The sequence below is a fragment of the Schistocerca gregaria genome, chromosome 3 (assembly GCF_023897955.1).
Source record: "Schistocerca gregaria isolate iqSchGreg1 chromosome 3, iqSchGreg1.2, whole genome shotgun sequence".
Classification (NCBI taxonomy): Eukaryota; Metazoa; Arthropoda; class Insecta; order Orthoptera; family Acrididae; genus Schistocerca; species Schistocerca gregaria.
In genome coordinates this window covers 275,062,008-275,350,365 of record NC_064922.1, presented here as the reverse complement: position 1 = coordinate 275,350,365, position 288,358 = coordinate 275,062,008, and the positions used below count along the sequence as shown (strand labels likewise).

Genomic DNA, 288,358 nt, shown 5'->3' with positions numbered 1-288,358 from the left:
TGGTATAGCTGTCTGACGTGTAAGAATTCTTGCTTCACATTCGATCTTTACGCCAATGAAACTTTTAATCTAATACTGGAATCCAGAAGCAACATCAGCATTGAGGATAGGCCTACACTATTTGATAGAACTTGCACAAATACAGCTGCGGGAGCTATAAGTGCAGTTGATGGATTACTTCCCTATAACGTCAAGATGTGTAAGACCAATGCCTAAGTTCAGGTTTTCAAAATGGCAATACGATATAATATAATCACCGCACTTTTACCTACAGAAAATAAACTATGCTTTTAGGGGAGCAACTAATAAAACTAAAATATTGATTTGGAAGAGCAAGTAGATCATAGCAAGTTATAAAATCAGACTCGCATTTTATAAAATAAATCAGGACTACATAATAACAAAAATGTGAACAGAATTAGCACTCACGACATCTCGCCACACAGAAATCGAAGTATGACTACAAAACAAGTCTTGCTTTTTTTAAGCAAAAAAAGGAAAGAGAGAAGGGTGGAACTGGTTTGTAACTTTGATTAAATAGGTACTGAGTTAATCAAAGAAATATAAAATATTCGTGAAGTAGCAGAACTAGCTTTAGAAGATATTCATAATGGAAAGTAACTAATGAGTGTGGTAGAGAGATATAACTTTACTTTGTAACAAATTTAGCAGGTTTATGAAAAACATGAAACATGTGTTAAGATAGGACACATCGATCTCTTGGTATGGCGATCTGATGCCTCGAATACAACAATATGCTCACGACAAATTCAATAAGCTCTTCAAGTAATATAGTAAAACTAATAAGCAACCCGTCGCGTAAAAGATATATAATTTCTTTAGTTGTTATAATGCGATTCGTTTAACCTTCTGAAGAAGTGCGCGCTTCGTATCGCACAACCATGGCATTTTTCTGCATGCATCTTATTGTTGACACTCGCAAATAATGCGATGAGTTTAACCTTCAGTAAATAAAACAGGATGCTTATTATTTCATTATATACGACCGAAGTTTCTGACGGTGGATAAAATAGTAATCTTGAAGTGATGTTTACATTTACGTCTACGATTTACCTCTCAAGAATATTAGGCCCCCATTTTACGGATACCAGTAAAGGCTGTAAACAATATGTTATATAACCTATAAAGAGAATAAGGAAATATTGAGAAAGAGGGAAACATGAACTAACCAGGAAATACCCCATGAAAGGTCAAGATTAACACATTTTCTCACAAATTTCTTGCAAGTCTTTGTAACATGATGTAAATGGTGAACCTTTAGGTTAAACGTTAATGACGCCATCCTTTATACTTTGTCTTTTAACATAAACTTAAGAAGTTAGAAGGAACGGAATAAACCAGTTCAACGGAGAAACATGTGGGCAGTAAAACAAGTCATCTTTTTAACGCGTCTGGAAGCCCCTGTCCTGAGACTTTTTCATCAAGGAACGGAGCACGACATAGGTAACGTAAGATGTAAGACGAAGTTTTTCAGCAACACTCATCCTTACAGAATGTGTTGACATACATTGTTTCATTTATTTCTTTCTTTTGTGACTACGCTTGTCAATTATTTTGAGAATTTTGAAATTATCCCTACTCTTGTAATAGAAAATCTATCCTATTTAATTAGTGATTGTGAGTTGATGGATAACTTGTGCATTGATTCATTTCAAGACTGTTGCAGGAGTATCGGCAATACCTACCATCAGAGAAGTTTCAATAATTTTACTGTCATAGAGTTCTCATACCAGATGAGAGGACTAATTTACATTGATAATGTGCTTCATCTCAGGTGAAAGCCTTCCTCCTGCCAAATAGCTGCATTTACTTACTTGCATCCCTTAGGTGAAACTAACTGTGTAATTGGGATCTATATCTTCATCTACATCATACTCAGTAAGCCACCTAATGGTGTGTGTCGGAGGGTACTTTCGGTACCACTAACTGAACTCTCCAACCCTGTTCCACTCGCTAATAGTGAGTGGGAAGAATGATTGTCGTAATTCTCTGAATTCGTTTGGAAAGTAGATCCATGATTCGTTACGTCCGCTCGAATTTGTTATGACAGTAGTGAATTTGAAATCAGCAATAAAGCTTCGTGTAGAAATGATTCCGTTTTGTATAGCAAATCAGATTATCCTGATTTGGAATTTTTATAGATTTCTCAACTCAAAACAAGTGAATTCCTGATTGATCCTGCTACTTGCCTATTATTAAGATATCATATCGTATTATTTTTGGTCTTACTGTATTGTTATTCATTATTTTCATTTTGGCTTTTCGTCAGTACTTATACTTTATTTCATAAAACGTCATTGACATAAAGTACTATGTGCGCGTAAATGAATATGCTTCAAAGATTGTGGTTTTGTGTTGCAGTCCATTACCATCATACATTGAGCAAAATCTGTAATGAAAATTTTAACGTACAATCCGTTGCTGTATGATTCCTTACCTCCCTGCCGTGCGCTGTTCTAAATTTTTTAATATTCATCACTTCTTTATAACTCCACAGATATTTCATTTTGTACACTGGATGAAGTCTGCACATATGAATGAATAATTTTACTTATTCTTACCTCATTGTTTCATTTATAAGCACATTGTCTAAACATACCTAAAGTCCACGTTCAGCATTTATTTATTTTCTGATTTACGCAGAGTAAAATTTCCAGTCTCTTCAAGGCCTTTGCCAGCATCAGTGCAGAGAGTACAGAGTGAATGGCATTCATTAGTAAACCGTTCTGTCCTCAGATCTGCCCCACTTTTCCTATTTTTATGGAACTCTCTGTAAGTTAATACTGTATCAAACAACTATTTATTAGTAAAAATACTGCGGACTTTTTGTTGTCTTGAACGTACCACTCAGCTATTCGGAGGAAATAATTTTCATTAAATAACCATATTCAGGCTGGAATCGATCATCACTAGGTTGTAAGCATTAAATCAAAAGTCTTTGTTGGTTAAGTTGATGATATGTTCCAAACCACACACCACAAATCACTGGTATTTGTTTCTGCTGCTGTCTTTGGTTGTCCCATTGTGCACTATAAGTGGTAGTGCGGTGTTAGCTGTTGTAATTATGTATATATGAGTGTCTGAAGTGGTGTTCAACACATCGTGGTGGTCACGAAGATATCTGTCTCACACCTATCAACGTATTTATTAAGAGGAGAAGTTACAGGCTGTTCTATGAAGCTGTCGAGTTTTTGCAAATATTCTCGAATGCTAACGAGTGTTTTCACATGTTATAGAGTATTCTCGAATATTCTGGAATACAACTTTGATTCGGCACGCATCACATTGCTCCACACTCCGGCAAAATCATCTTAACCAGTGAGTTGTACGACGTAGGTAAAGTGTGTTCCCCTATAGGAAGAAACTACGTAAACAAAGAATTCGTGAATACAGAATATGACAGAACGGGAAGAAAAAAGATTTACATCTATTGATAGGAACCTGGACTAAACAAATTTTCCTGATGCACCCTCGCAGAAGAGGTTATGAACGTGGTATAAGCTTAAATATTAACCGGCAATGGACGGTGTGCGTGCAACGACAACTAATCGTCCTGGGACACAGTACAGAGCTGGATGGCATCCACCTCATAACAGGTATTCAGAGTGGCCTGCACTGGACTGCAGGTGGTAGGGACGGCAGCGATTGTCATGCTCAATACACATCACCATACTTTGGTTTAGTCCATGTTGGCGGGCCACTTGCCTGGAGGTTGTACTGAGGTTCGTCTGTCTGAAAGGACACATGATCACAAAAACGCCCAAAAGGGCTTGAAATGCTGCTTGCTGCAGTTGGTGTCTGTGAGGGTACTTGTTTTGGTATAGCCGTGCTGCATCTAACCGTCTTCGTCTGCTTGGCAATACATAAACACCATCCCGGCTTGTTCCCGAGTTGAATAGCGCATAACTCTGCTGTTTACTGTAAGCAACGTCAATCACACACCCTGCAACACACGAAACATGGTCGGAAGAACCGTCATTCGTCACGCCATATACCGTAGCAAAGAACATTGCCGGACACATGTTCATAGGACCTTTTTTCCACCATTTCGAGTCAGGAATCTGTCCCTGCAGTTTGCCTGTTTTATTAATGTTCGCCCTGTATAGTGGGAATTAGTCAGGTATTTTGGCAGGAAGAACAGAACTTTTCGTCAAGTCAGAAGAGTGTAATAAAAATATCATCACATAGGTATAATGAAGGAGTATGTGTAATGATTAATAAGAAAATAGGAATCTGCGTAGCCATCCGCGGTGGCCGAGCGGTGCTAGGCGCTTCAGTCCGGAACTGCGCAGCTGCTACGGTCGCAGGTTCGAATCCTGCCTTGAGCATGGATGTGTGTGATGTCCTTAGCTTAGGTTTAAGTAGTTCTAAGTTCTAGGGGACTGATGACCTCAGATGTTAAGTCCCATAGTGCTCAGAGCCATTTACTCAACCAAATAGAACAGCCTAGTAAACGCGTTACAGAAGCCAAGACAGACACGAAGCCAACACCCACCTCAGTAGTTCAAGTATATATGCCTACGAACTCCGCAGATGATGCAAAGATTGAAAGGACTTACTATGAGATAACGGAAAGTATTTAGACAGTCATGAAGAGGACAATTTATTAGAGGAACTGGAATTCGATAGTAGGAAAAGGACTAGAAGTATTCAGAGAACATGGACTGGGTGAGATGAATGGAAAGGTAGGCCGTCTGGTAAAAAGATGAAGAAGCAAGGTAGGTCCTACTGTCCCTAGGGAGAAAACAGACTGAAAAAGAAATGGTGCTGACTACCTTTTATAGAGAAAACATCAAAAATGGTTCAAATGGCTCTGAGCACTATGGGACTCAACTGCTGTTGTCATTAGTCCCCTAGAACTTAGAACTACTGAAACCTAACTAACCTAAGGACATCACACACATCCATGACCGAGGCAGGATTCGAACCTGCGACCGTAGCAGTCGCACGGTTCCGGACTGCGAGCCTAGAACCGTGGGACCACCGCGGCTAGCTACGCAGATTCCTATTTTCTTATTAATCATTACACATACTCCTTCACTATACCTATGTGATGATATCAAATAGCATAAGTAACATCTTGAAGGCTATGGATTTCTCTGTGTTCTTCTATGACCCTCAGACAATAGGTAGTTACTTGTTCAGTGCAAAAGACAAACAACCAGCTATCACAAAAAGTAGGGTTTGTAAAATCACATTCCGCGAGTGGCAGTCTTCCTACATTGAACAGACGGGGAGGTCAATCTGTACCAGGCTTAAATAACACCACCGAAGCTGGAGATTGAAGACGCATGATTCAGCCTTTGCAGAACATGGCCTGAACAATAACCACAAATACACAATAGATGTACAAGTCCTACACACAGAGGAAACGGGGTTCCAACTCAACCAAATAGAAATTTAAAAAATTAAAAGACAGATGTGTATATCCCCACACCTATTATTAAACGAGCAAATCAATTTCAATTATTCCCTCTTTTAGATGAGATCACAACCCCAGGATAGAAGCAAAGCTGTGAGCCCCAGTCCATCGTAGTTAAAAAACCTCTTGGCTGAGACGTAACTTTAGTCTGGTCATTGTAGTGTAATTGCTGAATGTGTAATAATGTATCTAAGTTGCTAAAAATGGTCATTGACGTAATTCTACATTAAGCTATAAATCAATACCTTAAGAAGTTGAGATGATATCTTTGCCTTGTCATCGTGTTCATTATCACCTTTTGGAATCAGCAACGTACGTGAAAATGCGCTTATAACCCGAAACGTAGGTTGTGCAGTAACATTAATAATAAAATTCAGAAACAGTGTTTGTTTAGTTAATTTATAATGTTTCACCAAGAGCCCACAGTTTATTCAGTTAAAATTATTTGGATATCTTGTTCACCCGGTGTACAATGTGCAGCAAATGAGTACGCAAAATGGCTACACGAGAAATACAAGGCTGTAGAAGTATGCGTCAATCGGTGAAAGATAGAAGCCGCCTGAAGGCAAATTAAAGATACCTTTGGAGAAAAGAAAAGCAGCTGTTTGAATATCAAGAGGTGAGATGGCAAGCCAGTAATAAGCAAAGCAGGGAAAGCCGAAATGAAAATACAGAAGAACCACACAAGGGAAATGAACTTGAAGATATTTCATAGGAAGTGAATAGGAAATAAGTGAAGATGAGATGTGAGATATAAAACTGCGGGATGAATTTGACAAACCTCTGAAAGACTAAGTCTAAACAAATTTCCTGTAGTAGGCGACATTCCTTTGGAATAGCTGAGATCCGTGGGAGAGGCAGCCAAGACAAAACTATTCCGTCTTGTACGCAAGGTATATCAGGCAGGCGAAATACCTTCAGACTTGAAAACAATGTAATAAAAAGGTATGTGCGAATGTTACCGAGTCTTCAGTTTCATAAATCGTGGCTGCAACAATCTGACACAAATTATTTACGGAAGAATGAAAAGAAATGTCCAATTATGAGAACGACTCGAGCACTCAGGGTTCTGTACGAACTTAATTATCCCAGGAATTGTTACACCGTATCAAAATATCTACAGCAGCTCTTCAGTTTGTGTCTGTAGAGAGAGTAAATTTAATAAAATTTATTTTTTTATTTAGTACTAAGACAGGACTATAACTTACATTTTACATTTGCATGAAGTAATGTTTGTCTATTATGCTTTCGACGGATGATGAATGTAATGTATGGTCGCATGACAAGACTATTTTTTTTCCTTTACCTGCACTGTGTAACCTTACTTCTTGCCGAATTTCATGATTCTAGATCAATGGAAAGAACCCTGTAGGGTTTGATAATTGAGTACCTGAGATTCAAAATATTTTTGGTGCTTGATAGAACTACAAATTAACAATTTTCGGATTTCTCTCTTTACTTGTACTCTGAGACTTCTTGCCAAATTTCATGATTCTAGGTAAACGGGGGCTCTATACAGGTTTTTCTAAGTGAGTTTTCGAGTATCAATATATGTGACATTAACTGCCGTATCGTTTGATTTAACTGACTTAGAAGCTTAAAATTTTTGCACTTCCAAGTGACATTAAAGTTTGACGTAAGTTTGAAATTTATACGCCCACCCTTCCCTGATAAAAATGTTTCTTAACAGTGGGGCAGACAGACAACAAAGTGATCATCTAAGGGTTCCGTTTTTACATACTGAGGCACAGAACCGTAAAAGTGGTAGAAGTCAGTCTTAGGAGTGATCAGTTTAGGTTTCAGAGAAATATAGCAATATGCGAGGCCGTTCTGACCACTAGACGTATCCTAGAAAATATACTACGAAAGGCTAACTTTCGTTTATAGCATTTGCAGATTTGGAGAATGCTGTTGTCAATGTTGAATGGAATACATTCTTTGAAATTCTGAAGGGAACAGGGGTAAAATACAGGGAGCGAAAAATTATCTAAAATGTGTGCAGAAAAGGGACTGTATTTATAACAGCCGAAGGGCCTGAGAATGAAACAGTGGTTGAGCAGGGAATGACGTGACGTTACAGACTCTCCCCGATGTTATTCAAACTGTACATTGAGCATTAAGGAAATCATTTAGATGTTAGGAACGGATATTAGAGTTCAGGGAAAAGAAATATAACTTTACCGCCTACTGGCGACGTTGTAATTCTGCCAGAGATTGGAGAGAAACTGAAAGAGCATCTGAACGAAACTCATAGTGGCTAGTAAAAAAGATTAGAAGATAAACATTAACAAAAGTAAATCTAGGGCTGTTTACTATAGTCGGATTAAATTAGGTGGTGCTGACAGAATCAGATGAGGAACTGAGACACTAAAAGTAGTAGATGAGTTTTGCTGTTTGGGCAGCAAAACAACTGATGGTGGCCAATTAGACAGTATGCAAAACGCAAACTGACAGTAACATGAAAAGCGTTTGCAGTCATGGACTGTGTGGCAGGTCCTGGCCCGGCGGAGGTTCGAGTCCTCCCTCCGGCATGGGTGTGTGTGTGTATGTTTGTCCTTAGGATAATATAGGTTAAGTAGTGTGTAAGCTTAGGGACTGATGACCTTAGGAGTTAAGTTCCATAACATTTCACACACATTTGAACATTTTAGAAAAGCGTTTCTGAAAATTTGTTGTCGAATATAAATGTAAGTAATGGGAAGTTTTTCCTGAATGTATTCACATGAAATGTCGCCTTGTACAGAAGTGAAACGTGGACGATCCGTATTTCAAGGAAGACGAGAATAGAAGATTTTGAAAGCTGGTGCTGCAGAAGATATTAAAAAGTGGATGGGTAGATCGAATAATTAATGAGTAGGTACTGAATCAGACGGAGGGGGGGGGGGGGGGGGGGAATGTGTTGCACATGTTGAGTAATAGGAGGGATTGATATGACACATTCTGATGCTCAAGGAATCGTCAATTTGCTAACGGAGGGAAGTATGTCAGGAGGGGACGGGGGGGGGGGGGGGGCAGGGGGGGGGGGGGGGAGAGAGACAGAGGCTTAAATACAATACGCAGGTTCCAGTGGACGTAGGGTGAAATAGTTACGCAGAGGTGAAGAGGCTTCCACAAGATAGGCTACTGGGGAGAGCTGCACCAAACCAGTTTTTGGACTTAAGACCACAACAATATTATCTTAATGTGAAAACTGATTTATATTCAGTTCTTCTTAATGCATTTCTATTTTCTTTTACTTCACACATTTACTTACATCCAACCAGTCGTTCATAGAGAATAACTATTACTACGAGGCCCATTCGGAAAGTAAGGAAACATCGGTCACGTAATGGGAACCACAGTGAAAATTAGAACTGTTTTATTTGTAACCCTCGACGTAGTTCGCAGCCTCTTGCATTCTCCGACAATTTTCTACGCTCGATTGCAGCTCGCTGTCTGTGCCAAACTATTGCTTTCTGAGCCAGCGGTTCATGTAAGTAGATCTGAAAATCAAAGTATGGTGCGTGATCACTCCCTTCTGCAGGAGCGTCCTTATTGCCCCTGTCATGAAGAAGAAATGCATGCCAATTACGTTGTGTGGTGTTGCGTGAAGCCGGCCAGTGTGGCCTAGCGGTTCTAGGCGCTCAGTCCGGAACCGCGCGACTGCTACGGTCACAGATTCGAATCCTGCCTCGGGCATGGATGTGTGTGATGTCCTTAGGTTAGTTAGGTTTAAGTAGTTCTAGGGGACTGATGACCTCAGCAGTTAAGTCCCATATTGCTCATAGCCATTTTGTTGCATGAAATCAGTCGAAACCTCTCGGTTGCTGGAGACTCTATTTTCCAGGCATCTTTACGCGCTCAATATGACCTCACAAATGAAAGAACGACGTGATGCTCCCTACGGGCGTACTAGAGACATTGACCATCACATCTGAGCAGAGCTTCAGCGCATTTCCACTGTGGCTTCCATTTCGCGATCGATCAGTCCCTACTTTCCGAATTTCCCTTGTATATGGAAAGTAAATGAGCACTACATAATAATAATAATCGTAATAATAGTTAATAATAATAGTAATTATAAACCTAGTAATGAATATGCATAAATTAAGAAATGTCAGTGTTATTAAGACGCTGTTAAATGAATTTCCTTGAAACGTTCTTGTCAAATGTGAATATCGAAATTTCACAGAAATGTGAGGCAGCAATACAGAAGGAACCAAATGTGTGACTGGCCAGCATAAGTGCTATAAAAAGTAGGTTATGTTTATTAGAAGAGATGGAAGGAAGAAAACAGAAATGAATGTAGATGAGGAAAGATTGAATATTGTGGATGAGGTACTTTTTCACAATTGTACAGAAGGTAAACGGATGAAATACGTCAGGATGGAACATACGTCGATGGTATATGAAGCTTTATCCTTATCTTCAATACAGAGTGGGTTCACATGAAACGCAATTTTCTAGATAGTTTGTTCCTGAGCCATAGGGTAAAGTCGAGAAAGAGATGAAGGAAAATGTAGGATTACTCGTAGGCACAGCCAGAATACTCGATGTAACTAATCTTGTATTACAATTATGCACTGTTGATGAATATCTTACACATGAAGACAGCTATTGAAACTATGTGACTAAGTCATCGACGAAGGTAAGACAACGTGAGCAAATTGCGTCGCCTATCTGGTATACCCACCCCGAATGACTAAGCATATAAAGGACTGCCGTTATCAAACAACCGAATCTTACACACGTATCTTACGCAATTATTCATGGCTGACTCGAGTCGCCTGTACTTTTATTATTTGCCTCGAGTTCAACTATATCAGGCCTAACAGGTGGAATGATTTGTTGTTTTATCTTAAGTGAAATAGTTTCCGAAATTTTGATTTTGGTATGTACAAGAAAATTTTTGTCTTTCCTGGACAGGCACACTTTCAAGAGTTTGCCTTGATCTTTTACTGTTTTTGATCATGTAATTGGACCCAGTCAAGAAGTACAGGAGGAACTGTTCCTTAAGAATAAGGGAAGAAAGGTAGTTACGAACAAAGTACCCTCCGTCAGACACCATAAAGTGGTCTGCGGCTTAGAGATGCAGATGTACAACTGACTGCTATGTTTGTAAACAATATAATCCTTTGTCAATGGCAATATTTTTACTTAATCCACTACGTGTCTCTATGGTTAACCATCGTAGTCAAGTGGAAGACGTATTTTACATAACTGTTTTTAATACCTGTTCTTAGTGGCAAACACTGACGATTTCTCACAATGGTATGTGAGATGATTGAGAGATTACGTTGCGACTTGCAAGCTAAAGAACAGTACTGTGCTGCACTTTAATGGGAAAATTGCGTTTGTTCTCACTGTACATTAATCTCACACTGTTTTGGTTTGACCTATCTTGAATGTGACCTGCTTACCCCAAAGTTGATTACAAGCTACAGTCCGTTTGTCCAGTAAAATAAGAGACACAGGAAGCTATTGACTCGAAAATACAACGAATATGGTTATACTGTTGTTCGTCTACTTTAATATCTTTCATTTCATCTACCACAAATTTCTTACTGGTGCACATTTAAAGTATACTGCTTACAAACTCCCTATCGCAAACCCATCAGGTTTAGTGGTAATTTGACCCATTTGTTCTACACGGGTACCACATGTTATGATTCTTGCGTTCCATTCTGGAAGTTTTGACTCTCCAATTCCTTCGAGGGACGCAGTTCTCTCGCGTTTCTTTATTGTTTTCATTTCTGTGAGAGGTCTATGGGGCATCTCGCCTGCTCTCAATGTTAATCACATTTACTTTCGACGGTAATATATTCTTACCACATGACTCATACTCTTGATAAGAAGTGAGAGCATGCCAGATTCTGTATAGACCTCTCACAAATGAAAACAACAAATAAACCGGTTTTAAGTATATTAAACGAAGGAATTAAAGAGTCAGAACGGAATACAAGACCATAACATGTGGTACCCGTGTAGATAACAAGTTGTAGGAGGTTCGCACGTATGATATATATATAATTTTATCTGTGTTTGCATACAAAAACAACAACATGGAATTGTGGGTCCATCTTGATGCAAAACAATTTAGTTATTCATTTATTTGTTCCCCAAACTAGTTTCTGCGACAAATATCGCCAACATCAGTGAGTTCTTTGACTCTAAAACACTCAAAAATAGCCTACGTATAAACCGTTGTAAAACATTATTACATGTGTACTGTTTTGTTACAAATATTGTTTCCCGTGAATGATTTCATAATGCCTTCTTTAATATACATCACAGCATGGTTTTACGATTGTTACCGCTGTTTCCGACGTATTTTCTGCGTTTCCTTTTTGTTGCTGTTTTTCTCGACATACATCATGTCATCTACTGCTGTGTGATTGGCTGTCAGTAAGTAAATACAAAAATGTGACCCATGTATGTCAGCGTTATATAGTTGGCATGGCAGTAGTGTTGTGGATACAGTTCTGGTGTGTACTAAGTTGTTATGTAGTTTGTCATGTACTCACGTTCGTTCGACAGCTAGTAGATAATTTTAGACACAGAGAAACATAACTTTCGCACCTTGTTCCTAATTCAAAACATTAGGCCATCTTGCTGTTTCCGTGCGTCGCGATAAATGTATCGAATATTGCGAGAAGGTTATGAAAATTGGGGGGTGTGGAGGAGGGAGGGGGTGTTTTTGCTTGTGTGTGTGTGTGTGTGTGTGTGTGTGTGTGTGTTTGTGTGTGCGTTTTCCTGTTCTGTGCTGTGCGTCATTTCCGTTCGAGCGGTAAAGAGTGTGTTGTTGCAAAGTGTTTCGTTTTCGTTTATTTCGTTTTTCCCTTCCATTATAGTCTTTAGTATGTAATAATTTTCTTCTGTTGTAAGTTTTCGGTATAACCTGTCTCTGTGTTTCAAGAAGTGCAGATCACTTTCGATGTTAGCGGGGTTGTGGTTTTTGTTCATTAGGTGTTCTGGCAGAGTCGATTGTGAGCTGTCACTCTTTATAGGTCTCATTTGCTCTGTGTACCTTGTTCGGAAATTTCTGCTTGTTTGTCCCATATATTGGGCCTGACGGGAGCTACGTATGAGCTAGTATATTCCACCATTGCTGAATTTGGTAGAGTTCCTTTGCCTGGTCCTAGCCTTTTTGAACTGTGTTAGTTGTTCTGAATGTTATTGAGATCCCTTGCTTTTTCAATATGTTTCCAATTCTATGTGCACTTTTATTATTGTTTGTTAGTGTGCACCATCTTTTCCTTTTTCCTGTTCTGGTGTGGTTAGCTATGTTGTCTCTGTGTTCCACCTCTGCGTTTTCAGATCATTTGCTTATTCCCTTGAGTGGGTGATTGGATTTAATTCCTGTGTGTAGATTTCTGGTTTATGAGTGGTTCTGTTTATTCTATAGAGAATGTGTGTGAAACTGGCATATTTATGCTCTGTCAGGTGGTTGTATGTGCTGTGGATATAATTGCTTGTGGATGGGGGTTTGCTGTAAATGGAAAATTCATGATGGTTGTTGTTTATTTTAATTGTAAGACCAAGGAAATTTAGTTTCTTTTCTTTATATCTCCGATGTGAAGTGGATTTGTGCATGGGTAGCCCCTGTTGTTTGCAAACAAAAGATTTTGTTGAAAGTGACGCAACTTTTTTCTATGACCAGCCTAAGAATGGATGAAATTTCATTTATTTGTATGTCTGGGCATTTCTTGCTTTTCTTCTATAATGATTATAGTTTCTTCTGGAGGTATTCAAATGAAATTATGGACGAACAGTTCCCCTACTCATGTCTGGTTAACAATCGTCGGCGTTAACTGCCTTTAGGCTCTACAGAGATTCTATTATAGAAAGTGCAAGTCATTGTTTGAACCTAACGTAAATTAACATCTACTATGGACCATTTATGTGGCTATATACTGTTGGGGGGAGGGGGCAGAAGCCGGAAATGTGGAGGAGATATATATAGGTATTCAGCAATTTTTAGTTCAACAATGAAGTTTATTTATACTAATGGTTGCACGTTTCATTTACCAGAGAAGCGATTTCAGTCTACTTTACGAAAAAAAAGGAGATAGCGGGAGATCAAAAATTTGATTCTGGCAGTGGGACGTGCTCGTTTGACAACCATAACCGAGCGAGGTTGCTTGCCATACACATTTAGTTTTTCCATGTTTTCCACAAATTGATTAACCCATTTGCAGGTATTGTTGCTCTGAAAAGGACACAGCCCATTATATTCAACATCCTTTAGAAATTCGACTTTTCTGCCCCGTCTCTAATGTCCAAGTCATCAGTGGGGCCTAAGACTTCAGTCTTATGTCCTTCCTTCCATCCCATTTGTTTATATTGCGCTCATGTATCGCGAAGAATACAGGTTTTCGAGAGATGGCCGTGGCTACGAGAAGTCACGAAAGAGACGGAAGTTATCTAACTCCTGTCTCTGCCAAGTTCCGCACTGCGCTTAGTTTTGAACATTTTTTGGGAGCTATCCCATATTTTCTAAGGAAAAACATTCCAAAAACATGTTTTATGAACCTCAGCTACTTTCTGCATCTATGTAAAAGGTCTGATTGTTATGAATTCTCTTAAAATAAACGTTCAATCATTAGTAAAATTCTCATATGTTATTCTATTGAAGTTTGTAGCACCATCAGCTACATACAAAATGAACGCTTTCATAGTGGTACTTTCCCAGACACACTCAAATATAATGTTGCCAAACCACTCCATGGAAAAAAAGACAAAATATATTCAGATTTTTATGGTGGAATCAGTAGAAAAGTAATCAGAAACTGTTCTGCCGAATTTTAAAATACGTTGAGTTACTTAGAAATCGATGTTGTCATAGTGGTGCTTTCGTAGAAAGTTACTTTCGTAGACAGACTTTAACGTGCTGGTTTCAACCGCTTCACAAGAACGAGACAAAACATTAGCACAGAATTCAAGACCTATCTCATTACTACTATGTTTTCTAATGTGTTGTAGTCGAATGTGTACAACAGACTTAACTAGCACATAGAATAGAAACTTTCTCAGTAAGGAACAGTATCGGTCGCAGGAAGTAATATTAACTGAACGGACTCTATTTTCCTTAAAAAATGATGCACTAGGGTCACTAAATGAGAATCCTCCGTTTTTTATAGCTTCTGTAGACGCTCATCCACTTGCAATTATTGCCATTCTCGCATATCATAGAAGTATAAGAGTAAACTGTAGAACCAGTACTCTAGCTGAAAGCACAGCTAACGAAATATTTGGAAACATCAGCAGATGGTTCAAGGGAAATGGATTATGGCTAAATTTTGACAAGACTCAGTACGCAGAGCGCAGTAGGCCTACCGGTACGTCTCACACAAAAATGGAGATGGGAGTTTTCATAGTTCAAATGTTCTACCCGCTAGTTATAACTAAACAGCAGCCACTCACAGACGTCCAGTGTGCGCTGTAATTATCATATGGCGGTGAAACTTGGTAGATACTCTAATGCGTTAATGCGGAATTGATTTACGCTGTGAAAATTTAGTTCCAGTTTTCACCACCAGTTGCAAATCTGATGCTGTACACTGTTTATATGACGGTATGACATATGTGCTGTCATTTGACAAGCCATAATGTGAGTGTACAGTAAGACTATCGGAACAGATACCGCGCGCTGTTAATGAAAAGGTGTTATGGGAGCAGCAGCAGTGACAGTGTTGCATTGAGGGATTATCGCCGACTGAAGGATCAGAGGGGAGAGCTGATGCCATTAAATGATTTAAAAAACACGATAATGAAATTCGAAAATACGGGTGATCTTGGTGTGGCAAAGGAAGGGGAAGGTGTCCTAAGCTGGTGGAAGTTATTGACGAGATTTCTGTTGCTGTAACTGACCACACAGCACTTTCCCCGAGTACTGATACGAGAACTGCGCATCCCATGGAAAGTCTTGTGGTAAATTTTACGCTAGTGTCCGCACAAGATCCAGAAGGTGCCACAATTGAAATCTCGTGATCCGCAAAAACGTTCTGAATTGGCTCTTCGATTTCTGACATGGATCGCCATGACATGTTGCTGGGCAATATTCAATGGAGTGACGAGGCACATTGTACACTACAGTGTGCAGTGCATACAGAGAACTTCCAGAGTTAGAGTTCTGTTGAATCGCGTGTTGTTCACGAGGAGCCGTTGCCCCCACTCTGTGTTACTGTATGAGGTGGAGTCACAAGCACCTTTATTGTTCGTCCGTTGTTTCTTCAAGAGAATACCCCCAAAGGAAGTGTCTGGTATGCCGTGTTGTCTGCGCATTATAAAGACTTCCTCCTTGAGCAAGTGATTCCTGGAAGCCCGCAACTGCTTCGAAACCAATGTTTTCATGCAAGATGGGGCAATACCTTATGTCACTCGTGCAGTGGAAGGTTTGCTTAAGGCAACCTTCCACGAATGTGTTACGTCCAGACGTTTTCCACATGCATCACCTGCAAGGTCGCTTGCGCTGAAACCACTTGACTTCGGCTTTGGAGATATCAAAAAGGACAACTTTGCCAGAGACACATCGGTCTCCACCTGATCCGAAGACCAGTACTGGAACACGTTCAGATTCCACCGGAATTGCTGTGAGCAACTGTTGATCAACTCGTTATACGGATGCAGCTTCTCGTCAACGTTCCCAGTGCTCACACTGAACAAGTTATGTAAGCGACAGTTAATAACACAGTCCGACAATGAAATTTGCCGCACAACAAAAATATATGGCTGTTATGTGGTTCAGAGCCCTGAAGACAATTGTGAAAACCATTGTCCGCTATCACCTAAATTTTCTTCTGGAAACATAACTTTATCTGCATTCAGCTGTGTTATTTGTGTTGTCGCAACACTTATCACATTCTGTTATTTTAGTTATATTATTGCCTAATTGTGGGAGGACACAAGAGACTTGAGATAGGTAACGGTAAGTTGCAGTTGCAAACAGGCAATCGACTATCTCACTATGAGATCACACAGAATCGGTTCTTGACAAGTGTACATCCGCTAACGTGAAGAACATTGCTTGTGCGTGTTCGCGTCTTCCTTTCACTCGGCGATGTCTAGGAAGTGTGTTAATTCACCATATCTTTTTTGTTATGTGTGTCTGACGAGTCTCAAACACTAGATGAGAGTAAGTGTTAGTCACCACAGAACTGTTGCTCACGTTGCTCCCGCATTTTAAGAAGCTGATTGCATGGAGTCCACCCATATTTGCCATCTGCCGTACCTTAGTTGTGAGGGAAATATAGAGACTACGTTAGGAATTGCTACTTTTATTTAACGAGAGTAAAAGGCATATCACGTAAATCTAAACACACAGTTTCTTATCCTAATTTGAAATCTGCAGTTCCACAATCTGATTCTCTCCCAGTTCCAAAACCACCAACCGAATGGACACTGGAAGATGAAACAAACGATGGTTGTGACAGACCAACAGGTCTTTAAGATTATGAATATCTTGAGTACACGCCATCTGTAGCACGGCTACAACCACAGCCACTGTCGCAGGCAGAACTGAACGTCTTATAAGAGAACTAAATCTTTCAAAGAGGCAAGCAGAATTACTTGGACCTCGTCTTCAAGAAAAGAACTTGCTTCAACCAACCATTAGTATTACAGTGCGTAAACTACAGCTTGGTCCATCCACTTTTTTCTCAATAACAGAGGCTTCGGTATAGTGTAATGACAAAAATGGGCTGCTTACAAAATTCAGGATGATTCATAATCTGGAAGAATTGCATCTATTTATAGATTCCTCGAAGAGCAGTCTCAAAGCCCGTGAAGTATACTGGCTATTCGAATCTGGTTGCTTGAATCACTGGGCTTGTTGGGCATGGAAAGTCCATTATGCAGTCAAATAGTGGCCTCTGAGAAAAATTTTCAATCCTGATGAAAACAAATGTTGCATTAACTCCTTATTGACAAAGACAGAGTGCTATTGTCACCATTCCATCTGAAACTGGGCTTCATAAAGAATTTTGTGAAAGCAATGGATCAGGATGGCCAGGGTTACCAATTTTTACTATCAAAATATCCTACTTTTTAGCACTGAGAAGTCAGCTTGGCTTGCTTTCAAAGATGTACGATACAATTTATTGGGAAACGTAATGTCTGTGTATTACAGGGATATGACAGAACACATGTTGGACTCTTACAAGGCTATGGGTGTAACGTGTCTTTGAAATTACAGTTCCTTCATTCCCATTTAGATTTCTTCCAATGTTATCTTGGAGATGAGAGTGATGAACATGGTGAGCAGTTTCATAAAGATATCGCTGCCATGAAAAGGAGAAGTAAGTCAAGATAGTCACCAAACCTTTTGGCGGACACCCCTACAAGACGTTTCCATGAAAGGTTTCTAACTTGTAAGTACATTTGAAGCTTTATTTCATTTTCTCGTACTATTTTCATGTTCTTTTATGTTTTTTAATACAAACAATTACTTTTGTTACATAATCTGTACGTTAATGAACTACAGACTCCTCCAGTATTGTTACAGAGTCATTTCGAAGTTTGTCGAAAGTGTTATTTGAGGCATATCTTTTCCAGAAAAATTGGTACGTGATGGAATATCTCTGATTTCATTTTCGCAATCAGCGTATGTGATTTAGCAAGGAACACGGAAGTTCATCTCGCAGCAAGACACGAAGTTCAATATTGCTGCACTGTGTAATAAGATCAACGTTATACCTTTCTCACTTGTTTGAACTTATCTGCCCATGTCTCACTCCCAATTCATTCCATATGAAAACGTCTCTATACTTCTATCTTACATTTACAATGCCAGATATATGCCTGGTGGCCAAAATTGAAACTATTTTTTCCAGCATATATTGGTTCCGCATTAACACATTGGAATGTCTACCACGTTTCGCTGCCATACGGTAATTATGGCCCACACAGCACCTCTGTGAGTTGCTGCACTTAAATTATAACCACCCCATGAACAGTGTCATCCTCACTTGAACACAATATACAAAACGTTCACACAACCATGTGAAACTGTCAGAAAATTCCCTATTTGGGATTTTTTTTAAAAGGCACTTCACATTCGCTTCAAGGTCGATTATGCCGTCGAAGGTTTGATTCAGTAAATTTCTGCACTTTTATTCTTCTGTAGGTTTATATAGATAACGTCAAGTCTCATCAACCTTTTTCACTTTTTTCCCAATTTAACAATACAGGAGGCGGTTATTCATCTCTGCATAACTGCACATAACAAGTATTGCGCACTACCCAAGGAGCGTTATAAGTAAACACAAAGCCAAAATGTTTCTTATGAGATTATTTATCTAACTAGTAAAAGAATCTTATCATGTTCAGAATAAAAACTTGGAAAGTCAGTTAGTTAAAAAACTGAACAATGCTACAAAAACTGAAAGAATGTCTAATATTGTACTGCAAGGCGTGTAGATACTTTCAAAGAAGTACGTAAGTTGAAATAACCACTTAAAAACGTAAACTTCTAATGAAATGTATTTCTTCAGTGATTTAAATTCTTGTCTGAATTCCCTGAATTTTTTTATCCTTCTTATAAGTGCAAAATAGTCTTTTATTTTCGAAAACTCAAGATTTTGTATTCTTTCACTTTCTCCATAACATCTACATCTTCATCTATACATTGGGAATCACCATAAACTGCATGCCAGGTGCGGAAAAGAATCAATCCATCTGTGGCTCTGCGGGAGCTTTTATTACCATTGTCGGCCGGAATGGCCGTGCGGTTCTAGGCGCTACAGCCTGGAGCCGAGCGACCGCTACGGTAACAGGTTGGAATCGTGCCTCAGGCATGGATGTGTGTGATGTCCTTAGGTTAGTTAGGTTTAATTAGTTCTAAGTTCTAGGCGACTGATGACCTCAGAAGTTAAGTCGCATAGTGGTGAGAGCCATTTATTTTGTTACCATTAATTTTTTTGCACCGCCTTTAGACACGTAGGCAGCTGAAGACCATTCATGGTTCCTACGCTGAAAGACGCGTCTTGGAAATTTCCATGCACATCCTCCGATATGTATAGCGTCTTGTTTCAAGATCTGCCTGTAAAGGCTTTTTAAAATCTGTCAATCGTTTCTCGCCATTCAAACAAACCTGTGAACACATTCGCCACCTTTTACTATTGATAATATTAACAAGCTATTTAAAAACTTGTGACTCACTATAGAAAGCAAGTAGCCGTACAAAAATATTTTAACTCCGAAAAACAAAAGCTCAGATTTTGCAGTAGCCGAGGGTTCTTTAAGTAAATTTCTTGTCAATATTATCTGTGAGAGAAACAGAAGAGCAATGTCATGAGAAAATATCAGGAAATCTTAAGTGCTTCATTTTCAAGGTCTTTATTACAGGTGGTAGATATGAGAAAAAGTAGTATCGCTATACATGTGAATCATACTGCATTCCTTAAGACCAGGTATTTAGTTGTGAACAAACGTTGGCAACACTTGGATAAAAAATCTTGTCTTAAGTCCAGTTATGGGCTCTGTCAGCCTCTCGTCCTCGCTAGCTTGTCGAAATGTTTCTCTAGTGCTTTAATACTTTTGTTACGCAGTTTACCGTCGATCGCGCATATCTGACAGATGTTGGAAGTTTCGTCAGGTAGATTGTCGGTGGTCCTCCAATGCTAACTGCTTCAGCCAGCAACTGAGCGACACATCGCTGTGGTCAGACAGACACGGGACTTGCATGCCTGAGCACGGCGGTTAAAATCCCCGTCCGTCCATCCAAGTTGACGTTTTCCGTGATTTCCCCCAAAATGTCTTGAGACAAACGCCGGGATGATTCCTTTGAGAAAATGGTTGCTACTGGTTTCCTTACCCATCCTTCTCCTATCCTCTCTAATGACCTCGTCGTCGATGGGGAGGTAAACCATTATCGGCAACGCGAAGTGGTCGCGCGGTTAGAGGCGCCATGTTACAAATTGCGCGGTCCCTCTCGCCGGACGTTCGACTCCTTCCTCGGGCATGGGTGTGTGTGTTGTTCTTAGCGTAAGTTAGTTTAAGTAGTGCGTAATTCTAGGGATCGATAACCTCAGCAGTTTGGTCGTTTACGAATTCACACACATTTGAACATTTCAACCATAACCTTCGATCTCTGTTTCTGCCAGCGCCGTTCCTAAGAACCCTTCGGATAACCTGATTACGTTTCCAGTTCATGTACAGAGTAACTGTAATTAAAATTACAGTTTCTGAATGCTATAAAAAATAATTGGACAGATGCGAGTAGGACTCGCGCACTGGTAGCTGCATACAGTCTTAATTATGTATATAGACGCTTCATTCATAAAGTGACTCGTAAATTTCGACGACTTTTTCCCTTTTTTCGACATTGACACTCGCAAGATAATGGTCTCAGAGTTTAAAGATATTCAAGTATGTTTTAATTCCAAGTCTGAAATCGAATAAATAATGACAAAAGATTCTCTTGCTGTGAAATAATTACAGATCTAGAATTTTCGGATTTCTTTCTTTGGTTGTAATATGAAACCTTGCTTCTTACCAAATTTCATAACTCTAGGTAATGGGAAGTGTTTTATATGTTCCGATGAGTGAGTTTGCGAATATCAAAAAAATTTAAATAAATGAGTTTATATTTCGGTTGCACTGACTTAGAAGCTTGCATTTTTTTGCAAGGCCAAGGGACTGTAGTCCTTAGTAAGAGACATAAATTTCAATTTGATACGTCTACCCTTTCCTGAGAAAAAAGGATTTTTAACGGTCTAACAGACAGACAGACGAAAATGTGATCCTACAAGGGTTCCGTTTTTACCCTTTGAGTTACGGACCCATAAAAACAACCGCTGCTCAGAATAACTTCCTGTTTGCAGGGAATATTTTCGATGAAGGGGGAAACGATATGAAAATTTAAAAAAAATTACGAAAATTTACCACTAGATGGTCCTGTATGCGTAAGGTTTCCATATCTAGCTGGGATCATGTCGGGACACCCTGAGATGAGGTGTAGAAACGAAGTAAAAATTATGTAATACAATTTTTTTATGTAGAGTACAATTACATGGAACGCGATACTGCAAAAGTAGTCGGTACATCACATTTTTCGGAAGTTTTCACCTTTTTCAGCAAGTCCTTTTTACGTATTTATAAAACTCCATGCAAGTCAGCTGGTAGTTAATTTGGCACTGTAATACTGATTCCACAGCCTCTGGCACCTGTCGATATCTTTCATCTATCCACTGGGCCGATATCACCGAAAACACTCTTTCCACGGTGGCATTACGTGCGGGAACAGAAAACAAATAATTTTAACAGTTGACATTTGCGTTCAGGATTTTCGGTTTCCTTGAGAAATCATGTATGGACATCGAGGCTACCTCGAATCCATTTGTACAGTCCTCCATAGAAATGCGATGTCTCACATCTACCTTACCTCCGTTAGTTATTAAGATGAAACAGCTACAAATCTTACATAACGTTTCCTCCTCTGTACGTCCTATCTTGACAAAAGACCATTCTTTTGTGTAGTCATCCGAAAAGTGGCACTTTATCTTTCAACCCTTAAGCATTTTTGTAAGTTTTGTTGAGTTGATTAGACGATAAACAGTCGACAATAACACTTTGGTCATCGAAGAACAAACACGCCCTATGTACCCATAGTAAAACTTCAAACATTTCTAACTTCCACTCGTTTTTCGTGTTATGTTTAGAAACGATCGCCTTATTTATAGCTATTCAAGTGCGAACTGCTCGAGTCTTACGCGTAATGCTGCTTAAATAGTTCCAGCCCCATACTACTGCAGAAGTCTGGTATTTTCTCGAATGATGGTGCCAGATCTACAGGTGCCTACATCGTCGATGGAAGGTATTCAATACGCAACTCCATCTGTGAGACGACCATATAAACATAAACTTGTCATAAATAAAAGTACCTGAGGCTCCATTTACGTAATGCGGTAAAAGATGGGTTACTTCAGTACATGATCCAAGCTCGTAACAGCATTTGGCAAAATCGGGAAAAAATTTGGTATTTTCAGGACGTCGGGACAGGAAGGTCGATAACGGTGATAGTCTCGATGTATCGGGACGGATGGCAACCCTATGTTAGCGAAATATTTACTTCAAATGGGTTCGGCTCCAAATGGCAGATGAAACGCAATACGACGGCTATACTATGAATTGCAAATTAAACCACCCACTCCATGGAATGTGCGTGATTGCGTAAGTTTGAAATTCAACAAAGCATCGTTTTGTATTTGTCCTGAGACTAGGACTGCATAAAAAGCAAGAATGAAATCGGTTTTTAACAGTCGTGAGATTAGTGCAAGACATGTTCAGTATGATGTCTGTCTTTTCCTGGCACAAGTTGAAATCGAGAAACAGCACCTCAGTGCCCCGTGGGTCACGTTCACAAAGCGTTGCACAATGCGCGCCTTCAATTCAGCTACGCATGTAATCGTTGCACTGAACACAGCATCTTTCAGCTAACCCCACATCCAGTAGCCACATGCATTAAGATCAGGCTGTGGGGGAAATGGCGGATGATAATTCCAACGTTTCCAAAAAGCCTCCTCAGCAGCTGCTTCACTGGCTGTAAAATGTGCGGAGGAGTGCCATCTTGCGTAAAAATGAACCTACCCACTGTTGATCGGGTGAAGTGATGTTGGTGCGCAAAAGGCTCTCATAGCGTTAACCAGTGATGGTGCACGTAACAGGATTTGCGGGACTCATCTCCTGAAAAAAGATATTTCTTTTATTTTTATTTTTTTTTAATCTGATCTGATTAGGTCCATCAGTGTGTGTTCTATCAAACCAGGACTTCACACACACAATACTTTTTCCTACATCGTAGTTATATACCTGTAAGAAATAACTTTTTTTTAATATGGCAGCTAGTATTAAAATCATTTGTTTGAGGTGGCGGTGTGAGTAAATTATTCTGTCTATGAACATGTACTACTGCAGCTGTTGCCACAAATAGTGATAAAAATAATAATAATAATAAAATATAATGATAGTGGCAGATATAAGAAGAATTTACATGTGTACAAAATATATATTTTCTGATATAGCGAGTTCTGGGGAAAGGAAATTTAAGGAGACTGCACCAGCTAAGAACACTGATCAGGGTTGAAAGAAGGATGTACAAGGGTAGCGGGTATGCACAGGGACAAACGTATTCCTTATTGTTGCTTTAGTAGATACGTTATTAAGTGTCTCTCTTCTCAAAATTGGGATGTCGTTTAGGTATCTCTGGGAGAGTGGTGTACTGACCACACGTCCCTCCTATCCGCTTCCTCTCTGAGGGTGACACGGCGGTCGGTTGGTTCCGACGGGCCACTTGTGGCCTGAAGACGGAGTGCATTTAGGTCTCGAACATAATGCGGTAGGTTGGTCAGTTTCTTGCTACTGAGAACGTGGCCCAACAATTGAATGGGATACAAAGGATTTGGCTCTGATGTGAGAAGGTGTTTCTACCTTGCTGTTCAGTCGAGAGCGCTAACGTCGAGGAGAGATACACTATGTGATCAGAAGTATCCGGACACCTGGCTGAAAATGACTTACAAGTTTGTGGCACCCTCTGTCGGTAATGCTTGTATTCAATATAGTGCTGGCCCACCCTTACGCTTGATGGCATCTCCCACTCTCGCAGGCATACGTTCAATTAGGTGTTGGAAGGTTTTTTGGGGAATGGCAGCCCATTTTTCACGGACTGCTGCACTGAAGACGCGTATCGATGTCGGTCGGTGAGGCCTGGCACGAAGTCGGCGTTCCAAAACATTCCAAAGGTGTTCTGTAGGCTTCAGGTCAGGACTCTGTGCAGGCCAGGCCATTACAGAGATGTTATTGTCCTGAAACCACTGCGCTACAGGCTGTGCGTTATGAACAGGTGCTCGATCGTGTTGAAAGATGTAATCGCCAGCCCCAAATTTCTCTTCAACAATGGGAAGCAAGAAGGTACCTAAAAACTCAATGCAGGCCTGTGCTGTGATGGTACCACACAAACGAACAAGGGGTGCAAGCTCCCTCCGTGAAAAACACGACCGCCGACCTGAGTGGCCGTGCGGTTCTAGGCGCTACAGTCTGGAGCCGAGCCACCGCTACGGTCGCAGGTTCCAATCCTGCCTCGGGCATGGATGTGTGTGATGTCCTTAGGTTAGTTATGTTTCATTAGTTCTAAGTTCTAGGCGAGTGATGACATCAGATGTTAAGTCGCATAGTGCTCAGAACCATTTATGAAAAACACCATAACACCACCGCCTCCGAACTTTACTGTTGGCACTACACACGCTGGCAGATGACGTTTACCGGGCATTCGCCAACCCACACCCTGCCACCGGATCACCACATTGCGTACCGCGATTCATCACTCCGTTTTTCCAGTGCTCAATCGGCCAGTGATCACGCTCCCTACACCAATCGAGGCGACGTTTGGCATTTACCGGCGTGATGTGTGGCTTCTGAGCCCCCGCTCGACCATGAAATCCAAGTTTTCTCACCTTCCGCCTAACTGTCATAGTACGAGCAGTGGATCCTGCCGCAGTTTGGAATTTCAGTGTGATGGTCTGAATAGATGTCTGCCTATTACACACTACGACCCTCTTCAACTGTCGGCGGTCTCTGTCAGTCAACTGACGAGATCGGCCTCTACGCTTTTGTGCTGTGCGTGCCCCTTCACGTTTTCACTTCACTATCACATCGGAATCAGTGGACTTAGGGACGTTTAGGAGTGTGGAAATCTCGAGTACAGACGTATGACACAAGAGACACTCAATCAACTGACCACTTTCGAAGTCCGTGAGTTCCGCGGAGCGCCCCATTCTGCTCTCTCATGATGTCTGGTGACTACTGAGGTCACTGATATGGAGTACCTGGCAGTAGTTGACAGCATAATGCACCTAATATTAAAAACGTATGCGTCTGGATACTTTTAATCACATACTGTGTGAGGGACAGACTTCATTGATGAAACAGCAGAGAAAACAGAGGGTATGAAAATCTCTGCGCTTGTCTACATGCAGCCCTACGATAAACGATGCCATCAACGCCCGCCACACAGTGATCCTTGCACAAGTAAGCGGTACTGGCTGATGTGAGGGCGGATTTTTTGCTGCCCATTTTCTGCAGTTCTGTTTATTGACATATCCTTGGATGGGGAAACGGGCATCATCTGCCCACAGAATGTTCCATGGTCATTCATTGTCCATTTTCATGCAAGCAAGAAATTCTGGGGCAAACTTTAATCGTAGTGGCAGTGAGTAATTTTCTATAGTTAGTAGTGCAGGATGACTCGTAGAATTTTATGTACAGTGAACACTAACACGTCCAAAGTTCGGTCCATTTCATATGCACTGCATGTTTGCATATTACCGCTCCACTCTTTCTGCAACACTCTGGTCACATCTTTCACTGATATCTAATCAGTTGTTTTCCTCCCACATTTCACTTCAAAAGCTGTCTTTTTAGATTTCGTTAGCATTTTTTCGAGACCCTTCTGCAAACATCGTACCAACACTTCTTTTTCTTACCTTTGAGTGTCCGGAACTTCTGTGGGACTACTGACGCACAGTCTCCGTTCTTGTGAAAGAGGTTTACCAGTAACAGGATATCCTGCTTTGAAACAGTCATGCTGAGCACCTCAGACGCAAACTCAGGAACAGCTGTTACCGAGCGTCTTTTATTTTGCATATTCTACTGCTTGCAACGCCATCTAGTGGTAAACTTCGTTTCCCGTTTCTTCGATATTTTCAGTTAAAATTTGGCGTCATTCTGAGCGTTGTTCCTTTTTACAGCATTTTGAAACTGGGACTTTAATTATAGCCACCCTGTATCAACTACAGTCTCAGACAAAAGGCCTCACTTCAAAGGCGGTAAAAATGGGAAGGTATTATTTTAATTTGTAATTAAAATTATTATTGGTACTGATTACTATCTGTCTGAATAAAATTAAACTCATTGGCTTTACTATCTTTAATGAAAGTTGAATTCATGGCGAAATGGTTTTTGTTCGTTAACGGCTCCCCTTTATCGACGATTAACTGTGTATGTGGGTAACGTTGATACGAAGGAAATTATTTTTTACAAATGTTAATCTGATTTCGGATTAAGACGCAGGTTTGACTTTCAAAAGATAAAATAACAAATGATGGAACACTTACAGTGCTCGATTTTTTGCGCCACCAAGGAAGTCGTTTCCAATCTAATTCAAACGGCCAGAAATAGCCTGCACTGTGTAATTAAAGAAGGAAAACAGAGAGATTCGTCATTTCATAAAATAAAAGACTTTTTAAAATATCGGTCCATCTCGCGAAACGTTACAGCGGATACACTTACACCTGTATAGAACCGCTGCCATAAAGGGAAGAAGGAAACAAGCCAATGCCGCCTTTCTCACAGATAACATGATTACACAATCGTAAAACAACCGCCAGTGGAACGTCTCAAGTTTACAGATGTTGATTTTCGAAAGGACTTTATTTCTGTACTGTCCGTCAGTTCATTTACCCTAATTTTGCAAATATTTTAATTTAAATAACATCAGAATTGTTACATAATAGTCCATAAGCAGGAATACAATCTTACATTAGCATTCTTATCATTCGCTTAATGGGCTACTCTATCAGGAAAAAGGTTGGACTTAAAGTTTTATCAAAAGATGCATTAGACACTGATGAGCCGAAACATTATGACCACGTGCTTAATAGCTTCTTTGTCCACATTTGGAACTAAATACTTCACCTGTTCTCCGTATCAGGGATCCGACGGTTTGTTGATAGGCTTGCCGAGGTATGTGCCAATAGATGTCTCCGCACAGATCGTGTAATTTTCGACAACGGGCCGCTGATTGCGTATGCGGCCGTAGCGCCCGATAATGATCCGTATGGGTTCCATAAGATTTACATCAGGCGAATTTGGTAGCCGAGACATCAACTCAAGTTCACTATAATGGTCCTCAAATCACTGGTGCACGGTTCTGGCTCCGAGACAAGGACAATTATACGCAGTCGGGGAAGGCATCGAGCGTATTAGGATACAGCCGGCCGCAGTGGCCGAGCGGCTCTAGGCGCTACAGTCTCGAACCGTGCGGCCGCTACGGTCACAGGTTCGAATCCTACCTCGGGCATGGATGTGTGTGATGTCCTTAGGTTAGTTAGGTTTACGTAGTTGTAAGTTCTAGGGGTCTGGTGACCTCAGCAGTTACGTCCGATAGTGCTCAGAGCCATTTTAACCATTTATTAGGTTACAGGTTTCCAGAATGAGATTTTCACTCTGCAGCGGAGTGTGCGCTGATATGAAACTTCCTGGCAGATTACAACTGTGTGTCCGACCGAGACTCGAACTCGGGACCTTTGCCTTCCGCGGGCAAGCGCTCTACCATCTGAGCTACCGAAGCACGACTCACGCCCGGTACTCACAGCTTTACTTCTGCCAGTATCCGTCTCCTACCTTCCAAACTTTACAGAAGCTCTCCTGCGAAAGGCAAAGGTCCCGAGTTCGAGTCTCGGTCGGGCACACAGTTTTAATCTGCCAGGAAGTTTCATATCAGCGCACACTCCGCTGCAGAGTGAAAATCTCATTCTGGAAACATCCCCCAGGCTGTGGCTAAGCCATGTCTCCGCAATATCCTTTCTTTCAGGAGTGCTAGTTCTGCAAGTTTCGCAGGAGAGCTTCTGTAAAGTTTGGAAGGTAGGAGACGGATACTGGAAGAAGTAAAGCTGTGAGTACCAGGCGTGAGTCGTGCTTCGGTAGCTCAGATGGTAGAGCGCTTGCCCGCGAAAGGCAAAGGTCCCGAGTTCGAGGCTCGGTCGGGCACACAGTTTTAATCTGCCAGGAAGTTTCAGGTTACAGGTTGTTCGCAACTCTCAGCGTCTCTTCTATGCAAGTGCAGAAAAATTTGTCCCACATCGTAATACTGCTCCCACCAGCCTGCGTCCGTGTCGCGCTCCACGTTTGGAGCCGCCGTTCACCTTGATGACGACATTTGTGGGAACAACCATTCGACTTACTGTAGCAATAATGTGATTCACCCGAAGAGCCAACGCGTTTACATTGATCGACGTTTGAATCCCGATAGCCCCGTGTCTACTGCAGTTGCAATTAACGATGTTGATGCGTCAACATGTGAGCACGTAGGGGTGGTCTGCTGCGGAGCTCCATGTTCAACAGTATACGTTGAACGGTGTGCTCCGAAACCTTGTGCATGCACGAGCATTGTGCTCGTTCGGCAGAGATGCCATTTATCCTACCTTGCAGAGCAGATAAGCCTCCAAACTCCATGTTCTGTGAAGCGTCGTGGACGTCCACTTACTGTGGTAGTTTCACTGCCCTACTACCTCTTTCCAAATATGCTCGTGCTGTAAATTCTCTTTCACAGTCTCTGCGTTATAATTATCAGCCCTTCGTCAAAGTCGCTTATGTCAATGGATTCCCCGATTTGCAGCCCATATCTTCGTTAGGGTGATGCCCCGTCCCTGTCTGCTCCGTTTACTCACTTTTGTTACCGCGTCACGTGCCCACAACGCCAACGGAGTCAGAGTCATAATGTAAGCTGCAATGTTGGTACCCTCAGATTGTTAAGCCTTAGGTGGTACGATAATTCTTTCTCGTGGTCCATATTGAATCTGAAAGCGTTCTGATTACGTTTTTGAGACCTGTTGCCATGTTTCGTTCGTTACTCTCCTTATCATTACGAAGCCTTAAAAATGCGAATGAATCTCTAAATGTATGTATAGGTTTTCATCTGCCAGCCAAACGTGTTGGATTAAATGTGTTTTGGGTTACTTTGGAAATATTCACGAAACAACTGAGGCACTGAGAACCATGATGATCCAATACACAGAAAAAGTTTTGAAAAAAAAGATATTTCTGAAGATCAGATCTGCTGGCAAACCACCCATCGCATTGATTTTACTTGTCTTTTAACCAAATCCAACATCCTACACCTCGTATAAAAAATAATGCACCCACTTAATTTTATGAAATTTTAATCGCAATTAAGGATAATTACTATTAATGTTAATCCACAAAATTTTCATGTTTAGTACCAGGTCGGCCTGACAGAGGAGATAGAGAAGATCCAAAGAAGATCGGCTCGTTTCGTCACAGGGTTATTTGGTAAGCGTGACAGCGTTACGGAGATGTTTAGCAAACTCAAGTGGCAGACTCTGCAAGAGAGGCGCTCTCCATTGCGATGTAGCTTGCTGTCCAGGTATCGAGTGAGGGCGTTTCTGGATGAGGTATCGAATATACTGCTTCCCCCAAATTATACCTCCCGAGGAGATCAGGAATGTAAAATTAGAGAGATTCGAGAGCGTTCTTCCCGTGAACCATACGCGGCTGGAACAGGAAAAGGAGGTAATGACAGTGGCACGCACCGTTGGGTGGCTTGCGGAGTATAAATGTAGATGTAGTGGCAATATCGTCTTTTTGATATTGGGTAGTTTGTAGTTCATGTGACGCTACAACCGAAACATAAAGAAAAGATACTGACTGCACCACACACACTATTATGACCTATCCCAACACTTCATGGTCCTCGTTATCATCATTTTTATTAAGCACATTCTCTGGTCTGAGGTTTTGTTGAAACTATATGTTCACTGCAGGCATGAAATCCGGTAGTTTTGTTAAATCTATGTGTTTTAAGTTTGATCTAGTAATTTTGTTAAGTCTGTGTTTCAAGGCTGATACTTGCATTCCTCCGAGGTAATTGGGCACTAGATTTTGCGAGGCACCTGCAGACTGTGGGGAAATGACAAATTGTGGTTTCCCTCGATGTGACTTGAATAAAATGGCGGGCTCCACCAAGAATATGTAATCTTAAACAACAGTTCATGGCAACCTTTTGAAAATATCATTGTAAAATATCTGAATTTGAAGTTGTTACCACGAAAATTAATTTTTGGTTTTGCAGTGAGGTCGGTAGCACTCTTTAAGCATCTGAAATCCTCAGCATCCATTTTACAGACTGTAATGATGAAACCATGGAACGCGAGGTTTGGTGGGGCATTCCTTCATGAGGTTTCAGCTTTTATGAAGAAACAGGCGTCAATATTGCCAGTGAGCATTTCTACAGCAATGATAATTTGTGCTTTGGGTCTCTATGGAAGTGAATATCAGAGGAATCCAAGAAACAGCTTTTCGAAAAAGTTCATATATGGCGCTTATGGATATGGCACTGATAAAGCTGGAACGCCGTAATATCAACGGATCTCCCGTAGAATGCATACGATCTACTATCTGAAAATTGGCGACGGTGTGCTTTAGGCCCTTATGGTTGTCATCGCCTCAGTATTAAGTCCTACCACCACAGCATGCTGTGACAAAAAAAATGGTTCAATTAGCTCTAAGCACTATGGGACGTATCATCTGAGTTCATCAGTCCCCTAGACTTAGAACTACTTAAACCTAACTAACATAAGGACACCACACACATCCATGCCCGAGGCAGGATTCGAACCTGCGACCGTAGCAGCAGCGCGGTCCCGGACTGAAGCGCCTAAAAGCGCTCGGCCACAGCGGCCGGCTGCTGTGACAAAAAAGTTTGTAGATGTTCTCAATTGTTTCGAAATAGTGGGCTGTTTCTTTATTTGTCTCTCAGCTTCTACAGAGTCTTCAAGCATTAAATTTAAATTGTGACTTGATTCATCTTTGAAGACCACTCTATGCGCCACTCATGATCAATGCTTCGCTATAGCCTTGGCCGGAAACCTTGGCTGATACCTAGCCCTTTTTCTTCTTTGTATGCGTTAAATGATGTTCATATTCTAATGGGGTTGATCTTTCACCCACGTAGATGAGATATGTGATTCTTACGTGAGAATGACTTCCAAAACAATCTTTCATTATTTTAACATAGTCAAAGAATTCTGCTAACTGATAGATTTTACTAAATTTTCCAATTTTTAGCAGTTTTTTGTTTATTTTCTTTTTTTTAGTTTTCCTCGCTTTTTTCTTATTTAAAAATTACAGAGGCGCCTTGTGCTCAGCGGCATAGCAACGGTCGTCACAGCCTAGATACGCTCCAACTATTATCGCTGGACAGTTTCCTCAATTGTGCAATGAATATACACATAGACTAAAAAACGTACCGCAGTTCTCAACAGTGGAAGAGTCTTTACAGCGACCCACACCGTTTCTTAGCACCAGTCTGGGACGAAACGGCTAGCGGGAAAGATGAGTGTTTACGTCCCTGTTTAGTAAACTCCTGAGAAACCCATGAAACGCAGTAACAGAGCACGGAAAACAAAACAGCCAGAAGGTAAGCCATCGAGAAACATCTCAGTCCTGCCAGTCCATGGCACCCAAAACACACGAATCGATTTCAGGTTTCTGCGAACATACAACATAAACAATGGTTCAAATGGCTCTGAGCACTATGGGACTTAACATCTGTGGTCATCAGTCCCCTAGATTTAGAACTACTTAAACCTAACAAACCTAAGAACATCACACACATCCATGCCCGAGGCAGGATTCGAACCTGCGACCGTAGCAGTCGCGTGGTTCCGGACTGAGCGCCTAGAACCGCTAGACCACCGCGGCTGGCAGTGACGTAAGAGCTCACGCACAAATGATACTACCGAGCTGGCGCAGTGGTTAACACACTGGACTCGCATTCGGGAGGACGACGGTTCAAACCCGCTCCCAGCCATCCTGATTTAGGTTTTCCGTGATTTCCCTAAATCAATTCAGGAAAATGCTGGGATGGTTCATTTGACAGGGCTCTGCCGACTTCCTTCCCCATCCTTCCTTCATCCGATGACATCGATGACCTCGTTGTTTGGTCTCTTGCCCCAAATCAACCCAACAAATTATACTGCTGCACATTACTCATCACCGGACTGAAACATGGCATTAAATAATGACGCCTATAATGGCAGGCCTGTCGCACACAGTATTATTTGGTCGCCAAAGTTAATGGTGAGAAGGATCAACGTTTTAGCAGCTCGAATTCTAGTGGCCTCTACGGATTCAGTATTAGGGAGACGAGAAGCCAAGTTAATGTGGCTATAGTATACACGGATTGGGGATTCGAACTGCTTTGGCACAAAGATGAAAGCTAACTCACCTAATTTAATTATACGTAATCAGAAACAACCATTTCAAATCGCATGACGATCCGTTTATAAGACGAGTATGATTTAAACGTTAGTTTTCTGGCAAGAAAACAGCGTAATGTTTGAAATAAGATATAATAATTTGAAATTCTTATGAAAATGTGTTATTTCTTATGAACTGAATGGAAAACACGTTTGTCAAGACACTAGGGCCGTACATTCGACCTGTCGAACTATCTATACGAGTGAATACAGAGGTCACGTGATCGAAACTTCGTAGTATGTATCATTTGCAGCAATCAGATTTTCTTGCAATTACAAGATTTGTAAAATTAACGCTTTTTCAACATACACTACTTCAGATGAAGCTTGGTAAACAGTCAGCATGACTGTTTTGCTAAATCACGTTACCCTGAATGTCGGAGACCTCCATACTTATTAAATTTACATGTCTGTGAAATGAGAAGTTATGTTGTATGTTGCCGGCCGCGGTGGACGAGCGGTTCTAGGCGCTGCAGTCCAGAACCGCGCGACTGCTACGGTCGCAGGTTCGAATCCTGGCTCGGGCATGGAATTTGTGTGACGTCCTTAGGTTAGTTAGGTTTAAGTAGTTGGAAGTCCTAGGGTTCTGATGACCACAGATGTTAAGTCTGTTAAGTCCCATAGCGCTCAGAGCCATTTGAACCATTTTGAATCTTACATCACTATGTACTGCGTGATCTGACACTAGTATTAATGGTTCACTGACGAATGTCGCAACAGAGCTGCTAGCGGCAGCTGTTTGTTAGAGAAGTCTAAAGACAGTGAATGTCTTTGGACTGATATTCACGTGTTCCTGGCAGTTACCAAACGTAGCTCTTAGTGTTATGTGCAAAGCGTATGTTCATTGAACATATCAACAAAGTTTAACCATTTCATTGCAATTACGCCAAACATTTCTATGATCTTAATATGTCACATGTGCTTTCGTTTATCCAAACCGTTCCGAGACTGATTTTATTCGTTGCCAAACGTATAAGCGACGTCGTCATAGAAACTACGGTGGTAGTTTGAGCCAACAACTGTAAGCAACACATGAGCATTCGACAAGCCAGGTCTCAGCGGCGCAATTTGACTCAGGGGGGAGGCCACTTGGTGCGCTGCAAGTTTATCAGTCTTTCATCTCGGTTTCTTATTGCATAGTTTAAAGTCTTCCATATGTCCTTTGGTTTCGTTCAAAACAGAAGCGGTTTTCATAGTATTGTGTTATCGATTACTTCGTATATCTATAGTTTTTGTCCATATCTGCACACAGTGACGCCTGTGGACTGAGGATGACACGATGGCCGGTCGGTACCGTTGGGCCTTCATGGCCTGTTCAAGAGGAATTTTTAGTTTTAATATTGGGCGGAGGAAATGATTCCATATTTGTTTTTGTTTCATGTAAAATAGAACCCCTTTTCGTCGCATAGCGTTCAGCGGACATTTGTCCTGCCTACAGATACGTGTGTGAACTGCTCGATTTAAATGCGTTGTAAGTGCTTCACTCGTATTCTGATCTATTTTCGTTCGCATCCGTGTTTCGTACTTTCTCACATTGAATAGAGAGCTCCATGTTAGCAGTTTTTGACAGAACTGCGATTCAACTGTATTATATCTTGTCACGGAATGAGTATGCATTTCCACTAAAACTGGTGTTATTTCTTGCCTCTGAGTATGCTTTGTAATGTGACATAACATGAATTTGTCATTCCAGGTACTATTATGCAGCAGAAACATTCTACACTGAACTGCGTAGTTGTAGATGTGACTGCATGGTATAGTGTGAACGTACTTCCAATGTACAAAATGCTAATGCATTTAGTAAACTCTTATGTGTTAGTCACACAGAATTCACTAGTAGATCCGACGATGAGCGTGTGTTATTTGCTTTCAAATTTTCATTGGAGTGAGAGGATAATTGCAGCACATTGATTTTTGTTAAAACGTATAGCACCTGTTACAAATATGGGAACACATTCGTGTAGCTACTGCTGCATTTTAGCATTTGCAAGGAACAATACATTAGGCAATAAGACTAATAAGGCATACTCAGTGGCAAAAAGCAACACCCTTCAGAGCAGAAATTAATGGATGTGAAATAAAATAAAGTAGAATACGAACAATATATAAACACTGGAAATCGAGCAGTTCACACAAGGATACTTCAGAAGAAACAAATGTAAATGAGCCCACAGAACACTATCCGATGAAACCAGCTTCTTCTCTGCCTCGTGATGACAGGGTGTTGTGTGATGTCCTTAGGACAGTTAGGTTTAAGTAGTTCTAAATTCTGGGGGACTGAAGACCATAGATGTTAAGTCCCATAGTGCTCAGAGCCATTTGAAACCAGCTTCCGGTTTAAGTGAAGCAAAAACAGCTACACCACTGATATTGGGTCTTGTAGAGTTTCCCATCGCAACAGTGGTACTTTATCACTTGGAATTCCATTACTTAATCAATTACTGAATCTGTATGTCCAATGAAGTGCTACAACCAGACTCTGGGACGTGAACACTAACACCGGGGTAACTAACACCGTTAGTGTTCGCGACATAAATATTTTGTTTTATTTCCTTGTTCAGTTTAACTGTTAAGGCTAACAAGTTACGTTAGGTCCACATAAACGTTCGTGTAATGAAGGTTGTTGTTACAATTTGAGGAATGCAAACAGAGAGCGTTGTTTTGAGAAACCTCGAAACCCCGTTCTGCTTAGTGGTGACACCAAGCGGCAGACGCGGCGAGTTGTCTCTCAGTTCCGGCGTCAGATGGCAGTCCAGTACAGTACGTCCGCTTCACGCAGCGAACCGGTGTCCAGTGTGAAATGAAGATACGTTGACGAGGGAAACATAGTTCCATTTGTCTCTATAGTAGTGAGAGAAAAACTCCTGTTTGATAACAGTCATACCATAAACATTCTCGAAAGAACGATACATTTTTCCAGTCAAACTTTGTGATCTAGAAACGAAACTTTTGAGAGAAAACTTACCGATAACCTTTTGTCTCCATTTGTAATATTTGTCTTGTCGCAACATACTGACAGTGTAAATATGATCGTCCTCATAGATATGACAATTTTTTCAATTCCCGATATCACCCGAGTTATTCTTCGGCAATCATTAGGTCCTTGACCGTATGTTACACTCATTAGTTTACGAACATCAGTGCGAATAGTAATCACGCTATGTTGATTCACTGAAAGAGTGTCTTGTTCGGTTCTTTCAATCTGACATCTGGCATTGATTTTCCTACTCGAGTAGTAAAGGACAGCAGCACACTAATAGATAACACTTTTCTAGACCAAGATAAGCTTAAAAACATAAATTCTCGTCCTGTTCAGAATGGCCTTTCTGACCATGGTGCTCAGCTAGTTACGGTATATGACATAACTCCATTCAGTTATTCAAAACTACCCTCCAAAGTTGTGCGTTCCATTAATGACTCAACAATTAGAAATTTCAGGGAAAATTTCAGCAGTTAGACTGGGATGAGGTGTACAAGGAACTCGATGCTAACTTAAAATGTAACTTACTTCATGATACACTTGTAAGAGAATTTGAAACCTGTTACCCCAAGAAATGTGTATGCAAATTGTGGATTTTTTCCGTATTTCTGGCTCTGTAGTGTCGAATTCTGACGCAATAATTTCCAATGCGTATCGTTTTTTTAACCGATTTTTGAAGTCCGTGTGTTGTGTATCTCACAACACGAGAAAACACTCCACTCGCTGAATAAGCCATTGTGTTTTTTCATTCGTCCACACGGAGTTCAAGACTGACATTTCGTACTGTATACACTTCTGCAAGTTCCGAAGAAACTTCCCGCAACTGGCAAGTCTAGCAAGTAATTGCAGCAAGCTACGGAGAACCATTTACACAAGTTTGCGGAAGCTACTTCTCCAAGTTGACGAAACTTGCGCAAGTCAACTTGCTGCGGGTGTTTCCACATGCAAAGAACTTGTAGAAGTAGCTCCTGCAAGCGACTTGCGGAAGTTTCCTGGCTAGTGGACACGCGCCTTAACGTACTTTTCACTGTTAGTGGTGTCACATGCCGTCTGAGAGTGCTTATTTCACGTTGACATCAATATTGGCGGTGGTCACATTAATGTGATTGAACGGTATGGACTACAGTCAAGAGTACAAATCGGTAGATTTCCTCATTGTTCGAACTGCATGAACAATTTTTCTCCTCATGCGCTCACCTGTGCACTAAAATTGTAGCAAAGAATCGATATCAGTTATTGATGCTTCGATATCGTTAAAAGGTCTCAATATTTACAATGTCGATGCCTCATTTTCACACAATAAGTAGTTCTTTACGTCAGCCATCGGTTTTATTAGTGGTGTGCTTTCATGTGCTCAGAGGAGTTGCTGTTGTCGTTATTTACGGAGTATTTCGAGCTCGACCCAGCTACCTTCTCCAGTTGCTGTGAGTTTTGCTGTTACGTGTGCTTGCAGCTTGGACGTCAACCAGACTGTAAAGTATTGTTGTTAGTTTTGTGTTGCTATTTATATAAGGGCTCGACTCCCTTTGATTTGCTCGAATGATGAAATTAATGTTGCTCTTAAGTGGAATTACAGAGGCGACATTACATCACATTACTTTTACACGTGTTGGATAAAATTCACAACATTCTTAGAAGAATAAGACGCAAACTGACACGCTAACATTATGGGAAGGTCTGTGATGTAGTAATTTCTGTTTTTTATCTCAGAATGTAATTATTGTTCCTTAACACAAAATAACTGATTATCTTTAATTTTTATATGTGTGTAAAGCACCCTTCTTCCGAGTTATTGGCATTTTCAAGGTAACAGATGTACGTTAATTGTTGGCAACCATTACTGCAACAGTCTCTTAATTCATCCGAAGCTGGGCAGGGCGTCCACATATTCGCTACAAACTGGCTTCATTAATCACGGAGAAATAAAATGTGCAAGCAATACAAGCGAATATGGTCAGAATTTTACATTATTTCAGGTACACCAGGACGCAGCTCATTTTCTCTTACTATTTTCGGCTACTTATAAGTGTTTCCTAGTTCATCAGCTGCCGTACATGCAGAAATCACATTCACCCTGAAAATAAGAGAGCTCATGTTCTCCTATGTAACCTGCTATTTAAGATAATAGCCGCTGTCACACATTTATGAAGCTAGCCACATCTTTAACCAAATACGTAGGCGTATTATTGCGAGACGGTCGACTTTAACTACGTGCACTATTACGTGGAGTCGACATCAATGTCTTAACAGTGTTGCATAATCAAACATATATGAACTTCGTATGAAACTTAAAGGACTTTCAAAGCAAAGTATTATAATAACCATTCTCCTTTTACATTTTTCATCAAGCTTAGGAAAATTAAAGTGTAAAATTTTTCCCCTGTTCAGCAGGTACATTGTCAATAAGTGATGATTTATTATAGTGGCTTCCAACCTGGGGCCAGAGAATCATAATCTTTGTGTATACGATAAGTAGCATTTTACAATATCTGTAGATAAGTGAACTTTTGTACATATATACGCTCTTTTCTGTGTGTTAATGGGACTGTTATTTCTCTTTTATGTACGGCTATCGAGAACTTTGAACGAGAAAGACAAAACTAGTAACTATTCAATAAAATAGGCCAGTAAAATTAAACGACAATAATAGAGTCAACAATCTACTCGACGTTTTTGCTATTTACAGGCCACTTATCAGTGAGACTGCAGGGCATGCTGCTAAGCAGATTTGCGTAGACAATCCTTAAATAATTTGCGTAGCATCAGTTGTCTGAATGTTAACTAACGTCAAGAGTAACTTTCTGTTACGAATGAAACAATTTTGTGAACATTTTTGTGTGTAATTAGTTGTTATTAGTGCAATACTGCGTTTTCGTGTGCTCTGGATTGTCATTGCATATGATTATGGTTTGTCTGAAGAGGAAATACGGGACTGACATGGAAGAAATCCCCAGTGCTGAACTCCACGACAGTTTAGCAGCCTCAGACAGTAATCTTAACGTGGACAGCACCACTTCTGAAGCCCAAATATGCGGGAGGGAAGAACGTGGAAAAGGTTTTGAGGCACTAAATCCTGAGCGCGGATACGTGTCTAGTGAAAGTGCAGCTACGGTGTTAGGTAACAGTGACTTGGTCGATGTTACAGGATGGCGGCTAGCCGCAACTGGTCATCTGCCAGTAATAGGACAGGAACAGACTCTAATTGTATTGCTACGGAAGTTCGAATTGCTTGAAAAGGAAAGGTAACAGATACGAGAAGAAAAACAAAGCATCCTAAAATAGCAACGCGAAGAAAAACAGAGATAACTTCTCGCTGACTTTGAAAGACAGTGAGAAGAGAAACAAATCCATAGAGGGAAAAATAGTAAGACAACTTAACGAAGCTTCATTTAAGCGTGACGAAGAGATTGTATGAAGGCTAAATGAAGTACCTGATGCTCGCGACAAGGTTCTCGCGGGTACTATCATGGAAGATTTTCCGTGTATACGTAGTGACAGCCCTTTGTAAACAAGTTGCCAAGACGTAACACAAACTGTGGAGCAACTTACTGACGATACGGCAGGCTCACATATGAATCAGGATAAGTCAGAAGAAAAGGTTAAAAAGCTGGTCACATTGGCAGACAAAATAAACAGACATGAAAGAGACAATTAAAGAGGAGGTTAAGTTAGAAGTGGCTAAGGTAGCATCAGACGTAGCCTCTGCTAAGGATGATACCAGCCAAGGGCTACAAGAGTGATTTGATAGTCTTAAGAATTTAGAGAAAGAACAGAACATAAGAGGATTTTCTAGAGGTATCAGAGACTATAATTACAGCTGTCGAAGCAATAGTAATGGGTGACATAAATGCGCAGGTAGGCAAAGAAAGGCTAGAGAAGGAGGGGATAACTTGCCCATATGGATATGGGAGGAAAAATGAGGAAGGAGAGAAACTGGTTGATTTCTGTGAAAGAAACGTACTCCGTAAAACGAATAGGCAAAAGATAACAAGATATGGATGGGGTGATAGATGGACGAAGACGGTCATCGATTATTTTCCGGTGGAAAGGAAAAATCGGAGACAGTTGACGGATGTAACTGCACTCCCAGGAGAGGCTTTTGATGGAGACCATCGAATCGTGGTGGCAAAGATGAGATTCGAGGAATTGAAACACATAAAGGAAGAAAGGGAAAGGAAAATAAAAGTGGGGGAACTAAAGGATGGCATGGTACAAGAAAAGTTTAAAGAGTTACTTAAGCGTAAAATCCCTAACACCGAGTGTGGCAATATGGAAGAGGAATGGGGTAAGTTCGAAGAAGCGTTTGTCAGCTTTGCTGAGAAGACCTGTGGCAGTGTGTCCGGAAGGGTAAAGGAAAAGGAGACAGCATGGTGGAATGAGCGGGTGAAGGAGGCAGTAAAAGAAAAGAAGAAAGCCTGGCATGAATGGAACAGAGATCGAACAGATAAAAGCAAAAGTAAATACCAGGATAGTAAAGATAAGTGTAATAAAATGGTAGCAAAAGAAAAGAGGAAAAGCTGGGAGAAAGGGGAAAGTGGAGAGCTATTAATGCAGTCAGAGGAGATAAGGAATAGCTGGAAAGAGGACTTTGATAAATTACTAAATGTGAAGAACGGATAACGATGTTAGAAGTGGAGCTAGCTCTGAGAAAAATGAAAGCAGGAAAGGCACCTGGGATAGATGAAATTACTGTGGAGATACAATCCAGTGAAATAAGTTTCTGAGAAGTTTGCTAGTGAAGATGAGGAGAGAGAGAGTGAAAAATGAAGACGTTAGGAAGGAAATTGGAGTGGAGAAGTTGACTGAGAAAATTGAAAAGAATAGATTAAAATGGTTTGGGCATGTGAAGAGGATGGGAGAGGGAAGAACACCAAGAAGAATGATTGAGTTCAAGATTGAGGCGAAGAGGCCAAGAGGAAAACCGAGAACAAGATGGATTGCTGCAATAGATATGAGTTTAAGGAGGAGAAACGTGCTGTGGAACCAAATTGTGCAAGAAGAATGATTGAAAGACAGAGTAAAGCGGCGAAGTGCCATTGATACCCCAATCCGACCAGATGTTGAATAGAGGAGAAACGAAGATGATGATGAAGAATTTAGTTCAGTTCACGTTTACAGCGAGACAGAATCAAAGTAGAAAGCGGATCAGAGAACCTGAACAAGAAATTAAACTTGAAAGGTGCTACGAACAAAGGAATGTGTCCCGTTCTCCCTGTCAGTATGGGAAAACACCTTTAGAAACACCACCATTTGAAACTGTGCTTCATGGAGATGCAAATCGTGTGAGTTCACACTTTCTGGATGTACAAAGAATGACTACGAGCTTAGACCCAGTAATACCACTGATGGTCAGTCTGATGCAGGAGGAAAGCTTGATTAAACACCGGCAATTCCGAACATTTAATGAGGACAAAAAGACAATCCATCCTGTTGTATTTATAAAGCGCTTCGATAGTGTTATTCTCTGTCGTGGAACGAAGGGCAGAAGATAGTTTGCAATGTCGCACATAACAGGAGAATCCTCGTTGTAGGCACTACAAGTTGTGGAAAGTTGTCACATTTACGCAGAGTTCCAAAACTAATGTTCCTAGGACGATTTTGGTCGAGTTCCGCAACGAAATCGTTTTCTTAAACTGGTATATAGTCCACAAATATAAAACCAGAAACTGGGCAGTCTCAGGAAATATATTGAGAAGTCTCTAAATCTAACAAGATATTGGGATTAGCCAGTATCACACAGAGATGTGTTGCCTATATCGATTAGAGAAAAATTAGTGCATGTGCCAGACACCATCTCGAAAACTTCCTTGCTATGGTAGACTCGTTACACCTCATACCAGAGGATGCTAAGAGGGCAAATGAAAATAACGAATCGAAGCACAGTTCTGGGAAAAGGGGTGGAAACCACAATAACCATCGGTGATGGTACTCATAAAGGTAGTGGTTTAAAGTCTTGAAACAATAATAGCAAAGCAAACAATTGTTGCTATAACAAGATTCGAACAACAGTGTTAATATAGTAACAGTACACTGCGGTCTTCTAATCCCAATGATGGTACCCACCAAAATGACTACAAAAATTCAAATCGCAAAATGCGAGGTGACAATGGATTTAATTCCAACCAGAATAAGAACATGCGCACTTCAAACGGGTCTTGGCAGAATCCCGGGCCCAGTGGTCAGAATCCGAATTTAGGATAACAACCAAAGCAATAACAAAATGTTACCGCTACAACATTGCCTGGGACATTGAATCAGCCGCACTGCCAGGGTTCGTAGTGTAGCAAATAGAATCCGTATTGTGTAGGTAACGGAAAACAACCAAAAGCCTTCGGCAGTAGATCTCGGCACAAGGTGAAGGCACACAGTATAATCTCGTAAGCATGGTTACATATAATGACGCTCAAGACCTCAGGCAAGAGTTGTCCGAGGAAAGCTGCAAATACAAAAAGGAAGGTGTCTAAAAGGTACTAGCTGCGATAATCCGCAGCAAAAATGATATTCTAGTGCAGTTAGTAGTTGATACCAGGGCATCGGTTTCGGTTTACCAGGGCATCGGTTTCGGTTATGGACAGAAATTTATACGGATGTGTGAACCAAGTTAAGAGGTTACCCATACTGCCGCTACAGGATTCGCAAGTAGTGGGCAAAGTGTCAAATAACTATGCATCAGGTGCATGCTGAAGTGTCTTCGAAAAAGGAACAACACTGTGCATTTTTTTAGTGAATAATTTCTCAGTACCTGTCATGCTAGGTTGGGATAGTATCGAGAGAGAGGCACACTAACTGATCTCTCCCGTGGACTCATTAGCTTCACGGACCATGATACACTATCGATACTATAGACAGTGAAAAACGTAGAAAGCCATGGAAAGTTTTGTCAGGCAGTTCGTGTCAAGTATATCTGAACGAACAATTGTGGGTGGACGATAATCAATCGCAGGAGGATTATTGTCAGATTGGGAATGATCACACTCCAGAAGTACAGGAAATACTTAATAGAAATGAAAGTAAACAATCTGAGCACCTAAGAGCGGCACAGCAAAGTGATTTATCACACCATTTGAAACAATATGAAGCCGTATTCTCGGAGAAACCCGGATTTATTCGGGGATATGTATATGGCACACAAGTTTACGAGCATCAAACGTGCTGTCGAGCTACCTACTCGGTGCCGTGGATCAGAAAAGAAGTTGTCTTGAAGCAAATAAGAAAGATGCTGGCTTGGGATACAATAGAACAGTCATTTTCCTGGTATAGTAGCCCATTACTGCCTCCTATAAAGTCAGATAGTAGCATTCGCTTGGTACTAGACGCTCGGGATATAAATAAAATAAAAATCATGGTATAGACTACACCCAGGAATTTAGGGGAACAGCTACAAATGTTTTTCGGTACAAAATACCTCAGCTCAATTGACATGTGATCATCGTACTGGCAAATAACATTGAGTCATCCAGAAAATACACTGCATTCACATTTACTGGGTGAAGTTACCAATTTAAGGTATTACCATTTGGTCTTAATGCAAGTGTGGGTGTGCTTATTGCTGCACTTGACAAGGGGTGTTAGAGCCTGAGCTGCTAAACCAAGTCACTGTCTATGTTGATGACTTACTTATTGCCACCAGTAATTGGAAAGAACATGTAGAATTAATGGAGAGAGTACTGAATAAGTTTGCAAGTGCTGGAGTAACTGTCAACCTGTAAATATATAAATTCGGCAAGTTAGAGCATGCTCAGACGACTCGATGACACTAGCCCTGCAAGAGTCTGCATTTGAGATCCGTTATATAAAGGGAGAAAGGCAAAGTAACCCACAAACATGCAATGTTGGAGAATTAGTGTTACTTAGGTCCCATCCAAGGGCATCACTAATTAAATAAAAAAGAAAAGAAATGGTATCTGTTACACAACGGACAATACAAAATTCTGAGTATGCCACCTGAGGGTTGTTATGCATTGGGAAATTCCGACAACGACCATGTAAAAGGATTGTACCTATATGTTGACGCTAAATGTTTCATACCTAGATTGTATGAAATGTCCCCCTAGAAAAATTATACAAGACTGTGCTTAAACTGACACACAATATTTTTTTAGCGCAACGCAATCTGACTTTCAGTAATCCCTACAAGTCAATGGCCCTGACTAACATTAACCTATATGTTTCACAAATCACTTACCCCACAAAAATCTTCGTTACTCGAACTACTGCAATACAGCGAGCGCCACTACTGCCAGCTAACTAAAAGATTCAAACTACGGAAGTCACTAACTACTGATAGACACAGTTAGCAAATGAAAGATTTTAATAGAGAACAAACAATGTATTTACCTTAATATTTATATATCAGAACATGACACCAATTCTTACAAATTTCAAAACTCCGCCATCTCTCTCCCCACATCCACCACTGCTGGCGGCTCACCTCCAACTGTGCAACGCTAAGCGCTGTTAACATCCAGCTGCCCAACACTACAATGGCAGACAACAATGCAAACTAGCCACAGACTGCACACAGCACAGCCAGTGATTTTTCATACAGAGCGCTACGTGGTGTTACCAATAAAAAAAACCTAAACAGCCTACTTACATAGCCCCCATTTCCCCACAAAAAAAATTTACAAATTGTTTTGGGCACTGGCCAATACAGATTTGACATTTTTTTTTTTATAATTATGATTACAATAACAAAGAAATCAAATGCACACACTTATTGATACAACGTTGGTCAAAAGCTAAAATTTTCTCACAGTCCATAAAGACAGTCCTGATTATTCATCACAGTAAAATTGCAGTGGTTTTTTTTAAGTCTCTGTAGTAAAAAAGAATGCACACGGAAGTAGTGGATTTCCATGCCATCTTGAAGTAGTGTTGTCCTTCCAACGGAAAGACAGTGCTGACTCTTGACATGCACGCAGGTAATGGGCCACAACAGAGCAACCCACAGCAGAGTCAGTCGAAGTTTTGAAGAACGTTGGTAGGTAGGTCATTACAGAGCAGACCCACCATAGTCCTGGTAGAGAGTATGGTATTGGTGGCCCATCAAAGATGCAGACCCACTGTAGTCCATGTAGAAATAATGGTATTAGTGAGTCATCAAAGGTGTAGACCCACTGTAGTCCTTGTAGAGATGGCCAGCAGCCATCTGTTTGACTGTGCAGGTGCACAATCGCCATTGAAGTGTCTTGTGGATAATATAGAAAGTCCATAGCGACCACTCGTGAACTCACAATTTTTTTTAAAAAAAATGTCCGTAGAACCAGCAATGCTGTTATCCAGTCCCTTGCTGAATTATTAACACATGTGCAAACACTATCAGTCCCTACTTGTCACATATTGTCCATATATTATGACCAACAGAAATGTGTGCAGTGAAATGATACTTAATTTGAAGAACTGGTGTCTATACAATTATAAATTTACAGTATAAGAATACAGTTACAAAGGTACAAAGTACATCATTAAAGAACATAACAGTACAGATACCATAGGCTTTACAAAGAGAATGGAAATAAACGTATACATCAGTGTTACAGGAATTATGACATAAGTACATACATAAAAGATCAGAATAACTTTTGAAACATCAACTTCACACATAAGCATTAAAATAAAACAGAACAAATAATGGCTAAACATCTTTACAAAGTAAATAACATATTATTAATGCAAATTACATTTGAGGATAACAGTATTCCTCATCATAGTGAATGTAGCTTAGTATTAGAAGAGAAAAAATTCTACGAAACAGTACACAGAGACAGGAAGAAAACAAATACACAAGGGTACACAAACACATACTGGGATAACACAAAAGGAAAGGACAGGGGTTGTTTTCAGGGTAACATTTGGTACAGCAGTCCAACCCAAAACTTCATTCCATAGATCTTTTGTCTTATTTCAACATTTGTTTCCACCAAAAAACATCCTATCAAAGCATGCTTTTTGTATTTATATGTTCACATATTTCTTACCTCATTATTTATTTTCCAGTATCTTACCTCATCATTTATTTCCAAGAAAATCCTACCTATACCTGCTTTCTGTACATTTTTTGTATAACCTCTCAGTGCATTTCTTCCAATTCATTGCAACTCATTCTTTTATATAGGCTACCCCCTCTTAAGCTAACTTAAATCTACTGAGCTCAGATGCTAAACTAAGGGACGAGGCAATGCAGCAGCACAAAACAAATTAACACAAACAGCAATGACACAAAAAATGGAAATTGGTAAAGCAATTGCAATATTACAACTAATATAAGGCGCTGTGCAGCAAACAAGGAAAATAAATCCCTAGTATAACTGGCTTAACAGAGTAATACAAAGTGAAATTCAGTAACACTATGCCTGGCAAACAGCAGCAACAACCGCAGTAACTTATATCTAAACATGACAAAGCTCAAGCAGAAAAAATATTACAGTAAAGACAACAATGCAGAAAAGGGAAATGTCTATTCACATATTAATATCTATGTCATTAAAGTGGTGCACCACAAACTAATTCTGCGAAAGATATTACCAAGTAGTTGAAAAGAAAATTAAGTATGCAGTTACTGTTATTAATCCCTTCTTATTGTTCTTTCCTTTCCAAGTGCTCCTTTTTCGAAGAACTTCGATCATAAAATAGTTATTTAATAGATTTGTTGACAGAAAGTGTTCACATTAGCAAATGCATTTAATTTTATTTTATAAAACCAATGCTGCAACACAGCTGGAAACCAGATATCAAATAAAATAAGCAACTATGAAAGGCAAAGTATAAAAATATCATTCAATAGTCATGTGACATTTCATAAGTTAGTACAAATTCTCTCAACTCTTGTAGAAAGATGCTTGTCATTATCAGGTGTGCAGATGTAAGAAAGTATCTTTCCAAGTAATGAGCGTGTGGTTTTTGCGATGCTTTCTACAAAGGAATGTCAATAGCGAGGAAAATTGGCTCTTTTTTTCTCTCCACCTGTGCCTCTGACAGACACGCATTAATGGCTTTTTCCAAGCCGTCTGTCGCGCAGCTGGGTACCCATGACGGATTGCGTGCAGGTGGTCACTTAACTTTCTTACCGAAATACACTCCTGGAAATTGAAATAAGAACACCGTGAATTCATTCTCCCAGGAAGGGGAAACTTTATTGATACATTCCTGGGGTCAGATACATCACATGATCACACTGACAGAACCACAGGCACATAGACACAGGCAACAGAGCATGCACAATGTCGGCACTAGTACAGTGTATATCCACCTTTCGCAGCAATGCAGGCTGCTATTCTCCCATGGAGACGATCGTACAGATGCTGGATGTAGTCCTGTGGAACGGCTTGCCATGCCATTTCCACCTGGTGCCTCAGTTGGACCAGCGTTCGTGCTGGACGTGCAGACCGTGTGAGACGATGCTTCATTCTGTCCCAAAAGTGCTCAATGGGGGACAGATCTGGAGATCTTGCTGGCCAGGGTAGTTGACTTACACCTTCTAGAGCACGTTGGGTGGCACGGTATACATGCGGACGTGCATTGTCCTGTTGGAACAGCAAGTTCCCTTGCCGGTCTAGGAATGGTAGAACGATGGGTTCGATGACGGTTTGGATGTACCGTGCACTATTCAGTGTCCCCTCGACGATCACCAGAGGTGTACGGCCAGTGTAGGAGATCGCTCCCCACACCATGATGCCGGGTGTTGGCCCTGTGTGCCTCGGTCGTATGCAATCCTGATTGTGACGCTCACCTGCACGTCGCCAAACACGCATACGACCATCATTGGCACCAAGGCAGAAGCGACTCTCATCGCTGAAGACGACACGTCTCCATTCGTCCCTCCATTCACGCCTGTCGCGACACCACTGGAGGCGGGCTGCACGATGTTGGGGCGTGAGCGGAAGACGGCTTAACGGTGTGCGGTACCGTAGCCCAGCTTCATGGAGACGGTTGCGAATGGTCCTCGCCGATACCCCAGGAGCAACAGTGTCCCTAATTTGCTGGGAAGAGGCAGTGCGGTCCCCTACGGCACTGCGTAGGATCCTACGGTCTTGGCGTGAATCAGTGCGTCGCTGCGGTCCGGTCCCAGGTCGACGGGCACGTGCACCTTCCGCCGACCACTGGCGACAACATCGATGTACTGTGGAGACCTCACGCCCCACGTGTTGAGCAATTCGGCGGTACGTCCACCCGGCCTCCCGCATGCCCACTATACGCCCTCGCTCAAAGTCCGTCAACTGCACATACGGTTCACGTCCACGCTGTCGCGGCATGTTAAAGACTGCGATGGAGCTCCGTATGCCACGGCAAACTGGCTGACACTGACGGCGGCGGTGCACAAATGCTGCGCAGCTAGCACCATTCGACGGCCAACACCGCGGTTCCTGGTGTGTCCGCTGTGCCGTGCGTGTGATCATTGCTTGTACAGCCCTCTTGCAGTATCCGGAGCAAGTATGGTGGGTCTGACACACCGGTGTCAATGTGTTCTTTTTTCCATTTCCAGGAGTGTATTTACGACAGCAGTTTCCGCTACAGTGACAGTCTCATATAAAAATATTTCACAGGTCAAGAATTTGCGTTACAAATCTGTAGAAACAAAATCCTTTAAATATAATAGTGTCCAAAAAATTTTCGCCTGCATAGTCATACATTCACATATATAAACACATTTCATAACTCTTAAAGTACGATTCTCGGTTTCCAACATCTTTTTTCACAAACCATAGTTCCTAAAAACTACTCATTATTCCTTACCTTATTCGTCGACACTTCTTCAATATTTCATCATAACAGATACGTAGCATAATCAAATAACTCATATAGCATTAGCTTATTGATCATAAACATACCGCAACAGCATAATACACATAGTCATCGTAATAATATCATAACACCTCAGTCAAATCTCAAAAATGTCGTAGCTTTCTGCAATAATGTCAAAACCTAAAAAAATTCTCTGCTCATTTCAATAGTGTCATCTACCTCAAACGTACTTTAAAAATCATGACCCCATACTAAATACATCATTCAAAGCTCTCATAGTATCATAATGGTGCCGAAAAAATATGAACATTCACAAAGTACAGACAAAATACAATTTCGTAAGTGTGAAGTTATCCAACCGTGTAATTACGTAAACATCTGTCACTGATGTAGTAAAATAAATATTTGTCTCTCTCAGTTAAATGATCAGATAGCTGTGTAATTCTGTGTTAGAGAAATATGGTACCGATGAGTAAAGTTGTACAAGCAAATACCATATTAGCTAGGGCTCCTTGTGCTTGCCATACACAAGGTACACAAAGTAAGCGTGTACCCCCCTGAGGATTAATGTAATTATACCCTCAGATGTTACAGATTACAGCAATGGAATGAAATGTATCACGAAAAACTTTCTTTGTAATTCAACAATCTTGAAAAATAAATGGTTTAAGTACCAAATTAATCACTCAAATGCGTGCCCTGTAGTGCTAAATGTGCATTTTGCTGTTAGATAATTCTGTGGAACTGTCATAGTTATCGTCCTCTGTAAGCAAAGTTCTGCTGAAGTTAATGTACTTACCTCATCATAAACGAAAGTGAAGTGCTTTCCGTATAGACATCGTAGTTATTACGTACCTTACCGTGATCAAGAAAGTACTATAATGTAACGTATTGTTGTGCTACGATAAAGGCTGTCTCATTGTAGCTATACCACAAAAGTTACTACTAAAACATGTTTTACTTTCCAGAATAATACAGAAAAACTGTGCAGATATAAAACAGATACACCGCAAAAGCAACAATGTAAATCGTGTCACATATTAGTAGTGTCGTGATATAATCGTGTAGCTATCAGAGAAACCAAATGCTAAGTCATCTTTAATCTCACCGAATGTACTTCAAATAAAGAATGTATTTTCAAGTAAACCAAAATGTTGCATTAAAATCTCATTAGCAGTACTGGTAAATGTTCTAAGTATGTAAGCCTTATAGTCGTTACGTAATCGTGCAACTAACAAGCAAGAATGTACACACACAATAACACTGTGACGTCTGTTCACTATAACAATGCACTCGTAAATACTGTCTAAATATGTTCTGTAGGTTCTAGACTGGATAGTAAACTTCAAACATTGTTGCATATTAACAGTTTATAAGTCTGACGAAGCATACTGGTAATGTGAAGTGAACAGCTTTATGGCAAAGACAAAGTTAAAAAGCAGATTATCTTTCAATAAACGGTTTTACATGTGAAATGTGGTGTAAACCTTTACTCTTCCTAGGACGCAGAGTTTCAACTTCAACGCAATTATCATGTGGAATACGTCGGATTCCGTAAGGTCCATTGTAAAATAGAAAGAATTTGTGACTCAAGCGTTTCTTCTTATGTGACAATGAATGAGCTTTAATGAGAACTTTCTGACCAATACACAATTTCTTTGTATTTGCTTTACCGTGTAATTTTCTCCTTTTGTCTGCAGCAGAATTTATATTTTTAATAGCCAAATCAATTATGTCTTTGTGTCGACGTTTACGTGTATTCGGATAAGGTACAAGCTCTCTGATTCTGTTAGGTGGTTCTTTATTCTTCAGTACAAGAACAGGTGGTAAAGCAGTGGAGTCATGACGCATTTCATTCAGCACGTTTTGAAATAAGTGTAAATATCTGTCCCAATGCTGATGCTTTCTGTGAGAATAAAGTTTGCAAAGCTTATTGATTTCTTTCATAATCCGTTCGGACGGGTTACAATGTGGTGAGTACAATGAAATAAAAACAGATTTGATTTTATGGTTACGAAGCATGCGTGACCAAACAGCAGATCTGAATTGCGGGTCGTTATCTGAAATGACTTTACTAACGTGTTCAACTTCACGTAAGAAATTTTTAACAAGGGCGTTGGATACAGACCGTCCAGTGGCTTTTCGTACCGGAGTGAAAGAAACAAATTTTGAAGTAAGTTCAACAGCGACTAGAACGTACGAAAATCCATTAGATGTTCTGACAAGCGGTCCCAAGAGATAAACAGCAGCAAATTCTTTTAATTTAGAAGGAATGATAGGAAACAATGGAACACGATGCGAGACAGTAGATGGTTTCGCCTTTTGACAAAGTTTACAAATAGACAAGACTCTTCGAATTATCTTTTCCATATTGTTAAAATAACAAGTCGTTCGAAGAATATGATAACATTTTCGTGGACCAAAATGTGCATAGCTGAAATGAATGTACCAAATGAGCTTATTAACGAAATCGTCTGGAATGCAAAGTACCCATAGCTTGTCATCAACAGTGCAGCGTTTGAACAGTATGTTGTTTCTCACCAGATAATAATGCCGAATCTGTGTGTGTGTCTTTTCATGCAATTTACTTTTGATATCTTTTCAAAACGGATCTTTATCTTGTTCATGAGCAATGTCCTTTAAAGAGGTGGTGATGAAGTTTTCAAAGGCGACTTTCTGAATGTAAAGCCGGCCGCGGTGGTCTCGCGGTTCTAGGCGCGGAGTCCGGAACCGTGAGATTGCTACGGTCGCAGGTTCGAATCCTGCCTCGGGCATGGATGTGTGTGATGTCCTTAGGTTAGTTAGGTTTAAGTAGTTCTAAGTTCTAGGGGACTGATGACCACAGCAGTTGAGTCCCATAGTGCTCAGAGCCATTTTTTTTTCTGAATGTAAAGAATACTGAAATTTTTCTCGAGGTTGCTTTCTGTGTTACTTTTCTCAAGCCCAGCCGGTGCGCGTGACAGTGCGTCCGCAACAATTTTCTTCTTGCCGGGAATGTAGACTATTGTGAAGTGGAATTCTTGCAGAAGCAATGGCTAACGTTTTAACCTGTCATGATTTAATTTTGAAGACATAAGAAATTGTAATGCACGATGATCACTGTATACTTTTACATGCGTACCATAAAGAAAGAAACGGAATTTGTTAAATGCCCAAACGATAGCCAAAGTTTCTAATTCAGTAACGGAATAATTTTTCTCAGATTTTGTTAGCACTCGGCTAGCAAAAGCAATGGTTTTCTGATCAGTAGTGTCACTTTCTATGGCTTTTTGAAATAAATGGGCACGAAGACCGACTTTAGAAGAATCCATGCTAAGGCAAAAACCTTGTGAGAGATCTGGATAAGCTAGTATTGGCGCATTAAGTAGCGATTCTTTCAAAGAATTGATTTCCAACTGTGCTTGTTCGTCCCAGTTCCAAATAGTATTTTTTACAGTGAGAGAACAAAGTTTTGGTGTAACTAGAATTTGCATATTGAGAAAACGACGGTAAGAGTTTACGAGACCTAGAAAACTGCGGACTGGTTTTTTTATGGATGGAACTGGAATGGCTCTGATTGCTTCTAACTTTTCAGGATCCAGCTGAATGCCTTCAGAAGAAATAATATGTCCCAGAAACTTCACCTTTGTCCTACCGAATTCAGACTTTTCCAAGTTAACTGTAATTCCAGATTCTGCAAAAATACGTAACACGCTGTTGAGGATACGATTATGTTGTTCCCATGAGGCTTCTGCTATCAGAATATCATCCACATATAAGGTGATGTGACGTTTTAAGAGCTCAGGTAATATGGAATTTAGCCAGCGAATGAATGCTGCCGAAGAAATGTTCAAACCAAAAGGAAGTTTCCGAAACTGATAACAAACGCCGAAACAGAGGAAAGCTGTGTGTTTTCTACATTCTGGATGAAGTTCGATCTGATAAAAGCTGGATCTGAGATCAATGGAAGACAACACTTATACACCATTAAAAATTTGAAGAAGTTCTTCCAACGTTTGCGGCCTGTCTGTTTCAGGAATAATGATAGTATTGATTTGTCTCGAATCTAAGACAAGCCTGATCGACCCATTTTTCTTCTCAACACCATGTAATGGATTGTTGTATGAGCTTACTGCAGGCTCAAACACGGTCCCTATAATGTGCTGGAATTACGTATGGTCTAACACAAAATTTAGTATGCTCACGAACACGAAATTGGTATTGAAATCCCTTGATTGTTCCTGTTTTGTGAGTAAAAACTGTGGAATGTGCTTGTAAAATCTCAAAAAGGTCCTGCCTATCAGTGTCATTACAATTATCAATTTTTTTTAATTTTATTCTGAATTAACTCATTAGTTTCAAATATGCCGTCGATATCATCCCTGTCAGTACTTGCAGAGTGATTGTTAGTGTCTAGTTCCGTAGAAAATTCCGAACTGTTGTCTAACAGAAGGTAAAGCCGATTAATTTCCTCGTCATGGTTTGAGAGCCAATATTCAAATTTCAAAGCCATTGACTTACCTTCTTTCTCTAAACGTATTTCAGCATCGTGAAAGTTTAAGATTGCTTTGTATTCATTCAAAAAGTATACTCCCAGTATAATTTCCGTCGACAATAATGCAACAATAAGAAAGTTCATAGAGAAGCTGTGGCTTTGACAAAAGAATTCTAAGTTGGTTTGTTGGCGTACATCTACACTTTTTCCAATGACTGCACCATGTAATTTAATCTTGCGTAACGGAAGTGTGGGGCAATCGTTCGATTTGATGCATTTACTAAAAGCTGTTTCACTAATTACTGAAATGGGACTGCCTGAGTCAAGTACTGCCGTAAATTTTACGTCATTTACAGTAATGTGAATCACAGGATATACAATGTTGTTATGTTTTACGTCGTGTTCCTGGAGTAAGACGTCCCTAATGTCTTCCATTTTTACGTAATTACTAGCTACGGCAGCTGCGTCGTCAGTTTCATAAGTACGTTTTGTGGCTGCCAGCGGTATGAGTCATTGCCTATTGTGTCTTTGTTGGCGCGCGTCGTTAATGGGATTTGGAGACCTAACTTCTACAAATTCACCTTGTCGAGAGGGCCCTGCTCTGTTTGAATCCCGCCAATTCTGCTGCAATTCAGGTCTGTCGTTACGATTATATCGTGTGTCGTCATGTCGGTAGATTCCATAGTTTCTTTCTTGTTGGTCACGTGGTGGAGAATTTCTCCCTGAACTGTAACTGCGCGCTGGACCGTTGCGTCTTAAGTTATTCTGTCTCCCTTGATAATAATTATTTTGGTTTCCATATCGTCTGTTTCTCTGATTGTCTCTGTGATAGTCATTACCGCGGAGAGGTGATCTTTCCCTGTAATTATTACTACTCTGCCAATGGTTGTCATACGGGTGGTGTCTGTTTTGGTCACGATTTACGTTGTACGAATAGCCTTGTCGTGTATTATTTCTGTCATCGCGGAATTGTGAAAGGTGTGACTTGTAATTGTTGTGCTCCTGTTTTCGCGTTCCGCGATTGTCAGTGTCAATTTCCAGTTCTTGTAACAGTCCCTGAAAAGCTTCAAGATCGTCTTTGCATCGTCCTGCTAAAATAACCTATCGTAAATGTTCAGGTAATTCGATTAAGCAAATGCGGATGAGTTCTGAGGGGTTGTATGGGTTTGAAAGATACTGATTCTTATGTAACATGTCTTCAAAATATTTCACAAGACTGGAAAATTCAGATTGTTCGAAATGTTTCATCATAATGATGCTATGTTTTACTCGGTCTTGTGTAGCTTGAGACCAATATGCTGAGAGGAAGGCATGATAAAATTTTCCTTCACTGCGACAATCGTGAATGACCGATCGCATTCTTACAGCTGGTTCATTCTCCAAGTAGCCACACATAAATTCTAATCTGTGCTCTAATGACCAGTTGGGAGGAAAACAATGAGAGAATTGATGGAGCCACGCTTGTGGATGAATGTCGTTGCCAGAATTCGTAAATGTTTTGAATTTACGTGCACTAATGAACAGCTTATAGTCAAAATCATCGTGTCGGCGGGTAGCATATCGGTCATTGTTACGTCGTGTCCGCGGTTCCATCTCAAAATTCGGTGCACCTTGCCAATTTCTTTCATAATTTCCGAAATGCCCTGTGTTATTATTTTGTGGCTTTACCGTATTTCTAAGTCCCTGTTCCCGTGTTGGAGCGCGAGTGTCCTCTGAAATACGTAATTCTTGTATTAGCTGTGTCAGCTGATCTTGTACTTGCCGGATTTCTCTTTGGTGTTGTGTATTAATTTGATTCTGATTTTGTTTGAATTTCCTAATTTGTTCGCACTCTTCTGTATCATTCAGATCATCATCTACCTTTGCAGATAAGTTAATGAACTGATCCGAAAGTCCGGCTACTTTCTCCGATAGCATAATTATTTCCTCAGTGTGTTTTTTTGAACCAAATTTCAGAGTGTCCATTTGTGTTGAAATCGTATCTACTATGTCCTTTAAGTTTTGCTGAGTTTTTGCAAATTGCGTAACAGAATCAGTAGATGCAACTGAGTCATGATTTTCATGAACAATAGTTTGCAGTTCTTTTATGGCTGATTCGTGATTCTGTAATGTATTTTAATGCCGCGAAAAAATAGGTTGGAAATGCTCACAAATTTGTGTTTTTACGTCATTACAGACTTTTTGACATTTCGATTCGATTTTATGCAACTCAGTAGTTAAATCTTCAAGTGTTTGTTCAAGCGTATGTTCCACTGAGTCTAACGTTTGAAGCTTTTGTTCCATTGTGTCTAGCTTTTGAAGCTTCTGCTGTGTTTGTCTCTGATTTTGTTCCATTGTGTCTAACTGTTGCTGTGTTTGTCTCTGATTTTGTTTCATTTGTGACATTAATTGCAAGAATAATGTATTAGTGTCTGGAATCTGTTCCTCTATGCTTTTCGGCAGTGCATTTGCACCGGCAACATTAACGTTTTGACAAGTAGAAAATGTGTGTTGACTTATTTGAGAAAACGTTGAGGACGCAAAACCTGAATGTACAGCATTTGCAAGATTGTGTCCTGTCATTTCGGTTTCCTGACGCGAGCAGTTGCCGACCGATCGATCGATAATGCTTCCCTGTTCACTAATTGTTTCATTGCCTACACCATTATTTGCAGCCCGCTCCATTTCCCTATGCACAATTACCAAATTACTACTTTGAACATTAGTTAATTCTTTACACGGTGGCGCTAACACACTGCTTTCGTCTTCACTGTCATTTCTCAGTTTACTTTGTAGCCTCGTATTACGTTTTTCACACGCCATTATTGTCACAATATTTCAGACGACAACACAGAAAAACACAATTTGAAGAGCAAAAATAAGAGAACACATTGACATAGCAAATAATATCTAGTTAATTGCAAGCGCAGCTGCGAAATACTGGGAGCAAATCTACATGCATGCCACAACTGTTTTACTGTACAACAATGAAAGACTACAACTACAAAGGAGATTCCTCTACAATTACGCGCTAGCAATAAACAAAAGCTACACTAATTACACAAACTACAAGAAAAAATCAGAAGTTTCCAGTGAGGTATCCTAGGCTAAGGGTCGACATATGCAACGTCCCCTTTGGAAAATTGTACATGACTGGGTTTAAACTGACACACAATATTTTTTTAGCGCAACGCAATCTGACTTTCAGTAATCCCTACAAGAGAATGGTTCTGACTAACATTAACCTATATGTTTCACAAATCACTTACCTCACAAAAATCTTCGTTACTCGAACTACTGCAATACAGCGAGCGCCACTACTGCCAGCTAACTAAAAGATTCAAACTACGGAAGTCACTAACTACTGATAGACACAGTTAGCAAATGAAAGATTTTAATAGAGAACAAACAATGTATTTACCTTAATATATATATCAGAACATGACACCAATTCTTACAAATTTCAAAACTCCGCCATCTCTCTCCCCACGTCCACCACTGCTGGCGGCTCACCTCCAACTGCGCAACGCTAAGCGCTGTTAACATCCAGCTGCCTAACACTACAATGGCAGACAACAATGCAAACTAGCCACAGACTGCACACAGCACAGCCAGTGATTTTTCATACAGAGCGCTACGTGGCGTTACCAATAAAAAAAACCTAAACAGCCTACTTACAATTGAACCAATCTACTGAAGCAAAAGTTAAATACATTTCTTTATACTTGGTAGTCGTTAAGTATTCTTTTCTTGTATTAATTTGTACGTACATGTTTAGTGGTTGGTGAAGCTTTATTTTCACGATTCTGACAGAACGTTAAGTACAATGAATATGAAACCTAATTTGAAATTATAGTGAGATATCATATTTGAAGCGAGAACAAATGCTCACTACTTGTTAATTACGTGTGTGTGTGTGTGTGTGTGTGTGTGTGTGTGTGTGTGTGTGTGTGTGTGTGTGTGATACGTAAGAATGCAGGCTTTCTCGGCGGGTCTTGATGATAAAATCTTCTCGGGTTGACAGCCGAGTCAATGTTCTCCGGCAACGTTCCAGCAAGTTTCTTACTTGCCATCTTCAGGCGAAGCAATAAGATGAGAAAGCTTAACATTAAGAAAAAGAAGAAAAGAAAATGGTTATTGGTTGAGATACTTGCATGCCAAGAAGGCTAACTGATACGCTTACTTAATTAGACCGAATTTTAATATCATATATCCAAACGCTTTTGACTCCAATTTTTGCTGTGAGTGTTTTTTTGGACACTAAGACCGCTGTGTCAGTCGCGTTTTACGTCTGCTGTTTTTTAGCTAAGATGGTGCTACTTGTATACAGGTACTCAACCAGAGGCGGCCGCTGTGGCTCAACGGTTCTAGGCGCTTCAGCCCGGAACCGCCATGGTGCTACGGTCGCAGGTTCGAATCCTGCTTTGGGCATGGATGTGTGTGATGTCCTTAAGTTAGTTAGGTTTAAGTAGTTCTAAGTCTAGGGAACTGATGACCTCAATGTTAAGTCCCATAGTGCTTAGAGCCATTTGCACCATTTGAACCATCCTCATCCAGATCATATGTAACGTAAATAACAGAATGAATGAGAATGTATGAAACGTTTATGTAAAACATACACAGCAGTTGTAGTTCGGTAATGCTCAATTGACAATAATTCAAGGAAGGTTGCTATTTTGCAGAAAGACTGTATAAGTCAATCCTTGTAAACAAGACATCTACACTGGATATTTCCTAAGATGTATACAGTGGAAGTATCGAAATAATGAAATGAATTGACTACAATATTTAGATGTATGTATTGCGTGCACACTAAGGTGTGAACACTGAAATATACCTCAAATTATGTGTTACCCATTGCAATGAAAATCATTTGGGCAAAACAAAAGGTGTGTGACTGATTAACCACATTGAATGATGGGTATCACTGAGCTTAAAGACGAAGAACCCTGTGCAGGAGTTTCTGTGTAGGTGGGGTGGGAGATGCTGGAACATCCGTCGTATTCATCCAATGAAAGTCCGTACGATTATAACCTCTTCGCCAGAATGAAAGAGCCTCTTCGTGGCACGTGCTACAGCTCAAGAGAAGACATCATTAGAGCCATAACGCGGTCCTTGTGAGTCATCGATAGAGATGGACGCACTGTCGGTGAGCCACGATTTCCACCTGAGTGAGGAAAGGTGGTCGAGATGTGGGGCAATCACAATAAGCGAATGTATCACCGCGAATGTCTGTTATAAAGTATAACAGCGTTGTGGCTACTTGTTATCAAATCTATGTAATATTTCGAAGTCACAAAAAATGTAATTCTACTTATTGCCCGTGTGAGAAATTTCTCCAGGGCGCTTTCTCTAGAGGAGATTTACACGGTTCATCAGATGTTTACTGAACTTGTCTTTTGATGTGTCTGGGGACAGTATTATTGGGGGCACGACATATGTTTCTCAAGCCTGTGTCATTTTTACATCGATGCATTGCGATTTTTACTTCCTTGCTGTAAGCTGCAGAAGCATAGTTGTATGTTGTATGTAGCAAAATTAAGGAGACCTTTGGAGTAAGGAAAAGCAGAGGTACGAATCTCATCAGATGCCAAGCCATTACTAAGTATGGAAGGCAAGCTGGAAGGTGGAGCAAGTACACGGAAGCTCTACGAAAAGGCAACAAACTTGAGGAAGATATGACAGATACAGAAGGAGAAATAGGTGAAGGTGAGATAGGAATTACGTTAATGAGAGAATAATTTAACAGTACACTGAAAGGCCTAAGTGGCAACAAGGCCCCTGAAGTAGACGAAATTCCCTGAGAATTAATGAGATCCATCTGAGAGTCATGACAAAAATATTCCGCTTACTGTGCCAAATATATGAGACAGGCAAAGACCCCATACTTCAAGAGGAGAGTAATAATTCCAGTTCCAAAGAAGACAGTTGCTGACAGGTGTGAATATTACGGAACCATCAGTTTAATGAATCGTGGTGGCAAAATACGGACAAGAATTATTAGCAGCAGAATGGGAAAGCTTCTAGAGACCGACTTTGGGCTAGATCCGTTTGGATTCCGGAGAAACGCAGGAACACTCGAGGCAATACTGACTATAAGATTTATTTTACAAGATACACTAGAGGCAGGCAAACAAACGTTTATAGCATTTGTTGATTTAGATAAAGATTTTGAAACATGGGAAGTTAAAAATTATTTTCTAAGTTGTAGGAAACCATACTTCAGTTATATGATCGGATGGCCATGAGAAGCTGGCTATAGTTGAGAAGAGGTGAGACGGGGTTGTAGCCTATCCCCGATGATAACATCGGGGTACAGTAGTCAAGCTGTAACTGTAACCAATGATAAATTCGAAACATGAATTATAGTTCAGAGAGGATAGATAAAAACTTTGCTGCTAGCCGATAACATTGTAATTCTGTCAGAGAAGGCAAAGGACTAGAAAGAGCAGCTGAACAGAATGGATAGTGTCTTGATTAGAGGTTATAAAATGCTAATCAATAAAAGTAACGCAAGGCTGATTGAATGAAGTTGAATCAAAACAGGCGACGCTGAAGGAATTAGGCTGGGAAAAGATACGCTAAAAGTAGCGGACTCGTTTTGCTATTTGGGCAGAAAACTAACTGATGATGGCTAAAATAGGGACTGGCCATATTAAAAAAAGACATTTTTGAAAAACTGGAATTTGATGACATCTAATGTAAATTTAAATCTCAGGAAGTTGTTTCTGAATGTGTTTGTCTGTAATGCAGCCTTGTATGGAAGTGAAAGGTGAACAATAGGCAATTCGAAGAACAAGGGAATAGAAGCTTTTGAAACTTGGCGCTATATAACAATGCCAAAGATTAGATTGGTAGATCGAAAAACGGATGAGAAGGTAGTAAATGTAAATGAAAAAAACATTCAATTTGTTGCGCAACATGACTAAAATAAGTGATCAGTTAATAGGACGCGTCATGACACATCAAGGAATCGTGTACTTTGTAATAGAGGGAAGTGTGGATGTTAAAAATTGTACAGGGAGACCAAGACTTGAATATAATAAGCATGTTCCAATCGATGCGGTTTGCGGTAGTTATGCCGAGTTGAAGAGGCTTGCGCAGGATAGACTACCATGGAGATCAGCGTCAAACCAGTCTTCGGACTCAAGACATCAGTTTTCTTCTTTCGTTCTGTTATTATATGTAAATGCTAGTCTGTTGTGAACAAACACAAAAGTCCTTCAATGTTTTGCTTACTTACAACCGCCCACGCTCGCCATTTTATGGAAGGGCTTGCTTAAGGTCACATTCATCTTCGTCCAGTTTAGGGTGGTGTCTACTGACACGACGTTTCAGTTCTTCAACGGGCATTTACTGTCACAACTTATGGTCAGATGTTGAGCTGTTTTCGACAGGTGTGGGTCTGCGGAGTGTACCCTGAGATTAATGTTTCATTGCATCCTAAAATAGTTGTAAGGGTACTCCAGGAGACAAATATAAAATCGTTAAAGTGAACAGGTGGAAAAGCTCCTCCGCTTCCGTCTCCATGAACCATGAACCTTGCCGTCGGCGTAGTGGCTTTCGTGTCTCAGCGATACAGATAGCCGTTTCGTAAGTGCAACCACAACAAAGAGGTATCTGTTGAGAGGCCAGACAAAAGAATGGTTCCTTTTCAGTAGTTGCAGGGGCAACACACTGGATGCTTCACTGATTCGGCCTTGTATCGTCAGCCAAAACGGACCTGCTGTGCTGGTACTGCAAACGGGTGAAGGCAGGGGGAAACTACAGCTGTAATTTTTCCAGAGGGAATACGCTCTATCTTGTGGCTAAATAATGATGGTGTCCCCCTGGGTAAAATATAGCGGGGTAAAACAGTTTCCCATTGGGATCTCCGGACTGCTCAAGAAGATGTCATCAGGATAAACGTTGTACGGATGGGAGAGTGGAATGTTGGACCCCTTAGTCGGGCAGGTAGTTTATAAAATTTAAAAATGGAAATGGATAGGTAGAAGCTAGATATACTCAGAATTAAATAAGTTCGAAGGCAGGAGGAACAGGACTTCTGGTCAGGTGAATACAGGCTTGTAAATACAATGTCAAAGTGGGGTAACGGTAGTGTAGGTTTCGTAATAAATAAGAAAACAGGTATGCAGCTAAGCTACTATGAACCCACACCTACCACAGTAGGACAAGTTTCAATACCAAATAGCCCCGCAGATGACAGAAAAATTGAAGAAATGTATAATGAGATAAAATAAATTATTTTGGTAGTTAAGGAAAACGAAAATTTTCTTTTGCTGAGGGACTGGAGTTCGATAGTAGGAAAAGGAAGAGAAGGAAAAATAGTAGGTGAATACGGACTGGGTGAAAGGAGGTGAAGGAGGAAGCCGCCTGCTAGAATCTTGAACAGAGCACAATTCAATCATCGGTAAAACTTACTTTAAGAACCATGAAAGAAAACTTTGTATGTGAAAGAGACCTGGAGACACTTGAATGTTTGAGAATTATTGTATAATGATAAGACAGGGATTAGGAACTAGGTTTTAAATTAAAGGACATTTCCAATGGCAAATATGGACGCTGATCACAATTTATTGGTTAGGATCTGTAGACTAAAGATAAAGAAACTGCAAAAAGTGTGGATCTGTATATATTGATAGAAACAGAGGTTGTTTAGAGTTTCAGAGCTACCATTAGGCAACGGTTCACAAGGAAAAGGGAAAGGAATACAGTAGAAGACGAATGAATAGCTTTAAGAGGTGAAATAGTGAAGGTAGCAGAGGATCAAATAGGTAAAAAACAAAACCTTCATAGAAACGCAGCAAATCAAGCAGGCGGAAGGGAATAACAGGAAGCGCAAAATAGTTAGATGACAAAAGTAAGCATTTAGAAGCTTGTTTCACTAGAGGGAAAACAGATACCACCTACAGGAAAATTAAAGAGGCCTTTGGGGAGAAGAGAAGCAGCTGTATGAATATCAAGATCTCAAATGGAAACCCAGTCCTAAGCGAAGAAGGGAAGTCTGAAGGTGGACAGAGTATATAAAGGATCTTTGCAAGGAAGATGAACTTTAAGACAATACTATAGAGATGGAAGAGGACGCAGGTGAAGATGAGATGGGAGATATGATACCGTGAGAAGAATTTGACAAAGCACTGAAAGAACTAAGTCGAAACAAGTACCCAGGAGCAGATGACGTTCCGTCAGAATTACTGATAACCTTTGGACAGCAATCCACAACAAAACTCTTCCAACTGAGTGGAAAAAGTATGAGATAGGAGAAACACCCTCATACTTCGAGAAGAATCTAATAATTCCAGTACCAAAAAAATCAGGTGCTGACAGGTGTGAATATTACCGAATTATGTGTTTAACAAATCACGATTTCTTTACAGCAGGATGGAGAAACTGATAGAAGCTAACCTTTGGGGTAGATCAGTGTCGATTCCGGAGAAATGTAGGAATACGGGACACAATACTGACCCTATAAAAGGTTAAGGGAAGGCAAACTTAAGATTATGTTCGAGTAAATGAGTTTTCTGGAGACTAGAAATCGACTCTGTAGGAATCAGCATTGGTTTCGAAAAAGACGATCGTGTGAAACCCAGCTCGCGCTATTCGTCCATGAGACTCAAAGGGCCATAGACACGGGTTCTCAGGTAGATGCCGTGTTTCTTGACTTCCGCAAGGCGTTTGATACAGTTCCTCACAGTCGCTTAAAGAACAAAAGCATATGGACTATCAGACCGATTATATGATTGGATTGAAGAGTTCCTAGATAACAGAACGCGTATATAGACTCAGAGATAGCTTTGACAAGGTTGACTGGAACACTCTCTTTTAAATTCTGAAAGTATCAGGTGTAAAATAGGTGGAACGTAAAGCTCTTTACAATTTGTACAGGAACCAGACGGCAGTTACACTATTCGAGGGGAATGAAAGGGAATCAGTGGCTGCGAAGGGAGTGAGACAGGATTGGAGCCTATCCGCGTTGTTAGTCTGCACATTGAGCGAGCAGTAAAGAAAATGAAAGAAAATTTGGAGTAGGAATTAAAATTCAGGACGAAGAAACAAAAACATTGAGGTTGGCCGACGACATTACAGCAAGGGACTTTGACGAGCAGTTGAACAGAATGGCCGTATCTTGAAAGGAGATATAAGATGATCATCAACAAAATCAAAACAAGGAGTTGTCGAATTAAATCAGGTAGTGATGAGGGAGCTATGTTAGGAAATGAGAAACTTAAAGTAGAAGACGAGTTTTACTATTTGGACAGCAAAGTAAGTGGTGTTAGCCGAAGTAGAGCGGATACGAAATGTAGACTGGCAATAGCAAGAAAAGCGTTTTTGAAATAGAGATATTTACTAACGGCGAATATAGACTTACGTGTTATTAAGTCTTTCCTGAAGGTATTAGTCTGGAGTGTAGCCTTGTATGGAAATAAAACGTATGACGATAAACAGGTTAGACAAGGAGAGAATAGGAACTTTTGAACAGGTCACATAAATAGTGAGGAGGTGCCGAATAGAATTCGGGAAACAAGAAATTTGTGGAGTAACTACACTAAAAGAAGGGTCCGGTTGATAGGACACATTCTGAGACATAAGGGGACCATCAATTTAGTGGAGCTGATAACCTTGCAGTATAATCCCTTTAAAATACAAAGCAACCAACCAGCCAGCCAATCAGTTTAGTATTAGAGGGAAGGATAGGGGGTAAAAATTGTAGAGGGAGATCAACAAATGAATGTTGTTGTTGTTGTTGTTGTTGTCTTCAGTCCTGAGACTGGTTTGATGCAACTCTCCATGCCACTCTATCCTGTGCAAGCCTCTTCATCTCCCAGTACCTACTGCAACCTACATCCTTCTGAATCTACTTAGTGTATTCATCTATTGGTCTCCCTCTACGCTTTTTACCCTCCACGCTGCCCTCCAATGCTAAATTTGTGATCCCTTGATGCCTCAGAACATGTGCTACCAACCGATCCTTTCTTCTAGTCAAGTTGTGCCACAAACTTCTCTTCTCCCCAATCCTATTCAATACCTCCTCGTTAGTTATGTGATCTACCCATCTAATCTTCAGCATTCTTCTGTAGCACCACATTTCGAAAGCTTCTATTCTCTTCTTGTCCAAACTAGTTATCGCCCATGTTTCACTTCCATACATGGCTACACTCCATACAAATACTTTCAGAAACGACTTCCTGATACATAAATCCATATTCTATGTTAACAAATTTTTCTTCTTCATAAACGCTTTTCTTGCCATTGCCAGTCTACATTTTATATCCACTCTACTTCGACCATCATCAGTTATTTTGCTCCCCAAATAGCAAAACTCCTTTACTACTTTAAGTGTCTCATTTCCTATCCTAATTCCCTCAGCATCACCCGATTAGCAAATTCGTAAGGATGTATGTTGCACTAGTTATTCGGAGATGAAGAGGCTTGCACAGGATAAAGTAGCGTGCAGAGCTGCATCAAACCAGTCTTCGAGATAAAGACCAGAACAACAACAAAAAGAAAGATATCATGGGAAACTACTACATATCTGGGATGTGTATCGCGCACTAAAGTAACTGCACATTAGACTACACCAAGAAAACTCATGTTGTAAATCTTACATTTTTTAAGTTGACAGTCTTTCAACTGGTTTGTTGCCATCTGTGATAGGCTGGTACTGAAATTTTTGTGTGTACTTCAGTCTGTACTTACAATTTCCCCTCCAAGGTCGTTCAGAAACAAAATTAGGTATTGTTGGGTTCCATAGCATATATACTACTTAGCTGATCGTAGACCGCTTTCCTCATCCGTTTCTTTCTACTTCTTGAATAGCAAACAGTCGTTATTAGGAGCTGTTTACAGTGATCATGTCCGTTTTTGCAACCAATAAGCCTTAATATACCTTCAATGCGCTTCGCTGCTTGAAAGCACAATATTTAACTACCGTCAATGTAACGTTCTTCATATCGCCCACCATTAGTACCATCTGATGTCAAAACCGAGTCCACCCTATAACATCCCAGGACTTTCTGCACCAAATTAAAACATCCCAGCTCCTCCACCAAATTATAACATCCCAGCTCCTCCACCAAATTATAACATCCCAGCTTCCTCAACCAAATTATAAAGTCCCAGGACTTTCTGCACCAAATTAAAACATCCCAGTTCCTCCACCAAATTATAACATCCCAGCTCCTCCACCAAATTATAACATCCCAGCTTCCTCAACCAAATTATAACGTCCCAGGACTTTCTGCACCAAATTATAACATTTCAGCTCCTCAACACCAGATTAAAACGTTGCATTAGGAGGTGTCTGCTTCATGCAAAAGGTCTTGAGTTCATATTGACGACAACAAGTAATTCTTCATTACAGACGTTTATTTACAAACGGAACTGACAGACCACAGACTCAACAACTGACTCTCCGAGTTAACCGCACTGCATATCCGAACTGAATTGGCAACTGACAACTCCTAGGTGTATTAATATCTTTCCAAACAATGAGAGTCTTTGACAATGTTTTGTTTACAATATGATAGCAATTCACGACTTAAACTAAATTAGACATTACAGAATTTTAGTACAGATTAAAGTAAGTAAAAGGATCAGTACAAATAAATTCTTACAAGCATAATTTCCAAATAGATTTTATAACATTTTTCTACCAGCTTCTGGATAACCTTCACCAGATTTGTACCGATGTTTCCAGAAATATTTTGACATTTGATTCTGGATACTTCCCGAGTGATTCAGAACAACCATTTATATGTAAAATGATTTAAATCGTGTTTCAAAACGTAAATAAATCTTTTTAGCAATATTTCTTGATACAAATCGTCTTTCGAAATTAGGTTATGAAACAGTTTTCACAAGTTTTCGTATTTTTGCGATCATAATATAGAATTTCTCCATAGAAAGTTCCAGAAGTGTGCATTAAACGTTCATTTTCAGACTTTCTCTTTAGCTGGTGAGTTTTTAAAAGTATCTTGTCCATATTATATGAAATAATTTAGCTCAAAACTGATAATTTATACAATTAATCAGAACTACAGCAAACAGTGAGTCTTTCTTTTACAAAATGAAATATAATTACAAAATTGAATGAAAATAGGTTACTAACACTAATATATATTTACATTAATTCTATTTTTGTTCTTTCTGTGCAAAATGTCCTAATATTGACACAGTACAATATTTAAACATCACCAAAGTTTCCCTTTACATTTTGCATATCTGTATCGACATCCCCTAAAAGTCTACAGTATCGAATACTTCAATATGTCCCAATATGTCCTGTAATGTTACAACCCACCCTGATTTGGATTTGCCGTGATTTCCCTAAATCGCTTCAGGAAATGCCGGGATGGTTCCTTTGCAAGGACACGGCCGATTGCCTTCCCCAGCCTTCCCTGATCCGAGCTTGTGCTTCGTCTCTAATGACCTCGTTGTCGACGGGACGTTAAACACTAATCTCCTCCTCCCTCCATCTGATGTCACCAGCTTATAAAGAGCTCCTAACAGCCTCTTAACCCTCATTATTTTTTGTATGATGTCACTATCATTAAACAAAAATTGAGAAAATTATTTTTTCTATCATGTCATTATCATTCATATGTCATCGACTTACAAAAAGCTTCCAACAGCCTTTTAACCATCATTATTTTTTGTATGATGTCATTATCATTAAACAAAAATGGAGAAAAGTATTTTTGTATGATGTCATTATCATTCAGTAAAAATAATTTAGCGTTTTAGGAGATTAATCAGCTTTTCGCCTCGTTTTTGTCTATTCAGGAGGGTAAGAGATATCGGTTGTATGAATTTTAGTTACTGCTTATACTAAACTTCAAATTAATTTACGTTTGAATACCAGTGGTAATTGTTTCTGCCTTAAACGATATTGTCAGTAGCACTGTTTCTATGGTTGAGGTGCTACAATCAGAAATATGTGAGAACCATGAAATTCTTGACCTTCTCTACTTAATCACGATAGTTTAAAATTTAGCTACCCATAAACTAAAGAAAGACGAAATGTTTAATTGCCATACTTGTGAGACCAAAGATTTTGAAATATCCAAGGCACCTAAGAAGAAAGTGCTTCAACAAACTGCTATGATGAAGGTGACAAACACCATTATACTTAGTTAGTGTGATTAAGTGGTGAAATCCAGGAAATTCCTAACTTCCTCATATTCCAACACAGTCAAAAAACACTTAGAAACTGACCAATGATGAAATTTAAATTACTCATATTTCTCACCTGCCTCTGTTGGAGCTGCTGCTATTCGTACAGTGTGTTTCACAGTTCCTATTACAGGCTTGTATGGGTTTGAGGAGACCTAGTACATGAAGCTTTGATTAGGAATCCATATACCGTTTCGATGTAAAATAAGTTTGAAGATCGGATCACTTTCAAATCACTCGGTTCACGGCACGCACACATTGGAGACAATAAGCCCTGATCTCTGAACTCTGTGGGAGTCCACATCAAGGGGAATGTTTCTGGCAATCGTCTTCGGGTTCCTTCTGCCTTATGAAGAACGTCCTCTTCAATGTCGAGAGTGCGTTGCGTCCGTGGAGCTTCACAGTCAACCCTCCTTGTTGCGAACGTATCAGTTTCTAGCAGTGCTAGTTGCATTCGGACGAAATTGGGTCTATTATCACACCATAGCACAAAAGAGGCGAATATGTCCTGGGTTGAGTTAGGGATGTAAAAGAAGGGAACTAGCTTTTCAACTTATCTGGCAATTTCAAAGACATTTAAAACAAAACGTCTTGACATGCTCGTGCTTTTAATTCACCCCAGAAATTTTATACCCTCACATAATCTTTATTGGCTATTATATGATTGCTCTTCAGCCATATGATGCACACTCTAAGACAATAATCTTTATTAGCTATTATATGAATGCTCTACAGCCATATAATGCACACTCTAAGACAAAAAAAGGCACACCTAGTAGGAATTAACTGAAAGGGTCGCAAATTGGTAGATATTATATACATGTGCAGGCAAACAAATGATTACAATTTGAGAAACATTGGATGATTTATTCAAGAGCAAGAGATTCATAAATTGAGTAAATCAGTAACGCGTTGGTCCAACTGTGGCTCTTATACAATCAGTAATTCGGCTTAGCAGTGATCGACAGAGTTGTTGGGTGTCCTCCTGATGGACAGCGCTCCGCATTCTGTCCAATTAACGAGTTAGATTGTCAAAATTCCGAGCTGGTTGGAGGGGTCTGCCCATAATGCTCCAAACTTCCTCAACTAGGAAAAAAATCGGTGACCTCGCTGCCCAAGATATGGTGTGACACGCACGAAGACAAGCATGAAGGGCGTAAAACATCGCCAACGTACCGCTGTGTTGTAAGGGTGCAGCGAATGATAACCTAAGGTGTCCTGCTATGAGAAGAAATAGCACCAAGGCCGCCATTCCCAGTTGTCAGGCGGTATGGCGGGCGACAGTCATGTTGGTTTCCCATCACTGTCCACGGCGTCTCCAGACACGTCTTCGCTGGTCACTGGGGCTCAGTGAGAAGCGTGACTCATCACTGAAGACAATTCTACTCCAATCAATGAGATTACAGGCAGAAGACGTGTCTGGAGACGCATAATTCCCTCGTAATGAGTCGCAGATTTTTTCATAGTGTATATTGCTTATTCCTCTCTCTCTCTCTCTCTCCTCTCTCTTCTCAGCGTTCACAGGCCCTGTAGACCACGCGCTGCATCAACGATCTGCTTCCACCGCCTTCTATCTCTCGCTGCCTCTCTCCACCCTGTGCAAATTCCTAATGCGGTGATGTCCTTCTGTATGTCATCTTTCCACCTTGTACGGGGTCGGTCTAATGGTCTTGTTACCTGGAGAGATCCTTCAAATGCTACCTTGGTGATTCTGTTGTTTTCCATTCTAGCCACGTGTCCAGCCCAATGCTGGGTGATAGTGGGTTGCTTCATTAGCTGAAAAATTTCATTATTCTTTCGAATTCTCCATACGCCATTCTCCAACACAGGTCCCCAGATTTTTCTCATTTCTTGACTAGAGGAAGGGATCGGTTGGTAGGACATGTTCTGAGGCATCAAGGGATCACCAATTTCGTACTGGCGGGTAGCGTAGAGGGTAAAAATCGTAAAGGGAGACCAAGAGATGAATACACCAAGCAGATTCAGAAGGATGTAGGTTGCAGTAGGTATTGGGAGATGAAGAAGCTTGCACAGGATAGAGTAGCATGGAGAGCTGCATCAAACCAGTCTCAGAACTGAAGACCACAACAACAACAACACTTTTCTTTCGAAAATATTCAATTTTTCTCATTCATTCTTTGTAAGTGTCCAGCTTTCTGAACCGTACAGTACTACGGGACATTAGTATATCTTCATCTTTGTGGTTACTGACAAAGCTTTACTTTTTAGTGGATTGCTTAGTGAGCACAGACATCTTGACCCTGAGCCTATTCTTTCATTTGCATCCATTGTTATGATATTTTTACTGTTGGAACGTGATCAAAGGTATTTGAACTGAGGAACTTTTCTGAATTTAGAATGCTGGTCAATTTCAAAGTAAGGATTTGGGTTTATGATCCAACCTATTTCCATATATTCGGTTTGCTCTTGGTTAATCAAAAACCACATTTTGCTAGCTCTGTGCCTGAGAGATCTGTACATGTCTTTCGGTTCTTCTTCAGTTTCACTCAGCAACACTACATCATCTGCATAACCCAGGAGTTTTACTTCACTGTGTTCGAATCGGAGACCATTGTCTAGATGTAAATTACTCTCCCGAACCACTTTCTCTAATGCAAGGTTGAAGAGGGCACATGAAAGAGCGTCTCCCTGTCGTAAGCCTGTTTTAATTGGAAAGGTGGGGGATATGGATCCTCTGAACTTCACTGCTGCCTGGGAGCCATCCAGGCACAGATGTACCATCCTAATGATTTTAATGGGTATACTAAACTCTCGTAAGATGTTGTAGAGGCTGATTCTGTGGATGCTGTCGTAGGCTCGCTGGAAGTCAATGAAGACACAGTGGATGTTTTTGTTAAATTCCGAGTGTTTCTCAAAGTTCTGTTGTATAGTAAACAAATTATAGGTAGTGGAACTTCTTTTTCGACATCCAGCCTGGTAATCTTGAATAATGTTATCTGCGTAAGGTTTAGGTTTTCCCAGAATAATCATTGACAGAATTTTGTACCTTACGTTCAACAAACTGATTCCTCTGTAATTTTCACATTCAATTCCGTATCCTTTCTTGTTTATTGGACAAATTATTGCACTTTTTCAATCTTCCGGCAGTGTTTTAGTTTTCCAGATCATTGTGATAAGGTTATAGATTTCTGTGTGTAGTTTGCTTCCACCCTCTTTTAACATCTATTTTGATATCTGGTCCTCGCCTGTTGCCTTGTTGTTTTTGAGCTTTTGAATGGTGTGGATCACTTCCTGTTCTGTGATTCTACATTCGTCATTATTAATGCTGTCACTCTCAGACATGAAGGTTATGTGCGGATCAGTGCAATTTAACATTTCTGAGAAATACTCTTTCCATCTTTCTAGGATATCTTCCAGCTGCGTTAGCATATTTAGATTTTTATCTTTTATGAATAGGTTTTCACTTTGATAACCTCTCTTATTTTTCTTTGTATGCTGAAACGACTTCTTTTGGTTTCCATTCCTGCTTTCCACTTCTATAGATTCTAGTACCCCAGTTAGATATTTCCTTTTCTCCGTTCATAGAACTCTTGCTGTTTCTCTTCTAACCGCCTTGAAGGTCTCTCTCCTGTCGTCACTCTCCTTATTATGTAGCCACAGCATTCTGGCCTCTTTCCTCCTATCTACTGCTCTCTGACACTTTTCGTTGAACCATTTCTGTTTCTTCGTTTTCTTTTTCTTGCCCAGTGTTTTTTCTGCTACATCTGTTACTACAGTCCTTATTCTTTCCCAAACCTTCCCGACACTATTTTCCTCTTCAGCTTCTTGCAATGCCGTAAATCGGTTATTTATTTCAATCGCAGAGGCTTCTTTCACAGACAGTTGCATCAGTCGTTCGATGTCTAAATTAGGTTTTGGTGTAGCTTTTGGTTGTTAATTCCAAATCATTTTGATTTTCATCTTTCCTATCACTAGGAAATGATCTGTGCCAATTTCAGCTCATTTGTATTTTCTGACATCTCTTATAAATGATGTGAAACGTTGATCTGTCATAACTTGGTCAATCTGATTTACTGTTTTGCCATCAGGAGAGCACCATGTACCTTTGTGTATATCTTTGTGAAGGAACACGTCGAACAAATTTCATATTCTTTGACAGTGCAAGGTTGATCATTTTTAATCCACTTTCGTTTGTGGTCGAGTGCTTGCTATGTTTTCCTATTGTGGGGATGAACATATCCTCTTTACCTATTTTTCCATTAAAGTCCCCTAAGATAATTCTTATATTTCTTGTTGGAATACTTTCGACTACTCTCTCTAATTCTTCATAGTACTCATCTTTCTCACCCTCAGTTGAATCTTCAGTTGGTACATGGACATTTATGAATGTTACATCGTACCACTGGTATTTGATTGTCATGTAAGACATTCTTTTGTTAATGGAATGGAATTCTTTAACCTGGTTAACAATCCTGCTCTTAACAGCAAAACCAATACCAAATTCATTATGTCTGTCATGTATGCTTTTAGTTCAGATATCAGAGTCGCTGCCGTAGCTGGTTTATTAAGACTACGAACGTTCCATGTCCTAAATGTGAAGCAGTGTTTCTTGTATCCACCTCGCGAATTCCTGTTCCATAGCCTATGTCCGTTTCCTTTGAATCCATCATTCGAGGTATAGATTCCCCTGGCCGCGTTACGAGTGCTGCGCAGGTTAAGCTTGGTGATGGGGCTGCCACCTCACAGCTTCCAGACTCGCTGAGTAATATTTTGGATTACCATTTCAAAGGCAGATTGCCTTTCCCAGGCTCTGAGCTCTGCCTGCCCCGTAGAGATGCCTTCCGCCTATTCTACCGTTGGAATGCTATAAAAACATTCCCTTCCGTGATCCGAGCCGTTGACTTCCTCGTCACTGGTTTTGGTCCACCCCGGGTATTTTAGATCCCCGGTACCCACCATATCTGGTGAGCATTCCCCTATCCGCCACCTGGGGAGGTGCCCGATCGGGGACCAGCAACCCCTCACGGGTTGCTTATTGAGGCTGATGAATATGGGTTTTGGACACAGGATCAAGGACTTAAGCTATTAATTCAAATACGCAGAGGTGCCAAAATACTGCAGCTAAGAGAGCTCACTGCGCTGGGGAACTAAGGTTAACTCGCAAAAACTCGAATAAGTCAAGATGTTTCTATTTAAATGGCTTTAAAGCTGCCAGATAAGTCGAAAAGCTAGTGCTCCTCTTTTGCATCGTTAACTTAGTCCACGACATATTCGCCTTATTGGAGCTAAGAAAGGAGCATTTTTTGTTTCCGTCCCCAGCTTTTTGACAGCAGACTGCAATAGATTGGCAATGATGTAGATTATCGTTGACTTGGACGACGACTGATCCGGTACACGTTTTTTTTTAAATTTTCTTTCGAATCATCTTGTTTGTATCGTGGCAACGGGTAAAGCTTTCACCAAACAACATTACGACCATTAATTGCATGTATTTGTCTGAATTCTTACAAAATTTGCAACGATTTCCATGAGTCTGAAGCACAGAGGGGGCGCTCGTAAAAATCTGACAAAAAACATTTTTTGCACGCAAAATCCAAAACTGACGAATAACGTAATTTTTGCCCGCAAAACCCGTATCGCGCTAGATTTTTAAAAACTAATGTTCAGTTCTATCTTAAGAATGCATATTTTATTTGTGTGACTCGTTTTAATCCGTCACCACGAATTCAATTCGCGTAAGCACTAATTTTACTTGCCACATTTAGCTTAAATTTAAACCATCGTATCTCGACAACGAATGAAGATTATTGAATAAAAAAATCTTTTGGACTTTATTCATTTATATACCCCTGTGCAAAGTTTTAACTATACAATTGGTGTGCATCAAACCTCTCCCAGAAAACGTTGTTTTTTTGCACGTAAGCCGGCCGCTGTGACTGAGCGTTTCTAGGCGCTTCCGTCTGGAACCGCATGACCGCTACGGTCGCATGTTCGAATCCTGCCTAGGGCACGGATGTGTGTGATGTCCTTAGCTTAGTTAGGCCTAAGTATTTCTAAGTTCTAGAGGACTGGTGAACTCAGATGTTAAGTCCTATTGTGCTCAGAGGCATTTGAACCATTTGCACGTAAAATACAAAGAAAGCAAGGCTTTTGCAAATCTTTAAACATACACCAATGTCTGATACATCGGTGGACCAAATTCGAGCCATCATCTCACTGCAGACAGCAATCGTTTATGGTGGCTGTTTCTGTACTTAAAATCCGATAGTGTGTGCCTATTTCTGCACGTAAAACCGGAAGGATACACATACAAATGGTGCCATTAGCTGAACATTTACTTCAGCTCAATTAAATTCTGTCAAATGTTTTTTATTCCAGTCTTTGATCACAATATGAATTCTTTAGACGATGACCGGTTTCAGTCCGTAATGACCATCCTCAGATCTATAATACACAGATATATACAGCTAGTCAGCAGTGTGTCTTTCAACATAATACAGCAGTATGTATCACAATATACTATCATACAACCAGGGAGGTGTACAGAAAATTCGGTAAAACGGTAAAAAAAAGAGACTGGAATAAAAAACTGTTTGTATACGCGACCATGTCACAGTTGCTAGTCAATTAAATTCTTTTACAAAAGCAGTTAATCGATTCGCACTATTTGCCTGGCCGCCAGCTCCGGTTCATCGTTCAAACGTTGCTTAATATAGAGTAATATAGCTACAGTATGACATATGTTCTAACGGCTATACATCTGGCCACTGGCCCACGCTAAACCAAAAAATGTTACTATATGTTCGTAGTTCAAATAAGAAACCCCGCATGCCGCGATTCTGCGCGCGGCCTTTTCATAGATAAAATCGGGTGATAAAACTCGTGGGGTAGCGATATGCAGTTATACAGATGGCGGTCGAATCACGTACACAAGATATAAATGAGCTTTGCATTGGCAGGGCATCATTTGTACACAGGTTATTCATGTGAAAAGGTTTTCGATGTGAGTATTTCCTCACGACGGGAGTTATCAGCTTTCGACGCATAGGACATTCAGTTTCGGAAATCGTTTGGGAATTGGATATTCCAAGATCCACAGTGTCAAGAGCGTGCCGAGACTACCAAATTTCAGGCATTACTTCTCATCACGGACAACAAAGTGGCCGACGGCCTTGACAGCGCCTGGGAGCACGGCGTTTGTGTAGAGTTTTCAGTGCTTACAGACAAGCAACTCTGTATGAAGTAGGCGCAGAAATCAATGTGGAACGTTCGACGAACGTGTCCGTTAGGGCAGTGCCGTGAAATGCGGCATTAATGGGCTATGGCAGCAGATGATCGACGCGAATGCCTTTGCTTACAGCACTTCGCCTGCGGTGCCTCTCCTGGGCTCTTAACCATGTCGGTTGGACCCACACGACTGGAAAACCGTCGCCTGGTCAGACGAGCCCCAGTTTCAGTTGCTAAGAGCTGATGGTATAGTTCGAGTGTGGCGCAGGCCCCACGAAGCCATGGACCCAAGTTGTCAACGAGGCACTGTACAAGCCCAATAATGGTGTTGGCTGTTTTTGTATGGAATGATCTGTGTCTTCTGGTCCAGCTGAACCGACTGTCTGCAGCTATTTATGGATTTCATGTTCCCTAACAAAATGGAATTTTTTTGGATGACGATGGGCCATGTCACCGGGTCACCATTGTTGTCGATCGGTTTGAAGTACGCTGAACAATTCGGGCAAAAGATTTGGCCACACAGATTGCCCGACGTGAATCCCATCTAGCACTTATGAGACACAATCGAGGGGTCAGTTCCTGCACAAAATACTGCACCGGCAACACTTTCACAATTATGCACGGCTATAAAGACAGCACGGCTTTATACGAGTATTTCTGCAGGGGCTCGTTGACTCCATGCCACACGGAACTGTTGCACCACTCCAGACAAGAGGAGGCTCGACACCGTATTAGTAGTTATCCCATGACTTTTGTCACCTCATTGTACTTGTTACTACACTTCCACGCTTATATGATACATGCAGCACACCAATACCGGAAAAGGGAAGTAGGAGTAATCCACAGAATTACAGACCTATATCACTAACATCGATTTGCAGTAGGGTTTTGGGACATATATTGTATTAGAATATTATGAAGTACCTCGAAGAAAACGATTTTTTGACACACAGTCAGCACGGTTTCAGAAAATATCGTTCTTGAGAAACACAACTAGCTCTTTATACTCATGAAGTAATAAATTCTATCGACAGGGGATGTAAAATTGATTCCATATTTTTAAATTCCCACAAGGCTTTAGACACCGTTCCTAACAAGCGTCTTCTAACCAAACTGCCTGCTCACGGAGTATCGCCTCAACTGTGCGACTGGATTCGTGATTCCCTGCCAGAAAGGTCACAGTTCGTAGTAATAGACGTAGTAATATCCGGCGTTCCGCAAGGAAGTGTTATAGGCCCTCTATTGTTCCTGATCTATAGAAACGATATAGGAGACAATCTGAGTAGCAGTCTTAGGTTGTTTGCAGATGATGCTGTCATTTACCGTCTTGTAAAGTCATCAGATGATCAAAGCGACTTGAAAAATGTTTTAGATAAGATATCTGTGTGGTGCGAGAAGTGGCAATTGATCCTGAATAAGGAAAAGTGTGAACTTTTTCACAAGAGTACTAAAAGAAATCAGGTAGATTTCGATTAAGCGATAAGTCACACAAATCTGAAGGCCGTAAATTCAATTACATACATACAAATAACCTAAATTGGAACGATCACATAGATAATATCGTGGGTAGAGCAAACCAAAGACGGCGATTCATTGACAGAACACTTAGAATGTGCAACAGGTCTGCCAAAGAGACTGCTTGAACCACGCTTGTCCGCCCTGTTCTGGAGTACTGCTGTACGGTGTGGGATCCGCATCAGGTGGGACTGACGGATGACATCGATAAAGTACAAAGAAGGGCAACTCGTTTTGTATTATCGCGAAATAGGGGAGATAGTGTCACAGACTTGATAGGTGAAACAAAGGCGTTTTTCGTTACGACGGGATCTTCTCATGAAATTTCAATCACCAGTTTTCTCTTCCGATTGCGAAAACATTCTGTTGGCACCCACCTACATAGGGAGAAATGATGATCACGATAAAATAAGAGAAACCAGGGCTCGCACAGAAAAATGTAAGTGGTCACTTTTCCCGCGTGTCATTCGAGAATGGAACGGTAGAGAGACAGTTTGAAGGTGGTTCACTAAACCCTCTGCCAGGCACTTTATTGTGAATAGCAGAGTCATCACGTTGATGTAGATGTAGCTCGACTTTAAAGAATCGTATCTCAACAACGAGTGAAGATTCCTGGATAAAAGAAAAATCCTATGACTTTATCTATTTATCTACTTTCTCGTAAAATTTGAATCTATTCATGCAAGTTTAAAGCACAAGAGGGGTCGCGCTTCAAAAGCCTCCCAGAAAAATACATTTTTTTGCCTAAAATTCAAACTGACGACGGCGCCACCTTCTCATTCGGCGTATCACGCATCAGGAGAATGAAAAGGCTTATATCTGGACATGGGTTCCTTACCAAAGCTTAAGTAGTAAGTCTCATCTACAAGCCCTAGAAGCCTGATACAAGAACTGTCAAACAACCTGTTTATTTCTGTTCTGCTGTACTTTAGTCCAATTCTGTCAATAAAGCAATACGAATTTAGACACCAAGGTTTGTGCTAGTAAACCTCCAGACACTGCTCGATATCCCTCAGGAGGACATCAAACAAATTCGTCGATCAATGCCGATCCCAATAACCAGTTGCATAAGGGCCAGAGGTGGACCAACGTGTTATTGACTTGCTTAATTTGTGCAGTTCTTTCTCTTGAATAAATCACTCAAGTTATTCTGAAATTGTAATAATTTGTAGATGAACATCACATCTACCGATCTCTGTCCCATTCTGGATAATTCCTTCGCGGTGCGTCTTTTTTTTGTTTTTCTAGTAATACAAAAGACAGCCTGACGAAGGGAATGGCCAATTATTGGTGTTTTGCTAGTCTATTATACATGTTCTAGTGCTGAATAATGTCTTGTCGTTTCCCTAGATCAGTTTAATAACACCACAGTCAGCCGCTTTCCTGACTGAGCTACTGTACTGGTTAACTGATTTCAGTGACGATGAAACTTAAAATGTCGACCTGCAATGAACAGATAAATTAATGAGACTCACTGCTGTTTATGGCGTGGCCGTGGCGATTGCGTGAGTCTCGCTGCTCGCTGGAGTGTTTTCGTGGCTGCGCCGAAGTGATGCGACAGAGGATAACGTAGCGGGGACCCGGCCTGCATAATTAACACCGCTGTGATTTGACACAGAACTGCAAACAGTCCCACGGCACTGCTGCTGCGGTTCACTGTTTACACATTTCATGCTCCTCTTTACAGGTAAGGCGTAATATCTTTCTATTTTACAAAGAATTACGCATTTTGTAAGAGTGTAACATTTCAATTAAGGGATGAATAGATCGAAATAACCATCCCTCACCCAACAAATCATTATATTAATTGTTTTTGTAGTTTTCATATACACTAGACCTTCGCTAATCCGGCTAGTCATTGCACAAATTGGTGCTGGATTACCGGAACTGCGGGATTAATTATTAAGTGTGTGTGAAATTTATTTTAAAAACATAGGGCATATACTTTATTAAATCCAAAGACCCAATCGTTATCAAACAAAACTTTGCCCTTGTGTATTTATACAGTTATACAGTAGAATCAGTCACTACGAAGCATCTCTTGTAGAAGAGTCCAATTTCATCACCACTGTTAGCTGAGCGACATTACCCGTGACTGTCAGCAGCTGAACAACATGGTCTTTTTTTCCAGGTTGATACCCAACCGTCACTTGAAGCAAACAAGTAACTACCGCCAATTTGTTTCCGTTTACTGCGTTGTTGTGTAAACCATCTGCAAACAGCTACGTCCAGTTCTTCATCCTCACTTTTTCGCATGACCTTCCGTTTCCCATGTCACCGTCCATTTGGGTTGCGTACCGTCGAATACCATTCTACATTGTACTCAGCAGCAACGGCTTTCTGCGAAGAAGCTTGGTTCAGCTTAACTAAGCTTTCTAGTTTGTCCTTGGGGTCTAGTGTAATGTGTTATCTTTTAGGAGACGTGTTACAAAACTACACTCCTGGAAATGGAAAAAAGAACACATTGACACCGGTGTGTCAGACCCACCATACTTGCTCCGGACACTGCGAGAGGGCTGTACAAGCAATGATCACATGCACGGCACAGCGGACACACCAGGAACCGCGGTGTTGGCCGTCGAATGGCGCTAGCTGCGCACCATTTGTGCACCGCCGCCGTCAGTGTCAGCCAGTTTGCCGTGGCATACGGAGCTCCATCGCAGTCTTTAACACTGGTAGCATGCCGCGACAGCGTGGAGGTGAACCGTATGTGCAGTTGACGGACTTTGAGCGAGGGCGTATAGTGGGCATGCGGGAGGCCGGGTGGACGTACCGCCGAGTTGCTCAACACGTGGAGCGTGAGGTCTCCACAGTATATCGATGTTGTCGCCAGTGGTCGGCGGAAGGTGTACGTGCCCGTCGACCTGGGACCGGACCGCAGCGACGCACGGATGCACGCCAAGACCATAGGATCCTACGCAGTGCCGTAGGGGACCGCACCGCCACTTCCCAGCAAATTAGGGACACTGTTGCTCCTGGGGTATCGGCGAGGACCATTCGCAACCGTCTCCATGAACCTGGGCTACGGTCCCGCACACCGTTAGGCCGTCTTCCGCTCACGCCCCAACATCGTGCAGCCGGCCTCCAGTGGTGTCGTAACAGGCGTGAATGGAGGGACGAATGGAGACGTGTTGTCTTCAGCGATGAGAATCGCTTCTGCCTTGGTGCCAATGATAGTCGTATGCGTGTTTGGCGCCGTGCAGGTGAGCGCCACAATCAGGACTGCATACGACCGAGGCACACAGGGCCAACACCCGGCATCATGGTGTGGGGAGCGATCTCCTACACTGGCCGTACACCTCTGGTGATCGTCGAGGGGACACTGAATAGTGCACGGTACATCCAAACCGTCATCGAACCCATCGTTCTACCATTCCTAGACCGGCAAGGGAACTTGCTGTTCCAACAGGACAATGCACGTCCGCATGTATACCGTGCCACCCAACGTGCTCTAGAAGGTGTAAGTCAACTACCCTGGCCAGCAAGATCTCCGGATCTGTCCCCCATTGAGCATGTTTGGGACTGGATGAAGCGTCGTCTCACGCGGTCTGCACGTCCAGCACGAACGCTGGTCCAACTGAGGCGCCAGGTGGAAATGGCATGGCAAGCCGTTCCACAGGACTACATCCAGCATCTCTACGATCGTCTCCATGGGAGAATAGAAGCCTGCATTGCTGCGAAAGGTGGATATACACTGTACTAGTGCCGACATTGTGCATGCTCTGTTGCCTGTGTCTGTGTGCCTGTGGTTCTGTCAGTGTGATCATGTGATATATCTGACCCCAGGAATGTGTCAATAAAGTTTCCCCTTCCTGGGACAATGAATTCACGGTGTTCTTATTTCAATTTCCAGGAGTGTATAAAGAATGCCACAATTTCAAATGCGCATGGCATCGTTCGACATTCTAATTTGCTACCAATGTTGTTGCCCTCGATTGTTCATGGTGGTACACTGTTTCGGATGTAAACCGGATTACTGAGAGGCCGGACTACTGAGGGCCGCAATAGTGAAAGTTTATTGTACTTCTGTGTGATAACCTTTAGGAAGTGGGATTTGTGGTGGACAATATGAAGAAAGAAACAGCTTTCTGGCTGCAACTACCTCTGTGTTGATACCTTGAAACTCTCGGATGACGATGGCACAAACACTTTACTCGAATTTCCTGTTACAACTACCTCAGTGGCTCTGTGTTAGATGATACAATAAAACTAAGAAATTCCTACTACACAAGGGAAAATTGTGTTCATAACATCAAAAACTACCGCCACATCATCCCTCTCTCTGTCCTGTACTAAATTTTCGCAGAAGCATTTTGGGCTGTATTAGTGCCTGTTGAGAAACCATGACAGTGCATAGGCTTTTGCACAACAAACCATATTTTTCCCTGTTTGAGGTCATGAGTGGCATCAACGTATGCCACAAGTCTCTCTTTGTAGGTTTTGTAAATTCTGACCAGACGTTCCAGTAAGTCAGCGACAAAGCGGTCATGCAAGCTTAAGCTGATTACTATGTTGTGCCTGCCTATATCCCAGTGCTTCACAACATCTATCCCATACACGTTCTTGGCCGTTACGAACTTGTGGTAACGCACCAAAGATTTTCTCATAGAATTAAGAACCAAACAAGCCGATTGCATCTTGCCTAAGCTGTTCGAAGCTGTCCTGTAAGTGAAGGCGTCGAAAGAAATTGGGAAAATAAACGATGTAGATTATTACTATTAATTGCATGGCAATTAGGCGTTACTTTAAATAGTGCAAGACTCATCAATCTGAGATTCGTAGACCATATTATTGCTTAACGAATTTGATGAGCTATAAGCTTAGGTCATGCACCCTGTTTCCAAATGTCAGCTGGTTGGCCTCAAAGTTTTCAAAAATAAATGTCTAACTAAGGATCAGTGCATGAACAGCAGTGACAACATGTCTTTGGACAATCTCAGCCAGTACATACATCTTGACCATGTCGTAAATAAGAAAATAGAAAGACCGTAAGTCTTGCGTTGTATCGAACGAGGGTGACAAGCTTTTGAAGACGTTAAGCGGACATCAAATCAAAGATGCAAGTAAATTTTTTACATGTAGTAGTTTATGTAGTTTATACTGTTGTTGACCTATGGTTTCGAGACCTAAACATTAACTGATAACTGAAATGAATTTTCAGAACAGGTGAAAGAGCTATGGAAACGTCCATTACTTAAAAAAAAAAAAAAAAAACAGAAAAACAGCCAAAGCCTCCAGGAGATGAAAACTTTTGTGCACTCAACCGAAAAGCTGACAGTCAGCTCAGTCGACCAGGTCGTAACTTTGGCGAGGACTCAAGAATCGTATGCTAAACTGATTGGCGCCTTCTGGAGATTATCTATAGGAGGCGGAGAGATCAGGTCGACTTGGATGTCCCTGAATAGACTACGCAGAGGACTCACAAAATCTTGAGTGAAAAAAAATAAGGTGGGGATTTCCGTGTGAATCACCTTTGTGTGCTCTGTGTGAATGTCAAAAAGAATGAACAACGACGCATCTCATAAACCGTCCAATATAACGTTTAACATGCCAATTTGAAAATGTGTTCCTAGCAACGAGAAAAGCGATGCACGTGACAAACTTCTGGTCCAAAATGATACGTATCATTATATCTTTATATTATTGCTTGCGTCCGATGCAATATTTTTCATTTTGCGACTTTTTATACTAAGTGTTTTAGTTGCGCTTTAGAATATGAATATGTTGTGTTTACCTGTTATGATGTTACTGACAAGAAAAATTAATAAGTAAATAGATTCTAGGTGGGCATACGGAGTTCTCGCAACTTTCGTAGTAGTCAAAGGAATACTGTTAACACACACAGGTACGTAGATGGTGTATTGAAACCAAATCTACGCCTTTCCGATAGTGTATTTGATCCAGGTTCTCTATTCATTGATGATTATATCCATCTCTCTCAAGCTACCCTGGCGGATGAATTTGTCGCACATCCTCTATGCATTTGAAGTCTCTATATCTGAATGTTGTTGCAGATATATACCGTGTTTTAAACTTTCCATGAAAATTTTCTTAAAATTAGAAAATTGAATGTACTGATTTGAAAAACTTTTTCCTCAAATAACGCGTACTTTAGACATCGTAATCCGTTGCTGAGCAAACCTGACTGTTGCTCGGCCTGTGTTGGGCGTGTAAACAGTGTCGTGAAATAAAAACTTTAAACTTCATGAAATGTAAAATTTGAAATAAAGAAAATCAATCCAACTGCATGCCAAAGGAACCTGTGTGTTCAAAGAAAACTATACAAATATATCTAAAACTCAATACCAAAGTACACTATGAACGGTATGTGATATGAAATGCAATGTTACTTGGAGTATCAAAATAAATTAATAAATAAACTGCTGTTCTACTCGGGAAGGAATAACTGTTTGAAATTATCAACACTTCTCACTGGCAATTTATCTGCTTGCTAGCACGATACATAACAGTCCCGTCTATAAACTGTTTGCTCAAGAATGCAAGGAAAGATGTATCCTGAAATATAAGGGCTGTTATGTGTGTGGAGTACTGACGTTCTCTAAACCAAATACAAATCAGAAGATGCAGCAGCTAAAGGAAAATAGTGTACCCAGTTTTGTTTTTGTCAGCAACAACCTTTTGCCACCTGTGACGTAAGGTGCAATGCATACACGATAAAAATTCAGAACTTTACTAGAAATCATCATGGAGGTGGGTTTTACTTTTTAAGGATATCGTTCTTAAGAAATCAAATTCTGACAATTGACGAAACAATTGCATAACATAAGAAGACTCTAACAATTACCAAATGCTCTCATTACAAAAATTACAAACATACGTTTACAATTCCTTCAAAATCTTCTCCATCAATAAAAAGTCCAACAAAGCAGTATTTATAACTTCTCATCTCCACAATGAAGTATTCCAGATATTCTACATCTACATCTACATCCATACTCCGCAAGCCACCTGACGGTGTATGGCGGAGGGTACTTTGAGTACCTCTATCGGTTCTCCCTTCCTTTCCAGTCTCGTATTGTTCGTGGAAAGAAAGATTGTCGGTATGCCTCTGTGTGGGCTCTAATCTCTCTGATTTTATCCTCATGGTCTCTTCGCGAGATATACGTAGGAGGGAGCAATATACTGCCTGACTCCTCGGTGAAGGTATGTTCTCGAAACTTCAACAAAAGCCCGTACCGAGCTACTGAGCGTCTCTCCTGCAGAGTCTTCCACTGGAGTTTATCTATCATCTACGTAACGCTTTCGCGATTACTAAATGATCCTGTAACGAAGCGCGTTGCTCTCCGTTGGATCTTCTCTATCTCTTCTATCAAACCTATCTGGTACGGATCCCACACTGGTGAGCAATTATCAAGCAATGGGCGAACACGTGTACTGCAACCTACTTCCTTTGTTTTCGGTTTGCATTTCCTTACGATTCTTCCAATGAATCTCAGTCTGGCATCTGCTTTACCGACGGTCAACTTTATATGATCATTTCATTTTAAATCACTGCTAATGCCTACTCTCAGATAATTTATGGAATTAACTGCTTCCAATTGCTAACTTGCTATACTGTAGCTAAATGATTAAGGATCTTTCTTTCTAGGTGTTCGCAGCACATTACACTTGTCTACATTGAGATTCAATAGCCATTCCCTGCACCATGCGTCAATTCGTTGCAGATCCTCCTGCACTTCAGTGCAGTTTTCCATTGTTACAACCTCTCGATATACCACAGCATTATCCGCAAAAGCCTCAGTGATCTTCCGATGTTATCCACAAGGTCATTTATGTATATTGTGAATAGCAACGGTCCTGCGACACTTCCCTGCGGCACACCTGAAATCACTCTTACTTTGGAAGACTTCTCTCCATTGAGAATGACATGCTGCGTTCTGTTTTCTAGGAACTCTTCAGTCCCATCACACAATTGGTCTGATAGTCCATATGCTCTTACTTTGTTCATTAAACGACTGGGGGAACTGTATCGAACGCCTTTCGGAAGTCAAGAAACACGGTATCTACATGGGAACCCGTGTCTATGGCCCTCTGTGTCAGGTGGACGAATAGCGCGAGCTGGGTTTCACGCGATCGTCTTTTTCGAAATCCATGTTGATTCCTACAGAATAGATTTCTAGTCTCCAGAAAGGTCATTATACTCGAACATAATACGTGTTCCAAAATTCTACAACTGATCGCCGTTAGAGATATAGGTCTATAGTTCTGCACATCTGTTCGACGTCCCTTCTTGAAAACGGGGATGACCTGTGCCGTTTTCCAATCCTTTGGAACGCTACGCTCTTCTAGAGACCTACGGTACACCGCTTCAAGAAGGTGGGCAAGTTCCTTCGCGTACTCTCCCAGTTTTACAAATAACAGAGCTCTTTCTCTGAAAAACTCAACTGCTCGTAAGTATGCCTCCGATAAGAATGCCCCAGCGCTGCACAACTGACTGATTAGCAAGTCAGCCACAGATAAAACTAAACACAGAGTCAAGGATCTTATTCACTACTCATGCAGTGCGCTCATTCATCTTTGTCCCAGAACCGCGTAAGGGAGAATTATTTACAACAGAAGAAAACATATAATAACCCTACAAGTAAGTTGTATTAGGAATACGAACTACAGCTCTTCGTCCACCAAGGATTTTTTTAGACCTCGGAATACTTACTTCCTGGGAATGCTGTTCAATACCAATAAAGGCCTCACATGATCTTGTAGAGAATGTGTCACATTGCTTCCGAGCATATAGAGGAAGTAGAAGAGACGTTGCGAAGTTGTTCGTTTTTTAAAAGAATTCTTTTTAAGAACTTACCAAATTACTCTTTTTGGAAACCATCAGTTGCCAAATCGTATAAGCGAGCTTTATCCTTGTTCCGCAACTGTTTAGAAGTCGTGTCCAAAAAACATGCTTCGAGTTCTTGATGATATCCAGCTTTTGCACACAGTTGTAGCAAACGCAGCGTGACACATTATTCCTGACTTCGATACATGCCAACTCTCATAGTCTCATCATTTCAGATAACTCATCCTGCTCCAAGAAAGAGACGACATAGGAACTAAATCAACACGAGAAGAAATTTGTTTTCGCTACGTATTTGTTTGACAACATGATCCTCAGCATCATTAAGGATTACTTTCTCAACTCTACCTTACACGGACTACGCTTCATTGCAGAAGACAATCGTCACATCACAGAAAGGTAACAGTTCATCGTAATACAAAAATGTAATCACTTACCTTCTTAGTCCTACTCTATTATAAGAACTTATTACTTATTAGTTCTCGAAAAAGTAATTAAAGTGATCTCAGTGAATCAAGGAAAAATTATAAGAACAATGAATAACGTGATGCTGCATAACACAGAATATAATTTTTCTTGTCTTTGAAGGAATTTTAGACAGCATAACCCGTTCTGGCTACCATCATTGCCATTTCTTTCTCAGTCTTCCAATATTGCCTCAACCTATAGTCTTCTAACCGTAAAACATTTTCTTTTTTCTCTTACTTTCCATCTCTTTTGCATGCTAACGTTATTTCCTTCTGCAGTCTTCTTTCTGAACGGTGCTAAAAATATTCTCGGATTACTTTGTTCTTATCCCGTAACGTATAGACTTTGATCGCTGTAAGGAATTTCAACTGTGCTGCCTCTTCACTGCTTTTATCCTTTTTAGTCATTACACGTATTTCGCTTCCAAAAATAAGAACTGTCAAAGCCAAATCTTTTTAAAATTTGAATTTAGTTTATATTCTTGTTTTCCCTTTCAGATTACTTTTAAAATTTTACGTATAACGACAGAAAAGCTGATAACTTTTTTTTTTCAGCAACTAGATACGACAATGTGTCATCATCATGCAGACTTTCAGTTTTAAAATAGTACATACCACGTATACGAAAATTTATAACAAATTGTATATTTATTGAGTGCTGTGTTATTATATTTTTAACGTTTTGGACGTATGGTGTACATCGCTTTAAAATTCTACGTACGAAGAAAATACGCACATCTGAATATTGAATATGTTTGAAATCTGTACAACGATTTTGTCAGTTCAGCATATCATAGCAATCATTACAAAGGGTGGTTACAATGGACAGCAGCTGAAGAAAATTAATGGTACAGGGTCGCAACATGAAAGGTTGCTGTACGCGCCTTGAGACAACACTGCACGCTTAAATGGGGGGTGTTAGTACTGTCTTACTATTTCGTTATATTTGGGACAAAAACTATCTCACATCGCCCTCTTTGCACTAATATACACCAAATTCATTTTTCATACATACCCTACAGAGATTTTAGCACAGAAACCAAAGGCTTGGTCCGAAAAAGTAAAATAATGATTAATAAATTATTTAATTAGACAACAGATTGGAATAAAAGAGAATTGTGAAGATGGCTCCCTCAACCATCTAACAGGCACTTAAATGTGATTTTCAGAGTATCCATGTCGATGTATGTGTAGATAATGCAGATGTTAATCTGCATGAATAGTTACAAGTACGAATAAGTGAGGGTTGGTGAAACTGGAATCATAAATATACAGTTAATTAGCCCATTCTATCACGTGCACTGCATTTTTCTCATAACAAATAATGCTTTGAAGTTGGTTGCATGGACAACATGATGGGAAATTAGCTTCTAAACTGGCTGCATTTCGTTTGAACTGTTTTTTTTTAATCAAAAAGGAAAACCTAACTTGACATGCTATAAGTTTATGTTTTCTCAACTAATTTTTAATGCAGAGGAAAACAGTTATGTTAAAAGTGGTTCCTTATGCTGAATTCAAAAGACAAGCTATATTTATTTAACCTGACACAGTGTTGTTCAAGGTTAGGAAGCGATAATTGTGCATGGGTTCAAAAACAGGGAAACATTCATCCAACAGTAGATTCTCACTAATTGTAAGTTACTGACCTTTACCATGCGGCAGATCCTGCGACACAAAAACTGATTGCGGGTTCGGATATCGCCTGTACTCAAGCATAGTTTTCTGCTAACTTAGTGTAGATACCGAGCACAGAAATGAAAATATGGATGAAGCGGTTGACACAGAAGAAGGTGAATCATTGATGTAGAGCTGAAACATTATCCTAGAAATTCTCTACTCAAGCCCCAAAACATCGACTTATCAAGTGACCTCCGTGTGGGTCAACGTTTAAGTATTGATCAGAAAGAAAATTAATTCAAAAATACTATACTTCACACGCCAATCACATATGATTATACTTATTATTAAAAAATGCCACCATTTTACGTATTATGATTCTACCGTGACAAGGACAGAGTAATAAACACGTGCTTGGCTGAAGTCCACAACAGCAAAAATACCACTCCCAAAGACAACGGCTTAAAATACGAAATGCCACGCATAAGTAGTACATCATCGGACGCACGCGCAATTATCCTGCCGTAGTGAGACCTAGTAAGGACCACGTGTTTGGCTAAAAGCCACAATATCAAAGTACTGTCCACAGACGAATCTAATTACAATTAAAGGATTACACATGGAAATGATATGTCTTTATGCTTATTATAGCACTCGCAAGCATTTTGTAATCAGCTGCAATGGTAGGACACAGAGTAAAGACCATGGGTTTGGTTGTAGACCACAATACCAAAGATGAGAGTCACATAAAAAACTAGTTAAAATTAGAATGTGCCACACGCATTTCCACGCGATATACATTATAACCTACGCAAATGTCAAAAACCTAACATGACCCCTTCCAAAGTCTATAATTTGGAGTTTGAAACTGAAAAGGACTACGAAGCGACCACGGACCTGTATCTGAAAAATTAAGAGAGCTCTTCCCAGAGACCTTCGCAATTTACTTATCCAGCCGCTAGAAACGGATTTCCGCACGGGGCTCTGCGTCCTAAAGTTCCGGCCCAGGAGTTTGATGGGTGAAAGCAGGTCTGATTGCCACAGTGATGCGAAAATGGTGGTTGGATCACGCCATCAACTTACCGTCTTTGGTCGTATCATCTACCCAGAACTTTGAGTTGGCAATACCACATGATACCATGCCAGGCCACCAGACACTCTGACTGTGCTGGATCGAGTTTTGAACTGCTCTCTTCTGTTTGTTTTCTCGTTCGTACAGGGCGGATGAAAGGAAGTGGCGCTGTACAAGGACAGAACACCAATAAATAAATAAATAGAGGCAGGCACTCATTCCTCATCCAGAGACCCTGTGTCGGACTGTCAGAGTACCGAATCGAGAAATAAGCACACAGCCTGCCTCCTAAGGCAAAAGTCACTCTTAACGTTAATGAAAGAGTTTCAACAGAACTCTTTCAGTGTTCCTGAGAGCATCCCAATTTTTTTCTGTGGGCACATATTCAATGATCCGTTTTCACATGCACCTGCTAAGTGGGTATGTACCGTGCTTGCGAGAATCTCATCATACATTATGTCGTTTACGGTAAATATTGCTATCCCAAATCTTACACAAGGTTTTCTACTTCACCATCGTGTATTGTATGTAATGTATTTACATTTTGTGTCTAAATATGTGTAATATGCAAACCTCAGCTCAGGAGTGAATCTGCAGCAACTGGAGGTGAAGTGTGTGGATGGCGGACAACTGCGTCATCTCGTGCTGCAAGTGGTTTCCGTCTCGTAGTCATCAGTTATAGACTGCATCGCAGTCTGGCCTTCAAAACCCAAGCACTAGATTTTTATATTCTCTCGCTCGCTACGCGCAAACTATTAATCCTACAAAAATACTAACAGGAACTTTTTGTAGGAAATTTATGGATAAGTTAAATTTTGTGCTAGGATACGTTTTCGCTGAAGTCCATGATTTTCGAGTTATTAAAGAAAAACCTACAAAAGAAACCTTCAGACACACCTCCACCCAAACACTCATTCCTTGCCAGGCAGAATTTCTACTACGCTGTTCGTGGCATTCTCTCCTACCATTGAAAAAAAAATTTAAAACTACACCAACTATTCCTGATATATGATCTTATTTGGTGTCTGTTGATTAGGCTATAACGCCACCAACGTTGTTGGCTATATTGCTAAAATTAAAAATTCAAACGTGGTCACAACTGGTAATGCGAAAAAAAACACTTTTCTAAACGATACGCTAAAATTAATTACGTTGACAAGGGAATTCAAACATAACCCTTATAAGTACGCTTTCCTTACCTTTGCCAGTGTACATTTTATATCCTCTCTACTTCGATCATTATCAGTTATTTTCCTCCCCAAATAGTAAAACTCCTTTACTACTTTAAGTGTCTCATTTCCTAATCTAATTCCCTCAGCATCACCAGACTTAATTCGACTACATTCCATTATCCTCATTTAGCTTTTGTTGATGTTCATCTTATATTCTCCTTCCAAGACACTATCCATTCCGTTCAACTGCTCTTCTAAGCCCTTGCGTGTCTCTGACAGAATTACAATGTCATCGGCGAACCTCAAAGTTTTTATTTCTTCTCCTTGGATTTTAATATCTACTCCGTTTCCTTCACTGCTTGCTCAATATACAGATTTAATAACACCGGGAGAGACTACAACCCTGTTTCACTCCCTTCGTAACCACTGCTTCCCTTTCATATCGCTCAACATTTATAACTGCCATCTGGTTTCTGTACAAATTGTAAATAGCCTTTCGCTCCCTGTATTTTACCCCTGCCACCTTCAGAATTTGAAATAGAGTATTCCAGTCAACATTGTCAAAAGCTTTCTCTAAGTCAACAAATGCAAGAAACATAGGTTTGCCCTTCCTTAATCTAGCTTCTAAGATAAGTCGTAGGGTCAGTATTGCCTCACGTGTTCCAAAATATCTACGGAATCCAAACTGATCATCCCCGAGGTCGGCTTCTGCTAGTTTTTCCATTCGTCTGTAAGGAATTCGCGTTAGTATTTTGCATTCGTGACTTATTAAACTGATAGTTCGGTAATTTTCACATCTGTCAACATCTGCTTTCTTTGGGATTGGAATTATTGTATTCTTCTTGAAGTTTGAGGGTATTTCGGCTGTCTCATACATCTTGTTCACCAGATGGTAGAGTTTTGTCAGGACTGGCTCTCCCAAGGCCGTCAGTAGATCCAATGGAATGTTGTCTACTTCGGGGGCCTTGTTTCGACTCAGGTCTTTCAGTGCTCTGTCAGACTCTTCACGCAGTATCGTATCTCCCATTTCATCTTCATCTACATCCTCTTCCATTTCCATAATATTGCCCTCAAATACATCGCCCTTGTATAGACCCTCTATATACTCCTTCCACCTCTCTGCTTTTCCTTCTTTGCTTAGAACTGGGTTTCCATCTGAGCTCTTGATGTTCATACAAGTGGTTCTCTTCTCTCCAAAGGTCTCTTTAATTTTCCTGTAGGCAGTATCTATCTTACCCCTCGTGAGATAAGCCTCTACATCCTTACATTTGTTCTCTAGCCATCCCTGCTTAGCCATTTTGCACTTCCTGTCGTTTTTGAGACGTCTGTACTCTTTTTTGCGTGCTTCATTTACTGCATTTTTATATTTTATCCTTTCATCAATTAAATTCAATATTTCTTCTGTGACCCAAGGATTTCTACTAGGCCTCGCCTTTTTACCTACTTGATCCTCTGCTACCTTCACTACTTCATCCCTCAAAGCTACCCATTCTTCTTCTACGGTATTTCTTTCCCCCATTCCTGTCAATTGCTCCCTTATGCTCTCCCTGAAACTCTGTACAATCTCTAGTTCTTTTAGTTTATCCAGGTCCCATCTTCTTAAATTCATACCTTTTTGCAGTTTCTTCAGTTTTAATCTACAGGTCATAACCAATAGATTGCGCTCAGAGTCCACATCTGCCCCTGGAAATGTCTTACAGTTTAAAACCTGGTTCCTAAATCTTTCTCTTACCATTATATAATCTATGTGAAACTTGTCAGTATCTCCAGGCTTCTTCCATGTATACAGCCTTCTTTTATGTGCAAAATTCTACCAGGCGGCTTCCTCTTTCATTTCTGTGCCCCAGTCGATATTCACCTACTACGTTTCCTTCTCTCCCTTTTCCTACTACCGAATTCCAGTCACCCATGACTATTAAATTTTCATCCCCCTTCACTATCTGAATAATTTCTTTTATTTGATCATACATTTCTTCAATTTCTTCGTCATGTGCAGAGCTATTTGGCATATAAACTTGTACTACTGTAGTAGGTGTGAGCTTCGTGTCTATCTTGGCCACAATAATGCGTTCACTATGCTGTTTGTAGTAGCTTACCCGCATTCCTATTTTCCTATTCATTATTAAACCTACGCCTGCATTACCCCTATTAGATTTTGTGTTTATAACCCTGTATTCATCCGACCAAAAGTCTTGTTCCTCCTGCCACCGAACTTCACTAATTCCCACTATATCTAACTTTAACCTATCCATTTCCCTTTTTAAATTTTCTAACCTACCTGCCCGATTAAGGGATCTGACATTCCACGCTCCGATCCGTAGAACGCCAGTTTTCTTTCTCCTGATAACGACACCCTCTTGAGTAGTCCCCGCCCGGAGAACCGAATGGGGGACTATTTTACCTCCGGAATATTTTACCCAAGAGGACGTCATCATCATTTAATCATACAGTAAAGCTGCATGTCCTCGGGAAAAATTACGGCTGTAGTTTCCCCTTGCTTTCAGCCGTTCGCAATGCCAGCACAGCAAGGCCGTTTTGGTTGTTGTTACAAGGCCAGATCAGTCAATCATCCAGGCTGTTGCCCCTGCAACTACTGAAAAGGCTGCTGCCCCTCTTCAGGAACCACACGTTTGTCTGGCCTCTCAACAGATACCCCTCCGTTGTGGTTGCGCCTACGGTACGGCTATCTGTATCGCTGAGGCACGCAAGCCTTCCCACCAACGACAAGGTCCATGGTTCATGGGTGGAGGACGTTGTAAACTACGGTTCCTTATTTTGGGTTTTCTAGTTTCCTGATTAGTTTGTAAATAAAAACGAGAATTTAATGAATTAGTAACATAGCCTTTATTCGCACCAAATGTTACTGTGCAGATGTTCCTGCCATAGCCAGAAAGCTGTCAGTATTTTAGCTTTTTTTATACAGAAGGTACACGTCAAAATTTTTCTAAGTATCATAGTCAAAACCTGCTCTAAGCTCATCACACAAATGAAGACCGAAGCACATAAGCCTGGTCTCTTTAGAGGTATCAGTTGACCACTGTCGGTAGCAGCAAATGCGCTCTCCACCTTCTTCATATTCAGATGATTATGGTGTCAGCACGGTTTTATTAAGGCTTGAATCGGAGTCCTCGTCACCACGATCCCGCTGCTTCGTGACCCTCTGGCTCTTTGTTTACGAACAGCTTCCTTTTGGTAGCTCCAGATCTTGAAGGTCTATCAGATGCATCAAATGAAGGTCCTGGAGAAGGCAGAGTCTTTCCTCTACTCATGATACTTGCTTTCTTCTCCCTCTAGCCAGGGACTGCTGCAAAGCCTTTATAAAAGGAGATGATATCAAAGCTGCTGCTTTACCTACTCTTGGTGTTGGGTGTTGTGGTGGAAGTAGAGAAGGCGAGCTGATTTCAAGAGCAGAAATAGTGTTTCCTCCACTCCATCAACTGCAATCCTCTGAAGCCTAAATCAGCATTTGCTGCAGATTGCTGAAGAAGAAAATTCATACATGAAAAACCAGGGGCTACCAGCTATTACGAACCATCCCTTCTGAGCAGGCACAATTTAATCCTTAAGTGAACGGTGGACGACACTTTCATCGATTAGACAAGAAAGAGCATGCTTCGAACTACTGTCTCCCCCGAAATACTTTGAAAGTATATCTTGTCTGGCTTGAGGAATGGCTTCCAGTTCAACTCTTTAGTACATGTTTTCCTGAACACAATAAAAGAAATAACTGTGGAGAACAAAATGTTGACTGCATCAGCACCAAACTCACAATAGCGTATCAGAGTGACCTTCGCTACGGTTTATCCGATTGAGCAAGTGCAGCACCAAGCAAGGGAGATATTCAGATACCCGGAATTGGGCACCCACCCGAAATGTGGACACTTTATTGTATAGGGGTCAGTGAGAATACTGAAATAAAAGTTTTCGTGATAACCTGGACGTGAGTACCCGAGGCATGGTGCGTAAAACAGACCTCCGGCCTGAGCTGTACCTTCCACACACTGTGGGTTGAACTCATTAGACCATCGATACATTCGACACCTTGCATCGTTAGGAAAAAAAGCAAAATCACGATTCGTAGGACCAAACTTCGAACCTCGACTCAGCTGTCGTCGAGTGTCTGTGTGTTTTGGCCTATCCATGACTAGTATCTTTATATGCCTCCTTGAGCAATGGACTTTTGCGCGGTACCCGATTCCAGATGTCCACTTCATACACTTCCCTACACAGTGTTAATGTACGTCAGCGATGGAGAGTCACATGACCGCCTGGTTTCAAGGACTATAACATCAACAGCACTGGAAGGCAACCAGTGAACTCTTATAAGAGAGTGAATAATACACAATAAGGCAAAAGAAGCGCAAGGGATTACTGTAATGGGACGGAAAACGGTAGATATGATTAACATGTACCGACAAACAAATAATTACAATTTCAGAGGATTGATCAAGTCAATAACGCGTTGGCGCACCCCTGGCTCATATGCCAACTGTTATTCGGTTTTACGCTGGTCGATACAGTTATTGGATGTCTTCCTGAGGCATATAGTGTCAAATTCTGTCCAGGCAATCTCCAGACAGGTCTTTGCCCTGGAACCTCATTGACCCGAGTAGAATTGTCTTCAGTGGTGAGTCCCGCTGCGAACCGAGCCCCGATGACCAGCGAAAATGTGTCTCGTGACGCCTCAGACAGCGGTAGGATACCAACCTGAGTGTCACCCGCCATGCGGTGCTAGTCTGGGATGACACTTGTTTTCATAGCAGGACCCATTAGGTTTTCATCTTCGGCACCATTACAGTACAGCAACACGTCGAAGATATTGTACGCCCAGTTCTGTTGACCTCTATGGCAAGTCGTGCTGGGCTTACATTTCAACAAGATAATGTCCGCTCGCACCCGGCGAGAGCTTCTTTTGCTTTCTTCGTGCTTTCCGAACCCTAGATTAATCAGAAACGTCGTCCGATCTCTCCCCAATTGAGAATGTTTGTAGAGTTATGGGCATAGCCCTCCAACCATCTCGGAATTTTGACGATCTAACGCGCCAGTTGTACAGAATTTGGCACAAAACCCTCTGGTGGATATCGAACATCTATAGCACTCAGTGCCAAGCCGTATATCAATTTGCATAAGCGCAAGGCATGGACAACGCATTACTGACTTGCTCAACTTGCGGATCTTTCTCTTAAATAAATCATCAAATTTTTCTGAAATCATAAGGTCTTTCTCTTGAATAAATCATCAGTTTTTTTCTGAAATAATAATCGTTGTTTGTCTGTACATGTACATTGTCTGTCTATACATGTACATCACATCTACCTATTTCCGTCCCTTTCGGATAATTCCTCCGTGGTGCGGTTGTATTTCATCGTGTCAGCTTATTTTGGTATTGACAGTAGTAATAAAAAGGCGAAACGAAACAAAGTGGATGAACAAGATTTCCTTCTTAGTGTTTAATTTCGACACTGCTCCATCACAAAGAGCTCTACTCTCGTCTATGAAAGATGTATCATTGCCCAACTTAGCATTCCTCAGGGAACCTCTAACTGAATTGATTCAGTCATCACAATCAAAACAGAAAATTCGTGGATTGTCTTCATTTATTTCGTGCATGTCGAAATGGGATGCAAACAGGCTGTAGCACATCCACAGTATGTAAAAAAGTATCTCTGATCTGCAGGAGAATAATTTCTTCCGTGACTGCCCAATTCCAGAGAAAATCGTTATGGGCTTTTCAACTTTAATGAGCCACTGTGCACGAAATGCGGTAGCAAATTTGTTTTCCCATTCTCCAGCGTGAGGTCTCACTTTTATGTTACATGCATCACGCGAGGAACTGTGGGATCGAATATTTTGAATTGTGAAATTAATTCCACGCTGTAACTCTTGCGCCAAACCACTCAGAGCCCTAGGGCTTCTTCGTCATGGTTCGTTATTTTTCTTCTGATACTTTGTGTTCTACAGTGAACTAATTCGAGGAGGAGTAATATCGGATAGTACACTCATTGAGGAATCATTACGAGATTTGTCGGAAACGTGTTGAGGAAAACTTCAGTGATACCACTTTGTTTGACACGCCTACACTTTCAGAAGTCAGTCCCCTAGAGTTCTTACCATAGCAGTTTCACATAGGAAAACAAAAATGTCCGTGCTTAATGTAGGACAACGTGGTTCAGATGTTATAAATTTTAAACTGTGCTATTATGATCGCTTGAGAAAAACATCTTTTTAGTCACTTGATGTTCAGCAACTCAGTTTTACTTACTCGTATCAAGTCAACTCATCTTCAGAATATCAAACGAGGTAAGGTTTTTCATGTACCCAGTGTGGTGTCATGAGTGTGTCACCAGTTGCTTATACACTCCTGGAAATTGAAATAAGAACACCGTGATTGACACATTCCTGGGGTCAGATACATCACATGATCACACTGACAGAACCACAGGCACATAGACACAGGCAACAGAGCATGCACAATATCGGCACTAGTACAGTGTATATCCACCTTTCGCAGCAATGCAGGCTGCTATTCTCCCATGGAGACGATCGTAGAGATGCTGGATGTAGTCCTGTGGAACGGCTTGCCATGCCATTTCCACCTGGCGCCTCAGTTGGACCAGCGTTCGTGTTGGACGTGTAGACCACGTGAGACGACGCTTCATCCAGTCCCAAACATGCTCAATGGGGGACAGATCCGGAGATCTTGCTGGCCAGGGTAGTTGACTTACACCTTCTAGAGCACGTTGGGTGGCACGGGATACATGCGGACGTGCATTGTCCTGTTGGAACAGCAAGTTCCATTGCCGGTCTAGGAATGGTAGAACGATGGGTTCGATGACGGTTTGGATGTACCGTGCCCTATTCAGTGTCCCCTCGACGATCACCAGAGGTGTACGGCCAGTGTAGGAGATCGCTCCCCACACCATGATGCCGGGTGTTGGCCCTGTGTGCCTCGGTCGTATGCAGTCCTGATTGTGGCGCTCACCTGCACGGCGCCAAACACGCATACGACCATCATTGGCACCAAGGCAGAAGCGACTCTCACCGCTGAAGACGACACGTCTCCATTCGTCCCTCCATTCACGCCTGTCGCGACACCACTGGAGGCCGGCTGCACGATGTTGGGGCGTGAGCGGAAGACGGCCTAACGGTGTGCGGGACCGTAGCCCAGCTTCATGGAGACGGTTGCGAATGGTCCTCGCCGATACCCCAGGAGCAACAGTGTCCCTAATTTGCTGGGAAGTGGCGGTGCAGTCCCCTACGGCACTGCGTAGGATCCTACGGTCTTGGCGTGCATCCGTGCGTCGCTGCGGTCCGGTCCCAGGTCGACGGGCACGTGCACCTTCCGCCGACCACTGGCGACAACATCGATGTACTGTGGAGACCTCACGCTCCACGTGTTGAGCAATTCGGCGGTACGTCCACCAGGCCTCCCGCATGCCCACTATACGCCCTCGCTCAAAGTCCGTCAACTGCACATACGGTTCACCTCCACGCTGTCGCGGCATGCTACCAGTGTTAAAGACTGCGATGGAGCTCCGTATGCCACGGCAAACTGGCTGACACTGACGGCGGCGGTGCACAAATGCTGCGCAGCTAGCGCCATTCGACGGCCAACACCGCGGTTCCTGGTGTGTCCGGTGTGCCGTGCGTGTGATCATTGCTTGTACAGCCCTCTCGCAGTGTCCGGAGCAAGTATGGTGGGTCTGACACACCGGCGTCAATGTGTTCTTTTTTCCATTTCCAGGAGTGTAGTATGAATATGAATATGATACGAAGCTAGTGACTCACGCCTGACGCCACAACGGGTGTATGAAACACCTTTCATCCTTTGATATTCTGAAGATGAGTTACTCGACGCGTGTGAATAAAATTGAGTTGCTTAACATCAAGTGACTAAAAAAACTTTTCTCAAGCAACCATAATAGCAGTGTTTAAAATTTATAATTTCGTCAAATGGTCGCAAATTTCTTACATGACTATATCTCACACCTTATATTAAATGGTTCAGATACACATATCGCATATCTAAACACTACAGTAAAGGTGTTGCGTCAGATGCAGGAACTATAATGTTTTCGCAGTTTTGCTGGCTACTCAAAGCTCACTACCATATTATTTTGTAGGTTTTCTTGTCGTGCTCTTCAGTCCTATCCCTAGTCTGATGCATCTTTAGAAGGTAATCTGTCCTCTACATAATTCATCATCTCTACGTAGCTACTACAGTCTACTTCCACTTAAACCAAATTGCTTTAGTTAAAGTACTGGGTCTCCTACTACAACATTTACCCCCCCCCCCCACACACACACACAAATACACACTTCCGTCATATCATATCATATACGGTTCCCTTGGTGTCTCAAGGTGTTTCCTATCAACCTATCCCCTCTTTTAGCCTTGTTATGCCACATATTTTCTCCCCAGCGCAATTGAGTACCTCTTCATTGGTTATCCGACATACCCACCTAATCTTCAGCATTCTTTTGTAGGATCAAATTTCGAAAGATCCTATTCTCTTCTGGTCTGTACTGTTTATCGTCCACGTTTCACATCCGTTCTGCGCTACACGTCTGTCCATATCTTCAGAAAAGACTTGCTACCGCTTTAACTCATAATCGATGAATTAGCTTTTTAAGAAACACTCTTCTTGCCACTGCCAGGCGGCATTCTGTATTCTCTTTACTTCGGACGTTTTGCCGACAAATAGAAAAACTCGTCTACTACTTTAAGGTCTCATTTCCTGTAGTAATTCTCTCGGTATCGCCTGATTTAATTCAATTACATCCCATTACTCTTGATTTACGTTTGCTGATATTTCTCAAGAATATTAAGACTCTGTTAGCTGATGAGCAGTTTGGCTTTATAAAACGTACAGGCAATCTTGGAGACAGTTCCGACGTTATGAATGATAATGAACGCAAGACTTAAAAAAAGTCAAGAAACGTTCATAGGATTTGACGACCTGGAAGAAGTGTTAGACATTGTAAAATAGTTTAAGATATGTGAAATTCTGAGAAAAATAGGTGTTAGCTACAGGAAAAGACGGGTAATGTACATTATGTACAGGAACCAAGAGGCTAGTGTAATAATTGAAGACCAAGGACGAAGTGCTAGGATTAACAAGGGTGTAAGACAACCAACCGTACAATCTTTCCTCCCCACTGTTTAATGTATCCATTGTAGAATTAATGACGAAAATAAAAGGAATATTCAAGACAGGAATGAAAACTCTGAGTGAGAAGATATACATCTACATCATACTCAGCAAGTCACATAATCGTGAGTGACGGAGGTACTTTCGGTACCACTATTTGATCCCTCCAACACTAAATGATAAGATTCGCCGATTACATGGGTATATTCAGTGAAAGTAAGGAAGAAGAATTACAGTACCTACTGAATGCTATAAAAATATAGTGAACACAGAATATGCTCTGACAAAAAGTCGAAGAAGACGAAAATACTGGAGAGTAACAGAAATGAAATTAACGATAAACTAACATCGGAATTGTGCACGACGAAGTAAAAGAGTTTAAGACATTCTACTATCTTGGAAGCAAAATAACACATTATAGAAAAATTAAGGAGAACATGAAAAGCAGATTAGCAGAGACAAAGAGAATATTTGTGGCCAAGTTAAATCTACTGTTATGTCAAATCGGCATTAATCTGAGGAAGAAGTTTCTGAGGACATACGCTTGGAGCACAGCATTGTATGTTAGTGTATCACGGATTGCGGGAAATTAGAGAAGAAGAGAATCAAAGCGTTTGAGATATGGTACTGTAGAATAATGCTAAAAATTAGGTACAGTGATAAAATTAGGGATGAGGGGGTTCTCAATAGAATCAGCAAAGGAAGTAACACATGGTAAACAGGAAGAACAAGGAAGGACAGGATCACAGTAAACGCGTTATGAAATCAGTGAATAACTTTTACGATGGGCGTCGTCGTCTTACTCTTCTCAGTTTCCATAGTTTCACTAGAGCGTAAAGATTGGATTTCATTATTGTTTTTATTTATTTTGCTTCTTTCCTTTACCTGCACCTGTCTGTAGAAGGTCATTACACGGATGTTTCTTATCAAGTTAGGGTATATAAGGGCGTTATATTAATTGTGAAATTACAACTGGTTTTTACAATGAGTTTCATACATTTATTATATTATATAAGTGTGTATAGTATTTTCAGGCATTACAGTGTTATTAAATTCTCATACTCTAATGTTTCATTGGTATATCGGTTCTTTGCTCCTATATTTTATTCTTCAGGAAGACTTGATGCTTTCCCCTGGATGATACCGAGTGTTAAACACTCGAAACATAGAAATTCCGAACACCACAAGCTTCGCGCAACGGCAGATTTGGCACAATGATATTTCTACTTATGAATCTCACTTGGGAAAGAAACATCTTTAACACTGCAGAACATCTCACGCGTTGTCTATAATTTTGTGACAAACTACACTTAACGAATTACTTTTCCGAAAACTGGCACTTCCAGTTGATTATGAGTCATGATACACTACAGGAAAATCACCGAAAACTATTTCAACTAATTTTTTTAAATTTAATTATTCATTTATTTATTTTTTAATTCATTCACCAGAAAGACGATGTTTCAAAGTACACTGGAAACATTGGTGTAGTAATCTTCTACGGACATGAGTAGTTAATTAAAAACAAAACAAAAATAAAATTAATATTTGGCTTTCGAAGACGGGTAGCAAAAGTGCGAAGCCGCGACTCTAGCCACTGGGTCACCGCTTACGCTGGATTACGTCCTCGCTAAAAGATACATAAACTACCTCTTTTCTTGTTTTCTCAGAAACGGTCGAATATCTATGGATAAGCCAAGACACTTGTTCTATTATTTTGACCCCTCTTCCACTGAGCGAAGTTTAACGGAAATTTTCTGTTCTCCACGTGAATACAGTGGCGCTTAGCCTATTCAGCAATTATTGCCGAAGACGACAGCATCGTCTCTTTGTCGATCCAGCAATGCGACGATTGTGTTAGGTAGAATTCTATGTGAAAGATGATAGTGAATACTAGTCTGTGTGAAGAGACTGTAATCTTGCTCTATATCACGTGATACGTTGATGTTCAGTGTTCATGGCATGCCTGTGAGCATGGATTGTCATAAAGCGAAATATTGAGTATTATTCAAGACGTAATAACCGGATCTAATGTTTTATATAGTCTCGGTCCCTCCAGGAGTAAAATTAAGAACCCACTAACCTACCGATGAGTGTTATTTCGTCAGAGGACACAGCTCATCTTCCCTATCCTTGTCCTATCCGACCTACTGTAATGATCTACTTGTCGATATAACATAAAAGGCTAATCTCCCCTTTTTTTACACTCCACCTAAGTGGCAAAAGCGCATATGTGAAAGCTAATTTTTGGAGAGATATGGTGAAGGGTTCTGAGGGGATGTAATGTGTGCGATAGCGATGGAGTGGTGATGCTGAGGTCCCATATTCCGAGGAGCGTAGGGGGAGGATGCAGAGGACCCGCACTGCCGAGTAGGCAAGGTCCTAGTGGAGGTGGCTTGCCATTGCCTTCCTCCGACCATAATGGGGATGAGTGATGATGATGAAGACGACAGAACGACAACCCAGTCATCTCGAGGCAGGGTAAATAAATCCCTGACCCCGCCGAGAATCGAACCCGGGATCCCATCTGCGGGAAGCGAGAACGCTACCGCAAGACCACGAACTACCGATGGAGTATGTAGGTTGAAGCGTAGTGGAAGAAACATTGTGGGCGAGTTCATGGTAGGCAAGTATGGGAACTGAGGCAGCTGGAACTAGGAAGAAGCAGAGGAAAGAAAGGAAAAGAAAAGGGGTGAGGGGGGAAGAGGCCGACGACGGTTGCGCTGCAGGTAGTTGATGAAATCAGTATTGCTATGGCAGACAACGGTGCGCGCAATTCCCGATCCTCAGGCAGTGTGCGCGTGATGTGTCGTGACAGCTGAACTTTCCGTAGTCCACCGTAGGGAAGGTGCTTCGAACCATTCTCAAATGGTACCCGTACAAGGTCTATATCGTACAGCAGCTTGCAGCACAGGACGCACAGAGACGTGTTGACTTCGCTCTCCATTGAAGTTGACGAGGACTGGCCCTGGACCATCCTATGGACAGACGAAGCTCATTTTTCTCTGACGGGTGCAGCGAACACAGAGAATTGCCAAGTGAGGGGGTCTTCACCTCCAGTCACTGGGCATGAAGTTCCTTTGTGTGATGAACGTGTCACAGTATGGTGTGGCTTCACCGCTACTTTCACCACTGGCCCATTCTTTTTTGAACAGGCTGGCGCTCAAGGACCAAAGACGTGCAGTGTGATGGCCAGCGCTACTCCGATATGGTTCGCCAGCATGTCATACCCACCTTACATAAGAGAGACGCATTGAACTCAACACTTGCATTCAAAATGGGACCCCACCGCACATCGCTCGTGAAGTTCACCTGCTTCTCTAATACACATTTGGAAACGAGCGAATTAGCAGCCGATCGTCGATCGTTTCCAAATGCTTGGCCGGCACGACCACATGATCTTACTCGCTGTAATTTCTGCTTGTGGGGCTACCTGAAGGACAGGTTCATGCATGTGCTGATCCGAAGCGCAGCATATCAAGAGAAGTAGCCAGCATACCTACGGACATGGTTCGTTCCGCTGTGCAGAATGCTATCCTGGGCATTCAGACTTGTAGTAGTCATGGTACCGGTATGTAACGGTATGATGTACGGTCGTATCACATTAAAAGTGCTTCAATTGAATTGATTTTGTATTATTTCTTTTCCCCATGTCCTTGACATTAATGTTGCTAAGTTTCGTGCTCGTACGGTAATTAGTTTCCGTGCCATAACACGTTAAATAAGGGAAGTTTAGTTATAACCACCCGGTACTTTCACGACACTGAATACCCAATCACCAAAATGCGCACTACAAACTGCGCTGCGACACCTAAACTAACTGCAAAAATTTGCGTATCCCAGGAGGCCTGTATAAAAAGAGCTTGCCGCCCCTTAATGGGTAAGATAAATATTGATATCCCATCTGGATCTTACGTTAGAATTCTACCCAACATCAGACTGTGGGAAGGCACTGACTACAACGTTATTTTCGAGGAGCTACTGATTTGAATGGATACTGGGGGGAAGGTGGTAGAAATCACAACACAAATAAAACATTTAGAAAGCAGCACAAAGAGATATATTTTGAAATTAGCAGAGAACAATGTACTCTTAACCGAGGGCAGCCTCCGTTGACAAACGCATTCACAGAATTACATATTGAAAAAGTATTCACCTATAACTACACAACTTTGACTGAGAAAACTTCAGAGGGAGAATACTGAACCATACGAACTATGTTTCGGGAACAAAAGGGAGAGGTTGGGTGGCAGAATCCGTTGAACCTTACCGTATAGCTGGCGCAGCTGCTCTCCCATAGTAGCGCGAAGTACTCACCAAAGCCGGAGCGGTTCTAGGCGCTGCGGTCTGGAACCGCGCGACCGCTACGGTCGCAGGTTCGAATCCTGCCTCGGGCATGGATGTGTGTGATGTCCTTAGGTTAGTTACATTTAAGTAGTTCTAAATTCTAGGGTACTGATGACGTCAGAAATTAAGCCTCAACGATCGAAATGACTAACGAATCCGAGCATCATTATTAGATTGTGTACGAAGTCTCGATTCGTTAAGCTTTACCGATGCATGGCGAAGCGTACGTATGAACAATAATGAACAATACACTATCACGGGCGAGACTCGAGACGACAGCATGCGGACTTTCGAAGAAGACGTTTGAGAATGGGCTGGAGCGTCAATGCTTAGGGATTTTGTTAGCTGCTTGGCACCTCACACTAGCGTATCTATGGTTGAAAAAAATAGTTTCGACGCCAACTTGTTGGGTGGTTAAAATGCCGTATTAATAGTGAGAGGAAGTACGTCAATTACCACTGAGCCGGCCGCGGTGGTCGAGCGGTTCTAGGCGCTCCAGTCCGGAGCCGCGCTGCTGCTACGGTCGCAGGTTCGAATCCTACCTCTGGCATGGGTGTGTGTGCTGTCCTTAGGTTAGTTAGGTTTAAGTAGTTCTAAGTTCTAGGGGACTAATGACCACAGCAGTTGAGTCCCATAGTGTTCAGAGCCATATGAACCATTTTGAATTACCACTGACGGTGAGTTAGAAAAATATGCAGTATCTCAAGCTCTGACTATAACTGGAAAGTGCAAGAGGGATTTCTCAATTATGTCACAAAAAATGCTTCAAATGGCTCTAAGCACTATGGGACGTAACGTGTGAGGTCATCAGGCCCCTAGACTTAAAACTACTTAAGCCTACCTAACCTAAAGACATCACACACATCCATACCCGAGGCAGGATTCGAACCTACGACCGTAGCAGCAGCGCGGTTCCGGACTGAAGCACCTAGAACCGTGCGGCCACAGCAGCTGACTCAATTATGTCATCGGAGCTACTTAATAGTTTCGGCCTCCACCCATCACACGTACGAAAACGACTAAAACTAGAAAACTTCGCCGTCCTTTGTGACCGAGCGGTTCTAGGCGCTTCTGTCTGGAATCACTCGACCGATACGGTCGCAGTTTCGAATCCTGCCTCGGCCATGGATGGGACGGATGTCCTTAGGTTAGTTAGATTTAAGTAGTTCTAAGTTCTAGGCGACTGATGACCTCAGATGTTAAGTCCCACAGTGCTCAGAGCCATCTAGATATTTTCAGTCACCGTGAATGTAAGTTCACATAATAACCTAGCTGTTCCACATGATGAGATACTTATCTTTGATATCCTGCGGCATTTTTGCTTCAGAGAGGCCTCGATCCTTGAGTCGCTGTAGTACTAATTTTGAAATAAAACACAGACTCTAATACATTTCTTGTCGTATGTTGTGACTGATTACCAAGTACATAGGTGTAATATACAGCGGCCGTCTGAGAGCCTCTGATTCTCACACAACCAGCTTCCTAAAGACAATAGTGCAGACAGACGGACCTAGTGGCTCATGCGCCTCTTCCTTTTACATAAAACAAAGCTACTGAATACCTTATTGAATTTTAGATTTAAAAATAACAAGTAAAGGTCATGAGATAATTTTGCCTAAATGTATCAAAAAATATGCCTCATATTGCCCTATGAGTTCTGATATGTAATTGGGAAAGGTTTACACAGTTCCCCGCGTAATTCCTGAGAATACGAAGAACAATAAAATACAGTACATTTTAGTTAAATATATCCCAATTACTTTGAATGAAATATTACTAACAGTATTTCGATCTGCTGCCAAGTAGAGCTATCATTTTAGATGCTCGTAATGAACAAACATCGTAGCTTTTCATAAAATAGGGGAGAGGTAAATTTTTAAGAATATGTGGTGCAACATGACTGCACAGTTCATATGACGAAATTTCAAAGTCGGATTGTTAACAAACGGTTTATCCCCCTCAATTGATTGATATCCATATTATCGATAGAGCAGCTGTTTGCCGCTCATCAGAAGATGCCGAATCTGTCACCTGATTTAATATTCATTAATGAATCTCTATTCGTCCATTGTTTCCGGCCATGCGCAACCGCCCACGTGCTTGTCACTGCACGTGGCGCTCTTTAGGTGGTTTGTGACACGATGTGCTACGTCACAAAAACACATAACACAACAACCTTGAGCTGCCAAGTACTGTGATGTGCTGTCTGTCGCTGCGGTAGGTGCTCGGCATAGCGTCGTTCCATTGCATTCTGTGAACCCGTACATTAGCTGCATATCGATCAACTCCCCATCAGTAAGCCTATCCATGCTGCTGTGTATTGTCCAAAAAACAAACCAAAGACACAGCAGAATTGAATACAAGCTTGAGGGCTAAAAATGGTTCAAATGGCTCTGAGCACTATGGGACTTAACATCTGTGGTCATCAGTCCCCTAGAAATTAGAACTACTTAAACCTAACTAACCCAAGGACATCACACACATCCATGCCCGAGACAGGATTCGAACCTGCGACCGTAGCGGTCACGCGGTTCCAGACTGAATCGGCTAGAACCGCGAGGCCACAGAGGCCGCCCTTGAGGGCTAAAAGTAATGTTGGCATTACTGTTGTCAACAGCAGCTACCGTGAGGGAGTGGAATATGTTTGTTTCCAGCAAGACACAAAGCGCTTGTTATCGACATTTTCATTGTTGTGCAGATATGTTCAAAGCAATGCAGACACAAAGATAAACATGAGTGGGAAATCAAACGAAATTCCATAAACTGATATATCTTCCTGAAATTCATGTTAAATGTAGTAAGTGTAGATGTAGTGTCTAAAGCGACACAAAAATTTGTGCCAAACCTTAACTCGAACCCTCATTCCCCGCTTAGCGCGAGCTGCCGCCTTACCACTTAGGTTTTCCTAGCGTGCTCAGTGGACCGATGCAAAAGTCCATATGGCACACTGCTATCTATATCGTTTCTTATATTATTGATTTTACCGACAGTCGCACATCTTAGGGTTGCCATGTTGGTTTTAGAATAAAGACAACGAGGTCATAGACTATCTTTGTCATTTTCGTCACAGGCCTGTCATCGTCTTACAATATTCATATTTGATGACGAACTACAGTCCCAAGTATTGAAATTTTTTCTGAAATACACTACAGGTCATTAAAATTGCTACACCAAGAAGAAATGCAGATGATGAACGGGTATTTATTGGACAAATATATTATACTAGAACTGACATGTGATTACATTTTCACACAATTTGGGTGCATAGATCTCGAGAAATCAATACCCATAGCAACCACCTCTGGCCGCAATAACGGCCTTGATACGCCTGGGCATTGAGTCAAACGGAGCTTGGATGGCGTGTATAGGTGCAGTTGCCCATGCAGCTTCAACACGATACCACAGTTCATCAAGAGTAGTGACTGCTGTATTGTGACGAGCCAGTTGCTCGGCCACCATTGACCAGACGTTTTCAATTGGTGAGAGATCTGGAGAATGTGCTGGTCAGGGCAGCAGTCGAACATTTTCTGTATCCAGAAAGGCCCGTACAGGACGTGCAACATGCGTTCGTTCATTATTCTGTTGAAACGTAGGGTTTCGCAGGGATCGAATGAAGGGTAGAGCCACGGGTCGTAACACATCTGAAATGTAACGTCCATTGTTCAAAGTGCCGTCAATGCGAACAAGAGGTGACCGAGACGTGTAACCAATGGCACGCCGTACCATCACGCCGGGTGATACGCCAGTATGCCGATTACGAATACACGCTTCAAATGTAGGTTCACCACGATGTCGCCAAACACGGATGCGACAATCATGATGCTGTAAACGGAACCTGGACTCATCCGAAAAAATGACGTTTTGCCATTCGTGCACCCAGGTTCGTCGTTGAGTACACCATCGCATGCGTTCCTGTCTGTGATGCAGCGTCAAGGGTAATCGCAGCCATGGTCTCCCAGCTGATAGTCCATGCTGCTGCAAACGTCATCGAACTGTTCGTGCAGATGGTTGTTGTCTTGCAAACGTCCCCATCTGTTGACTCAGGGATCGAGACGTCGCTGCACGATCCGTTACAGCCATGCGGATAAGATGCCTGTCATCTCGACTGCTAGTGATACAAGGCCGTCCGAATCCAGTACGACCGTCCGTATCATTCTCCTGAACCCACCGATTCCATATTCTGCTAACAGTGATTGGATCTCGACCAACGCGAGCAGCAATGTCGCGATACAATAAACCGCAATCGCGATTGGCTACAATCCAACCTTTATCAAAGTCGGAAACGTGATGGTACGCATTTCTCCTCCTTACACGAGGCATCACAACAACGTTTCACGCCGGTCAACTGCTCTTTGTGTATGAGAAATCGGTTGGAAACTTTCCTCATGTCAGCACGTTGTGGGTGTCGCCATCGGCGCCAACCTTGTGTGAATGCTCTGAAAAGCTAATCATTTGCATATTACAGAATCTTCTTCCTGTCGGTTAAATTTCGCGTCTGTAGTGGGTCATCTTCGCAGTGTAGCAATTTTAATGGCCAGTAGTGTGCAACTTTAATTGGTGTAGTTGAGCAACATAAATCGACGTACGGAAATTTATATGTCCATGATACATATGAAAATGCGACGAAAATAACAACGATAGTCAATGACTTCTCGCTGTCTTAATTCAAAAACCGGAACTTGAATGACAAGATGTGGGAGTATGGGTAAAATGAATTAACAAATTATGAGAAAATATATAGAGAAGTGTGACATGGAAGTTTGGGTCGTTCCGGGAGTCGTGTTCGGACAGCGTAAGTGTTACGGCGACCTCTCGCAATAAGCAAGATATCCAGGTTTGAGTCCCGCTCTGGTACAAATTTTCATATGTTGCTTTAGGTAGTATATCTGTACCCATTGCAGTTAAGTTGGATTTCAGGAATAAATTTCAATATCTGAAGTTATAGTTCATCATCAAATACAAACATAAATTCCATTAGCCTGTAACGAGTCATCGGGGACCTCCCTGTACCAAAATACACAGAAAATGTCCCATAAACCCTCGGATGCTTTGTCAGAGGAGATCAATGTGACCAGGCACATGTCTAATATGGATAATGAGGAAGGAAAGTTTCACGAAGCAACTGAGGGTTCATGCTATCAGTGCAGAAATCAAGCCAGAGTGCATTACTTCAAAGATCTGATAGAAATCTGAGGAAATAGAAATGACGATGGCGTTTCTATAGCATAGGAGTCGTCACAGTAAGGCAAGTGTTAAAGATGAAATAGGGATCCAGTTACCACCTCAGCAGTTTCGTCCTATAAGACCTTACAACAAATTTCCAAATTTCGTTAATCCACAATGATGCACGTCGGTGTACTCGAGGACTGGCAAATGTGATGAACTGTGATCATTGCACTAGCAAGTGACATTTGCATGCAGTGAGATAGGTTCAAAAATAGGGTGTATGGATATAAGCCAAAACCACCAGCAGGTAGCCATATGTGCATCTCTGCTTGCTCATCATCAATTGACTCTTGAAAAACACCAATCAGCGCCATCCTGTATCGTTACTGGTGACGAGAAATGTTACCTTTAAGCTAAAATACCGAATACAGAAGACTGGTTGAGCCCAAACAAGGCAGACAGTCCCCGTACGAAGACGTGTGGTCAACCACAAAAGATAATGTTACTCGTCTAGTGCAACAGCGACGTTGTGGTGTGTTACGAATTGCTTCCCCGAGGTGTAAGCATCACTGCTGACACTTATTGCCAGCAACTGAGACGTCTTGCAGACGCAGTCCAAGAACAACGACCAGGAAGACTGCGTGAAGTGATGCCAGTCCACGATACGCCCATACGTATTCTACTACACTGACAACATTTCCCTTTCAGATTACTTTTAAAATTTTACGTATAACGACAGAAAAGCTGATAACTTTTTTTTTTCAGCAACTAGATACGACAATGTGTCATCATCATGCAGACTTTCAGTTTTAAAATAGTACATACCACGTATACGAAAATTTATAACAAATTGTATATTTGTTGAGTGCTGTGTTATTATATTTTTAACGTTTTGGACGTATGGTGTACATCGCTTTAAAATTCTACATACGAAGAAAATACGCACATCTGAATATTGAATATGTTTGAAATCTGTACAACGATTTTGTCAGTTCAGCATATCATAGCAATCATTACAAAGGGTGGTTACAATGGACAGCAGCTGAAGAAAATTAATGGTACAGGGTCGCAACATGAAAGGTTCCTATACGCGCCTTGAGACAACACTGCACGCTTAAATGGGGGGTGTTAGTACTGTCTTACTATTTCGTTATATTTGGGACAAAAACTATCTCACATCGCCCTCTTTGCACTAATATACACCAAATTCATTTTTCATACATACCCTACAGAGATTTTAGCACAGAAACCAAAGGCTTGGTCCGAAAAAGTAAAATAATGATTAATAAATTATTTAATTAGACAACAGATTGGAATAAAAGAGAATTGTGAAGATGGCTCCCTCAACCCTCTAACAGGCACTTAAATGTGATTTTCAGAGTATCCATGTCGATGTATGTGTAGATAATGCAGATGTTAATCTGCATGAATAGTTACAAGTACGAATAAGTGAGGGTTGGTGAAACTGGAATCATAAATATACAGTTAATTAGCCCATTCTATCACGTGCACTGCATTTTTCTCATAACAAATAATGCTTTGAAGTTGGTTGCATGGACAACATGATGGGAAATTAGCTTCTAAACTGGCTGCATTTCGTTTGAACTGTTTTTTTTTTTTTAATCAAAAAGGAAAACCTAACTTGACATGCTATAAGTTTATGTTTTCTCAACTAATTTTTAATGCAGAGGAAAAGAGTTATGTTAAAAGTGGTTCCTTATGCTGAATTCAAAAGACAAGCTATATTTATTTAACCTGACACAGTGTTGTTCAAGGTTAGGAAGCGATAATTGTGCATGGGTTCAAAAACAGGGAAACATTCATCCAACAGTAGATTCTCACTAATTGTAAGTTACTGACCTTTACCATGCGGCAGATCCTGCGACACAAAAACTGATTGCGGGTTCGGATATCGCCTGTACTCAAGCATGGTTTTCTGCTAACTTAGTGTAGATACCGAGCACAGAAATGAAAATATGGATGAAGCGGTTGACACAGAAGAAGGTGAATCATTGATGTACAGCTGAAACATTATCCTAGAAATTCTCTACTCAAGCCCCAAAACATCGACTTATCAAGCGACCTCCGTGTGGGTCAACGTTTAAGTATTGATCAGAAAGAAAATTAATTCAAAAATACTATACTTCACACGCCAATCACATATGATTATACTTATTATTAAAAAATGCCACCATTTTACGTATTATGATTCTACCGTGACAAGGACAGAGTAATAAACACGTGCTTGGCTGAAGTCCACAACAGCAAAAATACCACTCCCAAAGACAACGGCTTAAAATACGAAATGCCACGCATAAGTAGTACATCATCGGACGCACGCGCAATTATCCTGCCGTAGTGAGACCTAGTAAGGACCACGTGTTTGGCTAAAAGCCACAATATCAAAGTACTGTCCACAGACGAATCTAATTACAATTAAAGGATTACACATGGAAATGATATGTCTTTATGCTTATTATAGCACTCGCAAGCATTTTGTAATCAGCTGCAGTGGTAGGACACAGAGTAAAGACCATGGGTTTGGTTGTAGACCACAATACCAAAGATGAGAGTCACATAAAAAACTAGTTAAAATTAGAATGTGCCACACGCATTTCCACGCGATATACATTATAACCTACGCAAATGTCGAAAACCTAACATGACCCCTTCCAAAGTCTATAATTTGGAGTTTGAAACTGAAAAGGACTACGAAACGACCACGGACCTGTATCTGAAAAATTAAGAGAGCTCTTCCCAGAGACCTTCGCAATTTACTTATCCAGCCGCTAGAAACGGATTTCCGCACGGGGCTCTGCGTCCTAAAGTTCCGGCCCAGGAGTTTGATGGGGGAAAGCAGGTCTGATTGCCACAGTGATGCGAAAATGGTGGTTGGACCACGCCATCAACTTACCGTCTTTGGTCGTATCATCTACCCAGAACTTTGAGTTGGCAATACCACATGATACCATGCCAGGCCACCAGACACTCTGACTGTGCTGGATCGAGTTTTGAACTGCTCTCTTCTGGTTGTTTTCTCGTTCGTACAGGGCGGATGAAAGGAAGTGGCGCTGTACAAGGACAGAACACCAATAAATAAATAAATAGAGGCAGGCACTCATTCCTCATCCAGAGACCCTGTGTCGGACTGTCAGAGTACCGAATCGAGAAATAAGCACACAGCCTGCCTCCTAAGGCAAAAGTCACTCTTAACGTTAATGAAAGAGTTTCAACAGAACTCTTTCAGTGTTCCTGAGAGCATCCCAATTTTTTTCTGTGGGCACATATTCAATGATTCGTTTTCACACGCACCTGCTAAGTGGGTATGTACCGTGCTTGCGAGAATCTCATCATACATTATGTCGTTTACGGTAAATATTGCTATCCCAAATCTTACACAAGGTTTTCTACTTCACCATCGTGTATTGTATGTAATGTATTTACATTTTGTGTCTAAATATGTGTAATATGCAAACCTCAGCTCAGGAGTGAATCTGCAGCAACTGGAGGTGAAGTGTGTGGATGGCGGACAACTGCGTCATCTCGTGCTGCAAGTGGTTTCCGTCTCGTAGTCATCAGTTATAGACTGCATCGCAGTCTGGCCTTCAAAACCCAAGCACTAGATATTTATATTCTCTCGCTCGCTACGCGCAAACTATTAATCCTACAAAAATACTAACAGGAACTTTTTGTAGGAAATTTATGGATAAGTTAAATTTTGTGCTAGGATACGTTTTCGCTGAAGTCCATGATTTTCGAGTTATTAAAGAAAAACCTACAAAAGAAACCTTCAGACACACCTCCACCCAAATACTCATTCCTTGCCAGGCAGAATTTCTACTACGCTGTTCGTGGCATTCTCTCCTACCATTGAAAAAAAAATTTAAAACTACACCAACTATTCCTGATATATGATCTTATTTGGTGTCTGTTGATTAGGCTATAACGCCACCAACGTTGTTGGCTATATTGCTAAAATTAAAAATTCAAACGTGGTCACAACTGGTAATGCGAAAAAAAACAGTTTTCTAAACGATACGCTAAAATTAATTACGTTGACAAGGGAATTCAAACATAACCCTTATAAGTACGCTTTCCTTGCCTTTGCCAGTGTACATTTTATATCCTCTCTACTTCGATCATTATCAGTTATTTTCCTCCCCAAATAGTAAAACTCCTTTACTACTTTAAGTGTCTCATTTCCTAATCTAATTCCCTCAGCATCACCAGACTTAATTCGACTACATTCCATTATCCTCATTTAGCTTTTGTTGATGTTCATCTTATATTCTCCTTCCAAGACACTATCCATTCCGTTCAACTGCTCTTCTAAGCCCTTGCGTGTCTCTGACAGAATTACAATGTCATCGGCGAACCTCAAAGTTTTTATTTCTTCTCCTTGGATTTTAATATCTACTCTGTTTCCTTCACTGCTTGCTCAATATACAGATTTAATAACACCGGGAGAGACTACAACCCTGTTTCACTCCCTTCGTAACCACTGCTTCCCTTTCATATCGCTCAACATTTATAACTGCCATCTGGTTTCTGTACAAATTGTAAATAGCCTTTCGCTCCCTGTATTTTACCCCTGCCACCTTCAGAATTTGAAATAGAGTATTCCAGTCAACATTGTCAAAAGCTTTCTCTAAGTCAACAAATGCAAGAAACATAGGTTTGCCCTTCCTTAATCTAGCTTCTAAGATAAGTCGTAGGGTCAGTATTGCCTCACGTGTTCCAAAATATCTACGGAATCCAAACTGATCATCCCCGAGGTCGGCTTCTGCTAGTTTTTCCATTCGTCTGTAAGGAATTCGCGTTAGTATTTTGCATTCGTGACTTATTAAACTGATAGTTCGGTAATTTTCACATCTGTCAACATCTGCTTTCTTTGGGATTGGAATTACTGTATTCTTCTTGAAGTCTGAGGGTATTTCGGCTGTCTCATACATCTTGTTCACCAGATGGTAGAGTTTTGTCAGGACTGGCTCTCCCAAGGCCGTCAGTAGTTCCAATGGAATGTTGTCTACTTCGGGGGCCTTGTTTCGACTCAGGTCTTTCAGTGCTCTGTCAGACTCTTCACGCAGTATCGTGTCTCTACATCCTCTTCCATTTCCATAATATTGCCCTCAAATACATCGCCCTTGTATAGACCCTCTATATACTCCTTCCACCTCTCTGCTTTTCCTTCTTTGCTTAGAACTGGGTTTCCATCTGAGCTCTTGATGTTCATACAAGTGGTTCTCTTCTCTCCAAAGGTCTCTTTAATTTTCCTGTAGGCAGTATCTATCTTACCCCTCGTGAGATAAGCCTCTACATCCTTACATTTGTTCTCTAGCCATCCCTGCTTAGCCATTTTGCACTTCCTGTCCTTTTTGAGACGTCTGTACTCTTTTTTGCGTGCTTCATTTACTGCATTTTTATATTTTCTCCTTTCATCAATTAAATTCAATATTTCTTCTGTGACCCAAGGATTTCTACTAGGCCTCGCCTTTTTACCTACTTGATCCTCTGCTGCCTTCACTACTTCATCCCTCAAAGCTACCCATTCTTCTTCTACGGTATTTCTTTCCCCCATTCCTGTCAATTGCTCCCTTATGCTCTCCCTGAAACTCTGTACAATCTCTAGTTCTTTTAGTTTATCCAGGTCCCATCTTCTTAAATTCATACCTTTTTGCAGTTTCTTCAGTTTTAATCTACAGGTCATAACCAATAGATTGTGCTCAGAGTCCACATCTGCCCCTGGAAATGTCTTACAGTTTAAAACCTGGTTCCTAAATCTTTCTCTTACCATTATATAATCTATCTGAAACTTGTCAGTATCTCCAGGCTTCTTCCATGTATACAGCCTTCTTTTATGTGCAAAATTCTACCAGGCGGCTTCCTCTTTCATTTCTGTGCCCCAGTCTATATTCACCTACTACGTTTCCTTCTCTCCCTTTTCCTACTACCGAATTCCAGTCACCCATGACTATTAAATTTTCATCCCCCTTCACTATCTGAATAATTTCTTTTATTTGATCATACATTTCTTCAATTTCTTCGTCATGTGCAGAGCTAGTTGGCATATAAACTTGTACTACTGTAGTAGGTGTGGGCTTCGTGTCTATCTTGGCCACAATAATGCGTTCACTATGCTGTTTGTAGTAGCTTACCCGCATTCCTATTTTCCTATTCATTATTAAACCTACGCCTGCATTACCCCTATTAGATTTTGTGTTTATAACCCTGTATTCACCTGACCAAAAGTCTTGTTCCTCCTGCCACCGAACTTCACTAATTCCCACTATATCTAACTTTAACCTATCCATTTCCCTTTTTAAATTTTCTAACCTACCTGCCCGATTAACGGATCTGACATTCCACGCTCCGATCCGTAGAACGCCAGTTTTCTTTCTCCTGATAACGACACCCTCTTGAGTAGTCCCCGCCTGGAGAACCGAATGGGGGACTATTTTACCTCCGGAATATTTTACCCAAGAGGACGTCATCATCATTTAATCATACAGTAAAGCTGCATGCCCTCGGGAAAAATTACGGCTGCAGTTTCCCCTTGCTTTCAGCCGTTCGCAGTGCCAGCACAGCAAGGCCGTTTTGGTTGTTGTTACAAGGCCAGATCAGTCAATCATCCAGGCTGTTGCCCCTGCAACTACTGAAAAGGCTGCTGCCCCTCTTCAGGAACCACACGTTTGTCTGGCCTCTCAACAGATACCCCTCCGTTGTGGTTGCGCCTACGGTACGGCTATCTGTATCGCTGAGGCACGCAAGCCTTCCCACCAACGACAAGGTCCATGGTTCATGGGTGGAGGACGTTGTAAACTACGGTTCCTTATTTTGGGTTTTCTAGTTTCCTGATTAGTTTGTAAATAAAAACGAGAATTTAATGAATTAGTAACATAGCCTTTATTCGCACCAAATGTTACTGTGCAGATGTTCCTGCCATAGCCAGAAAGCTGTCAGTATTTTAGCTTTTTTTATACAGAAGGTACACGTCAAAATTTTTCTAGGTATCATAGTCAAAACCTGCACTAAGCTCATCACACAAATGAAGACCGAAGCACATAATCCTGGTCTCTTTAGAGGTATCAGTTGACCACTGTCGGTAGCAGCAAATGCGCTCTCCACCTTCTTCATATTCAGATGATTATGGTGTCAGCACGGTTTTATTAAGGCTTGAATCGGAGTCCTCGTCACCACGATCCCGCTGCTTCGTGACCCTCTGGCTCTTTGTTTACGAACAGCTTCCTTTTGGTAGCTCCAGATCTTGAAGGTCTATCAGATGCATCAAATGAAGGTCCTGGAGAAGGCAGAGTCTTTCCTCTACTCATGATACTTGCTTTCTTCTCCCTCTAGCCAGGGACTGCTGCAAAGCCTTTATAAAAGGAGATGATATCAAAGCTGCTGCTTTACCTACTCTTGGTGTTGGGTGTTGTGGTGGAAGTAGAGAAGGCGAGCTGATTTCAAGAGCAGAAATAGTGTTTCCTCCGCTCCATCAACTGCAATCCTCTGAAGCCTAAATCAGCATTTGCTGCAGATTGCTGAAGAAGAAAATTCATACATGAAAAACCAGGGGCTACCAGCTATTACGAACCATCCCTTCTGAGCAGGCACAATTTAATCCTTAAGTGAACGGTGGACGACACTTTCATCGATTAGACAAGAAAGAGCATGCTTCGAACTACTGTCTCCCCCGAAATACTTTGAAAGTATATCTTGTCTGGCTTGAGGAATGGCTTCCAGTTCAACTCTTTAGTAAATGTTTTCCTGAACACAATAAAAGAAATAACTGTGGAGAACAAAATGTTGACTGCATCAGCACCAAACTCACAATAGCGTATCAGAGTGACCTTCGCTACGGATTATCCGATTGAGCAAGTGCAGCACCAAGCAAGGGAGATATTCAGATACCCGGAATTGGGCACCCACCCGAAATATGGACACTTTATTGTATAGGGGTCAGTGAGAATACTGAAATAAAAGTTTTCGTGATAACCTGGACGTGAGTACCCGAGGCATGGTGCGTAAAACAGACCTCCGGCCTGAGCTGTACCTTCCACACACTGTGGGTTGAACTCATTAGACCATCGATACATTCGACACCTTGCATCGTTAGGAAAAAAAGCAAAATCACGATTCGTAGGACCAAACTTCGAACCTCGACTCAGCTGTCGTCGAGTGTCTGTGTGTTTTGGCCTATCCATGACTAGTATCTTTATATGCCTCCTTGAGCAATGGACTTTTGCGCGGTACCCGATTCCAGATGTCCACTTCATACACTTCCCTACACAGTGTTAATGTACGTCAGCGATGGAGAGTCACATGACCGCCTGGTTTCAAGGACTATAACATCAACAGCACTGGAAGGCAACCAGTGAACTCTTATAAGAGAGTGAATAATACACAATAAGGCAAAAGAAGCGCAAGGGATTACTGTAATGGGACGGAAAACGGTAGATATGATTAACATGTACCGACAAACAAATAATTACAATTTCAGAGGATTGATCAAGTCAATAACGCGTTGGCGCACCCCTGTCTCATATGCCAACTGTTATTCGGTTTTACGCTGGTCGATACAGTTATTGGATGTCTTCCTGAGGCATATAGTGTCAAATTCTGTCCAGGGAATCTCCAGACAGGTCTTTGCCCTGGAACCTCATTGACCCGAGTAGAATTGTCTTCAGTGGTGAGTCCCGCTGCGAACCGAGCCCCGATGACCAGCGAAAATGTGTCTCGTGACGCCTCAGACAGCGGTAGGATACCAACCTGAGTGTCACCCGCCATGCGGTGCTAGTCTGGGATGACACTTGTTTTCATAGCAGGACCCATTAGGTTTTCATCTTCGGCACCATTACAGTACAGCAACACGTCGAAGATATTGTACGCCCAGTTCTGTTGGCCTCTATGGCAAGTCGTGCTGGGCTTACATTTCAACAAGATAATGTCCGCTCGCACCCGGCGAGAGCTTCTTTTGCTTTCTTCGTGCTTTCCGAACCCTAGATTAATCAGAAACGTCGTCCGATCTCTCCCCAATTGAGAATGTTTGTAGAGTTATGGGCATAGCCCTCCAACCATCTTGGAATTTTGACGATCTAACGCGCCAGTTGTACAGAATTTGGCACAAAACCCTCTGGTGGATATCGAACATCTATAGCACTCAGTGCCAAGCCGTATATCAATTTGCATAAGCGCAAGGCATGGACAACGCATTACTGACTTGCTCAACTTGCGGATCTTTCTCTTAAATAAATCATCACATTTTTCTGAAATCATAAGGTCTTTCTCTTGAATAAATCATCAGTTTTTTTCTGAAATAATAATCGTTGTTTGTCTGTACATGTACATTGTCTGTCTATACATGTACATCACATCTACCTATTTCCGTCCCTTTCGGATAATTCCTCCGTGGTGCGGTTGTATTTCATCGTGTCAGCTTATTTTGGTATTGACAGTAGTAATAAAAAGGCGAAACGAAACAAAGTGGATGAACAAGATTTCCTTCTTAGTGTTTAATTTCGACACTGCTCCATCACAAAGAGCTCTACTCTCGTCTATGAAAGATGTATCATTGCCCAACTTAGCATTCCTCATGGAACCTCTAACTGAATTGATTCAGTCATCACAATCAAAACAGAAAATTCGTGGATTGTCTTCATTTATTTCGTGCATGTCGAAATGGGATGCAAACAGGCTGTAGCACATCCGCAGTATGTAAAAAAGTATCTCTGATCTGCAGGAGAATAATTTCTTCCGTGACTGCCCAATTCCAGAGAAAATCGTTATGGGCTTTTCAACTTTAATGAGCCACTGTGCACGAAATGCGGTAGCAAATTTGTTTTCCCATTCTCCAGCGTGAGGTCTCACTTTTATGTTACATGCATCACGCGAGGAACTGTGGGATCGAATATTTTGAATTGTGAAATTAATTCCACGCTGTAACTCTTGCGCCAAACCACTCAGAGCCCTAGGGCTTCTTCGTCATGGTTCGTTATTTTTCTTCTGATACTTTGTGTTCTACAGTGAACTAATTCGAGGAGGAGTAATATCGGATAGTACACTCATTGAGGAATCATTACGAGATTTGTCGGAAACGTGTTGAGGAAAACTTCAGTGATACCACTTTGTTTGACACGCCTACACTTTCAGAAGTCAGTCCCCTAGAGTTCTTACCATAGCAGTTTCACATAGGAAAACAAAAATGTCCGTGCTTAATGTAGGACAACGTGGTTCAGATGTTATAAATTTTAAACTGTGCTATTATGATCGCTTGACAAAAACATCTTTTTAGTCACTTGATGTTCAGCAACTCAGTTTTACTTACTCGTATCAAGTCAACTCATCTTCAGAATATCAAACGAGGTAAGGTTTTTCATGTACCCAGTGTGGTGTCATGAGTGTGTCACCAGTTGCTTATACACTCCTGGAAATTGAAATAAGAACACCGTGATTGACACATTCCTGGGGTCAGATACATCACATGATCACACTGACAGAACCACAGGCACACAGACACAGGCAACAGAGCATGCACAATGTCGGCACTAGTACAGTGTATATCCACCTTTCGCAGCAATGCAGGCTGCTATTCTCCCATGGAGACGATCGTAGAGATGCTGGATGTAGTCCTGTGGAACGGCTTGCCATGCCATTTCCACCTGGCGCCTCAGTTGGACCAGCGTTCGTGCTGGACGTGCAGACCGCGTGAGACGACGCTTCATCCAGTCCCAAACATGCTCTATGGGAGACAGATCCGGAGATCTTGCTGCCCAGGGTAGTTGACTTACACCTTCTAGAGCACGTTGGGTGACACGGGATACATGCGTACGTGCATTGTCCTGTTGGAACAGCAAGTTCCCTTGCCGGTCTAGGAATGGTAGAACGATGGGTTCGATGACGGTTTGGATGTACCGTGCACTATTCAGTGTCCCCTCGACGATCACCAGAGGTGTACGGCCAGTGTAGGAGATCGCTCCCCACACCATGATGCCGGGTGTTGGCCCTGTGTGCCTCGGTCGTATGCAGTCCTGATTGTGGCGCTCACCTGCACGGCGCCAAACACGCATACGACCATCATTGGCACCAAGGCAGAAGCGACTCTCATCGCTGAAGACGACACGTCTCCATTCGTCCCTCCATTCACGCCTGTCGCGACACCACTGGAGGCCGGCTGCGCGATGTTGGGGCGTGAGCGGAAGACGGCCTAACGGTGTGCGGGACCGTAGCCCAGCTTCATGGAGACGGTTGCGAATGGTCCTCGCCGATACCCCAGGAGCAACAGTGTCCCTAATTTGCTGGGAAGTGGCGGTACAGTCCCCTACGGCACTGCGTAGGATCCTATGGTCTTGGCGTGCATCCGTGCGTCGCTACGGTCCGGTCCCAGGTCGACGGGCACGTGCACCTTCCGCCGACCACTGGCGACAACATCGATGTACTGTGGAGACCTCACGCTCCACGTGTTGAGCAATTCGGCGGTACGTCCACCCGGTCTCCCGCATGCCCACTATACGCCCTCGCTCAAAGTCCGTCAACTGCACATACGGTTCACCTCCACGCTGTCGCGGCATGCTACCAGTGTTAAAGACTGCGATGGAGCTCCGTATGCCACGGCAAACTGGCTGACACTGACGGCGGCGGTGCACAAATGCTGCGCAGCTAGCGCCATTCGACGGCCAACACCGCGGTTCCTGGTGTGTCCGCTGTGCCGTGCGTGTGATCATTGCTTGTACAGCCCTCTCGCAGTGTCCGGAGCAAGTATGGTGGGTCTGACACACCGGCGTCAATGTGTTCTTTTTTCCATTTCCAGGAGTGTAGTATGAATATGAATATGATACGAAGCTAGTGACTCACGCCTGACGCCACAACGGGTGTATGAAACACCTTACATCCTTTGATATTCTGAAGATGAGTTACTCGACGCGTGTGAATAAAATTGAGTTGCTTAACATCAAGTGACTAAAAAAACTTTTCTCAAGCAACCATAATAGCAGTGTTTAAAATTTATAATTTCGTCAAATGGTCGCAAATTTCTTACGTGACTATATCTCACACCTTATATTAAATGGTTCAGATACACATATCGCATATCTAAACACTACAGTAAAGGTGTTGCGTCAGATGCAGGAACTATAATGTTTTCGCAGTTTCGCTGGCTACTCAAAGCTCACTACCATATTATTTTGTAGGTTTTCTTGTCGTTTCTTCAGTCTTATCCCTAGTCTGATGCATCTTTAGAAGGTAATCTGTCCTCTACATAATTCATCATCTCTGCGTAGCTACTACAGTCTACTTCCACTTAAACCAAATTGCTTTAGTTAAAGTACTGGGTCTCCTACTACAACATTTACCCCCCCCCCCCCCCCACACACACACACAAATACACACTTCCGTCATATCATATCATATACGGTTCCCTTGGTGTCTCAAGGTGTTTCCTATCAACCTATCCCCTCTTTTAGCCTTGTTATGCCACATATTTTCTCCCCAGTGCAATTGAGTACCTCTTCATTGGTTATCCGACATACCCACCTAATCTTCAGCATTCTTTTGTAGGATCAAATTTCGAAAGATCCTATTCTCTTCTGGTCTGTACTGTTTATCGTCCACGTTTCACATCCGTTCTGCGCTACACGTCTGTCCATATCTTCAGAAAAGACTTGCTAACGCTTTAACTCATAATCGATGAATTAGCTTTTTAAGAAACACTCTTCTTGCCACTGCCAGGCGGCATTCTGTATTCTCTTTACTTCGGACGTTTTGCCGACAAATAGAAAAACTCGTCTACTACTTTAAGGTCTCATTTCCTGTAGTAATTCTCTCGGTATCGCCTGATTTAATTCAATTACATCCCATTACTCTTGATTTACGTTTGCTGATATTTCTCAAGAATATTAAGACTCTGTTAGCTGATGAGCAGTTTGGCTTTATAAAACGTACAGGCAATCTTGGAGACAGTTCCGACGTTGTGAATGATAATGAACGCAAGACTTAAAAAAAGTCAAGAAACGTTCATAGGATTTGACGACCTGGGAGAAGTGTTAGACATTGTAAAATAGTTTAAGATATGTGAAATTCTGAGAAAAATAGGTGTTAGCTACAGGAAAAGACGGGTAATGTACATTATGTACAGGAACCAAGAGGCTAGTGTAATAATTGAAGACCAAGGACGAAGTGCTAGGATTAACAAGGGTGTAAGACAACCAACCGTACAATCTTTCCTCCCCACTGTTTAATGTATCCATTGTAGAATTAATGACGAAAATAAAAGGAATATTCAAGACAGGAATGAAAACTCTGAGTGAGAAGATATACATCTACATCATACTCAGCAAGTCACATAATCGTGAGTGACGGAGGTACTTTCGGTACCACTATTTGATCCCTCCAACACTAAATGATAAGATTCGCCGATTACATGGGTATATTCAGTGAAAGTAAGGAAGAAGAATTACAGTACCTATTGAATGCTATAAAAATATAGTGAACACAGAATATGCTCTGACAAAAAGTCGAAGAAGACGAAAATACTGGAGAGTAACAGAAATGAAATTAACGATAAACTAACATCGGAATTGTGCACGACGAAGTAAAAGAGTTTAAGACATTCTACTATCTTGGAAGCAAAATAACACATTATAGAAAAATTAAGGAGAACATGAAAAGCAGATTAGCAGAGACAAAGAGAATATTTGTGGCCAAGTTAAATCTACTGTTATGTCAAATCGGCATTAATCTGAGGAAGAAGTTTCTGAGGACATACGCTTGGAGCACAGCATTGTATGTTAGTGTATCACGGATTGCGGAAAATTAGAGAAGAAGAGAATCAAAGCGTTTGAGATATGGTACTGTAGAATAATGCTAAAAATTAGGTACGGTGATAAAATTAGGGATGAGGGGGTTCTCAATAGAATCAGCAAAGGAAGTAACACATGGTAAACAGGAAGAACAAGGAAGGACAGGATCACAGTAAACGCGTTATGAAATCAGTGAATAACTTTTACGATGGGCGTCGTCGTCTTACTCTTCTCAGTTTCCATAGTTTCACTAGAGCGTAAAGATTGGATTTCATTATTGTTTTTATTTATTTTGCTTCTTTCCTTTACCTGCACCTGTCTGTAGAAGGTCATTACACGGATGTTTCTTATCAAGTTAGGGTATATAAGGGCGTTATATTAATTGTGAAATTACAACTGGTTTTTACAATGAGTTTCATACATTTATTATATTATATAAGTGTGTATAGTATTTTCAGGCATTACAGTGTTATTAAATTCTCATACTCTAATGTTTCATTGGTATATCGGTTCTTTGCTCCTATATTTTATTCTTCAGGAAGACTTGATGCTTTCCCCTGGATGATACCGAGTGTTAAACACTCGAAACATAGAAATTCCGAACACCACAAGCTTCGCGCAACGGCAGATTTGGCACAATGATATTTCTACTTATGAATCTCACTTGGGAAAGAAACATCTTTAACACTGCAGAACATCTCACGCGTTGTCTATAATTTTGTGACAAACTACACTTAACGAATTACTTTTCCGAAAACTGGCACTTCCAGTTGATTATGAGTCATGATACACTACAGGAAAATCACCGAAAACTATTTCAACTAATTTTTTTAAATTTAATTATTCATTTATTTATTTTTTAATTCATTCACCAGAAAGACGACGTTTCAAAGTACACTGGAAACATTGGTGTAGTAATCTTCTACGGACATGAGTAGTTAATTAAAAACAAAACAAAAATAAAATTAATATTTGGCTTTCGAAGACGGGTAGCAAAAGTGCGAAGCCGCGACTCTAGCCACTGGGTCACCGCTTACGCTGGATTACGTCCTCGCTAAAAGATACATAAACTACCTCTTTTCTTGTTTTCTCAGAAACGGTCGAATATCTATGGATAAGCCAAGACACTTGTTCTATTATTTTGACCCCTCTTCCACTGAGCGAAGTTTAACGGAAATTTTCTGTTCTCCACGTGAATACAGTGGCGCTTAGCCTATTCAGCAATTATTGCCGAAGACGACAGCATCGTCTCTTTGTCGATCCAGCAATGCGACGATTGTGTTAGGTAGAATTCTATGTGAAAGATGATAGTGAATACTAGTCTGTGTGAAGAGACTGGAATCTTGCTCTATATCACGTGATACGTTGATGTTCAGTGTTCATGGCATGCCTGTGAGCATGGATTGTCATAAAGCGAAATATTGAGTATTATTCAAGACGTAATAACCGGATCTAATGTTTTATATAGTCTCGGTCCCTCCAGGAGTAAAATTAAGAACCCACTAACCTACCGATGAGTGTTATTTCGTCAGAGGACACAGCTCATCTTCCCTATCCTTGTCCTATCCGACCTACTGTAATGATCTACTTGTCGATATAACATAAAAGGCTAATCTCCCCTTTTTTTACACTCCACCTAAGTGGCAAAAGCGCATATGTGAAAGCTAATTTTTGGAGAGATATGGTGAAGGGTTCTGAGGGGATGTAATGTGTGCGATAGCGATGGAGTGGTGATGCTGAGGTCCCATATTCCGAGGAGCGTAGGGGGAGGATGCAGAGGACCCGCACTGCCGAGTAGGCAAGGTCCTAGTGGAGGTGGCTTGCCATTGCCTTCCTCCGACCATAATGGGGATGAGTGATGATGATGAAGACGACAGAACGACAACCCAGTCATCTCGAGGCAGGGTAAATAAATCCCTGACCCCGCCGAGAATCGAACCCGGGACCCCATCTGCGGGAAGCGAGAACGCTACCGCAAGACCACGAACTACCGATGGAGTATGTAGGTTGAAGCGTAGTGGAAGAAACATTGTGGGCGAGTTCATGGTAGGCAAGTATGGGAACTGAGGCAGCTGGAACTAGGAAGAAGCAGAGGAAAGAAAGGAAAAGAAAAGGGGTGAGGGGGGAAGAGGCCGACGACGGTTGCGCTGCAGGTAGTTGATGAAATCAGTATTGCTATGGCAGACAACGGTGCGCGCAATTCCCGATCCTCAGGCAGTGTGCGCGTGATGTGTCGTGACAGCTGAACTTTCCGTGGTCCACCGTAGGGAAGGTGCTTCGAACCATTCTCAAATGGTACCCGTACAAGGTCTATATCGTACAGCAGCTTGCAGCACAGGACGCACAGAGACGTGTTGACTTCGCTCTCCATTGAAGTTGACGAGGACTGGCCCTGGACCAGCCTATGGACAGACGAAGCTCATTTTTCTCTGACGGGTGCAGCGAACACAGAGAATTGCCAAGTGAGGGGGTCTTCACCTCCAGTCACTGGGCATGAAGTTCCTTTGTGTGATGAACGTGTCACAGTATGGTGTGGCTTCACCGCTACTTTCACCACTGGCCCATTCTTTTTTGAACAGGCTGGCGCTCAAGGACCAAAGACGTGCAGTGTGATGGCCAGCGCTACTCCGATATGGTTCGCCAGCATGTCATACCCCCACCGCACATCGCTCGTGAAGTTCACCTGCTTCTCTAATACACATTTGGAAACGAGCGAATTAGCAGCCGATCGTCGATCGTTTCCAAATGCTTGGCCGGCACGACCACATGATCTTACTCGCTGTAATTTCTGCTTGTGGGGCTACCTGAAGGACAGGTTCATGCATGTGCTGATCCGAAGCGCAGCATATCAAGAGAAGTAGCCAGCATACCTACGGACATGGTTCGTTCCGCTGTGCAGAATGCTATCCTGGGCATTCAGACTTGTAGTAGTCATGGTACCGGTATGTAACGGTATGATGTACGGTCGTATCACATTAAAAGTGCTTCAATTGAATTGATTTTGTATTATTTCTTTTCCCCATGTCCTTGACATTAATGTTGCTAAGTTTCGTGCTCGTACGGTAATTAGTTTCCGTGCCATAACACGTTAAATAAGGGAAGTTTAGTTATAACCACCCGGTACTTCCACGACACTGAATACCCAATCACCAAAATGCGCACTACAAACTGCGCTGCGACACCTAAACTAACTGCAAAAATTTGCGTATCCCAGGAGGCCTGTATAAAAAGAGCTTGCCGCCCCTTAATGGGTAAGATAAATATTGATATCCCATCTGGATCTTACGTTAGAATTCTACCCAACATCAGACTGTGGGAAGGCACTGACTACAACGTTATTTTCGAGGAGCTACTGATTTGAATGGATACTGGGGGGAAGGTGGTAGAAATCACAACACAAATAAAACATTTAGAAAGCAGCACAAAGAGATATATTTTGAAATTAGCAGAGAACAATGTACTCTTAACCGAGGGCAGCCTCCGTTGACAAACGCATTCACAGAATTACATATTGAAAAAGTATTCACCTATAACTACACAACTTTGACTGAGAAAACTTCAGAGGGAGAATACTGAACCATACGAACTATGTTTCGGGAACAAAAGGGAGAGGTTGGGTGGCAGAATCCGTTGAACCTTACCGTATAGCTGGCGCAGCTGCTCTCCCATAGTAGCGCGAAGTACTCGCCAAAGCCGGAGCGGTTCTAGGCGCTGCGGTCTGGAACCGCGCGACCGCTACGGTCGCAGGTTCGAATCCTGCCTCGGGCATGGATGTGTGTGATGTCCTTAGGTTAGTTACATTTAAGTAGTTCTAAATTCTAGGGTACTGATGACCTCAGAAATTAAGCCTCAACGATCGAAATGACTAACGAATCCGAGCATCATTATTAGATTGTGTACGAAGTCTCGATTCGTTAAGCTTTACCGATGCATGGCGAAGCGTACGTATGAACAATAATGAACAATACACTATCACGGGCGAGACTCGAGACGACAGCAAGCGGACTTTCGAAGAAGACGTTTGAGAATGGGCTGGAGCGTCAATGCTTAGGGATTTTGTTAGCTGCTTGGCACCTCACACTAGCGTATCTATGGTTGAAAAAAATAGTTTCGACGCCAACTTGTTGGGTGGTTAAAATGCCATATTAATAGTGAGAGGAAGTACGTCAATTACCACTGAGCCGGCCGCGGTGGTCGAGCGGTTCTAGGCGCTCCAGTCCGGAGCCGCGCTGCTGCTACGGTCGCAGGTTCGAATCCTACCTCTGGCATGGGTGTGTGTGCTGTCCTTAGGTTAGTTAGGTTTAAGTAGTTCTAAGTTCTAGGGGACTAATGACCTCAGATGTTAAGTCCCACAGTGCTCAGAGCCATCTAGATATTTTCAGTCACCGTGAATGTAAGTTCACATAATAACCTAGCTGTTCCACATGATGAGATACTTATCTTTGATATCCTGCGGCATTTTTGCTTCAGAGAGGCCTCGATCCTTGAGTCGCTGTAGTACTAATTTTGAAATAAAACACAGACTCTAATACATTTCTTGTCGTATGTTGTGACTGATTACCAAGTACATAGGTGTAATATACAGCGGCCGTCTGAGAGCCTCTGATTCTCACACAACCAGCTTCCTAAAGACAATAGTGCAGACAGACGGACCTAGTGGCTCATGCGCCTCTTCCTTTTACATAAAACAAAGCTACTGAATACCTTATTGAATTTTAGATTTAAAAATAACAAGTAAAGGTCATGAGATAATTTTGCCTAAATGTATCAAAAAATATGCCTCATATTGCCCTATGAGTTCTGATATGTAATTGGGAAAGGTTTACACAGTTCCCCGCGTAATTCCTGAGAATACGAAGAACAATAAAATACAGTACATTTTAGTTAAATATATCCCAATTACTTTGAATGAAATATTACTAACAGTATTTCGATCTGCTGCTATCATTTTAGATGCTCGTAATGAACAAACATCGTAGCTTTTCATAAAATAGGGGAGAGGTAAATTTTTAAGAATATGTGGTGCAACATGACTGCACAGTTCATATGACGAAATTTCAAAGTCGGATTGTTAACAGACGGTTTATCCCCCTCAATTGATTGATATCCATATTATCGATAGAGCAGCTGTTTGCCGCTCATCAGAAGATGCCGAATCTGTCACCTGATTTAATATTCATTAATGAATCTCTATTCGTCCATTGTTTCCGGCCATGCGCAACCGCCCACGTGCTTGTCACTGCACGTGGCGCTCTTTAGGTGGTTTGTGACACGATGTGCTACGTCACAAAAACACATAACACAACAACCTTGAGCTGCCAAGTACTGTGATGTGCTGTCTGTCGCTGCGGTAGGTGCTCGGCATAGCGTCGTTCCATTGCATTCTGTGAACCCGTACATTAGCTGCATATCGATCAACTCCCCATCAGTAAGCCTATCCATGCTGCTGTGTATTGTCCAAAAAACAAACCAAAGACACAGCAGAATTGAATACAAGCTTGAGGGCTAAAAATGGTTCAAATGGCTCTGAGCACTATGGGACTTAACATCTGTGGTCATCAGTCCCCTAGAAATTAGAACTACTTAAACCTAACTAACCCAAGGACATCACACACATCCATGCCCGAGAAAGGATTCGAACCTGCGACCGTAGCGGTCACGCGGTTCCAGACTGAATCGGCTAGAACCGCGAGGCCACAGAGGCCGCCCTTGAGGGCTAAAAGTAATGTTGGCATTACTGTTGTCAACAGCAGCTACCGTGAGGGAGTGGAATATGTTTGTTTCCAGCAAGACACAAAGCGCTTGTTATCGACATTTTCATTGTTGTGCAGATATGTTCAAAGCAATGCAGACACAAAGATAAACATGAGTGGGAAATCAAACGAAATTCCATAAACTGATATATCTTCCTGAAATTCATGTTAAATGTAGTAAGTGTAGATGTAGTGTCTAAAGCGACACAAAAATTTGTGCCAAACCTTAACTCGAACCCTCATTCCCCGCTTAGCGCGAGCTGCCGCCTTACCACTTAGGTTTTCCTAGCGTGCTCAGTGGACCGATGCAAAAGTCCATATGGCACACTGCTATCTATATCGTTTCTTATATAATTGATTTTACCGACAGTCGCACATCTTAGGGTTGCCATGTTGGTTTTAGAATAAAGACAACGAGGTCATAGACTATCTTTGTCATTTTCGTCACAGGCCTGTCATCGTCTTACAATATTCATATTTGATGACGAACTACAGTCCCAAGTATTGAAATTTTTTCTGAAATGCACTACTGGTAATTAAAATTGCTACACCAAGAAGAAATGCAGATGATGAACGGGTATTTATTGGACAAATATATTATACTAGAACTGACATGTGATTACATTTTCACACAATTTGGGTGCATAGATCTCGAGAAATCAATACCCATAGCAACCACCTCTGGCCGCAATAACGGCCTTGATACGCCTGGGCATTGAGTCAAACGGAGCTTGGATGGCGTGTATAGGTGCAGTTGCCCATGCAGCTTCAACACGATACCACAGTTCATCAAGAGTAGTGACTGCTGTATTGTGACGAGCCAGTTGCTCGGCCACCATTGACCAGACGTTTTCAATTGGTGAGAGATCTGGAGAATGTGCTGGTCAGGGCAGCAGTCGAACATTTTCTGTATCCAGAAAGGCCCGTACAGGACGTGCAACATGCGTTCGTTCATTATTCTGCTGAAACGTAGGGTTTCGCAGGGATCGAATGAAGGGTAGAGCCACGGGTCGTAACACATCTGAAATGTAACGTCCATTGTTCAAAGTGCCGTCAATGCGAACAAGAGGTGACCGAGACGTGTAACCAATGGCACGCCGTACCATCACGCCGGGTGATACGCCAGTATGCCGATTACGAATACACGCTTCAAATGTAGGTTCACCACGATGTCGCCAAACACGGATGCGACAATCATGATGCTGTAAACGGAACCTGGGCTCATCCGAAAAAATGACGTTTTGCCATTCGTGCACCCAGGTTCGTCGTTGAGTACACCATCGCATGCGTTCCTGTCTGTGATGCAGCGTCAAGGGTAATCGCAGCCATGGTCTCCCAGCTGATAGTCCATGCTGCTGCAAACGTCATCGAACTGTTCGTGCAGATGGTTGTTGTCTTGCAAACGTCCCCATCTGTTGACTCAGGGATCGAGACGTCGCTGCACGATCCGTTACAGCCATGCGGATAAGATGCCTGTCATCTCGACTGCTAGTGATACAAGGCCGTCCGAATCCAGTACGACCGTCCGTATCATTCTCCTGAACCCACCGATTCCATATTCTGCTAACAGTGATTGGATCTCGACCAACGCGAGCAGCAATGTCGCGATACAATAAACCGCAATCGCGATTGGCTACAATCCAACCTTTATCAAAGTCGGAAACGTGATGGTACGCATTTCTCCTCCTTACACGAGGCATCACAACAACGTTTCACGCCGGTCAACTGCTCTTTGTGTATGAGAAATCGGTTGGAAACTTTCCTCATGTCAGCACGTTGTGGGTGTCGCCATCGGCGCCAACCTTGTGTGAATGCTCTGAAAAGCTAATCATTTGCATATTACAGAATCTTCTTCCTGTCGGTTAAATTTCGCGTCTGTAGTGGGTCATCTTCGCAGTGTAGCAATTTTAATGGCCAGTAGTGTGCAACTTTAATTGGTGTAGTTGAGCAACATAAATCGACGTACGGAAATTTATATGTCCATGATACATATGAAAATGCGACGAAAATAACAACGATAGTCAATGACTTCTCGCTGTCTTAATTCAAAAACCGGAACTTGAATGACAAGATGTGGGAGTATGGGTAAAATGAATTAACAAATTATGAGAAAATATATAGAGGAGTGTGACATGGAAGTTTGGGTCGTTCCGGGACTCGTGTTCGGACAGCGTAAGTGTTACGGCGACCTCTCGCGATAAGCAAGATATCCAGGTTTGAGTCCCGCTCTGGTACAAATTTTCATATGTTGCTTTAGGTAGTATATCTGTACCCATTGCAGTTAAGTTGGATTTCAGGAATAAATTTCAATATCTGAAGTTATAGTTCATCATCAAATACAAACATAAATTCCATTAGCCTGTAACGAGTCATCGGGGACCTCCCTGTACCAAAATACACAGAAAATGTCCCATAAACCCTCGGATGCTTTGTCAGAGGAGATCAATGTGACCAGGCACATGTCTAATATGGATAATGAGGAAGGAAAGTTTCACGAAGCAACTGAGGGTTCATGCTATCAGTGCAGAAATCAAGCCAGAGTGCATTACTTCAAAGATCTGATAGAAATCTGAGGAAATAGAAATGACGATGGCGTTTCTATAGCATAGGAGTCGTCACAGTAAGGCAAGTGTTAAAGATGAAATAGGGATCCAGTTACCACCTCAGCAGTTTCGTCCTATAAGACCTTACAACAAATTTCCAAATTTCGTTAATCCACAATGATGCACGTCGGTGTACTCGAGGACTGGCAAATGTGATGAACTGTGATCATTGCACTAGCAAGTGACATTTGCATGCAGTGAGATAGGTTCAAAAATAGGGTGTATGGATATAAGCCAAAACCACCAGCAGGTAGCCATATGTGCATCTCTGCTTGCTCATCATCAATTGACTCTTGAAAAACACCAATCAGCGCCATCCTGTATCGTTACTGGTGACGAGAAGTGTTACCTTTAAGCTAAAATACCGAATACAGAAGACTGGTTGAGCCCAAACAAGGCAGACAGTCCCCGTACGAAGACGTGTGGTCAACCACAAAAGATAATGTTACTCGTCTAGTGCAACAGCGACGTTGTGGTGTGTTACGAATTGCTTCCCCGAGGTGTAAGCATCACTGCTGACACTTATTGCCAGCAACTGAGACGTCTTGCAGACGCAGTCCAAGAACAACGACCAGGAAGACTGCGTGAAGTGATGCCAGTCCACGATACGCCCATACGTATTCTACTACACTGACAAAACACGCTACACAAGAGTTGGGTTGGGAAGTCATTCTACGCCCACCCTATTCACCTGATTAGGCGACCTCATATTTTCACCTTTGTGGTCTCCGCAAAAGAATGGCTGGCTCTGAGCACTATGGGACTCAACTGCTGTGGTCATTAGTCCCATAGAACTTAGAACTACTTAAACCTAACTAACCTAAGGACATCACACACATCCATGCCCGAGGCAGTATTCGAACCTGCGACCGTAGCAGTCGCACGTTTCCGGACTTCGCGCCTAGAACCGCGAGTCCACCGCGGCCGGCCGCAGAAGAGCCTTCAAGGAACATCCTGCGCTCCGAACATGGCCAGACGAGTTATTCGGCTTAAAACTACGTGATTCCTATAGTCGCAGAATTGAGAAGTTAACCCAGCGTTGTCCGACTGTTGTAAATTATGAGGGCGACTATATTATTGATGACTAAAGTCTCTTTTACGTCTGTCTGTTGTGTTATTATTGATGACTAAAAACTCTGTTACGTCTGTCTATTGTGTTTATTAATCTTAGGAAACACCGCTACGAACTTGTTCACTAACCCATTTATTGTGTGGAGACAATTAAACGCATATAAATAGAGACATAAACAAAATTTTAACATATGACTGCTGATTACAGAACTGGGGCCGTTGGTAGTTATTATGTCAGTAGGGGGATCACCTCAAATAGCTCTGCTGTGCTTCTACAAAAAAATCGGACATCTCTTACTTGCTCTGAATGAGGTAGTATTGGGTGCAGCAACTATACAGCCGCTCGAGAATTTTGTAGATCAGATTATTAAAAAGAAAGAAATGTCCCGACTGCCTCATTCACTCGTCATCGTCCAGCGCAAACCGCTAAAGATAGAAACTTGAATTTGGGAAGGTGCGTTCTTCTACGGCAGGCGTCTTTTAAGAAGGGATTTTTCGACATTTCACTCCTAAGGGGGTGATGATGATGAGGTCCCATACTCCGAGGAGCGTAAGAAAGATGTGGGAGACCCGCACCGCCGACTAGGCAAGGTCCTAGCGGATGTAGTTTGCCATTGCCTTCCTCGGACCGTAATGGGAATGAATGATGATGATGAAGACAACGCAACGACACCCAGTCATCTCGAGGCAGGGAAAATCCCCACCGGGAAGCGAACCTGGGACCCCGTGCGCGGAAAGCGAGAACGCTACCGCGAGACCACGAGCGGCGAACTAAGGGGGTGAAATATGGGAGGAAATGTTTTTTGAAAATATGTCATTTTTAAGACAAGTTTGAAGGTAAACCAACGAGAACTGGCATTTGGTTCCTCGCTCAGAAATAAAGAAAATGTGTTTCAGAATTTTTGGAAATTTAACCCCGATGGGGCTGAAATAGTAGGTGAAAGTATTTTTTATAAACATTTCATTATAAAACAAGTACGAAAATATTTTTTGAACCTACATTAGTATTTCACTTCTAGGTTACAAATAAAACAAATTTCGTGTTTCCCTGTTTCTGGAAATTCAGTCGCAAAGAGGGTGAAATCGGGGATGAAAATGTTTAAGAAAATATTTATTTATATTATAAACATTTTGATGCTAAACTTATGAAAATTGGTATTTCACTTCTCGATTAGATATATAGAAATATGTGTTAGGAAATGCTTCCACAAGAACAGAAAAGACATGGTGAATAAAAGCTTTGGACACATCCTACTGGACTCCATGTTTCGTCAGAAGTACATTCGGAAAAGAACATGTTTCTGCGGCCTTAATTAGCGTGAAGCGTTGAGAAGGTACTGAAATTTGTGAACAACAAAATTTCGATTAAAGGAAAACAAAAAGTCTGTGCAGGCCACGCAGTCTACGGGAGCGAAGCAGCGTATGCTAACCTAGTTGGTCAGTGTAAACATACAAAACGTTAAAAGCTGTATAATGCGAAATACTGGAATAGACCAGTGCTCGTCTTCTGAACAGCAGTTAGGCAGTGGCATTCAACGCCGACGGAAATAGGAAGTGTTACACCTTGAACCACCAGTTCTATGTTTATCAAACTTTAGGGAAAGCGTTAGCGTTTAGCGGTTATTAATTGAAACAGCTTCCACTCCATTTGAATCGAATGTCCAGCATCAACATTATCATGATGTATTATCACTACTAGGGCCGTCTACACTGTTGTGTATGTTCTGGGATATAAGCTAACAACATTTGAATGTCATCTTGAGATGTTTGCTGTCACGCTTACAATACGTGCCATGTCGGTTCATGAACATTGTTTCGCTGAAGGTAAGTATCAGAGAATACGTCTTCCCATCACACCCTGTTTACAGGCGACAAATCACAGGACCGGCGAAGCCAGTCAAGTATCTGTTCACTCCTCAAAGCGTTTCTGTTGTGGGGTCTCTCATTGGTCTGCTGGAATACGCGATTTGTTGCGCCATCATGAAAAGTACTCCGACAGTGCTTACTAGTCTTCCCACATACTGGCGAGCATTCAGCCACTGCAGATATGTCTATCTGTGGAATAGTGACAGCAGCAAATGAATCTTCTATGTCGCTCATGACAATAATTCTACCTCTTTAAAAGTTCAAAAGATAACAGTACGTGCATACAGCGTTCCCGCCTTCACTGGTGTAGATTCCAAAAGTTAGATACACCCATTAACAATCATTTACGCGGGAAATTTTCCCTATGTGGGAATGTCTTTTTTTGCACTGAAAATAAGATCGCGTAGATGGAAGCATTTCCGAAACGATTGAGTCTGTAAATTGCTCGTGTGCCACCATGGTTAAACTACACTGTGGATGGGAATATTGGCGCTATGCAAAACTAGGGCCCATTTTTTTTCAAATCTCGGTCCAGCTATGCTTTTCAGAAGCTTATGTGATATATTTCACATTAAGCAAACCATTTTCATGCTAACGCCTTTAGTGAACTTGTTTGTTTGCAACCTCCAGCTCTTCCTAACTTGGGCTACTCCTGTGATCTCTTCATGTCTATAGCACTGTAGACAGTCGGAAACTCATTTAAATATTTTATTTCTTATCTTCTCATCAATTTTTTTTACTGTTGCTCACTTCAGTGCAATACAAGCTTCTCTTGGCTGCGGGAGCAGAAAACCTGCTATTCTGTCCCACCTTCTCCTTGGATTGATGCTCCCTCCCACTGATAATGGTAAATCTGCTTTCCATTGTTTAACCTCGAAGCGCAAGTCGCCGAAGTGGTGTCAAATCGAAAGACTTGCACCGGGCAAATGGTCTACCTGACGGGAGGCCCTAGTCACACGACATTTACATTTATTGTTTACCCACCCATTTAATTTTATAACATCGTTCAGCAAAATTGTAACTGAGATTCTTCCACTTGTTTCTCCCATAGTTTTCCCACAGTCCACGTTTTATTTCCATACAAATTCTGTTCTCCACATATGGAGTATCAGAGTCCCAGTTTCATGTCCACATTCAACACCAAGACAGCCCTTTCTTCCAAGAAAACTTTCTTTCATTGAGTCCACCTTATTTTGATCTCTTCCTTGCTTTATTGATCTTGGGTGCCCTTGATTCTTAAAGAGGAAAGTTCTACAAAAAATGTTCATCGGTCTCTAGACTTACACACTACTTGAACTAATTTATGCTAAGAACAACACTCACACTCATGCCCGAGGGAGGACTCGAACCTCTGGCGCGAGAGGCCGCGCAATCCGGGACATGGCGCCTCAAACCACACGGCCACGACAGGGCGGGAGTTCTTCATTTCCTTCTTTACTGCATCCTCCCCCAAATCAGTATAAAGCAAATCACTTTCTACTAATCTTCATCACCTTAGTTTTCATTTTGTTCGTTCTCGACTCGTATTTTGTGGAAATGTGTTGTCAAAAGCCACACCGAAACCGTTCTAAGCCCTAGTTATTTCATTTTTTATTTTATTTTATTTTAATTTTTTTGCCAAAATACGTATTTCATTTTCAGTTCTCACTACTCCTATCCGTTACTTTTGTGGCTTAATTTCTGATCTGAAAGACTCTTTCACTTCCTCACAGTTTGCTCAGTATATTGCCCTTGAATTCACACATTCTTTAGGTTTTCTCGGAAGTTTTTCCCTCTGAAATATCTTTAACAGGCTCCTGGCCTTTCCTCTATTAATCGCAATCACACAGCTAACTCTCTGCTACTTTTTTTCTCTCTTTCCAAATACTATTGTAGACAACATGCTTTAAGCATGATATATCAGACTCGTCATTCAATAGTTTTCACGTTTATACGTTCGAATCTTCATCATAATATTATGCTAATCCATTTCTGTGAACCTGATCGGAAGTAGGTCTGTGATCTAACACATTAGACAGTAAAGAGTTTTATGTGTTTTCGATTATAGTAACTCTGTTACTGGAATACCAGCTTCATTGGAAATCACTCGGTACTTTGTCGAATTCTGATATCATTAATGGATCGTCTATTTGTTTCACATGTAGTTGCTCTAATCTTCTGACATACTGCAGGGTAGCTATTCTCCTTCATGCTGAGTTTCCATGTATTTATTTTATCTACCCACTCTTCTGTATATACCATAGTTTTCTCATCTGCATCGCCTACGTTACAACCTATGCTTTACACTTCTCTGATTTTATGTCTGCATTTCTTGTATTCAGCATCAAATTAAGACCACCTCTTATTCAATTTCTATGCACATGTGTCTCATCTATTCTGATTTCCTTCTCCGTTTTTCCCAATTATTTTATTTTTATAAGCCCTATAAAGCTGACATTTATTTCAGTCTTTTATCTTTAAAGTGTAGTATCTTTAAACTGAAGTATATTTAATCTGTTTTATTACATTGCTTCTACTTGTGTTGCATCTATTGTTCCACTACACCGCTAATATCTCAATTATATCGTTATTGATTAGATTCTACTCTTGTTTTACTGGTGCATACTCAATGGTCTTAAGTTGCCATTTATTTACAGCCTCATACAATTTTCGCGTTCACTCCACTTTCTTAGTATTTCACCTTATCATGTACTTATGTGTAATATTTTTCATTTGAGCATCGAATTCCTCCCTGCTAGATTTTATATTTACACCTCATGGTGTTTTACAGTTCATTTTGTGTAGTATAATTCAATCGACATCATTTCTGGATCTAGTCTATATATACCTGAACCTACTGAAAGCTTTGAAGAGAGTGCTGGGAAAAATTAGTGAAAATTCATTTCAATACTCTATAAAATTCTCATTTCTAAACTCCATATTTTCTTTTCCGATAATTCGAGCAAGGATCTTTTACACTATCTTATTTTGTTATGTTAGGATGGGACAGAAAAATGTAGCTGATGTACTTGGGATGACACAGAACGTGATTATCTATGATTTCTGAAACACACGTGTGAAGCACTGGCAACCATGTTCCTATCATAAAATGTTTCTGAACCTCTTGAAATCAGAAAGTGGGTACTTCTACCAAATGGTTCAAATGGCTCTGAGCACTATGGGAATTGACGGCTATGGTCATCAGTCCCCTAGAACTTAGAACTACTGAAACCTAACTAACCTAAGGACATCACACAACACCTAGTCATCACGAGGCAGAGAAAATTCCTGACCCCGCCGGGAACCGAACCCGGGAACCGGGGCGCGGGAAGCGAGAACGCTACGGCACGGCCACGACCTGCGGTCATACTTCTACCAGTGTGCACTTTAGTGTTGTTTGTGTATGTACACTGAGGGAACTAAAGTCACGGGATATCGATAAGCACATTTATGTCAGGCGACAGTGTTGCGCACGAAAGGTATAAAATGGCAGTGAATTGACGTTGAATGATTTATGTGAAAAGGTTTTGGGCGTGATTATGGCCGCACGACGGAAGTTAACAGACTCTGAATGTGGAATACTAGTCGGAGCTAGACAAATGGGACATTCCATCTCGTCAATCGTTAGGGAATTCCATATCCCGAGATCCACGGTGTCAAGAATGTGGAGAAAATACTAACTTTCACGCTTTCCTTTTCACCGTGGGAAACACGGTGGCCGATGGCTTTTGCGTAGAACTGTCAAAGCTAACAAACGGGCAATACTGCGCCAAAGAACCGTACAAAGCAACGTGGGATATACGATGAACATATGCGTTAGCACAGTACGGCGAATTTTGGAGTTAATGGGCTACGGGCAGCAGACGACCGATCTGAGTACCTTTGCTAACAGCAAGACTTTGCCCGTAGCACCTCTCCTGACCTCGTGACCATATCGGTTGGACTCTAGACGACTTGAAAAACTTGATCTGGTCAGAAGAGTCCCGATTTCAGATGGAAAAAGCTGATGACAGAGTTAGAGGTTGACGCAGACCCCACGAAGCCATGGACCCAAGTCGTCAACAAGGCTCTGTGCAAGCTGATGCTGGCTCCGTAATGGTGTGGGCTGTTTTTACTTGGGATGATCTGGGTCCTCTTGTCCTATTGAACCGACCGTTTCCAGCCATTCATGGACATCATCTTCCATAACAAGGTGGAATTTTTGTGGATAAAAATGCGCCATGTCACGAGGTCACCATTGTTGGCGATATACAAAATTTCAAACATTACCTCTCGCCATGGACAGCGCAGTGGTCGTCGGGCTTCACTTAACGACCGACAGCAACGGCGTCCGCGCAGAGCTGTAAGTGTAATACTGCGTGAAATAACCGCAGGAATCAATGTGGGACGTACGACGAACGTATCCGTTAGGACAGTGCCCCGAAATTTGGCGTTAACGAGCTATGGAAGTGGACGACCGACGCGAGTGCCTTTGGCAACAGCACGACATCGCCTGCAGAGACTCTCCTGGGCTCGTGTCCATATCGGTTGGACCCTAGACGTCCGGAAAACAGTGACCTGGTCAGATGACTCCCGATTTCAGTTGATAAGGGCTGTTGATAGGATCCATATGCGGCGCAGGCCTCACGAGGCCATGGATCCAAGTTGTCAGCAGAGCACTGTATGAGCTGGTAGTGGCCCCACAATGGTGTGGGCTGTGTTTAAATGGATTGAAATGCATCCTCTGATCCAACTGAACGGAGCATTGACTGTAAATGGTTATGTTCGCCTACGGGAGACCATTTGCAGCCAAACAACGGTGGAATTTTTGTGGATGACAATGCTCTTTGTCAGGAGCCTACAGTTGTTCGCAGTTGGTTTGAAGAATGTTCTGAACAATTCAAGGGAATAATATAGCCACCCAGATCGCCCGAAGGTGGATCCTATATAACGTGCACAAAATCCTTCACCAGTAACACTTTCGCAGTTATGGACTACTGTAGAGATACCATGGCTCAGTATTTCTGCAGGGACTTCCAGTGCCATGTTGAGTCCATGCCTCATCGAGTTGCTGTATTACACCGGGGAAAAGGAGGTCCGACATGATACTATGAACTATCCCAAGACTTTTTTCGCCTCAGCGTATGACTGTGTATAAAACATCAAATACAGTGATAAGGAATCTTGAAAGAAAGTATAGATTCGATACTTTATAAAAGTTTATGTAATTCACTAAGAGGACTAAAATTTGTTCAAGGAAAACTACCTACTGAAAAATTATTTAATTATTTATTTTCATTATTTTCTTTGGAATTTAATTTTTGGATCAGTGAATACGCTTGAAAATAGACCCGTAGTCTGAAGTTAAAGGAAAGGAATCACAAAAAGCGTTTTTAAATTTCTACATTGTAAAGACTTAACTTGTAGAAAGACTTAACGCATTCCTACCGTTTCACGGATTGTTAACTCCCACCTTCCACTATGGCTATGATTAAAATATATATATATCGGGTGATCAAAAAGTCAGTATAAATTTGAAAACTTAATAAACCACGGAACCACGTAGATAGAGAAGTAAAATTTGACACACATGCTTGGAATGACATGGGCTTTTATTAGAACCAAATATTGCTAGAAGCGTGAAAGATCTCTTGCGCGCGTCGTTTGGTGATGATCGTGTGTTCAGCCGCCACTTTCGTCATGCTTGGCCTCCCAGGTCCCCAGACCTCAGTCCGTGCCATTATTGGCTTTGGGGTTACCTGAAGTCGCAAGTGTATCGTGATCGACCGACATCACTAAGGATGCTGAAAGACAGCATCCGACGCCAATGCCTCACCATAACTCCGGACATGCTTTACAGTGCTTTTCACAACATTATTCCTCGACTACAGCTATTGTTGAGGAATTATGGTGGATATATTGAGCATTTCCTGTAAATAACATCATCTTTGCTTTGTCTTACTTTTTTATGCTAATTATTGCTATTCTGATCAGATGAAGCGCCATCTGTCGGACATTTTTTGAACCTTTGTATCTTTTTGGTTCTAATAAAACCCCATGTCATCCCAAGCACGAGTGTGAATATGTACCTCTCCATCAACATTATTCCGTGATTTATTCAGTTATCAAATTTATACTGACTTTTTGATCACCTGGTATATAAAAAGTATATAATCTTATCATGTTCCGTAATACAAGTTAAATTGTAGGTTCTCCATAACTAACCATAGATTATGCTGTGAGTTGCCAAAGGTAAAGACATGCCATCTCCATTACAGTCACGAGAATAAAATACTGTATTGTCCAAACGATTCCTGGTTAGTGACTATATGATACAGAACCAAAAACTGAAAACATTTTCGTAAAGATGCCGATAAATTATGTGTGGCACCCTTCAACACCGTCACGTTCCTACGGCCGAAATTATCTTGACTTCGAATGTTTTACTTTCTTTTTATTTATTTTTTTATGTTGCAAAGCAGCATACATATACAAGAAATGAAACCGTGAGTACGAACAAGGTATATTCTAATTCTTTTTTTCTGTCTGTTTAGGTTATTCTGGGCAGTCTGCTGTTTGATGTCTTGGTACGCATCAGCGCTGCTGATGGGTTCCTCCTGGTTTCAGTTTCAGAACAACGCCATCAGCTTCGCAATGGAAACCACATACCTGGAGTTCCATACAAATTTTCCTATGGTAGCCATATGTGAAAGTCCCTCCCGTGAGCGCATGAACGAAATCGCCGAGAGGTAATTATAAGTCCATGAATTATATATGTAGACATGTCAGATTTAAAAATAATTTGCCAAAAACATTCCCTGGTCCATCCTAATATTTGTATCCGTCACTTTATCAACTGTTTCAACTCTACCGATGTTTGTTGATGTGAAAAATGCTGACTAGCATCGCGGTTCGGAGTGCTAGTTAAACTGAAGGTTCCGCTATAACTGGCTGAGTGAGTGAGATTGAAGATCGGAGGAAGGAACCGCATGCCATCTCCAATAACACCAGTCCCAGTAAAGCAATTGAGTGTTCACACCAATCTGTGGGTCGAAACCAGCTTTACCTTTTGCTTACAGTATGTGACTACGGTAACTTAACGAGAAATTCCGTTGATCTCGATGCATAATATGGTTAATGTGTTACTAGAAAAAAATGATTATTTTTTGTTATTTTGTTACTCTTTACCTTAAGTATTCTGTAAAGGTTTCCGTTCTACGGATTATCATAACTGCCACCGTTTGTCACAATTTTAGCTTTTTCCTATTTATGATGACCAGGATGACGAAATAAATCTCGGGTGAACAACCTGGTACGAGTGTGCATAGGACACAATATTTCGACAATCAAACAGTTTGCCGTCATCAGGTGCGCAGTACGTCAGCGTACCTGATGATGGCAACGTGGTCGATTGCCGAAATACTGTGTCCAATGCACACTCATACCAGGCTGTTTACCCGAGATTTATTTCGTCATAAAATACGCCTGGAGAAATTGAAGAATCACATGATCAGGATGAATATTATGGTTTTAGGGGCCTGAACTGTTGTGTCATCACTACTCGCCCACAATAAATAGATTCAAATCTGTCTAACATCGATTAAAGACAACAAAAGTCTCCAAAATCGAACAGCAATAGAAAGGTCCAAAATAAGGTTTAAAATACACTGTAAGACAAATAAGTGAAACACCGGAAAAGGTAAGGAGAACGAAATGAAATTTAATGTCCTGAGAAGGTATGTAATGTTATTTCAGCAGTTACAAAATCAAGTTTGCAAAGAACTTGGCAGTATAACCCCACTTACCTTTTTAAAGCTGTACCGCTTCGATTGCAACGTGTCATACTGCCGTTGTATGCTCTCCTGAGGCACTCTGAGCCACTACTGTTGTAGTTGGCACTTGACATCCTGGATGCTGGCATTGGGACTTAGTTGACTTCTGAGCTTCTCCCACACTCATAGTGTCGAGGACAGATCTGAGGAGCCCACTGGCCATGGAAGAACCTTAGCATCAAGCAGAACGTTTACAGAAGTAGTATATCTATAGCGACTCGGATTCACTTAAATGTGGCAGTGATCCTTATGTGGTTATAAGGTGTAACAAGTTGGGTTAAGATGTTTGACTGATAGAAGTGCAGAGAAAATGCAGATGTGTTATTCGTATTAAGGTTGCCTGCAAGTGGTGAAAATTTACACTAATCTCAAGCTAATACTTTCGCAGACTAAATGGTTCATATTTTAGCATCTAATAAAAGAAACAATCGCATAAGTTATACTGTTGCATTGATACACGTGGTTTCTGTAAGTTATATACCACTAAACACACTTATTTATGAGGCAATAAAATGATTTGCAAGAAATGTCATAAAATGACTCACTCCTTGTTACCAGTACAATTGGAAATTAAATTTCAATTATTCGTACTTACTCAGTTTCATACAGTCATGTATAAAATTTCTACTTACATCAAGTTTTTGTGTTTAAATACGCGTCAGGATCATTTATTTTAAGCATTTTTTGCGCCTTAGAGGGCGCTGTTGGTTTTAAATATACCGAAATTTAAGACGCCCGTGCAATGGCGGTTCAAATGGCGGTCAACGATAACCCTTTTCGCCCCCACAGCAGTAGTGCTAAATTGCTGGAAAATCTCAAATAAATGGCAAATGGAGGTTATTATCGAATAAATGAGAAGATTTACGCTCAGTGAAGCTTTACAATGCATTACGAAATATAACCATGATACATTTACCACAATACAGACCTATAGGTCCAGATAAGAACAATTACTCTCATAACAAATGAAACAAAAGTAGCTCTATACGACATATGCGCAATAAGATCAAAACCAAACGAGCGATAAAGATCAATAGAGAGATATTCCAGTTGTCAGTTGCTAATCCAATAGTATCCAGAACTGCAGCGATTCTTATATGTCTGCTTCCATCTACTTGATTGTCTTTCATATAATTAATATGCGACATAATTACACAAAATATTCCTACACCAGACCTTGTTCAATTTTTATACTTTTAAAAATATTGTTTGTGATTTTTATTGTCACCATTTCTATCCTTGTGTGTGATTTATTGTATTCACTACCCACAGGACGCAACACTTGCGGTACCGCTGAGTTCAGGTTCAAGCGCTTTTGTGGGTTCACTACCTACAGGAGCAATGGTGTCACAGTCCTAGACAGCGGAAAGCCTCGCTTCTTTTCAATAACCATGCTCTATCCCTCTCCTTCTCTTCCCTCTCTTCAGTCAATCTCTGCGTAGCGTTTAAATGAGGCAGACTCTCACAGCGTAGTATTAAAATGAGGCAACCAATCTAAATGTAGCTGTGAATTTATACAATCTTTATCTGAGCTGGGGACAAATCAAATATGCAGTGTTTCCGAAAAACGTTAGGCAAGCTACCCTTGAATTGGTCTCGTGTTCAAAGCGTTGTATAAAAAATATTTGCCTCCGAGTTGCATACATACACACACATACACACACACACACACACACACACACACACACACACACACACAGACGTACAGACACACGCACACACAAAAGCACCTCTTTGTTTGGAGGGGCAATGATGGTCATTTTGTAGAGCGACAGACATTCCCCTTCACATACAACTAATTGCTCAAGGAACAATGGTGTCCATTTTACTGGGCGACCACTGTACTGTCTTGGGTGACCACCATTCCTCTCCTTAAGCGGGAACAAGGTACCACAAATCTCCCACTGAAAGGAGGCAATATAGGCACACACACACAAACCTGTGGGTGATGATCAATTGACTGTACACTAGTGGAATGGGACAATGATCGACAATTTACAGGGTGATCACGACGATTACCCTGTGTACTACTCGGCAGGATAATGTTGGTCAGTTTACAGGGTCACCCAATGGTGACGACGATGTCTCTGACAGAGCAGCTCCAACGACAAACCACTACACTACGTCTTCCAACTTTTATAACTCGCCACCATGTTGAGGCAGAAGGCAAAAAGTGATTGTTAAGCATTAGTCAGCAAGTCCTATGTTGCTGACGCACTATCATGTCTACTGTCGCCCCCAATATTCGCGAGGAACGTGACCGTGGTTTAATACAAGCTCCGAGATACAATATACCTGGGGCCTGAATCTGAGCGTGTTAATATTCTGCGATAGGGAACAGGTGTGCATATTCAAGGACCTCTACATCTCTGTGCTGTGGCTGACGATAATTTTGCAGTATATAAACTGTTTTTCGCTATTTACGTCACACGTAATAAAAATCGGCTCACATTTCACATGCCACCAGACTCGTAAGCAGTGGACAGGGTAGACCTCCCAGACTGGTATCGCAGTCGCACTCTATTAAAACTCCTATTCGACCCATATTTTCATTCTCCTGTGACATCAAATACGATTCCTGGTTCTCGATACCCAGTACTAATACAAACACCACATAGTACACACAGGTGTCTCAGTTAATTGTCGTTGTCCGTGATACGTATAACGTTCTGCAAGTGTATGCGCCATTTGTCTATCATTAATTCCCCCAAATTAATGCAAGGAGTTGATAAACTCCAAGAATGAAGCTTAGCTATATTTTAAAAATAATAATAATTTAGGGAATAGTTTTTCTCTGGGCTAACATCAGATAATATTGTAACTATACCATCACATTGCTAGAAGACTCCAATATTTATTTATTTATTTATTTAACCTGATCAGATTAGGGCCATCAGGCCCTCTCTTACACCGGACCAGTGTTCCATACATGCAGCATTTCACACATCAGAGTTACATCATGACCATAGTTTAAATGAGAATATTAGCTTACTCTAGTGACAATATGAATAAAGAGTAGTGACTAAGACGTAATAAAGTAAATGCGGCAGTATTTTTACAATAGGTGCTATACATACAGATTATGATAAAAGCAATAATAATAACAGTAAAAAAAATGTAATGATAAACATGACTAAGACCTAATAAATTAAATGCTGGCAGTATTTTTACAGCAGGTGCTATACATACAGATTATGATAAAAGCAATAATAAGCAATAATAATAACAGTAAAAAATCAAATAATAATGACAAACATGAGAAGGATTGGCAATAGTAATGAAGGTTTGTGCAGATGTGTGTAAAGTAGATGTTTACTAGTTTAGCGTGTTTTGGGGAATGGAGATTTAAGGAGGGGGAAAGAGGGAAGTAATGAGGTGAAGTGCATTCATGTACAGAGGAGGGCATTACTGTTGCTTAAGTAGATACGTCATTAACTGTTTTTTGAAGCTGGACATGCTTTTCAGTTCTCTAACATAACGAGGGAGGTTATTCCAGAGTCGGGTTCCCGTTACTGTAAAGGACTTGAAGAAGGTGACTGAGCGATGCAGTGGAACGGAGAGGATTTTATTATAATGGGAACGTCTGTTTCTGTCATGTTGTTCCGACATGAGCGTTAGGGACGAGGAGAGATATGAGGGACAGTTTACATTTATAAGGAAGTAGATGAGACAGAGTGTATGGAAATCTCTGCGTTTGTCTGCACACAGCCAGGACAATTTTGCATATGCTGGTGAAATGTGATCAAAAAGTCGAGCGTCACAAATATATTGGACGCAGGCATTCATGACCAGTTCTAGACGTCGAGAATTTTCCTGAGAGAGGTCTTGTAGGATAATATCGCTGTAGTCAATGATTGGAAGTATAAGCGTTTGTACTAATTTCTTTTTCTGAACGAAAGGGAAGAGTTTTTTATATTTTTGTAGGACATGAAGGGATGCTGATGCTTTTTTGCACACTGCAGTTACGTGCTCTGTCCAATTTAGATTTTCATCTATTATTACTCCCAAACTCTTTGCTGAGGGAGAGAAGTTAATATTTGTTCCATTTAGGATAAGAGGTGGTACGGATTCCCGATGTTTTGGGCTAATGAGCTTAGAGTGACCAACAAGTACCGCTTGGGTTTTAGATGGGTTTAGTTTTAGACCTATGTCCTGTGCCCATTTTGACAGTGCATAGAGGTCAGTATTGAAATTTTCAATAGCTTTCTTGAGATTGCTTGGTTTCGCACTTAGATGCAACTGAAGGTCATCAGCATACATATGGTATTTGCAGTAGGTCAGAACCGATGACACATCGTTGACATACAGAGAGAAGAGTATAGGACCTAATACTGAGCCTTGGGGAACGCCTGACACTACCTGCCGCCATTGTGATTTTATATTCCCAGATAGGACGCGTTGCTGACGAGACGTCATGTATGAGCGAAACCATTGCACTGCACTTCGTGAGAAATTTAGACCGCTAAGTTTGGCCAGTAAGATGTCGAAGTCGACAGTATCAAATGCTTTGCTGAAATCTAAGAAGCAAATGACAGTCGCTTCTTGTCTGTCCATAGCAAGTTTCAGGACATCTGTCACCTTTATCAGAGCAGGTGTTGTGCTTCGATGTTTACGGAAACCTGATTGGTATTCGTCTAATAGGTTGTTAGTAGTGAGGTAGATGGTGAGCTGGTCATGAACTATATATTCTAAGGCCTTTGATAGTGTAGGAAGAAGGCAGATGGGGTGGTAGTCAGAGGGTGCTGTGGCTATGTCCTTTTTAAGCAGTGGCTTAATTTGTCCCAGTTTCCAGGCCTCAGGGAAAACACTTGTGATTAATGAATCGTTGAAAATGTCTGTTATAGAGGGCAGTAGTTGGTCAATAATAAGTTTTACCATCTGGATAGTGATGCCATCATGTCCAGTATATGTTGATCTAATCCGCATTATGGCTTTCTTGACAGTACTGCAAGTGACGTGCTGTAGATAGAATTTTTCTTTGCTACAGTCGTTCAACCCCATGAAGTAATCAATGATTCTCTGTTTTTTTGCAGGGTGTTTGTTTTAAACTGAGACAACTAAATATCTGCAGAACGAGACATTGTAAGAAAAAAATTTTATAGGTGCAAAGTTAATATTAGTTAATGGGACATCAGTCTGTGCTACATCTGGCACCTCCTAACCATCTCTCCTGCAGGGGTAGGGTCGACGTTGTGTTTTAAAATGGGAACCCACCCTTTTTCTGCATATTCGGATTCTACACCAACAAAATGCGTACAATTTACTCTAACCATTATTTCCCATTCGTAGTAGATGCCACTGTAAGCGACATGTATCATGTGTGCCTCTTTTCGCAATGGAAAACCGACACATTTGATTGTACATGTCATTTACAACGTAAATGTAAACTTTATTGTTCTAAGAGCTGATATCTATGTTAAAAAGGAAGAAACAGGCTCGTAAGGCTAATGATTAGGTTGAAAGACTCACTCCTTTCAAGAACCTGTGCCTGAGGATCAGGAGGTGCATAAAGATGATGATACTTTTAACACAGTGACTGTTAAAGTGAAGGGCACAAGTGGAACTACCAATCAATATATTGTGTGTGGTAGTGCTGTATGTGGATTTTGTGTCAGCATAGTTTTATGGGTATGTTTTCTGAGAAAAATGCAAGGGAAACTTTTGTTGCAAAGAGCAAATTCCGGATGTACCAAAGCAGTGAGCTATGAAGCCTGCTTGTAAACAGGGAAGAATACCGACCATGAAAAATGGAGAGGAACCATCTGCTGCTATGTTTGTTATGGAATTTCGTGATACTATTTTGCTAGTTTGTTGCTCTATCACTCAAAGTGGCACTTATATTACTGTGTAGCCAATGAACCATGCGGTTTATGCTAAATCAGAATACGGAAAAGTGGAGAACGTTTTAGTTCTTATGTCAAACTGTAAAACAGTGTCAAAATTCATTTGGGAAAAATGTTAAAAGTCTCTGAGGAACAGAGTTTTCAAAGGAAGGAGGAATGTTTCACCATGACATAGCTTGTACGATGAACGGTTCTTGTCTCAATCAGCTGAACGATGTCTTAGAGAGACAAGCATTCGTCAGCCTGAAGTACAGACACTTCTACACAAGAAAATGTACTCAGAGTGGAAGAGCACTCGTTGAGGACATTTACAGTGCACAAGATGCGCACTCCTGAAGTTCAACGTTGTGAAATCTTACAGGTATGGCAGGGCTTCTGGAGAAGCTGACTACACAGAAAGAAAATCAGGCCGAATGAAGTCGCCACTGCCCAATGATGACGCCCTGCTGCTCCAACTTGCTGTGATTTCCAGGGTGAGAGTGTTCCTGTTCAAGAAATACTAACTAACCACTCACATATGTACCGCCTAAATCAGAACCTCATTCACGGATGTTCATTATATCGATCTGTAAGCCCTGTAATGTAGTCTACACCAAATGATGACTACGAGATGCATATCATTTGCAGCACAAGATGACAGTCATCCACCTTCCACAGACTTCACCATCAGTAGCTGCACACTCCTTCTGAGCTTGATTCTTTCACTCCTTTGGGACGAGTGGTGGGTGATAACCTGGTGTTGCCGGTCGCCTCCCAAGTGGACCACGAATTTGACCCTGAGCCAACTTGCAGCCCAGCTACGCTGTCACTATCATCCAGTCTCTGTGGACTTGACTGTTACTGACTATCGTCCAAGGGTCAGGTACATGCCATCCTCTTCGGTCATGCTGGTCGCCAGTTTGAACACCATCTGCCCCAGTGTGTTGTCGCTGCAGCCACTGAGCAGCAGAGCCACGATAAGCCGCCATGGTCATCCCTAACTTATGGTACGGTGCTTGCTGCTCTAGCCGTGCAGACGTTAGTAGCTGCGGCTTCCTACCGGTGTTCTGCGAGGCAGGTGAAACAAACGCTGACAAGCCGTGGGCCACTGACCACCTACGCCATTGAGTTCAAGGACATTCTACCTGACTATAGCTCCAGACTTCTAATAAAGAACAATTATAACCAGGAACAGTTAACTGATGGTTCACTGTATATTCCAGTCACCACCACACCTACAGTCCGTACAGGCAGGCAGTTGCGCTCTATGCTGATATGCCATCAGCCAGTTCACCCATCACTGTAGCGGACATGTCGTGACCCCTACAGTACATTTCAACATGCTTCATATTACCTGAAAGCAACGCTTCAGACAAACACAGAGAAATATCATAATGCTGACATAATAATAAACTTGACGCCATCAGGTTTCAAGCTTACGATAAGTAATACGACTATCAATATGTTAAAAAATTTCATTACATTACAAAATTTGAGAAATACGTTCACGTATACCATTACTAAAACCACTTTGTCGACTGACCAGCTGTCTTTCTTTTCTGTAATACTCTTAGTTATTGTGTCTCTCATCATTGTAATTGTAGCAGAAGCAGTAGTAGTTTTATTCAGTTTGAAAACACTTTTACAATGATACTGGAGATGTCATATTATTATAATTTAAAAACAATTTGCTGGGAAGTGGCGGTGCGGTCCCCTACGGCACTGCGTAGGATCCTACGGTCTTGGCGTGCATCCGTGCGTCACTGCGGTCCGGTCCCAGGTCGACGGGCACGTGCACCTTCCGCCGACCACTGGCGACAACATCGATGTACTGTGGAGACCTCACGCCCCACGTGTTGAGCAATTCGGCGGTACGTCCACACAGCCTCCCGCATGCCCACTATATGCCCTCGCTCAAAGTCCGTCAACTGCACATACGGTTCACCTCCACGCTGTCGCGGCATGCTACCAGTGTTAAAGACTGCGATGGAGCTCCGTATGCCACGGCAAACTGGCTGACACTGACGGCGGCGGTGCACAAATGCTGCGCAGCTAGCGCCATTCGACGGCCAACACCGCGGTTCCTGGTGTGTCCGCTGTGCCGAGCGTGTGATCATTGCTTGTACAGCCCTCTCGCAGTGTCCGGAGCAAGTATGGTATGTCTGACACACCGGTGTCAATGTGTTCTTTTTTCCATTTCCAGGAGTGTATTATTTTCACTTGAGCATACTGATAAATTCCCGTCAAGCTCGTTCTTTTGTTACTCGGCTCATCTGTAAGTCAAAGATCAAAACCACTCAGTAACCAGAGATGGTTACTTCCTACAACAATTCCCTTCGTAGTTAAAATCCTTTACAAAATTTATGTCTTTTGCTTTTCCATTCTTTATAACACCCCTATGTTCCATTGCTACGTCTTTCCTTCTTACCAATACATTGTCTTGGTTATTATCTGACTGTGGTAAATATTCTTTTTATTTATAAATGATGAAAAAAGTCAAGTTACTAAGTAAGTTAGAAACAGAAAGATCATTTTTTATTATAATAACGAAATGCAGATCTTTATCCTAAATTTTACCATAGATTTCCTAAAACTGAGTTCCTCTTTTTCCCGTTAATCCTGTAACTTGATCTGTGCTAACAAATAAACAAACAAAAAAATACATAATTCGTGAAGCCACAACTTCCTCGTTCATTAATTTGTTTATCAAATCTCATCCGTTTCACAATCGCTGTTATCCGGTTTTCGGTGATACAGCACTCACAGAAATTAGTTAATTCGAAAACGCCAGCCTGTAGAGAAGGAATCCAATCATTCAGCCAGCTGCCGATAACGTTTGTTTACGAGGAGTAAGGGCTTGACATAATTATTGGTTCCCAAGGCTACTCAACAGTCCTACATCATACTACAAGGAAACGCCACTCTATATAGAAAATGTTGTGAAATGCTAATTGCTCTGCACAGATGTAAATTCGGAGTTGACTCCCGCACAAAATAATAATCTTGCCAAACCATTAAAAATTGTGTCAGCCTATTGAAATTGTTCAAATGGCTCTGAGCACTATGGGACTTAACATCTGAGGTCATCAGTCCCCTAGAACTTAGAACTATTTAAACTTAACTAAGGACATCACACACATCCATGCTCGAGGCAAGATTCGAACCTGTGACCGTAGCGGTCGAGACTGGTTTGGTGGTGTGGCGTCTTAGTGTAGGGAGGCATCATTCTGAATGACTGTACGGAGTATGCACATGTTCGTTGGTGATTGAGGGATTATTGTAAGCGCTCAGAGGTACAGAGATGAAGTACTGCTACCACATGTTCGCCTTTTCAGACTTCCTCTTTATGGACGACAAAGCCCGTCCGCATCGAGCTGCTCTTGTTGGTGAATTTCTTGAAGCTAAAGATATCCGTGCACGGTCTGGCCAGCGAGGTCCCAGGATCTGAAAGAACATGTCTGGGATGGATTATGGAGGTGAATTGCAACCCATCGGCCACCACCAAGGAACTTCCAGACTTTCCCGCCGCTCTTGCCAAAGGAATGGGCCAAGAGAGGTCTTGAACCAACTTGATGAAAGAATTCCACGTCGTTGTGCAACCATATCACCTACTAACAGCTACTCTTGTTGTGGAAGAGATTTCCCAGTTGTGTTAATGTTTTACAGATGTGTCTCATACTATTAGAGCTTTTCTAATATTATGTTATCGACACTGTTGTATGCCAGGTGTCTTGTGACTAAGTTATAGCTTCCTGACGAGGCTATATATACTCTTTTCGTGATTATGCCTAACTTGTGGACACTAATGTACTAATACTTCAAATAAAAAATACGATCAACATTGACTTGTCAAACATTGAATTATTAGTGTGTATGTTTACAGATTTTGTTAAAGCATATGTTTTTCTCGCCAACAGAGCTAAGGTAATTCTTGGAGAGTTTGGAAATACGGAAGTGTGGAAACAACTCTCACACTTCCGTCTGAAGTCTAACTACATAAAAGGCACCTGCTTCAGGGATCGCACGCTGGAATTTGTAGGAAACTGCCCATTCACGAATCTGTCCATGGTAGCACGAGCGGTGAGTAGCTACAAGAAACAAGCTGTTAATAAGACGCTTATTTGTTCGTTACCAATAATAATACTGCCTCATTATTATTGGACACCCTTTGAAAAAGGAATACTGTCTAATTTCTTACAGTTCCGTTTGCCATGCGAAGAAGTTATGGAAAACTGCAAGTGGAAAGGTGAGCCATTTAACTGCTGTGACCAGTTCGTGCCACTGGAAACAGAGATGGGAATCTGTTTCGCCATTAACAGCATACATGCATCGTAAGTATCTGTCTGCTTTGCGTAACGTATAAACCTTGTCGACGAGAGCCTCTGTTCTACTCTAGCTTTGTTCTGCAGTTACGCAGGGTCAGCCATCGTTAATCGGATTTGGCATGTTAATGCTTAAGGGGTGGCCGCATGCTCTTCCTGCTGCCACCCCGTACCCCACGGGATGGAATTAGTGTACCCCAACCGTCTGCGTCGATTGTAATCCATGGAATAGTGCCAAAGTATTCACATGTCTGCGAGCCGTGGAACTGAGGCGGAACATGGGGACCAGCCCAGTATTCACCAAGCAGGATGTGGAAAACCGCCTAAAAACTACGTCCAGGCTGGCTGGCACATCGGCCCTCGTAGTTAATCCGCCGGGCGGATTCGATCCGGGACCGGTGCGCCTGCCCGAGTCCAGAAAGCAGAGCGTTAGCGCTATTTTATTTTATTTTTTAATCTCATTTTGTTCGCTTTCGTTCGTTGCATCTGCTCGGGGCGGACGTCGTAAGACACCCGTTCCAGTTTGTTGGTTATCGATTAACTCAGTTATTTTATTATAGAGGGCAGCCAACCCTCTGACCGAACACGCTGAGCTACCGTGCCGGCGCGCTCTCAGCCACCCTGGCGGGTGACGAGATCCTCTGCACACTGCTAACGTATTAGTGATCCCATACACACACAAGTCTGGCTCACGAGTTCTACGAATTCTAATCGGTAGGAATTCTAACCGGTTAGGTTCCTAATGAGCGACAACCTGTGGGCTTGTCGGGGGTTCCAATTCGGGATCGGTCGTTGGGGGGCGTCCGGCGACAGAGATGGGAAGCCGAGGCGTGGCATGTCGAGTGCAACGAGTATTACCGAAACGGCTGATTCTCGGTACAGCTCATAAGTAGCACTGTAACATGGATCACACCATGTGCCGCTATTTTTTGTCACAGGGCTTTGTAAGTCGCTGTCGTAGACTGCACAGCTTCCACCTCTAAAAAATTACACTAGTCGACAATATTTTTTTTATGAGAACTGTAAAACTGCAAATGATGTTCCTTGGTATGTCATGGTGTTAGGGAATACTTTGCCTTCACATGGTGTAACAAGTTCTTAAACAGACGCAACGTAATTTTTTGTGTGCTTTCCTCCCGTACATTTCGGCACGAGTGGGAACGAGTTTCGAAAGGGTGTCTTAAAACATTATAAATAAGAAAGTGAAGCGGAAACGAATTATTATGCAAGTAACAACACGGGGTGGGATAAGTAGTCAATTAAAATTTTACTTTCCTGATAAAGTAGTTTTGTTGCGACATTCTTTAAATATGTTTCACTCAATTCTTACAGCATCAAGCTTTCGCTGACTTACAGTAGGCCGTTTAGCACTTTGTTTAGTTGGCCGAATTATGTTTTGGAGACGTCACGGAGCCACAGAACTTCCAAATGCTACCAGATGTTTCGTCGATGTCTATGACTGAAAAACATTTGTAGTGATGCTGATGTTGTTAGATGTTGAATGACTCATATGATTACTTTGCCCCGCTCAGCGTCAAGCGCCCATTTCCATACACCACTACGAGTGTAGCCGACGTTGATATCAATGGCTACTTTTCTGGCAGAATCCCAGACGTTAGACGTTTGGAATGATATAACCGTTTCATTAAGCGTAATCGTATGTTTGTTCATGAGGTTTTGTTCGGCAGCAGAAGATTTTGTCGAATTCGCAGTATTTAATACGACGCGGGCGCGCTGTCCAGCGTTCTGAAATCGTTCGTATTGACTGACCAACGCAGCAGCGACAATGTTCACATAACTTAAGGGAATGCAGCCGGTTGACGTCGTTGACAACGCCCGACAATTCCACACGCAACCACCGTATCATTTTCAAGGAAAAACTGCCGCAAGTAAGCACTGTACAATGGAATTTAAAACCTATATTTGCAGAGCAGTTCCGGAAATCTGGAGACACACACACACACACACACACACACACTAAAAACACTGGCGCCACCACATAACCTAAGATGAACGAATCTAGAAGTTGGCTACAGAGATAATTACTAAACTACGATTTAGATACTTTTAACTCTGTCCCTCTCTTTTTTGACAAGGGAGAAAGCATAATTTAAGCGAAAACCTTCATCACTATTTATAAGGTAACTTTCTACTTTAATTTCGACTGTTTCTTCAATAACGCTATCCCAATACCTGGAATTGCATGCCAGGATCGGCGTGTTGTTTTACTCCATAAGATGACCCGTGCCAAGACAATGTTCTGCAGTAGCCGATTTGCTCGGCTGTTGTAAGTGTGTGTGACGCTTATACTCATTTCACCAGTCCTTCAAGGTCCTGATAGTTTGACCAATATATGACATGCCAGATCCAAATGACTACGACAGACAACCACCTCCCCCAAACCAAGATCATTCTTAATAGTATCTGAATGGACTATAATAGCAGATGGAGGTAGGAAAACACTTTTTACATTACACTACTGGCCATTAAAATTGCTACACCACGACGATGACGTCCTACAGACGCGAAATTGAACCGACAGGAAGAAGATGCTCTGATATTCAAATGATTAGCTTTTCAGGGCATTTACACAAGGTTGGCGCCGGTAGCGACACTTACAACGCGATGACGTGAGGAAAATTTCCAGCCAATTTCTCATATACAAACAGCAGTTGACCGGCGTTTCCTGGTGAAACGTTGTTGTGATGCCTCGTGTAAGGAGGAGAAATGCGTACCATCACGTTTCCGACTTTGATAAAGGTCGGATTATAGCCCATCGCGATTGCGGTTTATCGTATCGCGACATTGTTGCTCGCGTTGTTCGAGATCCAATGACTGTTACCATGATATTGAATCAGTGGGTTCAGGAGGGTAATACGGAACGCCGTGCTGGATTCCAACGGCCTCGTAGCACTAGCAGTCGAGATGACAGGCATCTTATCCGTATGGCTGTAACGGATCGTGCAGCCACGTATCGATCCCTGAGTCAACAGTTGGGGACGTTTGCAAGACAACAACCATCTGCACGAACAGTTGGACGACGTTTGCAGCAGTATGGACTATCAGCTCGGAGACCATGGCTGCGGTTACCCTTGACGCTGCACCACAGACAGGAGCGCCTGCGATGGTGTACTCAACGACGCACCTGGGTGCGCGAATGGCAAAACGTCATTTTTTCAGATGAATCCAGATCCTGTTTACAGCATCATGATGGTCGCATCCGTGTTTGGCGACATCGCGGTGAATGCACATTGGTAGCGTGTACTCTTCACCACCATAATGGTATGGGCTACTATTGGTTACACTTCTCGGTCACCTCTTGTTCATATTGACCGCACTTTGAACAGTGGACGTTACATTTCAGATGTGTTACGACCCGTAACTCTACCCTTCATTCGATCCTTGCGAAACCCTACATTTCAGCAGGATAATACACGACCGCATGTTGCAGGTCCTGTACGGGCCTTTCTGGATACAGAAAATGTTTGACTGCTGTCCTGGCCAGCACATTCTCCAGATCTCTCACCAACTGAAAAAGTCCGGTCAATGGTGGCCGAGCAACTGGCTCGTCATAATACGCCAGTCACTACTCTTGATGAACTGTGGCATCGTGTGAAAGCTGCAGCATGGGCAGCTGTACCTGTACACGCCATCCAAGCTCTGTTTGACTGAGTGCCCAGGCGTATCAATGCCGTTATTAAGGGCCAGAGGTGATTTTTCTGGGTACTGATTTCTCAGGATCTATGCACTCAAATTGCGTGAATGTGTGATCACATGTCAGTTCTAGTGTAATGTATTTGTCCCATGGATACCCGTTTATCATCTGCATTTCTTCTTGGTGTAGAAATTTTAATGGCCAGTAGTCTATATTACCGCTAAATAAGATCAGTCGCGTTGGAAATGCTCCCTGCGTAAGGAAGGAAGGCCATAAACCTAGGTCCCAACTCGCCATTGTCATCATTCACCCGGTACACTGTTGGTCGATACGCGGCGAACGTCTGATCTCTCTTTTCAATACGTCCGTTCTGACGAAAGGTGATCTCAACATGGGTTAACTTCGCTGACAAACGCTCAGAGTCTGGAATGACGTGGGCCCTGTGAAACCTTTCACTCTGAGCCGGATGGTGACAACTGTAGGCTTATGGATACAAATCAGTGTTAGTTGGCTTCCTGTAAGCGGCAAGCTCCAACGTACCATCAACCTTCCTCCTACCAACACCACGACCGTCTTCGAGAAACCAATATTCCAGTGGATTGAATTCAGATGTTATAAAAATTTGTACATATTATCACCTCCATTCAATGACTAGTACTACTAGCAGACAGATGGGGTTGTGATGGAAAGCCCGTTGTTACCTGTTGCTGCAAATTTTTTTCATTAAGACGTCGAGGAACGTTTTTGAAGCCGGCGGCTTTTTGAAACCTTGCTTTTTTTTCAGGTATTCAACCGGTACCTTTGCCGTTCGGCCTTATGGCAGTGAGGATTTGAAACACTTTTTAGAACACCTGATTCAATCCACCCGAGTGTTCGTATCACTACAGCGGTGAGGAAGGATTACTCCCCTCCCTTTATTGATGTTTCGGTCAGGAGAAAGATTTATGGTACGTTGGAACATGTCGTTGATAGAAGGGCTACTCACACTGATTTGTATCTACAGGCTGCCTCAGCGTTAGAGCCTGCTTCGTACCTTAATTCACATGGCCTACGTCACTTCCGATCCTGATAGTTTCTCAGCTGAGTTAACCTACCTCGAAGTCAACTTTTTGTCAGAATGGATATAGTGAAAGACAGATCAACATGAACTGTGCTATCGAGCAACCGTGCACTGATTGTAATACTGAGTTGGCACCTAGGTCTACTGCCTCTTCGTCTTACGCAGAGAGCACTTCCACAAGACAGTTCGTACTGAGCGGATATATAATGTAAAATGTATTTTCTGACCTCCATATAGGATTAGGGTCCCTCTAGATTCCGTTAAGGATCATCTTCGTTTGCGTAAGGTGGGTGTGTATCCTTGTAGTTGTGGCAGGTCATACATTGATCAGACTATCAAGGCCGTGGAGAACCGATGTACTGAGCATAAGCGTCACACACGCTTACAGCAGCCGGGCGAGTCGGGTATTGCCGAACATTGTCTTAGCACCGGTCACACAACGGAATGTAACAACACGGAGAATCTGGCTTGCACTTGCAGCTATTGGGATTGTGTTATTAAGGAAGCAGTTGAAATTCAATTACCAAGTTACTTTGTAAATAGAGACGGTCGTTTTTGCTTAGTTCTGTGTAGAATCCTGCTCTCTCCCTGTCAAAAAAGTGAGGTACACAGTTAATGTTACCTCACTTGTAGTTTAGTAATTTTCACGAGTGTTAAATTCTGGAGTCGATGTTCCTTGGTTGTGTGGTGGCGCTAGTGTTTACTATATGTTTCTTTGTGTGTGAGTGTGTGTGTGTGTGTGTGTGTGTGTGTGTGTGTGTGTGTGTGTGTGTGTGATCTTTCCGGAATTTCTCTGCAAACCGAGGTTTTAAATTCCCTTGCACAACGGTGCTTGTTTGCCGCACTTTTTCCTTGATAATGAAAGAGTGGTCACCTGTCGAAATCTCGGTTGTTGTCGACGACATCACACGTCTTCATTCCCGTAAATTATTTGAACATTCTATACCCTAGGAGAAACTCACGTCTAGCTGCTACCATGGCCAGAAGATATTTGTCGCATTTCAGAGACCGAGGCTGCCTTTTACTGTGCGTGGCATCTGTCTAATTTCCTTGGGCGATCGGAAAATGGATTGAGTACTGATTCTGCCCACGGCTCTTGTGTGTTTTATTTTTGTTCCTCCAAAGAAAGTTAGGAAAGCGTTTGATATTTATCTCTGCTTCTTTATTTTATTTTATGCTAACTTAACATCTTTATCGCTATATCTGTTATTTCGCACTACGTACTCAGAAAGTTGATCACAAACACCATGTGTTCCTTGTCACAGATAGTTTTAGCTCAATATGTTAGCGTGTTTAAAGCTACTTTCTTTAGAGCTGGATTATGAAACCCTTGAAGACAACACTACAGTACGATATAAATTTTGTTTTCCTTTTTGGTGTGCCTCCTTTTTTCGTCTTTTTATGCTTTCTTTTCTTGGTACATCGGAAAATTTATTTTATGATAAGTTCCATAATCTTGTTTCTTTCTGCAGTTTTCTTTCTGTTTACACAAAGGAATTATTATAAAGGACATTACTGTTTTTATTTTTCTCATGTTTCGTGTTTGCACGTTTATTAACATGCTATTCAAATTTATTTCCATATGAAGTTGCAATTTTTTTATAAAACTGTAAATTGTTTCTCCTTGGTATAACGTTAAGCGAGAATTGTTGATGTGTAGAAATAACTGATAGCGCGAGAGAAAAAGACCAGCAGGAGGCTGTACATCGAGAACGGATTGTGGTTATCGTGGCGCTTGTGTGCAAATGTACTGTTTTCGTGAACGATGTTGAATGTCTGTGTTATTAGTGATACAGGTTTTGAATTCGCTGTGTACCGTGGGGAAGTAACTAATAACCAAACGTGTCACATTACTTCTCATTCGGCACTGCTATTCGGCACATTAATCTTAAAGCTTTGATTGACAGAGCAACAAGTCGCAAAAATGCTAAACAATGTACACGGTTTTGACTGAATTGTACGAATTGTCTATGTATGCCGCTGACGGTCAGATTACACTGGAAATGCGGTAATGCATTTATCGTCGTGAACTGATATTCAGAACATTAACCTTCAATGTACGGTGAGCCAATCGCCACTTGATAGATGTCAGTGTACACTATCAACTGTGTCGAGCACGATCTGTTTGGTGAGTACCACGAGTTGTTAAGTCAAATTAAAGTATATATTAATGCACTTTCTTATACCTACCTGTAGTACTTCGTAATGTTTCAAGGTACGAAAGCAAGGCACAACTGTAAATTCAAAACTATGTTTATACTTTCACTAATGGAATATTAAATGCTCTGAGTAACCAGAAGTCACCCGTTGGGATTTTTTGTGATCTCTCAAAGGCTTTTGATTGTGTAAACCATGGAATACTTATATATAAGCTCTAGTACTATGGTATGAATGGGACAGTGCTCAAATGGTTTTAATAATACCTAACTGGAACAGTGCCGAAAGTTGAAATAAGCAGCTCACATAACATTCAAAAAAACTGGCAATATCTCAAACTGGGGAACAATCAAGAACGAGCTGCCGTAAGGTTCGGTCTTGGGTCCGCTGCTGGGTCCGCTGCTGTTCTTAATATATATCAATGACTTGCCATTCTATGTTCACAAAGATACAAATCTGGTACTATTTGCCGATGACACAAGTATAGCTATCACACCCAACAGACAAGAATTAACTGATGAAATTGTAAACGATGTTTTTCAGAAAATCATTAAGTGGTTCTCTGCAAATGGACTCTCATTAAACTTTGACAAAACACAGTAAATGGAATGACACCGTTAATAAATATAGACTTCGATCAGAAATCGGCAGCGAAGGTAGAATATTCAAAATTTCTGGGTGTATGCATTGATGAGAGGTTGAACTGGGAAAAACACACTGAATAATCTGCTGAAACGTTTGAGTTCATCTTCTTATGCTATTAGCGTCATTGCAATTTTGGCAACATATATCTCAGTAAATTAGCTTACCACGCCTATTTTCATTCTCTGCTTTCGTATGGCATCATATTTTGGGGTAACTCACCATTGATTTAAAGAGTATTCATTGCACAAAAGCATGTAATCAGAATAATTGCTAGAGCTCATCCAAGATCATCCTGCAGACACTTATTTAAAGAGATTATATTAAAGAGCTAACAATATATATATATATATTCAGTTATGAAATTTGTTATTAACAATCCGAACGAATTCAAAAGTAATAGCAGTGTACCTGGCTACAACACGAGGAGAAAGGATTATCTTCACTACTCAAGGTTAAATCTAACTTTGGCTCAGAAAGAGGTAAATTATGCTGCCACAAAAGTCTTTGGTCACTTCCCTAATAGTATCAAAAGTCTGACAGATAACCACATATCATTTAAAAGAAAATTAAAATAATTTTTGAATGGCAACTCCTTCTACTCATTAGATGAATTTTTGGATATAGTAAATGGGTAATGTGTCATGTAATATTTTGAGTAACGTAATGTCTTGTATAGACACCTTTTATTAAGCTGACACGTTCCACATCATTAGTATTCATGTATTCATTGTATTCATTATCTATGGAGCAAGTACTAACCTAATCTAATCTAATCTCTGATCTAACGGCAAGAAAACATTATGATATCCGGATACGTTTCGTGTTAATTAAATGAAGCGTGGCTTAGCTACGTCATTGCATACAAGATCAAAAGTATCCGGACACCTGGCTGTAAATGACTTACAAATTCGTGGTGCCCTCCATTGGTAATGCTGAAATTCAGTGTGGTGGTGGCCCATCCTTAGCCTCGATGACAGCCTCCACTCTCGCAGGTACACGTTTAATCAGGTGCTGAAAGGTTTCTTGGGGAACGGCAGCCCAATATTCACGGAGTGCTGCTCTGAGGAGAGGTATCGATGTCGAGGCCAATTCGGCGTTCCAAAACATCCCAGGATTCAGGTCAGGATTCTGTGCAGGCCCGTCCATTACTGGGATGTTACTGTCGAGTAACCACTCCGCCACAGGCCGTGCATTAAGAACAGGTGCTCGATCGTGTTGAAAGATGCAATCGCCATCCCCGAATTGCTCTTTAACAGTGGGAAGCAAGAAGGTGCTTAAAAATCAATGCAGGCTGTGATAGTGCCACGCAAAACAAGGGTGCAAGGTCCCTCCATGAAAAACACCATAACACGTCGACTCCGAATTTTACTGTTGGCACTACACACGCTAGTAGATGACGTACACCGGGCATTCGCCATACCCACACCCCGCCATCGGATCACCACAATGTGTACTGTGATTCATCACTCCACGCAACGTTTTTCCACTGTTCAATCGTCCAATGTTCACGCTCCTTACACCAATCGAGGCGTCGTTTGGCATTTACCGGCGGGATGTGTGGCTTATGAGCAGCCGCTCGATCATGAAATCCAAGTTTTCTCACTTTCCGCCTAACTGTCATAGTACTTACAGTAGATCCTGATGCAGTTTGGAATTCCTGTGTGATGGTCTGGATAGATGTTTGCCTATTACACATTTCGACCCTCTTCAAATGTCGGCGGTCTCTGTCAGTCAACAGACGAGACTGGCCTGCATGCTTTTGTACTGTACGTGTCCCTTCACGTTTCCACTTCACTACCTCATCAGAAACAGTGGACCTAGCCTTGTTTAGGAGTGTGGAAATCTTGCGCACAGACAAAAGTGACACCCAATCAGCTGACTACGTTCGAAGTCCTTGCATTCCGTGGAGCGTCTCAATCTGCTCTCTCACGATGTCTAATGACTACTGAGGTCACTGATATGGAGTACCTGGCAGCAGGTGGCAGCACAATGCACCTAAAGGAACCGATACGTTTGATCACATATTGTACATTGATCAGCCAAAACGTTATGACTATTGCCCACCGCGAAATTGGTTGGCACCTGGTGGCATTTCAGACAAGTGATACGGTAACAAAAGTATGTAAGGGGTGCAGACATGGACTGGGGATGACCCTAGCGAAGACATGGGCCATAAATGGAGAAATCCATTGAGATAAGCAACTTTGACGAACTGCAAATCATTATTACGCAGAGCCGGTGTATGAGTACCTCGAAAATGGCGAAACTCCTCGAATGTTCACCTGCTACTGTCGTGGGCATCTACGGAAAGAGGTAGAAGGACTGAAAAAATACCACTAGGCGCTGAATGGTTCGACGTTCACGACTCTTCACAGAATGTGGGATAGATGGGATAGATGGTGAGCTGCGGCATCTCTGCGGAAAGAGAACAATGCTAGTACAAGCACAATTCTTTCGGAGCACTCCGTTCATCATACATTTTTGAACATGGATCTCCGCAGCAGACCACACTTACGTGTTGACATGTTGACGCAACGACATCGTCAATTGATATTTCAGTGGACATGAGATCATCGGAATTCGACTCTCAGTCAGTGGAATCGTGTCGGCTCTTCGGGTAAATCACATTTTTTTTTACACTAAGTCGATGGTCATCTCCACAAACGCCGTCAACGAGGTGAGCGACGGCTCGAAACGTGCAGTGCGCCACAGACGCAGGTTAGTGTGAGACATGTTAAACAATGGGAAACACTCTCCTCGGTTGCATGGGACTTGTGACAATATTCGAAGACACGATGACAGCTGCAAACAGCCTGCATCCCTTCCTGCTTGATGTCTTCCCCGACGGGCGATGTCACCTTTCAGTAGTGTAACTGTGTAACTGTCCGTTTCTCGGAGCTAGGACCGTGCTACAGTTGTTTGCAAAGCATTACAGTGAATAAACTTCGATGTCTCGGCGACCAAATCGGCTTGATGAAGATCCTATGGAATCCATATTGGTAGGTATCGGGAGACACGACTGCGTGCGAGAATCAGCTACCCGTTATTTACGCGAATTACATGATCTGTGCTTAGGCATTCAATGCTACATACCGCTACAAAGTATCAGATCAGTGATACGTAGCATCATATATTTCGTCCCAAAGTCGAACAAACAAGCTATTAATGATTTGGCTCATCAGTGTAACCTGATTGTGAGGATTTTACAAACATAGCGCAACCCGGCTGCTTCCATAATGGGTGGCTCCGATCAAGAACACCAGCGCGACGACGAAAGTTACTGGACTCGGATACGGTTTAACAACAACGACGACGCCAGCGACAGTTAAGTGAAGACTGACTTATCCCGCGAAAGTTCAACCCAAGCGAACATTTACTGAATAGAATTTCATAACAATTAATTGTGTTAAAGCTGTATTATCTTAGAAAATAGATTGAGGAAAAGCAAACCTACGTTTCTAGCAATTGTAGACTTAGAGAAAGCTTTTGACAATGTTGACTGGAATACTCTCTTTCAAATTCTGAAGGTGGCAGGGGTAAAACACAGGGAGCGAAGCCAGATGGCAGTTATAAGAGTCGAGGGGCATAAAAGGGAAGCAGTGGTTGGGGAGGGAGTGAGACAGGGTTGTAGCTTATCCCCGACGTTATTCAGTCAGTATATTGAGCAAGCAGTAAAGGAACGTAAAGGAGTAGGTATTAAAATCCATGGAGAAGAAATAAAAACTTTGAGGTTTGCCGATGACAGTGTAATTCTGTCAGAGACAGCAAAGGACTTGGAAGAGCAGCTGAACGGAATGGACAATGTCTTGAATGGAGGATATAAGATGAATATCAACAAAAGCAAAACGAGGATAATGGAATGTAGGCGAATTAAATCGGGTGATGCTGCGGGTACTGGATTAGGAAATGAGACGCTTAAAGTAGTAAATGAGTTTTGCTATTTGGGGAGCAAAACAACTGATGATGGTCGAAGTAGAGAGGATATAAAATGTAGACTGGCAATGGCAAGGAAAGCGTTTCTGAAGAAGAGAAATTTGATAACATCGAATATAGATTTAAGTGTCAAGAAGTCGTTTCTGAAGCTGTTTGTGTGGAGTGAAACGTGGACGATAAGTAGTTTAGACAAGAAGAGAATAGAGGCTTTCGAAATGTGGTGCTAAAGAAGAAAGCTGAAGATTAGATGTATAGACCACGTAACTAATGAGGAGGTACTGAATGGAATTGGGGAGAAAAGGAATTTGTGGCACAACGTGACTAGTAGAAGGGATCGGTTGTTGGCGCATGTCCTGAGGCATCAAGGGATCACCAGTTTAGTAATGGAGGGCAGCGTGGAGTGTAAACATCGTAGAGCGAGACCAAGAGATGAATACACTTGGCAGATTCAGAAGGATGTAGTTTGCAGTATTTACTGGGAGATTAAAAAGCTTGCACAGGATAGAGTAGCATTGAAAGCTGCATCAAACCAGTCTCTAGACTGAAGACCACAACAACAACAACAAAGCTGTATTAATACGAGGTCACCGTCTTTCAAGTAAATGCCATTGAGTTTTGAAAAGTATTTCATGGCTTCTTCAGAACTAAAATTAATTTCTTTCATTGAACTACATACTAGTGCGTGCACTTTTGCAAGTTACTTGTCCTTCAGCACAATCCTCATTATGGGAAATTAATATTATTGTTATCAATGATACTAAAGCAATTGCTTTTTATTTTTCATTAACTTGCATTGCGTATGCGAACATTCTAAATTATTTGCTAGCGCTGTTTTTTTCTTTTTGCATTCGCATGTTACCTTATTGTTGTGGTATACAGCAGCCTATAACGAATAGCGAGTGTGTTTGGTGAAGTACTTTGAAAGGGATAAACTTTTGATTTTGGTAGATGTGTGCTGATCTGCAAGTTACGGTTTTTATGAGCTTTGCTTGCATGTGTGGACGTAATATTCAGTTAATCCTGGGTAAAAATAAATATTTTTGGTTTCAATTATCTTCAAACTTTATTAAATGAGCCACAGTGATTTCTAGTTAGATTAATAGTCGAGGGGGTTGCTGTTTTCGTAATACGCTGAGATATACATGAAGTGACAAAAACTCATCGTACAGCGATATGCACATATACAGATGGCGGTAGTATAAAAGGGCAGTGCATTGGCAGAGCTCTCATTTGTATTCCGGTGATTCATGTGAAAAGATTTCCAACGGGAACTGTATGCAACTGTTACAGTGTTATCCACAAGTCTGAAGCAGTAAATATGAATACAATTAATTTTTATTCCTGTCTTTTTTCTTTCATTGTTATTATTTCGTTCTCGATTAAGTCATTAAACAAGTAAGGTAAGGTGATAGAGGGCATCCCTTCCATACTCCCCTTCCGAGTTTTGCTTCTTTCTTGCAACTATTAACACCCATTTCAGTACATTGACTGTTGAATGTACTCAGCATTCATATTCTGTCTTTTCAGTCAAGTCCCACTCTGGGCATTGCTTTAAATACTAACTTGCAATCAGTCATAAAATGTTTTGTTTAGTTCAATAAATGTTATGTGTTTTCCCCAGTTTACTGGTAATCTCATTTCCAAAATTTTATGTAGTGCCAATACTGAATCACTCGTTCCTTTTCCTGATTTGAAACCAAATTTATCTTTGGAAAAGTTCCAGTCTATTTTATTTTTAATCCTTTCGTTAACTATTGACAGCAATATTTTCAAAGACATGACAGAAGGGCTAGTCTTCTATAATTTTTGCAGTCCTTTGCATTTGCCCTGTTGGGTGGTTCAATAGTTGTACTTTTTGTGAAGTTGCATGGTATGATAACCTTTTCATAACTTTATACTGTGTACTACAGTAAACAATTTACTTTTGATGTCATCACTACTGTTTTACAAGAGCTCTGCAGCCATGCCATCTGTAGCTATTGCTTCATTTGATTTTAACTTATTTAGTAATAACTCTTCTTTTGTTATCTGTGGTCCCTTATTATTTTCGTCATTAAGTTTTTCAATATATTCATCTAAACTTTCAGTTGCTGCACATCTGTACAGATCTTGAATATGCTCTTTCCATCTGTCATTTACATCTTCTACGACAAATAGCAGCTTCCTATTTTTATCTCTCAGTATATTACGCTTTGTTCTTCGTCTGTGTTGCAACAATTTAATCACGGAATAGGTTTCATCACATTTCCAGTTTTAAAATCTTCTTGTAATTCCTAGCTAATATTTGCCAGACGCTTTTCCTTCTCCAAATGACACAGTGTTGTTATCTTGTTTTTTGACTGATTTATGTTTACCAGGGCTTTTTGTAATTTTAATCAGTTCCTTTCAATGAATTCCAGTATTTATGGAGTAACCCAAAGCTTCCTAGGTTCTAACTTCCTTATTCCCAACTTTTGTGGCTGTATTTGTTATATTTACATTCATAGCATCCCAACTGCTTTCTTTCCCTTCTCATTCAGTTGTTGTCTGCTTGAATTCCTGCAAAACCTTTGAATTCGTCACTTTGTCTATTGCCCTTTTCTTTATACATTTCAACTTATGCTTCTTAAATGTGATATTGCACTTTGCTGTACAAATAGTATGGTCACTGTCTACAAGATGAACTAGAACTGCACCGACAGACTTTCAGAGCTGGTAGTGAGGACTAAAACAAGTAAAAAATTCTGGTAAAGGTGAGCTCTAAGATTCATACCTTCGACACTGCTGAAAACATCTCTTGCACTTCATGATATTTGGTTTCCATATATTCGGAGGAGGTAGTATGGACCAAATGAAGAGAAAATTTTTTTTTTATAAACATGGACTCTAAAATGGAAACCTTAAAAGCTACGAAAACATGTTTAGTAAAAGAGAAGTATGTGTTTTGCAGTAGCGAAGATGAACAAGTGCTCATTGCTCTTAAGAGAAGCATTTGTTAACTACATTTTTCTCTTGTTTTGATCCATATCTCTGAAAGTATCTCGGTGAGTTCTGATTCACCCTGTATATTAACACCAGGGCATCTGTGACTAGATTTTGGTTGGTTGCAGTATTAAATATCTTTTATTCTTAATCATAATCTGTTTTCTGATTTTGCAGGCTACTCAGAACAGCAAAATACTGAACAAGCTAAATTAATTTCCTTTAGTTCCAATATTCATTACTCAAGGTGTGACTCTACTCCACTGACTGTACAGTGCTTTGAATCTTTGCTTTTACCATTTACTGTCAGCATACCTTGAAAATACACTGAAGAGCCAAAGAAACTAGTACACCTGCCTAATATCGTGTAGGGCCCCCGCGGGCACCCAAAAGCGCCGCGCCACGACGTGGCATGGTTTCGACTTTCGTCTGAAGTAGTGCTGGAGGGAACTGACACCTTGAAACCCGCAGGGCTGTCCATCAATCCGTATGAGGGGGGGGGGGGGGATATCTCTTCTGAACAGAACGTTGCAAGGCATCCCAGAAATGCTCAATAATTTTCATATCTCGGTAGTTGGTGGCCAGCGGAAATGCTTAAACTCGGAAGAGTGCTTCTGGAGCCCCTCTGTAGCAATTCTGGACTTGTGGGATGTCGCATTGTCCTGCTGGAATTGCCCAAGTCCTTCGGATCGTACAACGGACATGAATGGATTAAGGTGATCGGACAGGAGACTTACGTACGTGTCACCTGTCAGAGTCGTTATCTATACGTATCAGGGGTGACATATCACGCCAACTGCACACGCTCCACACCAGTACGAAGCCTCCACTAGCTTGAAAAGTCCCCTGATGACACACTGGGTCCATGGATTGATGACGTTGTCTCCATACCCGTATGCGTCCATCCACTCGACACAATTTGAAACGAAAGTTATCCGACCAGGCAACATATTTCCAGTCATCAACAATCCAATGGCGGTGTCGACGGACCGAGATGCGGAGAGTAAAGCTTTGTATCGTACAGTCATCAAGAGTACACGAGTGGGCCTTCGGCTCCGAAAGCACAGTCTATGACGTTTCGTTGAATGGTTCGCACGCTGACACTTATTAATGTACCAGCATTGAAATCGGCAGCAATTTCCGGAATGGTTGCTCTTCTGTCACACTGAATGATTCTCTTCAGGCGCCGTTGATCCCTTTCTTGCAGCATCTTTTTCCTGCCGAAGCGATGTCGGAGATATGATGATGTTTTACCGGGTTCCTGATATTCACGGTAAAATCGTGAAATGATCGTACGGGAAAATTCCCACTTCATCGCAACTGCGGAGATGCTCGTGCGCCGACTACAGCAGCATATTCAAGCTCACTTAAGTCTTAATAACTTGCCATTGTACCAGAAGTGACTAGTCTAACAACTGTGCAAGGCACATGTTGTCTTATATAGGCGATGCCGACCGCAGTGCCGTATTATGTCTCTTTACATATTTCTGTATTTCAATACGCATGGCTATACCAGTTTCTTTGGCACTTCAGTGTACATAGTTTCTACGGCACGTCTTTTGTGTTGTTCAGTTTACATTTTACATTTGCGTACATCTTTTAGAGTTCCGTGTCGCCGTGCGGTTCTAGGCGCTTCAGTATGGAACCGCGTGACCGCTACGATCGCAGGTTCTAATCATGCCTCGGGCATGGATGTGTGTGATGTCCTTAGGTTAGTTAGGTTTAAGTAGTTCTAAGTTCTAGGGTACTGATGACCATAGATGTTAAGTGCCTCAGTGCTCAGAGCCATTTGAACCATTTTTAGATTTCCGTAATTCATTTCACCAGAGCAACTGGGTCTCCTTTAAGAGGTTTAAGAGATTCAGTTCCGTTAGCGTCTCGTGAACAAATTTTTGTGTTGCAGACGAGAAGGAATATCGGAGCCGCCACTGGACATGCGTACCAACTCCAGCACAGGGCGTGGTTCACTCTACATCGAATTTCTCACCAATGTTGAGGTAAATGCCCTTCTGGAACTGACTTCTTGGGATTGCAGCTTGCTTTGCTAACTGCAGCTATGTGTTCAGCCGAAGAAAAAGTACATAGTCCATGTACGCGCTAAGGGGAAAAAAAAGAAACCCTTGCACTTCGTGAAGCAATTATGTGGATGGGACGGAAATTGGTAGACGTGATGTGCGTGTACCGACAAGTAAACGATCAATTATTTAAGAGAAACACCTTCAAAAACAGAATAAAGCGTTGGTCCACCTCTGGCACTTACGCAAGCAATTTGCCAAATATTGTCCACCCTTCGCCTCAGATACCGAGCTGGTTGGATGCTCCTGCCCATAATGCTCCAAACGTTGTCAACCTAAGGTAGCGTTTAATAAGCACGAAGACAGGCAGCACAAACTCTCACAGTGCGCACGCGGGCGTTATCTTGTTGAAATGTAAGCTCAGGATGGTTTGCCATGAAGAGTAGCAAAACGGGGTGCATAATGTTATCGACGTATCGCTATGCTGTAAGGGCACTGCGGATGATAATCCAATAGATCTTGCTATGAAAAGAAATGGCGCCCTAGACCATCATTCCTAGGCCAGTCTGCCTGGCGACAGGCAGGCTGATGTCGCAGCGCTTTCCGGGGCGTGCCCAGACATGTCTTTGCTGGACAGTGGTGCTCAGTTCAAAGCGGGACTCATCACTCAAGACAATTCTTCTCCAGTCAATTAGATTCCAGGCCGAAGACATGTTTGGAGACGTCCTGGACAGTTCTGGGATGCCAAGCTAGCTGTCGCCCGCCATACTGTCCTACATCCATGGTCTGGGGAGCCATTTCTTTTCATAGCAGGTCTTCTTTGGCTGTCGTGTGGGGCATCCATACAGCACAGCGTTACTTCAAAGATATTCTACGCCCTGCTTTGTTGCACTTCATGGCAAACTATCCTGAACTAACATTCGAGCAAGATAATGTCCGCCCACACACAGCAAGCCTTTCTACTGCTTGTTCGAGTTCCTGCTAAACCGCAACTTGGGCAGTGAGGTGCCAGTTCTCTCCACAGCTGAGAATAACTGGAGCATTATGGGCAGGGCCATTCAACTACCTAGGAATTTTTACGATCTAATGGGCAGTTTGACAGAATTTGGCACGATATCAACTCTATCAGTCAAGGCCAAGCCGAATAACTTCTTGCATAAAGGCCAGAGGTGCAGGAACGCCTTATTGACATGAGAATTTGTGAAGCTCTTTCTTTTGAGTAAATCATCCAATTTTTCTCAAACTCTAATCATTTGTTTGCCCGTACATGTAAATCACATCTGTCCTATCCGGATGATTCCTTCAAAGTACGTCATTTCCTTTATATTAGTGCGCACTACCACAAAGCATGTGAGCGTTCAAATTGTGCCTGACTGATGACTTTGCGTCGAGGCTATATATATACTCCTGGAAATGGAAAAAAGAACAAATTGACACCGGTGTGTCAGACCCACCATACTTGCTCCGGACACTGCGAGAGGGCTGTACAAGCAAGGATCACACGCACGGCACAGCGGACACACCAGGAACCGCAACGTTGGCCGTCAAACGGCACTAGCTGCGCAGCATTTGTGCACCGCCGCCGTCAGTGTCAGCCAGTTTGCCGTGGCATAGGGAGCTCCATCGCAGTCTTTAACACTGATAGCATGCCCCGACAGCGTGGACGTGAACCGTATGTGCAGTTGACGGACTTTGAGCGAGGGCGTATAGTGGGCATGAGAGAGGCCGGGTGGATGTACAGCTGAATTGCTCAACACGTGGGGCGTGAGGTCTCCACAGTACATCGATTTTGTCGCCAGTGGTCGGCGGAAGGTGCACGTGCCCGTCGACCAGGGACCGGACCTCAGCGACGCACGGATGCACGCCAAGACCGTAGGATCCTACGCAATGCCGTAGGGGACCGCACCGCCACTTCCCAGCAAATTAGGGACACTGTTGCTCCTGGGGTATCGGCGAGGACCATTCGCAACCGTCTCCATGAAGCTGGGCTACGGTCCCGCACACCGTTAGGCCGTCTTCCGCTCACGCCCCAACATCGTGCAGCCCGCCTCCAGTGGTGTCGCGACAGGCGTAAATGGAGGGACGAATGGAGACGTGTCGTCTTCAGCGATGAGAGCCGCTTCTGCCTTGGTGCCAATGATGGTCGTATGGGTGTTTGGCGCCGTGCAGGTGAGCGCCACAATCAGGACTGCATACGACCGAGGCACACAGGGCCAACACCCGGCATCATGGTGTGGGGAGCGATCTCCTACACTGGCCGTACACCTCTGGTGATCGTCGAGGGGACACTGAATAGTGCACGGTACATCCAAACCGTCATCGAACCCATCGTTCTACCATTCTTAGACCGGCAAGGGAACTTGCTGTTCCAACAGGACAATGCACGTCCGCATGTATCCCGTGCCACCCAACGTGCTCTAGAAGGTGTAAGTCAACTACCCTGGCCAGCAAGATCACCGGATCTGTCCCCCATTGAGGATGTTTGGAACTGGATGAAGCGTCGTCTCACGCGGTCTGCAAGTCCAGCACGAACGCTGGTCCAACTGAGGCGCCAGGTGGAAATGGCATGGCAAGCCGTTCCACAGGACTACATCCAGCATCTCTACGATCGTCTCCATGGGAGAATAGAAGCCTGCATTGCTGTGAAAGGTGGATATACACTGTACTAGTGCCGACATTATGCATGCTCTGTTGCCTGTGTCTATGTGCCTGTGGTTCTGTCAGTGTGATCATGTGATGTATCTGACCCCAGGAATGTGTCAATAAAGTTTCCCCTTCCTGGTACAATGAATTCACGGTGTTCTTATTTCAATTTCCAGGAGTGTGTGTGTGTGTGTGTGTGTGTGTGTGTGTGTGTGTGTGTGCATCACACTTATTCTGTTTTTCATTATCTCCCCATCTCAAACTTTTAAAAACCTTTGGTTATTGCTGTGAAACCATGTTAAAAATGCCTAGAATAAGAGGAGGGTTAAAACCTTACGCATTGTGTTGCAGCTGTTTGGTCAATTATCGAAAAACCTCAAGGAGCCAGTCATCCTGATAACACATAAACAACTCCTCTCACGATTTTGCGAAGCAAGTCGAAGATTTCAGACACAGTTAAAATTTGTGGCACAATCGTGTAACTGTTAAGTACTATACAGGTCAGGGCATGACTCCTATAGTATGGGGTGAATTCGGCTGTTGGCAAATAAGGATGGAGTGCCATTTCCCTACCCGGATGTCGGTGGAGAGGTGGTTCTGACTAGGGGGCAAAAAGTGGACTGTCAGTAAAATATCCCTGGTTATGAAAGTTTGTTATTCATGACAATTTCAGAGATGGAATAACAGCTGGAGAGGAGGTCGGTAGCTTCTGTCACGTTGTCAGGCACAATCGCTGGTGCATGCCGACATCAAAGTTTGTCGAAAAGAAAGGCAATGCTTGCCTGTAGCACCTAGCGGGAGAATCGTCCCTGCAAAGGCACTGCACACAGAAATACACTGGACAGAGCGCTACGGCTAATAGCACTACAGTCTGTCGATAGCAGCTGGCTGCTTCACCTTTAACTGAAAGCGGTGTTCTTCTTGCAGTCATCGACTGGCATTGACTGCAGCGCTCGGCATACCAAATCCAACTGTATACTAATGGGAACTACGGAAGTACTGAGGCTGAGGGTCTAAATCAGGTGGTTCATACGTTAATTAGGCTCCCTAGTGCTCCTTCAGCGACGGCGCTTCAGCCTGGAAATGGTAACAAGTTGTAGCACCCAGACGTAGCATGTTTTCATCCAGATGACGGGTGCTTCTGCCTCTGTGGCATCGTGCTGCTGTATCAACACTAGACTGCTCGTTACACCGGACGATGCTGTGGTGCAAAACTCCTTTCTCTTCGAAATGCGCCTCCAAATAGTGCCTTGTTTACAAATACAATATTCACCACTTTTCCTAATTTAGCGTAAGCCATGTGATTCATTAGTTGTTTACCTATTAAAATGCTATTTCCTACCCAGTCTGTTAGCAACTGCTGCAGTGGTAGTTCGTTCGCTTGTAGATTTTCCGCTTAAAGTATGTACAGGTTTCACGAAGTAGTCAGAACCACAATGGTACCAGAAACTCAGCCTCTAATTGTCATTTATTGAGATGCTTATCTAGGACGATGGAGCATTTTCTCAACGCTAAAGTATCCTTTCTGCGTAATTATAAGTGCATACACTGAATGGATACGGTCAGGTTGCAAGATGTCGTTTAGGTAAGATAGGTTCTGGATTTGGCAGCTCCTCCAGTCATTTTAGCAGCTAGTGCAGCAAGGGTACCAGTGATAGCTGGCAGGCGAAATGTAGTTTCTACTACACACATCAAAAAAAGTTTTGTATCATCCCGGTTCCCAGAACTCCTGAAGATAGACCTTGACTGTGGATATTGTATCACAGACACAGTCCCTTTGACTGCTATGAGATGTCACTAAACCCGCCCAAAGATGTAAACAACCATGCATGAGCAGACAACCATGCATGAGCGGACGGAGGGGTCTGACAGCCGATCAGTTCCAGTCATTCCACCGTTCGTGTTGTCCGTAATTCAACCATGCCTAGACCATCAATACGGCGGTTCGATCGCGTCCGCATTGTTACTCTGTGCCAGGAAGGGCCCTCAACAAGGGCGTCTCGGAGTGAAGCAAAGCGATAATGTTCTGACATGGGGGAGATACAGACAGACAGGAACTGTCGATGACGTGCCTCGCTCAGGCCGCCCAAGGACCACTCCTGCAGTGGATGACCACTACCTACGGATTATGGCTCCGAGGAAACCGGACAGCAACGCCGCCATGTTGAATAATGCTTTTCGCGCAGCCACAGGACGTCGTGTTACGACTCAAACTGTACGTAATAGACAGCATGATGCATAACTTCACTCCCGACGTCCATGGCGAGGTCCATCTTCGCAACCACGAGACCATGCAGCACGGTACAGATGGGTCCAACAACATGCCGAATGGACCGCTCAGGATTGGCACCACGTTCTTTTCACCGATGAGTGTCGCATATGCCTTCAACCAGACAATCGTCTGAGACTTGTTTGGAGGCAACCCCGTCAGGCTGAACGCCTTAGACACATTGTCCAGCGAATGCAGCAAGATAGAGCTTCCCTGCTGTTTTGGGGTGGCAATATGTGCGACCGACGTACGCTGCTGGTGGACATGGAAGGCGCCGTAACGGCTGTACGATATGTGAATGCCACCCTCCGACCGATAGTGCAACCATATCGGCAGCATATTGGCGTGGCATTCGTCTTCATGGACGACAATTCGCCCCATCGTGGACATCTTGTGAAGGAATTACTTCATTATAATGACATTGCTCGACTAGAGTGGCCAGCATGTTCTCCAAACACGAACCCTGTCGAACATGCCTGGGATAGACTGAAATGGGCTGTTTATGGACGACGTGATCCTCCAACCACTCTGAGGGATCTACGCCGAATCGCCGTTGAAGAGTGGACCAACAGTGCCTTCATGCCACGACGAATACAGGCATGCATCAATTCAAGAGAGCGTGCCACTGGGTATTAGAGATACCGGTATGTACAGCAGTCTGGACCATCACCTCTGAAAGTCTCGCTGTATGAGGGCTGAAATGATGTTTACGTTGATCTCTAATCCAATTTTCTGTACAGGTCCCGGAACTCTCGGAATCGAGGTGGTGCAAAACTTTTTTTTATCTATGTGTATCACAGATTGTATCATTAACGAATAACTCACTACTTTGTTATTCCACCCTCATCATTCCAGTGGGTTGTCCTTGCTGGTAACGATTTATAATAATTATCTCAGGTGTCCCCCTATGAACTATGGACCTTGCCGTTGGTGGGGAGGCTTGCGTGCCTCAACGATACAGACACCATGCCGTAGGTGCAACCACAACGGAGGGGTATCTGTTGAGAGGCCAGACAAACGTGTGGTTCCTGAAGAGTGGCAGCAGCCTTTTCAGTAGTTTCAGGGGCACCAGTCTGGATGATTGACTGATCTGGCCTTGTAACACTAACCAAAATGGCCTTGCTGTTCTGGTACTGCGAACGGCTGAAAGCAAGGGGAAACTACAGCCGTAATTTTTCCCGAGGGCATGCAGCTTTACTGTATGATTAAATGATGATGGCGTCCTCTTGGGTAAAACATTCCGGAGGTAAAATAGTCCCCCATTCGGATCTCCAGGTGGGGACTACTAAAGAGGACGTCGTTATCAGGAGAAAGAAACTGGCGTTCTACGGATCGGAGCGTGGAATGTCAGATCCCTTAATCGGGCTGGTAGGTTAAAAAATTTAAAAAGGGAAATGGATAGGTTAAAGTTAGATATAGTGGGAATTAGTGAAATTCGATGGCAGGAGGAACAAGACTTTTGGTCAGGTGAATACAGGGTTATAAATACAAAATCAAATAGGAGTAATGCAGGATTAGCTTTAACAATGAATAAAAAAATTGGAAAACCTCTAAGCTACTACAAACAGCATAGTGAACGCAATATTGTGGCCAAGATAGACACAAAGCCCACGCCTACTACAGTAGTACAAGTTTATATGCCAACTAGCTCTGCAGATGACGAGGAAATTGATGAAATGTATGATAAGATAAAAGAAATTATTCAGCTAGTGAAGGGAGACGAAAATTTAATAGTCACAGGTGGCTGTAATTCGAGAGTAGGCAAAGGGAGAGAAGGAAACATTGTAGGTGAATACGGATTGGGGCTAAGAAATGAAAGAGGAAGCCGCCTGGTAGAATTTTGCACAGAGCAAAACTTAATCATACCTAACACTTGGTTCAAGAATCATGAAAGAAGGTAGTATTCATGGAAGAACCCTGGAGATAATAAAAGGTATCAAATAGATTATATAATGGTAAGACAGAGATTTAGGAACCAGGTTTTAAATTGTAAGACATTTCCAGGGGCAGATGTGGACTCTGACCACAATCTATTGGGTATGAACTGTAGATTAAAACTGAAGAAACTGCAAAAAGATGGGAATTTAAGGAGATGGCACATGGATAAACTAAAAGAACCAGAGGTTGTACAGAGTTTCAGGGAGAGCATAAGGGAGCAATTGACAGAAATGGGGGAAAGACATACAGTAGAAGAAGAATGGGTAGCTTTGAGGGATGAAATAGTGAAGGCAGCAGAGGATCAAATAGTTAAAAAGACGAGGGCTAGTAGAAAGCCTTGGGTAACAGAAGAAACATTGAATTCAATTGATGAAAGGCGAAAATATAAAATTGCAGTAAATGAAGCAGGCCTAAAGGAATACAAACGTCTCAAAAATGAGATCTACAGGAAGTGCAAAATGGCTAAGCAGGGATGGATAGAGAACAAATGTAAGGATGTAGAGGCTTATCTCACAAGGGGTTAGATACTGCCTAGACGAAAATTAAAGAGACCTTTGGATAAAGGAGAACCACTTGCATGAAGATCTATAGCTTTGATGGATACCCAATTCTAAGCAAAGAAGGGAAAGCAGAAAGGTGGAAGGAGTATATAGAGGGTCTATACTGGGGCGATATACTTGAGGACAATAATATGGAAATGGAAGATGATGTAGATTAAGATGAAATGTGAGATGTGATACTGCGTGAAGAGTTTCACAGAGCACTGAAAGACCTGAGTCGAAACATGGCCCCTGGAGTAGACAAAATTCCATTATAACTACTGACAGCCTTCGGAGAGCCAGTCCCGACAAAACTCTACCATCTGGTGAGCAAGATGTATGAGACAGGCGAAATACCCTCAGACTTCAAGAAGAATATAATAAATCCATTCCCAAAGAAAGCAGGTGTTGACAGATGCGAAAATTACCTAATTATAAGTTTAATAAGTTACAGTTGCAAACTACTAACGCGATTTCTTTACAGACGAATGGAAAAACTGATAGAAGCCGACCTCGGGGAAGATGAGTTTGGCTTCCGTAGAAATAGTGACCCTACGACTTATTTTAGAAGCTAGATTAAGGAAGGGCAAACCTACGTTTCTAGCATTTGTCGACTTAGAGAAAGCTTTTGACAATGTTGACTGGAATACTCTCTTTCAAATTCTGAAGGCGGCAGGGGTAAAATACAGGGAGCGACAGGCTATTTACAATTTGTACAGAAAGCAGACGGCAGTTATAAGAGTTGAGGGGCATGAAAGGGAAGCAGTGGTTGGGAAGGAAGCGAGACAGGGTTGTAGCCTATCCCTGATGTTATTCAATCTGTATACTCAGCAAGCAATAAAGGAAACAAAAGAAAAGTTCAGAGTAGGTATTAAAATACATGGAGAACAAATAAAAACTTTGAGGTTCGCCGATGACATTGTGATTCTGTCACAGACGGCAAAGAACTTGGAAGAGTAGTTGAACGGAATGGTCGGTGTCTTGAAAGGAAGGTATAAGATGAACATCAACAAAAGCAAAACGAGGATAATGGAATGTAGTCGAATTAAGTCAGGTGATGCTGAGGGAATTAGATTGGGAAATGACGCTCTTAAAGTAGTAAAGGAGTTTTGCTATTTGGGGGGCATAATTACTGATGATTGTCGAAGCAGAGAGGATATAAAATGTAGACTGGCCATGGCAAGGAAAGCGTTTCTGAAGAAGAGATATTTATTAACATCAAGTATAGATCTAAGTGTCAGGAAGTCGTTTCTGAAAGTATTTGTATGGAGTGTAGCCATGTACGGAACTGAAACATGGACGATAAGTATTTTGGACAAGAAGAGAATAGAAGCTTTCGAAATGTGGTGCTACAGAAGAATGCTGAAGATTAGATGGATAGATCACATAAGTAATGAGGAGGTACTGAATAGAATTGGGGAGAAGAGGAGTTTGTGGCACAACTTGACTAGAAGAAGGGATCGGTTGGTAGGACATGTTTTGAGGCATCAAGGGATCACCAATTTATTATTGGAGGGCAGAGTGGAGGGTACAAATCGTAGAGGGAGACCAAGAGATGAATACACTAAGCAGATTCAGAAGGATGTAGGCTGCAGTACGTACTGGGAGATGAAGAAACTTGCACAAGATAAGTAGCATGGAGAGCTGCATCAAACCAGTCGCATGACTGAAGACCACAACAACAACAACATTTCAGGTGTAAACATGAAGTAAACCAAATGCACACCAGCCCTCTGAAAGTAAGTGTGCAGCATCAGAACATTCGTTTTGCACCCTATTGCATCCGCTTTCTCTAGCAAGAACTGTATCTCGTATGCCTTTGTGTCGGTGTCGACCATCCTGGCGGGACATATGACATCGATGGACATCATCCGCCTACATCAGCATGTAACCTTCTCTTTCCATGAAATTCAGCGTTACTTCCTGCGTGTTTACCCATACATATTTGACGAAAGCGTCCAGTTTTACTGGAAAGGTGTAATGCATCCCGTGTGGACAGTGGTAGCTTGTATTGCCAATTGTCATGGAATGTTCAGTGACCATGTCATTTCTATGACGTGGTATGGCGCTTGATGTTGAGTAATAAATTTTTTTGGTGTTATTTTCGGGATTCGCAACAGGTGACATAGTTGTCTCATTAGTTCAGATATGAAGTTACTGCGCTGATTAGTAATTGTTATGTCTGCGATGTCAAATTTCTGCAACCAGTCATTCGCCATTGCTTGTGCTACCGTTCTCGCTTGCTGATTTTCAATGGACTATATGCACTATAATGAGAGAAATGGTCTATGATAATTAACACTTACAGTTACCTACTGTTGTTTGGTTAAATGGACACAAGGTGTCCATCCCTACCATTTCGGATGGCTTGGATTCCTCCACCAAGCTTTGAACCGATATTTCCTGATGGCTCAAATACTGGTTCATGTCCTCCACCAGTAATGTTCAGCTATCCTATGATCTGTTGTTCTTCATCATCTGTGTCCTGATAAACTGATCGCTAGCTTCTTTAATAGTTCTTCTCTCAGGGCTGCAGGCACCATGATGCATAAGCCCAGTCTTCATTGGCCTCCCTAGTAATCCATCGTTCATAGCAAACCGTGGCACTGTTTTAAATAGCTTGTGGTCTGTGTCAGCAGTTTACATCTCCTGCCGCTCTGCAAGGCTTCAGTCAAGCATTCGTATGACATCAGTTGTTATGCTTAGCCCACCAGCATTGCCATGCATCCAGCCCAGCTTCTGAACCACCTCAGAATCGAATTCGATTAATTTCGGTGCCCATCGAGACAACCTGCTTGAAGGATCTTTTAATTCAAACAGACATTTTAATGTTGTGTGGTCAGTTAAGGCTCCGAGTTTCCTGTTTTGTATGTAGTACCTGAAGTTTGTGACACCGTATATTAATCTCAACACTCCCTTTTTCATGGTGGAGTAATTTTCTTGGCTTTATATATCTGTCTTGATGTGTATGCTACTAGGTGCACTTTCCCATTCACTTTCTGGCTTAGAACATAACTTACCTCTCATTACAGGTCACATTAAATACATCTTAATAATTTGGAAATATTAATACAGGGGCCATCGGTAGTTCCCCTTTAATTTTCTGGACGTGGGTTGACATTTTACCACAAGCGGGAATTTTACAGCCATCTTTAATAAACGTGTCAGTGGTCTATCAGTGTCAGCTAATCCCTCAACAAATTTTCTGTGAGAATTGGTTAATCCTAAAAGTAACGATATATGTTTTGTAGTCTGTGGTGATGGTAATTCAACACATATCAACCTCAGGTCGGTCTTTATGCAGTCTTGACTAATCATATGACCTACACAGTTTTCTTCTGTAATGCGGAGTGGCGCTTCTTGATACTCAATATTAACAACATTGAATGCAACCTTGTAAACACTTGTAGACGTTGTATGTCCTTCTCTTTATTCTTCGAAAATACGATAGTGTCATCCAATTAAACCATACACTGATTAGTCTTCGAACCTCTAAACACCTCTTCCAGCAATCATTGAAATGTGGCTGGTGCTGTCTGTAGCACATGTGGCATAACGGGTGATAAATACATTTTAAATTCATTTTGTAAAAGTATTTGCAATGATCAAAGTTGTCTAATGTTTCGGCAATGTTTGGCACAGGATATGCATTTGTAACGGTTCTTAAGTTTAAATGTCGGTAATCAGAAGGGAATCTGTTCTTTTTCGCCTTGTCCAATGATTTTTGTGTACAATAACGACTGGTGCTCCCCTGGAGCTAATACTCTCTTCAGTAATCCCAGAGTTGAACTTCTGATTGACAAATTCTGCCACTATTGATTGCGAATGTCGAGTATTCTGTACAGTTTTCTACGCAAGTAGAGTTACCCCCAGTGAGCATCCTGTGTTGTATAATGCATATTGCTGGCAACAGTCCACCATGTTTGATTAAGTCCGTCTACTTCAGCAATAGCTCCTCTATGGCTGCTCTTGTCTTCTCCCTCCAGGTAATGAACTATACCATTTAATGCAAATTGTTATCATGCAGAACGTCCGAATTGGTAACTAATAGTCATTTCACCGGAAACAGTTCATCGGCGCCTGAATTATCCATGCTAGTAGGAACCATGACTGTTGTGGTTGGAAGGAAAGCCAACACCGTATTACTAGAGGAGGCCGAAATGCACGCGTTCTAGCTCACGCAGGCTGGAGTGAGGTCTGGAACAGGACAAGGAAGTTAGAATTTAGAAAAACGGACGTAGCTGGTGGAATGCTTAACTTTAATCCATTAATGACGAACGTCGCTCTTTGTGGTACATGATTCACAATATCAAAAGTAACTGATCATGGCGCCTTGCTAGGTCGTAGCAAATGACGCAGCTGAAGGCTATGCTAAACTATCGTTTCGGCAAATGAGAATGTAAGTAGGCAGTGAACCATCGCTAACAAAGTCGGCTGTACAACTGGGGCGAGTGCTAGGGAGTCTCTCTAGACTAGACCTGCCGTGTGGCGGCGCTCGGTCTGCAATCACTGATAGTGGCGACACGCGGGTCCGACGTATACTACCGGACCGCGGCCGATTTAAAGGCTACCACCTAGCAAGTGTGGTGTCTTGCGGTGACACCACAATGTATTCTTGTTATACTTCTACACATGTACCATGATGCTACATACACTGCTGGAAAAAATAGTACAACTCAAAAGACAACGTCGATTCTGATATGATGGTGGCATATGGAATCTGGAAAATTACAGATGTACTAGTAATGGTTCCAATATCAACATCATCCACCAACGGATAGCGTAGTGTCATACCTACTAGAGTGCCACTTGTGTCTACCATTTAATAGGGAATGATCACAGCCAGAAGACTCAGTGTTGTGCAGTTGTGTGAAGCATGCAATGGAGACACACTCCTGCGTCCTTCACCCAACTGAGCGAGCTTGAAGGAGGTCATATTGTGGCCTTCTGAGTGGTGGAATGGTCTTTCAGAGAATAGCCACACAAGCTTGAAGTGCTGCAACAGTTGTGTAACGATGCTGGCATCAGTGGTCTCGTGAACATTCTCACACCCATAGATGATGTTATGGATGCCCACGCATCACAGATGCCTGCCACAATCGACGTATTGTAAGGGCAGTAAAGGCAGAAATTATAGCTACCACAGCACAGAAAAGATGGCTTATAAACCCAGACGCGTCAATATGAAGAGTTGAGAAATGGTTATCAATAATGGGTTATGGGCACACACTTCTCTAGCCCATCTTCCTCTAATGTCCGCAGCTCGTGATCTAGTGGCTCCCCTGGCCACCACGATCTGTGGACTTGTCTCCAATCAAGCAAGTGTGAGACGAGAAGTGACACTCGTCAGCCAACAGATGTTACAGTACTACTTGAACAGATCGAACAGGCGCAACATAACGTGCTGCAGTACGGGTCAATATCTGGCACCCCAGCACCGCTTGTGCTGCTGATCTGTATTCATCTACTCCATATGCACTCTTACAACACTAAACATTGAATGAATTGGAAACCTCTAAAAGAGTGTACTAATTTTTTTCCGGCAATGTATAAAATAATGTGATGTATCCATTTCATCATTGCCTAACAGTAGCTCTATCACACAAAAGATACACTGAAGCGCCAAAGAAACTGTTATAGGCACGTGTATTCAGTTCGGTAAAGCCTATATACGACAAGTGTCTGGCGCAGTTGTTAGATCGGTTACTGCTGCTAAAATGGCCGGTTATCAAGACTTAAGTGAGTTCTAATGTGGTGTTATAGTAGGCACACGAGCGATGGGCACAGCATCTCCGAAGTAGCGATGAACTGGGGATTTTCCCGCACGACCATTTCCGAGTGTACGGTGAATATCAGGAATCCGGTAAAACATAAAATCTCCGACATGTCTGAGGCCGGAAAAAGATCCTGCAAGAACGGGATCAACGACGACTGAAGAGAATCTTTCAGCGTGACAGACGTGCAACCGTTCTGCAAGTTGCTGCAGATTTCAATGCAGGGCCATCAACAACTGCCGGCGTGGGAACCGTTCAACGAAACATCATCGATATGGACTTTCACAGCCGAAGACCCACTCGTGTAACCTTGATGACCGCACGACACAAAAGCTTTACCCCTTGCCTGGGCCTGTCAATATCAATTTTGGACTGTTGATGACTGGAAACATGTTGTCTGGCCGGACGACGCTCGTTTCAGATTTTATCGAGCGGATGGATTTGTACAGGTATGGAGACAACCTCATGAATCCACGGACTCTGGATATCAGCCGGGGACTGTTCAAGCTGGTGGAGGCTCTCTAACGATGTGGGGCGTGTGCAGGTGACAGGTACGTAAGCATCCTGTCTGCTCACCTGCATCCATTCATGTCTGTTGTGCATTCTGACAAACTTGAGCAATTCCTGAAGGACAATGCGACACTCCTTACGTCCAAAATTCCTATAGACTGGCTCTAGAAACACTCTTCGAGTTTAAACACTTCCGTTGGCCAGCAAACGCCCCAAACATTAATATTATTGAGCATACGTGTTATGCCTTGCAACGTGCTGCTCAGAAGAGAACTCCACCCACTCGTAATCTTATGGATTTATAGACAGCCTGCAGGATTCATGGTGTCAATACTTCAGACATTGGTCGAATCCACGTAACGTTGTGTTGCGATACTTCTGCATGCTCTCAGGGAGCTACACGATATTAGGCAGGTGTACCAGTTTCTTTGGCTTTTCGGTGTATTATTTGGTACAGCGGCACCTATGCTGTGGGACAGTACTTTCCCTTTAACCTTCGGCACTCTGTTATGCAAACTGGGCCTTAAGGATTGTGTTTCTGCTCTCATGACAGGGGAGCCTTGCAACCGCGTATCATTTGCAGCGCCCACGCCCGGGTTCCCGGGTTCGATTCCCGGCGGGGTCATGGATTTTATCTCCCTCGTGATGACTGGGTGTTGTGTGATGTCCTTAGGTTAGTTAGGTTTAAGCAGTTCTAAGTTCCAGGGGACTGATGACCATCGATGTTAAGTGCCATAGTGCTCAGAGCCATTTGAACCATTTTTCATTTGCAGCGATCTCTCCCAATCGGAACAATATTCCACTGAGTTCAACAGCGTACTTCAATAAATCAGTTTTTGTGTGACATTTACTTCAGAAATCCAACCCAAAGACTGCACAATACCCCTCACCTACATAGGGCAAAACTTCCATAATACCTCAAAACTACTGTGCTCCAGTACGTACACTGAGCATCGCTGAGTCTAGTAATATCACATCATTGTTTCCTACTCCATGCAACCCATGACGTGTAGAGTTCAGCCTCCTCCTACCCAAGAGGTCCAAACTCGCCACAAACACGAAGCCCCTGTATCTACCAAGTTATGTACCATCTAAGATGCCAACTAAGCAACACACCACCTCTGCATACATTATCGTAGCACTGAATTTTATTGGGAACACAGTCAGATCATGTGAATGTTGTCCCATTACTCCACACTTACGGCATTGTGGCTGGTGATACTTCTTCCAAATGTACTCCACGGCTCTGCCCCTTCCAGGATAATTTAACCTGCCTCCTTACATCTCATAACTTGATCAGTTAAAACATTTATTATCCTCATCCCGTCTAGAAAAGTCTCCACTGATTCAGTTCACCCTGAGGATCTCCCCTGAGCTGCTTCGGAAAGAACCCATTACATTTGAACGTCTGGACACTGCGTAGGGAATCAGTGATCATAAGGTCGCTACATCTTCACTGAATACGCTGTAAATAGGACTTCAGAGGAAGATAGGAAGATATCCCCGATTAGCAAGAGCGACAAGACACAGATTTCGGATTACCTGAGTGGTCATCATCAAAACTTCATCTCCAACATTAACAGCGTTGAGTATCAATGGCCAAAGTTCAAGAGGATTGTAAACACACTTATACTCCTTACGCCGAGAGAAGAGCTGTGATAGCTGGCAGCGCAGTTGCACAGACGGGCAGCGAACCAGCAGCGGTCGCCCAGCACTACAACAACACTGGAGCGTTGCCACGGTAATGTAAACAAAAGCTCACGATCTGGTTGGCCGTCGTGGATGCGCCAAGGCCGCGTCAACTGTCAGAGGTCTCCTCTCGACGTACGCACTTTTTTCTTCTTGTAGATAGGGACAGAGGGTGGACAAAATATGTAAACACCAAACACACAACAAATTACCACGCCTAATACGGTGTAGAAAACCGTTGGAATTCAAAACAGTTTCCAGTGTTCCTGGAATGCATAAATACCGGTCCTGTATGGTTTCTAAAGGAATCTTATAGCAGTCTTCATACAAAATAGTGATAACTTCAGGTAACGATGATGGAAGTGGATAGCGATCACAAAACTCAATAACATTGATATCTGGTGACTGTGGTGGACAGAGTTCAAAAAATGGCTCTGAGCACTATGGGACTTAACTTTTGAGGTCATCAGTCCCCTAGAACTTAGAACTACTTAAACCTAACTAACCTAAGGACATCACACAACACCCAGCCATCACGAGGCAGAGAAAATCCCTGACCCCGCCGGGAATCGAACCGGGGAACCCGGGCGTGGGAAGCAAGAACGCTACCGCACGACCACGAGATGCGGGGTTGATTTTTTTTTTCCCCGCGTATGCTGTATAATGTTCTTCGGCTACCTTCGTTATGGAAATATTCGCCATACTGTTACCAACAATTTTTCCACGTTCGACCTCACTAACAAGAGGACCCTCCATACTGTAAATCACAGATATTGATGCACTTCGAATATGTTGTAGAGGCACTTACCCTAAGTACGTGGCTGTCCGGTTTTTTAGTGACGGGCCTTGGTTTTTGAGAAAATAGATTTTGAAGTTCATTCGAGCTGTAACATTACATATATGAAAGAAAATAGATCACTGCTAGGAAAGATTCGATAAAATTACATTCGCTAATCCTACATCAATTTAGCACACCTAATTTTGAAATCATGATAAGTAAGATACGCTTGGTTCGCATCGAAATTAGCGGATAAAAGAGAAATCTTTTTGAATGCAAAACAACTGTGTTTCCCGGTACCGCTCATGAGGAAGCCGTGCGCCTGCAAGACGATTGCCTCCATAAAATGCGCGTGGTGCTGTAAAAATTTGTGCTCCACTTGTTTCTATGATAAGTATCACCCACAATATTGTTCTGGCACATCAAGCAATGTGGTCGATGAAAAATAAGATTTAGTAATATTGAATGGCAGAAAAAATTTATAACTGAATATGTCTTTACAATTTCGCACACTTTTCACTGTTTGTTGACATTCTGTGAAATAAAACTGAAAAATTAGGTCGATTTTGAAAAAAAAGCAGGATTCGAACGCGGTACCTCCAGCGCAGTAGTCGTCAATCTTTACCGCTGAGCTACGCTGACTTACTTGGAATATATGTAATGTTATGGGTATAAAGAGCGCGCAATGTATGTCAAAATCGATTTTCTCAAAAACCAATGCCCGTCACTAAAAAACCATATAGATAGGTACTCAGGGTAAGTGCTTCTAGAACATACTTGATGCGCATCAAAATCAGTGATTTACAGTATGGAGGGTCCCCTTGTAAGCTCCGACATATTGCACTCACAAGTACCCAGAACGCCCTTTTGTCTACGGCTGACACTTGCAACATATTGAGGACGCTGCACAGGTGGCGTTCGCGGTCAGATACAACAGCGCAGCCTGCACGCTTGACTAGCAAACCGCAGGCTTGAGTAGCATCGCATTTCTGTTCAATCATGCATTTCTCACAACGTTTGCATATTTCTACCCGACTATTGTATGTGCCGAGCAAAGTTTTGAGAGGTAGAAAAAGATACGCCGTGGTACGACGGCCGTGTTAGAAAGCTTCTAGCAAAGCAAAGATACCTTTAATGCAAATTTAAACTTAGCCACAGCCTCACAGTCAAACAAAAACTAAAAAAAAAAAAAGAATTGAAGGAAGGACAGCCGTGCGTTAAGCGTTCAACCAATTCGAAAGTAAAATTCTGTCACTAACTTGGGAGAAAATCCTCAGAAGTTTTGATTTTGCGTTGAATCAGTAAACGGATCGAAGACATCTGCCCAGGTACTCTGTGGCCGTAATGGCACTGAAAAGGAGGATGACACAGAAAAAGCCAAATTATACACGTTTTCTTCCAAAACTGAAACACCCATATTAGCTGAGGCGGAAATATAGGAGCTGACTCTGGCATTCAGTCCATCGTACAGATGGCGAATACTGTCCTGGGATACGTTATGCTACGCCTGCTCGACCTGTTCCCGTGGTTCTGTACGGATTGTTGTATGACTAATTGCTCAAGTTACATCTCGTCCACTCATATCCCACACGTGCTCGATTGGAGAAAAGTCCGGAGATCGTGATGGTCAGCGAAGTTGCTACACGTCTTTCAGAGCACGTTGAGTGTCACAGAAAGTGTGTGGGCGAGCATTAGCATCCCCTTCAGAAACACCAAAGGTGTGCGAGAGCTGTAGCTTATCGCAACCCAGATCATAAGGCCTGAGGTCGGAGGAGCGTGTCTACCAGAATTCACTCTTCGAGGCAGCGCTCACCGTATCTACATCGTACGGCAAGAAGTCATCACTTGGGTTGGGGCAGAATCTGCTTTCATCGCTGTAGACCACGGCGCGCCATTCCATCTTCCAAGCGATCCTCTGACAGCATCAATCGATCAGCACATGTCGATTTCAACTGACCCTTAACATAGACAAACATAATGTATTGCGAATACATAGAAAGAAGGATCCTTTACTGTATGACTATGTGATAGCGGAACAAACACTGGTAGCAGTTACTTCTGGGAAATATCTGGGAGTATGCGTGCGGAACGATTTGAAGTGGAATGATCATGTAAAATTAATTGTTGGTAAGGCGGGTGCCAGGTTGAGATTCATTGGGAGAGTCCTCAGAAAATAAAGTCCATCAACAAAGGAAGTGGCTTCAAAATTACTCGTTCGACCTATCTACATCTACATACAAACTCCGCAAGCCACCTGACGGTATGTGGCGGAGGGTACCTTGAGTACCTCTATCTGTTCTCCCTTCTATTCCAGTCTCGTATTGTTCGTGGAAAGAAGGATTGTCGGCATGCCTCTGTGTGGGCTCTAATCTCTCTGATTTTATCCTCATGGTCTCTTCGCGAGATATACGTAGGAGGGAGCAATATACTGCTTGACTCCTCGGTGAAGGTATGTTCTCGAAACTTCAACAAAAGCCAGTACCGAGCTACTGAGCGTCTCTCCTGCAGAGTCTTCCACTGGAGTTTATCTATCATCTCCTTAACGCTTTCGCGATTACTAAGTGATCCTGTAACGAAGCGCGCTGCTCTCCGTTGGATCTTCTCAATCTCTTCTATCAAACCTATCTGGTACGGATCCCACTCTGCTGAGCAGTATTCAATCAGTAGGCGAACAAGTGTACTGTAACCTACTTCATTTGTTTTCGGATTGCATTTCCTTAGGATTCTTCCAATGAATCTCAGTCTGGCATCTGCTTTACCAACGATCAACTTTAAATGATCATTCCATTTTAAATCAGTCCTAATGCGTACTCCCAGATAATTTATGGAATTAACTGCATCCAGTTGCTGACCTGCTACATTGTAGCTAAATGATAAGGGATCTTTCTTTCTATGTATTCGCAGCACATTACACTTGTCTACATTGAGATTCAATTGCCATTCCCTGCACCAGGCGTAAATTCGCTGCAGATCCTCCTGCATTTCAGTATAATTTTCCATTGTTGCAACCTCTCGATATACCACAGTATAATCCGCAAAAGCCTCAGTGAACTTCCGATGTTATCCACAAGGTCATTTATGTATATTGTGAATAGCAACGGTCCTACGACACTCCCCTGCGGCACACCTGAAATCACTCTTACCTCGGAAGATTTCTCTCCATTGACAATGACATGCTGCGTTCTGTTACCTAGGAACTCTTCAATTCAATCACACAATTGGTCTGATAGTCCATATGCTCTTACTTTGTTCTATAACGACTGTGGGGAACTGTATCGAACGCCTTGCGGAAGTCAAGAAACACGGCATCTACCTGTGAACCCGTGTCTATGGCCATCTGAGTCTCATGGACGAATAGCGCGAGCTGGGTTTCACACTATCGTCTTTTCCGAAACCCATGCTGATTCCTACAGAGTAGATATCTACTCTCCAGAAAAGTCATTATACTCGAACATAATACATGTTCCAAAATTCTACAACTGATAGACGTTAGAGATATAGGTCTATAGTTCTGCACATCTGTTCGTCGTCCCGTCTTGAAAACGGGGATGACCTGTGCCCTTTTCCAACCCTTTTGAACGCTACGCTCTTCTAGAGACCTATGGTACACCGCTGAAAGAAGGGGGCAACTTCCTTCGCGTACTGTGTGTAAAATCGAACTGGTATCCCATCAGGTCCAGCGGCCTTTCCTCTTTTGAGCGATTTTAATTGTTTCTCTATCCCTCTGTCGTCCATTTCGATATCCACCATTTTGTCATCTGTGGGGAAATCTAGAGAAGGAACTACAGTGCAGTCTTTCTCTGTGAAACAGCTTTGGAAAAAGTCATTTAGTATTTCGACCTTTAGTCTGTCATCCTCTGTTTCAGCACCATTTTGGTCACAGAGTGTCTGGACATTTTGTTTTGATCCACCTACCGCTTTGACATAAGACCAAAATTGCTCATCAGTGGGGGATCCGTACCAGGTCGGGTTGACAGAGGGAGATAGAGAAGATCCAAAGAAGAGCGGCGCGTTTCATCACAGGGTTATTTGGTAAGCGTGATAGCGTTACAGAGATGTTTAGCAAACTCAAGTGTCAGACTCTGCAAGAGAGGCGCTCTGCATCGCGGTGTACTTTGCTGTCCAGGTTTCGAGAGGGTGCGTTTCTGGACGAGGTATCGAATATATTGCTGCCCCCTACTTATACCTCCCGAGGAGATCACGAATGTAAAATTAGAGAGATTCGAGCACGCACGGAGGCTTTCCGGCAGTCGTTCTTCCCGCGAACCATACGCGACTGGAACAGGAAAGGGAGGTATTGACAGCGACAAGTAAAGTGCCGTCCGCCACATACCGGTGGGTGGTTTGCGGAGTATAAATGTAGATGTAGATGTAGATGTTGAGGCGTGAGTGGAAGATGGTCTATAGATCTGCGTGTCCGTCGTGCCACTGCTGATAACCTGTTCTCAGCAGTTCGTGTTGACGTGTTTGGGCCCACAAGGCCCTTATCTGATCTGTGGTATTTCATTATATCCATATTTAGCAGCTTCATACGTGACTGTCTTCAATACACTGGAAGTATTGAATTATAAAACACGCCTTCAGTCACAGCTTTTCGTGTTTTATTAAGTACACGATGCAGTTTGGACCCTGTGCTGTGGTAGCTGTACGATATGCCACTGCTGTTCTTAACGGACGTCCAGAACCTCGTCTACAGGTGTCAGAACGTTAACGTGACCAGTGATACCAGCGTAGTTGCACAACTTATTCAACACGTCTTTCTTTTCCATTTGGAAATAGTTCTGCTGAGCTTTGTTCAGAAGTTTGGAACCGAAGGCACTAGATGTGTCTGACAAAGCAATCCAGTGTGACAAAAAAGCGGCAGTTTCATAGAACAATATGTCCGTGGCCAAAATGACAGATTTGTTTGGATCGAAATGAACCAAGCATCGATCACTGAGCAATGCCGCTTTCAATTTCCGACAGGTGATGTCACAAACTTTGGACCAAACCAAAGTAACATTTTTGCCGCGAAGGTGACGCAAGGTAGCCGCTATTTGAGCTGCGTTAGGGGTGAAGCGAATGTAAATAATTGAGCTTCCCTAAGACAGATTGCAATTCTTCGACATTCTGAAGCCGTTTGAGATGACGCATTGCCTGCAAACGTGCGTGTGTCCGATGAACACCTCGAGAATTCAAATCATGACCTAAATATTCTATTTCCGTCTGGAAAAAGACACACTTTTCTTTATTACACTTGAGTCCAGCCTCAGACAAAACTTGAAATAAAGAGCGCAATTGGCAAGATGTTCTTCTTCTGTGCGGCCAGTAACTACAATATCGTTCAGGTAATTTGTACTTCAAGGTACAGAAGCAGTCAGCTGTTCTAGGTAGCGTTGGAAAATGGCAGGTGCTGATGCGCTCCCGAAAGGGAAACGAAGGAAATTGAAAAGTCCTAAATGTGTGCTGATGACAAACAGATTTTGCGACGACTCATCAAGAGGAATCTGAAGGTAGGCATCTCGGAGGTCAATTTTTGAAAAATAGCGACCTGCACCTAAACAATCCACGAGTTCGTGAGGGCAAGGCAGTGGACAAGTATCCACAGGTGCCTGAGGATTGACAATGGCTTTGAAATCAGTGCAAATTCTAGTTTTTCCTGACGGTTTGCAAAACATAAACTGCTGGGGAAGACCATTGACTTGCTGAGACTGGTTGCATTGTGCCATTTTCTTGCCAGTGAGCCAGTTCTTTTGCAACCTGTTCACGAAGTGAAATAGGCACTGCACGTACAATCAAAAAGCGCGGCTGCGCGTTATATTTAAGCATAACGTGCGCTACGAAGTTGTTGGTTTTAAGTACACCAGGTGCAAACAATTCGTGAGATTCGTCACAGGGCTTAGCAACAGTGTCTTGAAATGGGACATGGCTAGCACATTGGCCACAATTTTTAGATCAAACAGTTATGCACCAAAAATACGTATTACCTGATTGTCCACTTCGTAGCACTTGGAAGTAAATTGTCTTCTGCAGATTCTGATACGAGGCCGTAATGTTAAGTGTTCCTGGAATGTTCTGGCCAATGAACTCTGTAATCCTATTTGTAGATGGACACAGTGTTCGTTTGCCTAACAGCTAATAAGTTTCATAGTTTAACAGCCGCGTTGTCAGGGGCGCCTTGCTACGGTTCGCGTGGCTCCCCCCCCCCCCCCCTCCCCCCCCCCCCCTTCCGTCGGAGCTTCGAGTAATCTCTCGGGAATGAGTGTGGTGTTGTCCTTAGCGCAAGTTAGTTTAAATTAGATTAAGTAGGGACCGATGACCTCAGCAGTTTGGTGCCATAGGAACTTACCACACATTTGCAAAAATAGTTTAACAAGGACACTGATGCACCTGTATCTACTTGAAGTTCTACTGTACGGCCTGCAATCATTAAAGAAACATACAATTTATCTGAGAGACTTTGCACTGGGGAACTAGTGTTCTGAATAACTGCTCAGGATTGTTCTGTGGGAGCAACCTGTTCTCAATATACAACACGCACTTGCATAGCAGGGCGCAGTTGTTTCACATTTTGTCCCGGGGACTTCTGTCTTTTTAAGCAAACACTTTGTTCATGTCCAGTTCTGTGGCAGGAATAAGAAGTGGGTTGGCGTGAAGGGCGATGGCCACGTTTATGTGTGGCTGTTTACGAGACCGCGTAGCACTAGAGCTATTTCCGCTTTTCCGTCCTACAGCACAAATGTTACCAGGCAGCTGAAAACTGTCTACAGCAAAATCACAAGTGTCTTGGTAATCAATGATCTGCAATACCTACTCAAGAGAAAAGTCGGAATATTTCACAGCCTGTTATCTGATCCTACTGTCGGACACATTCTGTGTGATTGTGTCCCTGATCATATAGTCACAGTATTGCCTACATTCTGTGTTTAGCCCTATAATTCAGTCACCCACTGACAGTATGTTTGTACTGGCTGCTTCTTTAAACGAGAAAACATAACCCGGCAATGTTGCTAAGGTCTCCACAGTATTTATTTAATGCACTGACTAGTGTCTCAAAGAGGACGTCTTCAGGCCTTGATGTAGGGAACAGTTTTGTAAGAGTCCTATACACTGATACACCAACTACCGAAAGCAAGCAAGCCTGCGTCACAGTACCTAATATTTGATGGGCTACTACGTGGGCCCTGAATTGTGCAGCCACTTGATGTGTGACGATTTGTGTCATGATTTCGGTCAGTTTCTGAAGATCGTGTGGCGATTATACTTCCACATTAAGCACTGGTTCGCTATGAACATATACAATTGTCAGATCCTGCGGATTTGGAGCCGGAGTCGGTGCAAGCATTGGTGACGGTTACGTCACGGGATTGTGAATTATAAATTGTGGTTGGGTTGTGGATGGGATTGACATCGCAACTAGTTAGACAATAGTAGTAACATAAAAGCAAAATGTGTGACGCACACAAAATGCTCCCAGAACTAGAACAAAAAGCGTTATAAATGTGTAGTGCTGGATTAGGAGAAACAAGGCAAATGAGAACATTTTAAAGTCGAAGCAAAAGTCACTCCAGCCGCTGTCGACACTGCTTCTGGCATGGAAAGCTGCCACCTCGTCACCAGTTTTGTAACCCTCGTCGCCAGTTTTGTAAAGGCCTCGTCTCTACTGCTGTTGACGCCTAGTTTGTGAATTCGTGAAACGGCTTCTGGTGCAGTACACCGCTAAGACATCTCCCTACCACTATTACACAGGTACGCCCCAGGGTCAGGTAACGGGGTAGGAGCACGAAGGATGCGCAACACTCGAACAAATTGTAACAAGTCACACAAATGAGTTAAAAGGTTTACTTACAGTATCTTTGTGATTAACTGAATGTTGAGCTCTGCAACACTGTTTGTAATATAATACAACAAAAGTCCCTCAATGGCTAAGTGCAAATAATCGTAGGTAAGATTCACAGTACATAGCAAATGCAATTACAACAACTGTCTGTTCAACTCTAACAGCTCACTAAACAATGTTCCCTGTCTAGGCTAGCCCTCGAGGATGATCTATAACCGAGTGGGCGGGAGAGCTGCTCTTCTATCTTCCGAGTAGCCGTCTGCCCGTTGTCGTCCAGTCGTTGGCGGATTGTACTCGGCCGGCAATTGGCCGCGGTGAGGTCGACATCTTCATCCTCAGAGCCGCCGTGGCGCTGGTAGAACTCGCGGAAGTGGCGAGCCTCTATGGCACTGGCATCAACTTGCATCTTTGCGCCTGCGGTGCTTCTGTCCTGGCTGTGTCTTGTTCGGACAACACAGCACTGGATATTAACGATTTCTGCATGATTAATTAACAGCGGTGTTGCACAACGTTATCCTTGCAGAAAGACAACGATTGTCGGATATGCACCGCGGGGCAGCTCCGTACTCTTTATGAGTCGTGCAACTGCTACGTTTCATGGGAGATGGATTGGTCGATGAGGTCCGGTACGTGACCTTCCCATAGACCGCACCTGAAACCGTTGGCTTTGTCTATAGGGAGATTTAAAGGCATTGACGTACGCCCAACCCACCAGCAACCTGTAAATTTTACAGGAACGAATGTCCAACACATGTGACGACATCCGAATGGAGCCAGGTTTATTTCAAAGAGTGAAGGGCTGAAGAATGGATCAGGATACGTAATAAGCACATGCACCACTGCCTATATTCTCTGCTTTTGCACAAGAGACAGATGGGAACGAGAGAACACATGGATGTTCCTGCAGGTATTGGTCCCAAACATTTCATCATAACAACTTTTCTTCAAGTTGTCACCAGTGCTATCTCATGTAGGAATACGTATGGCTTTTTAAACACCGGGTACCTTGGCCACACTGCGATGAATTTGTTCTTGCATAGCAATAATTTTCGTTTCCTTACCAAAGCCTACATTCCGTATTACGATCGGTCGAATTGTAAGCCACATACACTCCTGGAAATGGAAAAAAGAACACATTGACACCAGTGTGTCAGACCCACCATACTTGCTCCGGACACTGCGAGAGGGCTGTACAAGCAAGGATCACACGCACGGCACAGCAGACACACCAGGAACCGCGGTGTTGGCCGTCGAATGGCGCTAGCTGCGCAGCATTTGTGCACCGCCGCCGTCAGTGTCAGCCAGTTTGCCGTGGCATACGGAGCTCCATCGCAGTCTTTAACACTGGTAGCATGCCGCGACAGCGTGGACGTGAACCGTATGTGCAGTTGACGGACTTTGAGCGAGGGCGTATAGTGGGCATGCGCGAGGCCGGGTGGACGTACCGCCGAATTGCTCAACACGTGGGGCGTGAGGTCTCCACAGTACATCGATGTTGTCGCCAGTGGTCGGCGGAAGGTGCACGTGCCCGTCGACCTGGGACCGGATCGCAGCGACGCACGGATGCACGCCAAGACCGTAGGATCCTACGCAGTGCCGTAGGGGACCGCACCGCCACTTCCCAGCAAATTAGGGACACTGTTGCTCCTGGGGTATCGGCGAGGACCATTCGCAACCGTCTCCATGAAGCTGGGCTACGGTCCCGCACACCGTTAGGCCGTCTTCCGCTCACGCCCCAACATCGTGCAGCCCGCCTCCAGTGGTGTCGCGACAGGCGTGAATGGAGGGACGAATGGAGACGTGTCGTCTTCAGCGATGAGAGTCGCTTCTGCCTTGGTGCCAATGATGGTCGTATGCGTGTTTGGCGCCGTGCAGGTGAGCGCCACAATCAGGACTGCATACGACCGAGGCACACAGGGCCAACACCCGGCATCATGGTGTGGGGAGCGATCTCCTACACTGGCCGTACACCTCTGGTGATCGTCGAGGGGACACTGAATAGTGCACGGTACATCCAAACCGTCATCGAACCCATCGTTCTACCATTCCTAGACCGGCAAGGAAACTTGCTGTTCCAACAGGACAATGCACGTCCGCATGTATCCCGTGCCCCCCAACGTGCTCTAGAAGGTGTAAGTCAACTACCCTGGCCAGCAAGATCTCCAGATCTGTCCCCCATTGAGCATGTTTGGGACTGGATGAAGCGTCGTCTCACGCGGTCTACACGTCCAGCACGAACGCTGGTCCAACTGAGGCGCCAGGTGGAAATGGCATGGCAAGCCGTTCCACAGGACTACATCCAGCATCTCTACGATCGTCTCCATGGGAGAATAGAAGCCTGCATTGCTGCGAAAGGTGGATATACACTGTACTAGTGCCGACATTGTGCATGCTCTGTTGCCTGTGTCTATGTGCCTGTGGTTCTGTCAGTGTGATCATGTGATGTATCTGACCCCAGGAATGTGTCAATAAAGTTTCCCCTTCCTGGGACAATGAATTCACGGTGTTCTTATTTCAATTTCCAGGAGTGTATTTTACAAATGGTTCAAATAGCTCTGAGCACTATGCGACTTAACTTCTGAGGTCATCAGTCGCCTAGAACTTAGAACTAATTAAACCTAACTAACCTAAGGACATCACACATATCCATGCCCGAAGCAGGATTCGAACCTGAGACCGTAGCTGTCGCGCGGTTCCAGACTGAAGCGCCTAGAACCGCTCGGCCACACAAGCCGGCATACACTATTTTACTCACATTTTTAACTTATGACAGCGGTAGGGACAAATATACTGGCGACTGTATGTGAAGACATTTACGGCTGTGTATGTAGCGATATGGCATTTGTTTTTCGTTTTAACAAGAGTAACTTCTCATCATATACCATAACAATGTTCATGAGAAAGGGCGCCGACGAGCATACTGTGTAGCGCTCAATCCATTCAGCCATTCATTCACTGTCAGTAGGAATGTTGTACAATGATCGAGCAGCTCCTCAAAATACACACTTTTTTAAGCTCTATTTGTAAGTGGTGCAGAGAGCAACGCCAATGGATGAGTAGAAAAGAGTGATCTGGAGTGATGAATGTGGCTGTGTGCATGAGTTTGGGTTTGGTGAATGGCAAGAGGACGTTACCTGTCAACATGTGTTTTGCCAAGAGAAGTATGGAGGAGGTGGTGTTACTGTATGAGAATGTTTCTCGTAGGTGGGGTGTGGTCTCCTTATTGCTAAATGCGTAAGGATATGAACACATTTTGTGGCATTGTTTACAGTGTACAGTGGAGAAAGAGTTCGGAGACGAAGATTGTTTTTATCAGCATGAAAATTCACCCTGTCGTAACGCTGCATGCGTGAGGCAATGGAATGTGGACAATACGATTCCTGAAATAGACTGGCTTGTCGAGCGTGTCGCCCTGAACCCAAGGGAATGCCTTTGGGATGAACCAGAATGACAAATTCGCGCCAGCCCCCTGAGAAGTAAACCATTACCACCAGTAGTCCGACATCACTACCTTTTCTGCATTCGGGTCTTAAGGAAGAATGGGCTGTCATTTAAAAACTAGATTGAAAGCATCCCTAGCAGAGGTATAACCATCATAAAGATGAAGGATGGACAATCCCCATATACATGTCCACTAATAGGTGTCTGCGTAGCTAGGAACATGGTAAACAGTAAATGAACATGATGAGTGCCTGGATCTGACGAAAAGTAAACTGCTGCTAGTAAAGTTAACAATTAGGTCATAAACCACCACCTTCGGGCGTTGGATAAGGCATTTCTCACTAGTCTACACGTAGACATACTCGGGTGAGACATGGCTTTCTCCTCTAGTGAGAGGACCTCTCGATGCGTCGTGCATGTTGTGCACAGATCATAGTGCGCCATAAGGCAATCGACTGTTGTATATTTAGACACGAGGGCTGTCCTATTTACCAAACCAACAGTGACTCAGACTCTAATTTAGATATCGACGCATGATAATCGCTGACATACACGCAGTAGGAGGCATTTGCAATATACCGCAGCATGACCTAGGATGCGCTTGCACCACATCAGATGATTCCATCACCTACAGCAGCTATTAGAACCAGCAGGGGTAGAAAATCGCGTGAGGAGCTAATCTTCTACTGTAACAGTTACAGAGAACAACCATACGACTGTCCCGACAGACTACGGACGAGTTACGTAGGTTTAGATACTCAGCAGCGAGAGTGGACTAGGAACAATTCAGTGCTCTAGACACACTGAAAGGGACATAGGATTAAGTGTTTCTAAGGGTAGACAAAAACACATCTTGCTGTTGTCCTCGTTGAGTAGCCGCAAAATAGTAACCTAATATAAGGCAGTAACTGATTGCAGGAACGACAGGGGAGATTAAACAGCTTATTCCTATGGAAATATTGTCACTGATTCCTAAAGAGTGCTTTAGCATTACATTTTTCGGTAAGAGGAGCGGGCTTCTGCGTTAAAATGTGTTTTGGTCGAAGTGAATAAAGCAAGTGGCACTAAGGCTAAACCCAATTTCATCCAGAGAGAGATAAAAGGATAAGTAGCTGAGAAATAAAATCAAGATGGGAGGATTGAAAGTGATCAAGCAACAAAGTTGTGAGGGATGGCGTTTAGCGAGAAGAGGAAGAAAATGTTTGAGAGGAAAATGAAAAAGAAGGAGAGACTGACCCACAAAATGGAAAGTCCAGTACTTTGGGCAAGTGAATCTAAAAGGAAGTTAGGGAATGGGAAGAATAGACAAGTATAGAAAAAGATAACTCTATGCCCTTGAGCCGGATAAATATTCAGAGATGAGGGCCTGAGATCTTAAAATAACATGAAAGGGACATTTCTTTCTGGAGCCTATTAAGCTATGAAGCTGTATTTGTAACAGAATCAGGTACGGGACTTAATTTCATGAGGAAGTGGCAATAGTGACACATGGTCACGTCCTTGAAGTTAGAAACATCCCTATCAACGCTGAACTTGGCGAACCGAATCAAATGATATGAAAATTGAGATTGTTGAACTGAATGTTTTCAAACTGGGTTAATTCAGTCATTATCTGAGATTTAAGGTAGAGAGTCCAAACTAATTCAATACACACATGTAGCTCCATGGGAGACCATGACGAAAAGTGTCTAGTCACGCAAGTGTTGATTTAAGTGAATTACCTTTCCAAGAAATGGAAAGCATCAGGGAAGCATCTCACTTGTGAATAAACTTCGGATAATGAAGGTAGATACCTGGTAAACCAGGACAAGTAAACACCAATGTAGGCAAAAGGAATTATGTAAAGAACTACATAAAGCTACAAAAAAGGGCATTTTATACCTTAGTAAAGTAAGAGAAAATGTTTGATATGTAGTGTCTGAACTGACATAATTTTTAAAAAAGCTGACAGAACTGGTCCTGTAGAACATGAGAGAAAATAAGTTACTTTACACTGATCTGCCAGAACACTATGACCACCTACCTAATAGTCGGTATGTCCTTCTTTGGCACGGATAACAGTGCGATGTGTCGGTGGCATGGAAGCGCTGAGGCCTTAGTAGGTCGCTGGAGGGAGTTGCCATCACACCTGGGGAATGGAGCCGATGAACTCTGACACCAAGTTGTATCACATCCCAGACGTACTCGATCAGGTTCAGATCCGATGAGGTGGGGGACCAGCACATCAATTGGACCCGCCTCTGTGTTAATCGAACCACTCCATCACACTCTTAGCCTTCTGACATGGCGCATTATCTTGCTGAAAAATGCCACCGCCATCGGGAAACATGATCGTCCTGAACGGATTTATGTGGTCTGAAACCACTTTACCATGCTCCCTGGCCATCACGGTGCCTTTCACAAGCTCCACTAAACCCATGGATGCCCGTTTGAACGTTCTCCAGGGCATAATGGACCGCTACCAGCTTGTCTCCATCCCACAGTACATGTCTCAATCAGCTGTTCCCCTACAAGACGACGGATTCGCTCCCTCCCGTCAGCATGATGAAGAACGTTTCAAGATTCATCAGACCATGCAGTACTCTGCCTCTGCGCCAAAATTCAGTGCCGATGGTCACGTGCCCATTTCAGTCATAGTTGCAGATGTTGTGGTGATACCGCCACGGAATGCATGGGTCGTTGGCTGCAGATGCCCACCATTAGGAGTGTTCGGTGCACTGTGTGCTCAGACTAACTTGTTCTTTAGCCAGCATTAAAGTCTGTTGTTAGTTCCACCACAGTTCGCCGCCTGTCCTCTTTTACCGGTCTGCCTAGCCTACGATGATTGACATCTGTTATAGGGTGTGGCCACCCAATTCCACGACGTCTGGATGTGGTTTCACCTTGATTTCACCACTCCTCGAAAACGCTCACCACATCACTGCTAAAATACCCGACAAATCGTGCAGTTTCCGAAATGCGTATCGTAACAAATTTTGTCCAATTTGCGCGGTAGATCGTCAAAATCTCGAGCTGGTTGGAGAGCCGTGCCCATAATACTCCAAACGTTCACAATTGGCGAGAGATTCAGTGACCTGGCTGGCCATAGTAGCGTTTGACAAGTACCAAGACAAACAGTAGAAACTCTCACCATCTGTCTTGCCAAATGTAAGCCCAGCACGACTTCGTATGAAGAATAATAAAACGGGGAATAGAATAACGTCAGCGTATCTCTGTGCTGCAAGAGTAGCGTTGATGACAACCAAAGGTTCCAACTATGAAAAGAAATGCACCCGAGACCATCACTCTTGCTTGTAGGATCGTATAGCGGGCGAGTGCCAGATTGGTACCCCACCACTGCCCAGGGTATTCAGACACTTCTTTGCACTGGGCATTTGGGTAGAGTTGGAAGCAGATTTCATCAGTGAAGGCGGTTCTTCTCCAACCAACGAGATTCCAGTCAGAAGACCTGTCCTTTTTTTTTAGCGTGTATAATGCACCGTGAGTGTGATGCCACAAACACCGCATTCCGGCGGTAAGCAGTCTCCGATACGAAGGCGAAGGTGAGACAGGAACGCCTCGTTTCTTATTTAATTTCGAAAGAAAGTTTCTGTCTTCCCCACTCAGCCATCACTTTATTTTTTACGACACGACAACCTTTGAGGGCGGTAAATGTGAACTGTTGTGTATTTCTGACAGGCTTATTTCACTGCTGTCAGCTTCTTGCCCGTTCGCCTCGATTCCCACGGGTCTGTGTATCTACCAGAAGGCCACCTCTCTTCTGACCTTGCATTGGTTTTAAAGTGTCCTGGGCTATCTGAACTACCATTTCTGCTGGGCACAGTTGCTGAATAACCTGTATAGCTCTAAGACAGTCCATGCAGACAAACTTTCCTCAACGAAGAATTTAATCCACTCGAGAGCTTTCTTGATCATCCACAGCTCTGCATAGTACGCTGAGAAGTAGCTTGGTAGATGTGTTTCAGTGATATAATAAGGGCAGTTAACACAGCATCAGACATTGTCCCCTATCTTTAATCCGTCAGTAAGAACGACCATGTGCTCGCAATACTGAGATAAAATGCGTTACAAACTTTTTACAACACTGTAGTTTGACTGTTGATATTGCTGGTCTCTGCCCATTCCCAGTTAAATGTGGGCCAGGGAACAACACAGGAAGGGTATTTGCTCCGTACCTGTTTAGGAGCTGCACTGCTATTTGCTCCATCTCTGTTTAAAAGCTGAACTTTCCGATAAACCAAGTTGCTCAAGATATTCCTTTACGCGGACAGAAAAAAGCTTAGTTGCTCGGCGACCAGTAAAGCTTCGTTGTATGGATCGTTCAGCCCCAATACCACCAACAGTATGTTAAGAAATGGACCGCAGTTTGTATAGATCATTGCACCATGAGCATGGTAAGAGATTGCCTCTGTCCAGAGGTTAGGAATGGGATCGTTTCGGTAGGCACCTGTGACCAGTGTAAAGCTTGCATGGCGAACAGTATCCAGTATCTTTAAATACGAACGTACAGCTGATCTATATACTATATTGCCATAACCGAGTTGCGTGTGGACAATCTGAGCAGACTAGATTGATCCATCTCCCAATTCTTACCAATATTACATTTAAAGCTTTACAGGGCCTTCAGACATCTACATTTCTGATCATGGAGATGCGACAGCCATGTAAATCTTTGATCAAAGATGAGGCACAAGAATAGCAACTGAGCTCTTGAAATCCAAGACTGTGCTCCCTTTCAAAAGGTCTGATAAGGTAAAAGATTAATGTGAACGATTTAAATACACACACACAGATTTTTTTTTTTAGAAAATTTAAAACCAGTCGTATTATCCTTACTATCCAACTTCCGAAGCGTTATCTGTATTAGCGTGTAGTGTTCGTGAGACTAGAGGAAGAGCGGAATACCGCAAAGTGTCCACAATTAAGGCATGTTTGACTAGTTCCTTATTGTGGAAGAAATACAGTTGATTTCACCATCGTCTGCATTATATCCGTAGGTGCTATTTGAAGATATTGTTGTATTGACATGGCAGATAATGGGGCTGGACTCTTATTCCCCGATATCTTCCGAACTGACTCTTATTCCTTCTTTATTGGTATGGAACGGTCAAAGGATGTTAAAAATTCTCGCCTTCATTATTCTCCAAGCCTGCTCTCATAGTATAGGGATGGCCAGTCGGCTGTATAGTGGCTAGTTTGCTATGCACAGTATACAAATATCCTGCATAAAAGCAGACTGAAAAGTGGTCACTTGAATGTAGATCTTTGGCTACATTCGACGTGACGACATGTGCGAGCTTAAGAACTTCACGGACTTCATGCTCCCAAACAACGGCAGAATGCTTATGGATTACAATGCACCTTGTCTCCGAGCCACAACTGTTCATGAACGTTTGAAGAATATTCTGGAAAACTCGAGCGAATGGCCACCCAGATTGCCCGATATGAATCCTATCGAAAATTTGTGGGACGTAATCGAGAGGTCAGTTCGTGCGCAAACTCCTGCGACAGCAACACTTCCATAATCACGGGCAGCCATACAGGGTGGTCCATTGATCCTGACCGGTCCAAATATCTCACGAATTAAGCGTCGAACGAAAACACTACAAAGAACGAAACTCGTCTAGCCTGAAGTGGGAAACCAGATGGCGTTATGGTTGGCCCGCTAGATAGGTCAAACGGATATCAACTGCTTTTTTTAAAAATAGGAACCCCCATTTTTATTACACATTCGTGTAGTACGTAAAGAATATGAATGTTTTTGTTGGACTACTTTCTTCGCTTTGTGATAGATGGAGTTGTAATACTCACAGACATATGGCTCACAATTTTAGACGAACTGTTGCTACCAGGTAGATTTTTTAATACAGAACTTAGGTATGTTTGAACATTTTATTTCGGTTGTTCCAATGTGATACATGTACCTGCCACATGAATGCAATAAATGCTAGAAATGATGTCCGTCAACCTCAATGCATTTGGCAATACGTGTAACGACATACCTCTCAACAGCGAGTAGTTCGCCTTCCGTAAAGTTCGCACATACATTGACAATGAGCTGACGCATGTTGTCAGACGTTGTCGGTGGATCACGATAGCAACTAACCTTCAACTTTCCCCACAGAAAGAAATCCAGGGACGTCAGATCCGGTGAACGTGCGGGACATGGTATGGTGCTTCGACGACCAATCCACCTGTCATGAAATATGCTATTCAGTACCGCTTCAACCGCAAGCGAGCTCTGTGCCGGACATCCATCATGTTGGAAGTACATCGCCATTCTGTCATGGAGTGAAACATCTTGTAAAAACATCAGTAGAATATTACGTAGGAAATCAGCATACATTGCACCATTTAGATTGACATCGATAAAATGGGAGCCAATTATCCTTCCTCCCATAATGCCGTACCATACATTAACCTGCCAAGGTCGCTGATGTTCCACTTGTCACAGCCATCGTGGATTTTCCGTTGTCCAGTAATGCATATTATGCCGGTTTACGTTACTGCTGTTGGTGAATGACGCTTCGTCACTAAATAGAACGCGTGCAAAAAATCTGTCATAGTCCCGTAATTTCTCTTGTGCCCAGTGGCAGAACTGTACACGAGGTTCAAAGTCGTCGCCATGCAACTCCTGGTGCATAGAAATATGGAACGGGTGCAATCGATGTTGATGTAGCATTCTCAACACCGACGTTATTGAGATTCCCGATTCTCGCGCAATTTGTCTGGTACTGATGTGCGGATTAACCGCGACAGCAGCTAAAACACCTACTTGGGCATCATCTTTGTTGCAGGTCGTGGTTGACGTTTCACGTGTGGCTGAACCCTTCCTGTTTCTATAAATATTTTAACTATCCGACGAATGGTGATGTCGTCCAGGATACCGAGCAGCATACATAGCACACGCCCGTTGGTCATTTTGATCAGAATAGCCATACACCAATATGATATCGTCCTTTTCTGCAGTTGGTAAACGGTCCATTTTAACGCAGGTGGTGTATTATGAAGAAAATACCTTCCGCAGTGGTGGAATGTTACGTGATACCACGTACTTATACGTTTGCGACTATTACAGCGCCATCTATCACAAAGCGAAAACAGTGATCGAACTAAAACATTCATATTTCTTTACGTACTACACGAATCTGTAATAAAAAATGGGCGTTCCTATTTTTAAAAAAAAACTGTTGATATCCGTTTGACCTATGGCAGCGCCATCTAGCGGGCCAACCATAGCGCCATGTGGTTTCCTCCTTCAAGCCAGACGAGTTTCGTTTTTTGTAGTTTTTTCGTTTGATGCTTATTTCGTGAGATATGTGGGCCGGTCACGATCAATGGACCACGCTATAGAGTCAGCACTATTCTGCAGGTGGCTTCCAACGACTTGTTGAGTCCGTGCCACGTGGTGCTGTTGCAGTACGCTGGGCAGAAGGACGATCTACGTGATATCTGCAAGTATACACCGCAGTGTATTACGCAAGTTCAAGACGAGTGGAAGTACTTATCACACCTTTGCATATAACTGAGCAATATGAATGGCTCGTCTATTTCCTCCAATATTTCTCTTCACAGAATGAAATTTCCACTCTACAGTGGAGTGTGTGCTGATACGAAATTTCCTGGCAGATTAAAACTGTGTGGCTTACCGAAACTCGAACTTGGGACCTTTGCCTTTCGCGGACAAGTGCTCTACTATCTACGCTACCTAAGCACGACTCACGACCGGACCTCACATCTTTAATTCTACCAGCAGCCACGTGGTCTCAGGCGTCTTGTCACGGTGCTCGAGGCTGCCCCAGTTTCCAGTCTTCCCTTGGGCATGGGTGTGTGTGTTGTACTTAGCGTTAAGTTAGATTAAGTAGTGTGGAAGCTTAAGGACTCATGACCTCAGCAGTTTGATCCTATAAGTTCTTACCACAAATATCCACATTTTTCCGCCAGTACCTCGTCTCCCACCTTCACCATGAATATGGATGAATTAATCTTAACGAGTTACACCTAATTATTTCTTAGTTGCTAAGCACAGCAGTTTTCTCCAGTCTCATGGTGATCGCGTCTGGCGGACGAAAACAGCTGCAGTAAATACACTACTGGCCATTAAAATAGCTACACCAAGAAGAAATGCAGATGATTAACGGGTATTCATTGGGTAAATATATTATACTAGAACTGACATGTGATTACATTTTCACGCAATTTGGGTGCATATATCCTGAAAAATCAGTACCCAGAACAACCATCTCTGGCCGTAATGACTGCCTTGATACGCCTAGGCATTGAGTCAAACAGAGCTTGGATAGCGTGAACAGGTACAGCTGCCCACGCAGCTTCAACACGATACCACACTTCATCGAAGGTAGTGACTGGCGTATTGTGACGAGCCAATTGCTCGGCCACCATTGACCAGACGTTTTCAATAGGTGAGAAATCTGGAGAATGTGCTGTCCAGGGCAGCAGTCGAACATTTTATGTATCTAGAAAGGCCCGTACAGGACATGCAACATGCGGTCGTGCATTATTCTGCTGAAATGTAGGATTTCGCAGGGATCGAATGAAGGGTAGAGCCACGGGTCGTAACACATCTGAAGTGCAACGTCCACTGTTCAAAATGCCGTCAATGCGAACAAAAAGTGAGCGAGACGTTTTACCACTGGCAGCCCATACCATCACGCCGGGTGATACGCCAGTATGTCGATGACGAATAAACGCCTCCAATGTGCGTTCACCGCGATGTCGCCAAACACGGATGCGACCATCATGATGCTGTAAACAGAACCTGAATTCATGTCGCTTTGCCATTCCTGCACCCAAGTTCGTCGTTGCATACAGTATCGAAGGCGCTCCTGTCTGTGATGCAGCGCCAAGGGTAACCGCAGCCATGATCTCCGAGCTGATAGTCCGTGCTGCTGCAAACGTCGTCGAACTGTTCTTGCAGATGGTTGTTGTCTTGCAAACGTCCCCACATGTTGACTCAGGGATCGAGACGTGGCTGCACGATCCGTTACAGCCATGCGGATAAGATGCCTGTCATCTCGATTGCTAGTGATACGAGGCCGTTGGGATCCAGCACGGCGTTCCGTATGTCCCTCCCGAACTCACCTATTCCATATTCTGCTGACAGTGATTGGATCTCGACCAACGCGAGCAGTTATGTCATGAAACGATAAACCGCAATCACGTTAGCCTACAATCCGACCTTTATCAAAGTCGGAAACGAGATGGTACGCATTTCTCCTCCTTATACGAGGCATCACAACAACGTTTCACCAGGCAACGCCGGTCAACTGCTGTTTGTGTATGAGAAATCGGATGGAATCTTTCCGTATGTCAGCACGTTGTAGGTGTCGACACCGGCGCCAACCTTGTGTGAATGCTCTGAAAAGCTAATCATTTGCATGTCACAGCATCCTGTGGGTTAAATTTCGCGTCTGTAGCACGTCATCTTCGTGGTGTAGCAGTTTTAATGGCCAGTAGTGTAAAATCTAGCGCGGCTGTTTAATTTGACTGTCGCCATAATCTGAAATGTCCTTGGAACACCAGTTGAATCGTCTTGGCTGCTGCAGGCGTTCGTACTGTCGCGGTACGAGGTGCCGCACATGAACACGAAGGACCGCAACATCCTGAAGATGGACAGGACGATGATCCGGCAGCGAGCCTTCACCGTGCAGGAGGTGTTCAACGAGCCGGACGTGCATGACCTGAGCATCCGCCAGCGCCGCTGCCGCTTCCCGTACGAGAACAACCTCGACGTCTACGACCAGTACTCCTACACCGGCTGCATCGTGCAGTGCCGCAAGGACGCCATGATGAAGTTGTGCAACTGCTCCACCCACCAAGTGCCCAAATCCCGTAAGTGTCGCCATCCGCAGTCGCGTCGTCCTCTAAAAGAACGTCCGCGACAGCCGGTGACTAAGTTGGCAATGTTACTATGCGGTTGTTTGCTGCTACACCCTGTATGTAGCCCCACTAGAAGATGACTCCGAAAGTTTGAGCTGCTGCAATGCCTACCTCTGAGGAGTGAAAAAACGCCAGGATGGCCGAGCAGTTCTAGGCGCTACAGTCGGAAACCACGTGGCCGCTACGGTCGCAGGTTCGAATCCTGCCTCGGTCATGGATGTGTGTGATTTCCTTAGGTTAGTTATATTTAAGTAGTTCTAAGTTCTAGGGGACTGATGACCTCAGAGGTTAAGTCCCATAGTGCTCAGAGCCATTTTTTGAAAATTCTATTCAGAGCTGCTGTTACTCGTTCGATGACTTTCGACAAAGGTATCAGAGACCCACCGTTATACCTTTCTTGCTCAAAATACCTTCTACATTCTCATGCGACTGGTTGACTCTTTAAGGTAGCGCCCTTGTCTACTTTTCTACGGCTTACAGAAGAGATCATGCTTCCATATACCCTTGAAATCAACAGCACCACACTTTACGCAGCACCATTAACATGAACTGAATGAGTACACTATTTAATCAAAAGTTTCCGGATACGTAGCTGAAAATGACTTACATGTTCGTAACGACCTCCATCGGTAATGCTGCAATTCAGTATGGTGATGGCCGACCCTTAGCATTGATGACAACTTCCACTCTCGCAGGCATACGTTCAGTCAGGTGCTGGAAGGTTTCTTGGGGAATGGCAGCCCGTTCTTCACGGAGTGCTACACTGAGGAGAGCTATAGATGTCTGTCGGTGAGGCCTGGCACGAAGTCGGCGTACCAAAACATCCCAAAGGTGTTCTCTAGCATTCAGGTCAGGACTCTGTGCAGGCCAGTCCATTACAGGGATGCTATTGTCGTGTAACCACTCCGCCACAGGCCGTGCATTGTCAACAGGTGCTCGATCGTGTTGAAAGATACAATCGTCATGCCCGAATTGGTCTTCAACAGTGGGAAGCAAGAAGGTGCTTAGAACATCAGTGTAGGCCTGTGCTCTGGTAGGTGCACGCAAAACACGAGGGGTGCAAGCCCCATCCACGAAAAACACGACCATGCCATAACACGACCATGCCATAACACGACCACCTTAAAATTTTACTGTTGGCGCTAAACCCGCTGGAAGATGACGTTTACTGAGCATTCGCCATACACACACCCTGTCATCGGATCACCACATAGTGTACCGTGATTCGTCTCTCCACACAACGGTTTTCCACTGTTCAATCTTCCAATGTTTACGCTCCTGCCACCAAGCGAGGCGTCGTTTGGCATTTACCGGCGTGATGTGTGGCTTATGACCAATCGCTTGACCATGAAATCCAAGTTTTCTCCCCTCCCGCCCGTTACAGTACTTGCAGTGGAACCTGATGCGCCGGCCGGAGTTGCCGTACGGTTTTAGGCGCTTCAATCTGGAGCCGAGCGACCGCTGCGATCTCAGGTTCGAATCCTGCCTCGGACATGGATGTGTGTGATGTCCTTAGATTAGTTAGGTTTAATTAGTCCTAAGTTATAGGGGACTGATGACCTCAGAAGTTAAGTCGCATAGTGCTCAGAGCCATTTGAACCATTTGATCCTGATGCAGTTTGGAATTCCGGTGTGTTGGTCTGGATAGATGTCTGCTTATTACACATTATGACCCTCTTCAACTGTCGCGTACAGACGTATGACACAAGTGACACCCAATCACCTGACCTCGTTCCAATTCCGTGAGTTCCGCGGAGCGCCCCATTCCGCTCTCTCATAATGTCTAATGACTACTGAGGTCGCTTATATGGAGTACCTGGTAGAAGTGGCAGCACAATGCTCCTAATATAAAAAACGTATATTTTGGGGGGTGTCCGGATACTTTCGATCACATTGTGTATCTCACGATCTACAGTAAACAATGAGCGCACGACAAACGCTTTGCAGGCGCCAAGAATGTGAAACAGCACGTGCGAGCTTGAGTTATGAGAGTCGCAATGCGGCATAATAGCAACATTTACTTGTTCTGGAACTCGGATTGGCGCTATAGAGTCCTCTGCACACAATGCGCTCCACGTGCGTGTTATGTGAGGGATGTTTTTCAGCGACTTGACTACAGGTTGTACCTTGTGGGCGCGCACCACACCACAAACACACAAACATTTAAAATAATAATATTTCTTGCTTTAATACTGTGATGCGGGCCTCGCGCACTATCCAGACACAGTAATTTGACCCCTTGTCAAAAACCTCAACAACCACCTACTCCAGTACAGACTACTGTAAGACGACAATGCACTAGGTAGCTGAGCTAGGTTTCTTTACTGAGACTCCATGGCGTGAATAGCCATCGAGGTGGTCCCACAGATTTTCGGTTGGGTTTTAATCCGGGGACTTTGGTTGCCACGGAAGTATGGTAAACTCATCCCGGTGCTCTACGAATCACACATATCCAGTACGAGCCCTCTTTACTGTTCATGAAAACCACACATTTCATGATGTACAGTCGTGTACAGAACGAGTGAGACCCCTCCCCATTTCGTTATGCTGATCCGCACAGCTTTAAAGTCTGCTTCACAGCATAACAGGCAAGGGGACGAAGTGCTATCAACATACTATACACAGGCGTGAAATTGACAAACTATCTGAATTTTCTCAGACTGTTTTCAATCATGTGTATGATTATATTAATGCTGATTAGTGTGTTAAACACAACACGAAAATATAAGATATAAATGAAAGAACAAATGCTAATTAGTACGAACTGTACTAATAAAAATGAATTTCAGTTTATCAAGATAACATAACTGTTTTAGCAAGACAAAGTACCCCAGATCGTTACGAATTAGCAAAACGGATTTTAAGGGCTAGGTAGACAGATAGAGAGTCAAGAAAGTGAGACTAGTAAGGTTCCATTTTTACCGATTTAGGTGACGAAATCCTAACAACGAAAATAGTTATGACAGTTACTGAAGATGAGGGCACCATAAATAATTCCCCCTACTCTTTATTGGAAATGTTCTAGTTGCAGTCGAGACATCAGCATATTACTCGTAGCTATGCTTTCGATCCAAATCACGTTTACATGAATGCAAATAAAATCCATTTGCATATACACGTGGTAATTCAGGTCACAATATTAATGCCACCGGGTTTTAGAAGTGCGAGCATTCCCATTGCTAGGTGTTGTAAGAAACGCTTTGGCTAATGAACGTTTTCTGACTGTGGCGAGTCTAATAGAGAATTCGAAACATTGTAGAAAACGTTTGGCAGCTATGTAGCCGTTTATTTCCTAGTGTGGTGCAGAATTATCCTACTAAATTTACTTGCTAGTAACAGTATTTTGTTATTTCGATAAACATCCCGAATGATTGACACATAAGCGGTGACATACAGGTAGAAAATTCTTGCTTTTGACTCCAGAAAGCTCTATGCAACAGAAACTGCAGACCATTTTTTCCATTTTCGTTGCTAAATTGCCGGCTTATTCAAATCTGAGGTAATAATAGACGGCTGTTTGCCCGGATTGTCTGCTAGCGTAGTGAAAGGTGTTTGCTACTGTAAGGGAGGTCTGGTTTGTTTTTCGTTCTAATCTCGATGGAGGCAGATAGACTAGCGGTAAAGCAATTTTAAGAAATTCTCGCTCCCCCAATACGTTTTATTGCTACCTTTATTCTGTACCGGCGCTCTGTGGATGTAAATATGAAGATCTTGTAGAATTTCATACTTCTTACTGATTACTTTCTCCGCTTCTGTCAATAATTGAATTGACGTACGTGCGGCACTGAATGCTTTTTAACTGAATTTCGTTATGAATGTTCACGCATTGCTAAATTTGCACATTTTCATGGTAGGTCAGCAACGGTTAATCCAGTATGACTCGTCTGAACGTTGACACAGACAGTTTCGCAGCTTAATACGCATAATATTTCGCTAATTCGTAACGATCTGTGGTACTTTGTCTTGTTAAAACAGTTAAGTTATCTCGAAAAGCCGAAATTCATTTTTATTAGTACAGTTCATACTAATTAGAGTTTCTTCTCTCATTTACATAGTATATTTACGCGTTGTATTTAACACACTAATCAGCATTGATATAGTCATACACGTGATGAAAACAGTCTGACAAAGCTCGAATAGTTTGTTAACTTCATGCCTGCGCATAGTATCTTGGTAGCACTACGTCGACTTACTTGTTATGCTGCGTAGCAGACTATAAAGCTGTGCGGATCAGCATAACGACGAGGGGTCTCGCTCGTTTTGTCCACGACTGTACCATCCTACAGCGAGACCTTCAGAGGTGGTGGTCCAGACTGCTGTACACACTGGTACCGCTAATACCCCCAAGCACGTACTCTTGCATTGATACATGCCTGTATTCGTCGTGGCATAGTATCCACAAATTCATTAAGGCACTGTTGGTGAAGATTGCCCCACTCCTCAACAGTGATTCAGAGTAAATCCCTCAGAGTGGTTGGTGGGTCACGTTGTCCATAAACAGCTTTTTCGACCTATCTCAGGAATGTTCGATAGGTTTCGTGTCTGGAGAATATGCTGGTCACTTTAGTCGAACAATGTCGTTATCCTGAAGGGAGTCATTCACAAGACGTCCACAATTCGGACGCGAAGTGTCGTTCATGAACACGAACGCCTCGCCAATATGCTGCCGATATGGTTGCACTATTGGTCGGAGGATGGCCTTCACGTATCATGCAGCCGTTACGGCGTCTTCTATGACCACCAGCGGCGTACGTCGGCCGCACATAATACCACCCCAAAACAGCAGGGAACCTGCACCTTGCTGCACTTGCTGGACAGTGTGGCCGGCCGCTGTGGCCGAGCGGTTCTAAGCGCTTCAGTCCGGAACCACGCGGCTGTTACGGTCGCAGGTTCGAATCCTGCCTCGCACATGGATGTGTGTGACGTCCTTAGGTTAGTTAGGTTTAAGTAGCTCTAATTCTAGGGGACTGACGACCTCAGATGTTAAGTCCCATAATGTTTGGAGCCATTTGAACATTTTTTTTGACAGCGTGTCTAAGGTCTTCAACCCGACCAGGTTGCCTTGAAACTAGTATCGGACGATTGTGTGGTGGAAAGCAAATGCAACACTCATCGGTAAAGAGAACATGATACCAATCCTGAGCGGTCCATTCGGCATGTTTTTGGGCCCATCAGTACCGCGCTGCATGGTGTCGAGTTTGCAATGATGGACCTCGCCATGGATGTCGGGAGTGAAGTTGCGCTTCATGCAGCCTAATGCGCACGGTTTGCGTTATAACACGACGTCCTGTGGCTGCACGTAAACTATGATTCAACATGCTGGCGTTGATATCAGGTTTCCTCCGAGGCATAATCCGTAGGTAGCGGTCATCCACAGCAGTAGTAGCCCTTGGACGGCCTGAGCGAGGCATGTCATCGACAGTCCCTGTCTCTGTATCTTCTCCATGTCCTAACAACATCGCTTTGGTTCACTTCGAGACGCCGTGTTGAGAGCAATTCCTGGCACAAAGTAACAATGACGACGCGATCTAACTGCGGTATTGACCGTCTAGGCATGGTTGAACGACATCCAACACAAGCCGTGTACCTCCTTCCTTGTGGAAGGACTGGAACTAATCGGCTTTTGTCCTTCTAATAGCCGCTGCTCATGCATGGTTGTTTATATCATTGGGCGGGTTTAGTGACATCTCTGAACAGTCAAACGGACTGTGTGATACAGTATCCACAGTCAACTTCTATCTTTAGGACTTCTGGGAAGTGATGTGATGCAAAACTTTCTTGATGTGTGTCTACGTACATATTATATGATTTTCACCTGTTAGCGTATCTTCGGTTACTACAACAGGTCCCGTACAAGCGCAGAAGAATGTTTCCCATAGCATTATATGCTCCCACCAGCCTGCGTCCGTGGCGCGCTGCACATTACGAGCCGCCGTTCACCTCGATGGCGGCGTTTGTGGAGACGACAGTCGACCTGGTGTAGCAAAAATGTGATTCATCCAATGAGGCGGCACGTTTCCATTGATCGATGGTGGAATCCTGACGGTCCCGTGCTCACTGAAATTGCAGTTGATGATGCCTTTGGGTCAACATATGAACGCTTAGGTGTGGTCTTCTGCGGACCGCCATGTTCAACAACGTACAGTGAACAGCGTGCTGCGAAACACTTGTGCGTACACCTGCTCTTACGCCACAATTCACCTCTGCTTCACAGGTAAGACAAGCCTCCGAACCTCACGTCCTGTGAAAAGTTGTTGTCGTCCAACCATTTACCGCTTTGTAGTAGTTTCAATGTACTTCCACTTCTTCCCATAGATGCTCACGACAGTAGCAGATGAACATTCGACCAGCTTCTTGATATTATATACACCCATTCACAGACTTTGCGTAATAACAATCTGCCCTTTGTCAAAGTCGCTTATCTGAGTGGATTTCCCCATTTGTAGCCCATATCTAGTGTATCCGCAGGACATGTGGCCTGTAGTTGAAGAAGTGTCATGATGATCTCTCCATTGGCAAAAGATTCCGGAATAGTCCCCCATTCGGATCTCCGGGAGGGGACTGCCAAGGGGGAGGTTACCATGAGAAAAAGATTGAATAATCAACGAAAGGATAATGCTCTACGAGTCGGGACGTGGAATGTCAGAAGCTTGAACGTGGTAGGAAAACTAGAAAATCTGAAAAGGGAAATGCAAAGGCTCAATCTAGATATAGTAGGGGTCAGTGAAGTGAAGTGGAAGGAAGACAAGGATTTCTGGTCATATGAGTATCGGGTAATATCAATAGCAGCAGAAAATGGTATAACAGGTGTAGGATTCGTTATGAATAGGAAGGTAGGGCAGAGGGTCTGTTACTGTGAACAGTTCAGTGACCGGGTTGTTCTAATCAGAATAGACAGCAGACAAACACCGACAACGATAGTTCAGGTATACATGCCGACGTCGCAAGCTGAAGATGAACAGATAGAGAAAGTTTATGAGGATATTGAAAGGGTAATGCAGTATGTAAAGGGGGACAAAAATCTAATAGTCATGGGCGACTGGAATGCAGTTGTAGGGGAAGGAGTAGAAGAAAAGGTTACAGGAGAATATGGGCTTGGGACAAGGAATGAAAGAGGAGAAAGACTAATTGAGTTCTGTAACAAGTTTCAGCTAGTAATAGCGAATACCCTGTTCAAGAATCACAAGAGGAGGTATACTAGGAAAAGGCCGGGAGATACGGGAAGATTTCAGTTAGATTACACCATGGTCAGACAGAGATTCCGAAATCAGATACTGGATTGTAAGGCGTATCCAGGAGCAGATATAAACTCAGATCACAACATAGTAGTGATGAAGAGTAGGCTGAAGCTCAAGACATTAGTCAGGAAGAATCAATACGCAAAGAAGTGGGATACGGAAGTTCTAAGGAATGACGAGATACGTTTGAAGTTCTCTAACGCTATAGATACAGCAATAAGGAATAGCGCAGTAGGCAACACAGTTGAAGAGGAATGGACGTCTTTAAAAAGTTGATTGATGAAAGGAGGATGTACAAACATGTTCCGGGAAAATCAGGAATACAGAAATACAAGTCGCTGAGGAATGAAATAAATAGGAAGTGCAGGGAAGCTAAGACGAAATGGCTGCAGGAAAAATGTGAAGACATCGAAAAAGGTATGATTGTCGGAAGGACAGACTCAGCACACAGGAAAGTCAAAACAACCTTTGGTGACATTAAAAGCAACGGTGGTAACATTAAGAGTGCAACGGGAATTCCACTGTTAAATGCAGAGGAGAGAGCAGATAGGTGGAAAGAATACATTGAAAGCCTCTATGACGGTGAAGATTTGTCTGATGTGATAGAAGAAGAAACAGGAGGCGATTTAGAAGAGATAGGGGATCCAGTATTAGAATCGGAATTTAAAAGAGATGGATAACATTCCATCAGAATTTCTAAAATCATTAGGGAAAGTGGCAACAAAACGACTATTCACGTTGGTGTGTAGAATATATGAGTCTGGCGACATACCATCTGACTTTCGGAAAAGCATCATCCAAACAATTCCGAAGACGGCAAGAGCTAACAACTGCGAGAATTATCGCACAATCAGCTTAACAGCTCATGCATCGAAGCAGCTTACAAGAATAATATACAGAAGAATGGAAAAGAAAATTGAGAATGCGCTAGGTGACGATCAGTTTGGTTTTAGGAAAACTAAAGGGACGAGAGAGGCAATTCTGACGTTACTGCTAATAATGGAAGCAAGGCTAAAGAAAAATCAAGACACGTTCATAGGATTTGTCGACCTGGAAAAAGCGTTCGACAATATAAAATAGTACAAGCTCTTCGAGATTCTGAAAAAAGTAGGGGTAAGCTATAGGGAGAGACGGGTCATATACAATATGTACAACAACCAAGAGGGAATAATAAGAGTGGACGATCAAGAACGAAGTGCTCGTATTAAGAAGGGAGTAAGACAAGGCTGTAGCCTTTCGCCCCTACTCTTCAATCTGTACATCGAGGAAGCAATTATGGAAATAAAAGAAAGGTTCAGGAGTGGAATTAAAATACAAGGTGAAAGGATATCAATGATACGATTCGCTGATGACATTGCTATCCTGAGTGAAAGTTAAGAAGAATTAAATTATCTGCTGAACGGAATGAACAGTCTAATGAGTACACAGTATGGTTTGAGAGTAAATCGGAGAAAGACGAAGGTAATGAGAAGTAGTAGAAATTAGAACAGCGAGAAACTTAACATCAGGATTGATGGTCACGAAGTCAATGAAGTTAAGGAATTCTGCTACCTAGGAGGACATCAAAAGCAGACTCGCTATGGCAAAAAAGGCATTTATGGCCAAGAGAAGTCTACTAATATCAAATACCAGCCTTAATTTGAGGAAGAAATTTCTGAGGATGTACATCTGGAGTACAGCATTGTATAGTAGTGAAACATGGACTGTGGGAAAACCGGAACAGAAGAGAATCGAAGCATTTGAGATGTGGTGCTATAGACGAATGTTGAAAATTAGGTAGACTGATAAGGTAAGGAATGAGGAGGTTCTAAGCAGAATCAGGGAGGAAAGGAATATGTGGAAAACACTGATAAGGAGAAGGGACAGGATGATAGGACATCTGCTTAGACATGAGGGAATGACTTCCATGGTAATAGAGGGTGCTGTAGAGGGCAAAAACTGTAGAGGAAGACAGAGATTGGAATACGTCAAGGAAATAATTGAGGACGTAGGTTGCAAGTGCTACTCTGAGATGAAGAGGTTAGCACAGTAAAGGAATTCGTGGCGGGCCGCATCAAACCAGTCAGTAGACTGATGACCAAAAAATCTTAGCTAGCGTGGTCCCCCGTCCGTGTCTGCTCCGCTTCCATAGTTCTGTTGCCTCGTCACGTGCCCGCAATGCCACCAGGCGGCATCCAAAGTTGTGGCTGGCAGCGATCATAATGTTTTGGCTTATCACTGCCTGAAAATACCACTGATAAGAAATTCCAAAACCTTGTGAACATCTCTATATCATATCAGGACTGAAGTGTTCTATACTTTAAGGGGTATTTAATTAAAACAGGCACTTATATCCTAAAAACTTTATTTCAGAACTTTACAAATTCAAACTTTCGTTGCCTTCAAAATACTCCCCGTACAATGTGATGCACTTGTATCAAACCCATCGCTACTCTTGGAAGATGCCGTGAAGGCCATTCTTCCTCATGCATTTTAAAATCACCTCTACAGCTTTTATTGCTGGGTTTTCATTTAAAATCAGAATCTTTTATAGTACTTCTGAGCCGTTGCTTAGAGGATAAAATCTAAAGATGTCACGACTGGGCAATGGGTTCATATTCGACGAATGTCATTTCTGGTCAAAACCTTCATCACTGTTTTGGCACTGTGAGCCATCGTGTCTTTGTAATATAAGTGTAAGGTGGCTTAAATATTCATGCAGCGCCAACCTATATATTTTGTTCATATTTTCATGTACCGATAGTACTTCCCCAGTCTATTGAAAGGGTAACTGAAATGTTCCCTTCACAATTCGTATTTCTTCTTGTTAAATGCGTATGTAAATCCATATATTGACTTCGGTGAAACTAGGAACTGAATCAGCTGTTCACTTCGGGTTGTGAGAAGCTGAATTTTTCCGTTTATTCAGCAAGGCAACCTAGGAGAGAGAGACGGTGGAGAGGTGCAAGTATTCGAGTTCGGCTGCGGCCATAAATGTCTAGCTTTAAGTAGCCTTCAGGGCTAATGCAGCTCCCACAGTCACCGTGTCTCCTGACTTGCGGGCGGACATGTTATGGGGGGTAGGACGTCTAACGGGACGATTTGGAGAAGGAGAGGTACCAGAGGACATTTTAATTTCCACTGTCTATACTTTTACGAATAAGCTCATAAAACTTTGTCAGAATGGCCAGAAAGGACTCAGGATTTACACTCATAGCAGTGGAAGTTCAAAAATATAAGAAAAATTTTTCACTTACCATTGGCCGCATTTGTTGCTATAGGTACACTTTTCTTCATAAGAAAGGGAGATTCTTCGATTAATTTTGCCTACCATACAAACCATACTTATAGGTGTATGAAACTCTAGAATCTTCCAAATCTATTGAAAACTGTGAGAATATTTGAGATAATTAACTATAAAATTTGTGTTTTTTCTAAACACGAAGTTTAAAATGTAACAGCACATTCATTTTTTCATAAATTAAATAATTTCTAGAGTTTCATACACCTGTAGGTATGGTTTGTATGTTGTGCAAAATTCATCGAAGAATCTCTCTTACATATGAAGATACGTGTACATGTAGCAACAAACGCAGCTAATAGTAAGTGAAAAAAATGATGTAAATTAACATGTAAAAAAATTATTTTTTAATGTTTTTGAACTTCCACTGCTATGAGTGTGAATCCTGAATCCTCCTTGCTCATGCTGACAAAGTTTTATGAATTTATTCGTAAAAGTGTAGACAGTGGTAATTAAAATGTCCTGTGCTGTCTCTCCTGCTCCAAGACGGCCCGTTTGACTTCCTACCCTCCTTAAAGCTACGGGACGTAACGTGAAGGGTGGTTAGAAAGCACTCGTGCAAAGGCGCGATACCTACGTGGAGAACGGTCTTCCTCTCCTTTACTTAAATCAAGTGGCGCTTGGGAAGTTTCCCGTGAGAGCTGCAACACACAGCATTTCAGCAGCTGCTATGGGACGTGGCAAGATGGTTTTCTGCCGTGCACCTGCCCACAAAATAAACAAAATGTCTTCCTCTGTCAAATCGTGAAATTTCATTGGAGTGGTGACCGCAAAATATGACTAGAGATTGGACAACCCCGGAATCATTACCGTCAGTGGTGGATGACTTGGAGCTTTTGTAAAACTTGTGAGAGAAATTAGAATTTAAGGCAAGTTACACCCTGCCTCCTACATCCATGAACGAGGGTCTTGCTGGCATCCTAGCGGGCCGCACAAGTGAGGATGGGCTCAGTACGATATTAACTGCCTCTCACAGCCGGTGCGCATGCAGCCGCATATTGGCAGTTTATTTGGTGACATTCGGTAAGCAGTGATTCTCTGTGGAATAGTTCAAGGGGCGTGATTGCTAACTTCGCGGAGTTAGTCGTTTTGGTAACTGATGACCGCACTTGGTTGTTTGATTTGCAGGATCAGCTTTGCATCTGTGGACAATGTTTGTTCTTCAGAATTCGCTTTTTGTTAGTACTTTCTGATATGCTCTTCGCTTTATCAGAGGCGATATTCATTACGTTGTGGCGTGCGGTTAGGATTGCGGTATTTTACAAATAGTGGGCAAGACTATAACAAAAGCAATTACTTATGATTAGCGGAACATGAGGTTTCGTTTAATCGCTGCCTCTACCGGCTAAAGATAGTTATCCTGTTAAAGAAATCTCCACCTGAGTACGTGTACCAATGTTGTCTGTCAAGCAGTGTAACTTGGACTAAATCTTTTCACAAGAGTGATCTCACACAATTGAGCAAACTATTATTCAAGGTGGCAACATTTTTCCTTACACAAATGGAACAATTTTTTGACACACAATAACACACGCGCACAACACTAATACATTCTTTCCTGCCAAAAAATATTTCCTAATGATTAGCGGAGCGGTCTGAGGCACTACAGTCATGGACTGTGTAGCTGGTCCCGGCGGAGGTTCGAGTCCTCCCTCGGACATGGGTGTGTGTGTTTGTCCTTAGAATGATTTGGGTTAAGTAGTGTGTAAGCTTAGGGACTGATGACCTTAGCAGTTAAGTCCCATAAGATTTCACACATATTGGAACATTTTGAACATTTCCGAGTAGTTCTTACGTAATAATCAGGGTTCATACATTAGCAGAGAACAATTTCACCACGGGAGATATTGTTCGCACCATATTAACAGATTATTCATAATCTAAGTCGAATTTATGATTTTTGGGTGGGTTCTGGACCACCGATACATAATTATTATCGTGAAAATTGACCATCAAGATTCTTGTGTCCTTAGTAGTTTGATTTAAAACTGCCGCTGCAGTATTTCACTAAGATAGCGGCTAACATAAGACAGTCAATTGTCAATTCTGGTTCAGGAGTTGTTTCACTCTCACCATATCCTTTCTGTGCCTTAACTATATACATTAACATTTAAAAGTATTTCTCTATGTTAATCACTCATTATTCAGAACTTTACCAATAATCCGCGCTATATATCAATGGCGCTAATGGCTGCGCTCCATTGTAGCTGAACAGAAAACTTAAAATTTATATAGGGTATGAGTCATATTAAAATAAAGGTTCAAACACATGTATTGATTTCAATGACACAAAAACTCTGTTTTTCAAATTTTACTTAGCAACATAATACAGTTTTTTACCGACCTTAGTGCTACACGATATCAATCGTGTCCGATCATTACAACAATTCGAACAGGGAAAAAATTATTCTAGAACAACCATAGATAACAAAACATGAAGATTTCCATTATATTTATCCATGAGTATTGTCTGAAATATAATTTTCACAGACAATTAAATTATAACACTGACAATAATTAATTATTATTATTTTAGTATCGATGAAATTAATAAATATCACGAGAATGTTCGTTCAAATTGCACACATAATGCCGTCGTGAATATTGTTCTGAATAAAACATAGTCTTGAATATTACAGCGTGATCCTCAAACCAGTACCTAGATCGGAACTGAACACAGCTGTTCTCTGCCTGTGTATTCATTGCTATCTTATTGAAGGTTTTCCCGCTTGAACGCTCGTTTAAGTGAAATAAATAGCATCTTTTATAAGCGTATTTCAGGCATGACTATTAACTTTTAAATGTGGATCTACTCCTGTTAAATTCAGGCTTGATTATACGTTATCTGTTGCGAAACTGTTTAATTATCTTCTAAAAGTAATTTGCATGACTACATAGAGACTTCAATCTGTTTTCTCATGACGGCGACTTTAATTTTGCATTCCTCCTTGTATAATGACCCCGATGTCGATGGGACGTGAAACCTCCTTCCTTCCTTCTTTAATTTTGCATCTCAGGGATACGCACACTACAACCACAATCATCCCAACTCACACAAAAACATGATGACGATACCCTTATGTGCTGACTTCTGCATTACGCACTTTTATGGGCTGTTTGAACATGTCGTGGCTATTCTGCGCAGCGTCTTTTCATTTCTGATTCTTAGGAATATATCCATGTTTCATCTTCAGTAATAATGTTTTCCCACCATACATCACCTGCGTTACACTGTTTGCAATAGCAGCACACATCGACAAGATTTATCTCTTGTTCTGAAGTAAGAAATCACGGCATCCAGCGTGTGCATACTGTAGACATATACAGGTATTTGTTCAAATGAAGTGGACACATTTAGTTGACATCTCCAGAATGTGTGCAAAATGTCTGTTAGTGATCGATGGATCAATCCGAGTAATGGCTACCCAGTATTGTCAGTTGTTTCTATCAATACGGTAATAGGAGCGCCTTCTCTTCCTTGTAATTCACAACTTGCCCAGTCATCTTGAAAAGTGTTGTACCAACGAATCCCAGCTTGACGGAACATATCAGTAACCGTTTTCAGTTCCTCATAGGTCAAAGAATCAGTTTTCTTGAGGAAAAAATAGTTATCGCGGGAACGCTATTCAAGAAAGACAGACGTGGTGAAGTCTTAGAAGTGCCAGAGAGAGCGGGTATCGGCTAAGACTAGTACACTCTTTTCTCAGAGGGCGACAGATCCCTCTCCTAATCACTGCATACAAAACGTAAAGTTTACTGTCAGGCTTTGTCGAAAATACCTCGTATAATTTTTATCCAAGACAACCTGACTACAGCTGTCTCATACCGTGCTCACCATCGCGTACAGCTTACAACCAGCGTGTTACTTGTGGCGTTCATTTTTCATTCCCTGTAGTGTATTGTACAGATACACATAGATTGTCTGATGGAAAGAATCCAGATGTCCTAGCAGCGGACATGAGTACGTGGTGTGTCTACCCTTTGCCTTTATGACTGCTTGAATTATACAGAGTGAGTCACTAACTATTGCCACCTAGAATAACACCGAATGTATGATAGGAGCTGAAAAGTTTGTGGGACAAATGTTGCATGGGACACCAGGGGACATAATATGAAGTTGGTTTTTTGTTGATAGGTGAGGTCGCTTCACAGATATGAAGGCCAACTTTGTTTTTTTTAAATGGGATGCTATAGTTCAGTACTTATTTTCTGACAGCGGCTGTCGAGACGAATCCAATGACGTGTAACAGTAATGTCTCTGAAGGTCAAGGAAGGTCACAAAGGTTGCATGAACGTCCATTTACAGAAGTGATGACCATTGCTGTCAGTGCAGTACTGCAATCTTCAGAACCGAGACTATACATTCAAAACCGTTTCTTAAGAATTTACTTCATTTACTAGCGATTCATCAAGAACATTAACACATTTAATCACACTATGTGACCGTGGAAGTAACTGCCAGTGGGTAACTGATGAAACCGAATTAAATTTCTTTCAACAAATGGAAATCTTATTCCTAAAAGCCTTTTTTTCAAACAGATTTAAAATTATAATCACAAAGCACCCTTTAAATATCAAGTTACAATTTATTCAGAGGCAGAAAGAACAAATATTGACAGTATGAGCTTTTGGGCTGAGAACTTTGCCGCTCCCTTTTGACACGGCCGTACTCACAACCGCTCACAACAACCTCTGAAAGACTACACTGGTGCAAATCTGCAACACACCAGATTACTTCAAACCAAAAATTTTAACAACTCACACAAGCACATAAACTATGCACCCCGTAGGAGGGATGGAAATGATACAAAACACTAACATTAAAAAAATTAACTTGCCACAGAAGGTGGAAAACTCTTAGTGTGGAAGAGTGGCAACATTAAATACTAAAATGACCATTTAAATAAACAACCCATGAAATGCTCTTCATTACACATATACCGCCTCTCAAGATGATAGTCAAGATAAAAACATGTTTCAGGGATTCGGCCATTACACTTCAAGCAATAAATTCGTTAACACTGAATCCGACACGCCTGGCAGAAGCAGCTATTAACGTACGGCAAACTGACAGACAGACAGACACTAACTGCCTAACAAATGTGGACGGGAGACAGACGAACATGCGGGGGACGAGAGACTGACCAAGAAAACAAATAGAATGAAGCAACATATCACGCATCACTTAACTTCTAATAAACTGCGATGCCTGGCGAAGACCTGGAGCAGCACCCTCAAAACGCTCTCGCGAGCCGCCCGCTGCCAGCCGCTTCAACGGACGCAGGAAGGCTCGCCGATCTCCCGTCTCACGGCGTCGCAGCTCACGCCGGCCAGACCGATGTCGTGGGTTGGTTCCTGTTGCTCTCGTGTCGACCTCGAAGCCACTGCCCCCCGCTGTACGGCGCGGCCAACTGGACTCACGTGGCGACCTCACATGCGCCGACGATCAAGACGGACAAGTCATCTTGTGTCCCAGCGCGCGACCGACTAACCGATCGATCCATCCGCCAATGACCATTGCCTGAACAAACTCGAGCAGACTGGCGGCCTAACACACACTAGCACTCCGGACTACAGACTGACACTGACTGCCCCACACTGACCCAGCACACCAACTGACCATACTCGCTTTCTAGCGAGTTTTTTTTCCTTTATTGTAATTTTTATACCTGTACAACAGATAGGCTGACAGCAGCACCTTACTCTGCTCTTCAGCCTCAGAGTTAACATATAAGACACATAAGAGATTCAACAATAAGGCGGGTAAAAAACAGTAAACACAGAACATAAAGAACACGAAGCCGTTCACACTCGACGATAATCCACACTACAAACTGTTGACACGATGCACAAACACTGATGATTTCGATGGCACATGTGAACGTTGGAGCGTGACGGCGAACACTAAACACAAAACACGATGGCACACACACGAGAAACGGATGGCGATGATCTCCAGCACGCGAATGTCCACGTAATGTGTGCGAGTCTGGGGACCTACCAAGAGGGGATGAAGGGGAGGGGGAGGGAGAGGAGAGAGCAAAGATGCCAGTGACAGAGGAGATGGGAGGAGGAATGAAGGCATGGGGGAGGGGAAGCCCGGCGAAGGTGAGAAAGGGAGGAGGGAGGGAGGGGAGAGAGAAGGTAGAGAGGGTGCCCAAAGGAAATCACATGAAGAGGGAGGGAGGTTCAAAGTTGGTAGGAGGGGTAGATGGAGGGGAGGAGGGCATCATCAGGGAGGGGGAGCTGGCGGAGGCCACCTTGGGAGAGGGTGTGGAGAGTGGAGAGATGGAGAGCAGGTGCGACGTGGAAGTACAGGCGCGGCAGCGGACAGGGGCGGGAGAGGATTGGAGAGACCAGCGGGTGAGGAGGGTCGAGTTTGCGGGAGGTGTAGAGGATCCGTATCCGTTCGAGGAAAAGGAGGAGGTGGGGGATGGGAATAAGGTCGTACAGGGTCCACGTTGGGGAAGGGAGACGGATGCCATAGGCGAAAAGCCATCTGGCGAGCTCATAGCGCCCCTTAAATGGACGTGAACAGGCAGCCTTTCCCCTTTCCCACCAGAGGGAGACACCAACGCTGCGATTTCCACAGCGGCGCCACCGCCAGAAACGGAGGGGGACTGCTTCACACAATGCGCTGTGGAGCGCCCCCTAAAAAAAGTATTTTTTACCTCGACTCACTTCTTATCATTGATTGAGTGGTATTCCTTAGCACATCGGCACTTATCGAAGCACATACTCTGACAATTCTCTCTCACATATCTTCAGGTATAGTTGGAACGTCTTTTACGAATCCCCACAAGAAAAGATCCAGAGGCGTAAAGTCTGGCGAACGAACCGGCCATGACACATGTCCTCCGCGTCCAATCCAACGATTGGGAATTGTCTATGCAACTCATTTCTAGCCATCAGTGAAAAATGTGTAGGACACCCATCGTGTTGATACCACATTCTGTTCCTTGTCCCCATAGTTATTTCTTCCAATAACAGACCTAAAGTTTCTTGCAGGAATGTGGTGTACTTCCTACCACTAAGATTTCCTTCGATGAAATATGGTCCTGTAATTCTGTCCTCCAGAATCCCACACCATACATTCACCGACCACGGTTTTCAGTGTGCAACTTGTCGCAGCAAACATGGATTTTTAGTTGCCCAATAATGCATGTTATGCAAATTAACATTTCCATGGTTCATGAATGTAGCCTCGTCAGTAAATAAAATCAAATTAGTAAATGTGCCATCCTTTTGAATCTGAAGTAGAGCCCATCGCAAGAATTCAATGAGGCGCATACAACCCGTACCAGTTCATTCTTGGTGAAGACTTATATGATAAGGATGATATCTATGGTGATGCAGAATACGAACAACACTACTCTGCTTCATGGCAGATTCCCTTGCGGTTTGACACAAACTAACACAAGGATCTCGAACCTCACTGGAAGGTGTACCAATTTCCGTTTCCTCGTTAGTAACTTACCTTTGCCGGATATGTTTCCGATACGTAAAGGTCCAGTTGTTCTCAATTTATCATACACATATTTAAATCTACGACGTGTAGGGTGAGTAAGTTGAGGATAACTTTCAGCGTATAAGTCTCCAGCTCCCACTGAATTTCGTTGGCGTTCTCTGTAAATGAGAAGCATATCGACTTGTTCTTCGAAGGAATACTAGCCGAATGGTCTAAGGCGCTGCAGCCACGGACTGTGCGGCTGGTCCCGACGGAGGTTCCAGTCCGCTCTCGGGCATGGGTGTGTGTGTTTGTCCTTAGGATAATTTTAGTTAAGTAGTGTGTAAGCTTAGGGACTGATGACCTTAGCAGTTAAGTCCCATAAGATTTCACACGCATTTGAACATTTTTTCGAAGGAATTCATCATTAACATTCGCTTGATTCGACGATACTAGTCTTCCCGTTCCTATTAGTGTTGTATTGCGAAACTGTCGAATGGTGTTTACAGTCAATGCGACGTTGGATGGATACGCCGTATTCGGCGAATATTTACTATTGCCACCATATACGAGAGAGAATTGTCAGAGCATGTGCTTCGATAAGTGCCGATGTGATAAGGAATACCAGTCAATCCATGATAAGAAGATTGCAGCACTGTACTGATACCCAGTGGTCATCACTGCGAAGCCCTTCTGTAAATAGACGTACATGCCACCTATGTGACTTTCGTTGACCTCCAAACACCTTACTACTACACATCATTGGATTCGTGTCGATAGCCGCTGTCAGAAAATAAGTAGCAAACTATAGCACCCCATGTAATAAACAAAGGTGACCTTCATATCTCTGACGCGACCCCACCTAGAAACAAAAAACCAACGTCATATCATGGAACCCGTTGTCCCATGCAACATTTGTCTCAAAAAATTTTCAGCTACTATCATACTTGCGGAGTTATTCTAGGTGGCACTAGTTAGTGACTCACACTGTATAAGTGACACTGTCAGTGAGGTTTCTGAATGTCTGTGGAGGAATGGCAGTCCATTTTTTATTTTTTCCCCAGAGCCAAAACCAGACAAGATAGTGATGTTGGACGCCGGTGTCTGTAGCGAGTCGACATTCTAACTCACCCAAAAGGTCTTCCATTGGGTTCACGACAGGACTCTGGTCGGGCCAATCAGTTTTAGGAAAGTTATTGTCCATAAGTCAATGCTTCTTTGTGAAAGGGTAAATTGTCACGATAACTCAATCATTGCCTTCTACCTGTTCCTCTGCTTACGTAGTACACAAAGCTGTAAAATGTCTTCATGTCCTTCGGCGCATAGCATTTTTTTAAACGCAAGAACGGGACCACACCCAAACGATAAGTCCCAAACCGTAACACTACTTCCTCCGTTCTTTACTCTTCGCACTACACATTATAGCTACTAACTTTCTCCAGGCATTAGCCAGTCCAGAACAATGCCGTCGCCGGCCGGGGTGGCCGAGCGGTTCTAGGCGCTACAATCTGGAACTGCGCGGCCGCTACGGTTGCAGGTTCGGATCCTGCCTCGGCCATGGATGTGCGTTATGTCCTTAGGTTAGTTAGGTTTAAGTAGTTCTAAGTTCTAGGGTACTGATGACCTCAGAAGTTAAGTCCCATAGTGCTCAGAGCCATTTGAATCATTTGAACAATTCTATCGGATAGCCACAGGGTATAGCGTTGTCCATCACTCCCAATCACTCGTTTTCAGTCATCTACTGTCCAGTGGCGTCTCTCTCGACACTACATCAAGTGTCCTTTAATACTGACTACAAACATCCTGACTTATAAGGAGCTGTTCGACCATTGACCCCATTATTTCTAACTCCCTACGCATTGCACTCATTGGATTGCTGCTAGAACTATGGAACTCGCGAGTGGTTCCTTCCACTGATATCATGCGATGTTTGTGCAATCACCTCCCTCAACGATTCACGATCCCTGTCTGTCTGTACGTGGGTTCTGCCTGGTCTCGGTTCAGCAGGGCTTGTTTCTTCGCGTTTCTACTTCACCATCACATCCACAACAGTCGACATGATCAGTTTTAGGAGGGTTAAAATGTCCCTGGTATTTATGTTAATGGGTTGCATCCAATGATCAGTCCACTTCCGAAGACACTGAGTCTTCCTGACCGACCCTTTCTGTTGTTATTCCTTCTGTACTGACAGCACGAGACTCCCCGCTTCCTTTTATATTGGCGGGTCTGCCTCTTGTGATGTCTGCTGGTAAAGCGGCCTGATACTTCTGAACAAATAATGTATCAGAAATGATTTGTCTAGATAGCTTTTAAAATAGTACTGAAACATCAAATTTATAGCTGGTAAAATGTCATACACCAAATTCTAGTTCATCTCCACACCATGCTTCAGATAAGAAGGTTTATTCTGCAGAAAAATGGTTTTTGCACGTTGGCCAGCTTAGTACACTACTGGCCACTAAAATTGCTACACCAATAAGAAATGCAGATGATAAATGGATAATCATTGGACAAATATATTATACTAGAATTGACATGTGAGTACATTTTCACGCAATTTGGGTGCATAGATCCTGCGAAACCAGTACTCAGAACAATCACCTCTAGCCGTAATAACGACCATGATACGCCTGGGCATTGAGTCAAACAGAGCTTGGATGGCGTGTACAGGTACAGCTGGAAACACAGCTTCAACACGATACCACAGTTCATCAAGGGCAGTGACTTGCGTACTGTGACGAGCCAGTTGCTCGGCCACCATTGACCAGACGTTTTCAGTAGGTGAGAGATCTGGAGATGTGCTGGCCAGAGCAACAGTCGAACATTTTCTATATCCAGAAAGGCCCTACAAGACCTGCAACATGCGGTCGTGCATTATCCTGATGAAATGTAGGATTTCGCAGGGGTCGAATGAAGGGTAGAGCCCCGCGTCGTAACACATCTGAAATGTAACGTCCACTGTTCAAAGTGCTGTCAATGCGAACAAGAGATGACCGAGACATCCCTTACCATTACGCCGGATGATATGCCAGTATGGCGATAACGAATACACGCTTCCAATGTGCGTTCACCGCGATGTCGGCAAACACGGATGCGACCATCATGATGCTGTAAACAGAACCTGGATTCATTCGGAAAAAAAATGATGTTTTGCCATTCGTGCACCCATGTTCGTCATTGAGTACACCATCGCAGGCGCTCCTGTCTGTGATGAAGCGTCAAGGGTAACCGCAGACACGGTCTCTGAGCTGAAAGTCCATACTGCTGCAAATGTCGTCGAACTGTTCTTGCAGATGGTTGTTGTCTTGCAAACGTCCCCAGCTGTTGACTCAGGGATCGAGACGTGGCTGCACGATCCGTTACAGCCGTGCGAATAAGATGCCTGTCATCTCGACTGCTAGTAATACGAGGCCGTTAGGATCCAGCACAGCGTTCCATATTACCCTCCTGAACGCACCGATTCCATATTCTGCTAACAGTCATTGGATCTCGGCCAACGCGAGCAGCATGTCGCGATACGATAAACCGCAATCGCGATAGGCTACAATCCGACCTTTATCAAAGTCGGAAACGAGATGGTAGGCATTTCTCCTCCTTACACGAGGCATCACAACAACGTTTCACCAGGCAACGCCGGTCAACTGCTGTTTGTGTATCACAAATCGGTTGGAAACGTTCCTCATGTCGCCACCGGCGCCAACCTTGTGTGAATGCTCTGAAGAGCTAATCATTTGAATATCAGAGCATCTTCTTCCTATCGGTTAAATTTCTCGTCTGTAGCACGTCATCTTCGTGGCTTAGCAATTTTAATGCCCAGTAGTGTTGCTACGTCTTCTTGACTTGCACGGTTTTTCTACCTTCTGGTGTACACTTCGACAAGTGGACGGGTTGTTTTCAGGTCCAGAAGAACAGTGCAACCTGAGGGAGATCCTGTGCATTGGGGACCACGAGATCTACCTGTCGGTGCTGCGCAGCAGCGTGAACGTGCGGAATACGCTGTTCTGCCCCTGCACGACCAGCTGCGAGGACCAGATCATCACCAGCACCTACGGCTCGCTGACGTAGTGAGTAGCCCTTGCTCTACAGCACTTCCGCCCACTCCGAATTTAGCCAGTTGTCGCACACGTCGCAGCACTTAAGAGTCAGAGAATATCGTTTCGCATTGAAGTCATAAGTTTAATTTGTTCCGTACTGCCCACTGGAGAAATAGAGGGAAAGGGTCAGACATGGCTCGTTGACTAGAGATGCATTAATAGCAACAGTGCTGTGCAGCGATATACTGCGTGATTCCGTGATGAAGTTACAAAGTTTCAGTGTGATGGAGGAGGGTAAAAGGATCAATCTGAGTCAAGGGACCATGATTCCGAAACGACCGAGACGAAAGTTATAAGCGAAAATCGTTCCTACATCTCTGACAGTGCACCTCTTCTACTGCAATCTCTTTGCTCTCCACATTTTGGGAGAAGGTAGTATGCAATAAAACTCGAAAAAAAAAATCCAGTAAATATGGGCTCTAAAATGCCAGGACTGGGCAACCTTTTGGCTTACCTGGGCCACACTGGAGGAAGACGGGTATTTTTGAAACGCGCATGAATACAATAACAGCTAGAGAAAAAGAGGTGGGGGAAGGGGGGGGCGCTGGTGGGAGTTACACATAGTTAACGCATATAGCCAGAGTTTACGAGCACAGGCGAGGTGTAAAGCCTTCGTCTCCGAAAGTCCGTATCGATGATGTTTCGTTGAATGGTTCGCACGCTGACACTTGTTGATGGCCCAGCATTGAAATCTGCAGCAATTTGCGGGAGGGTTGTACTTCCGTCACGTTGAGCAATTCTCTTCAGTTGTCGTTGGTCCTGTTCTTGCAGGATATTTTCCCGGCAGCAGAGATCTTGGAGATTTTATGTTTTACCGGATTCCTGATGTTCACGTTACTCTCGTACGGGAAAATACCCCCTTCATCGTTATCTCGGAGATGATGTCTCCCATCGCTCGTGTGCCGGCTGTAACACTATGTTCAAACTCACTTAAATCTTGATAACCTGCCATTGCAGCAGCAGTAACCGACCTAACAACTGCGCCGGACACTTGTTGTCTTATATAGGCGTTGTCGACCGCAGCGCGCATTTTGCCTGCTTACATATATCTGTATTTGTATATGCATGCCTATACCAACTGTTTGGCACTTCAGTGTAGCTCTTAAGGTGAGCACTTTAGAGCCCATATTTACTGGAGTTGTTGTCGTGTTTTAGTCCACATTTCCTTCTCCCTAAATACGGAAAGCAAAGAGCTTGCAGTAGAAGAGGTTCGGTCTCAAAGGTATCAGAAAGACTCGAGTTTCGACTCGATCGTTTCCTGACCAGAGTTTCTTACCTCAAATAGACAGATTTACCCTTCTCCACCATCTCTGATAGTTTGTAACATCATCACGTAATCACCTTCTATGACCTGGAGATTCGAGTTCGGGTTATATGAATACGAATGTGTAAGAAAACTTATGGATATGACAGCAATTACCAACATATTAGGAGTAACACCCCTTCAATGGTATTCGCACGTCACCAGAATTGACTAAAACTCCATGGGAACAGCAGCCCTCTATTAAGACCCAGAATTAAGTAGATGGGGTCGCTTTACATGAAGCGATGGCTACCCAATCTCGGCGCATGCAAGCAGCAAGTCTCCGACTCGAAGATGCTCTCGATAGAAAATTGTGACGTCAAGCAGGGAAGCAAGCGGACATTGTATCAATGTCGAACACGTACCAGGAAAGAAGAAGACCTGAACGTATGGTTCAAATGGCTCTGAATAATATGGGACTTAACTTCTCAGGTCATCAGTCCCCTAGAGCGTAGAGCTGCTTAAACCTAACTAACCTAAGGACATCACACACATCCATGCCCGAGGCAGGATTCGAACCTGCGACCGTAGCGGTCTCGCGGTTCCAGACTGTAGCGCCTAGAACCGCTCGGCCACCCCGGCCGGCTGAACGTATGCTGTGAATAAATAAATGGGGAGACACTGGACACTTCCTCACGCATCCAAACATCGAAGCCCTTCTGCTATCGATCCTACAACGCCAGACAGGTACGCTCTTCCAACGGTAAGATGCGTATGCAGCCACTGCTCGCTGTAACCAGCGAGCTCTCCAAAACCATCGACAACTGCCTCAGTGATTATTATACTTACCTGCCATGCTGCACGTATGAACCGTGGCTGTACTCAGACGTATCTCATTCCTGTGGCTCAGTTCGTATGTGTCAAACAGGAAGTAAAGAGTAGTCATAACATGTTATATTATAAATTATACATCTCAATGGAATAAAATTTCACAAGGAGTCTCCTGAGGCTTAATTGTAGGAGCAATTCTGTTTCTCTTTTATATAAGTGACGAGCTGAAAAACCTGGCATTTTCTATTACAAACGAAAACAGAAATTGAGCACTGTTTGCAGTGAAGTATCGAAAATTTTTTTTGAGTTTCATGTATTCGTGTAAACGCTTTTGAAGTTAAAAAATAGTCGTACAAGGATATATGAGTAGTGTATAAATATACAAATACACTATCCAAATTAAGAAACATGTTCTAGAATAGTTCCTGTACACTCGGGGCAGCTGCTTCGCGTGTCTACAATGCGATTTTATAAACGTACCTATGGCAACGCCTCTTAGTAGTTCTGTAGAGGACTATCGTTTCGCATACAGCCATTTCTGCTTCTCAGTTGAAAGCTGTCAAAAGCGATGCCACATGTCAGGGATTTCGTTAAGCTGAATCGACTGTAAGAGCATCTTCGAAGTAAAGACTAAATGTCTTAAACCTTGATGCATGATGCGGCACTTTTTCACGTATCGTATTGTTTTTGACGTCATACAATGATGTGAATTTCTAGTTTCACTCAAAGACATATGTGATACTCTCTGCAAAACGTGTTGCGAATGCAGTTAGCAGAAAAGAAGTAATACATTTAAATGTAATGCATGATAGGGCAGTTTTTCATGCCTCTCATTGTTTACGATGTCAAAAAAATGGTTCAAATGGCTCTGAGCACTATGGGACTCAACTTCTGAGATCATCAGACCCCTAGAACTTATAACTACTTAAACCTAACTAACCTTTGGACATCACACACATCCATGCCCGAGGCAGGATTCGAAACTGCGACCGTAGCGGTCTCGCGGTTCCACACTGAAGCGCCTAGAACCGCACGGCCACTCCGGCCGGCTTACGATGTCATATCTACTGAACTATGATAGGTAGATGCTTCTTACCCCCCATGGCGATTGTTGCCTGACAGTAAGAGATATTTGTACCAAGTTTGGTTGAACTCGGTCCAGTGGTTTAGGAGGACGTGTGGAACACACACACACACACACACACACACACACACACACACGCACACACAAAATGTGTATGGATTTACCCAACATTACCACTGGTTGACTACTCACGTTTGCACGTGATATATCTATAGTCTTCGAAAAACTAAACTCAGGATAAGTTTATAACAGTGTTACAAATCAATTATCTATAAAAGTGATTGCAACGAAATGGTCTGAACCTCAACATTTCAAAATGTTTATAGAGATTGAAACTAAAAAATCAGCTTCACCAATATCGTGCATAAAAATTGAGTTGTGGACTAAGCTGTCTCGATGAGATTCGTAGGACTATACTTAGACCAAAATTTAAGCTCTCAGGCAAACATAAATACACCAAAAAGTATTGCGTCACCTCGGTTCCGAGAGTTCCAGAACCTGTACAGAATATTGGAATAGAGATCAACATAAACATCATTTCCGCCTTTTTTTGCTCATGAAAACCACACATTGCATGTTGTACCACCATACAGCGAGACCTTCAGAGGTGGTGATCCAGATTGCTGTACACACCGGTACTTGTAATACCCTGTAGCACGTCCTCTTGCATTGATGAATGCCTGTATTCATCGTGGCAACCTATCCACAAGCTCATCAAAGCACTGTTGGTCCAGATTGTCCCACTCCTCAACGGCGATTCGGAGTAGATTCCTGAGAATGGTTGGTGGGTCACATCGTCCATAAACCGCCCGTTTCAATATATCCCAGTCGTGTTAGATAGGTTCATGTCTAGAGAACATGCTGGCCACTCTAGTCGAGCGATGTCGTTATCCTGAAAGAAGTCATTAACAAGATATGCACGATGGGAGCGCGAAGAGTCGTCTATGAAGACGAAGGACTCGCCAATATGCTTCTGATATGGTTGCTATGTCGGTCGGTGGATGTCATTCATGTATCGTAAAGCCGTTACGCCGCCTTCCATGACCACCAACGGTATAATGCCACGCCAAAACTGCAGGGAACCTCCACCTTGCTGCACTCGCTGGAGAGTGCGCCTAAGGCGTTCAGCCTGACCGGTTTGCCTCAATACACGTCTCCTACGATTGTCTGGTTCAAGCCATATGCTACATTCATCGGTGAATATAACGTGATACAAATCCTGAGCAGTCCATTCGGCATGTTGTTGGTCCTATGTGTACCGCGCTGCGTGGTGTATTGGTTGGAAAGATATTCCTCGCCATGGACGTCTGGAGTGAAGTTGCGCATCAAGCAGCCTATTGCGCACAGTTTGAATCGTAACACGACATCAAGTGGCTACACGAAAAGCATTATTCAACATGGTGGCGTTGCTGTCAGGGTTCCTCCGAGCCACCTTATCGTAGGTAGCGGTCATCCACTGCAATAGTAGTCTTTGGGCGGCCTGAGGAAGGCATGTCATCGGCAGTTTGTATCTCCTCCATTTCCGAACAACATCGATTTGGTTCACTCCGAGACGCCTGGACACATCTCTTGTTGAGAGCCCTTCCTGGCACAGAGTACCAATGCTGACGCGATCAAGCCGCGTTATTGACCGTCTTGGCATGGTTGAACTACAGACAACACAAGCCGTGTACCTACTTCCTGATTTAATGACAGGAACTGATCGGCTGTCGGACCCCACCGTCTAATAGGCGCTGTGCATGTATGATTGTTTATCTCTTTGGGCGGGTTTACTGACCCTCTCAACAGTCAAATGGACTGTACTTGTGATACAATATACACAGTCGACGTCTGTCTTCAAAAGTTGTGGTAACTGGGGTGATGCAAAACTTTTTTTGTGTGTGTTTACTGTTTACCTAGTAAACTAAACAACCTTGCCTTTTCAGTAGTCATATTATGACTACTGAGGTAACAGGCATGAATACCATGAAAGTGCTACACCACAACTACTTACCTATTTTCGGGTTAGTTTAAAAGTATATTTGCTACCCCGAAAAGTGAAAGGAGTTGACACTCCATTTGACACTCGGTACTTCTTGCAGGTGGCGCACAAGAACTTGTATGAAATATGGGATACTTCTATTTTCAAATCACTTTGACAGTTATTTAAGTACATGAAATAAAACTGTCGTAACTTCTGAACGGTTTGTGTTAGGACTTTCAAACTGCACGTTTGGCCACGGGGCATGATGGGAATTAATATGCGCTGTGTAGTTTGGTTTAGCGACGAAGGACACTTTTATTCGAATGGGTGCCTCAATAAGTAAAATTGGCGCATTGTGATGACTGAGAATTCGTATTCCAAGTTCGAGAAGTATCTTCGCCCTCTGCGAGTGACTGTGTGGTGCAATATCCAGTCACGTTGAGATATTCCTTCATGGCACGGTGACTACTGACAATACGTGGAAGTTTTGGAAGATGATTTCATCCCCATTATCCAAAGTGATTCTGATTTCGACAAGATGTGGTTCATACAAGACGGAGCTCCATCCCACCGAATCAGGACAGTGTTTCATGTCCGAGAGGACAACTTTTGGGACCGCATTCTGACTCTCGGGTACCCAGAGGCCACTGGCATGGGCCTCGGCTGGCTGCCACATTCTCTAGATCTGAAAACACGCTACTCTGTTTTGTGGAAGACAAGGTGTACAGTAATAACACCAAAACCGTTGCTGAGTTGAAAACAGCCATTCAGGAGATCACCGTCACCACCGACGTTCCGACACTTCAGCGGGTCATACAGAATTTCGCAACTCGATTGTGCCACATCATCGCCAATGAAGCAGGCACATCGAACATGCCATAACGTAAATCCAAATATCTGTAGGATTTTTACATGTAAATATCCTATATGAAAGTATCTCTAGCAAACGTTTTTAAAACATTCGCATTGTCCTTTCCACAATACGATCAATACCGAAAACCAAATACCCGAAGGACGCGATTATGTCTTTTATATCGACAACTTCACGCAGACCGGCGCAGTCTGACTAGACAAATTGCTAGGTATAGACTGCTGTTGCTGACTGTTTGACATAGACTAGCCGATGGCACCAGAACGATCGTTCGTGTGAGCGGACGTCGTAGGACACCTCAAGTCTTTTGTCGTGAGCCCTCTACTAGAACCCACGAACAGCTCTTTGCGTCATACAATAATCCAAATATCTGTAAACATTGAGAATCTAAGCTAATGCTAAGTTGTTGTATTGTGGAGAAAGGTTTTCTTGATATTATAAAATTAGTTAGAATTCCCTACGCTTATACACAAGAAAGCTTTGATTTTTAAAAAGAAACTGCTGCAGACTATCAGTGCCGGAAGTGCCGATCCAACACACTCCGTCCATTGAAATATGGTAATTGCAAACAAGGAAATTGGGACATTGTTAGTCTACTATAGTGTCTGGCGCTGAAATTTATGATCCATACATTAAGAAAAAATGGCTGATAGCCTATAATGTTTTCCTATGTTTCTTTTTGGTTCCACGTCTTACTTAACAACTAAGAAAACACCGGAAGAAATTAAGCAAGGTTCTCAGGTGGATGTTACCATACTCAAAAACACCTATTATTAAAATTTTAGGTTTGTGGCTTTTGTATTTTGGTGAAATTAAAAATCATGTAAAAGCTTCGATTTTCTCGGAAGCCATTAATTACACTGATCGGACAGAACATTGTGACTACCTATCTAATAATCGTTATGTGCACGGATAACAGGGAGGACGCGTCGTGGAAAGAATCAATGAGGTCTTGGTAGGTCGCTGGAGGGAGTTAGTACCATATCTGCACAGACAAGTTACGTATTTCCCATACATTGTGGGGCGACGGGTGATGAGCTCTGCTGCGACGTTCAGTCACATCTCACATGTGTTCGATCAGGCTCAAAAAAAGGACCCCTGAAAATCACGGATTTTGATGCGCTTCAAATATGTTGTAGAGGCACTTACCCTGAGTGCCTGGCTATTCGGTTTATTAGCGACGGGCCTTGGTTTTTGAGAAAATCGATTCTGAAGATTATTGCGTGCTTTGTATATTCGTAACATTACATTGATTGCGAGCAAGTCAGCGTAGTGCAACCTAAAGGTTCACGGCTACCACGGTGGAGATACCTTGTTCGAATCTTGCTCGTGTGTACTTTTTTCAAAATCAACGGAATTTTTCAATTGTATTTTAAAGAATGTCAACAAACAGTGTAAGGTGCGCGAAGCTATAAACATATATTCAGTTATTCATTTTTTCTATCATACGATATTGCAAAATCTTATTTTTCATCGTTCACATTGTTTGATGTGCCAGAACAATATTGTGGTTCATACTTATCATAGAAACAAGCGAAGCACAAATTTTTGCAGCATCACGCGAATTTAGGAAAGCAACCGTCTTGCAAGCGCACGGTTTCTTCATAACCGATACCGGGAAACACAATTCTTTTGCATTAAAAAAGATTTCTCTTTCATCCGCTAATTTCGATTCGGACCATGTGTATGTAAATATGCTTTTTAAATTAGGTCTGCGGTCTGTTTTAGTCTGGTACCTGTATGAGATCCAGAGCCCTCATAGCAACTGAGCCCTCATGGCAACGTTGTGTCTTCGGTTTCTGGCGCGAGTCGAAATTGATGACATATGGCTAGGCAATATTCTATGACGTGACGAGGCAAAGTTTACATCACAGGCTGCACTGAATAAACAAAACAGCCAAATTTGAGGTGCTGTTAAACCGAGTGTTGTGTACGAAAAGCCATCGCACCCGCCGAATGTGACTGAGTGGTGTGGATTCACAAACACCATTATTCTCCTCCCGTTCTTCTTTGAAGAGAATACACCCAGAGGGTCTGTCAGACGTACCGCGACATCTGCACGTTATCCAGACCTTCTAGTACAGCATGTTACTGCTGCTTTGGAAGAGCATAACTCTGTGGAAAACACTGTGTTCATGCAAGATGAGACAACCTCTCATGTCGCTCCACCAGTGAGAGATCTGCTTAACCCAGTCTTCCACGAACGTGTTATCTCCATAGGTCTTTCAGATGCATAGCCGACGAGATCTCGTGATTTGAACCCGAGTGATTTTTGGTCCTAGGGATATTTACAAGAACGCTTTCACCAAGGACACGTTTGGTCTTTACTTGATCTGAAGGCCAGTACACAGCAACACATTGCTCAGATTCCGCCGGTACTGCTGCCTCCAACTGTTTTTGATTACGTCGTTTTACGGATGCAGCATCTCGTCGACATCTCCGGAGCTCAATTTGAACAAACTGCGTAAACTATGATTAATAATAAAGTCAACATTATGCTTTCTCACTTGTTTGGTTTTCTCTGCCCGTCCCGTTCCTAACCCATTACATACTGAAAAATTTCTGTACTACTTTTTTTGCAGTCACAGGGTCAGATCTGCATCTGCTGGCCAAAACCGGAAAAAAAATTTCCAGCCTAAATCGGTTCGTATTAACGCAATAGAACATTAACAGTTTTCGCTGCCATACGATAATTATAGCCCACACTGCAGCTCTGTGAGTTGCTGCACTTGAGTTATAGCCATCTGGTACTTAGTCTTCTCCCTCAGACTTGCTGACATTGATTTGAGCAGAGGGAAACTACTTTTCAGCGACTGACCTTCCTATGTAGTATCTACAGCAAGGCTGAAGTGTTGCTTATCATTGGAATTTGAGTGGAGACAGTAACTGCTTCATCCGAATTTTTTCTTCCGCAAGTGCATTTGCAAAATCATTTTTTGGTATCAGAATATGTAGGTGACGTCTGTGTAAAAACACTTGCTTTTGCAGTATTTTTGTGGTATGTACTTAGTCACCTTCAACTCCTGAATTTTCTCTTGTTCCTTGAAAATAAAGCACTCTGTTCTCCACGCTGGGTGCAGACTTGAGTGACTCACACACAAGTCAGCCGAGGTACATGTTCCTTCAACATGAGCGACCATACAATGCTTATGACAAGTACCCTGATCTTTACACATCAAAACGGTGTTCCCGAATTTCTGGACGTGAAAAAGTCAGGGTACTGGAGAAGTATGGCCTGACTTTTGGTCTTACAAATCCAACTGTAACACAAGCTGGTAAAACCAGCGAATCGAATGTCAATGTAAGTGATTCTAATTTGGCCTTTACACGCGACGCATTAAATTTAGCACCTAATGTCCCCTTAGCCAGGCCAGTCTCGGTTAAACACAGCAGTGTCCTTATGTGTGACGTCACTGTGTGTTACTACTCGTCAACTGTGGTTAAGAGTCGATGCAATTCAACTATATTAGAATCCTCACCCAGCAGTTTTGACTTCCAGAGGTTCGTCACCCTCTACAATATCGTCGTTTCTACCAATAACGTTCCATTACATTCACCCTGAATGGATTTTATAGTTCCTGCTAAAATGTCGGAACCTTTTTGGATACAGAAAGGTGACACCATCTTCTCTGCAAATCACGAGATAGATATTTTGACACACTGGGTATGCGCTATTGCAATAAATTGCTTTAAGTTAAGAGGAAACTTGGTTAGGAGGTCTACTCTCCGATAATCTCCTTGCAGGGTGTGTGCCTTTACTGCCCAACAGAATATTCGAACCATCAGGTGCCAGTATTTGAGAAGTCGTGGTAATTGCAGTATTCGCACAAGCAGCTAGGAAAACAGGCTGTCGATCCAGACAGAGCACCAACTGTCCAGGTAAGCCTTATACAACCAAGGCAAAGCAGAGTCCTCAGAGATTTCCATCCCCATCAGCATGCAGCACACCATGCGCATTATTTTTTTTATATAGGTTTATGCCATCATCACGACCCAGGCATTAGGTAAGATCGCAATTCTCTGTGCCACACAACATTCCACCGCCGCGCAGTAGGATGGTCGCTGAAGACTGTCCAAAGGTTGCAGTGACAGAGTGGCGGTGCCTCCCAGTTCCCAGTTCAGGAAACAGTGGTTCATCAAGTCCACACCGCAGACAAAGATACTCTGTGCCCATACACAGCAAAAGAATCCTGAACTGTCCATGATACTGGCCATTTACAACGATTCACAGTGCAGCTTGTAAGGTGGCGTGGTCTCCTGACCTTCATTTCTTACATATTCCGTCCTCGCAATTGTACTCTGCACATCAAGACGCTTCATTCAAACCCAAACTCAATAAGCTAGAGTCAATTTTGTATGAATTCCTGTAAGCGATATGCAAATCTAATAAGTAAATCACAAGTGCGCACCAAGGTTGAAAACGTCGAGGCTGGAGTTCACAACATGATGGCCAGAGGAATTTTCGTTCTAAAGAGGAAACCAGCCCCCTGGGACGGCCGTCCCTTCAGAGGGCTGGGTCAACAACATACCTACTTCGGCCAAAGCGACCGCCCAGAGAGAAGACAGCTTTTGCCGGAGTGAAGGGATAACGACCCCCGTGTTCGACAAAAGCAAATTCTGCTATGTGTGGGAGCGCCCAGAAGACGCATTTTTTCACGGACCGACTGCATAGTTACGGAGTTCTCACAGGAAGACAGTATACTCCTAACGGAAATGCTGCAGATTTCCGCATTGGTCGCTTAAACGAAACGTCGTTCTCCCATTTAAAAGAGCAACGCTGATTGGCGGAATATTTCTGACGCAAACAGCCAGAGGAGTGAGCGAAGATAGCGATTGATATACCCTTGCAACTTTTCCAGAAAAAGGGGCCGTTCCGTTTTCGCTCTTGGAGCCGGAACACGTAACGAGAGCGAGTGCGCTCGTACGTGTACGCAAAGAATAAGGAACAAAGTTTCTTCTCAGTACTTCACTGGGAGAGCACCTCTGTCATTAGCGAATCGCAATGACACTCTTGTTGAGTCGCTCGCGATTAAGTGTTGTTCACTGTGTTGGCCGTCACACTTATTGTGCGGTGTGAACACGGACACAGTACAAGTTAAACGGCTGCGAGCGAATATTGAGTGGTATCGCGGTGGACTGGTTATCTGACTGGTGTACCATGCCAATAGTTAGACTAGGGGCAGAGAGGAGTCCTTGACTTCATCAAGGCGTAGGGTGAGTTTGATTGGTGAAGGTCAATCCAGATAGAAAGAGATAGTTGTGTATTTGTCAGCAGCGAGAGAAGCAGGCAGCAGTAGTCGCAGCTCACGGTATTGTGCGCTACAACGCATGCGAGCCCCATCTGTCCTCCATAACAGTACACTCCATTACATTTCTGACATGACAGCCTTGATCGTATCTAGAAAAGTTATTCAAGTTGTGTAGGCGCTGCTCTCAGCCATTCTGCCAAGTAAATAACATTCTTCAACAAAAGGGAGAAAAGAACATTTGCATACCTTGTAAAATAATAGCATTCCCATCCATAAGGGGCAATCCACCGTTCCGAAAAAAACCCAGAAATTTATTAATTTTTTTATATAAGGAAAAGTGTCATTTGATATCTCAGAATTTTTTGCAATATATAATATTTTTCGTTCGTTTAATGTTTTTCTTACAGTAACTAGCAATACTCCCATAACCAAGTATTCCACTAGTTACGTAAGAATATAGAATATTTTTGGTATTTTCCTTACAGCCGATGACTCCAGAAGACTTGTTGCTGAATGTTTTCAAGCAGTTCTTGTTGGTACATTAGGAGCATCTGTCTTATTTCTGTAGTAGTGTGAGGTGGAAACTGTTTCTTGTAGGAGCAAAAGGGTATTTGTTGAACCAATCCATTGCGCAACTTGACAGAATAAAACCCAGACACTCACAAGCTGTGGCCTTGTCGAAAATAACACAGACGCGACAAGCATTATCCCTCACGAACAAAAGAAGTAGAACAACTTAACTAACTTCATAAGATAAGAACTGAGTTCCTTTACCTTCCGTCATTTTATGACACTGTTCACTGTTTTTGAAGATGTTTGGCATATGTACTGTACGCAATTCATTTGCAGGCCTCTTCTCCCGCATTGGCAAATTTCAGTTGAGTGTACAGAGGACTCACTGCCTTCCGCTCCACAGTGACTAGACAGTAGGGAGTTTATGCCATATCTGCACACATTAGTTACCTAATTCCCATAAATTCCGGGGAGGGGAGCGATGAGCATTGACGCCACGTTCACTCACACTCCAGATGTGTTCAGCCGGCCGCTGTGGCCGAGCGGTTCTAGGCGCTTCAGTCTGGAACCGCGCTGCTGCTGCGGTCGCAAGTTCGACTCCTGCCTCGGACATGGATGTGTGTGATGTCAAAATGGTTCAAATGGGTGTGAGCACTATGGGACTTAACTTCTGAGGTCATCAGTCCCCTAGAACTTAGAACTACTTAAACCTAACTAACCTAAGGACATCACACACATCCATGCCTGAAGCAGGATTCGAACCTGCGACCGTAGCGGTCGCGCGGTTCCAGACTGCCGCGCCTAGAACCGCTCGGCTACCCAGGCCGGCTGTGTGATGTCCTTAGGTTTGTTATGTTTAAGTAGTTCTAGCTCTACGGGACTGATGACCTCAGATGTTAGCACCCATAGTGCTTAGAGCCATTTGAACCATTTGCATCTAGATGTGTTCGATCAGGTTCAGATCTGGAGAGTTGTTGGGCCAGTGCATCAATTGGACTCGCCACTGCGTCTCTCGAACCACTTCATCACACTCCTAGCCTTGCGACATGGTGTATCATCTTAATGAAAAATGCCACTGCCTTGGAGGAACATGATCGTCATGGACTGGTGTACATGGCCTGCGATCAGTGTACAATGCTCTTTGGTCTTGGTGCCTTGCATGAGCTTCACTGGACCCATGGATTCCCACGTGAATGTTCCCCATATCATAACGGAGCCGCCGCCAGCTTGTCTCTGTTCGCCATTACAGGTGTCAAGGAGCTATTCCCTGCAAGACGACGGATTCACGCACTCCTATAGGTTTGATGAGGAAGATACTGGACTGCATCAGACCATACAACATTCTGCCACTGCGAAAACGTCCTGTGCCGATGGTCACGTGCCCATTTCACTCAAGGTGAACAGTTTCCGAAATGTTTGTGTCAAACCTCCGGGCCATCGCAATCTGCCATCGGTCAAACTCAGATAAATCGCGCGATTTTCTCATTCTACTCACGGACATCACGCTCACTGATGCTACATGCAACAGTGCGTGTTTCTGACTAGCAGTCATTCCTCGTCAGGGGGCGTCGCTATCGGCTGGAGGGGTTTGTATCGATAGTAGGTCGGTCGTCATAACGTTCTGGTCGATGTGTTTATGTCCCCACGTTACCTGAGGCATTCGCTCTCAGCCGCGAAGCGGAACTTGCGCAAACAATGGACCCATAAAGTCCGTTAGGCATGCCCAGGGCTACAACGTTTTCCGTGGAGAGACTGACCTGCTCATTATGCAGATTGCCACAAGATGGCAGTTGGAGTACCAAAGAGAGCTATGGAACTCAACATTACAATGAGGAATGACATCATTCTTCAGCATTTAGCCAATATGTATGTTTCTAGGCAAAACTAGCTACTTACAAAGACAAAACACTGCCAACAGTTATCTGTCAGAGGTGTTCCAATGTGTACAAACTCAAATTGTTAGAATAGACACTTTATGAAGTATAAATGTTTTAGTAAGAGCATTAACTAAAACACCAATAAACGATGAGGAACAACAGTTAATCGTAGAAGTGCTATGGAAAATCATTTTCTGTTAATATTCTGCTAAAAAAAGCGAACCAGAATTATTTAAAAGAAAATGTTCTTTGTACATACATATTGTGGCAGTACATATTAATGTACGTTTGAAGCACAGAATTGTTTAAAAATGGATCACACGCTTTTGGAACAGACACTCAGGGCATTTCAATGCTATTTGTCATTTAAAATCGTTATTTCTTAGGGAAATATGATATAAAAAAGGTGTTGCATGTGTGAAATCCTGGCCCAATGTAAGAGAGGGCCTGATGACCCTCATCAAATCAGGTTAAAGAAATACATAAAAATTAATTAAGGATGGAAAAGGACAGGATTTCTCTACTTAAATAAGAGTCGACTACTATTTTAGTTAAATATGTATACTTTTATAAAGACGAACAAAGATGTTAACAAAAATGCTCACAGACTCATCAAAGTAAGAAAGGCCTTCAAATAGGTGCCAAAATGTCTTGATACCAGAAAGTCAGTGCCGGACCGATAGATAGTGCCCAGTCAAGAAAACAAGCAACCAGAGAACACAAAATGAATAAATTAAATATGTAATTGAGGGCGAGTGAAAGAGATTTTAATGATGACACATAGCAGTAGAACGCTGCAGATTACGTCCTTGGTAGCATGCATGCATTGGCAGTCGGGAAAAGATCATAATTACTAGTTGCTGTCGTAAGTCCGTATGATCTGATTGTCTGTCGAGCAGCAATATCATTAACTGTTTCTCCAAGTAACAGGCAATCTGTTATTGACCTTTCCTGTGCCTGTAGCACTAATTTACAGTGTCTCTCTCGAACGCCCAAACGGGAGTACCTAGTGATTGGACAACGGACTGTTTTAAACAAGCGATTGGTCAGGGGATTCTTTTTCGTTCTGTCAATTTTTTCAGTCGAATGAGACAACCATATTCCTACGTCCATGTCAGTTACACGAATGTTTTCACTCATTCATTGGATTTGAGTTGTTTCACTCAATGCGAGACAACGGACTGAAACAAATCTCCGTTAGTTGTGGCCGTTATATGAATGTTTTTACTCATTGTCCGGATTTGAGTGGTTTCGTTCAATGTGAGACACCGGACTGCCACAAGTCTTTGTCGGTTTCTGCCTATATAAAAATGTTGTCGGTCAGGTTTGATTGGCTTTATTTACATATTCTTTCAAGCTGTTCGGGTATATTCGGATCATGACTAGGATTGGCAATTTATTTCTTTTACAGACAAATAAAGCACGTTTATTTTATTTGAAGACGGTGGGAACAAAATGTATATCTCTAAAAATAAAGCATTTCCAGAATGTATGCATTTACTTACTTAAATACGAATTTCGTATTTATGGCATTAAATGTTTGATTCGAGTTAAAAGTTTGAAAGTTTAATATCGGGTGCTATACTGTAAATTTATGTACTATGTAAATGAGCAATAACTTTCTGACACATTTTTATTAGGTCGGTGTCTTGTCTGTTTTTTCGGTACAGATTTTGCTGTTGATTTCAAACTGACTTACCTATAAGCAAGATACATGAAACTTTCAACACAGTTGAGAAGTACATGCCATTGCAATATCAATTGGCTTTCAGGTCTGGTGTGTGCCGACGGGAACTTCGTTTTTCGATCTGTCTGTCTGTTCGGTATAAATTTTGCAACTCATTTCAAAGTAACTTCCCGATAACTTAAAGACCTGAAACTTTCAACTTAGCTCAGAACTGGATGACAATGCAATATTAACTCGAATTCTTTTCTGGTTTGTGATGGGAAAGTAGTTGGCGTATCACTGCTATTGCTTTATTTTCCTGTTTCAGTCTCGAATATTTCGCAGTTAAGAACGATTGCTGCTAACTTCTGTGTGAGCGCAATTCTCCCTCATTTTTACATTTGCGGTCTTTTCGCAAGATATCCATAGAAGTAGCAATATATTGCTTTGCTCAGCTGAAGATAAAGTGAAATAAGCCTGAAACTTACCACATGTCTTTGTTGTAATCATCAAAATGTTTGAAATCAATTGAAAAACTCACACGCAAAACACTATAAAGCAGAATATAACTATTTAAATGAAACAATTTTTAACGTTACACTTTTTAAAACGGACTAAAAAGTATTAAATAATCTCTCCTAGCCGCATTCAGATTCCTAATGCCATACAGACAGTCCTGAAAATTTATGCTTGTGGATTTTTAGTAGCTACGACATACATGTAAAACTGAAAAAGGAAAACGTGGATCGCATGCAATAGATAATGGTAAGGAGAGTCGAGAGTACCTGACGTTGAAAAATACACTCCTGGAAATGGAAAAAAGAACACATTGACACCGGTGTGTCATACCCACCATACTTACTCCGGACACTGCGAGAGGGCTGTACAAGCAATTATCACACGCACGGCACAGCGGACACACCAGGAACCGCGGTGTTGGCCGTCGAATGGCGCTAGCTGCGCAGCATTTGTGCACCGCCGCCGTCAGTGTCAGCCAGTTTGCCGTGGCTTACGGAGCTCCATCGCAGTCTTTAACACTGGTAGCATGCCGCGACAGCGTGGACGTGAACCGTATGTGCAGCTGACGGACTTTGAGCGAGGGCGTATAGTGGGCATGCGGGAGGCCGGGTGGACGTACCGCCGAATTGCTCAACACGTGGGGCGTGAGGTCTCCGCAGTACGTCGATGTTGTCGTCAGTGGTCGGCGGAAGGTGCACGTGCTCGTCGACCTGGGACCGGACCGCAGCGACGCACGGATGCACGCCAAGACCGTAGGATCCTACGCAGTGCCGTAGGGGACCGCACCGCCACTTCCCAGCAAATTAGGGACACTGTTGCTCCTGGGGTATCGGCGAGGACCATTCGCAACCGTCTCCATGAAGCTGGGCTACGGTCCCGCACACCGTTAGGCCGTCTTCCGCTCACGCCCCAACATCGTGCAGCCCGCCTCCAGTGGTGTCGCGACAGGCGTGAATGGAGGGACGAATGGAGACGTGTCGTCTTCAGCGATGAGAGTCGCTTCTGCCTTGGTGCCAATGATGGTCGTATGCGTGTTTGGCGCCGTGCAGGTGAGCGCCACAATCAGGACTGCATACGACCGACGCACACAGGGCCAACACCCGGCGTCATGGTGTGGGGAGCGATCTCCTACACTGGCCGTACACCTCTAGTGATCGTCGAGGGGACACTGAATAGTGCACGGTACATCCAAACCGTCATCGAACCCATCGTTCTACCATTCCTAGACCGGCAAGGGAACTTGCTGTTCCAACAGGACAATGCACGTCCGCATGTATCCCGTGTCACCCAACGTGCTCTAGAAGGTGTAAGTCAACTACCCTGGCCAGCAAGATCTCCGGATCTGTCCCCCATTGAGCATGTTTGGGACTGGATGAAGCGTCGTCTCACACGGTCTGCACGTCCAGCACGAACGCTGGTCCAACAGAGGCGCCAGGTGGAAATGGCATGGCAAGCCGTTCCACAGGACTACATCCAGCATCTCTACGATCGTCTCCATGGGAGAATAGCAGCCTGCATTGCTGCGAAAGGGTGATATACACTGTACTAGTGCCGACATTGTGCATGCTCTGTTGCCTGTGTCTATGTGCCTGTGGTTCTGTCAGTGTGATCATGTGATGTATCTGACCCCAGGAATGTGTCAATAAAGTTTCCCCTTCCTGGGACAATGAATTCACGGTGTTCTTATTTCAATTTCCAGGAGTGTATTACATAGCAGTTCATATAATCTGAAGTGCAATAAAACTTTTAGGGACTATGTTGAGATATTCATGCATCAGTTACCTACCGCAGGTACTGCACGTTTTTCGTTTGAAATTTTCTAAGTATTGTCTTAGCTATAAAAATTCACTAGCATAAATTTGTCAGAACTAGCTGTATGGCGTTATAAATCTGTATGGAGCTAGGAGCAATTATTTAATACACATCAGTCGGCTTTACAAACATGTTATACAGGATAGGGCATATTAAAGTGGTCCAGAGAACGTAGACTTAGAATACAAAGACACACAGCAGGGAAAAGGAAATACAGTACTAACCTGACTACATCAGGTGTTGAAAGTGAGCACTCTTGGGCCCTCTTCAGCAAGTTGCTGGAGGTGGATCGAAGCTGGATTGCTGGAATTGCCTCAGACACCGCAGACACATTCGAAATGTTCTGCTGCACCTCTTGAAGGCTAAGAGGGTTATTCCGATAATCCTTAGACTTCAGAGCTCCCCACACAATGTAATCGCACACTGACAGATAAGATGGCGTGGGCTGCTAGCTAGGACCACCACCAGACTGACCTCTGCTAACAACTTTGTCAAGTGTGAAGATGTGTAAATGTCCTCCAAGGTGTGCCCTGCTGAAGGGGCAGTTGCTCCATCCTGTTGGTAGTAAGTTGGTGTGGTTGTATGCATAAATTCTCGTCCTGTCCTATCCACTCGTCTGGGCCCCTTTTTATTTACCCCATCCCGTATTAAAAAGTTTTTTACTTAAACAATTATTTAATTTTACTAAAGCTCCATCTCTCCCTTCACGCCGCTTAGCATTAAACATCGATAATTATTCTTCGGCTAAATGCCGACGCGACGTGAACATAAACCACAAACGATACAAATTTTTTAGTTGTTGATTTGACCAGTATCATTTTAAGCATGTACTGCCATTTGTGGGAAGTATTTTTTCTTTGCGAAAAACTTTTGCTATAATTCGTTAATTTGGTTTGAATTTCTTCACTTAATACAGTTTCATAATATGAATCATCCTTGCAGTAATTGTTTATCGCAATGAATTTATCTTGAGGATCACGTCTTACATAGTCATATGGTTTCTTCCATTCATGTACTCTACTCTGATTCATATATGCAGTTTTTTGCGTTCATCAGACTTTTGGTACCTCAGAATCACTTGCAATATTATTTTTTTCCACTTAAGTGGTACAAACGAACAAATTACATTTATAAATTTCAAACTTTCAAGCTTCCTGCAACAGTCGGAAAGTAATAATCTTGATGATGCAACCCAGGTTACCTCTAACGGTAGACTTAACGTGCGCTGAAATGTGTTTGCCTCATAGTGTTAATATGTAGATATGTTTTTCGTGATGTAAGCGTTTGCATACCGTGTAATGAGGCAGAAATGGATAACAGCCCGCCATTCGCGTAGGCGAGTGCGGAGAAACCAAGTAAAAAGCCGCAATCAGGCTTCCCGGCAAAAGCGGTTTGGAGGCGACGGAGAATCAAACAAGGACGTCTCACGCCTTCCCTTGTCTGGCGCACAGCGAGCAGTCAAATTTTTTAAATGATATCCAGAGGGCATGCAGCTTTACTGTATGGATAAATGATGATGGCGTCCTCTTGGGTAAAATATTCCGGAGGTAAAATAGTCCCCCATTCGGATCTCCGGGCGGGGACTACTCAAGAGGACGTCGTTACCAGGAGAAAGAAAACTGGCGTTCTACGGATCGGATAGTGGAATATCAGATCCCTTAATCGGGCAGGTAGGTTAGAAAATTTAAAAAGGGAAATGGATGGGTTAAAGTTGGATATAGTGGCAATTAGTGACGTTCGGTGGCAGGAGGAACAAGACTTTTGGTTAGGTGAATACAGGGTTATAAATACAAAATCAAATAGGGGTAAAGCAGGACTAGTTTTAATAATGAATAAAGCAATAGGGATACGGGTAAGCTACTACAAACAGCACAGCGAACGCATTGTTGTTGTCAAGATAGACACGAACCCCACGCCTACAGCAGTAGTACAAGTCTATATGCCTACTAGCTCTGCAGATGACGAAGAAATTGAAGAAATGTATGATGAGATAAAAGAAATTATTGAGATAGTGAAGGGAGACGAAATTTTAATAGTCATGGGTGACTGGAATTTGGTAGTAGGAAAAGGAAGAGAAGGAAACGTAGTAGGTAAATATGGATTGAGGTTAAGAATTGAAAGAGGAAGCCGCCTGGTGGAATTTTGCACAGAGCACAACTTAATGATAACTAACACTTGGTTCAAGAATCATAAAAGAAGGTTGTATACATGGAAGAAGCCTGGAGATACTGACAGGTTTTAAATTGTAAGACATTTCCAGGGGTAGATTTGGACTCTGTCCACAATTTCTTGGTTATGAACTGTAGATTAAAACTGAAGAAACTGCAAAAAGGTGGGAATCTAAGGAGATGAGACCTGGATAAACTGACTAAACCAGAGGTTGTACAGAGTTTCAGGGACAGCAGAAGGGAACAATTGAAAAGAATGGGGGATAGAAATACAGTAGAAGAAGAATGGGTAGCTTTGAGGGATGAAATAGTGAAGGAAGCAGAGGATCAAGTAGGTAAAAAGAGGAGGGCTAGTAGAAGTCCTTGGGTGACAGAATATATATTGAATTTAATTGACGAAAGGAGAAAATATACAAATGCAGTAAATGAAGCAGGCAAAAAGGAATAAAAACTTCTCAAAAATGAGATCGACAGGAAGTGCAAAATGGCTAAGCAGGGATGGCTAGAGGACAAATGTAAGGATGCAGAGACCTATCTCACGAGGGATAAGATAGATACTGCCTACAGGAAAGTTAAAGAGACCTTTGGAGAACACAGAATCACTTGTATGGATATCAAGAGCTCAGATGGAAACCCAGTTCAAAGCAAAGAAGGGAAAGCAGAAAGGTGGAAGGAGTATATAGAGGGTCTATACAAGGGCGATGTACTTGAGGGCAATGTTATAGAAATGGAAGAGGGTGTAGATGAAGATGAAATGGGAGATATCATACTGCGCGAAGAGTTTGATGTAGCACTGAAAGACCTAAGTCGAAACAAGGCCCGGGAGCAGATAACATTCTATTAGAACTACTGACAGCTTTAGGAGAGCCAGCCCTGACAAAACTCTACCATCTGACGAGCAAAATGTATGAGACAGGCGAAATACCATCAGACTTCTAGAAGAATGTAATAATTCCAATCCCAAAGAAAGCAGGCGTTGACAGATGTGAAATTTACCGAACTATCAGTTTAATAAGCCACGGCTGCATAATACAAAAGCGAATTCTTTACAGACGAATGGAAAAACTGGTAGAAGCCGACCTCGGGGAAGATCAGTTTGGATTCCGTAGAAATGTTGGAACACGTGAGGCAATACTGACCCTACGACTTATTTAAGAAACTAGATTAAGAAAAGGCAAACCTACGTTGTTAGCATTTGTAGACTTAGACAAATCTTTTGACAATGTTGACTGGAATACTATCTTTCAAATTCTGAAGGCGATAGGTGTAAAATATAAGGAGCGAAAGGCTATTTACAATTTGTACAGAAACCAGATGGCAGTTATAAGAGTCGTGGGACATGAAAGAGAAGCAGTGGTTGGGAAGGGAGTGAGACAGGGTTGGAGCCTCTCCCCGATGTTGTTCAATCTGTATATTGAGCAAGCAGTAAAAGAAACAAAAGAAAAATTCGGAGTAGGTATTAATATCCATGGAGAAGAAATAAAAACTTTCAGGTTCGCCGATGACATTGTAATTCTGTCAGAGACAGCAAAGGACTTGGAAGAGCAGTTGAACGGAATGGACAGTGTCATGAAAGGAGGATGTAAGATGAACATCAACAAAAGCAAAACGAGGACAATGGAATGTAGCCGAATTAAGTCGGGTGATGCTGAGGGAATTAGATTAGGAAATAAGACACTTAAAATGGTAAAGGAGTTTTGCTATTTGGGGAGCAAAATAACTGATGATGGTCGAAGTACAGAGGATATAATATGTAGACTGGCAATGGCAAGGCAAGTGTTTCTGAAGAAGAGATATTTATTAACATCAAGTATAGATCTAAATGTCAGGAAGTCGTTTCTGAAAGTATTTGTATGGAGTGTAGCCATGTATGGAAGTGAAACATGGACGATAAGTATTTTGGACAAGAAGAGAATAGAAGGTTTCGAAATGTGGTGCTACAGAAGAATGCTGAATATTAGATGTATAGATCACATAAGTAATGAGGAGGTACTGAATAGAATTGGGGAGAAGAGGAGTTTGTGGCACAACTTGACCAGAAGAAGGGATCGGTTGGTAGGACACGTTCTGAGGCATCAAGAGATAACCAATTTATTACTGGAGGGCAGAGTGGAGGGTAGAAATCGTAGAGGGAGACCAAGAGATGAATACACTAAGCAGATTCAGAAGGATGTAGGCTGCAGTAGGTACTGGGAGATGAAGAAACTTGCACAGGATAAGTAGCATGGAGAGCTGCATCAAACCAGTCTCAGGACTGAAGACCACAGCAACAACAACCTGAAGTATTATAATGTCTTGCACCCGTGTTTAAATGAGCTGAGAGCGTACTTGCTCAATATTGCTATGAGCACAAATATAGTTCAGTTAATTAGCTCAGAGAAAAGTTATAATTTTGCGACACTTGGTTTCCCTGTATTGTCCTAGTTTTGAGGGCACCCAGAGGCGTACTGGAGGAATTTTTGTACAACTTTTCGGGGTTAACTCGAACCTTCTTTCGTGTCTAGGGAAATTCTATTCATTGGAAATAAATAAAATGTATTAAACCTTAGTTAAAATTCGTTAAATGAAGACAGGCCCTTAGGTACTTTCTTCATTTTAGTCTATTAAAAATGCAGAGGAGAGCAGGCTTAGACGCCGTACTATAGACATGAGGAATGTTCGAAAATGATCTTTAAAATTTTGATCACGTATATTTCAGAACTTGAAATATATAAAACTGTGCGGTTTGCTGCATAATATTCACACACACTTAAATGTGTTTTTTTCTTATTTCCCCATGTTAGGTATCGGCTGCCCCTTAGTAACAGTTGGCACAGTGTATGGAATGGTTGGTGCAGTCCGTATCTGACACCCAGGTCTCGCGGAACTCCATAAGATTTTTTTCTTTGGGCAGGACCTACAGAAGCTGTGAGCTCACATCATAACAGAAAAAGTCCGCACAAGGTACAGGAATATCACTTCTCAGACATGCAGTGTGCTGCAAATAGCATACACATTTAAGGTGACCACCCGCTCCCCACCCCCACCCCCCTCCACCCCAGCCCCCTCCCCGCCGCGCCATTTTTCTCATGACAGTCTTAATTTTTCTGGTTCTGTTCCGAAATTTTTCAGAAGTAATACGGGGAACCTACTTGTTGCAGATTTAACAATTTTGAAACTGTTTATCCCAAATTAGGTGTTCATGTCGCCTGCATCGATGTGCTGGTGTTGAAAGGGTATTTTTCCAAACAAGTAATGTATGGAGCTGTGACAAAACGTAATTTGTTGTAGAAACTACGAAAGCAATGTTAGTGAGTAGGATGAATTATGATGACACTTGAGTTGAATGATCCTATATGCCATTGAAGAATACAGAGACACTGAAAAAAATTTTGAGTACTACATTGGAACATGGAAATCTCTTTTTACAGCACTGATAAAACTTTATATCTGCTCTCACTTCTTCATATAATAAAATATAAATTAATGTACTTTTTCTAACAAATTAAAGTCATGGTTCACCATTAATACATTTAATGAAGACTTTTCTGCAATATCAAAAATTTTTAGTATGTCCCGAGTTTTCGTCTGGAATATATGTTCACCTTAACACATGTGACGTATAATTTTATATATATAATTTTTCGGTGCCTACAGTGTCACGTCTTTCAGTGTCGCACGACTTTTTGTTTTTAAAGGGGATTACTTAAGACTATTCCCATGGTTCAAAAATGGCTCTGAGCACTATGGGACTCAACTGCTGTGGTCATTAGTCCCCTAGAACTTAGAACTACTTAAATCTAACTAACCTAAGGACATCACACACATCCATGCCCGAGGCAGGATTCGAACCTGCGACCGTAGCAGTCGCACGGTTCCGGACTGCGCGCCTAGAACCGCGAGACCACCGCGGCCGGCACTTTACCCATGGGGTCGCCCCTCAAATATCTCCCTCATATCACAAAATTGTCGTCTGATGTAGTACTAATTGAAAATAATAAATTCCTTTTAAAGCACAGTTTCATATATAATTTATATTCAAAACTTTACACCTGTGTCACATAACAAATCCTACATCGAGAATACTTTACACAAGTTTAAGAGTAGAAATGTTTTCGATAAATATTACAGTATTTAAAGAACATCAAAATATGAACTGGCTGAAATGAACGAACAGTAGATGAGACTGTGTTAATCAATTCAACTGTAAAAAGCTAAGGAGCATATTATTAGCAAGATGAGAAATATGCAAAAGTGAAATGCCAAAATGAGCACTTCTCAATTGCGAGTAAATCAAAACAATCAGAATGGCTGAAAGAGAGCATAAACGAGTAAGAGCTAAGCAACTAAACAAATAAGAGAATAGGCAGAAATGAGATGCCAACAAAACGAGAGCTGGCCGAACTCCGTCGAGGCGGCACCCCGCGGCCCGTACGTAACACGCGCGCCTGCGACCGCAGTGCACTCCTAAGTCCACACTGCCGGCCGGGCCGGGCCGTGCTGACGCTTACTGGGTCGGCTCGTGCCTGGCCAGCTCAGGCCGACGTGTAGTGCATTCACATTGCGCGCCGCGCCCAGCCGGGACGGCGAAATGCGGGACAATCCACTTCTCCGACTTTCACGTCTTAAAAATTCTTAGCGGTATATAAGAATTCGCCACATCGTTTTATGAACTTATTTTTTCCTTAAAAGCGTTACTTACGTCGTGAAAAAAGAAAAAGTCTGCTTTTGGTTTCGCGTGATTTCTTAGATTCGTAACGCTTCCCAACCGATTTTGAAGAAAGTATGCGGCTAAAAAATCTGATTTTTGTACACGTGTTAGTGTAACATCTTAGCTTCGTATTGAATCATTTATCTTTCCATATTTCTTAACAGTCATTGTGAAATGATGCTATTTGTCAACGTTGTGCACTTGATTTACAAGTCTTGTAGTGAAAAAGTTATCTAGCGGGTAGCTTACTGTTAGATCCGTTTTAGACCATACATTGTTGGGAATGAAATGTAGCTAAAAGTACCAAAAAGCTTTTGAAATGATAATGATACTGACATCTGTCTCTGGTCATAAGTAATGCGAACTATTCAGTGGCGTCAGTGCAGCGTCCGCAAGCCACGGAGTTCGCGCGGTTACAGCTTGCTTTACTACATGTATAGGTAGAAGTGTCAATGACATAGGTCTGATAAAATTTGGTGTAAAACTAATCACAAAAACAAACTGGAGATTTGTGATACGTTTACTGCAGAAACTGAAGCGCAATTCTGTATTCTCGTTGTCTACTTTGACAGAAAAAATAATGGAGAGTTAATGAAACTACGGTAGATCGACACAGATGTGCGTTTCATTGTTCTTCATTGTTTTTTTTTTTTCTTCCTTGGCGGGCTGCGCTGCACTGTCGAGGTAATCCTCACTCTTTGGCTAAATGGCTGTTAGTTGCCGGAGGCGAAATAAATAAATTTAAAAAAAAAATCCCCACCCTTCGACAGCTGACAAGCAAGTCAGTAGAAAACGCAGCTGCAGTCAACAGTTGCTCACCTTTAGCTAGTGTGTGCTGTCGTGTAGAACAATGTCTTCACTCTTTTATTGGTATTGTTTTGACTCTGCAGTAACTCGTCGAGTTTTGAATTACAGAAGAACTAGGAGGCTATGGATTCATCCCATAAATGGCGACAGACATTTAGGAGAGTTTTTTTCCTTTACATGAAGAACTTAAAAACTATCCTGAAAAAATTTATTCATGTTACAGAATGAATCATAATACATTTCAGTATGTGCCGCAGAACATTCAAGACAAAATTGCGAAACAGAACACAAATTTTCACAGAAGTATAACAGCAGAAGAAAAATTGTGTGTAACGATAACGTAAGATTCGTTAGTACACACTTTTTGGTTTGCAATAGAGCTTTCTGCAGCATTCACAACCTCCAATTAATTGTAGTCATGTTTTTGTATTTAAAATTTCACAAAAGCTTACTTCTGAAGGGAAGAGAGTTTATGGGACTCCTGAGAATGAATAGTAAGTAATTAGCTTCGTCATTTTGTGTAATGTCTTGCTGTGCCTTCAACGAAGAATCGCAGAAATACTCCTTCAGAATTTTCCAACTTTTTTCTTCTTTTTTCTTCATGATGCAGCGCTTGGCAGTGGTGATGGTTCATCATGTGGAGCCACTGATCACCTCACAGAAGTCTTTTCATTACCTTGTAAGATAGACAGATTGATAGGCGAAGAGTTTTGAGATAATGCCCTTTGACTCAGTGGTTCTATTTCCACTGATAATAAACTGTGCATAGCTCTTGGAACTTAGGAAAATCATATGACAGAACAGAGCCCGAGTGGAATCACATTTTAATATACTATTCCGTGGGTAACATGACCTTATTTTGCCAAGTTATACAAGTTATTCTCTGTAACTGTCTCTCAGGTCTTTGCATTTCAATTTCATTATTTTAATTGAAAGAGTGTAGAAGGGTGCAAGAAAATGTCTCTTTAATTATTTATTGTTGTATAACTGTGACATGACATCGACTAAGTAAATATCTACTATGCAAACAAAACTGTAAAAATTTCGCAGAACACCACACTTGCGTAATACATTTTACGATTTTTTTCTCAGGTATCTGTCCACTGGCATTTCCTTTCATGGACTAGCATCGTCATTCCGATTAGGAGTGTCCACCGTATCAGCGGTGGTGAAAGACGTTTGTATGGCCATATGGGAGTCACTTGCTCCCATTCATTTACCAACGCCAACTGTTTCTCGATGTAAAGAAATTGCCAGTGAAATGCATACGAGAGGGGGATTTCCAAACTGTGGTGGATGTATAGACGGGAAGCACATACGTGTCGAATGTCCTAAACTTTCTGGCAGCATGTTTTACAATTACAAATAGTATTATTCGATTGGACTCCAAGCAGTTGTTGATGCAAATTACAAATTTATAGCTGTAGATGTTGGTGCATACGGTAAACAGTCTGGTGCAGGCGTGTTTAAAGAAAGTATGTTATGTAAGAAACTTACAAATGGGGAGCTGTTATTACCGCCACCAACGAGACTTGAATGAATGTGTCAGGAACTACCGTACGTCATTTTGGGAGATGAAGCTGACCACTTATTAGAGAATTTGATGAGACCTTTTCCTCGCAGAAATTTGGACAACGAGAAGATTGTATACAATGATATGCATTCCAGAGCAAGAAAAGTTGTTGAATGTGCATTTGGTATAATGACCAATAAATGGAGACTACTGAGGAAGGAAACTAAAACATCCATTGACGTAGCTGATCACATAGTCAAGTGTATTTGCCTATTTCATAATATTGTCATTGACAGAGAAGGATGCAATGTTGAAGCTGAAAAGTTTTGTAACAATGCTGATATGCAGACAGTTGGTGCCACATTCAACAGAAATTCCACATTACGTTCGAAAAATGTCAGGAACACTTTTGTTGAATTTTTCGTTAAAAAATGCAACTTAAATAACTAAAAAAACCTTTCAAAAATAAATTTTGGAATTGGAAGTACTTAGCTATTTACTGTATTTTTGTGTATCTCATTTCACTGTAAATCAAACAAATAAAATTATAAAGGAAAATAATTTATATTTGTACATATTATCTGAATCACACTCCTTGGTTACTTCGTTCCATAATCTGGAAACTGCATCATTACTGTCATACTAGCCGAATTTCTGATACCAAATTGATGGACACAAGTTAATGTCATGTATATGTTATTCTGCATTCATTAAAGTAAGAACATCGCAAAAAGATATTACAGACAACAGCTTATAGTAACGTGGCACAGCATGACTTTACAATGCATTGTCATCTGGTAGGGACACATTTCCGTCCCTCAGTGGCACTCATATCTGCCTCCGTTTACAAGTAAATGCGAACTATTCAGTGGCAGCAAAGCCAAGATCGCTGGCAAGCTATTGTTGCAAGTGCATGTAAATACGGTAGACTAAATAAATGAAATAAAAGTAATTTCGCATGTATCATTATAATAAACGTAATTTTTCCTCACTGATTGTGAAATGTGAGGTAACATCTTAAAATAAAAGACGTGTGTAGTCACACTTGTAATGAAGGGCGACGAGTGATGCGTGTACTGCAGAAGCTGTAGTGCTGCTCCACAGGCTCGCGCCGGCAATATTAAACACTCGGGATGTCGCCGGCTCGGCTCCGGGAGGCTCACGCCGTGTCGGCGCAACCCGGCCGCCAGTGTGAACGCCGCAGTTCAAAACAATGTGTCTGATATCAAAGCGGGCGGCGGCCCGGCCAGGCTCGGCTCGGCCCGGCCGCCAGTGTGAACGCAGCCTTAGCGCTCGCGGCGGCGTCTAGCGGCTCGTACGCAAGTTGTGCGATTGCTGTCGCCGGTCGACCCTTAATCTACGATGTTACACACACCGCACACTGTTAAGCAGCTACTAGAATCTTAGATGTGAATGAACACCATGCCGCAAACCGCACGTTTCTACCTATCCCCATTTCTGAAATAAGATCATTATCTTGGCAGGAATGTTCCTCGATAATGTACTATCGGTTTTCAGAGAAAACGGCGGGGTGCACAGAAGGCTGTACTTTTGATAACCAACTTAACTGCGCTTATTTGCCCAGTTTTGGGTAGGTTGCTTACTTGAGCTAGGGTGTCTTACAGTATTTTCTTCTAGCGGCCAGGGCAGTTTCTCTGTTACCACTCTGGTGCATTCATGCACAGAAGACCGTTCAAACTTGCCTTTAATTGAAAACATCGTCATCCTGTAAATTATCAACTTCTGAATTAATTGCAATAATAACCAGCAAAAACTGTGGGCAATACCTATAGACTGGGGCTTCATCACTGCCTATTTGCACATATCTTTCGAGACTACCCTGACCCCACTGTTGAATAGTAGTTTGCTGCTCCTGTGGAGTGTGGCATTGTGTTAAGCCTGATGGTCTTTTTTAAGATCATGTTTTGCTGCAGGACGCCAACACTTCAATGAACGTTCATTGCAACCACAAGTAGCCAACATTTCGTGTTCAGCATGAGCTAAACGAAATTTTAAACATGAACAGCTGTATGACGTTGAACCCGTCGGTTCTAACACGGTAACGACACTTCCTGTTTTAAATAAATAGCATAAATAACAGTGGCTGTCTTCTGTGTTTATTTATGGCTGGAATTAATCTGTAACTGCTCTTTGACGACCATACAACATGCCTCTCGCTCTTCAGCAGTCCTCTGTTTGTAGGTCCTATATAATAGGTAAAACGAATTATGGAGCCAAGATATGCGGAGACATTTTAAATAGTTTGCACAACGTATCTTGCTCTACTCTGCCCGTACATTTTTTTCTGTCTTACGACATGTTCGTAGTGTTTCAGTGTATTCAAACGTCAGTATGATGAAGCGAAACATCTAATTACCCCTGTTTTCACAGCAATAATTCCATGGAGCTGAAGTCCACGCTGCTACTGGAACAACAAAACGTGCCAGCAGAGAGATTCAAGCGGTACGTGGTGAGGGGTCCTCTGGATATGGTCGGTGAGTGAACTGTTCCTGAAGAGTAGAACTACGGTGATTTCGCTTTCAAGCTATATCAAGCTGTACAAGCCACTGAAAAAATATATTCTTTTTAAAAGAATATTGATATCACAGGTAATGAGAGGCTGTTTACGCCTTTGCGTTTCAAACAGTTTCATTCAATGTACACTTTTCTTTAATTTACTTACATTATCAATGCATTCCCATATGTCTAAATTAAGCCATTTTAAAGTTCACATTAAGGACGATATTACTACGTAGAATTTCAATTCGCACACATTTCTATGTACAGATATCTGAACACTATCTAGTGTACGAATTTACTAAATTTTATGTCTTTTACCACCATACAAGGTTGTCAGAAACAGTTTGAATAGCTTTTTATGGGTGTTGCAGCGTAGGCTATGCTGAGAAATAACTGTTACAAAAATGGACGGTTTCCTATCAGACCACTGCGCACGAAAATTCAAGCGAGTCAGCCGCATACAATTTGTGTCAGTTGTTCTCATAGTGGGGATGACATCGCAAGAGACTGCTCAGCCTTTGGCTTGAGTTTGATCCTTACTACCGTCCCATTTTGTATATCCTTCTTGTTGGGTCTTAGGAACCCAAATGAAGAACACGTTCGGCGACACCGACTCTGGCGGGCCGCTGGAATTAGAACGTGCAACGGCCTGGTTGGCTAACATCAACGCTAATTAACTCGGTACAACGCACCGAAGTTTTTCTTAATTGTTTCATAACACAACCCACCCTGCAACATCCTTAAAAGCTTTCCAGGTTGTTTCTGACCACACCCTTATTGATCGGAAAGTGTCCAGCTGTGAACGAAGCAGGACAGGTGAGGGGGAGATACAGACAGCTACAGACAGGTGATATGCGTTGATGCATCACTGGCTTCTATACGCCCTTACGTTTCACCAGTGTCATGGGACTTTATCTGCTGTTCACGTTCAGTTGATTCTTTTTAACAATATACATTCTGCTTCGTCATGGGCTACGAAAAGATGACTTAAGTGAGCTGAATCCAGTCTAGCGATGTTTAATATTGAGCCACTGAGACCACGAAATAAAAAATATTCAAACACTAACAGGGTCAAATGTAAACAAACTATTGTTTGTAAAGCTAATTGTGTTCCAAATTTGAGATAGCAAATTAGGATTTTTAACTCATCCTATAGCATTTTTCTAGCCTTTCGTCCCCCTAGTTACGCAGGAAAGTTACTGTGAAGTGAGGAATGTTGGCAGAGAGGTAATGGTGGAAATAAAGCTGTGAACTTGGCTCGTGCATCGTGCGTGAATAATTCAGGCGGCAGAGCAATTGCCTGCAAGAGGCGAAGATACCGGGTTTCAGTCCCGGTACGGCATACAATTTTAATCAGCCAGGAAGTTTCAGTAAGCAGACGAGACCATTCAGTGAAATGTATAATCAAACAAGCTCCCCAAACAGATTCATCTTTTAGCCTCATTTCCTTCATTACGGTTCGTTGATGAAGGTCAACAAGTTTCATTCAAGACTGAAAAATTCCTTGTTACGAGACGCCATTCCTGTCTCACAATACAGGATGTCTCACCTCACTGTGCCATCTCATGTATTTCCGAAATGAAACAAAATGTGAAAATTTCAGTTGACCAGAGATGCACCTACGTCAGGGGCTCAAACAATGGGCAGGATTGCACAATCCATAAATGTAAACAAACATCACTGAGAGCAAAGTTACGATTTTTTTAAATGCCACGTGTAGCACATGCCGGGCACTATAGACTGACAGTCACCCTCTAGTACTGTGTAACACCCTCTTCGCCTTCCATGGGGCTCTCATCTCTTTTGTGAGTACATGTTTCGTCACCACAGGGCTCAGCATTGGCAGTGCTACTTTCCTTTCCATGATGCAAGTCTATTTTTCTCCTATTCTGTTTTCACTCTCTTTACACTTGGCGCCAATTGTGCTTGGGTTTGGTTTGTGTTTTGGACAACAATTTCTTACCTTCCATCCCTCTACAACTTTTCTAGTTATTAATTATGTGGTCCCCTTGTTCGGTTTGACTTGCTACTTCTTTTCTAAATTTTATAGAAAAGCAGAACATGCAGCAAAGGTTCCAGCCATGGCGTATATTTCACCTTTTGTACCTTTCTCTCTCTGCACCCTTCTTTCTTGCAATGGTGGTATGGCCAAAACCCAGCACAGTATCCATCCTATCGTGGATTGAGTCGTCAAGTACCATATATGGTGGTAGCTTCCTGACCATGCAGGGATTGCACTGTTGGTGCCTGAGGAATATGTGCCCATCATAGCTAAAGCATGGGGACTGGGTGACTGGCTGGCGCCCATGGGGAGGGCCCATATTCAGAGTGGGTGGTATCATGGTGGAAGATATGCACATTAAGCCAATTAAACATTCTTCCAGAGGTGTGACCCCAAATATCCCCTCCCTTGGCTACACCTTGGGAGAAACGTGGCACTCAGAGATAAGGTGAGAAATACTCCCCGTCCCCCATACTTAGTGTGTTTTAGGATGGGCGGTATTCCTTTTTAAATACAAAGCCACTGTTTCTCGTTAAACACCTTTAGGACAGGTTTTGGAAAGTGGCAGCAATTTCTAAAATGAAAAGTGGCTCCAATCTGCTTAAAACGGACCCCTGCTCAGTCATGGGGCTTCTCACTTGTGACACTCTGAGTGACATTCCTGTCACTATAACCACCCCCCCCCCCCTCCCCCACACATCAGTTTCTGAATATGGTGCAGGGTATTCTCCATCCACAGACTGGTGACGAGTTGCGCTCTATTTTGGAGTCACAAAGTGTGAATTTTGTCCTTCAAGTCCTGTGTGGACCAAAAGACAATAGAGTGGATATGAGAGCCTTTATCTTAGCTTTTGAAGGTGACTTATTGCCTGAGAAGGTCAAGGTAATACTCTGTCGGTGTGATGTCAAGCCATATAATCCTTTTCCCATGCAATGCAACACATGCTTGCGATTTGGACACATGTCTTCATGTTGCAGTGCCATCCCTGTCTGTAGGGATTGTGACCATCAGTTGCACATGACCGCTTCTTGCGCCCTCCCCACATCTGTAGGAATCAACATGGATTACGGAAACAGCGATCATGTGAGACCCAACTCGCTTTATTTGTTCATGAGGCCCAGAAAATATTAGATACAGGCTCCCACGTAGATGCCGTTTTTCATGACTTCTGAAAGGCGTTCGATACAGTTACGCACTGTCGCCTGATAAATAAAGTAAGAGCCTACGGAATATCAGACCAGCTGTGTGGCTGGATTGAAGAGTTTTTAGCAAACAGAACACAACATGTTGTTCTCAATGGAGAGACGTCTACAGACGTTAAAGTAACCTCTGGCGTGCCACAGGTGAGTATTATGGGACCATTTCTTTTCACAATATATATAAATGACCTAGTAGATAGTTTCGGAAGTTCCATGCGGCTTTTCGCGGCTGATGCTGTAGTATACAGAGAAGTTGCAGCATTAGAAAATTGCTGCGGATAGGCACTTGGTGCAGGGAGTGCCAACTGACCCTTACCAAAGATAAATGTAATGTATTGGAGAATACATAGAAAGAAGGATCCTTTATCGTATGATTATGATTATATGATAGCGGAACAAACAGTAGTAGCAGTTACTCCTGTAAAATATCTGGGAACGATTTGAAGTGGAATGATAATATAAAATTAATTGTTGGTAAGGCGGGTGCCAGGTTGAGATTCGTTGGGAGAGTACTTAGAAAATGTTGTCCATCAACAAAGGAGGTGGCTTACAAAACACTCGTTCCCCCTATACTTGAGTATTGCTCATGAGTGTGGGATCCGTACCAGGTCGGGTTGACAGAGGAGATAGAGAAGAGGGTTATTTGGTAAGCGTGATAGCGTTACGGAGATGTTTAGCTAAGTCAAGTGGCAGACTCTGCAAGAGAGGCGCTCTCCATCACGGTGTGGCTTGCTGTCCAGGTTTCGAGAATGTGCGTTTCTGGATGACGTATCGAATATATTGCTTCCCCCTACTTATACTTCCCGAGGAGATCACGAATGTAAAATTAGAGAGATTCGAGAGCGCACGGAGGCTTTCCGGCAGTCGTTCTTCCCGCGAACCATACGCGAGTGGAACAGGAAAGGTAGGTAATGACAGTGGCACGTAAAGTGCCCTCTGCCACACACCGTTGAGTGGCTTGCGGAGTTAAATGTAGATGTAGATGTAGAACTGCAGTGAGCACTTTTCTCCCAGTTCACCAGACTGTACTGTTACCAAAAGAGAAAAGAAAATGGAAGAATACAAGACCCTTGATCACCTCACATATCAAGAGGTCAAGAAGAAATACGATCGCAGACATCCTACATGTATGACAATGACATAAGATACTGCTATGACATCATCCTCTTTAGTGACTGTGGATCACCCTTCATGTCTTTTACATTTGTCCCTAGCGGTCACTTGACTACGCCTACTACGCTGGTGATTGTGGGGGGAGGGGGTCCTCTTCCTTGGGAGCATTGATTTCCTATCGACTAGAGACGCCAGTCCACAGCTCTGAGCCAGATAGGCAACTCCCCCCTCTGGCACCCCTTACCAGGAACGACTCCTTCGTGTAACTCCCTTCCTAGGACTCTACTGACCTACAACCGAATGCAGCCAGAGGCTGAAGGAGCGACAAGTTGCCGATCATAAGTCTTCGCGTTCCTTCAATGTCCAAGAATCTGTGGCAGACAAATTCTCACTGAAGTCTAAACAGATTAAGGACAACAAGAAGTCTTCTAAAATGAGAGAGATTGTGGAGACCCTAGTGCTGCCAGGTCGTGCATGTTGTGCATCTGTATCCAAGGTAGTGTTCCTGGTGGGCTCTGTGGTCCCAGACACTCCATGCATCCTGATTTGGAACAAATGTTTATTGGTGTGTAGTGTATCTTCACAACCAGTGACAGTAGCTGTCGCTGTGGCATGACTGGCCTCCTTGATCCCTTCACACTCTCACAGGATAGTGATAGTGTGAACATCCAGTGGAACTGTAGCGGTTTTTTACGTCACTTGGCTGAGCTACGACATCTTTTGTGCGTTTCCCCTGTCTTTAGCGTCGTTTCCCAGCAATGCAAACCCCACCCTCCTGGCTACCAGGGCTATTTTGAGAATCACACTGACTATGAAAGTGGATAGGGTCATGTTTCAACGTGTGGAGTTAAATGGGCAACATGGTTGTGGAAAAACAGCGCTTGCTATAAATTAACTCCGTATTAAGAAAACAGTCTTAATCGCGTTTTTTATTTATTTAGTGCCGACCGGTTTCGGCCGATCGCAGGGGCCATCTTCAGCGCGAATGTACTGTGAAATTACAATATATGTCTTAGACAACTAATGATAACCATCTTAAAAGAGTGGATTACGTAAATATAATGTTTTACCCACTGGTCGACTGCTGGTGGCGTCACGTCTACCGAGGTGTGGCAGGAGACTGTAAAGAATTTGCCTTATGTCTAGGTTTATATAGCAAGATATGAACACGTGAAGGTACGCAGTGCCTCCAGCGGTGACCAACGGTAGATGTCTAAGCTTAAAAATTGAAGTATAATACAATTTGTGTGAAGATTACAGTGTAAAGAAACCATGTTCATTTTAAAACAACATTGTTAAAGAAATAAACATAAAAAAGTATGAGGAAAAAACTTTTCAACGTCAAACTTATAAAAGAACGTTAGTAAGTTACATTATCTTCATTCGTAATATACTATGGAAGATGGATAACAATTTCCTGTCTGGTTCAAATGGCTCTGAGCACTATGCGACTTAACTTCTGAGGTCATCAGTCGCCTAGAACGTAGAACTAATTAAACCTAACTGACCTGAGGACATCACACACATCCATGCCCGAGGCAGGATTCGAACCTACGACCGTAGCGGTCGCTCGGCTCCAGACTGTAGCGCCTAGAACCACACGGCCACTCCGGCCGCAATTTCCTGTCTTTATTCTATTTAATTTGTGTTTATTTATATCCTATTTCTATTATTTAATAACGTAACTTAACGTAACGTAACTTGTTACGTCTGATTTTTGTTTAGAACTTCTTGTCTCACTGTACTTTGAGGGTTGAAGCTGATGCTTCCTATAGTACTCCCCATATATTAGAGAATGTGGTCGCACAAGGATCTGTATTGAGTGTGCGCTTTTTCTAGTGGCTATCAGTGGTATAGCTGCAATTGTGAGATCTCCCCGTATGCTGACGACTCCATCTACTATTGCTCCTCAACTGTTGGTATCGTTGAACGCTCTCGGGAGGGTGCCATATGGAAGGCGCAGTTTTCTGCTACCAACAGATGTGTCATGCACTATCTTTGCGGTCGTACAGTCTATTTCCAGCGAGATAACTCTACATCGATGACCAAATGCTCAATTTCGTGCAGTCTTATCGTTTTTTGGGATCAGCCTTCCACGGCTGATTGATGTAGCGTCTCCATCTTCGTCGACTTAAGCAAACGCTCTTGTCACACCTCAATACTCTTCAATGTGTCACTAGCACCAGCTGTGATATAGACAACTCTAAACTTCTGTGGCTTTACTAAACTCTGATCTTTTTGCATCTTGATTGTGGGAGCCATGCATATAGTTCAGCAATGCCTTCAACATTGCAGGTGCTACACCTGATAAGCCATTGTGGGGTCAAACTTGAGACAGGTGCCTTTCGGACCAGGACTTTGACCAGCCTACTAATAGAGGATGGGATTCGTCCTATTCAGATCAGACAGCAACAACTGCTGTTCAGCTGTTAAACACACATTCGTTGCTCCCCCTGAGCATCTGGACTACCGTGCCCTCTTCGCTGGTAGGGAGATTTGTCTTAAACAACAGCGACCGAGGTCTGGAGTCACGATTTTAATTCGCATACAGAGTCTCAATTCTTAACTGCATCTTTTCTACTGTGGCTTCTTGTCAGAGGGAAGTGGCATGTGCCTCCAATCCGTGTACCCTATCCTCAGAGATCTGCCTCGACCTCTCATTTGGACCAAAAGACTCAATAGACTCTATGGGTTTTTTTCGCTTGTTCCTGGACGACCTTGACGCATTTGTGAGCTCAGACATGGTATACACTCACGTCTTTATGGTCGATGGTCAGACTGGTTTTGCCTACTACCATGCAAGATGCAGTGAAGTACACTCCCCGCTGAACAGATGCAGTGCATTCCTGCAAAATTATTGGCCACTGCTCCAGCTGTCAACCACCTTCGTTCTTGCACTGGTGAGTCGTTCTTAATCAGCAGCAGGCACTTGAGTAGTCTTCAGGCTGTCTACCAGTGATACCCTTGATTGTGACTACCCAGCCTCTTATTTTTTACTTTTGCAATGCTAGATGGTTGGTCGTTTTTGTACGATGTCCTAGTCACATTGGGATCCTAGGGAAAGAACATGCTGACCAGTGCCCAAATTGGCTATCAAGATGCCAACTTTGGAGACTCTATGTTGACAATTGTTATGGGCTTGGAATGTGGAATTGTGTAATCCGGTTTCTGCAAATAAACTGCAAACCATAAAGCAGACTGCTGCCATGTGGTAGTCTTCCCTTCGTGCTTCTCTGTTGGTTTCGCACTGGGCACACTTGATTGACCCATGTCTCTATCCTGCAACATGAGTGTCCACTTCACCATCAGTGAGGTGCCCATCTCAAAGTGGCCCACATCCTACTGGGCGACCCTAATTTGGCCACCCTACAGGGAAACCTTAATCTTAATTACACACTACCTCTGGTGCTATCAGACGACGACAAAGCTGCGGATTTGGTTTTACGTTTTATCTGTGAAAGTGGTTTCTACTGCTCTCTGTGATGTAGGAGACGTTAGTCTTGTCCGCTGCTTGAGGGATTGGAGGGGTGCTCTGTCACCTGCTATGATTCACAGAACCCACGACTGTCTTGCTTTGTGGTTTGGCTTGGCTTCTGCCCTTTCCACCTTTTTAATTCTTCTTATTCTTTTATATTGTCATGGATTGACAGACTCGTCGTCATTGTTATCTTTTCTGAAATTTTATATTGGCTTTGTAGCTAGTTTTCATGGGGTGCTGGAGGGTGTCAAAGTAACAGCCTGATTCAGAGGGTGTGTCTCTGGTCGCATAACGTGTTCCAGGGACCTCCTGCTGCTTTCTGGATGAGAAACTTTCTCCACCTTCATTGTTTTGCCCCTCCCTCACTTCCACTTGGTTCCATCTCTTGGTTTTGTTGATTCTCAGATACAGTAGAGTCTTTTGTTCCTTCCTCTCTGGAGACTCTTCCTGGTCAGACACACAAAGAGTTAATAATTGATGACCGTATAACCTGTCAGTCCGTCCATCCATGTAATAGTGTGTGGAGCTATACGTCACATGTCATTCAGTATCTTTCAACTGACCAAGTTATGTCTCACTTCCTTTGTGCTAGTTCCTCAGATATTGTCTGCCTGACTGATGGAGACTTTTGCTTTGCAAATGTTTGTAGATGTACGAGTACATGCTATTGTATTTCGTGAATATCAGTCTCATGTTCACACAACTTTGGACTTTCCTGTTTTACAGTCCTGCTACTACCTCCAGTGATACACCTGCTTGCAGCCTCCCCACTGCCATTTTGGACCATTGCTGAGTGATGTTACCTCACGAGATAGTGTCCACTTATGGCCAAAAGTATCCAGACATGTAGACAAGTACAGCTGGATATTAATATAGAATGTATTCACCATTCGTCTTTGTAACTGTTTGAACTTTACTGGGGACTCTGTAAATAAGGTTTCTGAATGTCTGTGGAGGAATCTGCCTCAAGAGCCGAAACCACACTAAGTAGTGATCTTGGATGCTGGTGTCTAAAGCGAAGTAGACTTTGTCACTTGTTCCAGGTCAGAATTCTGGACAGGTGGGTCCATCACAGGAATGTTATTTTCCGCAAACTATTGTCTCACATATACTGCCAAATGATATGGTGCACTGTTATGCTGACACTAAAAAATCATCGCCTTCTAACCGTTCCTGTACTCTATACAGCACCCAATGTTGTCAAATGTGTTCATATCCTTCCGCATTTAGCGTTTTCTTAAGTGCAATAAGGAGACCATACTAAAATCACGAGAAACACGCCCACATCATAACACCACCTCCTTCATACTTAAGCGTTCAAACTGTTCATGATGACGGGTAACGTTCTCCAGGCAGACACAAACTCTTCCATCGGATTGCCACAGGGTGCAGAGTGATTCATCACTCCAAATCACTCGTTTCCATTTACCCTCTGTCCATTGGTGTCACTTTTTACACCATTTCAAGTTTCGCTTAGCATTGACTACAGAAATGTGTGACATGTGCAGCAGCTGGACCACTGTACCCTACTCTTTTTAACACCTTCAGAACAGTTATTGTGCTAGCTGGACTGCGGGTACTCCGTTCATTTAATGCGATTTTTTACAACCACCCTCCATTGTGATTGGTAGTCCCTGTCCATCAGTACAAAAGGACTGCCTGATTTTGATTTTGTTGTGTTTGTTTCTTCGCATTTCCACTTCACAACCACATCACCAGCAGCCAGCCTGTGCCTCTTTAGAATGACTGAAATGTCCCTGATTGGGACGTTATTTGAGTGAAATCCAGGGACGAGCCACTGAGCTGTCCTGACTGACTTATTCTGCGGTTACTGCTTCACTACTGACTACACAGTACCCTCGCCTGCATTTATAGTGACGGGTCGGTCTCTCGTGACATCTTGCGGTCAATTCCACAATTATATAGTGTGTCTAGATAGTTTTGATGCGATAGAGTATGTTGCTTATTTCAAATCAATACATTTTCCCTCGTGCGTCAGTTAAGACTTTACCAGTATCGGGGAAAATCCTGTTACAACTTGTATCCGGCCAGTGCGCTTGTGTACTAGCATAACGGAGAGCGTTTTGGATGGCACGACAGCCATTCAAGGTAGAAACGGACGGCGGTTTAATACTTGGTGTGGTGCATCGGCCAACGTTAATGAATGTGGTCGTGTTCCACATTCAGCTAGGGAAATACCGAGCTGCTTCCACCCCTCTACCTCAGAGACACACGACACACAAATACATGTACAAGAAAGCCTGCGTAGTTCAAAGACTAGAGGCGTACACAGATCCCTCAAGATAAATGACTGTATACAGAGTGCACCTCGTCTGTTTCCGAAATGAAAAAAAATGCAGTAGGCCTGGATGCATCTATGTCAGGAACTCACGAAATTGGCAGGAATTCACAATCTCTGAAAGTAAACAGACATCACTTTCGTTACAAAGTTATGTTTCTTTAAAGTGACAGATGTACGTTTTCTTTCTTCTGAAACGAGAACTAGAGGTAGAACTAGTGATGACAGACTTACTTTCACTGCTCTAAGTCTTATACCTTCTGCAATACTTAGACTTTAAATAATGGAAACGATGCTACAGTTTGTGTCGGAATGCTGTCGTGCCGTAATGCGGGTTGCCTTCACTGACCTGAAGCCTGCTATATGCAACTATTGCTCTGGATATCACGGTAAGAACTGTGGCGCCATTGCCATCCTTTCACAAAGTCCATCAGAAGATATGATGCTTAGAACAATGAAAACATATGTATTGTCACTAACTGTGCCTCTACATTTCATTTTGGTCGAAAAACAGATAAATGATGCTTGCTCATGCGTGAAGCGTTGAAGTCACCAGCGTGTTTTCAGTTCATGTCTGCATTAAACTGGAGTAATTATCCTCATTCCCTTGCGTCCATGTCAGCCACATCATCCACGTGTTGTCTTGAGGTTTAAGTCTGAGGAATGAGCCAACAGATTGGAATTATTGCCCCGTTACAGCAGTTTATTCATATTATCACATTTTACAGTTCTGGTTTTGATAGCAATGTCAGTTCAGATACTTCTAGTGTATTTTCAGTATTAAGTTGCTAGTGAACTTAATCAATATTTCACTTGTGTTTATTTTCTTTGCGATGTTCCCAGTTTGTATAGGGTTCTCCTATGATTACCATTTCCTCGTGTTGAACCTAAATGTGTAAGGTAATTCATATAATAAAATCTTTTGTACAGGGCATAGACTGTTGTTTCTCCTAAAGTAGAATTTGCCACCCTTACTGACTGACATATCTTAGGTACACCGATGGCAGCTATTCTTCTGATGTCTAATATTTGGTATGGCTCGAATCTCCAAACCTAGCAGGGCCTGGATTCACTGGCTTAAGATTTAATCCGTTTCAGAGCATTCCTTGCGTGCTAAGTGGTGGGTTAGATCAGACGAAACCGCCACCAGCTCGTTTATTATGCATAAATTCGTTTTCTGCTATATAATTGTGGTTTTTATATTGACCATAAGCTGCTCTTTTGGCTTTGCTCAACAGTTTCAGAACAATCTGAATTTTTAATGTCATATTCAGAAGTATTTAAACAAACTATTACATAAAGACTGTAGGGTGCAACATTTCTATGTCAAAGCTATGACAGCAACCCCCTCCCCCCTCTACACACACACACACACACAAACACATATCACCACACATTCCATTAAAATGCCAACACTCTTTACAAATTTTAGATGCGAAAATACTATTTCAACATTTGTAAAACATCATAGAACAGTTTACATGTGGATATATTTAATTTCAAGGACCATTTTGCCTTACACCAAATCTAGTCTCAAAAACAGAGCTTATTACGTTTTTCCAGTAGCTGACAGTTCCTTTGTGTACTTGGCCACTTAGCATAGTACTTTACACAACATTTGTTTTCTGCATTTATAAGCTTGGGCAGCTCAGCTTTGCTAACATTACTTCTCTCAGAACTAACTTTGAATGTCAGTGCCTGTTTAGCATGTTATTTTTTAGCCATATTTATTTCAGCATGATGGTAACATTGGGGTCCTTAATTCGGGAGTTAACAGTCATGTTTTAGCCAACAGTTTTGAGGCAGGCTGCAATGTTTTAGCCTGCAGTTTATATATTGGAATAAATTACAGATCAGCAGAAAAGTAGAGTCCGATCCTTGTACCATACATTAATACCATACATTAATTTCATCAAAATACATAAACATTACTTCCATAACATCGTAAAAGAAGCATGAGCACTGCTGCTGATCTAATTTACTCATGAAAGTGCGCCTGTCATTGAGAATTATCGAACCAAACAAAGTTATTCCCACATCTAAATTCATGAAAAACTAGGCTCTGTAACTGACATCAATGTCAGCCAAATATTCTAGTGACCCAATGCCAGTGTATTCATCTTGCAGTTAAAAACGTTGTCATTTTCTGCTGTCACATGGTAGAAAGTACTTGACACTTCGATGAAATAATATACTGAACAGTGATAATTTATATTCATGTAGGTAGGAAACGATGGTTGCTATGCTTTAAAAGTCATCCAAACATTATAGCGACTCTATACTATGGTATCGGCTTTATCTTCCAGCACAAATCGTTTGCCATCTTGTGCTGATAATGTCAATGATTATAGTAACCCTCACCCAAGGGTATTAATGTTATCTCGCAGCACCAAAGTTTTTCATCTTCTGTTGGTAATGCCAAAAGTTGCTATCAGACAGAGGAGATTATGTGACCCATTTATACAGGTAAGAAAAGAGGATTGCTATCCTTTCAGCTACTCACTTTTAATGTCACCCAAACATTCGGTTGTCTTTCAACTGTCTGACTGTTCTCATGCACAACCTCCTATTTTGAAATGAACTCGTTCATTTTATTTTCGACAGCTAATGTGAACTTCAAGCAATAATCGATGCTTCGTGAAGCTTCTTTTCAGTAGACATTATTTAATTATCATGTTAATTGTTGCCCAAAACTTTTTAAAGCTAACAAAATAAATACTCTACCAGTTAGTTCATGTTATTCCTATGGACATGGTCGGCATCTGCTCGCAATTCGTTATAGATCGTCTTCCAATCGTCTTTCACTTGTGAAAGGTATCTTTCTCATCATTATCATCATCTTCTTCTTCATGAGCATTTCATCATCGTTGTTGTCATAATCATAATTCTAATCGTTATCATCATCTTCTTCTTCTTCTCCTCCTCCTCCTCCGATATTCCCACCATCTGCTTCCTTAAAAATATTATTTTCCTTAGCTTTAATGTCTTCCGCTTCTTTGTCTTGCTCTGTCTTCTTCTACTTCTTTGTCAAAACATTAGATACATGCACCAACATTGGTATTTCATCGATGCATCTTGATGGAGTCATTGTCTATTAAATTCTTTGTTTAATGTCTGGGTGTTTTTGCAAAAACCATTCTATCTACTTCTTGCCAGGTTCTCCAACTTAGAATGGAGTAGCCAGCTGCAATTCTGCAGGCACTTTGTAGACACCTTCTATAAGTTGACTTTTACTAACACTGAATTCATTCTCTTGACCCTATAAGATCTGCTTAACTACCTGAACGTCTCATTCTTCTTCAAATACTTTCTCTCTCTCACCTTTTACTTTCCCCTCCTTGGGAAGTGTATGGAGGAGTTTATAGCCTGTTGGCTATTTTCCACAATATATGTTTGTGTGTTTGGTTGTCTTGGATAGATTTTGCTGTGTGTGTATTGTAGTTGTGTTCTGGTGGTGTACTTATCTGAGGTTGGTGAGATGTTGGGTATTTTAAGGATTAAGGATTGGTATTAGGACTTGGAAATTTTGGGAGTTTTCTCTTCGACTTAGTCGTCGAAGATCGTCATAGAGCATTTGTGCTTATCACGGGAGATGTCATACCGACCAAGGGGGTAGATGAGGTTATTTCCAGATCTGGAAGAGCTCTCGTAAAAAACCCTTGCCAGATCTTGGAATCTTTGTTTGGGGAGGAGGATTTCGGCAGTGGAGTGCAGATCGTCGTTGGGGAATCCCATGGGTAGATGCAGTGCCCTCGTGAGGGCGTGGTTCTGCAGCCTCTGCAGTTTGTCCAGATGCTGCTTTGCCGCATATCGCCAGACAAGGCAAATATACTCCATTACTGGCCGTATAAGAGCCTGATAGACATTTAATCCTACAGAGCAGGGAAGGGAGCTGATTGTGTTGGGGACTGGGTATAGGATGGACATTCTGGCACAGACCTTCTTGTGGACCTTGTCTATGTGGGGTTTCCACTTTAGTCTCGAGTTCAAGGTTACGCCGAGATACTTGGCGAGTCACCGCCAGGGGAGTCGGGATCCATGTAGGTGCAAGTGAAAGAGGGCGGGGGGGGGGGGGGGGGGGGGGCGTTAGGGTATCCACGTCACCGGGTGATCAGCATAGCCTGTGTTGTTTCAGGGTCGATGGTGATGTGCGAGTGATGGGCCCAGGTTTCTGTGTCATCAAAAACCCTTTGTAGCCTATGAGTGACCAGGTCCTTAGTCGCATTCGCATTGCGGTTGAACCGTGCATTTACCTTCAAAACCTTTTCTTCAGAATTTACTTTATTTACTAGCGATTCATCAACAACATTAACACGTTTAATCACACAATGTGAGTGTGGAAGTAGTTGCAAGTGGGTAACTAATGAAAACAAATTTCTTTCAACAAATGGAAATTTATTCCTAAAACCCATTTCGTTAAAAAAAAAAACAGATTTAAAAATTATCTAAATATCAAGTTACAATTAATTCAGAGGCAGAAATTTTTTTTTTTTTTTTTTTTTTTGACAGTATGAGCTTTGGGGCTGAGAAGCTTGCCACTCCCTTTCAACACGGCTGTGGTCACGACTTCTCTCAACAACCTCCGAAAGGTTGCAAATCTGCAACACACCAGATTACTTTAAACAAAAAATTTTAACAACTCACGCAAACACACAAACTATGCACCCCGTAGGGGGGATGGAAATGGTACAAAACACATTAAAAAAATTACTTGCGACCAAAAGAGCAAACTTTTTTTTAGAAGAAAGCTCTTACAGTGGAAGAGTGGCAACTTTATACACTAAAATGACTATTTAAATAAAACCCATGAAATTCAGTCTTATATAAAATATACAAACATGCTCTACATTACACATATGCCGCCTCTCAAGATGATAGGCAAGATAAAAACATGTTTCAGGAATTCGGCCGTTACACCTCAAGAACTAAATTCGTTAACACCGAATCCGACACACCTGACAGAGGCAGCTACAGGGTGTTTCAAAAATGACCAGTATATTTGAAACGGCAATAAAAACTAAACGAGCAGCGATAGAAATACACCGTTTGTTGCAATATCCTTGGGACATCAGTACATTTTCAGGCGGACAAACTTTCGAAATTACAGTAGTTACAATTTTCAACAACAGATGGCGCTGCAAGTGATGTGAAAGATACAGGAGACAACGTAGTCTGTGGGTGCGCCATTCTGTACGTCGTCTTCCTGCTGTAAGCGTGTGCTGTTCACAACATGCAGGTGTGCTGTGGACAACATGGTTTATTCCTTAGAACAGAGGATTTTTCTGGTGTTGGAATTCCACCGCCTAGAACACAGTGTTGTTGCAACAGGACAAAGTTTTCAATGGAGGTTTAATGTAACCAAAGGACCGAAAAGCGATACAATAAAGGATCTGTTTGAAAAATTTCAACGGACTGGGAACGTGACAGATGAACGTGCTGGAAAGGTAGGGCGACCGCATACGGCAACCACAGAGGGCAACGCGCAGCTAGTGGAGCAGGTGATCCAACAGCGGCCTCGGGTTTCCATTCGCCTTGTTGCAGCTGCGGTCCAAATGACGCCAACGTCCACGTATCGTCTCATGCGCCAGAGTTTACACCTCTATCCATACAAAATTCAAACGCGGCAACCCCTCAGCGCCGCTACCATTGCTGCACGAGAGACATTCGCTAACGATATAGTGCACAGGATTGATGACGGCAATATGCATGTGGGCAGCATTTGGTTTACTGACGAAGCTTATTTTTACCTGGACGGCTTCGTCAATAAACAGAACTGGCGCATATGGGGAACCGAAAAGCCCCATGTTGCAGTCCCATCGTCCCTGCATCCTCAAAAAGTACTGGTCTGGGCCGCCATTTCTTCCAAAGGAATCATTGGCCCATTTTTCAGATCCGAAACGAGTACTGCATCACTCTATCTGGACATTCTTCGTGAATTTGTGGCGGTACAAACTGCCTTAGACGACACTGCGAACACCTCGTGGTTTATGCAAGATGGTGCCCGGCCACATCGCATGGCCGACGTCTTTAATTTCCTGAATGAATATTTCGATGATCGTGTGATTGCTTTGGGCTATCCGAAACATACAGGAGGCGGCGTGGATTTACCTCCCTATTAGCCAGACATGAACCCCTGTGACTTCTTTCTGTGGGGACACTTGAAAGACCTGGTGTACCGCCAGAATCCAGAAACAATTGAACAGCTGAAGCAGTACATCTCATCTGCATGTGAAGCCATTCCGCCAGACACGTTGTCAAAGGTTTCGGGTAATTTCATTGAGAGACTACGCCATATTATTGCTACGCATGGTGGATATGTGGAAAATATCGTACTATAGAGTTTCCCAGACCGCAGCGCCATCTGTTGTTGACAATAGTAACTACTGTAATTTCGAAAGTTTGTCTGCCTGAAAATGTACTGTTGTCCCAAGCATATTGCAACAAACAGTGTATTTCTATCGCTGCTCGTTTAGTTTTTATTGCCGTTTCAAATATACCGGTCATTTTTGAAACACCCTGTATTAACGTACGGCAAACTGACAGACAGACAGACAGACAGACACTAACTGCCTAACAAGTGCGGACGGGAGACAGACGAGCAAGCTGGGGACAAGAGACTGACCAAGAAAACAAGTAGAATTTAACAAGTAAATGAAACAACATATCATGAATCACTTAACTTCTAAAAAAACTGCAATGTCTGGCCAAAAACCTGGCGCAACACCCCCAAAACGCTTTCCCGAACCGTCCGCTGTCAGCCGCTTCAACGGACGCAGGAAGGCGCGCCGATCTCCCGTCTCACGGCGTCGCAGCTCGCACTGGCGAGACCGATGTCATGGGTTGGCCGCAAAGCCACTGTCCCTCGCTATACGGCGCGGCCCACTGGACTGACGTGGCGACCTCACATGCGCCGACGCTCAAGACGGACCAGTCATCTTGTGTCCCGGTGTGCGACCGATCATCCGATCGATCCAACCACCAATGACTATTGCCTGAACAACTCGGGCAGACCGGCGGTCTAACACATACTAGCACTCCGGACGACAGACAGACACTGACTGCCCCACACTGAACCGGCTGACCAACTAACTACACTCCCCCTTAGCGAGCTCATAGCGCCCCTTAAATGCAAGTGAACCGGCTACCTTTCCCCTTTTCCACGACTGCCACAGCGGCGCCACCGCCAGAAACGGAGGGCGACTGCTTCACACTACGCGTTCCGGCGCGCTGTTCAAAACAGCAATTTTTACCACGGCTCAGCAGTGTGCAGCAGAGGGACTGTGGGAGAGTCCGTAGTGTACAGACTGAACAAAACGGGCCCCAGGACCGATCCCTGTGGCACCCCCGGCACGAATACGCTTTTTGGTGGGGGTGGCTGTTTCTACCTTGACAGAGAAAGTTCTGTTCGTGAGACAGATTTGGATTAACCTAACTATGTTTCCAGAGAACCCCTGTGTGTATAACTTCTATAGTAGCCCTTTATGCCACACTGTGTCGAAGGCTTTGGCTACATCAGGTAGCACTATACTGGCTGTTTCGTTTCATAGCCCGCTAATATTGGCTGGAGAGGGTAGGGGATAAAGGAGTGAAAGAAGAAGTTGTCACGTGATGATGACGTCATTAATAAGAACAGTGTGGCTTACTGCTACCTCGGATTGTGATGTTATTGGTCCTGCATTTAGGTAATGCACACTACTATTAGCACTTCAAATTAGTGGTATCACAAGATTCAGTGGCATGTTTAAGTGCAATGTGCGCCAGGTAGTGCACTGTTTGTAGTAGAACAGAAAACAAAAATAAAGCAAAAGTCTGTCTCCTCTCAACTTGTGGTGCTGGTTACAAAAGCGTAAACACACAGTAATTTATTAAATTGTTTCATTCAAATTAGGAACGTCAGAATTGGATCTAAAATTTCATTAGCTAGTTTTTAGAGAAACTATCATTTCAATTTACAATACAAATAATATAAAAAGTGATAAGATATTATGGGAAAGTTGACCAAGATTCATTAAAGACCCTTCCTTGATCATTTTTAAAAGTTAGTATCATCACATCTCTAACATGTTGTGTACTACAAGTCAATACAGGAAGTCTACCAGACAAAGTATTAGCCACGCCCATAAAAGAGACACTTGTCGCTTTGGATGGTGCTGAAGTAATAGTAGTTGGTCACATGCACTTCCATTGTTGACATAAGTAAGTAATGGCAGTGAGGTGGCATGTATGCGTTGCAAGCAATCAGCACAGTATGATGGGTCGACTTCGATAATTGACAGTATGCCAGCAACAAGTTATTGTGATCGGATATGCCCATAACCAGATCATGAATGAAGTTGCCCAATTTATTGATTCATTGACGCAGACTGTTCAGTAAGTATACTAGGTATGGTGTACCACTCATAGCCATCAAACACGGAGTTAGAACAGTAACCGGAAATAGATTGTAACCGACAGCCCCGATGACGTGTCATACATTATCAATGATAGTCGGTTTCAAACACCATAGAAACTGCTGCAGTTAATGAATGCAGGTCCGCTTCTTCAAGCGAACATGGTGATGGAAACAGGGTATGTAGTGGATATGTGAAGTGCACTCCACAAGAGGCTGCAGCTCACAGCGGTGCATAAAGTACGAGGTCTTCAGCGGATCAAATAACATAGAAACTGGGCAGTAGCTGAGTGGATCTATTTACTGTGGTCCGACGAGTCTCCATTTTGCCTCCTTATCAGAATATTCAAGGCGACGAGTACACCGATGGCCCAATTATGTGCAGGATGTAAAGAGTGTAGCTCAGATCAGAGTTGGTTCTGTAAAGCTTTTTCTTATTTTTTTCCTATGACTTGGTCCCCCAATGAATTAACCACGAACATGAACATTCCTATAGACCATGTGTCGCCTTTATTCTATATCTTCATGATGAGGATGCTGCGGAAGGCAATAATTCATATGATAATTACATAGTTTCTATTGAAGAGGACCTTCAAGAAACATCGATTAATGCTTGAAGCTCACAATACCTGTCGAAATTAAAGCAAAATGGTTCAAATGGCTCTGAGCACTATGGGACTCAACAACTATGGTCATCAGTCCCCTAGAACTTAGAACAACGTAAACCTGACTAACCGAAGGACAACACACAACACCCAGTCATCGAGAGGCAGAGAAAATCCCTAACCCCGCCGAGAACCGAACCCAGGAACCCGGGCGTGGGAGAAATTAAAGAAAAAGACTTTATTGTAGAATAGGGAGTTGTGTATGAGAACACTCATATAATTGAAACATTACCAAAAATGTTCAGGTGACCTTAAAAGTCGGTAGTTGGAAGGACAGCAACTCTCTTTTTTTTATTTGCATATTGTGACATGTAGTCGCCGCTGTGCGACAGAATATGTTAACATCATCAGCTGAAGATTACAAACTTTTGCAGTGCAAGATAAAGTTGTTAATACATTAGGGTGAAGGTTACTATAATGATTGCCATCAGCAGCAGAAGATGTCAAAAGATTTGTACTGCAAGATAAGGTTTATACCCTAGCATGGAGTCGCTATAATATTTGGGTGACTTTTAAAGCTTAGCAACTCTCATATCTTACCTAAACAAATGTGAGTTACCACTAGTGCATATGCGATTTCATCGAACTGACAAGTAATTTTTACTGAATGAAAGTGGAAGATCCCAACGTTTTGAATTGCGAGATGACGTTAATATAGTGGCATCGGGTCGCTAGAATGTTTGTCTGACTTTTATATCGGTTACAGAGACGCGTTAGTAATGAATTTTCACGTGGGAATAACATTGTTTGCTTTGGTAGTTCTCACTGACAGGTGCGCTATAAGATGTAAATTAGATCAGCAGTAGTGATCATGCTTATTTTGCAATGTTATACGATCAATATTCATGTATTCTGATGAATTTAATGCACGGTATTAATGTGTGGTGCAAAGATAGAGCTACATCTACTAACATGTAATTTATTTCAGTAGTGTCAATAAGCAAGTCAGATGCATTTAAATATGTAATATCAACAGTTTATATGTGGAAATATTCAATTTGATGGTCTACTGTGCTTGTAGAATGTAGTACAACAGTCATATTTTGGTTTACAACAAGTGTTGCTTATCCTATAATTTTATCAGTAATATGAATGTGCAAGGCATCTGAATGTTTTTATTTTATAAGAAAATTAAGTTACAGCAGTGTGTTGTATGCTCGATATCCTACATGTTTTGAGAAATAATACAGTTCCACTTTGGTGCAAAATTTTAATTTCCATACACAGTTAGAGATCTGTTATTATAAATGTGTATTATAATAAGCAATGTGAAATGCTTTGTACTCTTCCAAGGTGATAACAGCCGTTTTCACAGGGCTGCATGCATATGTTTGACGAACACTCAGGAACCCTGTCGCAACTTGTCTCTGATTCAACCAATACAAATCCCACAGAACAATTCTTGGACTATTTGGAACAGCGGATACAATGCGGTGTCACACAGTATTGTGCTATGTCTCTTGTGGATCTACATCTACATGACTCTCTTGCAATTCATATTTAAGTGCCTGGCAGAGGGTTCATTAAACCACTTGCAGTCTATTTCTCTACTGTTCAACTCCCGAACAGCGCTGGAAAAATGAACACTGTAGTCTCTCCGTGCAACCTATGATTTCTCTTACAAGGGGAGAAATTCAGATTCGATTCATACTGCGCATATATATATATATATATATATATATATATATATATATATATATATATATATATATATATATATAATTCCCAGCAATCAGTTGCAACAATTATGCATATAATAAGTTGTTGAAAGTCGTTTGTCGTGGAAAAACTGGAGACTTCGAACATCATTACGTTTTCCGCAAACAAAGTTGTATTTCACAAATGTTATTAATTGTCTTCATAGTATTTACCATGTATAGTTAACGGAAGACGTAGAAACGATATTTCGAAACGAATCCGTATAGTGTAAGTCAAACGTTCGAATTAGAATAGAAACCCCACGAACACAAATTTGCTGTGGTAGGTATGAAATATAAACTCCGTTACTCGCTCGTTGCACTTGAAGGACAGATGTTGAATCGGCCGAAACGAGCCGCCGCATAACAGCGTAGTTGCCTGCTAACTTCGAAAGAAGGTAGATGCGGTCCCTAGCGCAACTTATAACATCGTCGAAAATCAGTGCGTACGTGAGAGCTTTGGTACACCCTGTTAAACAAACGGAAAAATGTAGGCCGTACAATTGTGAGCGATCCGGGCCCTTCGCATGAAAGTGATGTGATCGAAGAAGATTCTATACACAGTGAATGGCGAAACGACAGTTGAAAGATGCGTTGGTGTATTTTGAAAGCCTCCTTCGTAACAGTAATCGCAAAGCAGCAGAACCGTCATCATCAATCGACGAAGAAGCCATGGTAATTGGGGAAGAAATGTTCCAGAATACGCCCCAAGTGCTCGCAGAAGAAACCCTCGTTCATGATGAGGAACTGATAGACATTAATGAAATCGACGATAACAATGCCTACGAAGACGTTGAACCGAGTCCCATTGCCAACGAATCATCAGACGAATACGAACCGGACGAGAAGAAAAAAAAAGGGTACGACTATATTTCTCTGGATTACAAAATTAGAGCTGTCAACCTGGCCAAAGAACATCCAGGCTGGAGTCTCAAAACTCTACAAAAAAGGGGTGCTCTCGTTGGACAAATATGGGCTATTTATCCAGGTGGGAAGAGCAAATCAAAAGTGGCTGTAGCAAATTTGATAAATATTGTACCATCGATTCAAGGGTGCATGATCGCCTCGTAGAAGCTCGACAAAACTTCCAGCAAGTTACTACCAGAAACCTGCAGCAGTGGGCCTTGGGTGCTGCAAGTCAGTTCCCAGATTTCAACTTCAAAGCTTCAAAAACATGGGTCACCGAATTTAAAAAGAAGCATGGGATTCGGCAACGGAAAATCACAAAATTTGTTTCCTGGAAAGAGACGGCTACCCAAGAGACGAAATATATATATATATATATATATATATATATATATATATATATATATATATATATTCAATCCGGCGACCTTCGGATTGCGAACCCGAGCGCTTACCGCTGCGCCAGGACGCTGTAGAAGAGTATTGATGGTTGAGAGTATTTCACCGCAACGGTTTCTTTTAACTGTCGATTTTCTCGACAACGCCTGAGAAGTGCATCTTGGTGCTTTGCCACATTACACCTCTGGCCATGAGCTTTTATTATGCGCAGTATGAATCGAATCTGAATTTCACAATTGGCGGCCTCCCCTTATTAGTTTGTTGTCGTTGTGATCTTCGGGCGTCATGGTACTCTACAGTAAGGCTGCATGCCCTCGAGAGAATTACGTCTGTAGTTTCGCCTTGCTTTCAGCTGTTAGCAACACCAGCACAGCAAGGCCGTTTTGGTTGGCTTTGCAGGGCCAGGTCAGTCAATCATCCAAACTATTACCCCCTGCAACAACTGAAAAGGCTGCTGCCCTTCTTCAGGAACCTTACTTTTGTCTGGCCTCTCAACAGATATCCTTCCAACGTGATTGCACCTACGGCAGTGTTGTCTGTATCGCTGAGACATGCAAACCACCCCACCAATGGCAAGGTCCCTGGTTCACATGACGAGGAGGGGGTGGGGAAGGGGGGATATGGGCGGGAGGATCATTTCTCGCTGTGTAGGTTGACATCAACAAAACATTTCTCAAGTTGGCAATTGAAATTCCGCAAAAACGAAAAAAGTTTTTGTTTTAATGACCGTCGCGCCAATTCACATATTATATCCATGACACCCTCTCCCCTACTTCACGATAATACTAAACACGCTACCTTCTTTGAACTCTTCCGATGCCCTTCGTCTATCAGGTATGGATCCCATATCGCTAAGCGGTTCTCCACAAGAGGACGGACAAGTGTAGTGCAGTCAATCTCTTTAGTAGAGCAGTTGCATCTTCTAAGTGTTCTGCCAGTAAAAACCAATCTTTGGTTCGCCTTCCTCACAACATCGCTATGTGATCGTTCTAATTTAAGTTGTTCATAATTTTTATTCTTTGTGACTGTCAATGGAAAGATACGAGGGTCGTTGATTGAAATAGTCCTATGTCAGGGTCACAAACTTTCTTTATTGATTAATTGTTTCGGTTCATTGACGAACCATCCTCACAGGGACAATTATTACACAGTCGCGTATTCTTAGAGTCGCCCTAGGGTGACTTAGCTCTGAGAATAAGACTATGTGTAATAATTATCATACATTGAACGAGATTTTAGATTGGTCTCGGTATAGCTCGTCAATGAGCTGTAACCATTAACCAATTAAGAAAATTTGCCATCTTGTAGCAAGATTTTTATCCATATATGTTTTATTCGTAACTGTAATCCATAGGCGTTTAGTTGAAGTGGCACCCTTTAAATTTATGTTATGTGATTTATCCCGTAACCGAAATTTAACGCATTCCTTTTAGTTCTCGTGTGGATAACCTTATACTTCTCATTATTTAGAGTGAATTACTTCATTTCAAACCATGCAGATAAAATGTCAGAATCATTTTGCATTTCGTTATATTAATCTGATGACTATTAGACGGGAAATGACAGCATCAACTGCATGCAATCCACGAGGTCTGCTCGGATAGTCTCCTAAATCGTTTATATAGATTACAAACATCAGAGGGCCTGTAACATTTCGTTCAGGAACGCCAGACATCACCTCTGTTTTACTCATCACTTCTGTTTTACTCGATGACATTCCTGAAAGTAAATCACGAATCCAGTCGGACAACTGAGATAATTTGCATTGGCACGCAGTTTCGTTAGAAGTCACTCACTTGTAAGTAATGGTGTCGAAAGTCTTCTGGAAATCTAGTAATAAGGAATCAATTTGAGATCCCCTGTCGATAGCGGTTATTACTTCATAGGTGTGGAGAGCTGGTTGTGCTTTAGAAGCACCATACTTTCTCAGTCGATGCTAAGGTCAATATATCGTTTTCGTCGATTTGTAATGACTACTAAGCTTACAGTTAATGTATCGGTATATCCCGAAAATAAACTATTTGGTAAAAACAATATGTATCGGAAGACTTGTCTTTATTAAGTGTTTTAAGCTGCTTCTAAGGTACACATATTGGCAGTTGTTCTTGATATGAATTCTGGAACATTTACTTCGTCTTTTTAAGATGACTAATTAGAATTCCGCGCCTCAGTCGTTAAAAACAAAAGCGGTATGAGATCGTTTTGTTGTCTGTCTGTCTACCCGACTGTTAAGAAACCTTTTTCGCAGGAACGAGTAGACATACCAACTTCAAATTTATGTCACATATTGAAGTCTATGATCCACTGGCCGTGTAAAAGTTGAAGCTTCTATGTTAATTCAGCCAGAAGATACGGCCGTTTATGTCACATAATTTAACATTCGCAAACTCACACATCAAAACCTATATGGTACTTCCTGTTGGCCTAAAATCATGAGATTTGGGAGAAAGGAAGGTTTCACAGAAAAACCAAAGGAAAAATCCTAAAACCATAAATTTATAATTATATCACACTATTTTTGTCAGTCTGTACGTCTATCTGTGAAAACCCCTTTTTCTCAGGAATAGCTAAACATATGAAATAGAATTTTATTTAACGTATTATTGCGTATGGTGCCTTTGCGGTGTAATAAATTGAAGCTTCTAAGTCATTGGAGTCAAAAGATACGCCCATTTATGTCACATATTTTGATACTTGCAAAGTCACTCATCGAAACCTGTAGGATACTCCAGCTGGGCTAGAAACATGAAACTTGGCAAAAAGGAAGGTTTCAGTGTGCACCCAAAGAAAAAACTCCGAAAATTATTAATTTGTAATTATATCACATGAAAAATATTTCTTTTCTGATTTCTTTCCGATTTCAAACTTGAAATCAAAATATTCTCGAAAATCTGTTACTCCCTGGGACCGATATCGAGCCAGTGTCAATGTCGATAACGATCATAACTGGTCGATATTTTCGATTCCCGGAATGGGTGATATGTCTGTACACATTACTAAGTTTGTACGAAGTCTTCAGTCACTTTTTTGTTTTTGTTATTGCCACCCAAATGTAATATAGGCAGTTAGCAGTTGGTTGTTGTTGCAGTGTCCATGGGCGGAGCGACAGGGCTTTTCGTGGGCGCCAGTCTGCTCAGCTTCGCAGAGATCGTCTACTACATCACGGCACGCGCCTACGCCAGCGTGATGCTCAAACGACGCTCAAAGGAGGAGGAGCAAAAGCAAGCCCCGCTGCTGCCGCTGAGGCGCCGCCGAAATGTCTCCAAGTCACTGCTGGCCAGCCGCACCGACAACTAGGATACCGACTGCACGGCCACAGCTCCCCTCCACTCACTAGAGATACAAGAACTGCTACTTATCCGAAATATATTTAAGAAGGAGAATTCGTGAAAAACAAACACTATTCAAAAGATACACCAAAACCGTATTTAACTACTTTATGTAATTAAAAAATTTTACTTTTATAGCGGGTCGAGGTTTAGTGGCACTAGATATTGAGCGCCAGTGACAGAGGAGGGCAAAGATCGTTATTTTGTCAGGGATGGTGATGGCGGGGGATTCGGGAGGGGGGGGGGGGGAGGGAGAAGCTACACTATGTGGGCTGTGGAATGGTCTCTTTCCTTGGCTCAGGTGTGAGTGAAACATTGGTGGTTCCGCTCACAGTGATTTATTGAGACACAAGATCCTTTAATCAAACAGAGTAGTACAGTGTGTTTTAATTTGCTCAATTCCCCGCGGCTGCAGAGTAGCAGAGTCGTAGCGTGAAGATTCCAGTGACAGCTGATGCGGCGACGGCTCGTGCTGGAGCGGCACGACGGGTGTCGTGTTCTTCTCTCAGTGCCGTTCTCGTGACTCTCTGCGGCAGCGGCGCGGCCTTCTCCTTGTGAATTCGCTCGTTCTGTTATTAACAAGCGGCTACGGCGTGGCGCGGAGTGATCCATCCCGGAATCGACCCAGCGACCATCAGATTCGGTGTCTTCTGACTGAGCTCATCAGCGACTAGGTTCACAGGTGACCCATTTGGTGAGGCCGCAGTCCATTCGTCCTCAACAGCCGCATGGCGAAGTGAAACACGAACTTCTTTTTAATAACATCTGGGATGGCATCATCTACTGATGATCGATTGGCGAGGTGCCGACATCTTCTTCGGTCGAGCAGGGTAGCGGCTCGGTCATCGTAGCGAAGTGTGACGTCCGCTGACTAACCATCGGTCCATCCATCAAGGGGACGTTTCTTCGTGTCTTCTTTCTCCCCTCGAGGGACCTCCTCGAAGGACCACCTCACGCCCATTTATCGAAGCTATTTACTCGGCGTTTTTGCCGGTGGAAGTTTGTAGAGCAGCGACTGACTCTTCAGTTGTTAATCTATACTTCTCACGTTGGGCAGAAATGTGACTGGTCCAGGCGGAGGTTCGAGTCCTCCCTCGGACATGGGTGGGTGTGTTTGTCCTTGGGATAATTTAGGCTAAGTAGTGTGTAAGCTTAGGGACTGATGACCTTAGCACATAAGATTTCACACACAGTTGAGCAGAAATGTGACCAATGTCGACGCACGTGCCGGCTCTCTTTGTTTTGCTTCTACGCTGGCGCGGTCGGGCATTGCGCAGTCGTCCTCCTCCGCATCGCCAGATACGTCACGCACAGGAGTTCAGTATGCTGACACACAGGAGTTCAGTATGCTGACAGTTCCTGGAGCACTGGCCGCTCATGTGCGAACTGCGCTGGACGTTGTTCTCCTTGGAAACATTGCCCGTCTCCTCGGTCGTTGACCTGTCGAAGCGCTCACTGCTGCTGTGCAAACTCTGCTTTTATCGGCCTTCTGACGTTGAGCAGAAACGTGACCAATGATGACACACGTGCCGGCTTCCGTTGTTCGACTGCTGCCGCTTCCGAATATTGTTTCTTAATGTGTCAAAGTCTCTAAAATGTTTACTTAGCCTATAATAAGTCTTTACGGATTTTTTCTCCTTCGAACAGCCATAAATAACACATAATTATTTTACATAATTATTATGCACCCTTCTTTCACAGAAACTATTTAAGGGATTTCTACAAAGTTCTCTCCGTTTAAAATCTTTGTATATAGTGATCTTCTTTCGTGATGTTTTTGAATATATCCAATACGAGTATAGTAACAATTTTATAAATCTGTAAGTATGATTTAAAATGCATGCAAAATTCCAAGCACTTTCCTCCACATTTCAGCTTACACTAAAACTTTACTCTTCAGGGCACATTTATCGGCTATAGAAAAGTGAGAGCACAAAATGTCATAATACTTGCCTTCGTACATTCTGAGAAAAAGGTACACAAACTTTAAAAAAACATAATATTCAGGAAATACTTTTTAAAATTCAACCTGTTCACCGAAGGCCTCACATTTGTACTCAGGATTCTCTTTCCCTTCTAGCCTTGTCTTCTGGTTTCTTATTTTCTGCCTTCTTTCCGTTATCAGGTCTTCAAGTAACGTTTCAGCTGCAGAGAGGCAATGTAAATGTATTTTCTTCAAGAGGTTCTGAATGAAATTTCCAGTCTTAAAGCCTATCCTCTCTGATAGCTTCATCCTCCCTACGTTACCATCATTAAATAAAAGAACTGCATCACATGTTACAATTCTGACAACTGTAATAGTTTCCAACTGAATTTAGAGACTTCTTTGGATTCTGAGTTCTGCCATTAATGCACAATTTTAGAAGTTCAGGATCGGCCAGAAACTCGGAAGTGGGCTTGACAACACACAGAACGTTATGTGGGAGACTATACTTGTGAATGTAGGAGTTGTTACCCCTCTGAGCCTTTAGGCATTTACAGCAGGTAATGTGAGTATATGACGAATATGATGTTCATCTGTTGACACCATGTGGATTTTTCATGTCACTTACACTGGATTAGTTCTGTCTGACAGCCTTGTCACAATACACTTGTGTTAATCTTCGTCAGTGGTACAAAGCCAAATAAGAACTGCTTCTGTATAAACAAATCAGTTGGTTTGTTATTGATTCTCTCATACGAAACAAAGTGACAGATGATCTACAAAACGAAAGGGTACATATCACAGCCGTTTAGCTGTACCCCACGCAATTTTGCTTGGATATTATCGACAGAATCAAAGTTCACTGAGCTAGTATTCGAGTGTTACTTCAAAAAGTGGGCGTGGCAAGAAGGTCGGGTCAAACATTTAACTGTTTTTCAGGCACTTATGATGCGATTTCATCAATGAAACTTTGGAAACTTTCTGTCCAAAATTTCTATTAATAAATAAAAAATAAACTGAAAACTGATATTTTCTGTCAGTTTTATGAACGTCCCGTCTTACACCAACAAGGCACCCCGCAACTTCGTAACTGCATTCAGATGTCAGTATAGCTGTTGTTGTAAGCAGTCCATGTACCATACAAGACACGCTAGCGGCTTCTACAGGTTCTTTGGTTGTGATTTTTGCCGCTCAGGCTACAGGACGTAGTTTTACACTTGACCTGGACACACAGTCCATTGCAAATGCTGTACAATTTCCTTAAATCAAACTAACTACCTGACCACGTCAATATACAAATCCTTTTAGTACTGAAGCATGTCAGTAGTTTTAAGGTGTCAAAGTGCACAGATTTTATAATTATACCATTCCCATTAGGTCTGCGATATTATTGAGAACATCACATTTAAATCTATTCCACATTTGTAGTTATTTGACTTTGCTTCACCACAGTACAGTGTAAGATACATTTTTAATTTTTCTTTTTCCTGTACATATACTGATCATGTGCAAACTTAAGGATATTTTCTTGTCGAAACTGATACATTCCTGATGTGTAAATTAATTAACTATTCATTATATCATTAGGTTCAACGTTTAGTTGTATTTAAAACATACAGAATTAGTTCTTTTTGCTGATGGTATGGGTATTGAAATAAATCCAAATATGCATACAGCAACATGAGCAATGTTCATTCATATCAATCAATTTCGTAATATCGATATCCTACTGTGAAAATTAGTAATAAGTAGTGTCAACTTACATTATCTAAAAACAAATTTACAGTATACATAACACTGCTATGCTTTGTGTAAACAAAATTTGTCTTCATTTATCATTTTTTTTAAATTTTAATATCGGTAATGAAATTGGTTTTATGAAATAAGAGGAAGTTTCTGTTTTCTATATTGTCAAAATCTGCTACCTTTGTTATTGATCGTTAGGTCTATAATCAACACTAAAATAATTATTTTCAGAAAAACTTTGAGTAAATTACATCTAAAAACTCTTCAATTGAGACAGTCACATTAATGCTGATTTGCACAATATCCTCTTCTCAAGTTTCTGTAACCTGTAACTATGAAAATTAAAGAAGTTTTTTTTTTTTTTTGCGCCAAGCATGTCAGAGTGGGATTAGCATTTGTAGAATTTGGTGCATGTTGCTCTTCCATCAGTTATGTTCTTTGTATGGTTCAAACATGTTTCACAATGTATTTCTGAAAAGTATTTGTTATGTGATTATAATATGTCTTTCAAGAAATGCAAATTAGAGAAGAAGATGGTTAACAGCAACGTAATGTTCCAGGAAGCTATCATTTAAATGAAACCTGGCAAATTCTTTCCAGTAGGTTATATAGGAATAAAGGAAGCAGCCCTGATACAGACCACTTCCCTAGACAAGTACTGTTTATATGCAAATATGATACAACTCCTCTTACATATCTATTTTAATGTTGTCTAAAGTATAAGACATTTCTAAATTGTAGAAATAGATGTTTGGATTCTTAGTAATATATTGAAGTAGATACATATAATGCAAATTGTAAAATTTAACATTGCATAAGCGATTTATCGATATAGACATATACGTGTGAAAGAACACTGCGAGGTACTTATCTCTGAGGCAGAGTATATGTAACAATCAGACTATGTCAGATCGCACAGTAGTAGCCAGCAGTTGCCAGATAGTAGCATGAGTAGCACACCAGAGGCTGGCAGTGTCTGTTGTGATGCTGTGGAGTAGGTAGTCGCTTAGCATTAAATATTCAGTGTAATAATTTCATAGTTTTGAATTAATGAATTATTGAAGAAATGAGATTTGAAGTTAATTAAGAGATTACTACAAGTATTATTATGAAACTTTGATGCCGAATTTTTCTACATATTGTTACATGGATCTACAATAAGACTTTGATGTGCTATGTTATTATACCAACGGAGATTTTATGCCTTTATTAAGTGCATAATTCACGCATCACCAGTGAAATAAGTCATTAAGACAGAAATACAGGAATATAAGGCAAACAATATGGTGCAAAACTAATTCCTTTCACGAACAAAATTTTTTCTCCAAGTCATGCAAGAAAAATAAAAAAAATAAAAACAAAGATAAAACACTACTCACTACACACCTCTTCCTTTGCTTACTAACAATTTCTTTCAGCAGTCCACAGGAACTAAGCAATTTGCCATTGCCATGAAATACTTATGTTAAGATTATTAACAATGATGTTAGATTTGAGAATGCTTCTGATGTGTATTATATTTTACTGTGAGGATGCTTATGAAATGATGTTGATATCATGCTACATCCTGATACTATAAAGATGTTATGAAATGACTGATTACTTCAATATCAAATTCAAAAAGATGGAAATGAGCATACGGGATTGTGGGCCAGGAGTCCCCCATTTGGGGAAGTTCGGCCACCAGCGGCACACACTTATTGTGCTCGACACATTGGGCGACTTGCTCGTCAGAGTTGGGGATGAAATGATAATGAGGACAATACAACACCCAGACCCTGAGGGGAGAAAATCTCCTGCCCCAGCTGGTAATCGAACCCAAGCCACTTGGTGTGGCATTCTGCCGCACTGACCACTCAGATATTGGGGGCGGACACTTTAATATGAGATATATAATGATGATGCTATTTTATGATTTTATTTTATAACATGTAGCTATGTATAATGCTTCAGGTTTCATTTGCTTAACTCGTTGTGGACACTGATTAGGACTAATTTTGACGAAAATGACTGGGCATAATACACTTCTTACACTGCTCATTTTTTTCTAATGTCATGTAGATGTTAAAATTTTTTGTGCTTCTAATATATGCCTTGCACATTAAGAGCCTAATATCTAACTGCATTTCATGGGTACAACAATCTTCATGTGTCATTCTCACCCTTGTATGGCATACTTTAATGTGCTAGTATAATTTGCTTCTAGATAATAAGCCTTTTGCATGTCTGTGTTATTTTGCCACTGATTTAGCTTAGTAGTGTGACCACAAATTTTCATACGTATATTTTATCTAGACTAATAATGCATGACTATGGATGCTAACAATTTATATTTTGCATCTACAAAGTGCACTTTTCCTTACCATAATACTGTCTATATCCCAGTAGACATGTGCATTCCCCAATACCTGATAATTTATGCTACAAATATTTACCCATGGAAGAGCAACTATGCATATCTTGCTACTTATTATTTATCACTCACGTATTGTACTTTCAGTGTTTACTATGTATGTTTGGCCATATGTTGTCACTTACCAATGAAAACTTTTACATACTATGGCCACAAGTTGTCACTTAGTGTACTATTCCATGTACTTTATTGCTATGATATCCTTTGCCTTATAGGCCTTAGCTTGCCACATATTATTTGTCACTCATGTATCTTATCATTATGATCTGCTATGTATGACATGCCTCATGTTGCGACTTATTATCTGGAAGTTCAAGCATCTTATTCTGTCTCCTTCAGGAATTCACTGTATACATTTGTATAATTAGATAATAGATACTGTATGATGTAATGCTGTAAATACTACAGAATAGACTTGGATCATACAGACAAGTTCTCACTCATAGATTACTAGCTTAGCTATAAACATTTTCTTTGATTTCCATGGTAAATTATTCAACCTTTACTTAACTAGGAATTTGTCAACATTTTGTACTAAGTCCTACTAACTATGAATTCAATATTAAGCATTAATTATTTATGACATAGGAGTTGTCTATGTTACATACCGGCACATAAAATATGCCAGACTGTCAGTTGCACGTTTTATGTCATACTTCCAAATATTAGTACCTATTATTACCAATTAATCATTCTGTCATAATACATCCATGCACTGGTCGTGGAATAACCAACTTATACAAATACCTCCAACGATGTGTGATGATACCAGTAACATGCTGTTGACGAGATTCTTCAATAAACCATGAGCTGCAATGATACATGTCATTACATCCAGTATAGGACCTACAAGGCTTTAGTGTGTCAGATGGCTGAGCTATAACGGGTACTATAGTTTCCCACAGACATGATTGCAGATTCTCAAGACCACAACACACAACTTCAGTCGACTTTGTTTAATGAACTTTGTGTGAAATGAGATAATATAGTCAAACTTCTGATGATGTGGTACAGCCACTGTTTATCGGTACTTAATGTGTGGAATGCACGAAATCAGACTCATCTTAAACGATGACTGACGTCTATCTTGATTTAGTCCTTATTACATTCTCTTTACCTTATATCCTTTGTTATGATGTATTCTGCATGCACATTTCTAAATAGGATCATAGCCATATGTTGTTTATGAGCCATATGCCAGGCTATTTGCCACAGTGTTACATATATCAAGAATTATAGTGCACATGAGCACTACTTGCGATGATTAATGCAAATATTATGTTATTTTTTTCAATACTACACACATGATATAATGTCACTATTTTGTATCTTCCAGGTATAATTTTT

At 42.3% G+C, this 288,358-nt stretch overlaps 1 protein-coding gene across 1 annotated transcript; it reads left to right on the top strand.

The window, feature by feature from the left end:
• Positions 1-78,709: 78,709 nt before the first annotated feature.
• LOC126355342 (sodium channel protein Nach) lies at positions 78,710-280,896 on the top strand (the record flags this gene model as incomplete). Its single annotated transcript, XM_050005636.1, has 10 exons — positions 78,710-78,727; positions 84,659-84,729; positions 138,919-139,113; positions 149,936-150,098; positions 150,219-150,349; positions 166,655-166,748; positions 203,733-204,018; positions 225,930-226,095; positions 255,323-255,426; positions 280,688-280,896. Coding segments are annotated over 10 exons (1,437 nt in total), but the record flags the coding sequence as incomplete, so codon positions are not given.
• Positions 280,897-288,358: the final 7,462 nt, after the last annotated feature.